This window comes from Thunnus albacares, chromosome 20 (genome assembly GCF_914725855.1).
Source record: "Thunnus albacares chromosome 20, fThuAlb1.1, whole genome shotgun sequence".
In the NCBI taxonomy this organism is placed as follows: Eukaryota; Metazoa; Chordata; class Actinopteri; order Scombriformes; family Scombridae; genus Thunnus; species Thunnus albacares.
The window spans coordinates 8,186,515-8,418,423 of NC_058125.1; the positions used below are offsets into that span (position 1 = coordinate 8,186,515).

General features: G+C 40.1%; 17 protein-coding genes, 2 long non-coding RNA genes and 2 other non-coding genes across 39 annotated transcripts; 15 read left to right on the forward strand and 6 right to left on the reverse strand.

Annotated features, from left to right (window-relative positions):
* The first annotated feature begins 5,078 nt into the window (after positions 1–5,078).
* Positions 5,079–26,050, forward strand: gucy2cb (guanylate cyclase 2Cb). The gene is made up of 27 exons (XM_044337248.1): positions 5,079–5,670; positions 6,836–6,948; positions 7,151–7,218; positions 7,404–7,619; positions 7,892–8,013; positions 8,653–8,755; positions 10,497–10,611; positions 11,940–12,081; positions 13,293–13,375; positions 13,569–13,677; positions 14,777–14,858; positions 15,546–15,648; positions 15,872–15,925; positions 16,037–16,108; positions 16,288–16,392; positions 16,701–16,787; positions 18,155–18,287; positions 18,420–18,557; positions 18,965–19,041; positions 19,465–19,556; positions 19,699–19,857; positions 20,043–20,235; positions 20,322–20,496; positions 21,339–21,437; positions 21,672–21,766; positions 21,935–22,011; positions 23,287–26,050. Exons 1-27 carry the CDS (start codon positions 5,469–5,471, stop codon positions 23,498–23,500), a joined length of 3,228 nt encoding a protein of 1,075 aa, XP_044193183.1. The 5' UTR covers positions 5,079–5,468; the 3' UTR covers positions 23,501–26,050.
* Positions 26,051–27,446: 1,396 nt separating this feature from the next.
* On the reverse strand, positions 27,447–50,527 carry kctd17 (potassium channel tetramerization domain containing 17). Of its 5 annotated transcripts, none has more exons than XM_044337252.1 (7): positions 50,065–50,527; positions 36,328–36,436; positions 35,151–35,242; positions 34,176–34,271; positions 32,390–32,515; positions 31,723–31,861; positions 27,447–29,680 (listed from the first exon to the last, which is right to left on the reverse strand). In XM_044337252.1, exons 1-6 carry the CDS (start codon positions 50,425–50,427, stop codon positions 31,763–31,765), a joined length of 885 nt encoding a protein of 294 aa, XP_044193187.1. In that variant the 5' UTR covers positions 50,428–50,527; the 3' UTR covers positions 27,447–29,680; positions 31,723–31,762. The 5 variants fall into 5 exon arrangements, with proteins under 5 accessions (XP_044193187.1, XP_044193185.1, XP_044193186.1 ...); XM_044337250.1 differs by having other exon boundaries at positions 34,128–34,271; XM_044337251.1 differs by having other exon boundaries at positions 34,176–34,274; positions 50,065–50,526.
* Positions 50,528–51,573: 1,046 nt separating this feature from the next.
* plbd1b (phospholipase B domain containing 1b) lies at positions 51,574–63,501 on the reverse strand. Its single transcript, XM_044338591.1, has 11 exons — positions 63,278–63,501; positions 62,389–62,611; positions 61,559–61,642; positions 60,985–61,126; positions 60,728–60,874; positions 59,469–59,613; positions 57,109–57,309; positions 54,339–54,479; positions 54,036–54,221; positions 53,643–53,749; positions 51,574–53,148 (listed from the first exon to the last, which is right to left on the reverse strand). Exons 1-11 carry the CDS (start codon positions 63,339–63,341, stop codon positions 52,972–52,974), a joined length of 1,617 nt encoding a protein of 538 aa, XP_044194526.1. The 5' UTR covers positions 63,342–63,501; the 3' UTR covers positions 51,574–52,971.
* Positions 63,184–67,691, forward strand: cby1 (chibby homolog 1 (Drosophila)). Of its 3 annotated transcripts, none has more exons than XM_044338592.1 (5): positions 63,184–63,278; positions 64,422–64,520; positions 66,801–66,906; positions 67,074–67,186; positions 67,412–67,691. In XM_044338592.1, the coding sequence occupies exons 1-5, from the start codon at positions 63,222–63,224 to the stop codon at positions 67,490–67,492; spliced, it is 456 nt and encodes a 151-aa protein (XP_044194527.1). In that variant the 5' UTR covers positions 63,184–63,221; the 3' UTR covers positions 67,493–67,691. The 3 variants fall into 3 exon arrangements, with proteins under 3 accessions (XP_044194527.1, XP_044194528.1, XP_044194529.1); XM_044338593.1 differs by lacking the exon at positions 63,184–63,278 and adding an exon at positions 64,077–64,184; XM_044338594.1 differs by lacking the exon at positions 63,184–63,278 and adding an exon at positions 64,131–64,269.
* trnar-ccu lies at positions 63,557–63,629 on the reverse strand. The gene has a single exon. It is a non-coding gene; the product is annotated as a tRNA-Arg (tRNA).
* A 1,915-nt stretch (positions 67,692–69,606) lies between the features above and the next one.
* On the forward strand, positions 69,607–74,499 carry pdap1a (pdgfa associated protein 1a). Its single transcript, XM_044338077.1, has 6 exons — positions 69,607–69,775; positions 70,614–70,696; positions 70,913–70,987; positions 71,557–71,681; positions 71,836–71,987; positions 72,648–74,499. Exons 1-6 carry the CDS (start codon positions 69,763–69,765, stop codon positions 72,680–72,682), a joined length of 483 nt encoding a protein of 160 aa, XP_044194012.1. The 5' UTR covers positions 69,607–69,762; the 3' UTR covers positions 72,683–74,499.
* Positions 74,500–76,521: 2,022 nt separating this feature from the next.
* On the forward strand, positions 76,522–91,590 carry sh3bp1 (SH3-domain binding protein 1). The gene is made up of 18 exons (XM_044338005.1): positions 76,522–76,946; positions 80,184–80,226; positions 80,562–80,666; positions 80,755–80,831; positions 81,248–81,359; positions 81,807–81,883; positions 82,010–82,097; positions 82,190–82,258; positions 82,367–82,457; positions 82,564–82,700; positions 83,841–83,952; positions 84,305–84,386; positions 84,471–84,551; positions 85,861–85,974; positions 86,426–86,523; positions 87,729–87,900; positions 88,028–88,395; positions 89,842–91,590. The coding sequence occupies exons 1-18, from the start codon at positions 76,897–76,899 to the stop codon at positions 90,117–90,119; spliced, it is 2,154 nt and encodes a 717-aa protein (XP_044193940.1). The 5' UTR covers positions 76,522–76,896; the 3' UTR covers positions 90,120–91,590.
* On the reverse strand, positions 90,806–104,675 carry cdc42ep1a (CDC42 effector protein (Rho GTPase binding) 1a). The gene is made up of 4 exons (XM_044338006.1): positions 104,555–104,675; positions 98,978–99,099; positions 95,682–96,641; positions 90,806–92,498 (listed from the first exon to the last, which is right to left on the reverse strand). Exons 3-4 carry the CDS (start codon positions 96,145–96,147, stop codon positions 91,768–91,770), a joined length of 1,197 nt encoding a protein of 398 aa, XP_044193941.1. The 5' UTR covers positions 96,148–96,641; positions 98,978–99,099; positions 104,555–104,675; the 3' UTR covers positions 90,806–91,767.
* Positions 104,676–126,798: 22,123 nt separating this feature from the next.
* On the reverse strand, positions 126,799–131,715 carry si:ch211-141o9.10 (probable endonuclease 4). Of its 6 annotated transcripts, none has more exons than XM_044338011.1 (9): positions 131,632–131,715; positions 130,987–131,037; positions 130,457–130,603; positions 130,167–130,376; positions 129,814–129,996; positions 128,469–128,600; positions 128,184–128,288; positions 127,906–128,035; positions 126,799–127,080 (listed from the first exon to the last, which is right to left on the reverse strand). In XM_044338011.1, the coding sequence occupies exons 3-9, from the start codon at positions 130,599–130,601 to the stop codon at positions 127,020–127,022; spliced, it is 966 nt and encodes a 321-aa protein (XP_044193946.1). In that variant the 5' UTR covers positions 130,602–130,603; positions 130,987–131,037; positions 131,632–131,715; the 3' UTR covers positions 126,799–127,019. The 6 variants fall into 6 exon arrangements, with proteins under 6 accessions (XP_044193946.1, XP_044193947.1, XP_044193943.1 ...); XM_044338012.1 differs by having other exon boundaries at positions 130,976–131,037; XM_044338008.1 differs by lacking the exon at positions 131,632–131,715 and adding an exon at positions 131,304–131,558.
* Positions 130,967–150,542, forward strand: tnrc6ba (trinucleotide repeat containing adaptor 6Ba). Of its 5 annotated transcripts, none has more exons than XM_044338003.1 (22): positions 130,967–131,126; positions 132,705–132,794; positions 133,724–133,745; positions 133,863–134,300; positions 134,429–137,458; positions 139,167–139,331; positions 139,447–139,643; positions 139,928–140,002; positions 140,289–140,441; positions 140,652–140,771; positions 140,972–141,097; positions 141,789–141,959; positions 142,395–142,508; positions 142,607–142,811; positions 143,205–143,372; positions 143,560–143,706; positions 143,935–144,078; positions 144,359–144,451; positions 146,319–146,522; positions 146,866–146,933; positions 147,099–147,238; positions 148,003–150,542. In XM_044338003.1, exons 2-22 carry the CDS (start codon positions 132,738–132,740, stop codon positions 148,568–148,570), a joined length of 6,405 nt encoding a protein of 2,134 aa, XP_044193938.1. In that variant the 5' UTR covers positions 130,967–131,126; positions 132,705–132,737; the 3' UTR covers positions 148,571–150,542. The 5 variants fall into 5 exon arrangements, with proteins under 5 accessions (XP_044193938.1, XP_044193935.1, XP_044193936.1 ...); XM_044338000.1 differs by having other exon boundaries at positions 130,968–131,126; positions 140,238–140,441; XM_044338001.1 differs by having other exon boundaries at positions 130,968–131,126; positions 132,708–132,794; positions 140,238–140,441.
* A 1,159-nt stretch (positions 150,543–151,701) lies between these two features.
* csnk1e (casein kinase 1, epsilon) lies at positions 151,702–161,224 on the forward strand. Its single transcript, XM_044338400.1, has 11 exons — positions 151,702–151,976; positions 153,369–153,466; positions 153,584–153,694; positions 154,165–154,313; positions 156,244–156,472; positions 156,606–156,776; positions 156,915–157,063; positions 157,164–157,362; positions 157,459–157,604; positions 158,930–158,995; positions 159,823–161,224. Exons 2-10 carry the CDS (start codon positions 153,391–153,393, stop codon positions 158,960–158,962), a joined length of 1,263 nt encoding a protein of 420 aa, XP_044194335.1. The 5' UTR covers positions 151,702–151,976; positions 153,369–153,390; the 3' UTR covers positions 158,963–158,995; positions 159,823–161,224.
* A 2,286-nt stretch (positions 161,225–163,510) lies between these two features.
* LOC122971445 lies at positions 163,511–163,994 on the forward strand. The gene is made up of 2 exons (XR_006399477.1): positions 163,511–163,756; positions 163,849–163,994. It is a non-coding gene; the product is annotated as an uncharacterized LOC122971445 (long non-coding RNA).
* A 2,213-nt stretch (positions 163,995–166,207) lies between these two features.
* On the forward strand, positions 166,208–172,425 carry maff (v-maf avian musculoaponeurotic fibrosarcoma oncogene homolog F). 2 transcript variants are annotated; one of them, XM_044337890.1, is made up of 3 exons: positions 166,208–166,323; positions 169,252–169,342; positions 169,591–172,425. In XM_044337890.1, the coding sequence occupies exons 1-3, from the start codon at positions 166,235–166,237 to the stop codon at positions 170,032–170,034; spliced, it is 624 nt and encodes a 207-aa protein (XP_044193825.1). In that variant the 5' UTR covers positions 166,208–166,234; the 3' UTR covers positions 170,035–172,425. The 2 variants fall into 2 exon arrangements, with proteins under 2 accessions (XP_044193825.1, XP_044193826.1); XM_044337891.1 differs by lacking the exon at positions 166,208–166,323 and adding an exon at positions 166,354–166,450.
* Positions 172,426–174,282: 1,857 nt separating this feature from the next.
* Positions 174,283–189,473, reverse strand: tmem184ba (transmembrane protein 184ba). The gene is made up of 9 exons (XM_044337504.1): positions 189,164–189,473; positions 189,013–189,071; positions 186,641–186,874; positions 184,807–184,972; positions 179,908–179,998; positions 179,630–179,797; positions 179,114–179,283; positions 178,829–179,023; positions 174,283–177,741 (listed from the first exon to the last, which is right to left on the reverse strand). Exons 3-9 carry the CDS (start codon positions 186,872–186,874, stop codon positions 177,512–177,514), a joined length of 1,254 nt encoding a protein of 417 aa, XP_044193439.1. The 5' UTR covers positions 189,013–189,071; positions 189,164–189,473; the 3' UTR covers positions 174,283–177,511.
* Positions 189,474–189,606: 133 nt separating this feature from the next.
* LOC122971061 lies at positions 189,607–193,134 on the forward strand. Of its 2 annotated transcripts, none has more exons than XR_006399399.1 (3): positions 189,607–189,888; positions 190,710–190,850; positions 192,966–193,134. It is a non-coding gene; the product is annotated as an uncharacterized LOC122971061 (long non-coding RNA). The 2 variants fall into 2 exon arrangements; XR_006399398.1 differs by lacking the exon at positions 192,966–193,134 and adding an exon at positions 190,988–191,013.
* Positions 193,135–198,993: 5,859 nt separating this feature from the next.
* On the forward strand, positions 198,994–201,842 carry tomm22 (translocase of outer mitochondrial membrane 22 homolog (yeast)). Its single transcript, XM_044337074.1, has 4 exons — positions 198,994–199,303; positions 199,703–199,821; positions 200,017–200,134; positions 200,716–201,842. The coding sequence occupies exons 1-4, from the start codon at positions 199,214–199,216 to the stop codon at positions 200,788–200,790; spliced, it is 402 nt and encodes a 133-aa protein (XP_044193009.1). The 5' UTR covers positions 198,994–199,213; the 3' UTR covers positions 200,791–201,842.
* Positions 201,843–202,669: 827 nt separating this feature from the next.
* Positions 202,670–206,779, forward strand: dmc1 (DNA meiotic recombinase 1). Of its 2 annotated transcripts, XM_044337073.1 has the most exons (14): positions 202,677–202,969; positions 203,084–203,092; positions 203,450–203,494; positions 203,590–203,736; positions 203,853–203,935; positions 204,181–204,233; positions 204,344–204,385; positions 204,497–204,569; positions 204,760–204,851; positions 205,009–205,082; positions 205,286–205,400; positions 205,536–205,596; positions 205,718–205,834; positions 206,438–206,779. In XM_044337073.1, exons 4-14 carry the CDS (start codon positions 203,593–203,595, stop codon positions 206,505–206,507), a joined length of 924 nt encoding a protein of 307 aa, XP_044193008.1. In that variant the 5' UTR covers positions 202,677–202,969; positions 203,084–203,092; positions 203,450–203,494; positions 203,590–203,592; the 3' UTR covers positions 206,508–206,779. The 2 variants fall into 2 exon arrangements, with proteins under 2 accessions (XP_044193007.1, XP_044193008.1); XM_044337072.1 differs by having other exon boundaries at positions 202,670–203,092.
* Positions 206,780–206,912: 133 nt separating this feature from the next.
* gspt1 (G1 to S phase transition 1) lies at positions 206,913–219,891 on the forward strand. The gene is made up of 14 exons (XM_044337071.1): positions 206,913–207,274; positions 207,537–207,590; positions 209,825–210,091; positions 210,182–210,215; positions 210,596–210,673; positions 211,916–212,096; positions 212,372–212,526; positions 212,693–212,833; positions 214,476–214,569; positions 217,519–217,599; positions 217,820–217,993; positions 218,574–218,663; positions 218,781–218,949; positions 219,128–219,891. The coding sequence occupies exons 1-14, from the start codon at positions 207,079–207,081 to the stop codon at positions 219,178–219,180; spliced, it is 1,767 nt and encodes a 588-aa protein (XP_044193006.1). The 5' UTR covers positions 206,913–207,078; the 3' UTR covers positions 219,181–219,891.
* A 1,268-nt stretch (positions 219,892–221,159) lies between these two features.
* rsl1d1 (ribosomal L1 domain containing 1) lies at positions 221,160–225,124 on the forward strand. The gene is made up of 9 exons (XM_044338553.1): positions 221,160–221,264; positions 221,532–221,671; positions 221,790–221,928; positions 222,692–222,840; positions 223,427–223,528; positions 223,873–223,966; positions 224,279–224,416; positions 224,518–224,706; positions 224,826–225,124. The coding sequence occupies exons 1-9, from the start codon at positions 221,226–221,228 to the stop codon at positions 224,967–224,969; spliced, it is 1,134 nt and encodes a 377-aa protein (XP_044194488.1). The 5' UTR covers positions 221,160–221,225; the 3' UTR covers positions 224,970–225,124.
* On the forward strand, positions 223,613–223,744 carry LOC122972011. Its single transcript, XR_006399622.1, has one exon. It is a non-coding gene; the product is annotated as a small nucleolar RNA SNORA55 (small nucleolar RNA).
* Positions 225,125–228,369: 3,245 nt separating the features above from the next.
* Positions 228,370–230,163, forward strand: LOC122971435 (transmembrane protein 238-like). Its single transcript, XM_044338080.1, has one exon. It carries the CDS (start codon positions 228,641–228,643, stop codon positions 229,145–229,147), a length of 507 nt encoding a protein of 168 aa, XP_044194015.1. The 5' UTR covers positions 228,370–228,640; the 3' UTR covers positions 229,148–230,163.
* The last annotated feature ends 1,746 nt before the right edge of the window (positions 230,164–231,909 follow it).

Sequence of the window (231,909 nt, forward strand, 5' to 3'; positions counted from 1 at the left end):
ACTATTGTGTTTGGTTGAGATGGAGCTAGTTTTAACTATTTTATATACTGTTGGGCGGTTTAATTCATCCATCATGTTTTATAAGATCAACCTGGATTTTGCATGTAAAGTAACTAGTAACTATAGCTGACAAATACATCTAGTGGAGTAAAAACAACATTTCCATTTGAAAGGTAGAGGAGTAGAACAATGAAATGGCATGAAAACACTCAATCACCTCAGTTTGTACTGAAGAACAGTAAATGCTGGCTTCCACCACTGATCAAGGGAGGCTATAGAGATGGTTTTGTTACATACTGTAACAAAACAAAAACAAATAAAATTAAAGAGGGTATTATTGGGAAAACATGTCTGGTCTCTTTTCTTTGACCTTTTTCATTATTAAGCCCAATAGCGGCCACTAGATGTCAGTAATGTGAATGTTTAGTCCAACTGCTTTTTGATGAATGAATATCAGGTGAAGGAGACGCAGTGACATCATCTGCTAGAGGACAAATTGAGCTTTCGCTGCTCCATCTAGCAATTACAGTCTCTTTCTGTCTGGACATCTATCTGTCTGTGCACTTTGAGAGGTACAAAGAAGTAAGAGAGTTACATTGAAACTGGAGCCTTTTAAAGTGTCCAACTGTAGCAGAGTCCCTTCGTCACAAACATACAGCAATAGAAAAATGCAAAGACATGCTCCAGTTTTTTTCCCCTTTTTTTGTGATTTAGAAATGGACGTTTCATGGTTTGTCTATTATGGTCAACCTCACAGACATGCCGACAGTCAGTGGATGTACACACACAGATAGAAGCTCAGTGAACTGCAAGTGATTGAGACTTACTGTAATTCAGACAGATAACATCTGAGCATGCTGCAGGTGCCGGGAGAAAATCAACACTGATAATAAAAAAATGAAGAAAGCAAACAAAGGGAGACACAATGAGGCAGAAAAAATGGGACTTTGGTCAGATTTCTGTTTTCAGACATGACGTCACTGTTTTTTTCCTCACAGGTTTCCCACTCTCTCTGCCCTGCTTTAATGCCTCACCTATACAGTATATTTTTGCGCAAAATCATATATAACAGCAAAAAATGCTCAAATGAGATTCAATAAGAAAAAATTAATCAATAAAGATGTCATTGGGAGTCTTAAAATTAAAAAATGTATAAACATAAGAGGCATAAAGGTAAATTATGGGCTTGATTTTAACCCTGATGAAATACTAAAACAACCTCGAACATGGAATAATATCCACACATGCCCACTGGATGATGCAGGCAAGCTTTGGCAAATTGTTAACAACATACATCATTCCTCAATATGATGCTGATGCAGCAGTTGAAAATGTACAGTTTAAAAATGTGAAATTTTATTATAATGCAATAAATACAATCAGGACATGAAACAGAATCTACATAAAGCCGACAGTATTTTTCTCCATTTTGAATCTAAACCTACTCAAGTTAATATCCTAATTCTATGACTCAAGTCACCCTTTGGAAGCCAAAAAACCATAACATCTGTCTTTACATTTGTCTGATCTGCATCTGAGCACTGATGAGCATCATCAGTTTTTGTTTTTTTCTCTGATAAAACTATCTTGTACCTCACATGTCATTTCGCTTTCAATATAAACTTTGCTAACTTGAATCTTGACAGTCTTTGTTAGCATCAGAGCGTTGTTGTTTTCTTATTTTTCAAAAGTAAATTTAGATTCATAGACTTTTTCTCACAGCAGACATTTTCATTGCAGGAAAAGCACAGTTGAGACTAATACCATTAACAATGGCTCCGGTCCAGCAGTTAGTATGATGTCATGCAGCGATTATTAATGTTAGTTTGACTGTTATGGGCAGTTTTTGTCGTAAATACTGTATGTGACGGTTGTGCACATTACAAGAGCAAAACCACTGGATAAAAAAACAAATAAAATGTATGAGTGTACAGTAACTAAAAGACATTGATTGAGATACTGATTTGTTTTTATTAAGTTTATTGTTAAAAAATCCTTTTATTTTCAGTTACAGTTACCACACAGACATCCTTACAGTCACACACATACACACATGCTTTTACTGCCAGGTTCAGATTGGTTCCCTCAATGTCACAGTGATAGATGAGTAACATTTGTGTTGTAGGGAGCAAACGTGGGAAATCTGGTCACCCACTGATAGATGTGACTGAGTGAATGTGTGTGTGTGTTTGTGTGGGTCTGTCATACTTTTGGGGACAAATTTCAGACTTAGGGCCAGTTAGATGGAGACAGCTTGTCCAATTGGGGACAAAAGCCATGTCCCCAGTTGGGACATGGTTAAGGTTAGGGTTATGTAAGTCTCCAGGAAATTAATGTAAGACTATACAATATCCCCAGAAGTGACCATGATTTATGATGATTATTGCAGGTAATGAGCTGATAATAAATTCCTGTCATTAAATTGTGTGCGTGTGTGTGTGTGTGTGTGTGTGTGTGGCCTACATGTGGATGTAAAGAGTCACACCGCCGCTGCTCAGACCATCAGACACCAGAGTTACTTGATCACTTAATGATTTAATTAAGGTGAACAGATTGTACTAATTGAGTGGGGGTGCTCTCGTTTGAGAATAATTAGTTTGGGGATTAATTCACTTCATTCAATCGTCCCCATTGCAAGGTGAAACAGATAAACAGTACAAAAAGCTTCCCGAGCTGAATCGCAGATGTGGGTGTGTTTTTACAGCACAAGGGTGTTATCTGTGGTGAGTTTTTATGGCCCGGCCAACCTTTGCTCTTCTCTTTTCTGTCCTTGCTTTACTTTGTCTATTGCCTACATGTGTTTACTTAAATTTTACAAGCTGTCCGTCTGTGTTTGCTGTCTGCCCATTTCTGACACATTCAATTATACGCACAACACGCACACACACACACAGATGCCTTCCTCCGCCTGTCATTTGCAGGGTGGACTCAGTATTTGTCTTTATTTCACCATAAATCACAATAATATGAGTATTTAAAGTTTATTATCTTAACGTTTGTTTATATTCCTTTCCAGTTGAAGCTCATTGTGAACCAGTAGATGGAGATTTTCTGAGCAATCCAGCCTCTTTCCTTCACATCAAATAAAAAATGCTTCTTGTTGGTTTCTCATTGGTATTCTATTTTTTTTTTTTTTGCATTTTTTGCCTTTATTGGACAGTTGATAGTGAAGATTCAGACAGGAAACAAGGAAAGAGAGAGAGGAATATGACATGCAACAAAGGTCCCTGGCAATCAAACAGCATATCCTGTAATCATTCACCTGCCAGGACACTCCAAAAATTTTGTTTTTAATGTATTTTTTTAGGCAGGACACATGTGTCATGTGTGTATGCAACAGTATGTTCTTTACTGGGAATCCTACCAGTTCAGCATGGAGACCCAAAGTGTTCAATCGTTAATGAATAAATAAGACACTGTCAAATATCTATTATCATTTATTTCCAGCAGTTGTTATTTCAAAGTGTCTTATTTCCAAAGTGTTTTTATTTCACAAAATCATTTTTAGTTCCACTTTTCATCACAAATCATTTCAGTTAAGAAAAACTGGACAGAGCCAGATATGATTGCTGCTGATTTTTTTCAGTTCCCCCCAATCTAAATGCAATCTAGTCATACTAGTTAATTTTGATGAGCTATAGTGAGTTGAGTTAGCCATATTACCCTGTAGCTATGAGGGTAAGCTAGTTAGCTAGCCTGCTTGCACGCGACACCATCAATGGGTTTGAAACAAATAAAAAAATATTAAAGTTCATTTTCACCACATTTTTTTGGTTCTGTGGCTTTGTTTTCTGAGGCAACCAGATGACAACTACCATAGCTCACTGGGTTTTGTTAAGCTGCAGTCCCTCTAATGGCCAGTGTTTGCCGGCTCCAGGAAAACTCAAAACTGTAACTAGCGGGGAAAATCTTAAACAAATTTTTTGCAAATATTTAGCCTAGCTTAGCACAAACACTGGAAGCAGGGAGAAACAGCTAGCCTCAACAAAAGACAGAAAACAATCTTCATACTGCTCCAACGTTTTATATATACGTTGTACAAAAGAGTCACTTGGACTTTGCTAAAAAATGTACAACTAAGTATTAAATACACATGTATACCATTTAAATATATGTATATGTAGAAGGCACTTATGTTGGACAGAAACATATAGACTATCTGTGTTCCTCTGCTCCCCTCTCTGTGTTTGTGCTAAATTAAGCTGAAAACGGTTAAGTCTGATTGCATTCAGGGACCATGTTCTCAGTTCTGAGCCTGGTAACCATGTGTCTTCGGTAAAAATTAAACTTTGTCATTTTACAAAGGCTTATGTGCCAGAAGTTACTGGTCCTAGGTGGCATATTGTCATTTTCACATTTCGGTTTCGGTTTGGATTAAACAAAAAAAGTAAAATGTGTCAATTTAGTGAGCTTTAGAAGTCCTGATAGGTTACTGTTGGACAGAGCTAGGCTAGCTGTTTCCACATTTCCAGTTTTTGTGCTAAGCTATGCTAACCTAGCTTCCTATGAAAGTTGTATCAATCCTCTCATCTAACTCTTAGTAAGAAAATGAATAAACATATTTCCCCACAAAGTCGAACTATTCCTTTAAAATCGGATTCAGTCAGAGCCTCTCTTGTAATATTAAATCAGCTGGATAATTACATGTCTTCTAACGTGTTATTAGTGGTACAATATGTTGTGGGGCCTGCTTCCTTGATTGACAAGTATGTCAACACATCATCACCATAGTGGCTTCACCTCACACCTCAGGTCCCCATGAGCACACAGTAAACTGAAGGACTAGTTCCAGTCGACTTTCCAGACATTGCACATGGACAGGGGCTTGCCATCATCCTGCTGTCAAAGGTCAGTATCTTCTCACAGTCCCCTGCTTTTAAGCCTACATTACAGTGACATCCCAAATACAATTATTTTCTTTTACTAACTAAACCATCCTGAAGGTTTGAATCATTATTGGTATTATTTCACTTTAAAATGCCTGTCTTTTGTCATGGTGTAATCTGTGTATATTACCAGCAAGATCACAACCAGGTTCAATCTGTGCTCTTTGTGTTTGTCTGCGTTTCAAGCTTGTGATTTGACCTCAGCACACCAGCAGTTAGAAGGTTATATGGCCTGCCTCTGTGTCTTTAAAGGTTGTATATTAACAACGTGATGTGGTAAGGACAGATGAGTGCCTACTTAGAGGAAGTGTGAATCTGAGAAGCGAAAGACTCAGAGGAGAAAACAGAAGAGGACTTGGGCACGGGATATTATTTGTGTAAATGAAACCTTTCAGTGAATCTTTGGTGGATTAGACAGAATTTTATTTCTGGAGGTCTTGGAGTGTGTGGTGACTTTATTGTGCTGTTGACGCACTGGACTCTGGAGTAGGAAAGGTGGAAAAAGCACTGAAAGCCTTCGTCAGACCATGGACTCTAATTGTTAGCTCAGGAATATAAATACTGCAAACTTCTGAGCTGAGAATGGGCCCAGATCACTGGTGGCTGTGTTTGTGCACCTTGGTGATTCTTGCTGCTTCATGTCGGGTCAATGGACAGTGTCCAAATGGGACTACGATCAATGTGATCCTGCTGAAAGACAACACGTCTCTATGGAGCCTTGATTATGTGGAGGGACAAATACTGAAGGCCATAGAGATGGATTCTGCCATTCATGCTGGAGACGGTAAAAAAATAAGAATTACAACATAGAGACATCTGTCACTTACACTTAACATGTGTTCACAGAATTATGGTGCATTATGGATTCAATATTATATTACTATATGCTGTAGTACTAGATTCTACGGTAGAAATTAGGCACACTTTTTAGAAGTGCAAAAATCTGAAGAATACACTAGTTTACTGTATCATTATACATAATGTAGTGTAATAAAATGATCATCTTTTTAGGTATTTTTTTGTCTTACAGTTTTAATTTCTTGTCCAGTGCTTTTAAACTAAAAAATACAATAAAAATAAATAAAATAAAATCGCAACCTTTCTTAGATTTCATGGGACAAGTGAAGCAATGACTGCTAACTGATAAGATTTTATATACTCAGTGTAATAAATAACTAGATATGAGTTGTACCAAAAGGAAACAATTATCTTTAATGCGTACTTAATGTTCAGTGAACATTATCATGATCTTTGGTTTGGATTACAATGATAAAATTCCTTTGACCCATTTAGTCATTGCCAGATTAATCTGTTATGGGCCCTGTGGCAAAAAATAACCAAGAATTAACTACTGTAAGAAACAACCATCATAGCAAAACATATCTTTCCCCAAAGCCTTCAAAATGCCCCTATATGCCCCCTGATAGTGTGTGATACTTTAAATTTGGACCCATGGCAAACATGAACTCCCCAATAACCCAATACATTGGTATTTTTAAAAAGCACTAATTAAAACAAAAAACAATGATATGAAGTCATTAGGAACAAAATGATTGGCAAAGTCATGAAAAAATTGGAATGATAGAATAAAGCACCTGCGACATAGACAAAAAGTATACCTCTGGGGTCTGCTGGTACCCCAGTTGGTAGGATTAAGTTTAAACACACATTTATTTAGCAGTATGGGACATGTTAGTTTTGGCAGAAGTCCCCTCTACAAGACAGGTAATGATACAGAACCCTGAACCCCATTTTATGCTTTATCCCAAACAAATTTGCACTAATCCAAATTACCACAGAGAAACACTCAAAGCAATCCAGCCCTGCACCTATATTTTAAAGGAGGATATATTGATGACATCAATTTTACTGAAAATCCACAAACTAAACTAAAAGAAAATCCTGAAATGTTTTTCTGCTTTTCTTTCTTTTCACAAACCACAATAAAGACACGAAGATTAATCTCAAACCCAGCTTTGACGGGTTTGACACAAGCATTTTTAAACATAAAGGCTGCTATGGAAGCACGTGCGAGGGAGTGGAAATGCTAAAAAACCTGGAGGTGAGTAGCTATAGCATTACATTCCAAACAAATTAGCCTCATGATATACATTTACCAACATATATGCATAGATTTGCCTGTATGCTAAAAGCAAGTATATCAGTGCTCTTAATGTTAGCTCTGCACACAAACATGAGAAACAAACAACCACAGTGACACACAGACAAAAACTCACACTTATCACACTTCTTTTCTCTTGCAGAGATCAGGCAGGCTGGGATGTGCTGTGCTTGGGCCCACCTGCACCTATGCTGCTTTCCAAATGGTTGAGTAAGTGCTGGTTTTTCAACGTCATGTCTACACATTTGAAAACACCATTTACACATCGAAACCGGATTTGACATGTATAAATGTTACAGTATGGTGCATGTGTACTCAGCTCATAGATGCATTTCCTAACATTAGGTAGTTTTGTAGTGGACTGTCTTTTCTCTCTCTTCCTCTCTCTCTGTCAGTCTGGAAAAAGGTCTGAAGCTCAGCACACCCATCATCTCAGCGGGCAGCTTCGGTCTCTCCTGTGACAACACTCACAACCTACAGCGCCTCTTGCCGCCAGCACGCAAGGTCTCAGACTTCTTCATTGAATTCTGGAAAAGCCGTAACAAGCTCAAACCTAAGTGGGAGACAGCCTATTTATACAAGAAACAGAACAACACAGAGGACTGCTTTTGGTGAGTCACCTAAGAGGTGTCTTTAAAGAGAAACATTTGTGAGTATATTGTATGTACAGTCACTTAATTGAACTATCAAGTGGTTATAGTCTGTGTAATAAAAAAAAAAGAGTAATATTGTGTCCAAAGCACAAGGCAATATGTCACGCTCTGGGTTTGAATGTATTTTTGGAAATTTGAAGGGCAGGTTCAAGCAACAGTAACAATAAGCTATGAGAATAATCTGTATCTGCTGTATCTTTGCAGAATTTCTAAGTGACTTTCTTCTACAGGTATATAAATGCACTGGATTCACACTTGAGCCAGTTTGCCCTAAAAATTCAGAGAACGGTCCTGCGCAGACCAGAAGAACTGAACACAGTACTTACATCACCCAAAAACAGGACCAGCAACCGTGAGTTAAAAAAAACAAAACAACTTAAAAACATACATCGTGTCAACAGCTCCTTGTCTGATCTCACTGGTCAGCTATTGTCATAGATGGTAATGACCGTACATTAAGCACAAATTAAATACTACTTTAGAGTAAATACTAAAAACACAAAAAGTTAGACTTTCAGAGGTTGAAAATGCCAACTTTCTCATTTTTAACCTTTCAAGTATATGACCATAAATGGAAACAGGACAAATTACTCAGTGTCTCAACAACCATTGAGACCTGTGATGTAGCTCAGGAGACCTATTGCTGTTGAGATGGCTCAATAACAATATTACTTCTATGACAAACAAGATATGAAAAAGACAAATAAATCTGACAGTGTGTAAATGTTTCAAGTCCAACAGTGTCCAAAAAAACTGTCCTTTCCAAGTTTCAAGATGAATAACAGGCAAGGTCACTTATTTTTATTGCGTTAATGCAGCTAAGAGGACATTTTTGGTTTGGTATTAACTTTGGTTTCAAGGTTGAAGTAGACATTTAAATAGAAATCAGAGTCTGGTGGTTAAATGGGGTTTGACTCCCACCAAGGTCACCTATGCTATAAATGCATAGACAATCAGATTCTGGTGTTACAAAAAGCTTTTCTGTTTGCAGTGTTCATCATGTGTGGATCACCAAAGGATTTAGCGGAGTTGAAAAATGGCTCTAGAGAGGCAGACAGCAGTGATATAGCCTTCATCCTTATTGATCTTTACAAGTCAGTACTCTCTTTTATATCTTGGTACTTTCTGTATACATCTGTCTCTATACATTTGCACATATTGTACTTACTTAAGGGCTTTCAGTATATTCTCACATCCTTATAGTATGCACTCACCAAGCACTTTGCACCAAGCTTATACTTTCAGTTTTTGTTGACATTGTCATAAAGTTGATCATTTTACTTCATGTTTATTATTGAGATCGTAGTGGATGGTGGTAGTTTACTGGAGTGTATTTTATTGACAAGTGTTGCTAATATTTTGCCCCCTTCAAGTATGTTAATGGAGTGGTCCTTGTTTCCTCTCATGTCTCAACTGTAGCTATCCAATAAAAGCATAAAATACCCAAAAATATATTAAAAAAATAAAAATATTTCCACATACTGATCATAGCTATACTAAACTAGAGTTACCTACCTAGCAAGATAAATAACGGATAAACAGTTGAAATAGTTAGTTTAAAGTAATGAATAAATGGTTGAAACAAAATGAGGATAAATGATTAAAATAGTTGGCTAAAAGTAATAGATAAAAAGTTGAAACAGTTTAAATTAAGGATAAATGTTTGACATAGGTAACTAAAAGTACTACAAAAGGTTGTTCCAGCTTCTGTCACCAGTGGTAAAACTTAGGTTAAGATTGCAAACTTAACCAAACTGACCTAAACAGTTCAATTGTCTTATTGTAACATCATATCCACTTTTATATCAACAATAGTTAAATAATATCCATTTTAAATTAACACATTTGTAACATGATGGGTTGTATCAGTGAAGTGGTACCTGAGTTCAGCTGACAGGGCTGTGGGTAGTATGTCTGACAAAAAGATTTGGAAACACTAATAATTAAGAATTCTAATTTATATCCACATATTGAGTCAGCTGACACCCAACATCACAAGCTCCAACTACAGTGCCTGAAAAATAGTTAACAAGCAGAAAGAAACATTAGCTAACTTGTTAGCTATAAGTAACAAATAAATGGTTGAAACAAAAGTAAGGACAAATGTCAAAATAGTTAGCTAAAAGTAATAGATAAACAGTAGTTAGCTTAAAGTAAGAATAAATGTTTGAAATAGTTAGCTAAAAGTAATAGATAAACAGTAGTTAGCTTAAAGTAAGAATAAATGTTTGAAATAGTTAGCTAAAAGTAATAGATAAACAGTAGTTAGCTCAAAGTAAGAATAAATGTTTGAAATAGTTAGCTAAAAGTAATAGATAAACAGTAGTTAGCTCAAAGTAAGAATAAATGTTTGAAATAGTTAGCTAGTCCAGCTCTACTCCAAGTGGTAAGACTGCTGGTAAAAATGCAAACTTAACCACACAGACGTGAACATTCAACTGTATTACAGTAATATCATATCCACTTTTATATTATCAATAGTTAAATAATATCAATTTTAAATGAACAGATTTGTAACATGATGTGTTGTGCCAATGATGGGGTAACATTACTGAAATTCATCTGACAGGGATGTGGTGAGTACGTCTGAAAAAAAAGGTTCTAATTTCAGGCAAATGACATTTCAAAGGTTTCACTGACAATTCAGTTTAAATTTATTCAGTCATTCTTGATGAGTTTTCTGCTCAATTTTAATGAGTGAATCAATTTTTTTTTACTAAATCTTCCAGCTACAGATACTCAGGCAGGGAATTATAATTATTATACTGATGTGGGAATAATATATATAGGATATGTAAGGATTTTAAGAGCGCCTCTCCTCTCTCCTTTCCACAGTGATGAATACTACACCAACACATCGTCATTTCCATTCATGAAGAATGTGTTGGTAGTGACGATGCCCAACTCCAGGAATTACACAATCAACACAAACCTGACAGACAACAACATAGTGAGAAAACAGAATATTACTCATTGACCTTCCTCCACATTCTACTGTTTGGTTTTTTGGGAGATGCTGTCATGTTTTCTTGCCAAGATTTTAAGAAGATCGATACCACCCTCGTATCTGTCTGTTAAATACGAAGTGTAATGGGAAATTGCTGATCACTCAATAAACACACAAAGAGAGCATTGTCAGGTTATGAAATAATGTAATCAAATAAGACAATCAGAAGTATAATGCATCATAGTTCTGGAGACAAAGATGCATACCACCTAGCTATCTTTTCTTTGTCTGAAAGGTTGGCACTTAACCAGTCCCTTAAATACTACGCGTACAGAATTTAAGACATCTGTTTACTAACCGTACAGGTCAGCAACCAACCCTCAGATAGAAACATAAGTCAAAAGTTCAGATAACCTAGGAACAGTCTTTCTTCACGACCATATATGACAGTACATAAGCATGCACCAAGTAGCATCACAAAATAACATTACTACTATATTAAATTAAGGACAAACCACACTATCCTCTAAAAGCTTATCAGTTTTACACATAAACATCTACATAACTACAGTTTATCTTATCACTGGCTCAGGTAAGGGTATAACAGAATGAACTTAACTGTTAAACACACAACTGCCTCATCTTACACAGCAAAGAACTAAGTTTAGAATAGACATAGCACAGAGGAATTTAGAACATGTGTGAAACACAAACTAACACTAAACTGAACTTAAAGACCATCTGAAACATGTATGATATATTCAAGAAATACATCAAATGATAACCTATTATTCCGTTTTCTTTTACAGAAGCTACAGCCAAGAGATGGTTAACTTTGTCAATGTGGGGTTGCCATAGTTGCTTTGTTGGGTGGCAAATAAGTGCATTTCCCAAAATGTAAAACAATGCCTTTTAGGATCTGTGTGCTGTATGTATGTATAATAGTATAATGTATGTATAATGCAGATAGGCTCTTTTTCTATCTGCCTTAAAATGTCTGTTTGTAGTGTAATGTAGTTAGAATCTAGTTAAAGGGTCAGTTCACCCAAATTACAAATTTCTCAGCTATATCTATGCAGATATTTTTGGTTTTATTTGCCCAGTTTTGAGGTAAATGTCTCTAAGATTTCTGTATCCAAGTAATGGAGAAATTAAAATTTTGACCCAATGAGGGTGATAGATGAAAAGTCAGAGGATCACCAAAGCTTATAGCAATGTCTGCTGGTTATCCAGAGTAACGGGGAGTAACTGCTGCTGTTGAATTAAAAAAAGAAAAGTAAAGTTTTGAGCACAACAAACAATATTCCGTTCAATTTTCTCTCTCTCTGCAGATGAATGACTACATAGCTGCATACCATGATTCAGTGCTGCTGATAGGTCGTGTAATGCGGGAAATTGCCCAACAACCTCCGTCAGAGATCCAGCAGACACAGTATACCAGCGTGGCTTACTTCAGGAACACCTCCTTTGATGGTAAGGAAGGTGAAGGGGCACTAAGTAAAGGACAGAGGAAATGAAAGTAAAATGTCTCTAAATCTTTAATATACTTTTAATCATAACTTTGCAGACTTTTAGAGTGAAACAGAAAAGTTTCAGAAAAGAAAGAAAGAAAAGAAAGAGAGGGAGAGAGATTGAATTTTTTTTTATTGCAATCCAATGAAAAACATCTATCTCCAAAATGTCACCTTTTCATTAAATAATTTCTGAAAAAATAGCAATATTTTGGTTATTGTTCAGTCATTTTTCTGTAAATTTGAATTTACAATATCAAGGTTGAAATGCTGTTTCAAATCCCTCTCCACATTGCCAAGCAGGCTTTATTTTTAAAATTATCTCATTGGCCTACAAATTGTCCAATTAAAGGACCAGTGTGTAGGATTTAGTGCCATTTAGCGGTGAGGTTGCAGATGGCAACCAACTCAATACCTCCCCTCCCCCTCCCCTTCCAAGCATGTAGAAGAATCTACAATGACCACAAAACTCACGAAAAACGTGAAAGGCCCTCTCTAGAGCCAGTGTTTGGTTTGTCCGTTCTGGGCTACTGTAGAAACATGGCGGTGCAAAATGGCGGGCTCTATGGAAGAGGACCCGCTCCCTATGTAGACATAAAGGGCTCATTCTAAGATAATAAAAACACAATAATTCTTATTTTCAGGTGATTGTACACCAATTAAAACATATTTATGAATATTATGTTCCATTGTTCTGCCAAATCTGTTCTGCTAGATGCCACTAAATTCTACATACTGCACCTTTAAGTCTAAAAATGCTGGAATAAGCTTATCAAATATTCACAATGTGCAAGATTTACCTCAGAGTCCACACTTCAGCCCCTGAGATCTGACATTGGTTACTGTTGTATGTGAGGTCTAACAGATGGAGGCTGTCAGCTACGATCACTTATTTTTGTTTTTGATTGGCATGATGGAGACAGAACTGAGATTAGGTGTTATAGCCTGCAGGCTGCAGCTGTAAGTAGCCTGTGTGCATTTGGGTGTGAGTGTGTCATTGAGACACACACATTCAAAGAGAGGACAAAACCTTTAGAAATCAATTAGTTAACATTAAACAGTACACTTGTTAACAATAGTCTTAACAACCAGTGAACAGAAAACAAACAGAAGTTTTGGATGACAAACTGCTGCGATGTGTCTGTGTAAAGACATTTCTATGATTCTTTTCAGGCATTGCTGGAAACTACAGACTGGACAAGCATGGAGACAGAGACGTAACTCTCTCAATCATTTACACCACTACTGACAACAAGGTATTTTCTTCTACTGTGTTAATTATTATGCTATTCAGTAGTGAACATACGAAGAAAGACAGATAACTCTTCATTTTGTTGACAATGTCTAAAAAAGATCTTCAGAAATAAAAGCCACCTACAGCTGAATTTTTGCTGTTATACAGTGTTTTATCCTGAAATGTGTCATTTTCTCCTCACATTTGATCCTCAGTATCGAATTTTATTCACATTCGACACTGAGCACAAAATCACTGAAGTGATTGAGACAAACCCTTCCTTCCACTGGGGACAAAGACTTCCTGACTCCATACCAGACGGAGGTACAGGCAAAATACACACACATATGCACACACACCCACGACTAGCCTGACTGTGTCAGCTGACCGTCACAAGCTATAATCATTAACTTTCTTCCTGCTCACATTCACACACATACAAGCGCACAAACAGACACAGTACATCTGTTTGGTGATCATCGTTGGCTGTTTATTGCTGTCAGTTAGATGTGCTATCAGTTGGAAGTAGAGTGATCTGAGATTGAACTCCAGATATGTTGTAAAGACGAATATGTTTTTATTGAAGGTTTTACTGTCTGTAAAGTGAAGCAGGAAATGTCCCAGTTATAGTTTAGTGCAGTGTCTGTGTTTCAAGGCTAAACGTTGTTAAAGAGGCTTTCATACCCATTAAAATGACAAATTTTACCTACAGCTGAGTGTTTGTTTGTAGCTTAGAACTGCTTTAACACAGAAAACACTGGTTCAACCCATGTTTGACCATTCATACCAGATTATTGCTCATGGTTGAAGGTACCCTGCAGAGTTTTCTTCAAGTTATGTTAACAGTCAGTTTTTTTCACCAGTAAGTATTGTGTGTATCAGTTAGGTCTGACAAATGTGATAATAAATCCATCCTCATAAAACACCTGCAAAGTGGATTTTAAAAATATTTAAAATTGTGCATTGTTTACATCCATGTTTACCAGCTTGCAGTGTCGTTCTTCATGACCTTAGCAGGTACATTGCAGCCACCGACTTCTGCTCATCCGCCATTGTGCATGTGCAAGATACAAACAAAACATCGATTCATGGTTAAAATATTGCTCCATAATGCTACTAGTGGTCAAACACTCCACAGGGGTACCTTTAGCTATCAGGCCATCAATGTCCAAACTGTGGTCAACCAGTGACTCAAAGATGAACCTATTTCCTGCCAATTGTGAAACCAGAAGCTCTAGTGACACTGGGGTCACTTCAGCTGCACAACATATGAATATATAGTTCACAGCACATAGACAGCATGAGATTTATGTGATTTTAAGAGCTGCCTACACTTCAGTGTGTCATAGACCAAAAAAATGGTTTAAATCCTGCTAAGTGCCTAAACTGTAAGTTGTAATTGTGCTTTTTTTTCACACTTCAGGCCCTGCAATTCATGACATCATTGTCATTGTGTTGGCTGTCACAGTGGTTGTCGTGGCCACCATCGCCTTCATTTTCTACAGGTGAGTATTTAGTCCTTTTATGGCAACAGCACCTGTACTCAACACATAGTGTTGGAGAGACATCAACACATAGTGGTGGAGAGACATATCACACCTACAATATGTTTGAGACTCATGGGAACTGTAGTTGTTGAATGCTAAAAGTTAGACCAACCAGAGGGTCTCCAATCACTTAAAGCCCCTCTGTATTCAAAAATTTCTTTTGTTTATTGTTAATTCACTTGGATGTCTAGTGTCAGACTTTGACACTAGAGGGCTTTATTTTTATTTATAAAATTTTTATTTATATATTTATTTATTTTATTTTTTACACATTCATCTGCTGAGGAGGGGGCTGGGGGGTCTTTAAATTGCAATTTGCAATTGAGATAATATTCATACTGAGTCTTTTAAAATCACAAAAGATATTAATATGGAAGTTTCTTGTTTAAGTTTTAAATTTCCACATATTTGCATGTGGTTTGGTGCATCTCTTGAAAGCAACTTTTCTGATTTTGATTCAGATTTTTTGGTGCTGATTTTAGAGGCAGCTGAAGTTGAAGTACATAATTTACGGTTGAAATTAAACGAAGTTGACCAAATTTTGAAAGTGCACATCTTAGGTATCTCCTCTGTACCACATTTCCACATCTTCATGGCTAGCTGAGTCATTTTTTATCACCTGGTGGTATGTTTTGTTCCTTTCAGACAGAACAGGAGAGATCGACTGCTGAGGAAACGCTGGTCTCACATCAGCTCTCATCTCATCACACTGCTGGAGAACAACCAACTAAACGTCATCTCTCTTAAGGTAAATGGAGTGGAAAAACCTCTCAGTCAACATGGAGGCTTTTCTACAGGACTGTGAAGCTTATCCTGCAGTCAGAAATCTGTGATCATTGCTCTAACCACTTTTCTCACCATAGATTTCTCCATAACGTTTATCTCATTCTTGAACATGAATGCACCAGAGCACACATTAAGAGAAACAAAGAGTTTTGACATGTTTAATCTTTTAAATCTGCCCCCATCAGATTGAAGATGAGAGGAAAAAATTCCCTATCCGCCGTGCACTCTATGATAAGAAGGTAGACACAACACTCTGCAGTTGTTCTCAGCAAACAAATAAACATACTTTTGCACTGAAGATGTTTTATTCAGGATTACTGCTCTGACTGGTGCTGCTGCAACATTTTCAGATTGTGATTCTGAAGGAGCTCAAGCACTCAGACGGGAACTTCGATGAGACCCAGAGGATAGACCTGAACGCGGTGAGATGCATGCACACAGCAGGTGGCATGTGTGATGTTGTGGTTTTGTCTTAAGGCACTTTATGGTCTCTGCAGATGTTTATTGCTTGTCCATTGTGATAATGTGTTTCCAAGCAAGTCTCTGTGCTACTCAAAGAGCTACTGCCTCTCATCAACCCCCCCTTCCTTTTTCTCTGCAGCTCCTGCAAATCGACTATTACAATCTCACAAAGTTTTATGGCACAGTGAAGTTTGATCAGGGTGTGTTTGGAGTGTTTGAGTATGGAGAGCGGGGATCACTCAGGGTAAGTATGGCATGTACACACTCAGGTCAAGTCCCTTCAGTCGTCAATGGAAGTTCAGCTTGCACGTATCAAATAACTACTTTGAATGACAAGTCAGGAATATGAGCAGCTTACTACAGAACAAAAGCTCAAATATGAGTGCAGAATGCAATGGATTTATCAGAGAGACTGATTCATTTCATCATATATTTCAAACATATATTCATTGAGACAGAAAGCAGCAATACACACACACACACACACACACACACACACACATACACACGTAAACACAAACAGAAATGCCCTCTGTCCCTGTCTTCTTCCAGTATGTGCTGAACGACAAGGTTTCGTACCCAGAGGAGACCTTCATGGACTGGGAGTTCAAGATCTCCGTCATGTACGACATCGCTAAGGTGAGACAGAAACTCTCTGTTCTGCTGGTGAACAATGCATTATGTAACTCTCAAGTGTTTTATTGTGTGTGGAGCATGTCACGTGATGTTGTATGGAGCTTTATGAATACCTGGAGCAGGCATCATTATGTTCAGCTTGGCAGAAACACACTTCCAACATGCTATTATATCACACAGAACTGACATATTGTCCTAGAGATGAGTAACAATCATCTGTATCAGACATAAAGGACTAATTTGCAAGACTGACTCAATAATAGTGATCAATAGCAGTGCCTCTGTGTGAATTACAGTACTCAGATTACTTGTACGTGATAAAAGGCTAGCTGTTTCCCCTTGTTTCCAGTCTTTGTGCTAAGCTAAGCTAACTGGCTGCTGGCTGTAGCTTCATATTTACCGTACAGGCAGGAAAATGGTATCAATCTTCTCATCAAACTATCAGCAGAAAAGGGAATAAGTGCATCTCCCAAAATGTCAAACCGTTTCTTAAATTTGGATGTACTGAGAAAATCGGAACAAAATAAAAGACAATACAGCAGACGATTTGCTATGTCTCATTATTATTATTTCTGTCACTTTGAAAAGAAACTTTCCCTAACACGAGTAAATACTTGCTCTAAATTCTAATTTAGAGCAACTTTACTCATTACACTCTGAAGTGATAACACTAAAAAAAGAAGCACACAGATAGACACAGAATCTAAGTTTCTGTGGTGCAGACTGGAGTGGACATATGTTGATATCTCAAGTTGTCAGTCTGGTTGTAATCTCAAGTTAACTTGAAAGAGAGAGAGAGAGAGAGAGAGAGAGAGAGAGAGAGAGAGAGAGAGAGAGAGAGAGAGAGCTTCAAAGCAAACAGTTTCATCTGCTATTCTTCAAGTTACTACTTTTTAAAAATGGTCCTCTAATCGCTCGTCTCTCTATTTCTCGGTAGGGGCATTGTAAACACACACATGTTCAGTAACTGTAATGTAATAGAAAAAATAGAAACAGTAATGCTTTACACTACATCATTAATGGGAAAAGTAATCATGTGTTAATGATGGATTAGCTCCAGGAGTAATCACCGTAACACAAATTGAGTATAATAGGATTTACTGTATGTGGGGGGTTTATCCCAAGCAGAATGTATTTGTAAAGACACATGAATGATTCACACTAATAAAATTGTTGTTGCAGTTCCTCCATACTGCCAGTAGATATCAGTAAAGATCACAGATGACTTGCTTCCTCTTTAAGATCTCTTCATCTCCTACTCAGTTGTAGTGTATATATATGTGTGTGTGTGTGTGTGTGTGTGTGTGTGTGTGTGTGTGTGTACTCCAGCCTGATGTTCATTCACTCCGGTGTATATATCCTCTGTGCAGGGCATGTCCTATCTTCATACTAGTGACATTCAGGTGCACGGTCGACTCAAGTCCACCAACTGTGTGGTGGACAATCGCATGGTGGTGAAGATCACTGACTTTGGCTGCAACAGCTTCCTCAGCCCTGGCGAAGGTAAAACCACAGTTGCAGTGTGTCTACAGTAGTCCTAACTCATTGTGTTTTTGTTCATTTCTTCACTTAAATCACATAATTTCTTCTGTTTTCCTTTCTCTTGAAACTCTTCTCTCCTCTCCCTCTGCTCAGACTTGTGGACAGCCCCTGAGCATCTGAGGAAACAGGGCACCTCGCAGAAAGGAGACGTCTACAGCTTTGCCATCATCGCTCAGGAGATTGTTCTCAGAAAGTGCACCTTCTACACTGAGTGCTGCTCTGAACGAGCAGGTGTAACACAAGTTCATACATTTACACAACCATGGTCCAAAATTAAGCCCCAATAGTGTTATAAAAAATATTAAGTGTTTATATACTGACATACAGTGATCCCCTCTCAGAAAGAATAAACGTGGCTCATTATTTAGGTTGCCACATACACTGTGGTGTCAAACACAATAATGCTTCACCATCAGGCTTTGATGATTCAGTTTGAGAGACTTTTACTGTAGACAATTAGTTATCTCTGAATCAACTTGAATGTAGCATTAAGTTTAGAGGCTTTTTCTGTGTTTAAAGTCGGTACAAGAGGCAGACAGTCCAGAGCCTGTCTGATCCAGAGCCAATGTTTTGCTTTGATATAAACACTCAGTGATACTGTTTTGTGGAGAAATAAATGTATGTCTCTTTCCTAACAGAAAAGCTGTCCAAGGTCATCATGTCCTACTTTAGACCTGATCTTGACTTTGAGACGGCTTCAGAGAAAGAATTAGAGGTGCGTTATTGCCATTTTGGTGGCAACTTTATCTATAGTTGTGTGATTGTGTATTGTCTGTTATGTCTATAAAGGAGCAGTTTGACATTTTGGGAAAAAGGCTTATTTGCTCTCTGACAGCGAGTTAGATGACAAGATCAATACTCATATCTGCATAAATATGAAGCTACAGCCAGCAGTTGGTTTGCTTAGCTTAGCACAAAGACTGGAAACAGGAGGAAACAGCTAGTCTGGTTCTGGCCAAAGGTAACAAAGTTGTCAGACAACCAGCACAGGCAAGACATAGTCTGGCACATGATGCACTGTAAAACGGCCAATTGTTGTTTTTATGTTTCAGTTTTTCATACAGTTTGAAGTACAGTATATTTCCCCAAATGTCAAACTGTTCCTTTAAAGCTTTGTGTCCTCCGTCTCTTACTGTAGGTGTACATGCTGATAAAAACCTGTTGGGAGGAGGATCCAGAAAAAAGACCTGACTTTAAGAGGGTAGAAAACTGTCTGGGGAAAATCATCAGGTAACGGCTTCTTTACATTCTTGGACTCATGTTGCCGTCAGAGATGTGATCAACATATGTGGCCATGTGTAGCCTATGAGCTTTGAGAAATGAATCACAGGTTTTAGTGAAAGATCATATTTTTCTTTGCCCTCTCCTCCAGTAAAATTCATAACCAGGACAATGAGAGCTACATGGATAACATGATCAGACGGCTGCAGAGTTATTCCAGAAACTTGGAGTACCTGGTGGAAGCGAGAACGGTTCTCTACAAAGCTGAGAGGGACCGCGCCGACCTCCTCAACTTCATGCTCCTTCCTCGGTCTGTTTACACTAAAAGGAGCACTCCACATTTTGTTACATATTGGCCTGAGAACACATACAAAATCATACATGTACCCCTGGTCTCCAAAAAACAGTATCACAGCTGAAAACAGGATATTTAGCCATAATAAAAGGTGGATCATCTTGTTTCATCTGACTTTGTACACGTTTCTCTCTGTGTAGCCCAGTGGTGAAAAGCCTGAAGGAGACTGGTGCAGTGGAGCCAGAGCTGTACGAGGAGGTGACAATATATTTCAGTGACATAGTGGGTTTCACCACTCTGTGCCAGTATAGCACACCCATGGAGGTTGTGGACATGCTCAATGACATCTACAAGGGCTTTGACAGCATCGTCGACCACCACGATGTTTATAAGGTATTGATAAGGCTGGTGTATAGATAGATAGACAGATAGATTACATGTTAATTACTGGAGGTCATCTTTTTCCCATTTACTCTCAGGTGGAGACGATAGGCGATGCCTACATGGTGGCCTCTGGTCTGCCAAGGCGAAACGGGAACAGACACGCGGTGGATATCTGCCGCATGGCCTTGGACATCTTGGCGTTCATGGGCACCTTCCAGCTCCGACATCTGCCTGGTATCCCTGTGTGGATACGCATTGGTGTACACTCAGGTAGACTGTGCAAAAGTCAGGGATGTGCTTATTACTTCTTAATGTTGCAATAAAAAAAATCACATTATTTGTAAATGGAACTAAAGAGCGAAGAAAAATCAACAAGTTTAATATACTATGCTTATTCATCACCTGAGGTACCTGCTTGCAAGTTTTCAGAGAAATGCCACAAGTACTTTAGACATGACATGGATTAACTGAGCCTCATTAAAGTTCCTGTTACCAAATATGCAAGAGACTTGAAAATGGCAATAAAGCATTTGATTAATTCATATTTAATTGGACAAACAATTAGGGGCTAATGAAATTAGATTTATGAAATGAATCAGTTGATTATAAATTAATAATATGTGTCTGTTAAAGATACAGTTGTACAGTTTAAACAAACAAGATTTAACATGTTAATTAGTGAGCTGCTGGTAGGTGGATTTTGTTTCCAGAGCCAGGCTGGCTGTTTCTCCCTGTTTCTAGTGTTTCTACTAAGCTAAGCTGACCAGCTGCTGTCTGTGGCGTCATATTTACTGGACAAACATGAGAGTAGTATCCATCTTCTCATCTTACTTTCTGCAAGAAACTGAGGGGAGCTTAGTTCCCAAAATGTTGAACTACTCCTTTAGTGCAATTTATAACAATTGGTAAATGGAGAAGTAGGAACCCGTCAAATTGCAAACTCAAAGAAGAATTCCACATTTTTTAAGTATTAATCTACTTATCAGTTGTGCAATTTTAAACCCATTTTAATGTGATCTATCAATTGGTCTGCATACTTAATGTCTTTTATTTTATGAGAAGTTGTAATCTATGTTGGAAAACTGGCTGAATGTGTGTGTGTGTGTGTCCAGGTCCGTGTGCAGCAGGTGTTGTGGGGCTAAAGATGCCCAGGTATTGTTTATTTGGAGACACAGTCAACACGGCATCTCGCATGGAGTCCACAGGCCACCGTGAGTACAGAAATAAACACACGCATACTAAGAGACATTTTTAACGAGCAAACTGATTTACACTGACATTGTCGCAGCCGACTAGTTTGGTCTAGCTATGTTACATTAGCATCTTACTGCACATTACTCATGTGCAGTTACAGAATCTACCAATCAACCTAATTAAATAAACTCACCCCAGCCAAGCTTGGGTGAATAACAAATGATGTTGATGTATCATTTAATATCCTCCAGCCCTGCGGATCCACGTCAGTCAGCCTACTATAAATATCCTACAGAGGACAGACTGCAAGTTTGAGTATGAGATCAGAGGAGAAACATATCTGAAGGTAAAGATGAGATTCTTCATTAAAAAAAACAACATGTTAGTCATTCAAATGAACAGTTTATAAATTCAGAAACACTGAATTCTGCAGAAAGTGTGGGTGTCTGCAGACTTACTGCCACACACTGATGCCAAAAGTCATAAGTGTGTGTGCATGTGTGTGTTTCCCCAGGGTAAAGGAATGGAGACAACCTACTGGTTAACAGGTGAGATGGGTGAGGACTACAACCTCCCACATCCACCCACAACGTAAGCAAACCCTCCAACTGCTGAAATATTACTGCTCTCAAATGTCTATTATTACTGTTTCCTACTATTACTACTGAACTTAGTTTATTTAGCTTGCTGAGCTGCTTTTTTTAGATTGATGATGAGATTGAAATTCATGAAGGAGTGTTTTGGGCTCACTTTATATACATATAGTTGCTTAATAGTGTTGATGAGTGCAGGTCTGATCACTGTGAGCAGGTTGGAAGAGGCTTTTCTGGGATATGGAGAATTACACATCCCCTGTCAACAACATCGGCTTGTTCTTTAAAGCTACATTGAATTAATAATGAAGCTACAGTAGGTTTTTAGCCATGTAAGCAGCCTCTAAGGATGGTAATGTTGGTACAGACATTCATGTGCTCCTCACAATGAACTGTAGTAACTTCCGCCGACTTTTCATTAAGCCTAATCAGGTCAAAATTTCACTTTTTCCAATTTGGTTTATGTCCAAACGACATTCCCATTAGCCTCAGCTGTACTTTGTATGAATATGAATAGTATGAATAGTGAAATTAGTAGGGCTGCAATGATAAGTCAATTAATTGATTAGTTGATCGCCAGAAAATTAATCGCCAACAATTTTGATAATCAATTAATTGTTTCGAGTCATTTTTTAAAGAAAAACTTTCCAAATTTTCAGATTCCAGCTTCTTAAATGTGAATATTTTCTGGTTTCTTTAGTCCTCTATGATAGTAAACTACATATCTTTGGGTTGAGGACTGTTGGTTGGAACATTTGAGAGCTTCATCTTGGGCTTTGGGAAAAAGTGATGGACATTTTTCACCATTTTCAGACATTTATAGATATAATATATATGTACAGTAGATATAATTGATAATGAGAACAATCGTTAGTTGCAGCCCTAGAAATGAACAAATATTAGCATGCTAACAGGCTAAACTGAGTTAGTGAACATGGTAAACATTACCTCTCACTGTGGGCATGTTATTTAGCTCAAGTACAGCCTCACAGAGCTGCTAACATGGCTGTAGACTCTCAATGCTCCCTGAACATCAAAAGGAACCTCAGGTCTTGTGAATCAGTTTTTTAGGAATGTGTTCATCTTGGAGACTTGACTTGAAATTTGGTAAATGGTATTTCATTAGAAGCTTTATGTGTTGATTGATTATGATTGTAGATAATAATTTGAGACAGATGTCTTATTTAGTCTGAGTTGACTTTACACATTGAACTTGGCCTGGCCTTGACATGGACCTGATCCTCTGCTCCTGTACTGGCTCCTGCTTTTGCAGAGAGAACGTCCAGCGGCTCCAGCAGGACCTTGCCAACATGATCCTGATGTGTCTGGAGCACCGATCCCGAGCGTCTGTCCGGAGAAAGCAGCCGTTTTTGAGTCATGTAAAGGAGAAAGACAAGGACCAGGAATCAGAGGCGGAGTCTGAGAGTGACCATCCTGAGTACCTGCATCTGGCCACGGTGGATAACACCCTCAGTACCTTCCTGTAGGACAAACCTGCCGTAGAGTACGTCACTGTCAAACTCTGACTCTATGTTATGACACTATTCAATAAGAGTGGTAAAAATATCCAGTAGATAGAGCTGCACAGGGAAGAAAGAGTAAGGACTGTAACTAAAAGTGTTTAAAGACGTCAAATATTAATGTACAAATAAGTGCCTTGTTTAAGACCTGAAAGTCTCAGTAAGGATATATCTGTCAGTGGGTCCTCTCATTGTTGGTTTGTATTGTGTAAGAAGGACAAGGGTATGAAATGTGCTTGTTTGTTTTTATTTCAGGATACATTTGTGACATGCATCTTGTCTTATCAGAAATGACAGTTTCCTGCATGGTCCTTGCCTTTTGTGCTCTTTATTGAACCCCTGGTTAGACGTGCAATGACAAGCACAGATGAGAAGATAACACTGAGCCCAGCAGGGTTTGTTATAAATTCTGTCCAAATCTATCTGAGGTTAAACTGAGGCTATAAGGAACAGCAATCTCCCAGGCTACATCCAAATATGTTCTTGGACTTTCCTCCTGTGTATGCTTGTGACTTACAGAGCTTCATCAATTGTTTAAATATGTAATTTATTTACTGCTGGATCTAAAAGTGTGTCATATGGAGCCAGAAATATCCTGTGCACCATGAGAGATGTTGCAGTTACTTGTATGTCCAGTGCTCAGTATGTCTTCCACATCTTTGGAGGGGAGTAGTGCATCCACAGGATGACAATAAGAGGTAACATAAAAATAAACAAGACAAGTCTACAGACAGGCTAGAGAGGCTGTATTTAGGCAAAGCTGTGTTTTGAGCTTAACACTAACATCAGCATACAAAGACAATGCTTACACCTAATGTTTAGCAGGTCTGTTTAATATATTCACCATCTTAGTTTGCATGCTAACATTTGCTAACTAGCACTAAACACAAAGTACAGCAGCTGCTGGTTGTAATATCATTAGTTTTGAAGGTACTTGGTCATAAACCAAAATATTTGACAAATTAAATTTTTTTGGCATGATGGAAAGTTAAAAGATCATGAAAGTTGTGACAATTCCTCCTCAGGGCACCATGAATAGTTGCCATGATATTTCAGTCAGGACCAAAGTTGGACTGACCAGCTGACCAAGATTTCCATTATAGAGCCATGCTGCTAGCATGGCTAAAAACTGACTTAGCTATCTAATTAGCAATTACCAAATTTGGTCCATATCTGTACATATCTGTTTTACTTTTGCAATGGGAACTTTACATGCATTTATATTTTTTTAACCAAATGACAGATTTGAAGATGCCTGAAGGGGTTCAGGGTGGTGATTACTGCTTCTGCTACTCAAATGTTGAATGTATTTACTGGCTTTGTTTTCATTTTCTAGCACTAAATACCAGTGTATGGGCTCATTATGATCACATTGTAGTTGTGATGGTGCTTCCAAAAAATGAGAAATTTGTATTTTAAACCAAAGGACAAAGTTTTATTTTATTGATAATGGTGACATTCATTTACATTAAATTAAAAAACAAACAAACAAAAAAAAACAATTGACCCTCTGTCACATTGTTGAAAATGTATGTATGTTGTTCAGGTCCTGATGAAATACAGTTCAAAAAATAAAAAAAACAGTGTTTCTTGAAGCCTGTGCAGGTTCATCTGAGGCGTTACAATTCATGTGTCACATTGTTTTGTTGTGTATGTATACAGACAAAGTAGACTGAGGCTCTATGGACAGCAGAGGAAAGAAACTCCAGCATCAGATAAAAAACAAACAAACAAAAAAGAACTTTTCTATCCACATTTGCCTGACAGATGTTTGGGTTTTCTGCACAGAATAATGAAAAGAGGACTGCTATGTAGACATCAAATACTATGTGAAGACGCACTCTACTGTACAGCAGAAACCATTCAACAAGTAGTGTACAAATTAAAAAAAATGAAGTGTGGATCCAGCAAACCAAACAGAGTAACTGTACATGCAAATGGAGGTTTATAAAACTGACCTAATGGTAACACATTTTAAAAACTATTTGAGAGGAAAACTTTATTCTTGGGGGAATGTATGTTCAACAGCATTCATGATGTGAAAACTACAAACTAGCCTATTTGGTAAACCTGATGATTATATTTCTATATGCTTTTAAAGACCATCAGGTAAAACATAAAAGCTAGTCATTAAGTAGAAAAAAAGCAAAAGGTCACCATAAGATGACATAAATCCCCCCGCTAAAAAAAGTCAAAACCCAAATTCTTTTCACCATGTAACATTCAAAAAGAAACCTTGAGAATAAATTAGACAATCAAACGTACAAAAGAATAAAAAAGGCATGACATTTTATACAAAACAGCTAAGCCTTCTACGAGAGCTGCAATGAAACGGCTTCCCCTCAAACATGCAGCTGTATGTTCTGTACGTTCACTCTCTTTATCTGCTTGTCAGCACCTTCTGAAAAACAAAACTCTCAGAGCAAATAAGCACTGGAAGAAGTTTATATGAATACCAAAGCTGGACTCTGACTGGAGATTGTAAACTACCCATTCTTCGACTAAAATATTGAAACAGCTATTTAAAAAAAAAGAAGCATGTAATAACACCTACGATCATTTTTGACATGTCAGTTTTACTTCTTGAACTCAAGGCACCGAATGATCCCAGTTAAAAGCCTCAAAAAACAAACAAACAAACAAAAAAAAAGTGAAGTAACAGAACATAACTAAAAAAAATGTGTCTCTTTCAGTCTTCTCCCTCCTGTTACTATTACTGTTGTGATTATCATAAGCATAATCAGTAACTGTATTATACTAACATTTATTGTCTTCTGGTGATCCAGCTAATAAGGTATTGCATGGATCCTAACGATCCAGGATATCAGTTTATACTCTACACCTAAAATAGATGAGACACATCTGCACACACACAGACACAAACACACTCTCGTTATTGTATTTGCAGCCTATTTTTTCAGCTTTAGTTTTACCTTAAAATTATCAAAATGTTATCAAAAACTCGCTAACTGTGATCTTAATTCTCGATTGTCTCACATTGTATCTCTAACTGCTTATTGCCTATATAAGACAGTCCGAGTGTATTTGTGTGTTTGCTTTGTGTTGCTGGTCAGTCATTGTTGAAACAGGAGCTACACAGCGGGGGGGAGGCTCAGACATAAGCTGTTGACAGCCAACGTTTCAATGTCTGCAGAAGTCTCAGAGGCAGAAATAATCTCTCAGGTTGTGGTAAACCTCAGCAGGCTGAGCCAAAGAACTGCAGTTTTTTTAGGGTTACTGAAGGACAGCTTTAATGACCAAAGTGAAATGGTGATGGTTATGTTTTTCTTTTCTGTCTAGAGAAAATGTATCATGGAAAGACCAAAACCAACGATAAATGTATCTGAATAACAAGAAGTGTCTGTGTAGCCAAAGCCTGATACAGCTTATTCCTCTGTGCCTCCATTATTGTCCAAAAACTATTACTTCGACTTCATTACTTCCACTCAACACACACACATTGTCCTGCGGTCGTAAATAGTTACTAGCACACCAAATGTGTATCAACTTGTGGCTGAAAATAGTTCCGAACCTATTTGCGATATTGACTTCTGTTTGAGTAACTTTTCCTAAAATCTACAGTAAAAAATATTAAACTATATATATTCTTGAGACATTTTGTAGGATTAACATCAGGGAAGTAAGTGAGTAAGAGAAGGTCGAACACACTGTTGGTTTTAGTCTTTTCATGGTATTGGTGGACAATAAGCAAATAAAGATTAACACCAAACTTATCTTTTAAAGACAAAAACACATAGAAATGAAGATGTTGGAACGCTGTTAAGTATCTTATCCAGTTAGCTGTTGGCTAGTACGGCTAACCTGAATTTGGAATATCAACTGTGCTAACTAGCTAATCTACAAAACTCGGTATGGTTACCAATTCTTTTTTCCGCTTTTTTTGTTTTTCTACTGTTGGAGTTGTTTGGCTCCTACTACTGATGATTAACACCATTACAGTTATTTATGCCTCCAAGAAATATTTCAAAAGAGCCAAAGTCCTGCCCCGTCTCCATGTTAGCATCTGTTCTACCATGTATTTTCTGTTTTATTTGGTTAAATGTTTTCTGATAAGCTACGATGTGACATTGGGCTATTGTAGACATATTCTAAGCTGAATGCGCATTTACACATTTTATTACTTGCTGATACAAACTGAATGTTTTATTTTTAAGTAATGTATAACCCTTTATTTTCCAGCATTCAACAACTTCACCTCCAGTGTTTTTCCATACAGTAAATGTGCTGTCAAATTCTTGTGGGAGGTGTATTTGCTGAATGACAGCCGGACACGAATTCTTTCATTACACACACTTAAGTTAATCCAATTAAATTCATTACACAACATGATTCAAACTACTGTCAAGGTTTGTGACTTGTGGAGGGGACACAAATTTGATTTGTGGTGCAGTTCCTGCAAGTTGCCAATAGAGGTTGTTCAAGGTCACGTGTTATCTAACTAACTGCTTCTATAAGTCCTTTTCAATCACACACCTGCACTGCGGCAGATTTAAGTGCTGAACCTTATCCTACCAAACAAAGAAAATGGCAGAGTGACTAATTTTTACAACACACATATAAACTTCACTTTCTCTCACCCTCCCCTCCCTTTCTCGCTCTGTTCACGCTTTTCCTGACTCTCACCAACATCTCTGTCAGCTGGGGCCAAAGCTGGCTCTGGATCCTAGCCAGAGCAACAGACTGACACAACGCTGCTGCTGCTGCTGAGCTAGCATGCACGGGCAAAAGGTGATGCAGGTGTGTGTCAGAGCATGACTAGGTAAATGTAAAGCAGTGTGTGTTTTTGTCAGTGTAGTGCATGCGAGCTGGCTGCTCTTCCTCTACAGTGTGAAGCCAGATGAATCTTTGTAACGAGACCCAGTAAAATAATCAGTCAGATGCTCCAAAAGCAGAAAATGCCCTCCTCTTTCTCTGGCTACATTGTTTAAATCTGTTAATGTACATCCAAACGAACCAATAAAATGCTACGCTAACATTTAATACAATGAAATCAGTGTTGACCCATGTTCATGCTGTGAGCAACAAACAATTAGACCTGCAAGCAGGTATACTGGGGTCCAGGCATTCGACGCAATTTGAAACTGGAGGCATACCGACTCTAGCCGACCAGGAGTATGAGGCCTTCTCTGAATAAAGCTTAAACAGGTGGTTCAACACATGTTTGTGTACTTTTTTTATGCAGTAAACACTGCTGAGATCTGCTCCAGCCTTGACCACATGAGCCGTGGAGTCTGTGTTCGATCAAACCAGTATAAACACATTTTCACACTGAGAGCAACAAATAATTAAATATTTCCAAAAAAGGTTAATGACCAAGTAGAGCTGGTAATGACTGAAATGTTTGCCATTAACAGTTAGTGGTTTCATCGTGGTTGTTGGTTTCCCAACCAAACTTCTGCCTCAAGTACAGAAGAAATGAGAAGTTGCTTACAGTCAGGTCTTTATAACACATATGACGGATTATAGGGGTAATGGTCTTAATTACATTTGGGAAACAACTGCATCCATCACTGGGATGATAATAAGTTTTGAAATATTTGGTTTAAATTTGATTAACGGAATTAATGCCTCCATGCCAGCTGGAAATGCAATAGCTAGGCAGTAAATGATCCAAAGCTGCACAACACAGATGCAATCTGATGCTCTGGCACCATCTGCTATCCGTCAGATCATAATGTCACAGCCGCATCTCCTCACTGTGTAACCAAAACTATTCCTATTTTCTTCAGGCGGATTTTATATTCTTGTTCAGCACCTTGGTTCAGCCAGCTTTAATCTGGATCTTTGGTTATAATTTACTAAGCTTCACTAACGCCCTTGGCAATAAAACATTTGCACAACAACACATGATCATTTCTACTAATAAAATGAGTTTCACTGTGAAATATGTTTGAAGACATTGCTCCGACTGACTGTAGGATTTTGTTTTTTTGTGTGTTTTTTGGTCATCTTTATAACCAGCATTTTGTCAATGAACCAATAAAAACACTACAAATCTGTTTTGGTGACTGTCCATTTGATGCAAAACACACACATACACCATGTACAGGATGTCATAATAAGCCTAGAAAAAAATAACTTAGATTCTTGCGATTTCTACATCCGGGACCCATGGATCTGGAAAAGCTGTGAAATAAAAGAAAAACATGAAAACATTAGGAACTGCAGATTCACACCAATCTAATCTATAAACATTTGACATATTCTAACTACAGCTATGGTTTGGCCGTGATGATAGTGATGATGGTGATGGAAATGGTGACGAAATGAGAGCAAAAATGACATCGATGACGTGCGTAATGGCTGAAAATTAACAAAAACATACACAGCCATGTCTTAGAATGTGCGTGTCCCTTTGACATTTGTTTGGTTTTGTGTGTTTAAATGTATGTGTCCATCATGTGGTGGGTGTAACTGTGTGTGATTCTACATTGATAGTGTGTATACAGTATGTACACAGATTTGGAAGGACATCTAACACTACTACTGCTGCACTAAAAGGTCAAGGATATTCCATGTCACAGCATTGGTAATTAGAGCCCGTAGAGACGCAGCGCTCAATCAATATATCTGTAAGGCTGTGTCGGGTCGCTGTTGGACCAGATAAAGCATGTGCATGTATACACACAGCTTGTGCAGGTCATGATGACAAAAAGCACAACAAAGTGACATCTTTATCCAACATCTACTTAGCAGAATTCACCAAACATGCCACGTATTTTGCCAAATGGGATTTTATATCACTAAGGCTTTTCATAAAAAAACTGACCTCTTATTAATTGTATTTAATGGCTTTGAACCCTCACAGTTTGAAGAGAAATCCTCTGAGTGTCCAACAGCTGAAAACTGACCTTCGCTTCGTCACAGCAGCTTCTTCTACAGACGTGGTGATGTTGGTTGTAAAAAAGGTGGTTCCAACCCAACCTCATTCATTAGTAAAGACCATCAGAAACCAGCATCACAACTGGTCTGAAAAACTGGTAAAATTTTTATTTTTTTGCTTTCACTACTATTATAACTTAATGCCAATAGCATCAATTAATGTCATCATTGGGTATGGGTGATAATTTAACATTATCATTATTTGTCTTTCTGTAATAAATCTTTTTTAAATTCTCATATTGACATGTTTTGGTTCATGTTTCCCATGTGCTACATGAATCAACTGTTTGACCAAAGACTTATAACTTAAATTTAAACCAAAATATCTCTCTGCGTGAGATATTAAATTAGGGCTCCAATTAATGTTGGTTTTCATTAACGATTCATCTGTTGATTATTTTCTCAATAAATCGATTAGTTTGTAAAATGTCAGAAAATGGTGAAAAATGTTGATTACAGTTTCCCAGAGCCCAAGGTTACGTCCTCAAATGTCTCCTTTTTGTTCCCACCATGAGCGACCAGTCCATTCTTTGGAATCAAAGAATTTGGACATTTTTTCTTTAAAAAATTACTCAAAACGATTATTCAATCATAAAAATAGTTGGCAATTAATTTTCTGTAGATCAATCGATCATTGCAGCTCTGTTTTAAATAAACAAAAAGAATATTTCTAAATAATGTACAATGAGTACTGTACCAGACCAATATTGAGATACTGCTGTGATATTATTGTAATTTTTATTTTGTCCGATGGAACAACAACAGAAGGATACTGCTAGCCTGCGTAGACTGTTCAAAGTAGTAGCGTAGCTGATGTTGTCAAGCCTTGAATCAGTGTCCTGTATGATTGGACGTTAAAGCTGCTTGTAAAAGAGACAAACATCTTTACCAGCATGTAGTAATTTACCATGTTGCTGCTGGTTGTAAAGATACAGGTGTGTGTTCGGTTGCTTGAGACTTTGTCTTAGATGGTTGCCATGGAGTTTATGGGTTAGGGTGATGGTCGGTTGAAATCTGGACGGAGACCTTTGTTGCCCAGTTTTCTCCAGATGGAGCGCTCCCTCACTGCCGCTTGCATTTGTCTATTACGCATCTTTTAAATTCACACGGTTTTCATTTAAGTGCTGCGTCTACTGAAACAGAGGAAGAGCTCGGACTTCATACTCAATGCAGTGCCATGAAACACCCTGAATCCTCGTAGACATCACACATATACACATACACACACTAAAATCTACCAGGTCTACCCACTAGCACATCTATTGCACTCTAGCACAGTTCCTCACCCATTCCCGCCTCTCTTTGGAACAAAGAAACATGACTCCCTCATTCTCTAAGCCACTCATTCGGTGCGGTATCTCTCCCTCCCTCCTCCTCCTCCTCCTCCTCATCCTTCGCTGCTTCCTCCTCCTGCGTCTCCGCCGGCTTCATTCGGCATGAAGGACGGAGGGGGAAAACACAAAAGAAAAAAAAAACAAACAAACAAAAAGACAGAAAACGACAAAAAAATGAACACGCTGATGAGTGTCAGTGAGCGGACAGAGAGAAGCTGAGAGGTAAATACAGGGACAGATATATATATCAATATATCCATATGAAAGAGCCAGAAAACAGACGGATACAGTGAGGGATAGACAGGAAGACAAAGTGAGAGATCGATAACAGCGGGAGAGGGAGGCAGAGGTGTGTGGATGATGGAGTGAATGTGTTTGTGAATGACATTTTGAGGCGATTGACATTTGGGAGCGTTCAGTAGAGAGTGCAGGATCAAAGCACACACACGCTTCCAATGAGAGGAGATACCCCCCCCCCCTTCTCTCACACACACCGTGACAAAACAGTAATACACACATACAAAACGAGGAAAGGACCCCACATGGACGCACAGCCTAGCAGCTTGATCCTGTTGTTTGTGTGTGTGTGTGTGTGTGTGTGTGAGAAAAAAAAATTCACCTTAGTTTTGTGGCTCTGTTCCGTACCCAGTCCAGATCCCGGAGTGTGAAGCTCCTTGGAGACAACACACAGAAACTCAGCCTGGTCCTCCGTACCGTAGCTGTACGATGAGCCGATGTTCACCATCTAGAAAAAGGAGAGAGACACAGATCCAGAAAGATATACAGAGGAGAGAGGGGGGACAGAGGCAGACAGAAAGTGAGTGTCAGAAAGAATTAAGAGATTGCAGCAGAGAAAACAAAGACAGCAGAGAGCTGAGATCCCAAACTAAAGCAGAGGAAAGACTCTTGTGCTCATGCATGGAAGAAGGGGGGAGTGGTGGGGGGGGGGGGCAAGGAGCGGACAGCCTGCCGTTACACATACAGCAGTGGACTCAACAAGAAGCGTCTTTTACTTGTGGGAAGAGCAAAATAACTGCGGGTCAGCTTGTGCAGAAATTGTGTGCAAACCATAGCTGTGTAGCATGCATTGGAGCTTGGTGCCAAAGCAGAAGGACAAGGAGGGATTTCTAGGCTGACCTATATGACACCACGAGGTTCTGAGATGTCACTAGTGGAGAGGGTGTCAAATGAATTAAAGCAACCTAGGAGGCTCAGCCTTCACCGTAAGAGATAACGTTAACTCTGAAAGACTTTCCTCTATTACTGACATTACATCTTGACTGTGTGTTCGCACTGTGAGCAACACAGTTAGTGGGTCGCTCTTTTCTAAACAGACTGCTGGTGGTGTGAGATTAGGCACTTATCATTAATCTGCCGACTGTTTTCTCAATCAATCAATTCATTTTGGTCTATAATTGCTTGTTTTGTCCGAGCAGCAGTGCAAACCCAAATGCTTTCAGTGCAGTCAAATAAAAAGTCAGCAAATATTCACATTTGAGAAGCTCAAATCAGTGAATTTTTGCATAAACGTAAAATAAACTTGAACGACTAATAATCAAAATAGTTGCCTGTTAATTTTCTAACCACTTATTTATTGATTAATTGACTCATTGTTTCTGCTCTAATACGGTTTGGTCTAACATCTGTAACCAAGACAGTCTAAATATAATGAGAAAACGTAAAGAAATCAGAAAGGCAAACCTTGAAGGCCACATTCAAGTTTCTAAAATAAATGCATGTAGTGGTATGAGTTACTCGCTGGTAGAGATAGCGATGTAAAGACATGCATACATGCATAAAAGTGACTAATTAGTTGTTGATTCATTAGTTGTGTTGCTCACAATGTGAACACTTGCTTTGTGTCATTACAGCTGTCCTGTGATCAACAGAAGACTTAATGAACACGTTGTATGAGTTTTAATCGTACATAGAAAGGTTCAACAATATATTTTTAAAAATGTAACAGCTACAAACCAACCAGCTTAACAAAGACAAAGGCTACAGGTATGGTGTGACTGTTCCAGGTTGCACCCGGTGCCACAGTGCAGGATATAGACTAACTGGGTTCTGAACCCTTTGTTAGAGGCTGAAAGTGAAAGACTGAAAATTATGGGGTGCAGTGGACGATGTCTTACTGGAACTATCTGTAAAAATAAAGTGGTACTTAAGGTTGATACATCAAGATCTAGCCTACGCGATCTCTATCTATCTAGACTACGTGAAAAAAGATCTAGACTATCTAGACTGGGACACCTAAACTCATTTTAGGAGTGCAGAAGGAAGGGCTCAGGTCAGGGCCAAGGGATCAGGCCAAGGGTCAAGATTGAAGGGTCAGCAGCAGCGTGAGTCCAACCCACAGTCCAGAGCAGTCCGGTGCGGGGCTTTCTGCAGGTGCGCACGCTGACCTGCTCAAACTTCCAGCCGTCCGACATTGTGGAGACCATCTGGGTCAGCTCCTCTTCCTGGCACTGCAACACTCGGTAGACGTGCTTGGGGGGCACCTGCTGGGGAAAGAGAGCGAGAAGGTGTTGAAGAGAAAGTAGATGAATCTAACAGAAGGTACGATCATCTTCAGAGGGAGAAGAAATAAGATAAAAATGTGATGATGATTGACTAATAATGTTGTTACAATGACCAAAATGTTAATAAACTGACTTTAATTTTAACGTTTTAGAAACATTATGTAAACCAGTGTTCAAAGTGAACAAAAAAAATGTAATTACAAGCAAAAAAACTGACTTGGAATAAGAATTACATAATATTCAAAAGAAAAAAAAAGAATTTAAAAGAGAAAAATACATTGTAGTTGTGGGCTGTCTACAAAATCAGCATTTCTATTTTCAGATTATCGCATCATATTTAACAGCAGGCAAGCTATAGCTTATGTACAGTAAAGTACAGTAGAACATAGGGAAAGTGGGTGTATGTTTGCGAGAGCAGTGGGATTATATAAGAGAGAGTGCAACCATCCTGAGAGAGAAAAGAAAGGAGAGAGAAGCCTGGTGTGCAGCAGCGCTCTCTTTAGAGAAGCACAGAAGGATGAAATCACTGACAAAGAAGAAAATGACTGCGAGGCATTGCTCTTACACCATAATGGTGTACTCTGTGTGTGTATGTTTGTGTGTCTGTGTGTTGTGGGTGCAGATAGTAAGTATTGCAATATTTAGTACAGGATGTATTAGAAAGGTTAGATGCAAAATAAATTCCATATGGTTCAAGAATATTAATATAATTGTTCTGTTAGCCTGTATCTCTATTTTTATCATAATTCAAACATGATATCCAGTGACTGAGATGATCTGTGTATGACTGTTAAAGCCCTTAGACAGAGTGAAGCAGCAAACACTTTTTGTTAATATACAGATATATTCTGTGTATACCTGTGTGGCCTTGGAGTCCCTCTCCACGATCCTCTCCTTGATCAGTTTGATCAGTGGGGTGATGTTGTAAAACTCAGCCTCCTCCAGGACACCTTGTAACAGAAGAAACACACAACTCAGCTGCTGTGTGAGTGCTATAGCGCCGACTTACATGCTGTCAGGTGAACTCAAGAACCCGTTCATCGAAACCACCCGTCATGTTACAAATGTGTTCATTTAAAAAGATTTTAAATTGGATAGCATTTAAGTATCAGTGATATGTTGGTATTATGGTGGATACAAATGTTTTCATACAAGTGAAATGTCATGTTTTGGTTAAATTTGCATGCATACTACCACCACTTTGAGTGGCAGAAGCTGGATGTTTCAACCATTGATCCATTACTTTAAGCTAACAATTTTGACTGTTTATTCAGTACTTTTGGATATTTCCAATATTCATACATTACTTTTAGTAACTATTTCAACCATTTATCATCAAGCTAACAATTTCAACTGTTTGCCATTTATTCATTGGCTACCATTTATCCATTATTTTTAGCTAACAATTTCAACTGCTAATCCAGTACTTTTAGCTATTTACACCATTTATCCATTACTTTTAGCTAACCTTTAGGTAACTTTTCCATCCATTTATCCATGAAGCTAACAATTTCAACTGTATCCATTACTATTATTAATCATTTCTCCATTAGCTATGTATTTCAACAATGTATCCATTACTTTTAGCTAACAATTTCAACTGTTTATCCATTAATTACTTTTAACGGTTTCTCTTTGTTACTCTGCTTGCTTGCTAACTAATTTTCTCGCATTCTTAGTTGCAGTTTGTCATGTTCAGGTGTTATAGGTGACTCAATATGTGGATATATATATATATATTTATTTTTTTTAAATCAATTTTTAATTTCTATTGCATCAAATTACTTGAACTACTACACTTTCCATGTAAGTGCAATAGCAGTAATAGCCTAACACTGGTTGAGAATCACTGCTGTAGCATACAACATTATTTATTAATCATAGACAGAGTATTTTCACATTTACCTAAATAGAAAATATGGTGGTAAAAGAACTGACGTTACATGAGGCAGCGTGGGGGGAATTTGATTATTTACACCTGCCCAAAAATGAAACAAACTCATGCACCCAGCACCCCTCATATGTATTATGAGACCTTCTTCAGCCAGCTCCTTGTTGTAGACCAGCTTTCCGTGCCGCAAGTAGTTGAGGATGGGACCGAAGTAGGTGGGATCTCTGTCGATCACATACGCTCCCGTCTCATCCTGTTACAGAAGAGGAACAGACAGAAAGTACACTGTCCATTAACACCTTTATCACATCAGGAACTGTTTTCACACTATGACACTGAGTCACTTTGAGCTCTTTCCTTGTGTTGTCACTAATGAACCACAGAGGGTTTTTGATGAACTAAACTAGTGATGTTCAATGCAATCTTAGTTATTCTATATAAGCAGTATTTTGTCACTTAAATATAACTTTTTAGTGATCATGAGTAATTAAATGCTGTTTTTCCATGTACAGTATTTCTCAAACTTGAATTGTGCTACTACTTTTCCTTCCAACTGACCTTTTCTGTAATATATTAAGTATTTTTAGATACTCACTGGGGAATAACATCCTGGCTGGCTATTTTCATCTTGGCAGAGGACTTTGTCTCCAAAATATAAGTCTCCTGTACAGCGGAGGTTCTGTTGATGTTATAAGGATGTGATGCTTTTGTAGTTTTTGAGAAAAAAACATATCTTTAGAATTACCTGATTGATAAAATGTTTTTTGCAATATTTTTGTGTACAAAGGTACAACAACTCCCAGTAGTCAGATAGAAAAGTAACTTTTCCCAGCCCTGATTATAAAAAGTTCTGTGTTTCCCCTCCTTTTCCATTAAATCCTGATGCTTCCTGCTGCAAACACTGCTATTTGCTTTTCCCTTGAGAGCTTCCTGCCACAACAACAGCCTTTTGCAGCTGGACACAGAAGTTCTGGTTACTGTCACTCCAGAGTAGTTGTTGGTGACTTTATTATCCCACGTGTCCTTCTTCTGTCCCACTTCCAGGCTACTTCTGCTAAGCCAGCCTGGCTGTTAGCGTTACGTCATGACTACATACTGCCCCTCCAGCATACACACACACACACACCACCCCCCTGCTGTTCCTTGTGATGATTGCTTGAAGCAGAGACCCCTTTTAGAGCTGAATTCACAAAAGAGCTAGTGCTTGAGAAATGCATACAGGCCTTTAGGAGATTCAAGCAGAGAGATACAGAAGGGGAAAAGAGCAGGAATTGTTGGGAAAATGAAAGAGGATGTTAAGAACTTTGGTCACATCTGCTGATTATGTGTCATTAAAACAGTTCAGTGGGTTACCTCTGTCGAGAGAGAAGCAAACTGGACAGGCAGATTTGAGAAATATTACATCTTTTTTGGGCAAAGTTTTTCACGCAATTATTTCCTACTGACACACAGAGTCACAAAAGTGTTTCCTTAACCAACCACCAACATTTGGCTGGTGGCATGTACATTCATATTTCAGTCAAGGAGCAAAAAAATGTTCAGCTTGATAAAGAGAACCTGCTCGATTCACATGACTGATTCTTTTTATGGCTGTTTGCTGAAGCAGCAATGGACAACCTTACCCTCCAGCAGCATCTTGTACAGAAGCATGTTATTGCTTTTGTTACCGGGTCCTCTAATCCCAACCTCAACAACTAAATGCACACAAAACATTTCTAATAAAAAAAAAACATCAGACGTTCCGGAGTCCAGTTTGGTGGTGTGTTTTGACTGCTGTAGATAGACGTGTTTGGGATTTTGTGCTTTCAGATATCTGAAGGGCTTAACTGGACTTTCAGGTTGTTCATGCAAATCCCAGTTTGTTCGTTTGGATCTGCAGCTACCCTCGATTTGAGAGTTCCTGATCTATTGTCCAACTGGACTGTAAACAAAAGAGCTGGCTTACAGTCAAGTTTAGAGTTTGCTATCAGGTCAGTCTCTACCTCCTCCTCACCTCCTGTATGGAGGTAGAAGCTTTTTAGGTCACTCTGAGGCCCAAACCTGTGGAAGTGGTTTGTTCAACCCTGAGCCCTTAGGAATGTGTTTGCTAGGAGAAGCCTGACGCCTGTGCTTCGAGCAGCCTGGGCCAATATTATCATTGACTCTGTTTTTTCCTCCTCACACTTCTTTTGTGTAAAAGTGAGAGCTGCACCAATGGGGCTCTGAGGTGTTAATGGGGTATCAAGGACGTTGTCCCTCTCAATGCTCTTGCAGAACCACCCCAAAGTTAATTACCTCACCAGCATTTAAGATGTTTATTATTGATGACAGCAGCTGAGGTGGTGTGTGACTCAGGTGTTAGCTTAGCTCCGGCTATGCTGAGAAGCGAGTTTGAAGATAAATCCACTTAATCCCAAAAGTTGAAAAAATAAACTCCTCTCGCCGGTAAACTGCTCTGGATCAGAGCAGAATCGGGTGTTTAATCCTCCAGAAGATGAAAACAGCAGCAGCAGCAACACAGGACTCTTCAGCTCTGCTCCCTAGCTCTCTCCCACAGAGGTGGCTGGCGCTCAGCAGGCGTCAGTCAGCAACTAGCAGCTCTGTTGCCTGGTCCCGCCCCACAATACGTGCAAATTTTTCACCCTTAGCTTAGCTTAGCCAAGTCCCAACTGGCGCTTGCAAGAAAAACATGGCAGACCTCAGGATATTTAGTGGGTGAAGTCTCAGATAGAGGCATGGATGGGGGGGCGGTACAATTTCAATGAAGCCCCAAGTGATGTAACAGGGGGCATCAAATTTGAATGGCTTGTTGAATCATATGAGTACAGAGCAAGGCAGCCCACACCAAACTGACCATGTTGTCTTATTTCACAGTTTGTGTGTTAGTAGGCACATCAGAGACCCAAATATATACAAACAAGCACTGAAAAAGTGAGTTTTTTATAAAATGGCCCTTTAAACTGAGTTAATACTTTGGCTAAGTGGATATTTACGCATCAGATCTTACATAGAGATTAGTTGCTACTAAATATTAACACCCAGTAACTGGGTTGCATAGCTAACGGGATTAACTGACGAATCTAACATTAGTTTGGTTATATTTGATCTTAGACTTAACAGTAAAACAGATAATACGGAATATGGACGACACATCTGACCCTGCATGTGATGAAAAGCTATTTAATAATGATGCACACTTGGAGGATTTTAAATTATTTTTCACAAAAATTAAACTAATCTACCACAAATAAAGAAGAAAAAAACATTTCACAGCTTTGTTCTCGTCAACATCACTAACTCTCTTCATTCACTCTCTAGCTCGCTGGACCAACGCTGCTCTCTCTCTCTTCTTTTGCTCGGGAGGAGGGGCCAACTTTGAATGCTGCATGTTTACAAACACCAACCAAAAAATCCTGCACATTATATCTTTAATAAGAGCTTCGGAAGAGCTTTATGCAGAAACATTGTAATGGATTAACAAATAGTTAGTGCACTATAATCCTGAAAATAGAGGGTTGAGTCTGAGAATAGGTTCGTTCCTTTAACAGTGAGAAGAAATTAATGAATGATTGACGGTGTGTTGTCAGCCCAATCTATATGGGGAAGAATCTCTTTCATGTCTTTGGGTCCAGCCAATCTTTGCTGGCATAGCGTGACAGGAGCTTCTGATGAGTTCAGTCACGCAGGAGGCGTTCCCAATGTGAGACATGAAGCGAATACAATGAACAAAGACACCTAGATACAAGCACGTCATTACCGCAAGATGAGGGAAGAATTAAGAGGAGAAAGAGACGAGCGGGAGACGAACCTGGAGAGATCGACGGAGGAGAAACAGAGAGAGCAGGGTTGAAAGAAACGGTGTGATAAATAACTTCCTATTAGAAATGAAACGTAGATACACAAAGAAGCGAAGAGCGATTCTGCCGTCAAGACGGAAGATGAAGACGCGTGAGGTTTCTGTGTGTGATGGAGAGGATGGAGGGGAAGGGATATGAAGACTAGGAGGCAGCTGGTATAGACACAGCACTGTGTGTGCCTGCACTGAAAATCACAGTGATTAGAGTGTGTAGAGGCTGTGACTGCAGCACAGAGTATAAACGGTTTCACCCACACACACACACACACACCCCATCCTAAATGAGCGGAGCTGCAGTAGAGGACAGACTAACGCCTCGTCAACGTGACTTGACTTGACAGTGTGGGCTTGACAACACCAAGGAAAAGCTTCCTGAATGTGTCAGAGCCATAGTTTCTCTCACACACACACATACACACAATTACTAGTTATTCATTATGACAGGCATTGCAGCCGTAGGACAATGACTTCTAAAAAATTTGGTCAACTTGCTCAATCACTGATTGTATATTTTTTACATTTTCTCCGTTGAATGCAGTCTGCACGCCTTTTCACGCCACCGTCTTCTCTTGCTCTCATCTTCTGCTGCCTCTACGTACTACAGATTCAGTACTGCAGTACTGTATCATGGAAATTAAAAATACAGCATAAACACAGCATTTACTCTTTTTCTCAGGAAATTCCCCTTAGATTTCCCCACAGGTTTCTCTGACTTCCCCATACAGAATGATTGTATCATGCACATATTCTGCATCTGCTTGTTGCGACAGTTGACGGAAGCTTTATGATGCTTACGGACTGAAAAACTCAACCAGGAAGTCATGGTGTATGACTCTCACCATTAACCCAAAATAAAAATTCTATATGTCCAATGCAATGCACAAACTGAGTCTGTAAAGATGTTCCCATGTACATATGACATTTTTACTAGATTCAATGTATAGCTGGAGCATGCCCACAAGATCATCTTTTTCAGTTACTGAGAGGACAGGAACACTAGTTGGTGAGTTAATGTTTTACAGAACGTGTGTTCAGGGAAATAGGATGTGACTGCACAACATCTCTCTGTAGAGGTGAGTACATCCCACAGGCTATCATCACCAATAGCCAAACAAAAGCCCCGTTCACCTCTAAACACGCACACACACACACACACGCTCGCCTGCATTCTGCTGTTTGCTTGAGCATGTGTCAACACTGTGGCTCAACTAACATTGCAAAATCTGTTGTGTATCCTGTTTAACTTCTGCAGCTTTTATTTGAAATTATTTATCACTCAAGAGGTAGATTTAAGAGAAAGTAGAGCAACTGTTTGATTTTCTTGTTGTTTTAACACGAAACCTACACATCAGTCACATTTCATCTATACACATCGATCAATCCAGGCTTGTCTTACTCTTATGTCGGGCTCAGACTACAGGAATTTTAAAATCCTAACCGATTTTTTTAATTGGGTTGCTTCACAGACATAAGGAGAAACTCCTCTCTAATCTCAAACACGCACACACTACAAGATTTGAAAATAACGGTGCATCACACACTACAAGATATTATTAAGATTATTGTACCAGAAGGAGCAACGCACCACCTCATGTGATCTCACATGATCTTATGAGGAAGCAGATGTAAACAAAATGAGAAAAAACTGAAGCAGAAGGCTAAACAAATGTAGATGAAAAAATGTTTGTGTAGACACGGTCAACACGGGTTGTCTGTTCTTCAGCCAGAACTGGAGGTGAGATTTTAACTGTAAGTTTTAATATCTGTCAACAGTAGTATGCTAGCTAACGTTAGCCTCAAGGGCTAGAATGTTCACCGTTGCTTGGCAACACCATCTCCTTGTAGACTTGTCTCTCTCGTTGGCTATTGTGGTCCCGCTCGGAGTTTGAAATGATCAGGGTGGCCCTGATGAGTCTGTGAGCAGCTCTGGAGGTTTAAGATTGGATCTATAAACCACTCACATTACCAGATAATCTGGGCCGAACATCAGTACCAACCAAACTCCCAGACCAGATTTCTCCACCGATTGTCGGGAGGGGTATAAAACCCCAAACTCCTGAAGTCTGGGATGGCCACCTCCTAAAGGGGGCAGGAACGGTGAGAAAACTCTAGATGTGAGTGCAATCAGTAGGGCTGTAGTCTGCTGGTCGGTGATTAATTGTGTCGATATGCTCTCGTCTGACTCATCTCTGTGTTATTTTCATAAGGAGAAAAGTTCTACATCAATAGCTTTCCAGGAGTAAAACATTATTTCCTGCGGCGGGAGGGACACACTAACAAATTACCTGTGAAAACCTGTGTATTCAAAACACCCCCGTTGTTTTCACAACTTTGCACTCGCCCAACTTAATGAAGACTGCTGGGTCTAACTGTACTGAACGTTTACTGAACGTACTGCACGTTTACTGAATCTGTGTTTCTCCATGACACAACGAGAACCCCCGCCAGGCCAAAAAAAATGTTTTTTATTATTTGATATGGAAATCGATATGGGAATCTCTGTGCAGCGCTGTTCCGGTATGTGAGTCAACCTCTGTTGTTGCCTGGGAAACTATTGGTAGCGTGGCTCCATTAAGGAGTATGTTAGCATAGTGAGCGGGGCAGAGGAAAAGGTTAGTAGTAAGTTTTCAGTCTGGCAGTAAATGTACAGTACAGGCTACAGTGTGTCAGTTAATAAATGCTAAAAAGTCACATCTGTTGTTTCCCCAAATGCTGGAAAAATAAAGGGAGTTAGCTCTAAAGATAGCAACAATGGGTTAGCATAACCTGAAGACACAAAAACAGAGAAATACAGAACAGAGAAATGTGTGGCTGACGAGTTTACTGCGCACTCTGTCCGGTTACACCCGCCCCCCGTGCGACTAATCGATTACTTGAAGATTATGTATGGTTTTAGTCGACCAAGATTTTCTTTGGTTGACTACAGCCCTAGCAATCAGCCTACTTTATTATCCCCGACATCACAGATGGTCTGGTTGAACTACTGACTTCTCAGTGTTTGACATTTTTGATGTAGGAGGCATCACAGCAGCTCCGCACCTATAAACCCATTTCATTTCATGTGGTTCTGCTCCTTGCTGAGTGAATAAAAACACTTTTGCAGATGTGAAAAAGTCCCCAAACCTAAAGCCCTACTGAAAAACAGTCGTTAGCGTAATTCTCTCTTGATAGGTTTCATCTCTTATGAAAATCTTTTTTTTTTCCCCAAAAAGACAACCACCTGCTACAACCTATATTACTTCAATCCAGTAGATATAGTGATACTGTAATACTGAAACTGTGGTGATGAATAGCAGCATTTTCATGTTTTTCCTAAGAAAGGTGCGTACATTGCATACAAGGTCTATTTGTGTAGCCCAGACAAGTCTAATTTGTGTATCTTGATGGAAACAGAAACAAGTTCACACAACTCTGTACTATTTATTCAAATGAGAACTTTGGCTCTAGCGGGGTTTTTTTTATGATTTTTTTTTTTTTATGATCCCTGGTCGCTGCCAATGCCTCTCTTAGCACAGATAAGGTAATAAAGCGAGTTCGGGCATGTGGTAGAATCCATGCTGACGCTGTGAAATTGGACAGAGAGTCTGACAGAATTTTAAAGTGAAACACAGCAGAAAATGTGTCCAGATAATCTGAGTCACAGCATTGGGTCATTCAAAACTCATCTGCATGATCCCTGTGATATTTAATATGCATAATTCATAATCTGTGGTAATACGATTATGTGGTTATCATCTGCGACCGGCCGCCATGATACACCTGTTCAGTTAACATCACCTTGGTGTCAAAGCTTCATAATGTAATTGGCTTGGGACGGCGTGAGGTCAGATTGGGTTGTATGAATGGCAGAAAGCCCTGCGTTTGGTTTGGTGAGGGGGTAGGGCAGCTGAAGTGCCGTAATCTCATTAAAACAGTCGAACACAGCCAGACAGTGTGTGTGTGTGTGTGTGTGTGTGTGTGTGTGTGTGTGTGTGTGTGTGTGTGTGTTTAAAAACAGCCAAGAACCACTGAGAAGAGACACGCTAACGCCAGAGGATTAGAGAGGGACTCCAGTGCGGATAAAATCAGCTTCTCTACTGAGTGAGACAAGAAAACCAAAGGCTGGACTGCTCCTCTGTGTCATTCAGCTTCAGGTTGTTCTACGAAACAACCGGAGCAAAGGCTGGTTTTCAGCCTGGTGTCTGCTGGGTTGGACCCTTCACAGACACTTCGATATACACTTCAGGCTTTTCAAGACCATAAGATTAAAGTCCCCCCTTCACTCAAAAATATGTTTTGCTTTTTGTGATGCCACGTTGATGTTTTATCTTCACTGTGCAGTTTGATGCTAGAAGTCCATTTTCACATCCATCTGCTGAAGGGGCAAAAGTTTCTCTGTACTCACTTTATATCTGACATCACATCTAGTTTGGCCAATCGTGATCCAGTATGTGACTTATACAAGCCTTTGGAGCACAAATGAGGCAAAATGAGAGAGACGAAGTAGATGTAATTTTAAGATTTTTAAATAGGTTATTGAACTTTTTCGTGGGGAAAAAAAATTATGTCTAAAATCATGTCTGGACGGGATCTTTAACTTTGTTTATATGTGGTGTACCACGTCACATATCATCGCACTCGTATAACCAAGAGAGAAATAAGCTACACTTACTGTGAAATAATTTCTCTAATAAAAAAACAATGTTGCATCTTTGTTGCCTTTTGCAAAAATTTAAAAGACACTGATTCTCCCCCTTCACCCCCACCCGGCTGCACCCAGTCTGTTGTATCATTCATGCTTGTGTGCACCCACAGCTGTTATGCTCAGTGGTCTGACTGATTCAGTCCGTATTCATCATGAGGCTTTTGAGGGTAAACCTGCCGAATGAAAACAATTACTTTGAACTTGGTGTCACTGATTTCATTTTTCCACAATAATTATTCACGTGACTTACATACATATACATACATATACATATATATACATACATATACATACATATCCAACCAAACAGCAGTTTACTTTGGGCTACTGGATTGCAGCTCTGCATATATCTGACAACCTCATTAATATTTTTTGCTCAGTCAAATATGTGGTCCTCCAGTGACCAACATTTTGGTTGTGACTTTGAAAATGAGAGTCTGTGTGTAGAATACAAAGGGATTACTGCTTGTGTCAGCAGTGAGGGAGCTTCAACATCTAGGTAATGAGATAAGTACACAAAGGAACAACAGACCAGGCAGTATACGATAAATATCTCTATGATCAACTGGCAGACAAAAACACGTCTCTCTGGAAGGGAAATATTTGCATTTCAAAAGCCTTCCTATAGTGCACCATCTATTTTAGCATACAGAGCCGTTTCTTGCATGTGTGTAGGGCCCAGAATGCGACTGCTAGGGGGGTCCCGGTGTGCCAACGTATTTTTTATCTCCTCAAATATAAATTGACACTTTTGGTAACTATAACCCAGTAGAGAAAAGAGTCCCATAAATGTTCCTATTATTTAGTATTATTTTCTGTTTTATGAGAAAATGACAGAGAGTAAGTTAACTCATCTGCGTGTCAGACTGATTTTGTTTACATTAGTTTAACATTGGTTAGAAAGTTCCTGTTGGAGGAAATATGTTAAGTCCCGTCCTTCCCTGCACTAGACGGTGAGGAAAAAGTTGATGAGAGCGGACGCAAAGAAGAGTGTGGAGTGAGTGAGAAACTCTGTGGGTAAATGTAAAACCAAGTCTTGAGGACAGAAGACAAATGGAGTGACTGAGTGACCAATCCAGGCGCCTCCGAGTCACGTGTTAAAGGACCAGTTTGTAAGATTTAGTGGCATCTAGCGGAATGGACTTGACAGAAATGGAATATAATATTCAGAAGTATGTTTTCATTAGTGTATAATCCCATGAAAATAAGAATTGTGTTTTGGTTACCTTAGAATGAGCCCTTTATATCTACAGAGGGAGCAGGTCCCTTTCCACGGAGCCCACCATGTTGCACCACCATGTTTCTACAGTGGCCCAGAACGGACAAACCAAAAAGTGGTTGAATTGGTTTGAGTTATGTCTGTTATTGGTTTTAAAAATTCCAGCATCATTTTATTTTCTTACAACAGAAAAGTTTTAATACAATCTTCTACTGAGCCTACCCTCTGGCTCCAGCTACTGGTTGAGTCCTTTACTTTTCTTCAACTCCTCCCTACGAACGTACACACTGGTTCGTTTAACTAGGTGTTGCAGGGGTTATGTAACCAAGCATTGTCAGCGGTCTTGCCATTATCATTATCAGTCATGCGATTGGCCAGCAGCTGTCCTACGATGACATCATTGATGACTTTGCTTCCAAAAAATCTTCAAAGTTCTGAAGATGGTGATGATGATCTTAACAATGCACTAAGTTCCTTAAATTAAAATAGGAAGCATTTGGTCTCATTTATATGCATATAGAATATAATGCAAACAAGATATTGCACAGAGCCCTGAAAAAGCTAGAAACGGCCTTGACTGCATAAATACTAAATCCTGACTCAGATAGCTGTGTGACACGCCTGACAAAAAGCAGCTTTGGTGCTCCTGCCTGTCTTGCTCATAAGTCACAACTCTCAGAGGATTCAGCTCCTTGCCTACAGCTCAGTTCCCGTTTTTAGGATGACAGCAGTGTGATGGAGCCAGGAAAACAAAAATTAAGTCTCTCCGTGTCTCTCTGGACTCAACTCAAAGAGTTTGTGATAGAGAGCGGATATCAAAGACGCAGACGAGAAAAGGACAAACATGGGTTAGGCATTCAGAGTGAGTCAGCTGCTGAGAGTGAGAATGACGAGAGGACGGGATAATGATGATGACGACAGGGATGGAAAGAGCGGGGATGAAGAGAGGAAAGAGATGTAGGTGCGTGTGTTTGTATGCGTGTGAGACACAGGGAGATACAGTGTGTGACTGTGTGTCTTCGGGCGGTGCAGAGGGAGCTCCTGTCAGGTCGCGGTTGAAGGTCACATGGGAATATTCTTTCCACAGAGCCTGCCGGTGCAGCAGGGGAACAGTCACTGCTGCTGTGGAGCTGAAACCTCCAAACTCTGCTCCTCTGCAAGGTCACATGACTCTGTTTAAAACCCTCCGCTGGATAACGTCCAAGGGACACGATGGTGAAGTTAAACACAGTTTGTACTGTGGTTCAGTATCTCTGGGTGTGTTACACTGTTATGGGCGACGCTGCATATAAATGAGCAGGATGGTTTTACAGTATTAAAGGATTTTTCTTTGATTTCTGCCAAAATGTGATGAAGTACCAACATTTACTGGGATTGAATTTTAAACAGACTTTCTTATTTGGTTATTTTATCCATAAACAATCCCTCAGCTGATTAGAGTTGCAACGATTAGTCAAGAAAATTAAACTTTTTTGATAATTGATTAATCGTTAGTAATGTAATCGTAGAAAAAAATATCTATTCTCTATATTCTCTACTTTTTTAAATGTGTAGATTTCTTGGTTTCTTTATTCTTCTCTGACAGACACTTCAGGTTGTGGACGGAAATTCAGGACAAAAGAAGACATCAGAGGACGTCACCTTGGGCCTTGGGAAGCAGTGACTGACATTTTTCACCATTTTCTGACATTTTATAGACAAAACTAATCAATTAATTGAGAAAATAATCAACAAATTAATCAACAATGAAAACAATTGCTAATTGCAGCCCAACAACCACTTTCAAATAACCTTACTAGAGCTGAAACTAAAGATTATTTTCATTATCGATGAATCTAACAGTTATTTTTGCAATTAATCCTTCCACTGCTTCATCTGTCAACGATCAGGAAATAGTGAAAATGGCCGTCACAAGTTCCCAGAGATCATGACGAGGTCCTCAGATGTCTTGTGTAGTCTGACCATTAGTCAAAAATTCAGTTTCCTGTCTTAGAAGAGTAAGAAAACCAGACAATATTCACATTTGAGAAGCTGAAACAAGTGATTTTTTAAAAAATTATTTAAACAATCGTTTGAATTTTAAAAACTGACGCAGATTGATTAATCAAATAATTGTCGCAGCTCTAAACTTTATTATATTGTGTGTCCTGGTTTAACACGCTGACCATGTAATTACAACATCAGGGGCCTTTATTGAATGTAATCCCCTTCTCTCTCTCTCTCTCTCTCGCTTACCTGATTTCCTGTCAGTCATACAAAAGCCAAAAAACACATACGATCGACGTAGTGGTATAAAATTGCATGTGCTGCCTTCCTAAAGGCGGATTTCTCAGTGACATTTTGAAGATGAGAGGTTTTCGCCCAAAAGCAACCAAATGTCAACAGACAGTGGACTCCAGGCTGCGAGGAAGACCTACCCCGCTCTCTCTGTCACATGCATACATATCAAAGGCCGCAGCATAATAGAAATCTGCATCATTTATGAGTCTTGCCAGCCCTTACAGTGCTCTCAGACTACATGTGACTGGGAGACACATAATACATCTCTCTCCTCATAAGATGCCAGCTGTACAGCTACTGACTGTGCAGCTCCCTGCAGAAGAGGAGGCACGTGTTCATCCATCTGACCTGAGCTACATTCACACCACAAAACGATGCTGAGACACACTAACACACACACACACACACACAAGAGAAAGAGAGAGTGGGAGCGCTTCATGCTGCACATACTGCATATCAGCTGGTCATTAGGCAACTCCACGCCCGCTCTGAAGCTGCAGGCGTGCATTTCCGGGAGCAGAGTTGTAGTAATAGGTTTTGTTGATGGCACACAGATGACAACAGATAAATATTGTCGGTGCCTTTAAGCCTATGGTGATACATTAGAAGATATCTCTGGATAAATTACTCATTTTCTATCACAATCGGCTTTACTTCATGCCAAGACCTGCACACACATAATAATCCTTTTAGTCATGTTTGGGCAAATCCACCCTTCATACCACAGCAATGCCTTTGAAAATAAATCGTGTTAAGGGTTTTTTTTAGACATATCAAACTATAGTTTGACCGCTTTTGAGTGTATAAAAAAACACAACAATGTTCCTTGTCACTGTGAACTCACTACTGAGAGCCACAGAAAAACTATGGGTCACTACAGGAATGTTGTAAAATGTTATTGTGATTTTTCACCAGCTTTGTCTCAGTGTAAAACTGACAGAAGGTTCAGTTTCACATGCCCTTCAGGTTAGGCCACTACCACCCTCCTCCTCCTCCTTCCATGACTGTACTCACTAATGAATATTACATGCAGACTAATGTACTGACAGATGTCCTAACTCAACTGCCCAGAGGAAAAGCAAAGCAGCGTCTAAGTCAGTGGTTCCCAACCTAGTCCGATCGTCAGAAGATTAATCAGCAACTATTTTGATAATCAAATAATTGTTTTAGTCATTTTTTAAGCAAAAATGGACAAAAAGCTGGTTCCAGCTTTTCAAATCTGATGATTTATTGCTTTTCTGTGTTGAACATGATGATAAACTGAATATCTTCGGGTTTTGAAATGTTAATCAGACAAAACCTTGGACTGTGTGGAACTTTAACAGATCTTTTTCACTACTTTCTGACATGTTATGGACAAAATGATTGACAGATGAATCAAGACAATACTCAGTAACTTAACTGGTAGACAAAGTAACATGATGAGGGGTCCCAGTTGCACTTTGCTTTATTTTAAGGGATCACAGGACAATGGGAGTCACTGCTCTAAGTCACATAGAGCAGTGGTTCTCAAACTTTTTCACATCAAGGACCCCTAAATAGACACAAATTAGACCACGGACCCCCATTTGATAAGATCTTTGCTTTTAGATGTTTTATTACAGAAAGCGTATGAACCCCATGACCAGAACAGTCAAACATTCTGTCATTGTGTTACTTATGGATTGAATTATAATGAAAATGAATTATTCCCCTTTTTGCTGGGGACCACCTCAAGGACCTAGGGGGGTCCCCGGACCCCACTTTGAGAACCACTGACGTAGAAGAAGGCCAAATCATCATCAGTAAGTGCCACAGACACGTGCAAAGCTCCGGTTATAACATTGTTATGGTTGTATTTGTCATCCAACTGGCCGGACTCACCGTGTCAGAGTGCAGGTCCTGCTGCTGGCACAGCCGGTACAGGAATGAAGTTTGCTCTTTTAGGAGCGTCTGTCGCGTCGTGAGGAACACGGTGCCGCCGACGTTCAGCCGGACCCACTTTCCGTTACTCCCCCCGCTGGGGTTGATGACCGAGCCGTTACCGATGCTCTGCGGCGCCGTCCCGCCGGGCTCGGTCGGGCTGGCGGTAGCGGAGGTCGCGCTCTCTCCCGCCTCGCTGTCTTTGTTGTTGTTGTTATTGTTGTTGTTGTTGTTGCTATTATTGTTGTGGTGGCGGCAGCCGTGGTGTGTCGGCAGTGCAGCGACGTCCGCCGGTTCCCGCTGGTCGTCCGCTGTCGTTGCCATTTGGAAAACCGCCGCTTTGACACACAGTGAAGACGTCCGTGTATCCGCTGCTGCCTCGGCTTTTTCTCTCCTCCGTCACCCGCCGAGCACGCTCCGCCCCGCACACCCGCACAACTCACACCAGCCTTGAAGGTGCAGCAAGTGAGACATACTACATCCGAGAAATACTCTCACAATAAAGGCTGGGTCCCTTTCATAGCTGACAATTTACTCATACATGAGGTTAAAATGTGGAGTATTATTATCATAACCGGATTAACTCTCTGGGGGCCTTGCGGGCCCCTATTTACCCCAGGATCCTCCTACTATGTACAGAATCAGAACCTGTTTATTAGACGAGTCTGCAGCATACAAGGCATGTGTTTGCTTCCACAAAAGCAACATGGAAGAATAAAAGTAGAACATAATAATAATGATGAAATAAACAAAGTAGTAATAAAAGTAAATGAAAATGTTAAATTTTAAAAATGTAAAATCTATTTACAGAATGGAATAATAATAGTTGGGATATAAAATTTGAAATGAAGTATTGACTGTACAAAGGAAATATGAACTATGCTATGGACAAATAAATGAAGTGTATGAAGTATATGAATGTGACAAGAGCAAAAATTAAATGTGACATGTACAAATAATTAAATTATGTAACAGTGGAGGTTGAATGCAATGCACAGTGTAAAGTCCAAGTTGATGAAATATATAAAAGTGACAAGTGCAGAGATTAAATGAGGGATGTGAAATGTAAAGTCCAGTTTGATAACAGAACAGTTCAGCTAACAGCTTTTAAAAAGAAGTATGAGAAATGAGGTAATGTAATTAAGCACTAATTTATTTTGTTATATGCACCATGTAAGCACAAGATAAACTGAAATAATAAACCTGTTAAAACTAGATTCCGGCCGTTCTATAACATGGAGCCTCAATTTTAGGTAATAATGCTGGAGGCCCTATCATTTCGATTCATATTGTAATTTAGTGGTGCACACAGTATTAACAAACCACCCATTAGCACTTAATCATATTACCACAAATTGATTGCAACAATGGTAACCCCAGAGCTTTTGGGCCCCCTAATGGTCTGGGGCCCTGGGACAATCCAAGCTTGAGTTTTATCAGATATTTAAGAAGTCTATAAGTTGTTATGTGGCTCATTTGTTCAGGTAACCCAACACCCAAAGACTGGACTTTCAAAAATACATTATAGTTTCAGACAATCATTTAATTCTAGTTCTTGCTTGACATATCGTTTATTACTGTCACATATAACTAATTCTGTTTCATACTATTTACAGTGAATTAGGTTAATGGTTTAAATGCAGGTGGAGTTATCAGGCCACAATGGTGGAAAAATATTCTGCAAATCAAAAAGTACACATGTCCCCTCCTACAGAGTACCAAAGTTAATTATATGTTTCAGTGGGAATGATGGAGAACCACATCTGTCATACAATCAAATGTTGTGTCAGTAAACTGTATTATATTGAAGTTATGAATGTCTGGGTTTTTTTTTTTTAGCAATTCTTTTATTTTGAAAGCTAAATTTGTCCAACTTCCGGTTTTGGTCTAGTTCTCATTTGTAGACTTGATAAAGACCGAAAGAACTGGGTTTTGTAGTTTTTAGCTGTTACATGGATTTAAAGAAGGTAGCGTCGGTCTGTCTGTTGGTCATTCAGCCTACTTTGGTCCAGACTGAAATATCTCTATAGCTATTTGATGCTTTGCCATGAAACTTTGTACAGACATTCATGGTTCCCAGAGGATGAAGCCTACTGACTCTGGTGATCCCCTGACTTTTCCTCTTGCATCACCAGCAGGCTGACTGATGTGCCTGAGTGCAGCCTCACTGAGGCTGTAGACTTGTAACCTTGTTGTAAAACTGATTGCTTGAGAGGCGTAAACGCACCACAGTTTATAACACTCAAACATTTTATTACTGTTAATATTTACATAAAGTCTGTCAAATAATAGAAGTTCACACTGTGTAAACCTGAGTCAACATTGCATAGAACCTAAGACAAATAAATTAATACCCCCAACAAAATGTCTAAAATCGAACACAGTCTGAAAACATGTCTAATTAGTCAATTATCCTTGTGTTAATTAAGAATGAACCCTCATCATACTGTCACTGTTTGCAGTGTTCTGGTTCGGTGGTGAAACAAGCATATTTATTTAGAAATGCGTTTTTAGGATGGTGTATTCATGGCTTAGTAAATAACTTAGAAACAAACAGTAAACCTGGTGTCTATCTACCTCAGACTGACATGAATCATGAATAAATGACTTTAATGTAATTACACTAAATTGAAATTCAGTCAGACTATACATTTGACAATGGGGACACGAGGTTAACTAGGCTGTCCCATGTCAAGACCAGCTGCAGTTCTGATGATGCACTGTGTCTGGGAATTAAAACTACTCGTATTTTAATATTTTTTCACCAAAGTAGAGGGACGTTTGTATAATATTTTATATTCAGTGTTGTGACAAAACATTTCAGGATTCCTGATTTGAACAGAAACAGTATCTTCCACCTCTGTGCTCTCAGGGCCGGCACAGTGTGGGCCTCATGGTGACGAAGGTAAAGTTGTAGCTGTGTGGAAGACCCTGATGAGTGGTGAGGTTGAAGGATTGCCATGAGAACGGATGCAGACCCCCCTGCGTCGTAGGGCCATTTATTGCCTCCGTGACCAGCTGGAGAGCCATCTGGTAGTCCGTCACCTGTACCATGAGAGAAATGAGGAGGGAGGCGCAAGGGAGGGAGGGAGGGAGGGTTTTTGTGTTTGACGAATGTGGGTTTCATGACATTTTTAAACTGCTGATCATTTGACCTTTTCCATGCCAGAAATAAAAAGGATTCAGTGTTTTCCCTCTGTTTTTTGTTTTTTTTGTGGAAAGGCCTCTGAAGAAAGCCCCAGGCTAACAAACATGTCCATGTTAGCAGTTCTTTCAGATAGGGTAACTGAGTGTGCACATTATGAACTCTGGGATCTTTGAGTGAAGAATTTTAGTAATTTGTAGCCAGGTTCCCACAAAATTTTGTACAGACATTCACGGTTCCCAGAGGACGACTCCAACTGACTTTGATGATCCCCTGACTTTTCCTCTGGTACCAAAATAAGTTTCAATTGTGGTTTTGAGTGAAATGTCACAGAAACTACTAAATGGATTGCCATAAATGTGGTACAGACATTCACATCCCCCTAACCTCTTACCTTAGTGTCATAGCAACCCCCTGGGCGTGGTCTCCTTGGTCTTAGGTCGTTACGGCAACAGATGGTTTTACATGGATGGCCCTTGGAATAGGGATCTCTCCTGTAGTCTGAAACAGAACCAGTTTGACCTTACAGTCTGAAAACAGCCACAATATCCTGAACAGCACCAGAAAAATTAACTGTTTGAGCTGTCAGTCACATCTCTGAGAAGTTCGAAAGGCCTTTGAGTTCAGGAAAATATATAAAATAACTACTCTTCAGAAATGCTGAAATATCAGAAATTCAAAGTCCCTCAAAAGAAAAAAAAGAACAAACTGATCCTTCTTAATTTTCAGTATATTAGGAAAAGTCAACCTTCATGTTGAGGAATGAAGGAGTTAATGTTGAACCTACTATTGTATCTCATGATGTGTTTGAGGGAGCTGAGGTCAGACACCTTCGCCTGGTCCCTGCGCAGGATTTTGGCTCGGGGACAGAGGTCATAGGAGAAGTCTTCTCCGTGTCTCCTCCACATCACGCCGTACCCACTCAGATTGTAGATTTCAATGTGAAATGGTATATTGTAGGACGGCCAATACCCTATCAAATGTGTCAAACTGAAGGTAAAGGTTGTCCAGACACATTATTACCTTGAACAGCCATCCTGGTCAACACTGAAAAATCTATAGAAACAGACAGTATGTCTTTGTTTCTTACCTCTTCGTAAAGCTTCGGTCTGGTCCGAGTGTATCACCTTCCTGGGAATCTGCTCCACAATGGTCAGAGCTCCATTCCTGATGCTGTGACCCAGAGAAACCCTGCTCAGGTCCACCACCATGTACTGACTGTTATATGTACCTGAAATACAGGAAGATAAACACCTTACTCAACAGCATGTAAGAAACCCTGAATGAGTGAATGAGAAGACAATGTTGCTAGAAGATATTTTCTTTCGCATAATTTTCCTTTTGACCCACCTTTCTGACTGCTGCTTTAACAGATTAAACAGATGGACTACCACAACAAGGATACTTATCCACATTGGATTTGAAGGTCAGCATCACTTTACGCTAAAAGGACATACCTAAACAAAGGTGGCTTTGCATGTTTTAACCCTTTAACTACAGATTACATCTTTTTTTTTACATATCTGCTTACCATTTTCAAACACACACTGTTAGTTGTTTAGCAAGTGTTTGCACTAAAAGCAACTTGCAGAGGCTCAAAGCTTTCTTTAAACCATCGCAGCAAACAATTTGTGTCATAGTTACACCATCATTGTGTGCTACTGTAGGTGCAAGCAGGTTTCATTTTCAAAACTCTCCTGGCTGGCACTTTCACTCTGACAGCTGAGAACTGACAGTAAGCTGCTGAAAAGCAGCTGCGTTGTCAGAAAGGACATCCAGAAGATAAACAAGCAAACCTAGAAGTTGTGCTTCCATGACTCACATAAATAGTTTAATAAAATTTTTAGTCATTGCTCTCCAGATGGCAATATCAGGTAAGTCAGTCAGCCGGTTGGTCTGTCATTCGGTCAGTCAGTGCACCACTTTTGGTCCAGCCTGAAATATCTCAACAACTATTAGATGGATTGCTGTGTAATTTTGTACCGACATTCATGAATCCCTCTGACTTTGGTGATGCATTGACTTTTCCTGTAGTGCCACCAGCAGGTCAGAGTTTTCACTTATCCTTTGAAATATCTCAAAACGTTTGTGCAGACGTTCATGTTTCCCAGATTATGTATCCAAATGACTTTGTCACTTGACTTTTCCTCTTGCGCCACCAGGAGGGTGACATTAGTGTTTTTGAGTTAAATGTCTCAATAACTATTGAACAGATTTGCTTGAAATTTGGCACAAACGTACATGTTCCCCACAGGATGAATTGTAATCACTTTAGTGATCTAGTGGCATCATCAGGTCAGAATTTTCATTTGGCCTGTACATTGGTTTAAGACCTAATACTCAGCTGTACTTTGTGTTTAATGCTAATTAGCAAATGTTAGCATGCTAACACACCAAACTAAGATGGTGAACATGGTCAGCACCTGCTACATCAGCATGTTAGCACTGTAATTACATGTTAGCATGCAAGTACAGCCTCACAGAGCCTATAGTGTGGCTGAAGACTTGTTGATCAGCAGAACGGTTGACACATCCTTGTCCACACCAACAGGTAAAGTTAGACTGTCTACATTACCACCTATGGTAAAGTAACTTATGAAACCAGCAATGTAGTGTTCAGTGTGACGGATTATATATCTACACACCAAGTCTTTGCAAGTACATTGAAACTGTATTGACATAAACTCCTGACTACCAAAGGAAGGCAAATCATTATAAAATTTAAAGTGACATTTGACAAATGAGCATTTAATATAAAACTCATACGATTTGGGCCAAAACATGCAAAACCACCACAATGATTAAAGACCATTGTTTGGAAGTCTCTCTCCTCTTACAGACTTCATTGCTATCAGAACTAAAGTGGTTTTACAACAGACTCATCAATCTAACTCCAGCTGCATCTGCTTCTTGCAAATTAGATGGCTGGCACAGGAAAAATAACATGCACAGTCTTGCATGTGCCTTGGGGATCTGGAACTAGCGGAAGAAACACAGTAAACTTCTGGCTCAGGAGTTTATACTGACTTGCACGATAAAGCCCCAACTTAACCGTGAATGAAATGAAGACAGAGGAAAAAGTAAAGGCTCTTGTATTTACTGCCTACAGTTTGGAAGGAGGGCAGATATGAGAGCAGAGTCTGCTGGGTCACCAGAGGACTTTCAGTCTCAAGAACACTCTGTCCTGTTGTCCTCTGCCCTCCCATAGCAACATGATGTGAAAGATCAAAGCAGCTGCCCAATTAACAAACACAAGTGTTGTGCAATGAGAAGGATTGGTCTAATTTGAGAGTCTGATGAATCTCTTCGGAAATTTGTCTGTGAATTTTTACATATCCAGGGTTTTAATCCCAAACAAATGTAATCATTCAAACCCTTCTGCAAGTCTCATTTTCTTCTAATCTGCTCTTATTTCTATTATTTCTCTGTTCTGTTCCATTTTTTCTATCACTCAAATAGAAGTTAGTTTACTTGAGTTAAACTATTAAAGTAAAAATACAAAAGTAATTTTTTTCACTTAATCTGAGTAACATTTAGTACTTTAAGATCTTCATTAAAGGGCAAGCATGGCATTATGACTGTAACTGCTGCAACCAACCCATCCTAATGATGCACTGATGATAAAAAGTAGTGACTATCTTTTTTATCTGAAAGGTCTTAAGAGGGAAGTGGGGTTCAAAGTAAATTTAAATGGAATATACTAGCGTAATCACATTCCTGGGTGGTGTATTTTTGTGTTGTATCTTACAGATTCAGTTCACTTTAAGAATCAAATTTGTTACATATTTTATTGAAAAGTGCGTAGCCTTCATTCACTAACAAAAACCCCCTCCTTCACAACCCCCTCAACAGCATCTCACCTGAGTTGTATTTGGAGAAGATGCGCGCCCACTCCTCTCCGCTGTGCGCCAGGCTGTTGGCCAGGCGGACTCTCTGCCAGGCCAGCAGGCTGTGAGGGCTGAGCCGCGAGAACAGAGAGACGTTGAAGACACTGTTGGAGGTCTGAGTCATCAGCAGGCCGCTCCCCAGCAGGTAGAAGTCATCGAGAGACATCAGGAAGCCTGGAGAGGGAGGAGGAGGAGGAGGAGGAGGAAGAGGAGGAGGAGGAGGAGGGAATGGTGGTCATTTAGAAGCCAAGGTTAACAGCAGTGAGTGTAGGAGGATATTTTAGGACAAATATTGAAAATATAATATTTGAGCAGGGTGGGAAAAGTAAACAGTTGAGATTAGATATTTTCTTATCGTCAACTGCAACCCACAGCTTGTGTAACTATTTATCAGTGGTGGAATTTATACTCAACTGTTGTTTTCAAGCTACATTTTGAAGTACTTGAACTTTATCTGAACATTTCCAAATCAAACTTCTACTGCACCACATCAGAGGAAAATATTGTATTTTTTATGCTTTACTGGTTGTTTTGCAGATTATGATTTTTCAATCAAAACATATCAATGGGATGCTTGAAAATGTGCATGAAACTACTAAATAAAATATTAGCTGCTTACATGTTACATATCTTCCAGTATCCTGTTGGGTGCTTGCTAGCAGGTTTTTAATACTTCAGATTGCTGCTGTTTCTTAGTCCAATTTTGGTATGTTTTAAGGCTGTATTTTTATTTTCTCTTATATTATAATTTTATTATTTTATATAGACTAATGGGAGGCTGTGACAGATCTGTCTGTCTCACTTGTTTTTATGTTGCTGCCTGTCCTGGTACGAGGTTCTCCTGGTAAAATAAATATTAAACAAATAAAATAATTAATGAATAATGATAATGCAATAGCCGTAAGAGGAACTATTGTGCATAATGAGTGCTCTTACTTTTGAGAAATAAGTAAATTTTGCTGCCATTATTTTCTTACTTTTACTCAAGCAAAAATGTAAAGATCACAGCTATTAAGGTATTTAGAAGTATTAATAGCAGTACTGTGAAGACAATTACTGCCATTGTTGTCATTTCAGCCAATAATACTGTTATTAGTACTATTCATACTACTATTACTGTTATACCTGCTGCTATAACTATTACAAATTACAGCAACAGAGATTTCCTTCTACTTCTTTTAATACCACTGCTACTACTAAAACATTACCATTAGAGCTGCAACGATTAGTTGATTAATTTATTTGTCAATCAACAGAAGATGAATTGGCAACTCTGATTAAAAATTGATCAATCATTTATACCAAAAATTCACTAATTCCAGTTTCTTAATTTACTGTCATTCTTCCAACATACTGTATATAACAGTCAATTGAAAATCAAAGGCATCTAAGAAATGGTAAATGGCATTTTCACTACTTTTTAATATTTCACAGATCAAACAATCAAGAAAATAATTGGCTACAGTCCTAATTAAAATGACTACTTCTGCTGCTGCTACTCTGCAGTTAATAATGAGTATACAACACTGCTGCTGCTATAAAATCATAAGCAGAGGAGTATTTCCACAACTACTACTACAAAAAGTATTTGTGAGTGTATTTCATCTTTTCTGTTGGCCCTGACCTGCTGTGTATGCTAAATGTTTCACATTGTCAGAGAGAAAGCAGCTTAAGAAGGCTGCAGAGGTCACACACTACCTCCGCTGGCAGGAGTGTATTTCATCTCTTCATTTTAATATAGTGAAGTGATATCCTTGGCCTGCCAGTCTCTAAAAATAGTACTTTAAACCACTTGTGTTGTGATAGCAATGGAGCCTGTAAGAGGATTTTTATGGCCCACACCACTCGGCAAATCTTTGTCGACAAAATTACTCAGCCTCCTCTGACTTGACAGTGAGGGAATACATTTCATCATGGTTCTGTTTGGGTGCACACACACACACACTCTGGGGTGGATGTTTCCTCGTCACTGACTAAGCTGTGTGCTTAGCAGAAGAATTACTTTCAGTAGAGACTGTTCATTGAGGATTTGGGTTAAGTCCTGCATGCCAGTGTTGATATTTTCCAAGATGAAAACGAAACCATGTGGATTAAGGACAAGCAGGTCACCTCAGCTCAGGGTTTCTTCCAAGAAAGTTGTGACTTTACGTTGAGGAACTCTGTACTGTTGAAAATTCAGGTCATGTCCTGAGAAAAGACAGTTTTGGCTGTCAAAACATCTAACAAGCTATAAATCTCACTTTTGCCAATTTTACTTTTGCCATGAGGTTCTTGTACAAGAGAGGCTCATGTGTGATATTGTACTTTGTGTGTATGGGAGTGTGTGTGTGTACCAGGGTAGCTGCTGAACGACATCTTTCCGGTGGCGGTGTGCATGTCAGACACCCTGAAGTCCCAGTGTTTGTAGATACGCATGGTGGCTGCATAAGTATACCAGCTAGAGTGGCCAAACAGCAGGTTCTCAAAGCCTGGCAACACCTAAGACACAGAAAAAGAGAGGATGGGTTGTGGGGAGGGATGTGTGTGTGTGTGTGTGTGTGTATATGTGTGTGTGTGTGTGTGTGTGTGTCTGAAGGGGGAAGTAATAAAAAGGTTCTTCTTATTGGTCGGGCCATGTATGCTGTTTGTTTTTAAAAAAAAAAATCACCCTCAGTATCTCTTATCTGGATTTTTGCATGTGTTGAAGAGATGTTAGCCATGCTAGCGGTGTGTCTCTATGGACGCCAACATAGGACAGAAATATTTCAACAACTGTTGGATGCCATGAAATTTGGTTCAAATCCATTAAGTCGAGATGATGAATCTCAGAGACTTTGGTGATTCCCTGACTTTAGCACCATGAAGTTTACATTAGTGTTTTTATCTCAACAGCTATTGTATGGATTGTCATGTTCCCCTAATTTTCACACTTAAAATTGTAATCACTTTGTGGATGTTCTGACATTTTCTCTAGCACCATCGTCAGCTCAAACTCACACAACTATATTTCGTATAAGGATCGAAATCTCAATCCAGACTCTTTGTCTTTTGTGGTTCTGCGATGGTGGAATGAGGCAACCAGCTCCACACGGCGTGCTGACTCCCTTGGTGCATTCAAGAAACACCTGAAAACTCAGCTCTTCTATAAACACCTCAACACTTGAGCCCCTTTAACTTTTTAGCACTTTGTTTCCAAAGATACCAGGTATGCGATGCTGAATTACATTGAAATGTTTTTAAAATTATGCACAAGACATCTAGTATTTTCCATTCCTTGTAATGGTGCAGCCATCAAAACTTTGTTTCAGATATGAATATTTCACTCAGTACTGGTAAGTGTGATAACTTTTTGTTTAACGTTGGGGCTACTTAAGGGAAAATTAAATATAACAATAAAATAAAATCTCAATGTACTCAAAGGACAATAAAATCTCATAAAATGATAATGTGGAGTTTCTGCTGATTTGTGACACAAAAGGACAGATGGTATTGACTCACTGACACATTTAAGAGGAGGGAACCCATGCACAAGGATCTACAAGAAAACCAGTTAGGCCTACGTAGAGGTTTTCCAAGCTTGCTCACAGCTTGAGCTAAATGAGCTTGGCCTAACCTTTATGAGAGCAGTGCAGTGGCCCATTCCTGGCATTCTGAAAGCACTGGTCCCTGTGGAGGAGTTGGAGCGAGGTGTCAGAGCTGGGACGAGGTCCAACAGGTCACCGACACCGTTCAGGAACTGGACCGCAAAGGCTGATAGAGGCTGGGCAGGGAAGGAGGGCAGAGTGGCAGAGATGAATGAAACGATACTGTGACAACTCTCTCACCATCTCTCCAACACACACACACACACACACACACACATTCACACACCTCTCTGTGTTTGCTTTTGGCCCATTGTGCAGCTCCGGCGTGGAGCCCGTCCAGCTGGGCCAGGATCAGTCCCAGATGCTTCCACAGAGGGTCGCTGTTCCTCCGCTGTTTCACCTGCTCTCTGGCCCACTGGTCTTGTTTGCTGCAGATCATTAGGAGAACAGAGAGACACTTTGGACTGTTTCACTGTGTGATGCGTGCAATCTGTTAACTTCTCAAATCTGCTGCCAGATCTTACTATAAAATTAACCTAAAAATTACAACAAACACTGCATGCATAAATTCCATTTTTGCATTTAGTATATAAACTAATGTCAAGACAGATGAGAGTGGTGAAGTTGATAATAGTTCACATTCAATACCTTAAGATTTTACTATTTCTATGACAAACAAACGTAAATTTTTTTTTTAAATATTCCAATCAAGAAACCTATATAGTCATGTGAAAAAGCCTCTGAAAAAGCATGTGAGACATATATATCAAGAGTGAACTAGATAAAATATCTGGCAGCATACGTGGTTTTAATCTTAGTTTAATCTAAGCCATAAAGATGAACAGAGAGTAAGACTGCACCTTAAAAACCTTTTCAGGGGATTCAGAACCTTCTCATCTTTTATCAGCTGAGGATACATGTTGGAGTAGTGACTGAACATCTGTCTGCGTTGGAGAAAGAATGACAATATTCAGTATGTGTCAGCCACTTACAATAGCCTTGTTGAGTGATATTTATATTTTCAGAGATAGGTATATTATAAGCTACACAGTGAAAATTGTAATCAGAAATTATTAATATAGTTAAAATAAAAATAGCCTTTTGTGTAACATTGTATGATAATATACAACAGGTGCCACATTTTAAAGGGTTCTTTCAGTTTTTTGCTAGTATTCCCACAATTGATGTTACTGCATGTTTTAATTTAGAATTGACTGTTTTTAAAGAAAGTAATACAGTATACAGTCAGAATTCTTTACATTTATAATATATTAACACTGATACAAGTCAGCTACTTGGTAATGATCTGTAAGACTTTAATATGATAATTTAGGAAGTCGTTTTGTCGGTTTTCTCTGCCCTGCATTGCAAGGTCATTGAGTGTAATAATTTGTAGAGATAAATAGAAGTTATTCTTTATTTTCCTTGGAAAATAAAGAAAACATCTCATGTTGAAGAAAAAGGAATACATAAAATATGCTTGTTCGTATGCAAAATCTGAGACACCACTGATCGTTCAAAATGTATTATATTATAACTGCTGCACTTGACCATGGAAAATGATGCTGATTCGCCCAGACAAAGACGTCATTATTCATGGTAGATGAATCAGGTGAGTTCGACTGTTGATAGTAAACTAGTGATTGACTCTGTGGGCTCAAAGACCTGAGGCACGTATTGGACTACTCGCCCAGCAGTGAGGTAGCCTTCCAGGTAGCCAGCCAGGAAGAAGGTAGTCTCATCTTCCTGTGTGATTCCTCCGTAACCGGCACAGATCTCCAAGACGCCCCATCCAGAGAGGAGCAGAGTGTCATTGAAGTAACCGTAGGCTCCCCCCTCTGTCTCCATCACCCCCTCCTTCAGGATCACACTTTTCTGGGCAGCATCCCAGGACACGGTGGCCTCTTGGAACTCTACCATTCAAGGAGGATGGACAGGGTTACAGGGCTGAGGTTGGATAACACACATTATGTAAGATAACGACATGACACCAATAGAAGGAACTATTGGGAGTGTTTTTACATTCTTGTTGCTTCGTTCAGTAGACAAATGAATATTTATCTTTATAGACTATCACAAGGATTCACATTGATTATAGGTGTAGTTACTTGGACATAGTACAGGTATTATAATTTTCTATTTGAAACAGAATCTGATTTATTGAACGGGTACGTTGACACACACAAAGAAACATAGATGTTTTGCTCCCAGTAAACATAAAGTATATACAGTATATAATTTCTTTAATATACTGTATATTGATGTTTAATTTTGAAGTATATATTCTAATCACTATCTGTCATTTTCAATATGACAGAATATGAAAAATGCTTTAAAAAATAAAAATTTACATTGCAATAATATAGTCTGTGTAAAACAGAACAAAATAGAAACAACATAGAACAGACAGAACAAACAAAAAATAGCATTTTATAAAATGTAATATGGGAATGGTTGCCACCATGCTGTTTCCATATAAACAAACAACCTTTCTTTTTTAGCAGTAGGTTCAACTCAATCATTATGGATTCAAAATTAGTTTCCGTCATGTTCAGATACACCACACCACCGTTACTCACGGTAAGTTTGCACCGATGCAGCCAAAGTCAGCAGTATGCACAGTTTCATGCTCTGCTTCTCCATGTCAGCTGATAATTTCCTGCAAAATTCTGCCTCTCATGAATTTCAATAAATAAAAATGTCTTATTACGGTCACTTCTGTATTGAGAGCGACGATGATGTCGTGCGATTCCGCCGGTTGCTGTTTTTTTTAGTGGGCTGAAACATTTTTCGTAAACATAATTAACGCGAATAATCCCTGTATAAAGTTCTTCCTCCACGAGAGAAAAAGAATCATTCACCCCAGATGGGACTCGAACCCACAATCCCTGGCTTAGGAGGCCAGTGCCTTATCCATTAGGCCACTGGGGCTTGATGAGAAAGAGGCGTGGTCGTTGTTATTTATATCTACACGTCTAAAGTACTTACTACATCTCAGTCTTAGCTATATATTTAGCATTCTTATCGCACAGGACATTGCAAGACATTGCTTTTGACAAGTAAAGTTCCGGAAACAATATTTACTTATTTTTTTCTGAATACACAACAAGAGCATGATAATAAACCATTGAAAAGGCCGAGTGACGCGATCACCATGGTGATGCGCCTACGTTTCAAGGATGGTTCTACTATCTCTCCCACATAGGGGTATTTATGTTATTCAAATGCGACAGTGATTATTAAAATATGCATACAACGCCCTAAATAGAGCATTAAAACAATAAAGTGTACCTTAAATTTCTTAGATTATGTCATATTATGCAAACCCTTCCAACTGCTGTATAGTTTCACCGTGCAATAAATGAGAGTTGCCTATTTTAGACAAATGGAACTTTCACACTTGCGCAGTAGCAAGCATGGTTTTGTTTGGAGAGAAAAGAAATTCAACCACCACGTTAAGACGTTTAATAAATAGTCTGTATGGAGGTAAATATATTAGCTATATATTTTCAGTGACACTACAACCACTAACCCACCTGTGAGGCAGTCGACAGTTTCAATTAAATGTCAGGTATGAGTAGAACTCACAGCGAGTTTGTATTAGGTAACTAGCATTAGCATTAGCTCGGTATGTTAGTAACGATAAACACATAACTGTGGCTGCCTGATACTGTTATCTAAAGAAATACTAATGCTGCCATTGGTCTACCATCTGTTATCCAGGATCTTAAAAAATCACTGAAGATGCCTCTTTTTGGAAACACATTCAGCCCGAAGAAGATTCCTCCTCGTAAATGTGCATCTTTGTCCAGCCTTCACGCGGTGAGTTTAGAGAACAACTGATGGTACTAAAGACATTATGAAGTGCACTGATGGGAAGCCAATACCCTCATCTCCTATTTGAACTCTTATTAAACCTACTCTGATGACTCGGGGACATATGCAGAGAATAAACAAAAGCTAATTAACGACGTTGAAGTTAGCTTCCGACTCGAGGTTGAGGGGAAAGTTAAAGGAAACATAAATAATTATATTTAGTGGCGGACTTTTTCACCACTTACACTTTTGAAAAAGTTTTAGACATCGTAGCAAAAGCCGTAAGCCAGTTTAAACCCACTTTCAGATTCATAAAACCTTTGTTTTGCTTACGAAAAATGAAAAAGGGGCGATTTCACTGCTTTTTTCCCCATCCAGACCACATTAGACCAGGTCCAGATAAAAATCTACTATATCTAGACTTTTCAAATCTGGACTAGATTAACATGGAGACTCCAGATACTCATTAAACCACAGGCTCAGATTTGTGAAACCTTTCTATTTGTGAAAAAAAAATGGCGATTGCATTGATAATTCTGGTCAGTTTAAGGAAAGGTGAGACTTTTTGATTGATTTATTGAAATTATTTATTGACAATATAAAAGTTATATGATACATATAAATAAATGAATAATATATGCACAGCCTCAACCAGGAGGCATCATTTCTTTGGACAGTAGCTGTCGAAAGGATAAAACACAATAAAGCTTAAGCACTTATTTCCATTGTGGTCCTTTGGGTGCAGGTGTGTGTTTGACTGTTAGTATGTAAGTGAGTATATGAGCCAATAAATATAAGTAAATGTGTGTGTGAGCTTAATCTATACTTAAATAAGTCAAAATCAATTGGACTTAAAAACCATATGTTCTCTTAACCCAGACACAATTACTCTAGGAATGCATGAACAACAATCATTTTCTATTCAAAAGAAAAATTAGAGTGAGTAAAGAAAATGTTATATATATATATATATGATTGTATTTCAAAAGGTAAAAATAACTTTCTACCTTTGTTTCTAAGACAGGGAATCGTGCTGTGAATTTCCAGTTGCAATATCAGTGAAGTCACCCTTTTTTCATTTTTCACAAATAGATTAATGGTTTCACAAATCTGAAACTGTGTTTTAATGAGTCTCTAGTCCAGATTTGACAAGTGCTAATATAGTGTTTTGTGATCTAGACCTGGGTGTATTCCAGAAAGCAGGTTTAGTGAAAACTCTTGAGTTTTTAACCCTGAGATGAGGGAAACTTTGGGTTTTCAGTTCCAGAAAGAGAAGTAACAAAAACTTCTCTGTGAAGCTAACCTGCTCACTGGCAGGTTAATGTATAATATATAATCTCAGTTTAAATCTAAAAAATCAGTATGAAGCTTTAGACACATGGGATCAATGACTAATTATCTCTATCACTCATGATGTGATTGGTCGCACTAATGAAACATCATTCCTATAATATTGGAGATTATATGTTAATACATCTGAGCAGGTTGGAGCAGCATCGCTGAAAGTTGTTGAGCAAAGATACAAATTGATGTCTAAAATTTTAAATTTAAATGATGAATTAATGGACAACACTGAATAAAACTATATTGTATAAAAAGATAAATGTGCACCGTCCACATACACATGCATTAATATCTCTACGTCCACTGGATTAAAATGGAGGCTCTGCCTTTTATTTACCTGTTGCCATAGTAACTCATAGTATTGGAGCTCTATTGATGATGGCTTTTTTCATTCATCATGAACACGTTTAACTCAGAGTGAACATACTCAGAGTTGATTGAACTGACTCTGATGGAACTGAAAACTCTGAGTTTCCCATCTCGGGGTTCATCAACTCAGAGTTCAGGGTTAGACTCAGTTTGATAAACCTGTTTTTTTCTGTAACGGACCCTTGGTCTAGTGTGGTCTGGATGGGGGAAAAAACAGTGAAATCGCCCTTTTTTCTCATTTTTCATAAGCAAAATAAAGTTTTCACAAATCTGAAAGTGGGTTTAAACAGCTTTAAGGCTTTTGCTACAATGTCTAACACTCTTTCATAAGTGTAAGTAGTAAAAAAACAGGGAATCCGCTGCTTTATATCAATATTTATGTTTCCCTTGACTTTTTCCTTAACCTTGAATCAGAAGCTAACTTCAGCGTCGTAGCAAATTAGTGTTTTGAGACTGCTGAGATATGGATTGTGCATAAGGGGCTGCAGCTTGACATCATGGTGGCTACTAGTATTGTGCGTTTGGCAAACATGCAGACTTATCTGTTTTCTTTTCCTGTCTCATCCCTTTTAGTTGGATCGCTCAACAAGGGAAGTAGAGCTGGGCCTCGAGTATGGACCTCCTGTAATGAACATTGGAGGCCAGAGTTGGAAATTTGAAGAAGGACAGTGGATAACAGGTAATGACTTCCATCATGTTGAACACAGACCGGTGCAGCGGCTGTGTCTGCAGATTAAGTGCAGAGAACTTTTTTTGCTCTCATGTGTGTTGCAATATCTGCTGGATAACTGCCTCCAAATGTCCCAACATTCATGTGATTTTTTTTTCTGCATTTGTTAAAACCAGAATCTGGTGGGAATGGGTCCAGTAGAGAATTGCAGCGGCTCAAGAAAAGAAATGTACAGCTGGAGGAGGAGAACAACCTCCTGAAACTAAAGATTGAAATTCTCCTGGACATGGTGAGAACTGAGCACACAGAACATTTGAATTTATTAAAGATGTAATATCTGTATACATTGAGGCAAGAAAGTTTATTTGCAACATAGGTTTAGCCCAACACTGCTTGGCTTTGTTATAAAAGCTTGCTTACAACATGTTAATTATACCCTTAATTACTAGTGTACGTGATGTAATTTACTGTCTTACCAAAGCTGTTTTACCTGTATTTAATATTTCCCCTCTAGCTGACAGAGACTACAGTAGATAACCACATGATGGGGAAAGAAGTGGAGGAGATAAAGACTCAACATCGAAGGAAGAAATGACAAATCTGATTTGATGCCTTCATCATAGGAAATGTTCTTAAAGTTTGTTGTTGTAAAAAAAGGTCTTTGTTGAAGTACATCACCCTAAATATGAACAATCTGTGAACATCTTTGTTCAATATACACATTTTCTTTTTTATATTTCTTTGTATTTACTGTATTTTCTATTGAGATTAAAAGTAAAATCCATCACAGGGAAGCAGGTGTTTTTTTTTCATTCACAGTTTTTAGAACATTACATTAATCCTTTTTTGAGTTGTAACCAGGGACACATTCACAAAAGGACAGAAACTTGAAGACTACCCAAGATAAAAGTTTAGTTTTTAGAATAGAACAGAATAGTCCATCTCCACACAATATTTTAGCTGTGATGTTGAAAATCTAGTAGTTATACTGTATGTTGCCTCATGGTCCTCATATAAAACCATGTAAATAACCCTTGTAATCTGAAAGTTTATTCTTGAATTTGGGAAAAGTAGTTTCAGTTGCATCATGAGTTGCATTTTTTTTAGGGCTACAACTAACAATTATTTTCATCATCAATTAATCTGCTGATTATTTTCTTAATGGACAAATCTATAAAATGTCACAAAATAGTGAAAAATGCCTGTTATAATATCTCAGAGCTCATGGTTGCATCTTCAAATAACTTGTTTTGTCTGATCAGAAGTTGAAACTCCAAAGATGTTCAGTTTACTATCATATATGACAAAGAAAAGCCTCAAGTCATCACGTTTGAGAAGCTTAAGCCAACAAATTATTGGTGTTTTTGCTTAAAAAAAGTGACTGAAACTATTATAACACATTTCTATCCCTTGTGGTATGTAGTTTGTTTGTTTTTCCGTCCATTTATAGAAACCATCACTTACAGCATGTGACATGAAGATAATAACAGAAACACTTTGGCATCAGAATGAAATAAAGATAACAGCATGACTTCACAGTGTCACTGAGAGGCTAAAGGACTGCATTTTCAAATCGATGTTGAAATTCCATTTTATTCATTTATTAATGTATTTTTGAATGATGTACTTATTGACTATTTTATGTTGTTTTTGTAAATCCTTCTTTAATTTGAATGATTTATTGATGGATAATTATTTCATTTGTAAATTCTTTTTATAATTCCTCTTTTTATTACCCATTAAAATATCAAATAATGAATTGCTTTCTTATTTAGTCTCTATTTATGGATACATTAATTGATTTGTAAACCAATTTATTAATTCCTGTTTTTATTGTACTATTAGTTATTAATTAATGATATGCTTTATTACTATATCCATGATAGTTGTGGTCCTCCATACAAAATACTTTCTAAATTCAGTCATGAAAAGTTTAAACAATGGGCGAGACCTTGACAACTTGGATTTATGGATGTTAACTTTTTTTGGCTCATTTTCTCAAATTCTAAACACAAAACCACAAACACAAAATGCAAAACTACAAAGTTTTTGCATCAAAATGACACACACACACACACACACACACACACACACGCCATCACATGAATAGGTCTTTTTACCAACTAAAAACACACGGATGTGCTCAACACAAAACACTACTATGAATATTTTATCAGTAGGTTTATGGCTTTCAGTGTTACACTGTAGACGGTTGTAAAAGGTGAACATACACAAATGCAGTACAGTAACATTTTTTCCCTCCCCAAAATGTTGTATTTTGGAACACTTGTCTTTTGTTTGTCACACAACAGGAGAAAACCAAGAAAAACGCATAAACGTTGCTTTTCACAGGAACGCAAGAGGTTTTAATTTTGTATGTCGTGCCAAATGTAGAGAACTGTGTGCAGTGTTTTGCAGAAAGTGTGATTTAGAATTGAAAACTGAGTGTAAACCAGAAATTATGATTGCAATTTTGCAAACTTGGTTTAGGGATTTGCTGAGTTTCAGGTTTCAGTGACTGCGTTTCAAGTTCCAATTTCAGTGAGTAGGCAATTGTGAAAAACTTTGAAGTATTCCTGTCAATGAAAGGTACCGCCTTGTATGCGTCATATTTTACTGTCTTTAGCTAATTGGTGGATATACCTGTCAATCAAATTCTCAGTGAAACGATTGGTTGAAGGTTTCTAACCAGGCATGCGCAGATAGGTGCTAGTGAATGCGGTGCAGCGACGTATGTGCTGCCGACAGCGGGAGACACGAAGCCGCTTGTAGCCTTTTCTTCTGTCGACTGTTCAACCTGTACGACTGTCAAATTATTCAGCGGTATAATAGTGTAGATAAGCTGTATAAACGTGACTCTTCATAATGCCACGGGGCGGTAAGTATCATTGTTCAAAATAATGTAATGTTCATTTTTTTAAGCAAGCTAGCCCTAGCTAGCAAACTGTTAGCTCAGGTCGTACGAATTCCTGTTGAACTCTCACATGCTTAGCTTTTAGCGTGCTAACCGGTTAGCAGAGCGGGGGAATTGTATTGACGACCCGGGAAAGCCCGTAAATGTGCCAATGGGGGTTCACTTATGTTCTTACCTGAACACAGCTGTCATTTTAGCCGCTTAAACGGTTTGAATTATTAGATTTTTAACCGTCTACGTTTAACCGCCATGTGCACAAGAGGTCCTTCAGCTCACTTCTAACATATTTATAATCATTTATTTTAAGTCCTGGCATATGGCGGTTATTACTGTCACCAGATACGTTCACAAATACTTGTATCAAATGTTCACTAGCTCCGTATTTGGCTGTATTTGTCTTCACTTGTAATGACACTTACGTTACCTCACCCAGTTAACGTCATGTGTGACTCATCTCCAACCAACCACACACACACACACACATACGATCTCTGCGTATTTTCACTCTCTGCAACAGCGCTTTGAGTGATGAGACTATAAATACAAGTCTGAACTGACCTGACCTGAACTGTATTGTATGTATGTATTGTATCTAACATCACATCACTACAAACGCTGACCTCAGAAATAGTGTTTAGTTCAGGCCTCTCATTTACAGCTAAAAAGCTTCATTATCGTGTTTTTTTAATTTTATTATTGGCTACTTCATTGAATCATGTTGTGTTGTTCAGGTATAGCTGTTATTGTGTGCAAAGTTCAAGAACAGTTAGCTGATTTGACAACTTTGACAATTGTGTTGCAGGGAAAAAGGGCCACAAGGGCAGAGGAAAGCAGTTCAGCAATCCTGAGGAGATTGACCGACAGATGAAAGCACAGAGAGAGCTGGTGAGTGAAAGACCTTTGTGGCAGACAATGGGTGCGCCTTCAAACCTGCTCTGATGTGATTGTCTGTGTATGTTCATTGTTGTTATGTGGGCCTTTTTACTACTGATGTCATTTCACTCGCTACTGTTGTTCCTTTCACTGTAATTTGTACAGGACTTTGGACAACTCCAGTTGTTTTTAAATGTGTCATATAAATTGACTTGACTGTGTTAACAGGAGGCAAATGCTGGTGTAGAGAAGGAGAGCTCTGAGGATTCAGAGGAAGAGAGCAGCAGTGATGAAGAATCTGAGGTGAGTGAGGACAACGATATATTGTTGTCTGAGCAGTGGAACTTCTTGGTCTATTTTATTGGTATTGGGTGCATATTGCATAAGTGAATCTTAAGCTTTTGGGTGATTTTAGGATATCCCCTGTAAGGAAGTATAACTTGCTACTCTTTTGGACCTGCTTTCCCTCAAACCGCCTTTGTGCCAAAGTAAGAGTAGAGGGAGAGCAATACTGTGGTGCCCTAAGCCCAATTGTTAAAATTTCTATACAGTAAAAAAGGTTTAGATTTTCAGATGTTTTTGGTGACAGATATTCAAAGATGCATTCTGGTCTTGAGGCCACTGTTTGAGATTGATTTGCCATTTGGCATGTCACTGCACAGATGTAAACAATAAAATAAATGATAACTGATTCATGTCATGGCATACTGGGAGACTTTAATAGAAAGCAGCCATGGTTAAGGTTATTAATAACACCTCTGCTTTTCTACACATGAGGAAAAATATCTGAAGATAACCTGTTATTTGAACTGATGGCTGGACTCATCTTTCTGTCTCACTGATGTTAAAAAGGTGTTTGTTTTTGCATACAGTCCAAGAGGAGGAGCGGAGTGGAGGGGCTTATAGAAATTGAGAATCCCAACCGTGTGTCTCAGAAGAGCAAGAAGGTGTCTGAAGTAGACGTCTCCGCTCCCAGAGAGCTGTCCCGCAGAGAGAGGTGGGTGTGTCTCAGTCACTCGGAAAAGGGATGTTTAATTTGTTATATTACTTTATGTGGCCTCTGAAATTATACAATGCTATTAACCCTGGTTGCTGGCAACAGGTCGTTTTTTTTGACTAAGTATCACATTATCTTGTGTTCTGTCGGTCAGAGAAGAGATAGAGAAGCAGAAATCAAAAGAACGCTACATGAAGCTCCATCTTGAGGGGAAGACTGATCAGGCCAAGGCTGACCTGGCCAGACTCGCCATCATCAAGAAACAGAGGGAGGATGCTGCCAAGAAGAGAGACGAACTCAGGAAAGGTGAGAAGATGCAAAAATGGCCACAGAACAATTCTGGTAGAGGTCAAACAAACAACGACACAAGATTTGTCACTTTTTAAAAGCAGTTAACAGTACACATATCAGAAAGCAATCGCATCATCATCAAAATGTTACGGCACAGCTTTTGGCTGTCTTCAGTTCAGTAGTTCATTCTGTGCTGGTTCTGTTCAGTACAATAATTAGGCCTGTGTAAGCATGAATCCACTTATCTGCAACACAGTAATTGCATCATGTTTTTCTTTCAACCAGCAGGTAATATACTGTATGACAATAGGGCTTTAATCACCCGTGAGGGAAGCTCCATTGCAAAATATGTCATAAAAGATTTGTTTTTACATGTACGGGACAGCTACTGTATGAACACTCTGACCTGACTTGTAGGGCAAGAGAATACACATGTGTTTAGTTAAGAAAAGAAGGTGGGAACCTCTTACAAACAGTAATGATGTCATATCTTGGCATCATGTAAGATTTGCCTTTTTATGAGGTTGTTTGTGTATGTTCTCCTCATAATTTTAATGTCTAACAGAAGACTTTATGACTCCGAGAAATTATTTGTCTTTGAATTTTATGGAAAGTTCTACTGTTTTGAAACTCAAAGCCTCACACTTTTCTCTTTGTTTCTCTTTTTTTTACCAGAAAAAGAAGCCGAAGAAGCCAAAGCAAAGCGCTAGTCCTCCACTTCAAGGCTTCAACATGCACATCAGTCTCAGAGTGATGGAGAAAGATGGGAATAAGGAGATCTGGAGAACATGGAGGGAACCAATACGAGTGGCGTCAGATCAGGGGTGCTCCTGAGCTCCTGTCCCTCATTTTAAATCAGAGGGGCGTGGGTCTTCATGACGGTGTGGTCAGGACAGGGAAAACGGGTGAAGCAAAGCAAGATGAAGAGGAATGCAACATTTGGGATGCCTCTGATTTTGTTTAAAATTCCTCTCGAAGTTTCAAGAGGAGACAATCGCAGGTTTTCCAAGTGCTTCAGAGCCTCTTTACTCTTAATCACCCACCAGGGTTTTAATTCTAAAGCTGCTGAAGTTATTTCCATTCCTTTTGATTCATACATTTTTACAAGGTTACTTATTACAAGTTTACTTATTGACTGAACAGGTATCACAAGGAGCGTGCATGAGGATTTTTCTTGGGTGCTTTACTTTTTCTTCTATCTATCCTGTTTTTGTAAAAAGGCAAACCAGTGACAGATGGAGAAAAGAACAATATTTAGAAGATAAACTGATATATAGGAAATATACGATGTAGATTAGTATTTTGTTCTGGATTAAAAATGGCATGCGGCACCGCAGCTACATCTTTCATGAATGTAGTTGTGTGGATATAAGATATTGGTATACATTTCTAAAGATTTTCTTTACACACCATCCAAACATAATTTGAATGTTCGGCTTTTCCCACCACTTTATCTTTGTCTCAGTGTAGGTTTTGCCTTATTTTCAGCCCCCTTTTTTTGAATTGGCAATTTACAGAGTAGGAAGACGTAGCTGTCCTACCTACCACAACACATGTAGAAAGTAGTAAATGTTTAGTTTGTTTTGGTGTCTCAAATTTACACTTTTCTCCCTAGAATCCACTTATTGCTGTCAGTTCAAGTGTATTTCAAAATGTGTCTTGTAGTCCTTTGCTTAAAGCATCATGAATATTACTTGAATTGCCTAAAATAAGCATTTGGGGTTATTTTTAAGTTGTCAAACCTCAGTGTTGGAAAGCATTGTCTCCAACTGCCTCAGTAACTGTGGCCTTGGCCTGTTTCTGATGGGATCCTCTGTGGTTCTGAAGGAGGGATTGTGTCTTTTGTTGCCTTGTCAAAGTTTACACAAGACCAGTTCACTGTCTTTCTCCTGTACTAGAGCTTTTTCACAGCAGGCATATTGACATGTCATAGCAGTAAAGGCACAGCTGTAATTAATAACATTAACGATTGCAGCATGACATTATGGTGTTGCAGTTCGAGAGCCATGCTGCTGTGCATGTTTGCTTGCTAATTCATTTAATGTTCTTAGTTCCACCTGCGCATTTCCTGCCTTGACAAGTCAAAATGTCTGCTGTGAAAAAGGAAAATTAGAGTGCTACAAAAAGCCTACACCTGAGTTTATTTATTAGGTACACTTAGAATCTAATGCTATCCAGCACATCAGCACCACTAAATGCAGTTTCCACAATGATCACAGACAGCTCAACTCCTCTCTGATGGTATAAAGTAAAACAGAACATGATAAACTTCACAAAAATTGGATTTACAGCAGAGCATTTGTATGGTTTAGACTGCACAGGTGTACATAATATACTGGTAACTCAGCATGTGGTGGATTAGGAAATTCCAGGAAAGCAGTATTCCCTATAATATGGAAGTAGTTCAAAGAACAAACTGTTGAAACCACAAAGTGTGAGAAATGTAGCCACAGCATACAAATGAATTCCTAAGTTTTCCATCATGTATTTGAAGTCATTTTTAAAAATAAATTCATTAATAGACAAATTACTGTGTTGTGTTTTCATATTCTGCACTGTTAACATGAAGAAAGACTGATAGGACACGATGATGCTATGTATTAAAAGAGTACAGCTTCTTGTGTGTGATGTGCATTTTGCTGTTGCTATCACTAGACTGCAGCATCTGACCACCAAGCACCAGAGTTAACACCTCCGTCTGTGCAGCTCATGCACTGCTAAGATCTGAAGACGGATGTTCAGCAATGCATTGATTTGAAAGTTCGCCTCAATCCAACATGAGAGTTTACACAGGAGATCAGATATTAAGAGAAGCAGATGATAATTTACCAACCCAAAACTTGTCCTTATAAATCTACAGGACCGTGACTGGTAGTCTTCATTAAAATGTTGCAGGGCAGAGTGATTGCAGGAATGTCACAAGTGAGCTCCTCCCATCACATACTGGATGTTTAATTGTATTATACACACATTAACTCTAGAAAGTTTAACAGGGGTTTTTGCAAAAATGAACACGTAGACAAGTGTTTACTACTAAAAAATCTAAGTCAGTATGAAATAAATGCTAATATGGACAAATAGAACTTAGACCCACACACATTATTATCTCTCTTCACCCCAGTTCAGATAATGTTTACCAGCTTCATCTGAGGAGCCATGACTACACATTATTATTATTATTATTACTATTATTATTATTATTATTATAACAGTAACATCAGTAGTGCATTGCAGTATAGAACAATAAATAATCTCAAAGTTTTGGGAGGTGACATGATTTTATAGACAACTGGCAGGTGTTCTTTGGGCATAATTACTGGATACATTTGGGCAGTGTTTACAACCATCATTGTTACAAAATGTTCCTAGCTGGACAATAAAATACAGTTTAAGTCGCTATAATCAATATTTTTATATTAACAATTGATCATATGGCTACTTGTATGTTAAAGGGGTCACTCATAGTGATGAACCCACAGAGAATTATTACCAAGCTCTGCAGTAGATGCTATAAAGCTCTACGGAGCTTTAGTGACTTTCAGCTAATTGTTTTGTTTTCTGCAACTTTACTATTCTGGTTGACTTTCACAGCTCTCATAGTGGAGTTTTCAGCTCCACCAGGCAGCTGTGATAGATAGATAGATAGATAGATAGATAGATAGATAGATAGATAGATAGATAGATAGAGAAACACATGCAATTAAAGGCTAAATTATATACAATAACTAAATAATCTAACTAAACTAAATAGACTAATTCAAATATTTTAAAAAATTAACAGAAAAGAAAGAATTAAATGTGTGAAATAAACACAAAAAGTCCAAAATACACCCAAGTTAACAGAAGCTACTGCAACAGGTGAGAAGAGACACAACTCCAAGAGTGAATTAATGTTAATGTTGTTTCCTACTGCTGGATGTGTAAATTAGCAACTGTGTGCTAATACGTTTAGCATATCAATTTAAAAGGTGATAATATTTCAGGGTTGTGTTTACAGCTTGTTTTTGCTGCCCCCAAGTGGAAAGAGAAAACCACTTGCAGGGTAAAGATAAAGGAAACAATAATGATGTGAAGAACTATGTTGAAAAGGCCTACAATAAAAAACAACAGAGGCTTGAGATCAGCCACATTAAAATAAATATATGTTTTTAAACCGACTAAAAGAAAAATAGTGTGACAGATAAACTACATAAGAGTTACAGCAGCATGGATAGTTTCCTCTTTTGGACTTTTCACATCCTTTTAACTCTATAGCACATGTTAGCATTTACAGAAGTACAGATTAACCAACAGACCTGCCAGAAGTATATCTTAAAAGAGTATAAGCATCAACAACAAGCAGATCTACAGCACAGTACAGTTAAACAAATTCAGGCCTTTAATGAGCTGTCAGTATGCAAATATCGTATTATTACTATCCAGAAGTATTGTGTAGAGAGTTATCTGCTCATGAAGTTGGAGGAAATAGTACTTTCTGTCTGAAAAACAGAAAAAAACCCCAAATATTCTGCTTTAATGCTTTGAAAAATATGAGTTAACACCATGTCGTTTGGTATTTTCACTCTCTCTGATTATATGTGGTTTAGGTTAGTGTCTTCACAGGGTGACTATTAAATCATTGAGTGACAGAAATGAGAAAAAAAAATCTCTCTCTTCCCCCTAACACTTCATCTGTTCAACTTCCTCATTCGCTGACTTGTGTTAAATGTGATCTAAGAGACACGCTTCTGAAACAAGAACGAAAACCGACGACCAAAACACGCAGACAGCAACACACAAAGGGACGCACAGACACACAGAGGCAGAGGCAACCGGTCTGTACCTTCTTTACCTGATGAAGTGACACAGCTGGACCCTGTGTGGACGGTTTTTTTTCGGAGCAGGAAAACTTTAGGTTGAAAGAGAGAAGGTCTTCACAGCCAGCATGCTCCGACAGTCTCTGAGCATCCTGAAGCAGTTTGGCTATGCTGTAAAGTGAGTACTTATCTCCTCTGATATCTGTAGAAACTGTCCCATACACATCAAGGCTCTAACACTCAAATCTACACTGAATTCAATGACTTTCAAATCTGGTTTTTGTGGATAGGATGTTGGTCAAAACATTTTAATTTCTCAGTAGTCACGGTGGTTTTAAAGTTACACTGTGCACATTTTGAAAGAATTTACGCAATCTTCCTTTTATGAATGAAAAGTTGAATTTGTAAGAAAAAAAAAAACCCACGCCCTTGCTCAGATCAGTGCACTTAGAGGTTTTAACGCCACAGTCTCACGCCCTTTGTTTGTCTCTCTTTAAGCTGCTACTGATTCTGTTGATCTCGGGCTGGATTATTTCACTCACTTATAAAAACTTTCAAGGCTCATTTAATTTCTCTTAAATCCCAAAATATTTACAGGAATTTAAATCCTACGGGAGCTCCTGTGCATGATTACCTGCTGAACTAGAGAGGCTGACATTTCACTTTGATATTCTGCTATGAGGAAACGATTGATTTCATGTTCTTGTTTTCACTGTTGCAAATACGGTGTCGAAAGGTGTGTAAAGCTGGCATGCTTCAGTCTCTGGTTCCTCTTTAAAGAGAAATATACTTTTTGGGTTTTGAGGGAAACCTCAGGCTCCTCTACATGTGACAGCCAGAGACGTGTTGGCCACTGAGGCTCAGAACACTTGAATGGACAAACTGTCTCCAGGATGTGGTATCAGCAACACTGAGGGCAATGGTAGTGACGGGAGGGTGGTATTCTGTGTGGTGTTGTGGCATAATCTCTAAGATTGAACAACACTTTGACATTTGTTTGACTTTTGTTTTTATGTCTCCTGATAATCAAAAAACCTTAAATAAGAGAAAAAATGTTTGCTTTTGCTGCTTATTACCTCACAAGCAAGTCTAACTTTGTTTTAAGCATTCATGAGCTAAAAAAATCGAGTATCTCTGACTGATATCTCTGACTGAGACCAAGTGACACGCCTACACCCTCTCTGGTTTTCTTGGTACAAATATGCATGCAGCAGGGCGAAAGGAGTGTGTGTTTGCAGGCCATGCTGCCTCTACCTCTGACGCATTCGGGTTTAATAATAAACCAACACAGCATGCATCTGCAGCAGAGCAACATGGACTCCAAACTACCACAACAGCACTTAACCCAGTTCTTAGTTTGTACAGACACTGCCTGGGCGACCTTTGATTTCAGATAAACATACATTTACACGCACACACACGCACAAAGTATTTACATGTACAGTATGTACAGTTTATATGGATAGAGGACAGTTTCATTGTTATATCTCCTTCAATTTAAACCATTAAGTGTAACAATACAGATTCTGATTGATACATAATCTTCACAACCTTAATTATGCCAGCACTGACTAATGATCTGACATACACACAGCCACAAACACACACACTTTTACTTTCTAAATAAAGCATGCAGCACATCTGCTCAAATGTTCTGATGTAATTTTACTCTTTGGGGAATGATGATAATAACAATAATAATAATAATAATGATAATAAGGCTTTTTTCTGTGCCAAAGGTAAAAGTTAAAAGGAGAATCAGAGTTTAAAAAAAGGGAACTGGCTTGTGGTTCAAACACACTGGGGATTTCTCCTCTTGTGTTTTCATATGTTAGGTTCACTGTGGGAAACATGATACTACACCTCAGAGGTTCTGAAGCTCATCTGACCGCCTTTTGAACTGGGTTGGGCTTCCTCCTGGTGTGACACAAGCTTGAAGATGTTCAAAAAGCTGCAGAGAAGTTGAGAAGCCCATCCCTCCTCTGAACTAAACCACAGCCGCCCGTGCTCCAGGTTTAGGCTGTTGGCTATTTGTTGCATGTCAGTCAGGCCTAAAAATGTCCTAACATGTCAGCTAACAGTTATACTGAGGGATGAGTGCAGATGAGGTGCACTTGGATTTTAAACTACAAGGCCTCTGCAGTAGTTTTGTTGATTAGTTACCTTTCAAGGTTTAAAGGGTCGGCATTATAAGCTGTAGTTTCAGCCTGCACCTTTTTTTCTGGACTGCAGAAAAACAAAACTTTAAACTGGGTTATTGTGCTGTTTTGAGCTGCTCTATTTAGTTATCTGTCTCTTTTTTCATGCATGAATGTATGTATAAAAATGGATTTGTATATGCAGACCGGAAAATAAATTTTAACTGTTTATACTTGATTATCATCTGTTATCATTATCTTCATCATCTCCAAAGTAGGACATGATTGTAATGCTTCTTAGCAAACAACTTATCCTTGTAAAATCTGTCCCACCAGCACATGCATGCTGCACAATAGTTGACTTCTATTTGTATTCAACATATAACATAAGAACAATTTATACTTGGTGTGAAAATATTTGGTATTTTTTAAAAGTTACCATGTGCAGTGTCAACCTTTGTACTTTGCTAACATGCTAGCAGGTTGGCTCTACGACAATGTCGGTCTGTCGGTCCAGGCTGAAAAACCTCAAAAACTATTGGATGTATTGCCATGAAATTTTGTTCAGACATTCATGGTTCTAAGAGAATGAATCCCTCTGACTTTGGTGATCCAACCTGTACTCAATTCTCTGACATTTGTGGTTACATTTGTGAGCGTTAGCATGCTGCCATTGGCATGTGGTTAAAACCTGCCATGGCTAAGTACAACCTCAGTAATCCCCGGTAGTTTTCTTGTTCTCACTTTTAATTCCATTTTACTATAAATAGATTTGAAATATGATCACATATGTTCTTTTCACTCTCTGTGAGAGACTTTAATGATATTTAACACAAATTTCAAGTCAAACATCACTTCTCTGCCCATTTAAAAGACACTCTAACATGTACTGTACACTTCTGTCTAGGGTTGCAATAAACAATTTTCATTTTTAATCAATTAATCATATTATTCTGATCTTTTTTTGATGAACCACTTTGTAATTTGGTCTATAAAATGCCAAAATTTTTATAAATGACCATCATAATTTTCCATAGTCAAATCTTCAAATTTCTTGTCTTATCTGGGTCAACTGTCCAAAGATTTATTTATGTTTTATTCAGTTAACAATAATACAACTCAGTGACAGCAAATGAAAACCTGAAATCAGTAAATGTTTTGGCATTTTTGCTTAACATATGTTAGTTAATAAGAAAAGATTAATCAGAAATCAGCACCACTTTTGACATCAGAGTTATTTGTATATTCACTAACCAACACAACATACACACCTGCAGGTCACAAGATGCCACTGAACTTCTACATGAGGACCTCGTTATGGTGAGAAAAAGAGAAAATTTTGTTTCATCCCTAGAGTTCATACTTTTCTATTTTAACTTTATTGTGCCATGAGCAGTGAAGGATACACCTGCTATAACCTCGTTGTCAGTCTGACATCATTCCTTGATATATAAAATTGATAACACAACATTTTTGATCCTGATGACATCAAGGAACACATTTCTGCTAAAAGATTTAAATGTGAAAAGAGATTGACTGTGGTTGGTCATTAACTCTCTCATTAACAAACATAGCAGAGTATCATGCTGCTGGTTAACAGATCACATTGTTTCAGCTCTAAGCTTCACTGTATGTGTCTCTCTGACTGAATGAAGGTGGAGCAGCGGGTGGAACCAGCCAAGAAGGCGGCTCAAGTGCTGCATAAGAAGCTGCAGTGCTGCATGCAGAGTCAGATGGGGCTGGAGGCTGAAAAACGAATGGTATTAAGACTTTTTCATCCATGTGAACAGGTCAGAAAAGTTTTCGATCGGTGATTGAAAGGTGTAACATCTGCTTGTGTCTCCGCAGAAAAAGCTCCCTCTGATGCTGCTGTCTATCAGCATGGCAGAAAGCCTCAAAGACTTCGATGCAGAGTCCTCTATCAGGTGACAGGTTTGATCCTCAACAGTTAATCTTCCATCCCTCCGTGCTCTTGACCTGAACAGCTGACTAACAGCCATGTGATAACCTCATGACTTTAGTATGTCAGTTTTCATGTTTTCAGTTCTGGATGAAAAAGGAAGAGGATCTCCCACAATGTCTAAAGCTTGTGACTAAAACCCTACATCTCTTTTATATTTCGAGGCTCAAACAGACTTAGCAAAAATATCAAGTTATAGTTTCAAGCTCTCCATAGTGTGCTGGATCCTCCTCTGCGTATGTTTAATAGTTTTTCTTCCTATGTTCTCATAGTTTTCAGTTCTTCCATCATATATAGTAAATAAACTCAAAAACACAATCCCTAAAATAACATTTTGGAGACAAGATTTGGCTGTGAGCTGTGTGTGTCTGTGTGTGGCAGGAGGGTGTTGGAGATGTGCTGTTTCATGGAGAAGATGTTGGCCACGATGCTGGCAGAGTTTGAGATGAAAGTAGAGAAGGAAGTCCTGGAGCCGCTCAACAAGCTCAGCGAGGTGAAAATGTGAAAATGTGTACTTGTGTGTTGTCAAACAGAAACTACTATAATACTTCTGATCTCTGAACCAGCCTGTGCATATATACCACAGCTGCAATGTTTCAAAAATGACACACCAGAACATATAATTTGAAGGGGGAGGTGTAAATAGAGAAATGTTAAATATAGGTTGGTTTTAAGATGAGAGATATTGCTGTGAGTGGAGTGCCTAAAAATGTAAAGGAAAAAAAAAAATTATCTTTTAGTTCACATCACAGTACATACCAGTACATGCATTGTATTGTCAGAAATTTGTGTCATTTGTACACCCCGTGTAAGAGATGCACAAGATGTGTTTTTGATCATTTCTGTCTGTGATCAACATCTCATTAAATGCACTGATGTTAATCCATTCAAATATAGTTTTTCCACAATTTTCTTACCATATTTTTAATTTTCCTTTAAGGATGATTTACCAGAGATTCTCAAGAACAAGAAGCAGTTTGCAAAGCTCACTACAGACTGGAACAACGCAAAAATCAGGTCAGTTACACGGCCTCAGTCAGGGCTACGAGTGGTACAATTTCTCCATGCAACAAGTAGCCAATTATACTTATTACAACTGTGTGTTTGTGTGTGTGTGTGTGTGTGTGTGTGTATGTGTGTCAGGAGCCAGGCCAGCACTGGTCCCCAGGCAAAGCAGGATGGTCTCAGGGAAGAAGTGGAGGAGGCTTGGAGGAAGCTGGAGAGCATCAAGGTACCAGTGTTCACTCTTTCAACACTGAACCTCTTCCATCTCTGTGGAATCAGTCTTGATCTTGACCTCTCTGCCTTTTCTTGTCTTTCCAGGACCAGTATTCAGCAGATTTGTATCACTTTGCAACTAAAGAAGATGATTACGCTAACTACTTCATCCGTGTGAGTTGAACTTGCGATGGCCTGATTTTTTTTTTCTTCTTCATTAATTCAGACAAACTGAATCTTGTGTGAACAACAGATGTAATTCTCTTGTTCCCTCAACCGTAGCTTCTCGAGCTCCAAGCAGAGTACCACAAAACTTCACAACAGTTCCTTGACAAAAACATCAGCGAGCTCAAAGAGAATCATAGTCAAAAAGGTGAACTTAGTTTGCGTCAGTTTGTGTATTTCTCTGTTGTGGCATTATTGCAATATTTCCCATGAACTTCTTATTTCCTCTGTTGTGTGCTTATCTGATTCCACAGGGCCACCACTATGCCTCTCTAACCAGAAGGTCTATGGGGAGCCTCTGCTCTCCCATCTGTCTCAAAGCAACAGAGAAATTGCTACACCCATCCAGGAGTGTATTCACATGCTGCTGAGAACAGGCATGAGAGAGGAGGTAGGACTGACAGTGATAATCTTAATGCAGTGTGCACCATCTCAGCATCCATTTATGTTTTACATGAGTCCAGTCTGCAGGCCGCGTTCATGCATTTCCTTCTTATGTTTATTTTGATGCTGACTTTTTCCCCCTTAAAAAAAGTGTCATTTTATTGATGTATGATTTAATTTCCTCCTGGCACTGCAAAGAGATTTCCCAATAGAAACCAGCATGTTTCTGGTCCGCAAACTTATACAGATAAATACATGTTGAAAGGTAAAGGACAGAGCAGTTTCCCATGTAGATACATAAACATAAACATTATCATTTAAATTCGAAAGATAAAGTACTGTGGTTATTATGTGAAAAAAAACAACTAATCTGGCTTCTAGGGACTGTAGACCTCACATGTCTAAGACTAAACACAGAAAATTTCAACTTCCAGGAAACCTGAGATCTGCTCCAACTCTCACTTCTTACACTTTTTTCTTTTCCAGTGCAAGTTAAATTTGAGATTTATTTCTCACTGTACTGTAACTTTCTATTCCTCTGTTTATTCTGTTTTATTACATTTTAGCTTATTGTTATTTTATATGATTGTAGACATTTTCATAGTTGATCTTAAATGTTTATTTTATTTTTTTTAAATCCTATATGTCTTTTTTTTATATCACTTTGTGTTTTCTTATTATTGTCTTAATGATTTTTTATGTCTTACTGTATACAGGGCTATTTGAATTTGCCTTGTTGAAAGGTTCATTACAAATAAACCAGCCTTGCAATGTACTGTAGGTAGCTGTGAAATACAGGAGGACAATGCAAAGAGTCCATAGAAGATTACATTTGCAAAACACTTTAAATTCCTCAACAGATTTGTCTCAGGTCATTTGTTATATAATCAGTGGAGTAGAAGAGTCACAATTACTAATCTGTTTTTTTTTTTTTTTTTTTTACTGTGCACCAAACCTTCTGTAGATTATTTATTACTTTTTTGTTTAGCTTGTCTGTGGTCTGGTTTCTCCTTGGACTCAAATTCCACCAAACCTGTTCTTAGAGTTGGTTGAACTTGACTGCAGTCCCACAACCATCACCAGCTCTCCAACTTAATCACTCTTTTCCTCCGTTTCCTTCCTCCTCCTCTCCCTCCTTGTCCCTAAGGGTCTGTTTCGGCTGGCGGCGGCAGCCTCGGTGGTGAAGAGGCTAAAGACTTGTCTGGATCAAGAGATGGTTGACCACAGCGAGTTCAGCATGGACCCTCACGCTGTGGCCGGTAAAGATGTGTCCACTACTTTTTCCTTTAAGTAGTGGAGTCTGAATTTCTGTCGTGGGCACTCTTCCCCCATCTGTTCAGCCATCGTGACTTTCGCTGTATCCAGTTCCTCTTCTGTTTCTGTTTACTCTAAACATGGCCTCATTGCATCTTCCAGTAATGCAGAATGCATCATATCCTGTGCACTGACTGTTAAAATACTATATATATAAAAACTTTCATGAATCACTAGTTTCTCTCCACCAGTGATAGAAAACCGCACACGTTTATTCACATGACAGTATCCTTGAATGTTCACCTTTTTATATCTGATTGTTTAAACTAACTGTAATGATGGGTATTTATGTGACAGGAGCTTTGAAGTGTTACCTGAGAGAACTCCCTGAACCTCTTATGACCTTTGAACTCTACAATGACTGGTTTAAAGCAGCAGGGTGCGTATAATATCTACACCACTCTTACATATTTTACACAGTGGTGTCAAGACATTTTCTTGAGTTTGATGTTTTTCTTCACAGGGAGAAAGACTTGACAGAAAAGATGGAGCAGTTCAGAGTACTGCTGAAGAAACTGCCGCTTGAAAATTACAACAACCTCAGGTGTGAACTTACTGGTGCACATTGTTTTTTCAGTATCCTCTATATGCTTTGGTTATCAACTAAACAAGATCAAATGGCTCTTGTGTTTCTGGTGTTTTACTGTCTCTGGCGGTCACAAATTCACTTCTGTTGGGTGAAAACGTATCTCAGAAGTGTCAACGTTTCATCAACAAAGAAGAACAGTCTCATATTTCTCTTGATCAGAATGAATTTTTATCCATGCTAACAGCGTGGCTTTAGTTAGTCCACCACCTTGCTCCAGACTAAAATATCTATTTGATGGATTGCCATGAAACTTTGTACAGACATTCATGGTGCCCAGAGGATGAATCCTACTGACTGTGGTGATCCCCTGACTTTTTCTCTAGCGCCACCAGCAGGTCAAAGTTTTCACTTATCCAGTGAAACATGTCAACATCTACTATTGGAGCAAAATTTAGTACAAACAGTCATGGACTCCGGATGATGTATCACAAGAATTTTTGCTCCAGATGGGGACATTGGTGGTTTTTAGTGCAATATCTTGACTACTATTGGATGGATTGTCATGAAATTTGGTACAGACATTACAGTTTCCTGCAGGATAAATTGTAATCACTTTGAGGATCCCCTGACTTTTATTCCACTGACACCATGAGGTCAACATTTTTATGATATTTTTTTAAATTTTAATTACTTTTTTTTTTAAATTAGTAAATGGTAAATGGACTGCATTTATATAGTGCTCTTCTAGTCTACCGATCACTCAAAGCACTTTACAACACATGCTAACAATTACCCATTCAGACACACACATTCATACACTGATGGCAGAGGTTGATATGCAAGGTGCCAACCTGCTCATCAGGATTGAAATAGCACTTTACAAATGTTTCTAATGCTCATTCACCCATTCTGACACACATGATGCAGCCATCAGGAGCAATTTGGGGTTCAGTATCTTTGCCCAAGGACACCTCAACATGCTGATGGGGGGAGCCAGGGATCGAGCCACCGACCCTCTGATTAGTGGGCGCCCCGCTCTACCTCCTGAGCAACAGTCGCCCCATGCATGCAAATATAATTTGCATGCAAAACTAATTTCACCCCCCTCGACTAATTTCTTAGTTTTACTTTGTTTTTCCAAAGAGTTTTGAAAGGAGTTAAAACATTTGGGTGTCTGAGTTTCACCTAACAGCATCAATATGTCATATTGTCCATAGGACAGCATAAGTGTTTATTGTGACACTGTTAGAGCATCCTCAAATCATTTTTCATCCAGCTGTGTATTCCTCTGTTTAATTAGTTTCTTCCTCTTCCTCCCTGTCAGGTACCTGATCCAGTTCTTGTCTCTGTTGTCGGAGCAGCAGGCTATAAACAAGATGACCCCCAGTAACATTGCCATTGTCTTGGGGCCCAACTTGCTTTGGCCACAAGCTGAAGGGTGCGTACTGATCAGCTTGCATTTCTGTCTTTACCCTGCATATCACCACACTTCATTCACTCATGTCCTGCCTGCTCTTTCTCTGTCATTAGCTGTATGTCTCTGCATTCTTTCATGAACCAGCACTGGTAGTCACATGAAGCTAAAAGCTAATACTTTTTTGGCGCGTTAAGTGCAACAGTAGCAGCTTTGGTGACATAAATACTCTCAGTGGTTAAACCTCAATGGGGAGTTTTTTGAGTCTGAGTATTTTTCTAGCTAAATAAACCGCTGTTAGCAACGTTAGTTTTTACTTATTGTGACATCATGGTTGAATTGGCCTATAAAAAGTAACTTGTGACACATGCACTGGCTTTCTCAAACCATGAAGTATAGAAATAACAACATATTCTGCGGTCTGAGCCCTTATGTGTCTCACTTGTGTTTCTTCTCCCACTCTCTGCCTCTTTAGGGAAGTTGCTCTGTTTGACATGGCGTCAGCTTCTTCAGTCCAGGTGGTGACCGTCATTGAGCCTCTTATTCAGTACAGCTCCAGCCTCTTTCCTGAAGGTATATGATCACAGACGAACCTTCTTAATTTGACATTAGCTTTCAGTCTTTTAAGGATAATTCTGGTTTATTGCATCGTGGATTTTGGTTTTGTTGTTTGGGCATTTCGTAATTTCTGTTGTTATGACATAAGTCTCCCCAAAATAAAAATGCTGAGCTCTGAGAACGCAGCAGCATTGCTACAACACAGTCCAACCCCCCATTTCTCCTACTCAGGCATTGTGTATGTATCAGTTGGTAACTACTAATTAGTTTGTGGTAACTTGATTATGCACAAATATATTAAGATTATGCACCATGTAAACTCAAGGTAATCTGAAATAACATAGGTTTAAAAATTTGATTTTAACTCAGGGCCCCATTTCAAGGGAGGGCCTCAAGATCATATACTAATGCAGGTGCAACCTCGAGGCCCCTGACATTTCTGTTTATGTTATTTTTGTGGTGCAGACAGTATTGCAAAACAAATTTCAGATTAATCAAATTACCAGACACACCACACAGTGTACATGGTGCCTTCAGGTCTCCTGATAGTCTGGGGCCACTTTTTGTAGGATTTAATTCTTTTAGATGACTATTTCTAACTGTAGTGCATCTGGAAAACTGAAAAAACTGTGTTGTGTTACTATGACAACAGGCAAATGACAGCTGTTATGCCTTTAGCTGTGACATAACTCCATATTTAACAGGGTTTTTGATATGATTTTGGTGATGGTGTTGTACATGTTGCCTCATTTTTATGTGGTGAAACGTTATGTGAATGTGCAGAAAAAAAGTGAAAATGAGCATCAGCACCCACTATGGAATTTTATCTCAAGGTAAAAGTGAAAGTCAGCACACCCAGTAAACATATATTGCACAGGAAACACAAACAATTACTGCAAGGACACCAGGTCAAAGTTTAACCAGGAAGTTGGTCTGCAAATGTGATGAATGTTTACAACAGAAAGTCTGTTTGTTTATTGTCTGTCTGATTGTTGACCGCTCATATTTCCTGCCCCATTGGACATTTTTTTTTGCAATGTCACTGTTTTCAAAGATCTCAGCAATTAACTTGATGAGTGCAATGTTAGTATAACTAATGGGAATGATTACCAAAACTACAAAAATAAGAACAAAGTTATAATAAACTCTAATTTTTCTTTAAATCTAATGCGGTCAAACTGATGTAGATGTCATGACTGACTTTGTTTTGTTTTGGTCAGCTGTATCCTTTGAGATCCCAGAGCTTCCCGAGGTCCAAGATGTGACCCTGTCTGCCCCTGTTACCCAGTGTCTGATGTCACAAAAAGAGAAACTGAACAGAACAGTGTCCTCCTCTTCCTCCACTGCCTCCTCCTGCTCCTCCCATCATGTCCTTCTCTCCAAGACAAACAGGTACTGCTCTGTAAGGAAAGGATTCACAAAGTGCAGCCGTGCAATACATTGAATCTCAAAGTTTTTAGCTCAACGTTCCTCTCCGTTGCTGTAGTTTTACAAAAAACTTCTGTTTATTCCCAATCAGCACAGCCTCTCAGGACAGTGGCGGCTTCTTCTTGATGAAATCCGGCTCTGTGAGTCGCAGTGGCACCTCCACATGGGCCAGCCCTACAGCCGAGTCGACGACCCCGGCCCAACAAAACACAACACCCAGCAGTTCATCCTCCATCGATCCCATCTCCTTTCTAGCCCCTAACACTTTCACTGCCTGCAGCTCAACAGCAAACCAAAACCCACCCCCACCTCCCACAGCTACAGGATCAGTGTCAAGCCCAGGTCAGACCTGGACTCCCACCCAGAGGCAGTGCTCAGACCAGGGCCAGCTGGAGCCAATATTGGAAGCACCTCCAGATTCTCCCAGAGCCTTTGTGAAGCTCTCCACACCATATAAACGTAAGTCAAAATCCTCTGAGCCCAATGAAAATCTACAGGTGCATCCAAAGATATCGATTTATGAATACTTTACTGAAATCTGGAACATTTTAGCTGACTGGCTCACGTGTGAACAATGCTGTTTCAAGACCAAACACTTAATAACCACAGCAGGAAATGCAAAACAAGCTGTAGTTTGTTGACTTACTCAGCACCACTTAAGCAACTCAAAACCTATTTTCCGACAGAAGCAGCAGCCCCTTCATTCATTGTTGTTACTGGGCCGAGGGAACAGACCCGCCTCATTATTTATACGTCTCTTTCTATTGTGTAATGTCCTGTGCAGATTCTTTACTTCTACCCCTTTCCTTTCACAAAGTTAAAGTGAGGGCTTGTTAGTACAAACCTACAGAGAGAAAATAAATCTACCGCTTTTGCTGTAAGAACCAGGAAGTACACAGGAAACAGGAAGTCTCACGCCACTGACCAAAATATCAACCTCTCGGGTCGTGCGTCATCTCTCACATTGTTATAACTGCCTCGCTGTCGGACAGAGGCTGAAATACTTTCCCTCATAGTGAGTCTTCTCATCCTGATGTTTTTCTGCCCATTTCTACTTTAAGTTAACTTATTAAGCAGTAGTTTCTCACTCGTTTCACCATCACAACCCATTGACATATTTTAAAGTCAATAAAGCACAAAATCTCTGCCAGTAAAAAACATTTCTCCAAATTTGATATTAGTTAATCTTTCAGATTATTTTTCTAACAACATAGAATATAAATACACAATTGTTTGACAGCCTCTAGTCAGAGTAATGTCAGACCTTCCTTGCACTTGAATGCAGCTACAAATAGTCTAAACACTGATAACCGTCTAAAACTGGAAATGCCACATCCGGACTGACAAATACAGATCGGCTGATCCACCATATTTCATACTAAAATGACATTGCAACTTTCTTGTTAGAGGCAGTAAATATAAGTTCTGAGATTCACTGTGGATATCAAATATCTTTAGATATACATATCACATTGGACTGTATTAATTATATTTATCACAATATATTCTCTGACAAAAGACTGTGGATAAACTGGTACCAAATGTCACTGTTTCTGATGAACAAATTGATTATGAATTATGCAGCATATGTGGCAACAGTTGCCCGTTGCTTCACATTTCTCTTTAAAATTCAGTTTACAGAGAGGTTATGTAACTTTTGCAAAAGCAGCAACCACTGTAGCCACATGTGACAATTATCAGATAATGGTCAAAGCTGGTGTGTAGTGTGACAGTAGTGTAAGTAGAGAGGAGTCATAGAGTCAGCAAACTGACTCGTAATGTCAGTTATACGACAATATCTCTCTGTTACACTGAACTTCATGCAATGTACATGACTTTCTTGCAGTATATTGTGTATAGATGGCTTTTTAATAGTGCTACTGTCTTCCATTTCTCTTCTTAAAGCAAAGAGATCTTTCAACGTGAACAAAGATAATGAGCAGGCCACAGTTCTCTTCTCCAAACCGAGAGCCCCAGCGCCTTCTAAACTCCAGGCCCCGCCACCACCCCCCATTTCGGCTGCGCCAGCAGACACTAAGACCCAGCCGACGCCTGCACCCCGAGCTCACCCGGCCATCCCCAAGAAGCCTCCGCCGAAAAAGCCTGGACTCAAAGCCCCAAACTGCCCTCCACCACTTCCTCCTCCATCACAGGCAAAAGAGGTTCCTTCTATAGCACAGTGAGAAACGTTATGTATGTGTGACTGTGACTTTTTGTTGTTGTACATGTTCAAAGATCCAAGGTATATTGGCTGTCTAGTACAGTTGAAACACTTGCGATTCGTGAAAAAATCTTCCCTTTTATACATTTGCATTTTTCACTATTGCCATTATGTGTTGTGCAATACCTTCCAGGATGTATTTTGAGGTGAAGAGTTGCAGCTTAATTTACATTTTTTTGGTCCACTCACCTTTCTGTAATCAGTATAATTTATTTATTTTTCAATTGCCGCTGTGCCACATTTCCCAGAATGCAAAGTACATGCAGGAAAGTGAGTGTTCCTGGTTTAAAAAATAATCAGACATCCAAAACAAATTGCTACAGTTGCTGTTTTAAAGTGTTTTTAGGGTATAATTTTCTATAAATGTAATAAAGAATAGTATCCATGTCAGCTAATAAAGGATAAGAAAATTATTTAATGAAACTTGAGACTGCATTTGGGTTTCTGTTGGGAACTTTTCAATTGTTAACTGATACTCCACCAGAGCTGTGATGATCTTGAATTCGTGTCAGATACAACAAATTCCAAAAGGAATCAAAAATAATTCACTTTTTACAAACACCTTTCAGGATTTGGGTGGGAATATCACTTTAAACTGACCATGAATGTTAAACATGAAGCTGTACATAAATAAATGCATATTCAACCTATTTAAAAACATATTTATTGTCAATTTATAACATCATAGTATATCATTGGTATTGACTGCAGCATATGGATGTGAACTGCACTATGTACTGAAGGTGCATATTTATAGGAGGTCAGTTGATATCTTTATGTACATTTGTATAAAAGAACATATAAATGAGGATTCTTCTATAAAAAGCCATACAGGAGTCAGACTTCATAATCATAAAAGGTGCACAGAGTATTTATATAGAAGGTCTGCAGCATAAAATGAACATTTATATGGTTCAGCCTTTAGTTGCAACTAGCAAATACCGGTATTACTTGTCATATTCCCTCAGTCCGTGTAGTTTAATAACTGAGATGTTTGCATTTTCCTGGTCTATCTATCTATTAACAAATCCTGAGATTCCAGATCTCTCGTTAATAATCTTCCCTTTTTCTTTCTTGTTAGTGTATTCCTGAGTGAAAAGTTGACAAGAGATTGTAGTGATGCCAAAAGGTTGGAATTAGTTTAAATCTCCCCACATCCTCTTCTTTAGTGACATGGACTTGCGCTGAGAATATTTTCCTCTCATATGAGAAGAAGTGTGTGAAGCATAAAGTGAATTACAAGCCTTACAACTTCTACATTGAGTAATGTTGGTGTTTCCTTTGAGTCGCTTGCGATCTGACCACATTCTCTGGTACATCCTCACTTTCTATGCCTCCTCTTTGTTTGAGTCATAACCTTTTAAAAAGAAGCTGTTTGTCTTTTTGTGCGGAGCTTGGAAGAGTCTTTCACTTCTTTTAGATACATTCAGAAACAGGTTTGCATCAAAATTGTATATCCTTGCAGTGTCATTGCATAAAAGAAAGGGTTCCACCGAGCCGGCCTCATTGACCATAATAAGATTTTAGATGATTGATTGGAACTAAAGAGGAATCATACATCAGAAAAAGATTTTTTAGTTAAGTGTCAAAACTTCTCCAATTTCCTCAGCTTAGACCTTGATTTCATCCTCATCATCCATGTAACTGTAGGACATTTTCTTCTGTGGCTGGCTGACGGTCATCCTCTCTGAATCAGCAGCCTCCATCCTGCTCTGTCCCTTTAAGAGGCCGCTGACCCCATAATGGCGTGCAAGCACATCTGTGGCGCTCTGGAACCGCTCACTCTCCATCGCCATCCCTAACCTCACCCGCTCAGGTGAGCCCATCACAACATCAGGTACTTTAACAGAAAGCCCGACTCCGTTCACCTCCGTCACACTACCCCCCTCCTCATCCCATTCGGCCCCGTGCGGGCTCTTCCTGCCCCCGCAGTCCTCCTTCAGCAGGGAATCCACGTATGAGATAGTGGCTGAGTCCATCTCCGATCCATCGTTGGTCAACCCGCATGCTGACCCCAACTCTTCTCCCTCCCAGGCGTGGCTATGCTCCTCTGGTTGGCTGTCGATTAGCCCAAAAACCTCACTCATGAGGGAGGGGCCGAGGTCAAAGGTGAAGGTGTCCAGGGAGGTGAGGGAGGGAAGGGAGTCAGAGTAGGCGGTGGTAGTGGGTTTGGGGTCGGAGGTCACAATCGAAGCAGAGCAGGTGGATAAGATGGCATCAGTGGGGTCGGTCAGAGAGCCGCGGTGGATGCCAGGGGAGCAGGAGATGGGGATGGAGATGGAGGGCTGCTGACGCTCAGAGCGGGAGAGGCGAGGCAGAGTGACGAAGCCAGACTCTAGCCCTGAGGAACAAACACAGATATCAACACATGAAAGTCATTCAGTGTATTTGAAAAAGTGTACTTTTTCAACTTCATCATTCAAATTTTTAAAGGAACTGTTCGACATTGTGGAACATACACCTATGTGCTTTTTCGGTGAGAGTTAGATGAAAAGATTGACACCACTCATTTCTGTTCATTGAGTATGAAGCTACAGCCAGGAGATGCGTAGCTTAGCATAAAGTCAAGAAGCAGGGGGGGCGGGCTTGCCTGGCTCAGTCAAAATCTGTCTACCAACACCTCTAAAGGCGTAAATGTAAAAATGAGAAATTGTGGTTTTACGGGGTTATGTGCTAAACTATTTTTTGGCAGGGTGCACTGACTTCTTAAGAGTCTTGTCAACATGAGGTTGCGAGGCAACCAGCAGAGACTCACTGCGGGGTCACTGTGGCCTGCCTGGAAGTAGCCAAGCCCATAAAACCCTTGTAAAACCATTTATAGACTTTTTTTTTGTTAATTAGTGAGCTTTAGATGTACTGGTAGGTATATCTTGTTATTTTTGGAAAGTCAGGCTAGCTGTTTCCCTCTGTTTCCAGTCTTTGTGCTAAGCTAGGCTAATCAGCTGATGGTTGTAGTTTCATATTTCAGACATAAGAGTGATATTAAGCTTGTCATCTAACTCTCAGCAATGATGAACTCCTCCTTTAAGTGTATATGAAGAGATAAACACCAAAAAGACTGTGGTTTTCACAAATCAAAATGAGCTTTAGTTATTTTATTATCCTCACATAGGTGTTTTATTTAATAACTTTATTTTTTCTTGTTATAATATTCTTTTTTATTTTCTGCACTTTGAATTGCCCTGATATGAAACATGTTATATAAATAAAGTTGCCTTGCCTTTAGAAAAAACAACTTGACACAAGAAATTTTTGATGTGAAAGACAGCACCCTCCTCAAAGGAGTGGACCCTTGCGTGGAAAAAGTGAGTCCGATTCATACATTTGGATACAATTTCTGATGTTTCCTCTTTCCATACAATTTGTATGGCTTTACCATGTGGTGATTTTTATGTGTTGTGACCTAAAACCTTTTAAATGAGTTGAGTTGGACAAGATTCAAAACCCACAGGGTATTGTGCTGTTTCTTTCTGTTACCTGCTTTGCTCTTAAGACTTTCCATGAACAATAACTTTATGTCTTATCACAATCACTAAATATTCAGATTCTTGTGCAGTCACACTCATAGAAGGACTAGCTTCATTTAGCATGCAGTTCCAACAGGGGGCGGTATAAACTCATCAGAGAACATCCTGTCTGGTGATAACAAGCCAGCAATCTTGTCTGCAAAGTGCTGAGTTGTTCTGCTCTGTGAACATTGAATCATCTGCCCGACCCTGCCAGATCACGTAACAAGTCACACACTCTCACACTGCTGCCTTCATGATCTAAACTGGTAGATTACCGCAACACTTCTCAATGCCAGCCTCCAGTCCGGGGAGTGGAGGCGGGGGGGGGGTTCATTCCAACCAAAAGAAACAGCATCTGATTTCACAGATTAACATAGTCCAACCAGAGACTAGGAAAGAAGTAATCTGTGGATCAGTAATCAGCTCCTGGAGTGTTTGGTGAGATGGAGATCTGCAGACTCTCAGACCTCTATGTGTCATGGCTGATAACAACTGGAGAGTGTAGCCTCAGTTATCACTATAAAAGTGAGCTGTGTATTACTTTTTGTCAATAATTTGAGAGGAAAAATGTCTTTATCAGGACATACACACTCTTTAATCAATCATTTATTGATGAGCACATATTGACTGAGGTCCCCAAAAGGCTCATATAGATGGAAATGTGTATTATCTCACACTTACTAGTTACCACATCCAAAATGTAGTCACATTTCACAGATTACTAAGTGAAGTCATGTACTCAGATCACTTCCAGATTATTGATTGAATATATAGATTGAAGCTACAGCCAGGAAGTTAGCTAAGTTTAGCTGAGTTTAAGACTGGAAGCAGGAGGAAATGGCTAGTCTGGCCTTGTCAAAAGGTTAAAAAAAATCCATCTGTCAGCACCTACAAAGTTCATTAATTAACACGTCATATCTCCTTTGTTTGATGTGTGCAAAAACTGAAGCGTGAAAATAGTCTAGCTAGTAGGCCAGCTCTCTGTCACATGCTGAGGTATAAAATAAAGATGTTAGCGTTAAAGCGAAAAATAAAGTTTTAGAGAAACTTTTCATCTGTATTGCATTTACATAGCTACATCAAACCCTTCAGACACAGCTGGGAGTCCCAATTTGCACTCTTTGTTGCATGTCTCTTTGTGTTTATATCTAATCTAAGCTCATAAATAAACTTGTTTATTTTCTTCTCTTTTTCTTCCTCTTCTTCTTCTTCTCTCTCTCTTACACCCACACACACACTTACACAGGGGATGTCAGATTGCGTGAGCCATGAGTATGGTGTTAATGTGGGTCATTCAAACAGCCTCTCAGACAGTTTGTTGCCAGCTCTGTCTGGATCTCTGTGTTATCAGTGTGAGAGCTGCTGATTATGAGCCAAGGTGATTCATAAGGACATCTGGGGCAAATCTGTCTACATTACCGGGTAGAACTGATGGATGAGTTTCACTACAGCTCCACAGATGGTGGCCACTTCTCTGGAGTTTCCCGTTAACACGAGTTAACTCATTTGACCTTCTCCCATGTGTTTGTTTAGCAACAGTAACGTTTAATTTGAAGGAAGAGCTCTACCCTTAATCTTAGGGACAATTTTGGGATTTGGTGGAGTACTTTGCTCCTTGAATAACTGGGCAAAAATACATGACATGACATCATGTCAAAAAATTTCCACTGAAGATATATTGGACTTTGTCGGTAATCTAAAAACCTGATTTGAACCTCAGGTTTAAAGAGCCAAGAGAGCAGTAACGTTGTGTAACAAGAAGAGAAAACCTCAGTTTTTCTCCTACTATGCTGCTTTCCATCTACACATACTGAATACAACACATTCAGGCAGCAGCTGTAATAGAAATATACAGGCTGGATGAGTTTGTTAACCTGCATTAACTGATTTTTTGGCCACTTGGGGGCAGAGGAAACAAGCTGTGAACACCACATTGACATGTAAACAATATGTAAACAGTATGTAAAAATACTCATTATAGCAGCTTTAAAAGGCAAAGATATCACCATGCTCACCATAAGAGCTTTTCTTCTCCTCTGGAGTGCTTTGAGAACTGGGGAAGAGCACTTTGGTGGTGGGACTCCCATTGGGCATATCCACATCCAGCCTGGGGAGGGAGATGGCGTTCTTGATTATGGGAGAAACAGCGGGAGGCGGCGGCGACAGATCCTTGGATCCTTCTCTGGGTCGGTTGTCTGAGCTCCTCCTGATTTGACGGATGGTCCTGGAGAAGAACGCCCCGATCTTGTTGTCAGGGTTGGAGATAGAATCCGTTTCCGCGTTGTTCCCGTTGGCTGTCCCGCCATGGTTGCTGAGGAAGGAGGTGTCCCCGAACACATCGCCGCCACGGCCAACGTGCATGGTGTGGCGGAAGTCACCCAGAGGGGGGCTGATCATGTCCACCGTGAGGTCGCCTTTAAAGCGGCGCTTGCTATGAGAGACAAGACCTTTAAGGCCTGAGAGCTTTTCCTGAAGATTCATGGTCACGAAAAGTGAATGGCTTTTTATTTCTTCAAAATACACCTCAAACAATGTCTGAAATTGCCTTTAATCCCACTGAATGGCAAAACTGAACTATAAAGTTCAACTTTTCTCCTCTTAGATTTATGCCAAAATCAAGCTCTCCGAGGTTATTCCAAGATCTTGAAACCATGTAATTTCTACGGCTGAAGAGTTGAACTCCAGGCCTGCAGCGCCAAATAGTTCACTGGAATATTATCTCTGTTTATCATGTGCAAGCCAAAATCTGTCCCACTCTTTGTAGCTTGTTGTTATGCATAGCTGGCTGAATTAAACGGACATAAATTGAGGAGAACACTATGCAGTTGTGTTCCTGGAAGCAGCCGAGCCAGTTGGAGTGTGGTCAGGTCGCCTGGTTTCCCCCACTTGCTTTGGGCTTTGGCTTTGTCGACATGAGCTCAGAAATAGGTCCGAGTCCAGCTGCAAACAGTTCTGTGGTCGCACCATGGAACCATCTATCGAGAGTAAAAACAGGGAAAAACATCTATCTTTAAAATGTAGACAGGGATGTATTAGATTTTGAGAGATTTTGAGAGAAATTGGTGACATTTGCAGTTTATCATTAGTAGTTGAGAAGCTGAGATTCAGTGAGAGACCACGACAATTCCCCATTCTGAATACTGTATTTAGTTGTAAAGTAACCTCACTGCATTTTGGACAGATCTGTCTTTCCGCAGGTTTTTAGGATTCCGCGTTCCAAAGGTCCGCTGGTCTGGAACCATCTAATTTTAGACCAGTCACTCCTGTGTGCAACAAACCAAAGTCTGCCTCTTGTCCATTAAAATAGGTGGACTTTCAGGGAATTCCTGCTACCATTTTGTCCCGCTTTGACTGGCATGAAGGTTACACAAAGTTCATTCTACATTTCACTGAGAAAACTTATCACGGTTTTAAAGCGGCGCTGCAGCCCTCATTCAACAGGCTTGGATTTGTTTATAAACAGGCAAAGTATGCTCAGCGAGACAGGAAGAGATAATGAAAATTTCCTGATAAGAACATCGCTGATGTACTGCCACACTGCCTGTGTATGCAGACCCCAAACCAACCGAAGACAATAAAAGGTTATCAGACAAGCAAAAAATGTAACAGAGTATATGAATTAATAGTACTACTAATAGTTAAATAATTAAAATAGAGTGTAAAAAGAAATGTAAAGCCTTATATGTGATGAAATAAATGAATATTTAATATATTTTACTGTTCTAGTCATCTGTACTACTTCATTTTACTTTTCAATTAGTTTACCTTTTTTCAGTGCAAGTTTAATCATTTATTCCCTATTTTCTTCATGCAACGTTTCATTTTTTCTTCAGCATATTTCAAATGAGACGACAAAGTGGCTAGCTAGGTTAACTGAAAATGCACGTACAGCTAACATTTGGGCAAGTGAAGCAGTCATACACCGCATACTGCTGTATCGTTACTGTATACACTATTAAAACAGCAGCAAAAGAATTTTAGCTGCCAAACAAATGCTAACAAAGCTAGCTAACGCTAATTAGAAATTCTCAGATAGCATACTTCTGTCTCCATAACATTATCTTACATTAGCTGCATCATTAAGGCTTTTCACCAACTGATTAAAGGTTAAAAGGAAAGTATAAAGCTTTATAATTCTTTTGACAACTGATTACACCTATTTGTTTAACTAATTGTATCATGAATTCATGTATTCCATTATATTTTTTGACTTGTCTGATGGCCTTTTACTGCCTTTTGTCAGTTTCTGAGCTCTAACTCTGTAAGTCTGTAAGTCTGCAATGAAGCCAGACAAAAAATTGGCCTTTTCTCACATGTTGTTCTTTGCCAGCAGAGTAATGGATATCCAATTCTAAAATATTTTGATAGCATAAGGCAGCCTTGACAAGGACCTCTGGTTCTCTTTAAAAGCTTTCCACTGCAGCAGCTAAATGTCGGCAGGCCTCCCACGCATGCACAACCCCGTCTGGCTTCATTAATGACCTGCTATGGTTCATGAGATGGGGATTGCGTCAGGTCCAAGGCAGCCCTTCTAATTTGCTGCTGACCGCAGTCCCAGGCCCTCCGCTCCACTTCCCCTGGCTGGCGTTTTAAGAGGGGCATCTGGGAACGGAGAGGAAACGCGCCACATACCAGCGCTGAGCAGAGCCATATCGAGGCTCACAAAGGGACGCGAGGGAACAGTATACCGAGGTGTGATGTCGAATCTGAGATGGCGAGTGCCTTTAGGGGCCTTATGCACGTTCCCATGAACGACATTGAAGTGACAGGCCACCTCTCTGGTTAAAACAACTCCCCAGCGACTGCAGCCGCAGACACAAAGGCGGTTATGCTTTTCCCAACAAGGGAAAAGGTTTGTCTTGCTATATCAAGGTTAAAAAAGAAAAACCGCAGTTTAATTGATAACCTAAAGGATTACAGGAATGCACATGGGGCCATTAATTACTCTGACTGTGTGCTTACGGAAAGCTCTGGTGTTTTGTCTCTGCCTGTAATCCTGTTAAAGACCTTTGACCACAGCTCAGAGGGGGTCGCTCCCTCCGACTCCTCTTATGTGTTTGGACCCTCCGGGCAAAGCTCATTTTATCTGCACATAGACTCCTATCCAACTGAACTCTCTTTCCCTCCTCTGTAGACCTTCTTTGCACTTGCTCCTGAGTTCTCAGAGTCACACAAATACAGAAGCCAGAAAAACAGAGTCTTTAAAAAGTAATAAGTTTAATGCTATAATCCCAGTAGCAGCCTGCCTGCCCGCGCTTTGGACATTGGAAAAGAATAGGGGGACCTCTCAACAGGGGGGACATGGACGTACCCTGGATTATCCCCTAATCCTTCATCGTCTCTGTTACCCCCGGTTGGGTGCTTCTCTTCTGGAGCAAGGCTTGGCTGCTCCAGCTCTGGTGGGCTGGACCAGTGGTTCAGTCAAACTGATTCCTGCCAAAAAGAGAGGGAGTAAAACAGAAAATGAGTTTGTAGAAGGGATAGAGTCGATTTAAACTGAAGCAAGGCAGAGTGAGAAGTGATGAAAAAAGTTAAGTTTCATTTTTACAAATAGGAGTGAAGGGGGATGATGGCAAATTGGGGAAGAAATAAGGGTGAAAGGAATGGATGTAGAGAAATAAGAGAAGAGAAGAGAAAAGGTCAGATGAGGAGAGGAAGCGAGAGGAACAAGATGTGAGGGGAGGAGGGACGAATGATGGAAGGACATGTGAGAGGAGAAAAGAAAAAATACAGGCTGAGGAGGGGTTATGCAGGCTCAGACATAGAAGACCCAGAAAGGTCCCAGTGAATGGATCCGATCAGAGAAAAATGCATATTAGGAACATTTAATCATAGATTGATCAACAGCATCTTTGATATTAGCTTCACTGACACCTTATTCATTGTTTCTTTTCCTTATAATTTATGACTTTTGTTGTTTTTGTACCATTTATGTCGGTCATTTAGTCCACCACTTTGGTACAAACTGAAATATCTCAACAACTGTCAGATGGATTGTCATCAAATTTGACTTTTCCTCCAGCGCCACCAACAGGACAAAGATTTCTACATCTAGTAAGATATCTCTACAGCTACTCGATAGATTGGTGAAAGATTTTTTGCAGACATTCATGGTTCCCAGATGATGTATCTTAGTGACTTTGGTGATCCTGTGACTTTTCATAGTGCCATCATGAGGCCTGCACTTGTGGTTTTGATTGAAATATCTCAACAACCATTGGATGGATCGATGTGAAATTTGGCAGACATTCATGTCGCCCTCAGGGTAAATTGTAATAACTGGTGATCCCATAAAGTTTCATTTATTGCCATCATTACGTCAAAAATTGTAATTGTCCCAAACTTTGGTTTAAAATACCTGCAAAACTAATGTAATTCCCATTAGCCTCAACTACACTTCATGTTTATCACAACGTTAGCATTTAGCTCAAAGCGGCACAAACTCCCAGAGCCAGATTGTGACTTTTTTTAACAGTCAAATTCCTCTTGATTGGTGAGATAGATGCTTTTATGAACCACTGCATGGCATTTTTAACAAAAAACGTTTGGCTTAGTTCAGCTTTTCGCTGCAGCTTTGCGTTGCTTTCTTTGGGCAAGTCACCGTTCAAGGGATTTCGGAGCATTCATACATCACAGACTGGCTCAATAAAATATTTCCATGTCACTGTGTACAGTACTTGCTTGAGGTGGCCTTGCTGGATATAAACCAGAGTAACCACAGTCTAATAGGAGCCGTGTGTGTGTGTTGTGTGTGTATGCGAACACATTCCTGAGCAGAGCATCGGTCGTTGGAGTCTTTCTCTCGATTACGACCATCAAACATCCTTCTCAACCTCAGTGCTGATTGAAACCACGTTTGGGTCTGAATCTCTACTTCTTCTTTCGTTCTCTCTCCTCCTCTTTCCTCACTTTTTTCTCTTTCTGCTTCTCTCAATTCTTTCGCTCCTTTTTCCATTCTTGCCTCTGAACATTACTTTTCTTCTCTTTGTCCTCTCTTTCTTTCCTTCTTTTTCCTTCACTTTTCACCCATTCTTCTCCCTTTTTCCTCAGTCTTCCCTCTGCTCCTCTCTTTTTTTGCCATTCCTCTTTCTCCATTCCGATTTTTCTTCTCATTTTCTCTCCTCTTTCCTCTTCATTTCTGTTTTTGCTTCCTTTTAAGTGTCTTGACAGGCTCAGGAAAGCTGAAAGCAGCTGTTGGGGCCACATGTGCAAACAAAATTGTTATTTGTGTTGACTGTATCTCAAAAATGTTTACTCTGCTATAGGTCCACTTGAGTAAAATCACTGTTGGACTTTGACTTTTATCTTGGGCCTTTCCCTCCCTTCTCTCTCTCCCTCTCTCTTCTCATGTCCTTCAGTCACTAACCCCACTAACCAGGTGAACAAACATACAAGATAAGGCCACATTTTTTAGACTCACCCTTTGACTTTCAATTACGTTCCTATTTTCACCATCCTTGCTCAGTCTGAATCCAAGCAAAACACGGCTACACTTCCTCTTCAGCCAAGAAAACATTTTCATGCTTCAACAAATATCCATACTCTCTGAGGCTCTCTGCTTCCTGCATCTGCTGAAGCTGGCAGTCCCAATTTGCACTCTTTGTTGCTTCTCTCTTTGTGTTTATACCTAATCTACACTCATAAATAAACTTGCTTCTTTTCCTCTTCCTTTCTTCTTCTCTCTCTCAAACACACACACACACACTCTATTCATTTGATATTTTCCATGTTACAGGTCCTTAAAGTATGTTTTACACTTACATGGTCAATTTACCTGATGAGAGCATTATAGACACTACATCCAGGCTGATACACTGGCACGATAATGAGTTGAAGATATTTTTGAGGTAATTTAGAAGCGTTATTATTAGTTTGTTGAACATAGAGGAGAGACAATTTTAATTTTCAACTTTAAAATGTTCATATCTATATCATATGTAGTTCATATCTTAGTCACAACTTACAGCATTAATAACCAAATGTCAGGAATCCTTATCAAAAATGTTTGTGTTAATGTTAAAAAGTAAGTATTGGCCAATATTGTTATCTGATTTAAAAATAAATAAATATATAAATAAATAAATACCTCTCCTGATATTTGCCGATAAAATCATTAATTGTCATCAATTATTGTCGGAAATGGTGCAACAGTTTTGGAAGAAAACCCATTCACTTTTTCCCAGAGAGTTAGATGGGTTAGATATGACTAACTCTTGGCTGGGAGCAGCCCCATCCCACACATAACCCTCGTAAAATGGTGAATTAATGTCTTCACATATTTGTTTTTGTACAGATTAAACAAACAAGATATGATGTGTTAATTAGTGAGCTTTAGAGATGCCGGTACATGGATTTTATTACCTTTGGACAGATCCAGGCTAGCTGTTTCCCTTAATTTCAAGTCTTTATGCTTAGCCAAGCTAACAGACTTCTGGCGGTAACTTCATATTTAAGACAAACATATGAAAGTGGTATCGATTTTCTCATCTAACTCCCCAGCAGAGAGCAAATAAGCGTATTTCCCAAAATGTACACCAAATCATCAACGTGTCCCCTGGTGTATATTTCACTTAAGCACTCTAGGCTGAATCTAAAAAGTTAGACCTCTTCTTACTGTATTTTACTTAATAATGCTACTTGCTTGCGGTCACTCAACAGCAACGGTGCATTTGTATAATTTTGTTGTCTATGTTCTCATCACATACACTCAAAGAATACAGAATATCACAACAGCCAGGAGTTTCAGGGACAGTGGCGAGAGTGTGGAGGCTAGCCAGAGCTGGCAAAACTTTGCAATTGTCCACATCGATTGTCATCTGAAAAGTTCACATGCAGTCAAATTTTGGGCAGCAGCCAATCAACAAACAGACACGAGCTTACCAGTGCTTTTCAAACTGAAAAATCATAGTGGCTTGGTCAGCAGCTCTTTTTTTAACCTACAAAGTCCAAAAAAAATCTGTTTCTGCAAATATCTGAAGTGACTTGTTGCATATCGAGTCGTTTATAAAACTATGAGAACCGCATGTAAGGTTTGTTCACAACATTTGTTGTCCAGAGCAGTGCGTTTGTTCCCTCCACACAGCAGCAACCAATCAGATGGGGTGCGTGACAGCGCTGTTGATGAGTTTAACGAGGTGTTGGATCATGTTGGCAGAAGAGTGAGTTGTGACCATTTGGTGACGACAGACCATGATGGAGCAATTTTCCTAATGTCACCATGTGTGGCCAAAAAAAGACCACAAAAAAAGCCAGGGAACCCTTGGAGTGAAAACAAATAAAGCAGTCGGATTCAGAGTTCGCACCTCTGCTCCTGACCCTTTCCTGGTTGGTTGCGTCAATGACACCTAAAGGTCATAGAGGGTCCCCCTCAGAGGAATGTAGAACTCAGGTAAAAAAAAAAAAAAAAATGAAGACAAGGAATAAAGAAGAAGAAGTACAGGCGATGTCTGCACTCGTTTACTTAATCAAGTGCTTTGTACTGTGCCATTAGTGTAAGTTATGAGGGAATGTACTGGAAACATATTACATGCATATGTTAATCATCTGCTGCTGGCTGAGCTGAGTGTATACACGAGTGAGACATGGAAATATCAAAGCATGCACTCAAGAAGGATATACTGTACGCCTGCTCTGGGGAAACGGACAGGGGGAACTGCAGAGCCAAATAAACATGAAAAAGTCACACACTGTATAGATCCACAGTAAAGAAGCTCATCAATGCATGTTGTTTATTGGATTTTATGTTATAATCACTAAAGCAGGCTGGCTTTTTATTGATCACCAGTGTGCGTGTTTGTTTATTGGCAGGTTTGAGCGAGCCAACAAGCTCTCCTATCCATGTGAGCGTGTGTTTGTGTGTGTATGTGTGTGTGTGTGTGTGTGTGTGGTATTTCACACGGTGGCCTCCCTTGTGGCATGTTGGCAGGTTTCAGGGGTCAGAAGGTCACTGCCCCCAACGTGTAATGAGTCCAACACCCTTCTGCCTGTTTGTCTCCATAATTAAAACACTTCAAGGCCACTGACTTCAACTTCACCATGTCGAGCTCCACTGAATCTATCGTACATCGTAGTCATTTCAGTGACATGTATGAAAATTGATAGGTTATGTCATGTTACTGCTGTAATTATAAGGCAGGGTGATAAAAATCAAAGCACTGACAGAGTTTATTCTGACCAAGGTTGCAGTGGGGAAATAGTAATGATATACTGCTGCTGCTGCTGCTGCTGCTGCTGTTGCTGAGTATAAATATGTTGCGGAGCAGATTGAGTTTCATGTCAGAGATCTGAGAAAAGACTCTCACAACAACTGAAACGACTTACACAATATGACCATTACCACCATGTGTGGTAACAGCTTACAGTTAATATTTTTACAAGTCTTATTGTGTTGCCTTATCTGAAATCTAATGTGTTTACTTTCTTTCTCTGGTCAGCAGGAGTCTTTTTTCCTGACAATTGACCTGATGATTAAACGTTTCATTTGAAAAGAAGAAAAAACGTCATTACTGATGATTAATCCTACTGTAATGCAACTTTGACATCAACAGGCATTTCCCAGTTATTCTCACTGAACAATAGCAAAAGTAGTGGTAGTGAAAGGATACAATACACATATTATAACAACACAAGGGGCATTTATGTGAATCTTTTACAAAGATTATTATATGAGTATTATACAAACGGTGCAGGATAAAGGCTATAAATCCCCATAGTGTTAAAATTACACGAATAAACAAGTTTTAGTCTCTACAGAAAACAAACACACTCAAAGTCTCTGTATGATTATTATAGAAACTGCGATAAAGTCTCCATTAACTTACCAGTGAGAATAATAGGCTCTGCACTCTTTATGGTGAATATTACAGGAATATTTAAAACAAAGACTCACCTCAGGAAACTGCGACACGAGGAAATGGAGAGGAGTTGACTCCGGTTTAATTATCTTTCCAACAGAAATATATATTTGAAGTTCGTCGGGTCGGAGGGAGCCGGTGGTGCAGCCGGACTGTCCCGCTGGTGCGCCGGGTGTGCGGAGCGGCGCCGCGCGGAGGAGGGAGGGGAGGGGGCGGGCCGTGGATCAAATACCAATGAGACTGTCAGAGGGGGCTCCCGCACTGCTCCATGGTTAATAACACTTTAATTTCATGTCTTTCTACAACATGTCAATTGACTTGTCAACACGATTTGAAGCGATAAGTAAACACAGGAGTGACAATGGCGTAAACTAGAGGGCGCTGTAAGACCTTCTGAGGTGAGATAAGCTGCATTTTTAATAGGTTGCAATAAATAAATTGTTATTGGTGGGAGTTTATGTGGAGTCTGTTACAAAAGAACATTGTAAAGGGTTACAGTAACATGATACAGATGTGCTGAATATAGGATTTCTAGTCAAGGCAACCCCTGTCCCTGGTTAGGCTTTTAAAAGTTTAAAACATATAATCATTACCAAAAGTACATTAGTTATTATGTGCTCAATTTAACTAATGTACTTTTGGTAATGATGATACGTTATGACCATTTTTAAGTAGAAAAGTCTAACCAGGGACAGAGGTCACAAATTAGCCTTGGCTAGAAACCCTAGACAACACATCTGTATTATGTTATTATTACCTGTTACAATGTTTTTTTTGTGTTGTCCCTGACAAATAAAGTAATAAAATAAAAAAGTATTTCATCCTGTTGGATAAACTCAACATAAAGACTTATGTCTGTTGAAAAGAGACCAGGCCCAATCATCAGACCTTATCAGCTGAGAAGCTATCTGCTGACTTTTAGGGAGGGAAACACATAATTATGTAATTGTATCATGATGATTCAGTTCCCTTAACATAGTTTGATGTGACTCAATTCATATTTTGGGTTTTTTTTATGTTTTCCATACTTAACCTAAATGAAACTGTAACTTCTAAGTCTACCAACCACCTGTTCATGGTAATTTGAGCCGTTATTATTACAGGAATAGTATGGTATTTTTGGGGAAATACCCAAGTATTTTTTGAGAATATTGATACTGCTCTCATTTCTGTATCCTTCATTTAATATGAAGCTACAGCCAGGAGAGGGTTAGCTTAGCTTAGCATAAAGACTGGAAGCGGGGGAAACAGCTAGCTCTATGAATAGATAAAATGTTTGTCAGGGAGCACCTCTAAAGCTCACTTCCTGACACATTATATTTTGTTTGTTTAATCTGTGAAAAAAAACTGCTCTGTAAAAATGATAAGTTCTGGTTTAAGGGGAGAATATGCATTGGAATATTTCTTTAAAATGTCAGTAGGCGATTTTTCCATCTTTGGACAGACCCAGATTAGCTGTTTCCAGTCTTCATGGTAAGCTAAGCTAACTGTCTCCTGGCTGTAACTTCAAGGAAAGGTACAAGGAATTTGCATTGGTGTTGTGGTGCATAACAGTCAAAAATATACACAACATTAAGTTGTACTAATTAATACATACAAAAAAGAAATTTACAATAAAAATATGTAAAATATATTCTGCGTGAGTAGAGCTGCTACAGGTTTAAATTCAAAATTGAAAAGAATGAAATTAAATGTACACAATATTGACATGGAGTAAACAGTATATGCAGTGTGCAATTAATAATAATAATTTTTTGTATGTTCCTCATTGGTTTACTGTTTTATTATGTGGTATACTTCTAAATTCTTCTTGTAATCTCATTATTTTAGTATTCTTACTGTTTACTTTGTTTGTTTTACCATTAAGCACTTAGTAAGCACTTTATTATTCAAAGGACAGATATGAAAGTGGTATCAATGTTCTCGTCTAACTCTTGTTCTTGTTCAAGAAAGTAGTAGATGCAGAGTGAGAGTCTCTTCACTTACTTCCAAGGTACACGGAGAAGGGAAAGAAGTCTAGAAAGATGGGATGACCCTGATGAAGGCCACAAGCCGAAACACATCGGTCAACTAATAAAGTTTTTCTTCATACTACTAATGTTGCTGGAGTTCTCATCTTTCTTGTCTAAGAAAGTGACAGTTATTTCCAAAAATATCAAACAGTGTCTTCAGTCTTACTGCTATTAAATATAAATTACAATTTAACATTGTTTTTTAGCTTTATGTGCCCTAAATGTTGATACAGTACTTACCAGTACATGAAAGATGTGGTTTCTGATGTGTTATTGTGATTCAAACTCAATTTAAAAGCATCTTTTCCTCACAATTGAGATTACAACTACATTGTATAGTAGTTTAGTAGTAATAGTTTTGCCTGCTGTGAGCTCAGACTGGCAATGTGGCAATTAGTAACTGTTTGAAAAACTGAACTGGAATCCCTGGAAATCCTGGAGGTTGACGTCATGTACGCTGCACACAGTCTTCTTATGTTTGTTATGATTCAACTAAAGGATACCAATGAAGAGTCTAGTGAGTCAGTGGAAAAATCCATCTCTAACTGCTGATTATGAAATGGTTTGTATTTTACTCTTAAATTTTAAGAAGTGCCCATACATTACATAAAAATTCTACTTGCTAGAATGAATAAACAGTGTTTCCAAAAGAGGGAATGGGGTGCTTCTGGCTATGTAGTTTCTCTTGAAGACCCATTTTTATAGGGTTTTATGCTTATAAGGCAGGTGGAGTTTTACGTAAAATCTCAGCAGGTTCAGCTTTAAATTTAAGTTAAACAAACCGTTCAACGACTGACTGCTGCACAACTTCATCCAGCACTCAGAGAACAACAGGCGTCAGAGGTGTAGCCCCCCATAAAGTGCACATGTCAGTGGTCCCACACTGACCTGTCCAACAGGAAACAGAGCCTTATCAACAGGAACAGAAGCATCCTCACCCCGTCCTCAAAGGCTCGTAACAGGCCCGTCGGTCGTTAAAGCTCCGAGGTGGCCTGTAAGTCTGCCAGCATGCAGCAGGACCGATGACACCACAGCCACATGTCACTTCTTAGTGAGCAACAGCACTTCCCTGCACAACCCTGGTACCACACACACACATACACACACACACACAAGCTCACACGTAGGCAGACGGAAGTAAACACAATCACACACAATCTGGAAAGCCACCATCATTCACTGCTTCAGACAACACCCTTCCTCATTTCGGAAAGTTGTACTCTGTTTACACATGTTGCTCAAGTTTTTAACCAGAAAGGCTTTTTTTAGCTTCAGACTGGTGGACTTCTTCCTGATTGGCTCCTGTCACTAACAAATTACTGAAGTTTACCCAATCAGGACACTTTGCTGCAGTCAGCTTTGTCTCCAAATTGTCCATTTGTCTTTCCCTCCTAAACAATATCTCACACTTATTGGATGAAACCTTCGGGGAATTATACATGTTGTTGAAGGTCCATTTCACCTTTTTTCAAAATGACAATAATTGGACCAAAACAAGTGACACATTTTGTTACTTGTTGCTGATTGGTCCAGTGTGCTGGCATGCATTTGTTGGGATATCACGTCGATTTGTCAGCCAATCAGGATCCACTTTTTCGAGGAATGTGCCTTCAGATGTGTTCAGTTTGACTTATTCAGCTTTTAATCATGTTATCAGTGGAGTGTCGGTGATTCACAGTTTGTTTAGTGACAAAGGAGCTGAATGTCCTTTAAGCACAGACACTGTTAAATACACACCTCTAATCAGTATATACACTACAAGAGGGCATGTGAGGATTATTGTGTGTGTGCATACCATGCCTGTGTGTGTCAAACAGCATGTCTGTATTTGGTCTGTCCTGTCTCCTGCTGCCACCCTTGCCCACACCTCTCGGCTATGAAGTGCTGGCACTGCTGCTTCACCTTCACTCCAGCTCCAACAGACACTCACTAAACAGAGCCAACATCCAGGATTCACAGATTCACTAGGTAACCTTCATTTTGGATGTTTGTTGATCAGATTTGCGGCCTTTTTTAGCTCAGATTTTTTTCTTTAAAGTTGAAATTAATTCAAGGTTTCCAGTGAGATTTTTGGACTTGTTCACATTTTTCACTAAAACATTGCACATGATAACTGCTAGCAAACACCAAAGCATGCAAACAGCTAACAAAAAAAACAAGAATCAGTGTGTTTGTCTAGTTAAAAATAAGTCTGACAATATTCTGTATTTTTAGCCAACAAATTCTGTAAATAGATCAAAAACAACAATTAACTCATCCTAAAAGCCAAAACCTCATCTGATTCCTCCAACCAACATTGTTGTCCTTAAACTATTTAAAACTCATCCACGAGCCACAACTTTGCAGTGAGTCACATATTCCTTCTTTACCATGAACAGTGACACTGTAGTTTATTATCCTGCTGCTGTAATTGTTCACTAGAGAAATATGTATATGTAGAGAATGTGTATTAATCCGCAGCTGAAAATAGTCCCCAACAAATGTACTATTGGCTTCCTGTTTGAGTGATGTTTGCTAAAAAATAACCAACAGGAGTTGACTGAGAAAAACAACAGCTAAAAGCACAGTGAATATTGGGCTTACATTTGTCAGGTGGCCAGAAATGACTCCAAATGACTACTAATATTGTTCCGTGTCTGTGGGGTGTGTAAATGAGCTGACTGTTTGCTAACACTTTAGCCATAACAATTTTATACAACAACAGTATGTCAGTGTTGTGTTTACAGCTTGCTGGACTGCATCCAAGTGGCCAAAAAAAATCAGCTAATGCAGCTTAAAGCTTTCTAGGAGAAGAACTTTTGCAAACCTGTAGATTCGTCGGAGAAGACCATGGGCCGACTATAGTAGAACAAAAACTCCTGCACAATGTCTTCTTCACTTGCAATTAGAGAAGATTTATTGGGAATTTTTCAGTACCCAGAAGGTCTGGTTATGGTAACCTGATGAAGGCCTGTGTACCAAAACAGTGTTCCCAAAAAATCTTCCCTAATTGCAAGTGAAGAAGACAGTGCGTGGGAGTTCTTTGTTCTACTACAGCTTTAAGCTATCTAAAACTAAAACCTTTTCTGTTTACTTCTTTTTTTTGTAGATTTAAAGTTCCAACTTCTGGTTTGTCAAAGAGATAAAATACACCCTGTTTTCCTATCTTGTGTTTGTTAGCCTTGGTTCAATGATAAACTCAGTCTAACCTTGTACTCTGAAAATGTCTGGATGCCTGATTCATCACAGCAATCTTTAATGGCTGCTTTTAAAGTTCTTTTTGTAATAGGTAGTTATTTGAAGTTTTTATGTAGTGCACAGTCCTGTTGTTAGAGTGATGTATATTTTTTCAGCTTGTCATGACTCATTTGTTGAAAATTGTTACATGTAATTGGTTTTTGTTAGTCAGTACCTTCCCCACACACGTGGAGATGATTGACTAATCACTTTAAGAGGCCCATACCACCCCTGTGCTGCTTTGATGAAAGCTCGTCTGATGGACAAAGTATTCAATGTTTCCTTTTTGTGGTTTTGGACTGCTGCTATCTTGGTCGATATGTTATCTGCATTAAGTTGATATGTCGTCTGCATTTGGTCAGCTTTTTTGTCTGCAACTTATTACACGTTAACACTTTAACTTGTGTAAATAAAGTTTTTATGTCTTTAATGTTCCCAGCCTCTCCTGTCACGTATTTCTCCTGCAGACCCCACAGTTGTCCATTCCTCTCATATCTTTCTAAACCACTTTGTGACTCATGTTTGACTTGCTTTGTCTTCACAGTCCAGTGAATTTATTCTTACATTAAATCTGTGTTTGGACTCCCTGGTTGTCTTGAGTTTTGAGGCTGCTCATGTCTTTCTTGCTGTGAGTTTGAGAAGTAAAATATTATTTCTGTACATCTGCCGAAACTGTCATTTGTTTTTTTATAGACCGGTTTCCCAAGCATCTCATCTCTCTTCTGCCTCCCTTTTTATTTCTTTTGCACAATCTCAAATCCGTCTGTCTATCTCTCTGTTCCTGTTTTTCCCTCCTCTCTCTCCCAGGCTTTCCTTGCATCCCTCTCTTCGCTCCCCTTCACTCCATCCCAAGATAAACAACCTCTGTTCTGAGGCATGTCAGCTATTTGTTCAAAAAAGCTCACAAGTTTTTGGATGCTGTTCAGAGCTAAGTCCCAGAAGGGAGGCAAGATTACAAATTTAGTGCTTTTTCACAATCTCTCCCTCTGTTTTTCATTTTTCTTGGTCTAAGCTGCTCTTTTTTTTTCTTCTTTCAACTCTCTCACGACTTGAACATCTCTCACTGGTCCGTTAAGAAACTTCCCAGATTTGTGAGTTTCGACGCCCCTCCACCTTTATGTTTGACCTTGTTTCCAACCAGTCTGACCATATAGAGTCTTCAAATTCCCTTCATGTTTGTTAGACGCTGATTTATTTTCTGTCCGGAACTTTCATCACTCTTCTCTGATTAACACACGAGGGGAGAACTTAACACCAGTTCTCATGCCTCTGGGCAGCCTGTGTTGAGTCCCTTTGAGAGAAAAACACACACTTCAGTGATTCTGTGGCAAAACACTCGCAATTTGGCATTTGCTTATCGGTGACCTGTTTAGAAAAGCTTTTTCAGAGTAATGACCTGAAGAGGATATTTCTCTGATGACAAGGATGCGTGTAAAGTGTTTGTGTGTGTGTGTGTGATGGGAGCCAGAATGTGGTGTTCTGTGGTGAGATAAAACATAAGACATCCAGTACTCTGATGCCTTTAGGTTGACACACTTTTTCCCTTGTGTGGTCTGCAGACTTCATTGCATTGTTGCGTTGCATGTTTGTCTGGCTTCATAATCATTGTAAATTCAACATTTGTTACCACAAATTACATTATTCCTTTGTCTTTTTGAGCCCAGCGTTTATCTTATTTTCTCCAATTTCTCTGTCACTATGTGTGCATGTGTGTCTGTGTGTGTGTGTACATATATATATATATCCACATTTTTGTATCAGTGGAAACACAAACACATACACTCACAGACACATAGTCAATGTACACTGACGCACAAATATACAAAGATACATTCCTTTTTCCCCCGTGAAAATACACACTCACTGTTGTGTGAAACCTGCTGGTGACACATGCTGAGATTTGCCTCTTTTTATATCCCAGCGCACACACGCAAACACACACACTCACATACAGTCAAACACATACACACGCATGCATATGCACAAGGACAAAGAGCCTGTGTTTAGACTGGGCCACCATTCCTATATGCAGATACAGATCGCTGTTTTGCTTTGCCGAGCATGATGAAGGGGTAATAATTTTATCTAACTAGAGGGAAAACACAAAGACTGATGGGGAAGAGGAAGAAGAGGAGGAGGGGGTTACTGGACCAGATGACGGGGCAGTAAAGAGGGAGGACGGAGGAGGGACTGCAGCCTTTGAGGCCTTTTCCTTCATGTGCCAAACCCTCTGATTGTTTTTAATGTCAACTATTTTCTCAGTGGCCACCGGCGGCAGCAGTGATGGTGCGGTACATTTGTATGTTTATGTCTGACTCAAAAAAATCAACCCCCCCCTACCACCACCAAACCTGCGTTTTGCCTCATAAGTAAGTGTGTGATGACAAACGGTGGCATCTGCCATGCTTGTTAACCGCTCACTGTGATTTACTTTGTGTCTGAGAGTGTCGGAGCTACTTCTCTGGCCTCAACCAATTTGTCTGTGGCTTGTTGCCTCGGTGGGTTCCTTCCAAGTGGCGTCTGGAAGAGAGAAGATTCAACCATGAATTTTGTCAGCTGGAGTGTGTATGTAAATGTTGCTGTGTGATGCATCTGTTGGCGTGAATCACAGTCTTTGAATCAAGAACTAGGAGGGTTTTTCCTTCTAAACCTTGAGCAATGATAGCAAAACTGTTTGTCATGGGAAGCTACTTATGAAATACGCAGACAGCAGAGGAAAAGGGAATTGACCATTCACAAAACTCCCTCCTCTAAACAATGACTGGCCGATTAAAGCATAGCAACTGTAACTGTTCTGCTTTTTATTGGATTTGGGGATCTTTACACTCCAGAAAACTCAAACAAACGTATTACCAACATTGGTTAGTCCTCAACCTAAAATACTTTTCTCTTTATTTAAAGATAATAAACTATTTGACTGAAAATACAAACAATGAAGCATAAATCTAACATTTAATTTTCCACATGTATAAGCTAAACAGTTGAAACGGGTTATGCTAGCATGAAAATTATCTTAACAGCTACATCTTGCCTTATCATACTAGGGCTAACTAAAGTAGCTTTACACTGGAATACAATAATAATAATAATAATAATAATAATAATAATAATAATAATAATAATAATAATAATAATAATAATAATAAATAATAATAAATAATAATAATAATAATAATACATTTCCCTGTAAAGTTGCAGTTGTAGTTGCCAGTATCTGTTTTTTTACAGTGTCGCTACTGTAATTTACTTTAACAGTTAATTACTGTAAAAATTATTACAGTATTCTGCTGTGTGAATGTGTCGGTTACAGTTTGATAATGTAAACCTGCAGCAATATACTGTATTTTTATTGTAATCTACAAGAACAGTTTCTTACTGTAAATGTTACAATAAACAACAAGTTTTCTTCTCATTCATATTAATAAAAACAACAATAAATTGCAGACATGTACTTTAAATAACAACGTGTCTTCAATCTTGATGGTTCAGTAATGAGATCTGCTCAGTTTTACCTTTAAAAAGGCATAATCCTTAAAACAAAAGAGGATGAGACAAGTGACAGCTTTATGGAACTGAACATTTATTCAGAAGTTTTATAAACCAAGTATATTCAAGTATGTTTGAAAAAATAATTCTCAAGGTTCATGCCCTTTTTTCAAGGGGTCAATGTAAAACTGTTAATTGTAATATCCTGAGCTGCCAGCAAAACTTAGTAATGAGTCTAAACAGCAACTACTTTGCAAACTGTTAAAAAAATATATAAAAGCACAAATAAACAGATTGCAGGATACACAATTTGTAATGCCTTCAAATGTCCTCTGTTATAATTGGCAGGAGGTCGGTATCAAGGCTTCCAGGCTCACAGCTCAAAAAGTGAAAAAGAAAGAAGAATGAAAATCAAACATAGATTGAGAGAAAGACAAATGAAACCATTGAATGGTAGACAGAAACATTTTAAACAAGAAGGAAACCTAACATACTTTTGTGTGATGTCAAGTTCTTGAGAAGAGTGGTGAGAAGGATTCACTGTGAGTGTGTTTGTCTTCTTAGGAATTGCTTTCTGTTCCTCTTAGGGTAAATCAGAATGAAATCCCTGAAAACAACACATAACACTTGTATGAGTAAACCATATTGGCTGGAAATCACCTATTATGTCCCAGGTTTTAGTACAGCTTGGCAACAAACTACAATATCTTTGCAGCAACCTAGCTACAGCCTAAAAACACACTTGGGTTGAGCTAAGATAACAAATATGACCACTCTGTGTTTTGGGGCTCAGCAGCCAACATATCTTCAACCAACTTGGTTACATATTTGAATCAACTTCAGTTGTTATGTGCTTTATATATTAGGCTATTATTAATTATGAAATGCATGTGGAATAAACAAGGTGTAGGTATAGATCAGGCCGGTCTAATGTTAGCATTCACTGATATGTAGTTCAAGACAAAACAGTCATCCAAAAATAATCTAAAGATTTGCAAGCAGCAATGAAAACGCTGTTTAAATACCAGTAATTCAAACTTCCAACTGCACCAACAACACCTACCTGAAAATGCTTTCTTGTGCCTGCTAGGTGCTTGTTAGGCTTATACTAACTTGTGATGTTAGCAAAAATTAAACATAGTCACTAACTGGGCAACCAGATGCCCAAATGTTTTTCTATTTTCTGAGTAAGATGTTACTGACCTTTTGGTTTGTTACCATGATGGCAAAAAATGAAAATACTGTATTTTACCATCAAATCTTACAGTAGCCTACTGTTAATGTCGGTTCTTGGTTTTGGCTCCAAAAAGCATCAAAATTTACTGTATTTTACCATATTTAGAAATAACAAAACCTTACTGTTCAAATTTGGCTGTATTTTTACAGCAATTTATTACAGTGTGGTTGACTTTTTGACTGGGACATGTAGCTTTAGCCTCTGTCTTTTAGCACAATATAATGCATATAGCCATCAAGTGCATATTTAAGTTCTTTTGCAGGGTTACCGTCTTAAAACAAGTCCGCTGGAGACATTAAAGCACCAGTGTGTAAGATTTAATGACAGTGAGGTTGCAGATTGCAACCAACTGAACAGCCCTCCCCTCCCCCTCCCTTTCCAAATGACCGTGAAACTCGTGAAAGGCCCTGTCTAGAGCCAGTGCTTAGTTTGTCTGTTCTGGGCTACTGTAGAAACATGGCCATGCCACATGGCGGGCTCCATGGAAGAGGACCTGCTCCCTATGAAGATATAAAGGGCTCACTCTAAGGTAACAAAAACACAACGATTCTTATTTTCAGGTGATTATACACTAATGAAAACATATCTATGAATGTTATATTCCATTTCTGCCAAGTCCTGCACCTTTAAGACATCAGCCAAAGACGGCATTTTTAGTCAACTAATGGAGATACAGCTGATAAAATCTGCCAGCAACAGGTGTAGAAATGAAAAGCTGCTTTGTGCTGTGCTGAGGCAAAAGCACAAAATTACAAATAATATCAAGTGGTAAATCTGTCAGCATTATCAGTGTAAACTGCATATGTGCCGTGCAGAACCAGAAAGCTTGCAAGCGTATCAGCAGTAACTAAAAGCCCATTTAAGATCTAAAAAGTTGACATAGGATGGAGGAGGTAAAGGGAGGAAGGAGAGCAGGGGAAGCCGGCGTGTAGAAAAGCATGCAGACTGGAGGAGGAAGGTTTGAAGGGAGTAAGGTGAAACAGGATGAATATTTCACAGACAGAACGTAGGGATGACTTTCCAGGAAATTACTTTCACACAGTGCAAATGCCTGCCAGATACGCTGAAACCATTTCCAGCAGGACAAGCCCAAGACATTCAACCAATTACCAAAGTAATTTTCAAAGAAATCACTGCTGAGCCAGCTGTGAAACTGTAACGTATTTCCACTTGAGACCAGGGATATTTTCAGGTAATGAACAACAGCCATCTGAAATTATAAGCAATGGTTTGGAAAAAGTCTCTCTCCCAAATTGTGCAGCAACATTATGAAGTTATGTACTGTTATAATGAGCGTACTTACAGGAATCGTTCTGTTTTGTGGGAATTTCTATGTTTGCTGCCACTTGATCCCATAAACGTGCATGGATTAAGCTAAAATGGGCTAATCTCACCAGTCAACATACCTTCAAAATGCATGTTGAGACATTAAAAAGGCAGCCATGACTTCTTCTCACTAGTAAAAAAAAAGGAAAAAAGTAAAATCCCCCAAAAATCCAACACTGCTTTTAAGTGGCCCAGTGTCCTTTGTGTGAGTTTTGGACACTAAAGCAGACAATCTGCCTGCCAACAGACTGTTTTATAAAGTATAAATTCTCACTTTCAAAGAAAACCAAACTTAATTAAATTCAAATTCTCAGTCTAAGTAATATCTTCTTTTTATCGCAGTGGTGCAAGTTAAAACAGAGATTGAGTACCAGTTAGTAAATCCTGTTTCAGCGGCCTGATCTGCTCCCCAGTGACCAGACTGGTTTAAATTAGGCCTCTCCAACCTTCAGTGGCCCGTTCGCTAATTTGACTCCTACAATAACAGCAGCTACTGTGTTTTTCAGGAGTCTGGAACCAAACGTCCGTCTGGGGAGTCTGCAGTGGACTCAGGTGCTCACTCTCTCCCTCTCTCTCTCCCTCCCTCCAGGATTTTGCTTGAATTATGTGTTCAGGGGGGACTGTTTTACTATTTTAGTGGAAAAAAAATCCCAAATGTCTTGTTTTCATCAAGACCGTTTCCTGATCGGATCTTTACTCTCCAGTCTGTCTGTGGATTTGGCAGCACGTGTGCGTATCCATGTCTGCTCATGTTTTGTATATGTGTACTATGAACGTATGCATGAGCGTGTGTCTGGCAGTTAATCCCGTTTAGATACCATCAATCAGCTGTAACTTGCAGTTTCAGTTATTTTTGCCAGTAAAATTGATTTTAAAAATTATTTTTTTAATCTACAAAGAACAAAGAGAGGAACATTTTTAACTATCCAAACCCAGAAACCCCTGACATGCACACACACACACAGTCCATAAATCCACAAAAATACAGTGGATAGACAAAACTGATCAAAGGAAAGTGCAGAGACACTAATAGTCTCCAAAAAGCACTATGCTCGGCTCTAACCATGCAGGAACTATTGATCGAATGTCTGGTGTCTGGCTTCACACATCCACAAACACACACAGATACACACACTCACGGATCTATAATAATATAATCCCCACCCCCTTGATGAACTATTCGTTTAATATTATTTAGCCTTTATTATTTGCAACAGTCATTTAGCAAATACAGCAAATGCACAGGCAGGGTTTCAGGAGCTGATGCCAGTTCAGTGACTTACCCATGTTTGCACCTTCATGGTCCATAAGTATTACATTTGTAATCACAACGAGCATTTTGGAGCAGTTTATTAAAACTATGACATATTACCTCCTCTGGTTCATGTAGTTATTAGAAGTGAGAGTGATGGTTCACATCGAGAAACCTGACAACAAAATTCAAAATATCTTCCCAGAAAAATGTTGTTATAAGTTCAGGTTTGTGTCATCACTAGTTGGTTTGATTCCCAGTTTAAAAGAGAGTTTAAATCTCGTTGTGTAGTGATTTTGATGAAATACATGTGAAGAAAATGAAAGGGGCATTTATATCTAAAACCCAGGCTGCTGAAACAGAGTGTGGTCATGTTTGACTAAATCTAAAAATGTAAAAAAAAAAAAAAAAAAAAAAGAAGTCCACTTTCCCACCAAAGAAAACTGACACACTGTAGGTGTAATCACCCTCTCTTTGATATACTGTAAACCAAAAGGCCTCTGTTGGAAATCCCCTCCATTCCTGGTTTCATTTTTCAAACCTCAACCCTCCACCCCTCACCACCTCCTGCTCCAGTCCCCGTCACTCCACGTTCACACGTATCACATACATGAGGCTCTCTTGCATTTGTCAAACTGGGATGCGACGCTGATTAGTTTCCTGACAGGAGCGATACCACTCACCCCCCGAGCTGAAGCCGGGTTCCTCCTTGAGGGCCCGACAGTGGGTGGAGAGCTGTAGCCGCCGCTGTTTGTTTGCACTATGTCCTTATTTCCGTGAATTCTGACCTGACAGGAAGAGTGGAGGGGAGACGAGACAATGGGCTATTGTAAGGCCGCGCTTTATGTCCACGCGAGGCTAAAACAGGAAAACGCACAAAGACGGACGCATGCATACACACACTCCCCTAGCAAAGACCATCATGTTCCCTGTCGTATCTCTTTATCATGCACTCACACTCTTATTTATATTTCACTGACTCACTCCTCAACTTTGACTTATCTTCATTTTAACTTTTAAGGACCCCTTAAATTAAATCGTCATCCTACTCTAAACCCAAATCTAATCCTCACCTTAAACCCAAGACCCTAAATTAACCTCTTTAAAAAGTGAGTAGTAGTAAAATGGATTTTCCTTATCTGTCCATCATTTTCAGGACATCTGTTCCTCATACTAAGTATAAAAACTGGAATACACACACACACATACACACACACACACACAGGTAAACGTTCACTAACATACATTATGTGCACTATCACTACATCTAGAGCAAAGCAAAACACTTATGTGTACATAATTTTAACTGATAAGGGCTTTGAGACTGAGGTCCTTTATAGTTTTAAAGCCTTTCAAGCAGTATTTAGATCACGACCAGACCAACATACCGAAAGGGACCAAAAGCAAACAATCCTGAAAAAAATCAAAGTAATTAACATGTGGAGAGAAAATACATTTTAGTTGCAATTTACAACCTTTTTTTGTGTCTCTTTGATGGTTTGATGTTTCATGTATGAATTATTGCCCACATCTCCAATCCAAATAGGTTCAATGTTGTGCTCATTAACAGACGGTTCCCTCGATTGGAGAAGCAATCAACCAATCAGAGCTCGGTTGGCAGGATCTTCCTACCAGCCGTGTAAGCTAAGAACAAGAAAATGACCTCAAAAATGGCAACAAGCATTTATGAAATTGATGTGCCTGTACATGTTTCTATAAGTCAACTTACAACTCTTAAGTACATACATATTTTTTAATTGTTCTGAGGAATCATCGTGTTAGCTGCTCTTTGTTTCCACAGCTGACATGTTGACTAAACATTACATCGGCAGGACGGAAAGTACTGTTAGGACTAAACAAAATAAAGTAAACCCTCCTCTCAAACAGAAATCAACATGAACACGAGGTCACAGTAAATGAATGAGGTGAGACAGTTCAGTTTCAGTCTGAACATCAGGCTACCTCCATCATGTCAGAGGCAGTTATACATCAAACATTTAAAGAAACAGTTCACCTCAAAAAAGACATTCTTAAAAGTTACACATGTACACACACACACACACACAAAGTCTGCAGACCTCATCAAAGTATGAACAAATTGACTTTTTATTTTACTTCATCGTTACATTTGGAAAGAGCTTCTGTTGAGTTTTTAGCCATAACGGCATGGCTCTAGGCATGGCAATGTCAGTCTGTTAACATGCTAACACAAAAACTAAGGTGAACATGGTAAACATTACACCACTATTCATACCATTATACCTCATTATGAGTATGTTAGCATGCTGTTAGCATTTAGCTCAAAGCACTGTTGTGCCTAAGTACAACCTGACAGAGCCACTATGGCTGTAGAGTCTTTTTTAAAAGACATTTTTGGCACAAATTAAATGTGATTCAGACATTATAATAGGATGAGCTAAATCTGACATCTGGTATATGAAAAATAAGGCTTTATTATGTTTTAGATAAGTTGTTCTTTCAGTAAAAGGCACATCGATGTGGTGATACATTGGTCTAGACCTTCCACACACTACTGTCTTTATCTAAATGTCCAACCCCACTGCACACACACACACACACACACACACACACACACACACACACACACACACACGCATACACACACTGTGTCCATGTCTCAGCCTATGACCTCAGTCGTGTCACCTTTCAGAAGCTGGATGATCTATGGATTCACATAGGCTGTCAAAAGAGGCAAAGGAAGGGAAAGGTGTAGAGGAAGGGAGGCTATTTACAGACCTGGAGGTATGTGGCAGAGCAATGCTGTTTTCTGTGCTGTATGTCTGTGTGAATGTGAGTATGGATTCTCTCGTCAAAGCCTGTGAATCTGAAGGTGTGATGACAGAGATGCTTATATAAACTGTACTATGTGTTTACTTAAGTAATCCATTGGTTGGTGATGTCCAAGGCCTAGAAAGGAGAGGGGTCAGGACAGGAGTGTGTGTGTGTGTGTGTGTGTGTTTTTGTGTTGTGAGGAATGTCAATGTCTGACCTTTGTGGTCTTTGTGTAGGGACGACTGACCTGGAAGACTGACCTCATGGGTGCTGGCTTCACTCACAGACAGACAGACACCTCAGACATGCCTCTCGAATGAAGCTCGAACAAAACCACCAATCATACTAACCTAGAGCTTTACGTACATGCTCTATGAGTATTTAGACAAACAGTATGTGTCAACAAGTGGACGCCAATCGAAGCCGGTCTGTCGGGTGGCAGCATCAGTGTGATTTCACTCACCTCACTGTAATTAGTTGTCTGTATGTTTGGCTTGGTGGTATCTAAATAACAGTGTTTGTGTAACTGTGGTAGCAGGTTTTAATTGTGAAAATAGCAGTGTGTGTGGAGAGTCTGTTGATTGACATTTCTATTTCAGTATGACGAGGAAGAAACAGGTTTGAGAGGTTTGAGGGTTTTTCTGCGACAGCTAAACTTTGTCACATTCTGTGTGTTTGTTGTTGCTTGGAGTTAATTGGGGGGTTACGAATTGACAAGGTACAACAGACTGCTGCTCGAAAATTGTGAGGTACAAATACCGCAGCTGAGTTGGCCTGATGTTTCCAGCTAATTGCTCAAAAGGATAACCTAAGTGTAGAAGTATGGCACAATATTGCTGCCATCGTTTTCTGAGATGAGATACCAAATGATTCAGATTTTACAAGAAAGTTTTCTTGTAATAACAACACTTTATCTTGTTATATCACAAAACTTTCTTGTTATTTTACAAATGAACATTTCTCATTAAAACAAACTCGTTGTAGGTTGGTAAGTTGTTCAAACAAGAAACTTCCATATATTGTTGAAACAAGAAAAGGATCTAGTCAGCGCCCTAAAGAGACGATTTTGTAACCTACAACCTACCTGAAAAATGACTGAAAACCAAAACAAGGCTGAAAGCTACTAAAACTCTTTGTTGAGTTGAAGTGTACAGTTGGATGATAATTATCTGTGGGTTTGTCACTATGAGTGCCTTTAATTTACATATAGTCATTTGATCCATTATTAATATAAAATATAGATTATAGCTGCTTTAAAGTAGAAGATTTGAGTCCAAACAGGTAAAGAAAACAAAAAACAAATTTATTCTACTGCAATTTATCATCAATCTGTGGTGTTTTTATGTACTTCATGAGTCATTTGCTGATGAAGTGTAATTTAACGTTATCACTTTCACACTACCATGACCATTTTTACTTTGGTTAGTGATCAACTACATTTCCCATGTTGCCTTTTGGCAACAGCCAGGGTTCTCTCTCTGAGCTGCCTCTCCTCCACTGATGATGCAAGCTGTGGTTGAACTGCATTTGACTCTGTGCCTATTTAACAATTAATATCACTGTTGTCCAGAAAGACCCTTTCTCTTTGATTTTAAGAAAATCTCAGGATATAGACTTAGGGTTAGGAGGATTAGGGTTCGGGCTAGGGTTATAATTACTGATTATGTCTTTAGTGTGCAGACGTATTTCATATTCCACTGTACCTGCTGTCAGTATGTCTCTATTGTTAAATACAGTTTAAGGTGGATTTGTCCTTCATTTTCTCATTTTCTGAGGTTTTTCATGAACATCCAGGTTTTCTATTCTTCCTTGCTTGGACAGTAAAAGGACAACAACATGCAGACACAAAAGTAGATAAGAAGAACTGCTACACTGAGAGGTACTGTACATGTAGGCACAAGCAGTAATGGTTTATGGTATTCTGTCATTCAATGCTCATCCATCATAACTCTCTTTCCTCTGCTCTTTCATTCTTCCCCAGGCTTTCTGTCTCTCTGTCCTTTCTCCTTTTCTCCTCATCTTTTTCCTGCTCTGCTGCTGTGATTGCCTGTCTCCTCGTGGCCTGGTGCCCAGCCACCACTGGGTAGCATTCCTCACCCCGAGCCAATGGGAAAAGAGAGGGATTGGAGGGGGGAGAAGAGAAGAAGGACAAATGGAAGGAATGAGAGAAAGAACCATAGCGGGTCTCCTTATATAGAGTTTGATGTTATATGTCAGCTCCGCTCCACTGTGACCGCGCTTAGCAGGCAATGAGCAACTTCTTTTCCAAATTGTTTGTTGTTTTCCAGCTTTTCGACTGTGCCCGCTGGTCGTAAAACCTTCCTTTTCAGCCCTTCTGTTTATAGTCACATCCACTCACTCTGCTCATTGCACCGCTCGTAACAACACTCAAACTCAGGCCACAAGATACCCACACAGTTTGACCACGCAAGGGATTACTAAAATACACACAGCCTCACTTTTTTCTTTTTTTTTCACAGTGGGAAATAGAAATGCCATATCTTGAAGGTAACTTATGATGCCTGCGCTGCTGCTGAGGTGCAAAAATAAAGGATTTGCTGAGAAAGCAAAATGGACTCCACCCTACCCTTCAGCTCTTATTTCTTCAGTTCATGTGTGTGCGTGTGTGTGTGTGTGTGTGTGTGTGTGTGTGTGTGTGTGTGTGTGTGTATGTCAGTTTTGGGGCTTGTAGGAACATGTGTGTGCAGGCAATACAGAGGAGTGTGTGTGTGTGTGTGTGTGTGTGTGTGTGTGTGTGTGTGTGTGTGGCATCTCCTCTGGGAACTGCTGGCAGATGGAGCAGTCAGACTGTGGGTATAGAGGGACGGATAAAGTTTGGCTTAGCCTGCAACTCAAGCTACACTGGAACAGAGGAGCCACGCATACAGTCCTTTCCCTCTCTCTTCTGTCTTTATTTGAATCATGTCTCTGTCTCTTTCCTTCTTGTCTTTGATGGTTTAACTCGACATTGATCTTCTTGATCATCTTTGCTCTCTCAGCCTCCCTTGGGTCAACACACTCCAATCTGATGTTTTAATTACCTGAATACTGACCTGGTTAATTAAAACTATTTGAAAGGTCCTTTACAGTCAAACAAAACTACGAGCCTGCATGCTAGCAGCCCACACAGTGGAGCTTTGAGCTGAATGCTAACATCACCGTGCTAACATACTGATGTTTAGCATGTTCGCCATCTCAGTTTAGCTAGTTAGCTTGTAAACACAAAGTACAGCTGAGGCTGATGGGAATGTCATTAGTTTCGCAGATATGTGGTCATAAACAGAAGTATTGGACAAACTCATATTTTTGACTTGATGATGATGCCAGAGGAAAAGTTAAAAGTTATCACCAGAGTTATTACAATGTATCCCGAGGGGAACATTAACATCTGAACCGTATAGCAATCTGTCCAGTTTTTGTCAAGACATTTCACTCAAACCAACAAATCCAAAGTCATTAGGATACATCATGTGGGAACCATTAGAGTCTGTGCCAATCCATCCAACAGACTTTGAGATATTTCATTATATATGTTAAGACTTTGACCTGCTGGTGGCTCTAAATGAAAAGTCATGGGATCACCAAAGTCATTGGGACTCCTCTGGGGACCATGAATGTCTGTAGAAAATTTCATGGCAATCTACAGTATATATTATGATATACTCATATACTGGGATGTTTCCAAAGTGATGGACCGACCAACAGACAGACAGACAGACATCCATAGAGCCATGCTGTTAATGGGCAAAAAATATTGTAACAATTTGATATACTTAATACTGTTAAATAACACTCAATTTAAAATAATTTCTAAGGAATACATGTGGAATAAGATAAGCTTGAGTATCCCTTCATTGACAGTGTTGATGAAGGAATACTCAAGCTTATCTGATAGGACTGTGGGGTTACATCAGACAAAACAATGTTAACCACTGTGTTAGCATGCTCAAAGTATCTTTTGTTGTAACGTCATGTGTTTTTTTCAAATATTCTAATCATTATTCATCATAGTCTTTTGTATTCTGTTCACATTCATATTCCATTGTTTAATCAAAAGCATCACATGTAGACAATGTTCCCCTTTAATACAGTTTAAGTGACAGCATGTGTTTTAAGGGAATAAGAGGACTGTGAGTCATTTGGTGGGTTACGAAAGCATGGTTATTTGTTAAAGTCCTCTAAAAGATGGTTATATGTTCATTAGCAGCAGCCTAAAAGGTCACTGAGGCGGGTTTATGACCTGAAGGATACAAGTTAAAATCCCTGTATGGACTGTGAGAGTCTGGGAGCTCGGTCTCAAGTGCTCGTGACCAAAAACCCGGCAACCGTCCCAATGGAGCTGTTAAGTGGAAGAGTGCGGTTTCACTGAGCGGCTCCAATGCACGTCCCTCAGCTAAAATAAATGAGGTTAGAATAGGAAATTAAACTGCAAACCAACAGCAAAGGATTATTTCGTACATGCACACGTTGAAAAAGTTAATTAAGTGCATGTAAGAAATTGCATTTGATTGATGGTTCCTTCTCAGTTTTGGTGGAGATGTTGTGGGATTCACTTTAAAAGAAATTAAGCCTGTGGCAATGTGTCACTTTTTTATACACTGCAGAATGTAGTGAAGACATGTGTATCATCTGGCAGGAGGTGTTTTTAAGTTTTTAACTATATAGTTTAATGAATGAATGCAAACTGAATTCCATCTATGTCTATTACTCGGCACAAACAGTGACAATGTCTTCATTTGAACTGTTTAATCATTCTTTCCAGCTTCACTTTGACAGCCATCTTTCTCTTGGAGACCCATAAGTCTAATGAAAACCGAGTCCAGTGAGAGATCATCACTTGGCTCTTCACAAGCCTTTTTACATCTGAGTTTGGAACGATGCTGAAATAGTCTAACCAAAGATATCTGGAAGTATTTACAAAGTAGTATAATTAGATCAGTGGCTTAAGGGTGCAGTGGAAAATATTCGCAGCACAATAATGACAGAGAAAGAGGAGAAGAAACGGCTGGACGAGCGCTCACAAAACATGGGCGTACAATACACCGAAGCCAGCTAATACCACACATCTTAAGATAATTAGAGAATGGAAAGGCATTTTATATTCCCATCGGTGTTGTCTCTGCGCATGCCGGCTCCAGAAAATGATTAATTTAAGAGTTCAGGAATGTGTGTTCACTGTTTAGTCTTCAGCTTCCCTGGGTTGTAACCCCCTGACCCAACCAGATCACCAGAACACCTCTGAAAATCATCAGACATCTGCTTATCTAAACTAAGCAGAAAGCCGGCCTCCTCATTATTCAAACTCCATCCGTGCATCCATCCTTTCCTCGCGTCATAAGCCAAATTCAGTCTGCACTAACAGGAGACTTCTTTTTCCTCGGTGCAGACTCAAACAGGCTGGACAGGCATTTCCTGTGGGTGGGACCTGGGAGCAGAGACATTCTTGGGCCAGGCACCTCCACTTCCTGTCTCTGTTAACACCCCACTGAAAGCCATACAGTCTGAACCCGCTCTTACTTTAAACTTTACTTTATACGTTCTTATCCACAAAGCATGCAACAGTAGATTAAGCTTAAATTCCAAGATTACAAATGTTGCATGTAAACAAAAGCTAAGAAGTGCAAGGTCAATGTTTCAGTGCCCTGATAATGGAGGGAACAAAACATTCCTTGATAAAGAATCAAGATGTATGTTCTGACAATAAAAAACAATGAAAGGAGTGGAAACCTCAGAGAAATGCATTTTAGAGCAGGTAAAGGGGATGTGGTAGATATACTGTATTTTCTAAGCTCAGAAAACATATTTTACATAACTACTGTACTTAATTACTTAACCACCTGGATGCAAACGGTCATATCAATGTTGTATCTGAAATAAACTCATATAACTGTGGGAAAAGTTTAAGATTGACATTAAGGCATTCAACTCCAGGAAACATGATCAAACACATATCAATAGCTCATTTCCCCCAACTCCTTTTGTCTCCGCATATTTTCCGTCTTATATCTTTTTTCAGCTTCATTCACAAGTAGAAAGCTGTATGTTTCCAAGCCTCTAATGTCAGGAAATGTTGTCGTGTGTGTGTGTGTGTGTGTGTGTGTGTACATGCATATTTATGCACACTGTGGGGTGTTAGAGTAGGTGTTACAATCAATTGTTGCCCCCTTAGGGGTCAACAGCTGCACCAAAGTGTTGGTATTCGACAGCTGTACCATTTCAGAGAAGGAATGTGGGGGTTCACTATGGATGTTAGCATGTAGGGGGTCCTTGTGCATCTGTATATGCATATGACAGTTTTCAATTACAGTATGTCATGTTGGTGAAAGTAATGATGACACAATTTCCTTGCTGATACTTATTGAGAAAAGATTTCATATTGTCTTTCACCTTTTTAACAAGTTAACATTACAGGCAATGAAATGTATGATTTCATCTGACATAGGTGATGTTTTGTTAAATAAAGAATTAATTTTCTACTGCTGGTGCAGTCACTTCTGATTAACAACTACTATATACCATGTCAAAAAGAGGCTTGCTCCTATAAATTCTGATTGATTAAACTTATGATTTAGATAAGATAAGTCTAATTTCTGCATGGTTCTCTTCTTCATCTTCATGGTTAAAGGCCTTAACGTCATATAAAGCTCATTACTTTGATACTATAAATTTACATTAAAGGTACACATCCACCTCAAAGGGAAGGCAGAGTGTTCTGCAAATAAAGGGATTTGATAGACTCAGGTAAGGAAGTAAAGTTACCAATAACTACATTATGTCCTAAAAAGTTCAAACTGCCCCATTAAAAATAGGACTGCCAAACTTAAATGTGAATGCAAGTTAGATTTTTCATACATTTTCATCTCTGCCTGCATCCTTCAAAACACTGAAAAGTTAGGTTTGTGTTATATTTGTGTGATCTTGCTGCCCCCTAATGGCTCAGCATGAACAAGACAACTCTTCATGAGGAAAATACAACATTTATTCAACATATGTTCATTCAGAAAAATAACATTTTGTATTAAAACTATTCACATGGTGATTAACAACCAAATCAATTCTGATTTGTGTGAGAATAAGCTGCACCACCCTTTGGTCCTTGACAAATACAGCATATATGTGAGCTATGTGGCTTTGCAGGCTTCACTTAAGCAGTGGCTATTAATCAGCAAGTATGCTCTTTATTTTTTCTCACAGAGGGAATAGAGAAGTTCAATCTGCTCAGCATACTCGAATCCCGGCCTGTGGGAAAAGGACATTGACAGTCATGTTAAAACTGCACCAAAAACTTTTGAGTTTTAATGGCTCATAATAGAATACATACATGTTTTTAAACTCTACTGTTTTTTTAACTTTAGGAATAGTTTGTCACAAATAGTTCAGAATATACTTATTTCCTTTCTTACTGAGAGATAGATGAGAAGATCGACTCCACTTTCGTGTCTGTATGGTAAATATGAAGCTACCACAAGCAGATGTTAACTTAGCTTAGCATAAAGACTGGCAACAGGGGGAAACGTCTAGCCTGGCTCTACTCAAAGATAACAAAATCCGCCCTAAAACTCTACTAAAACTATTTCTTGGCTGGGACTTGACTGTAACTTCTTGGGAGTTTCCGCTGATTGCCTAACAGCTGTCGCCCCCCCCCCCCCCCTCCTTCTAAGACACAGAATTGTTGTTTTTTACACTTAGTAGTAAGAGTAAACAAATGAGATATATCGTGTTAATTGGTGAACTTTAGAGATGCTGGTAGGTGGATTTTGTTACCTTTGGACCAAGCCAGGCTAGCTGTTTCCCCCCGTTTCCAGTCTTTGTGCTAAGCTAAGCTAACCCGCTGCCAGCTCAAGCTAAATATTTACCGTACAGACACGAGAGTGACATCAATCTTCTCATCTAACTCTCAATATAATATAACAATAAGAGTATTTCCCAAAACGTCAAACTATTCCTTTAAATACCCAGAAAAGAAGACTGCATACTCTTCTCTATATTCCCATTTTGTGATTTAGAATCTGTAGAAATATCTGTTGTTCACAGACAGACCCTTCGTCTCTGCAGTTATCTCACCGTCCAGGTGTCTCCAGGATCAGAGGGATGTTGTCCAGTCTGGGCTCGTTGACAATGTCTCGGAAAGCAGAGATTCCGATGTGACCTTTACCAATGTCTTCATGGCGATCGAGATTGCAGCCCAGTTTACCTGCAAATCACAATCAAAGATAGACACAACAAAGACAAGAATTCAGAAAAACTTGCTAAGAAATTTAAGTGGTAACCCAAACAGTTCTTAAAGCAGAATAAACCATTTGGCTAATCTGTATCTGAATTATTTGGGTTCCTGGCTGTACCTTTGGAGTCATTGAGATGGATGGCTTTAAGATAGTGGAGCCCCACTTCGAGATCAAACTTATCGAGCATGGCCTTCACCCCTCCCTCTGCAGCCAGGTCGTATCCTAAATACAACAAGAAACAGGAACCGTCAAAACAGTAACCTTGTTTCTATTTTGGATATCCAGCAGATTGTAGGTTTACACCATAATCTTTGGGGCAGAAATGGCACTGAACACCAATTGCTGACAGGGACTTTTGAACTGATTTGATGATTTTGAAGGACAACAGCAGGTGTCACTCACCTGCTGCGAAGGCGTGGCAGGTATCCAGACACACTCCAACTCTGGTCTTGTCTCCCACTTTGTCTATGATGCTCTTCAGCTCTGAGAACTTACCACCCACCGTACTGCCCTGGCCACTCATGTTCTCCAACACTGACCACATGGAGCGGAGAGGACAAGAAGTCACTGTTAGTCTGACATTCAACTAAATAATATTTTATCCACCCTGCCAAAATATCTGATACACATTAATTGGTTTGGCAGCGGTTGTTCATTCCCGAAGCTTGGGGGCAGTTTTTGCTATTGCTTCAGTGTTTTTTCTGGCGTTCCACTGCAGTGTATTCTTGTCACACCAGCGGCATTTGGGGTATGTGGGTCAAAAGGACTGTGGTCGGTGCCATGAATCACAACAGTGTGAAGCCTGCAGTCAGTTCTACGCATTGAAAGTCATGTATTATCGAAAAAGTCAATCTAAGGTCAAATCGTTTTGTACGAGATGGTGATGTGACAGAAAAAGCTTTTTCCGCTTCATTTTTGAGATTATTGACTTGTGGTAGTGAAACATTAATCCTCCTGAAGAGGCTCAAAACATATTGAAGCTTAATTTTATTAATTATATGCGAAGGGATCGACTCATTAACTGGGTTTGGCTGCGACTGCCAAGTTCTCTCGCTACACTGAGATTCAAATCCTTAATAAAGCATTGCCCTGCAGTAACTTCCTATTACAGTGAAGCTCATAATGTTCCCTGTTTGACAAGACCATCAAGAGGTGTATATTGAAATTATTGTAATTGTTGAAGCTGTAGTTTGCAGTGTTATAGGGCAAATATCTCATTAAGTGTCTGTGAGTCAGGTCGATGTTAGTGAGGTGTGTGTGGAGTATGTTATTTATTTATTTTTTACACATTTTTTCTCTTCAACCTACATAATTTTGCAGTATTTGCAACTATCTGGCCTTGTTTTACCTCTAAGTTTCTTGATGTTTGCTTCGAGACTCATTTTTTTAAAATAGTGATTATAAAACCTGTTTTAAAGCTGACACAAAATTAATTGGTATGCAACTCAAATAACATCTTTAGAAACTTTAGACATGCATAAATTATGATTTGCAGTAGTTCCTCCCTAAGCAAAAGGAACAGTTTCAAAAATATGACCCTCATCAACACAGGATAAAGAATATCAAAACAGATTTCTTTCACACCATAATGAAGCAATAAAAATAGGTTTTGAGTTGTATCAAGTCCCCTGACAGTCTCAATAAATTGCAGATGTTTGAGCTTTATCAAAAGGGTATTTACCACAGGGCTACTGCACTGTGGTAAATTGTTATGTTATGTTTCTGTTATTGTGTCCACCTCCCATACCTGTGACCACAGCAGGTGTTTGCTGGTGAGCGTGGTTAATGGCTCCTGCTATCTTGTCCACACACTGCTCAGTGGTGATGGAGCCCAGGGAGGAGCCAGGGTGGAAGTTGTAGAGGTTTAGGCCCAGTAGGCTGCAGCGGCTGAGCTCATCCACCAGCAGGGCCTGGCTCTTCTCAAACACATCTGGGTGCAGCACGGTACACAAACCAGAGGAGGATGTCAGACATGAACAGGGGATGATGTTGGACAGATGAAATAACCAATGCAAGACAGGAGGGGGGCAGATAATTGAGGTTGAGAGAGGAAGAGAGACAGGTCAACATGTCATCCAAGTCAGTCAAGCCCTGACAAACCCTCTTTAGGAGATCCACAGTTCATCAGGTAGGACCCGTGGGGCAAGATGTGAGCTGGGTCAAACTCTTGTAGGGAACATTGCTCCCGAAACTTGGCTGCAGCTGTGTGGTCCAGAGCGGGCCTCTTCCAGGACCGCTGGGAGCCCAGAAACAGGGCAAAGCAGCTGCCACCCATCTCTGTGCAGGACTCCACTGCCTTCCATATCCCACCTAAAAGGGAGAGGCCACACAAGAGCAGTGACAATATGTCTTTAAATAAGTACAGGACAATCTAAACAAGATAACATTACCTTGAATGCCAACATGAGCTCCAATGTATTTCTTATTTCCACGGTGCTTCCTCCTCCTGCTGTCTCCTCTATCCTCAGTGTCCTCCTCTTCCCTCAAGGCATCCTCAGTTTTCCTTTTCCTTGCACCTCTCTTTTTCGGACCCATGCCTGCAAGAGAAAGTTATTATGAATATACTGACTGTTTTCTGATCATGAATTCAGCGGCTACTTCAATATTTTGGGCGTTTACTCTACGAAGCACGCACAGTGGCGTTAAGGGTTGACTGTCAGAAAGTTTATGAAGGTCAAAAAGCGTGTTTTTATACGCATCTCTCTCTGCAGGAGGCAGTCAGAGGGCTTCACGCAGCTGCTACAGGCTGACTGTTGGAGACGCTTCATGCTGAGCAGCAAAATGGCCGCCCGTCAACCGACCGACTCCACAGCGCTTTGAAATCTAACATTTTCTGCACATTAGGGTTCACACTATCACAACGTTAGTACTTATTTTAAAAACCAGAAGCTTGCGTGTGTTTTCATCACCTGCCACTTACTTGACTCCCCGCTCAGGCGTCGCTGTTGTCTCGACGAATGCCTCAAAGAAGCTAAAAAAAAAAGAAAAAGAAAAATCGCACTGAAGCACTTTAGCTAAGCTAGCTAGCGCGCTAGCTTCTCTTCATATGTGATTCTTGAGGTGAGTAGATGTTTAATCTTTTTTTAAAGCGTTTTACAGTTTTATCATGTGTGTATGCATGCATGCAAATTCACCAACACCAGCAAATACGTATGTTAATGTAATGCCACTGCGCTTGCTAGCCAGGCTAACGCCGTTAGCTACTTGTAGCTGCTGGCAGTATATAACTTAGCTAACCTCGCTAACGTCGGTAGCATCAGCAGGATTTGTCGTTGTGCAGAGGCGGGTATGTGACTCAAGGCTTGGTGTATTTGCTGTTAAGGACTGTATGTTCATTAGGGGCTAAATGTACGTTGGTACGTTGGCAACTGTTTAATGTCGTTAACTGGCTTATTATATGCGCGTTGTTCTCCCTCTGTGTGTGCGTATTTTACAAAGTATGGGCAGAAACCACTCCTTCCTTCATGTTAGCCATCGACGAAATATGTTTTCAGCAGCTTGCCAGTTAAACTTGTAGCTTGTATAAACTTGTAAGGACATGAGTGGATGTGCTTTAGCTATTTACCTTTATACAAGGCTCGGCTGGAGCAACTTTAATCATCTTTCTGCCTTTTAATTTCGCGAAGACTTTTCCATTTTTAGCAACCAGTGGCTCCGATCCTCTAATGCTGTTAGCCAGCTAAACGCTGCTGAGCCTCGAGATAACGTTGACGGGACAACAGGTAAGGTAACATCAGCTGGTATAGCTCACAGCAGTGATTTGAAGGGCAGCTGGACAGAGCTTTAATGCAGATCTGCAATAACAGTAATAATCAGGTGTGGTTTCTGATGCGCCAGGCCTCAGGTCAGAAATGCTTCAGGAAGGATGTCAGGTTAGTTTTCCGTGAATCTAGGAATCGTACCTGCTGGAAGTGTTTATGGCATTGAGCATAAAACGAAACCAACTGAACACAGGCACCGTTAGGGTTAGGTGGATGTTCAGAAAGTATATTCATTGAAACATCAGAGCTATTAAATCGGCATTTTATATTTCAACATGGTGATATGCAGTTAGATATTCTCTGGCATTAGTTTACTGTTGTATTCTAATATACTGGTATCATTGTTTGGGTGCTCTTGGATTGTATGCCTTGTGTCAGCTGGGCCTAATCCTGAAGATTTGCTCACACTCCATCTTAGAAACAATCAAAGCACTAGCATGAGTCTTCACTTGGTCTCTTGTTATGATTATCTGTAACCATATATAGATTGAGTGAGTCTGTTGACAAGATGAGTTGGCTTACTAAATTGAGCTCCTTGTAAACTGTCTAAATTGGTTGAACTTACAAGTGTGATCAGCTTACAGTATTGTGCGTGCTTATGGTAGGGATAATTACTGTGTTTGTTGCCCACATGTCCAGCAGTATTCTTAGCTCTAGCACCTGATGGCTGATTCATCCTATCAAGCATGCAGTCAAATTGTCGCTTACACACATGGATGGAGGCTCACATGGCTATGTAGCGATTGCGATGGTGTCTTTTTCTCTTGAATCTTTTGCTGCAGTCACCATTAACCATTTGTGTATGTTTTTTGAGCAGCAACTCTGTGAAATGGTGAATGAATGACCACATTTTGGAATATCATTCTTGTCCTTCTAGAAGAAAGGAGTATCAGGACAGGAGCGGTAGTTCATGGAAGACAAGAAAAGGAAAAAAGACGATAAAAGGAAAAGGGAAGCCTCTCAGAAGGTGAGCATGTTCATCTTGTCAATTGTTTAGGTTTCCTCAGTAATAGTCTTGGACCATCAATACACTCAAAATTAAATAGAATCTGGTGATTGATAGTGTTGGATCACTAAAATACATGGACACTGCCCAGCCAACTTGCTTAAAAGCTAACAAATAGTGAACATGTATATGTGATATGACTGTTAGTTCAACAACCATTAAATAGCATATGTACAGTTAACTTAAGATATCTAAATGATAATTTTTAACATTTTGTCACTTGGCTTGACATAAAAAGATACCTGATTAAGGGTCCCAAGTAAATTCGCTCCTATTGGAGGTACATCTACCAGCAACACTTAATAAGTAATTGTTTGGAAGTGGCTGATAATTAGGTGGCATAGAATAGATGATGGTTTGTCAAAATATGGTACTTGTTGCAATTGGTTGTGTTTTACTTAGTTTGTATCGCTGTCTTGTACATGTTGGATAAATTTAATTCACCAACATAGTTTTTCTTAGAAAACAAAAGTGTGCATTGAGCACAGTTCTGAAAGATTTCAGTGACCTGGGGGAAGTTTTTAAATTGCTTTGAAAATATGAGGTGGAACTAATGGGAAGAAAACCAAATGGTCATATTGGTTTATGTCTGTTTGTGTAAGCAGAATACTGTTTAAGACACAACAAGTGTCAACAACTACAGGATCTTGAATTGATGATATATTTACTATTCTGCCAGATCTAGAGCTAGGAAAATGTTTTCTTGCTCTAACCATAATCACATTTCATTCTTGTGAACCTCATGATGTCTCCTGTTTTATACTTTCTTTTTCACCTTTGCTCAGCTCATATTTAACTGAGGTTTGACATTTAAATTAAATGTATTTTTGTGTTTGATGATTTTATAGAGGAATGACTTAGCAACTATTGTTTTTTTCTGTTCATTTTAGGTTACAGAACAAAAGAACAAAGGTAAGCAGCACAGTAATGTATGTATATATGTTGAGGTCTAGATGTGAGGTGGATGCTATAATCACAAAACTTCATCGCCATCCCTTCCTTTCTGTCTCTGCCTTGCCCCTCTCACAGTGCTAGACTTGACCAAGCCGGCATCTGCCCAATCTCCTGCCACTCAGAGCAGCTCTGCCTCCCCCAGCCCTGGACCCACCCCCTCTGCTTCTCCATCCCCAGCCACCTCGGGCCCTGGCAGTGCTGCCACCCAGTCACAGGGTGGCAACAATGCCAAGCGCCTGGCGGTGGCCAACGGACAGCCCACCTCCACCACCAGTTCTTCCTCCATCGCTGGCGGCCCCAGTGCTACTGGAAACGGGAGTACAAGTAGCGGAGGCGGAGCCCAGGCGCCTCAGCAGCAACCCCGCTACATGCCGAGAGAAGTGCCGCCGCGATTCCGCTGCCAGCAGGACCATAAAGTGCTACTGAAGAGGGGTCAACCGCCACTGTCCTCCATGCTGCTGGGAGGGGGAGGAGGAGGGGACGGCCCCAATGCAAACATGGCTGCTGTCTCAGGTAGGTGTTAGCAGTGTTGTAGATCACCTTTTAGAATAGATCTCTCATTTGAAGATTATTTAGATGATTTTTTAACATTTCCTTCTTTGACCCCTAAAGTCTCTCTATTGTGGGATTCACCTTTTCAGATTCCAGTGCAGCTGCCTCCTCATTGGCCCTCACCTCATCATCAGTTGCTGCTTCTACTACTACTTCTAATTATGCAAATTCCATGTGGGGGGCGAGCTCAGGCAGCCAAACCTCCTCTCAGGGCAGGGAGAAGGTGATTGTCGATGGCAACGACCTGGAGGAGTGGCCTAGCATCGCTGGCAATGATGGGGGAGGAAGTTCTTTCACCGTGGCTGGAGGGGGCAGCAGCAACAACGGAATGCCTGTGAACAGCATCAGTGCCTCTGGCAACCAATCTTCACCCACTTCCTTGTTCTCTTTGCCCAATGAATGTATGCAGTCGTCCAACGGTGTGGCATGGGGGACGGCTGCCTCCCAGGGTCATCTTGGAGGAGGGAATACAGTAGCTGCAGCTGGGCCTCTGCTACAACAGCCCTCCTCACTTTCCAAAGCCTCCGCTGTGCCAGGGAGCCATGATGCCAGTGGCCCCGTCGACGGCAGCAGTGGGATTCCAGGTGCCAACTTCAATCCAAATGCCAACCCTTCGGCCTGGCCTGCCCTGGTGCAGCAGGATGGGCCTGCTGCTGCAGCAGAAGGAGGTCCGTCTTCCTTCCATCACCAGGGCCCTGGAGGGTCTTTGTCTGCCAACAACTCTGCTTCCCTGGGGCTGGGAGCTGGGACGGTTGGGGTGTTGGGGGGTCACCCACCTTTATCTGTGAATCAATCAAGCACCCATCAGCACCAACTTCACCAAATGCAATCCAGAGACAGAGAGATGGGAGGGGGGAAGTGGGACAGCGAATCAGCGGGACCAAAAATCGCAGGGGGGGAAGGGATTGGGGCAGGAATGGACCGTGGTGTGGGAGGAGGCGGGATGAGTGTGGGAGACCACAGCCTTGCCTCCTCATGGAGAGGCCAGCCTTCTTACCCTGCAGCTAACTCCAAAACGGGTGCCTCTAGGACTGATGGATGGGAGGGCGGAGGAGGTGGCACGGGGGGATTCGGAGCTGCTGAAGGGGATAATGGGACCTCGGGTTGGGGGTACCCGGGTTCCTCTAGTGGGGTTAATGCTTGGGGTAGTGCTGGAACCGGGGGAAACGGTAGTCAAACCTCCGGGGTATCTCAGGGAGGGTGGGGGTCATCAGGAGTAGGAGGGGAGAGAGCTGTGTCAGGTGGTGACTGGGGTGGGAGCTCCACTGGAATTGGTGGAGCTAATCCAGGAGGAGAGGGAATGAGTGGTGCCTGCAGCAGTAACAGCAGCAGTAGTGGGGTCAGCACAGCTGGCAATCCCCCTGTCACCTCCTGCTCCTCCTCAACAGCCACCGCTATGACCAGAGCTTGGGACAATCAGAAGGGAGAGAGTGAAACAGGGGAATGGGGTGGGGGTGGAGGAGGACAGGGAGCACGAGGAGGATCTTCATCCAGCGGTGGAAATTCCAGAAGCGGAAGTGAGCCGAACAACAGTAACAGTCGTCCTCGCCGCACGGCACCCAGTGCTGAAGGTGCCTTACAGAACCTGCTCAGCCGGTCTGATCTGGACCCTCGGGTCCTATCCAACACAGGCTGGGGCCAAACACAGATCCGACAGAACACGGCCTGGGACTTGGAAGATCACGGAGGACAGAGTAAAGGTGGATCGTCATCAGCTACATCGAAACACCCATCTTCTCTTGGTGGTTCTTCTCAGTATTCCGGTGGATCCAGGACCCTAATCACTGATTCTATGGGTCCAGGGGTCAATCCTTCCATGGTTCCATCTGCTGGGTCCTCTGGAGAGGGCTGGGAGAGCAGCAGCAACAGTAGCAGTAGTGGGGCCTCTATATCTGGGAGAGCCCCACCACCTTCAGGCCCCAACATGAGGAATCTTGGCGTCTCACAATCTGGGCCAGTGACCACAACAGGACCTGCTATGGGGTCAGGGGTAATGCAAGGGCATAACCAGCAGGGGAAGACTACAGGCTGGGGTGGAGGAGGGATGGGGTCTGGAGATGGCAAGGAGGCCAAAGGTTGGGGGAATGAGGAATGGAGAAACAGCAGAGGAGGAAATGGAGGATGGGGTGAGGTTGGCCAACAGGGTGACCCAGTGAGTGGAGGCTGGGGTGGAGGTCAGGAGGAGAAAGGGACAGGGGGGTGGAAAGAGATGGGAGGGGATGGAGGAGGAGGTGGGTGGGGATCAGGACAGAAAGTTGGGGCAGGTAGGGACTGGGGAGAGCAACAGTCCAAATCAAATAACGGAGGTGGGGGTTGGGAAGATGAGAGGAAGAATGGAGGAGGAAACTCAGGTGGGGATTCAGGTGCGGGTGGCTGGGGAAGCTGGGATGAGGGTGCTCCCCGGAGAACCTGGGGAGCAGGGGGCACAGGGGGAGGAGGGAGTGGAGGAGGGGGAATGGGTGTTGTCGGGGGCATGGGGTCCAAATCCCATCAAAGTTGGAGTGGAGGAAACAAAATGCACCAGATGCCAAACAGCCAGTCGGGCTCCATCACAGGTCCGCAGGCACAACTGCAACAGCAACAATCACAGCCCCGCAATCAGCATCCACAGCTTCAGCAAGCATTGGACCAAGGGGCTATGCAAGGGGGCGGGGGGAGAAAACCCATCTCCCAAGCCCAGAACCAGAACCAAAGCTCAGGCTGGACCTCGGGGCCAATCCCAGGTGGCCCTGGAGGAGGAAGTGGATCTGAACCAAGCGGTTGGGAGGAACCCTCACCGCAGTCCATAAGCAGGAAGAACGAGATAGATGATGGAACATCAGCATGGGGAGACCCAACCTGTTACAACTACAAGCCGGTCAACCTGTGGGATAAGAACAGCACCCCTGCTGGCCAGCAGCCACATGGCCAGGCTCAGGCTCAGGCACAGGCTCAGGCTCAGGCACAGGCACAGGCTCAGGCTCAGCAGCAGCAGCAGCAGCAGCAGCAGCAGCAGCAGCAACAGCAGCAGCAACAGCAGGGACCTCCAATACAGCAGCAACCGAGCAGGCAGGCTGCAGGGCTTGGAGGTAACAGAGACTTCAACACTGGCCATGGACCTGGGAAAGCTTCAGCAATGGGTGAGACACTTGAAACTGTGAATTTGACAATATTGTGATTTTGAAGTTGTCATAAAGAAGAAGAACGCTTACTTAATTAATTGTTTGACTTTAGCGGGGCCTAATAAAATCCTCAGTAACGGAAAGACACTCTAATTAGCAAACCTTCTTTTCAACATTTATTTTTTATTTTTTGCTTGTTTGCTGTCTTTCTCTGTCTGACCATGACTTTAAAAAATCACAATCATTTTCAAAATCTTGTGCAGTAAACCAGTCTGGTCCCAACTAGCAGATAATACTTAGATATGTGGACAGTTCCCTTAAAGGTGACTCTCTAGCAACTATCATTTTACTGTAAATTGGTTTTACAACTTTCACCGTAATGTAGGCACAACATTAATAGAAACCAAGACAATATTATTAAGTTGACCACTCACGGGGGAGGTGGGGGGGTCCCAAGAACTGTAAAACTGATTAAAAGTTTGTTTAAGTTTGACAGATGATGACCATCAGGCAAATATCACAAGGATAAAGTAAACAGTGCATTAGATATTAAGAAAATATGAGCAAATATCAGCTGTCCAAGTGGGTATCTCTCAAAGTTACTATTTACTTTGGCTATAAAATTTCCTCTTTTTGTTACAATCCTTCAACTGCAACTCAACAGAGTAACCATGTTAAGAGAAACCCAAAGAGGGAATTTTGTACTAAAAAGACAGTAACCCTACTTGATTTGATCAACTCAGATTGCTGAATTCTCATATTGGTTTCTGATAAACTTAACATTTTTATATGGAGCGAGGACTATGGATTTTTTCCCCCGTCACTTACGCTATTACTCTCGTAATAGCCAGTATGAACAGGAAGAATGATTACAGGGAGCAAAACCTGTTTCAACGTGCATATGGACACCTGACTATTGTTTTAAGACAGACTTGAAAGTTTTTTAACATGTCCTTTAACAGACTATGTGCATTCACACATGCAGCTTTTTCTGTAAGGCTGAATGTTTAAAAACAGTTCCCCAATTATGTCGTGCAGTGGGTTTTTTTCTGAATCAGCTCAAGATAATAAGACATTTTGATAAATGTTCCTTATCGACTTATTGAAAATAATAGTGAAATGAAGGAGTCAAAATTCACTGCTATGACTGCTGCCTTGCTGGGAAATGTTGATCCAGCTTATTTAAAGGTTAGCATTGAGGTTCAGAGTAAGCTACAACTCAGTCATGAGCAATATAGCAGTTTTCCAGCAAGTCACCTGCTTGCTATCTCTGCAGTTTCATCTCTTAAACCACAGTGACAATAGTCAGCAGCAATACTGTAGCGTCATGGGTGCTCCAGCTGAGCACAGCTGAAGTGAAAACATTTTCTCTGAGTGTATATTCTCTGGATAATACAGTGACTGCAGAGAAGATGCTTTGATTTTGGATCAATGTGCCACACCACATCAAGCCCAAAACTCAAAACACAAAGTTCATGTGAGGAGTGTTTCCATAGTCCTTTTGTTAAGCATTTTAAACCCCTGCACCAGTGCTAACCCCTGTAAACATGCAGAATAGTTCAGCTGACATTAGACTACATAATCAAAGTTAGCAACGGCTAAGTCTGCATGTACTTTGGAAGTCCAGCCATTGGACTTTCATTAAGGTAAATATTCATGTCCTTATTCAAAGGGTCTGTGTCATGTTTCTCCACTTTAACCTGTGTGGTCTTTTTTGTGTCTGCAGGTCCGTCAGGTTGGGGTGGTACTTCTCCAACTAGTCCTACAGTAGACAATGGCACAGCAGCTTGGGGAAAACCTAGCGATACACCTACTGAATGGGGAGACCCTGATGACGCTGGAGGGAAGACAACGGGCTGGGGAAACCCTACTCCCAACCCCATCAAATCTGGTCAGAAAATAAAATAAAAACTAAATATTTGTGGATATGGACATCAATTTCAGATCTGCTAATTACGTTTCCACATTGTGATAATGGCTTTAACTGTGACTCTTTTCTGCCGCAGGTTCAAAGTCTATGCAAGATGGCTGGGGGGACAAAGAGGCCTCTGTGGCAGCCTCGCGTCACTCGAGCTGGGAGGAGGAGGAGGAGGGAGGCGGCATGTGGAACAGCACCGGCTCCCAGGGAAGCGGCTCGTCCTGGGGACAGGGTAGCAACGGGGGCTGGGGACAGAGCCACACTGGAAAGAAGCCCAGCAACAAGGTGGGTTACTGGAGGGGGAAATAAATCTCATGGCCAAAAATTTAACCTTTACTCAGAAGACAAAGGCCCTTGGGAGAAAGTTCAGATTTTGAGGAGTTGTACTGCCCAAAGTCATGAGTGCATTTTGTCCTGAAAGGAAAGATAAACTAACTAAAAGTTTTAGTTCCTCACTTAGCTTTTTGAATTTCCCACTCTTTTTTTCAATCAACAGTCAAGATACAAATTGCAAAGTTGTCACATTAATCTGAAATTTTTGTCTCTGCTCACTTTGTATGAAATCTTAGGGTCCACTGAAGGCTGGCGGAGGAGACTCATGGATGAGCCCCATCAATAGACAGTTCTCTAACATGGGGCTGCTGGTAAGTCTTGTCAATGGAGTGTTATTGTGGCAAGGAAAGGAGGAAATTTCCACCTGCACAATGCCTGTTCATCAGCTTTATTATATCTTCTATTATTATACTATATCTAGTATTATTTAGCACTTATTACTTAAATTAACCAAAACGAACAGGCATTTAGCAGGTTGTAATTCCCTACATGATGGTGATGATGGTGATGGTCATAATGGTGATGGTGGCCCTTTCTGCTGGACAGAATGATGATCCCAGTGGCCCAAACATTGACCTGGCTCCGGGTTCTCTCCAGGAGAAGAAGATGGACGCAGAAAAAAGAAGCATGGGAATGACGGATTACAATGGAGACATAAGGAAAGGAGGAAGAGGAGGAGGGGGGATGTCTTATCGCTCACCTGTTTCCAAAGAGGCAGCACCTGGGGATGCTGGGTCCTACTACGACAAGGTAGCGCCTCACTGCCAACCTCAGCAGTCTTTGTCTCTTGTGTCTTTCTTGTGTCTAGATAACATTTTGTCCTTTATCACTCTTCTTTATTTCCTCTTGTGATTCTACCTTTTCTTCCCGGTCTGCCCCATTTCTCCTTGTCTGAACTTTTCCCTACCCTCTCCTTCACCACCACTTAAATTTGTCTTCCATTGGCTGTCACTGTGACAGACCTTGCCTATGACCAATCAAGATGGGTGCCTTGGGGAGGAGGGTCCTCGCTCTCTGTACTCACCACCCACTGTCTACAAGCCCCATTCCCTCTTCAACCACACTATCCCCTTTAGACAAGTAAGATAACCGCTCCTCTCGTTTCCGTCCTACCATCTTTACATTAGGTTCTTGTAGTTTTCCCTTTTCACAGGATAATCATGTAAATATACCCCCAAATTTTCCTCTTCCACTTTGATGTTGCATTCTTCTCTATCAGTATATTTTTGTGTCTGCTGTTACGGGTTCTCTGTAATTTAATTTCCCATCTTCGATCACAGGGCGGCCACGGTATCTTTGGCAGTAGCGGAGGGATGGCTCAGTCAAGACACCAGCCCAGCGTCCCACCCATAAACCAGTCCCCAGGGATACGAGCGCAAGTGCCTCATCAGTTCCTGTCACCTCAGGTACTGCAACTTGTGTTTTCATTCTGCTGATCAGTATCCTTTTCAGCCGTCTGTTTCACATTTACCATAGACACAGGAAGTGTGTGGGTTGACTGACGGCACAAAACAGGTTTGGTTGTGGGGAGAGTCATCTTTACTGTTAATGTTTACCGCTAAGACACCAATAGCATGGGATGGGATTTGCTTACACTGTATGTTTATAGACTTTGTTGGCATGTTTCAGCTATTTAAAAAAAATCATACACCTTCCTATTAATTTTAAGGTGCAAACTTGCAGTAAAATGATGGTTCACAGATTTGTTTTGATGCTGTGTACTTTTAAATATAACATATAATTGTCCAATTCTTCTTTTCTATGAGCTTACACAGAGTGGTTTGCTGGCTGTAGGCATGGTGTCTATTAGCCAGTGAAGTCCCTGTAGTGCATAATCACTCTTTAGGACAACATTGATCATGTTTCCCGCTTGCTTCTAAAGAATACAAAGTGAAACGCATGTCTTTGATAGGAGTTGAATCAATTTCACTCACTCACTTGGGTCGAGTCACTTGTTAACACCAGCTAATGAGAACATGAAAGAGAATCAATGTTAATCGGGGAGAAGCAGTAAGCTAATATGGTTGCTACTGGTTACAGCACCAAAGCGTTTCTGTGGTAACAGGTGTGCTTGCCTGCCGTTGCGTTTGTCTCCAGGTGCCAGGCTCCGTGCTGAAGCAGATGCCCCCTCCCAGCGGGAGCGTGGGGGGTGTTGGCGGCGTGGGAGGAGTGGCAGGAGTCGGGGGAGGTGTGTTCCCTCCACAGCTGTCCCCCCAGCATATTGCCATGCTCAGCAGCATCTACCCACCTCACATCCAATTTCAGCTGGTGAGAAGCAGCACAATATATCTCTAAAAACCACTGCAGGGTTACATCACAGGTCTGCTAAGTCTGGAAGTCAATGGAAAAGGTTCACAGTCAAAATCTAAAATACAGATTTTGTAAAATGAAACTGTGTTGACACCCTATTACAATCAAATGTCTTCAAAATAGCATTGTACTGCAGTGATTACACTGTCACACTTATGGTCTGTATTTTCATAAAATATGCTTTTCATTTAAGCTCTGACTCACTGATCAAATATTTAGATGATGACGACAACCTCCCAGAGGTGCCATAAAATGACACTAAATGTACATAGGATTTTATTGACACATGCGTTTGAAGGTGCAGAGGTTTAACAACATTGTGTATGGTGCGTTTCTGTCTCTGTTGCTGTCTCACTCCTTGGTTTCTTTTTCTTTCTGTCTGTGTTCTCTCAGGCTTGTCAGCTCCTCCTCCAGCAGCAGCAGCAGCCACAACAGCAGCAACAGCAGCTGCTGCAAAACCAGAGGAAGTTCACGCCGAATGTGCGGCAGCAGGCTGATCCTCAACAGGTACACACATACACACACATTTACGCAAAATATCACCCACTCATTTCTCCTCCTCTATTTCCTAGCAGTTGACTCTTGCTTTTGTCATGTCTTATAAGCTGGCCAGGATCATGGCAGTGCTCCAGCAGCAGAGGCAGCAGCAGCAGGTCGGGGGTTTAGGCGGCAGCTCCAGACTCTCCCCCTCCCACCATGGTGGAGGTGGCGGAGGGGGTGCCAAACTGCCCGGGGCTGATCCCCTGCCCCACCCAGGCCTGGCGAGATCTGTGGCTGACCTCCACCAGAAAACACTTGGGCCGTACTCCGGTGAGCGATTGTTCCAATGCTGGTTCCATTCACTGTGAAGAAAGACTTGTGAAACATAGCTGCCATGCTTTTTATCACAGTTATTTAAGGGTGAAGAAACCTAACTGTTTATAGTGCATTGTGTTTTTTTTTTTACCACTGTGGTTGATCTCTTGCATTAAGCCCTCATACCACTGCAGTGTGCCTGCATTACATTTCCTAAAGATCACCAGTTAAGCCAGCACTGTGACTAATTCTATTTTTACTTTTTCTGTTGATTCATTTTGATTTTTTTTTTGTAGATTAGAGGGTTCTTTTTTTCAAGCACTGAATGTTTTCTTGCAATAATTAAATAATTATTAAACAATCCTCTTCATCTTTCTCTCTGTTCTCTCTGTGTCTGCCTGTGAATAGGGTTTGGTTCTGGTGTGAACCTCCCAGGTCTTGACCTGGGCGGCTCTGTGGTGGGCGGCCCTGGGGGCATGAAGGACCTTGGGGGTCAGCAGTCCCGTTTCAAATGGATGATGGAGGGACACTCCTCCCCAGACACCTCCCCATCTGAGGACGCATTCCACAAAAATGGTGAGACGTCAGATTTTTAAATTTTATTTGTACAACTCTTGTGTTTGATAAGATATGGAGCGTGAGGGTGCTGAGGTCGATAGTGTTAATGGGATTAGATGTGAAGTCACATATTAAGGGGATTTGTGAACCCATCTGGTGTTCAGTGATGTAACATATATGTTGTCACCCTCTGGCAACCTCCCAGGTCCTGTCACCCCCATGAAGATGCCTGGGGGCTCGCCCTACTCTCAGTACGACATGATGGTTGGAGACGGGCTGGGTAACAACTGGCATCGCACCCCTGGCAACAAGATGAGTACCAAGCCTACCACCACACCCAGCTGGCCCCCTGGTGAGTGACAAATTATCACTATGACTACACATCTATGACTTAAGATGGAGGATCCCAGAAGAAATCACAGAGACACTGAGCCTATTAAAAGAAGCTCAGTGTTTTCGTTGCCTGTAGCTGAATAATTTAGGAACAGCTTCTCTTAAAAGTGTATTGTGTTCAGTGCGTCTCATATTTACTCCACCTGCTCTCTGGCTTCAACAGACCGCATGTGTGTATCTTCCTCAGAGTTCCAGCCTGGTGTTCCCTGGAAGGGAATCGACCGCGTTGACCCTGAATCCGACCCCTACATGACTCCGGGGAGCATGATGGGAAACGCGGTGTCCCCCAACCTCAACGATACTGAGCACCAGTTGTTACAAGACAATACTGGTAAGTATTTTATAGCTGCTCTGCGTCATCCCATTGCGCGACACTGTTTAGTACAACAGTATCTAGCAGTTCGTTTTACCATTTATGGCCATATTGTACGTGGGAAGATGTTTTTCTGTTTCTGTTGATATGTTTTTTTTGTTTAAGCAAGTCTCCATAAATAAAACATGATTCCGGTGAACTGTGGTACAGTGAGTTTCAGTCTGATTGTCGGAGTGGTTTTTAGTCATTCAGTAATGAAATAACGGTTAACGCTGTTGCTTGGTGCCTCTTATTGCAGATTCCACCCCTCCCCTCAACACCTTACTGCCTTCACCTGGTGCCTGGCCCTACAGTGCCTCAGACAGTCCCCTCAACAACGCACACAACTCAGGTAAAAGCACACGCGCGCACACACACAAATATACACATACACACACCCCTAGACCCTTATTTCTGGCCTGTTGTGTTGCTTAGTCTTGCTTTTCAGTTTCTCTCTCACACATTATCCCCATCTTTAATCTGTATTTGGAATTTTAACTGAATGATGGAAGTCACAACCTACATGTGTCTTAATAATAATTTAATCTGAAATAATTCATCTGTAATAATTTTTGATGTCACAGCAGCTTGACAAGTTAGTAGTCAAATGTGGACAGCATCCAACATTTCTAAAACGAGTTTCTATAATCGGAGAATTGTTTTGCTAGAAAAGGGCATGTCTCTTGCTGAGTGATAAGTTATTTGAATATGTCAAGAAAAAAGATTGGAATTCCTGCCATGTGAGACTGACGTAATGACTTTAAATCTTAATACTGATGCAGGGTTTCTGCCAGAGAAGTTATTAGGCCTGGGGGGAGGCGGCTGAGCAAAATGTGTTAATGTGTGTAAATGTGTTGCCAGTGATTCACGATGTTCAGGCACCAATTACCACACTTGCCCACTGGCCCCACCGTCATTTTGCCTTTTTTTTTAATAGAGATAAAACCCATTTAGTTGATTTTCACATATCAATACCCACATTCATCAAATAAAAAAAACTATAATTTGTAAAATACTAAAAGTGTTAAATAATAATAAATAATAAGTTGTACGACGGATGCTACAATTATAAACTGTGTCTGCTCCGTGATCGTCCGTAGGAGCAGAGTCGTAGCACAGAGTAGCAGAGGGAGACGTCTCTGCTCCCTCCTGCTCTCTGCTATAAACACACAGAGCTGTTAGCGAGCAGCTGCTCATGTCTCCCCGGGTCTCGGTGCTTGTTTTCGGCAGAAACTCTCCCACTCTCTGCCTGCTCAGCCTGCTCTCTCCAGATGGCAGGCGGATTGCACCCGTTCTGGTTCTAAGGCTGTATTCAGACCAAATCAGGCGGTGCGGCGAAAACACCAGTCCTCCCATTCATTTGAATGGGGGTAGTGTGTTTTGGCTGCGGGCATTTTTGCCGCAGCGGCGCTGCACAGGACTGTGGCTGGAAAGTTGAGACAGAGTCAACTAGTCAACTTTTGGAGAAACGCAACCCGACGTCACTGCGGCTGAAGACTGCGGTGGCCAATCACAGCCAGAGATCAGACTGATTAGAGCAGTAAACTCTGCCATGACGGAGTACAAAGACGTTACTAGGAGGAGAGGAGGACATTTCTCTTCGTATGATAACGTTGAAAGTAAAGTTAGACTTTGCTGTCGGCTTTCCGACTCATTTTAAAAGAAAGAGAGAGAAGCTGTGGTCCAGCAAGCTAGAGAGTGAATGGAGAGAGAGCGTTGGTAGGGAGAAAGCTGGTGAATCAGATCAATAAAACGTTATTTTCTGATTGTTTCACAGTGGTTAAGTTCCAGAGCACAAATAAATACGCCTACAACCCGTACACACCTCCGCTCGACCCTGCGGTGGTGGGCCGCACCGTCTGATTTGGTCTGAATATGGCCTAAGCAGCGGCTGTCCTCTGGCTCGTCCCCACATCTGTGTGCACTGCAGCATCACCGTCACATACGCTCTCTCTCTCGACCACACACTCACAATGCACTGAGCTATTCCTTAGAGGAGCTACGCTACTTGTATAACACATTTTAATTTAGAAAACATCTTAAAATAAATTTAAAAAAAAAAAATTTAATTCCCAAATGCTTAGGCCCAGTGGGGGTTCAAGTCAGGCCAGGCTTGCAACACACTAGCGGAAACCCTGCTGATATTGTTACTTATTAGTTTCATATTTACCAGTATACGACCCCTCCAGACCCTCATCCACTTCTCTGTCTCTCTACAGCAAAGTACACAGACTACAAGACCAGCTGGCCCCCAGAGCCCATCGGACACAAGTCTTGGAAAGCCAGTCGCGGCAGCAGCCAGACCCAGCTGTCCCGCCCACCTCCAGGACTAGCCAGTCAAAAGCAGCCATCGCCATCCCCGTGGTCAGGAGGAGCCCCTCGTTTGGCTGGCAGGGGCTGGGGCGGTGGCTCGAGCACCACTGGTAATACCCTAACACATCTTTCATGTTGTTATGGTTACAAGGTTGTGCCTTTTTCTCATTCAGCCACCTTGTTGAAATATTCAGCTGAATGAAATGTACACAGGGGATAAAACAACTGGCTCTGATTGCTCAGATACAACACAGTGCTCTTTTGAACTTAATGGTCTATTTATATTTGATCTGGAAGAGCAGCCAAGCCTCGGCGAAAGCACCAGAGAAAGTTATTCATCATTCATTATATTTGAGCAGCCGAGGGGGGAAAACAGAGTGGGATTGTGTTTACAGGGAATGTGGAAAAGTCTCACTCAGATTTTTTTTTTTTCTGTTTGCTCTTTCCCTGCAGGCTCAACCTGGAGTGACGGCAGTTCTCGGGAAAGCTGCTGGTTGGTGCTCAGCAATCTCACACCACAGGTACACACGCAGGCATTATACAAAAACAACCACTGAAAATACTGTGGAGGGAAAACCAGAGCAGACCAGTGAAACTCCAATGGGAAACATGCTTTGAATTTCATACCTCAACACATCACTCATCCCTTGAATTTCACTTTTTGTACCCCATGTCTTTTCCTGCAGATTGATGGCTCCACCCTGAGGACCATCTGCATGCAACATGGCCCCCTGCTGACCTTTCACCTCGGCCTGACCCAGGGCACCGCTCTGATTCGCTATGGCTCCAAACAGGAAGCAGCCAAAGCCCAGAGTGCACTCCACATGTAAGTCTGACTCCGCTGTTTTGATAACATCCTAATCATCCTAAGATGATTTGTCAAGATTAGACATCTTTGCACTTTTCTAATGATAAAAATGTACCGATTGGCTTGTTTAACTCAAACATTATACCTCAGACACCACTATCTTTGTGGAATGAGTAATTTTAGCACTCTGCAGCACTTGACTTGATTTAAGCCTTCTTGTTAAAATTTTAGATTTCAACCTTTAAAAGTGGCAATAATTGCTACACCTCAGGTATGAATTTGATCACTTTGGTGACCCCTTTAATATTCACCAATACTTTGGTTTATGACCAAAACTAATGACATTCCCATCAGTCTCAGCCATATGTTGTATTTTGTGTCAAATTACCAAATGTAGCACGATTATAGACTTGTAGTCTCTAGTTATAACACTTGCAGGTGAGAAGCATCTTGTTATTGATTAGCTCAAGGGACACCTCAGTCAATTCAAACTGTGCCACTATGAAGAGTTTATCACACATTAGAATCATTAAGACCATTGTCATGCAGTACTGTATCTTGATAAGAAATTTGAATTGGAATGAAAAAACTCATAAATAATTGGTATCACATCTTTTTATAGCTTAATTTATGGTAAAACTATCCATGTGAAAGGTGGTTTAGATATTTTAATTCACTCAAAGAAAAACACTTAACATTGACTAAAATTTGTAACAGAAAGGTTCTAATAATTATCGCCCACACATGCAACATTCGTGAGTAACTGTTTTTGTTTTTGACAGGTGTGTTCTGGGTAACACCACCATCTTGGCGGAGTTTGTGAGCGAGGAGGATGTGGCTCGCTACATTGCACATTCCCAGGCTGGAGGAGCAGGGAGCGGAGGAACCACCTCCGGCTCTGCGGGCTCTGGACCCACAGCAACCTCGGCAGTGGGGACTAACGGTAACGGAGGGAGCTGCGAGAGAGGTGGAGCAGGAGGCAGCAGCGGGGGAGGAGGAGTAGAAGGAGGTTCCACAGCTGGAGGAGCAGGAAACGGAGGAGCCGGGCCTGCCAGCTCCGGATGGCAGAGCCTGGACAGCACAGGCAGCTCATCGGACCAGTCTGCCACCCAGGGGCCCGGGCTGGGCATCTTCGCCCAGTGGAGCAGCAACGGGGCCGGGGTGGGCGGAGCTGGAGGTGTGGAAGCCGGAAGGCAGGGTCTGTGGGGAGGGATGGGTGGGATGAGCGGGGCGGGGTATCCCAGCAGTAGCCTCTGGGGTTCCCCGGCACTTGAGGATCGTCACCAGATGGGCAGCCCCGCCTCGCTGCTGCCAGGGGACCTGCTGGGCGGGGGGGCCGACTCCATCTGAGGGGCCGACTGACACACACAAACATTTTACACCCATGTTATAAAACATATGTCACACTCTGTGTTTATTTACATGCAGAGGTGACGTGAATTCAAGCTACACTGGTCACCTAACATTCATACTACACACAGGCTACATGCAGTACATGCACACATTACGTTCACACATGAAACCGCTTAACTTTAAATGAAGACAACAGTAAAACTTGAACCGGGGAAAAAGGGGAAATCCATTAAACTCTTTAGGACTCAACTGGATAGCTCTTTGTCTTTTTACTCCAAATCCCACCATCTGCATTCAGAGACCCGATCACTCAGGCATGCACTGTAGACAGGCTCAGCCAGAGTCGTACATGTCAACAAGTTTAGCTATTGCTGTTTTTAGTGTGCCACAGTTGTTGTTTTTTTTTTTTTTCTTTTGTATTACTATTTAATGGTGGAATCTCAAAATTCAGACTTGCAGACTGAGCCCTCTTAGACCTGGCTGGCGTACTTCCGAATTCTCACGTTCGGAAGCTTGAGAGTGGGGAAGGATCTGGAGTTTGTAGAAAGTTTTGGGACAGCGCCACACTACTGAGTCAAACGGACGATCAACAACCTTTTGAGATACGGAGAAGAAGAGTGTTTTTAGTAGGTACCGACACCTCTACCTTGGTGGAAATATGCCATCAACATGGGACCCAGGGTTAAAAAAAAAAAAAAAACAAACAAACAAAAAAAACAAAACAAAAACAACATTAGCCAAACTTGCACTATATGCCTCTGGGTTTGTTGTTGACACATCCTCCACAATCCCTCCATTTTTTGAAAGAGAGCTACAACATAACAACTACACAGACCTTACAGGACGACTAAATGTTACAACAGCAGTGGCCTTGGCTAACACCCAGCGGCCGCCCGCCCGCCATGTCAGCAGCATCATACCTTCTCATCAGTTACACACTGCTCTTATATTTGACAAGCAAAATTGTATCTCCTTGCTGATGTACATCGGTTGTTTATCTTTTTTTTTTCTGTTTTAAAAGAAAAGACAAATGTGTGAAACTTTGTGGAAATCCAGAGATGTCCTTGTTGTTTTTTTTGTTTTGTTTTTTTTTTTCCTTCAAACACTGACCTCGCTATTGTATTTTTTTCTTACTCGAGAAATCAAGTTGGTTATTCTATATTGTCATGATAATGATGATCACTTATTTACTCGCTGTACAAGGTGCCCTCCTGCCTGCCTGTGTGTGCATGAAAGGAGTGTTGACAGTATGACCGAATGGAGGAGGAAGTGATGAAGATAATGATGATGATGATGATTATATCGGGAGTGTCTGTGTTATTGCTACAATGTTGAATGTTTTTTTTTGTTTTGTTCTGTTTTTTTTCTTTCTTGTCCATGAGAGATTCATGAGATGTGTGTGTGTGTGTGTGTTTGTGTGTGTTTGCTTTTGAACACTTTTCTGCTTCAGTCAGGGAAGTGAATAGATGTTTATCTGACAGCTTGCATTGAGAGAAAGAGAGTGTGTGTGTGTGTGTGTGTGGATGTGTGTGTACACGTTTGCGTGCTTGACCACCGGATATTGTGATAGCTAAAAAGTTCAAAAACATTGGCACTATTGCATACGTCTCTTAAGTTGTGTTTTTTAGCAGCATTTTGTTCCTGTTTGTATTTTTTTTTCTTCTGTCAAATGCAATAAGAGAATGATATTTTGTTTTTAAGACGAAGCAACCAACTGAAGGCATTTCTATTAAGATGCCAAATCCTACCATACCAAGCTGAGCTGGAACAGTGTTTTACAGACACGTTAAAGACATTACCTGTTATGTTTTACTGTTTGTTTCTTTTTTGTTATTATGTATCAATTTAAATTAAGTCAGTCTTTATTATCACTCCTGTTCAGGATGTTTTCATTTATTTCAGATGTTACAAAAAGGAGAGGAAATTAATTTAAAGCGGAAAAGAACAAGATAATAAAGGTTGAATTGAAGTCTGTGGTGGTTTGTTGTTTTATCTGTGTGATCGACCTGATGTTTGTTTTTTTTTAATATTATTTTGAGTTACTTTGACCTCATTTACTGGGAACTTTTGTGAAGTACAAATTCTGGATGAGTTGGAACAAACATTGCGGGTAAAAAAAATCTTTTATTTTTCCTTTTTTAATCAATATTTTTGAGTGAAACAAAAAAAACAAAACAATTATAGTTTCTCTCTTGGCTTGTATTAGATGTTAGCTGTGCCGCTTTGGTGATTAACACTAATTCATAGTAACCACCAACATAATTTAGGTTATTGGCTTTATAAAGTCTAATCCACGTTGACAGTCGCTGATTGGACAGTTGCCCTGTGGTGGATCAGGATTAACCACTAGAGGGTGCAGTTTGATCTTTATTGTTATGATTATAATAAACATGTTCCATGTTGACTTGTGTACAGGTAAAAATCCGTCTTTGTTTGTCCTCATGTAGGATGCTACATGAGGACAAATAATATAACGCACATAACATTTTTATGCTGTAATGCTTTGCTGTAATTATGTTTTGATGTAAACATGCAGTGTTGTTGATGGTTTGGTTTCATTCATGCCTGCAAGAAGCAGAAGCGCGGCGGTTTTACTGTGACATTCATGTAGAGTCGGAATAATTGGAAAAATGAGTTCCCGACTAGGAAAATTCACGTGAACGCCCCTTTAACTCGGGAAGTCGGCGAAAGATTTGGTACATGGCTTGCTGGAATTGACGTCATATACGCAGAAACATGCTTGGTTGATGGCAGGAAACTTTTTATTAATTCACATATTGTAAACATTTTTTTGCTCACATGTAATTTGTAATATGGTATTAGGTTGTAACCGTCAGTTGCTGTCCACGCAGAGTGACCTACATTAGATAGACACGTTATTTATTAGCATTAGCCCTGATAACAAGTCAATATTTTTCTTTGTGGCGTCCATGTTGTTTTAAAAGCTCGTGAACACACCGACGCCGGAAGAACGACTTCCCAACTCGGGAAATGGGACCATCCGAGGAGCACGTGAATGCAGCAGAAGACAATCCGGGCATCTCTGCAAGTCTGTGGATGACATCATTGATATTGTCAATGATGTAAACTGAGAGAGGGCTGGGTGGGTGGGCGTGTGTGACGGGAGAGAGAGAGGGAGAGAAGAGCAGCCAGAGAGGAGAGAGGAGGACCTCAGTGTCTGGTTTCGGCGTTTTTCCTCCAAAAAAAAAAAAAAAATCGTGACAGTGTGAATCTTCCAGAGTCGCATGGCTCGGTTCGGATGGGGGCTTTTTTTCGGGAGTGGGGGGGTTCGGGTCACACATCTCCGAGGTTATGAGCCGTCCGAAGCCGCGTCGGTGCGTCGCTGTCCAGGGTCCTGAGTGAGACAGAGCCGGCGGGCGACCACGGAGCCTGACACAACCCGGTGAGGAGGCGGTGGAGGGGTGGGGCGGTGGAGGGGTATATGTTGGCTAGTCAAGATGTCTGGAGGCTTGCGTGTGTGTGTGTGTGTGTGTGTGTGTGTGTGTGTGTGTGTGTGTGTGTGTGTATGTGTTGGGGGAGGGGGGAGGGGGGTGATGATGGCTGGTTCGGGTTAGACAAATAGAGTCCAAATAGAGTCATGTCGGGGCGAGGGTGCGCTTGTTTTTATATGGAGGGTGCGGTTATTTGAATTATTATCACATTTAATTGTCAGTGAGAGATGAACGGTGCGCGCCTTCCTCATCCCTTCTCCATTTCCTCTCTTGGGGCATCTGGGCCAACTGCATCAAGTATGAAGTCTTTCTGACAAATATCACGTCTCACCTGTTTCTGCAGTCCTTTTGCAGCAACACTGGCTCTCTAGTTTTGTAACACTGACAGCTCTTAGGAGAGAGGAAATGAGCCGGAGGAGACACCTGAGGTAAATGTGCAGCAGTCGCTTGCTCATTTTCCCTGCACAGTGTATGTGGATGGGGTGTATGTGGGTGTAGGCCTACTGTACATACAATGCAGTCAAGATTGACTAAGACTGACTAAAAAATGAACTAAGTCAGCGTTCAGTACAATGTCAAACTGGCTTGTAACCTCTGTCTAACAGCCCTTCAGTTATTTCCTACTTATTGGATGGTTTGGGTGTTGAGACTGATAGGGAAAACATGACTCATTCGGATTTCGTCAGGGGACTCCAGTCAGAAATTGGGAATTTATGCAAATGGTACACAGGACCAGACTCCTTTGAAGTGCTTTGAGAAGAGTGTGTGAGATGCTGATCCAGCCAAACAACCCCCCCCCCCCCTCCCCCCCAAACCCCCTCCTGCACCTCTGAATAAATCATGTTATACAACTACACGCTCTGTTCTTCTTTGCTCTCACCTCCTGTGTGCTTTATAAACACTTTCATTGGCCTACATTGTCGTCCTCTGAGATACTAAGATTTATTATCACGTCCCCTGCAGGTGTAATGACTGCTACTCAACAAAATGTGGCTGATTGGAGCAGGATGGTTACCTTCTGGGTGTTACAATGTTTGAGTTTAGTCACATTAAGGCACTTGGTAGCTGGAATTGAGCAACATTTTCCTCCCCTGCTCTTGTGATTCAACTCAGGATGCGCTACATCACCATTTTGGCTCAGGAATTTTCACTTCCCGTTCTTTCTCATCTCTTCTGTCGATGTATCTCAAGCTTCCAGTATCGTTTCATTTCAGCCTCAGGGCTCGCAGCTTTGAGTTTAAAGTCTGCAGCTTTGCACCACACTGTCCTTCTGCTCTATTGATCACCAGTGATTGATGACAGCTTGTGTGTGTGTGTGTGCATGTGTGTGTTTACCCCTTCAGTGAGTTGAATAGCTCAGGAGCCATGGAGTTAAGGGTGGGAAACAAGTACCGCCTTGGGAGGAAGATAGGGAGCGGATCCTTTGGAGACATTTACCTCGGTGAGAATTTGAGCTGTTTTCCCCTTTGTGCTGGGTTAACATTGTTTCTTATATTCATAAATTGTGTGTGAACCTGCTGACATGTTGCAGCTGCATCTCTACTGTTTCCTTCATCAGGTTCTAACATCGCTACAGGAGAGGAAGTGGCCATCAAGCTGGAATGCGTGAAGACCAAACATCCACAGCTCCACATCGAGAGCAAATTTTACAAGATGATGCAGGGCGGAGGTGAGACGCACTGAGGAGTGTTTTTAGGGGGTTATTTGGAAGCTTTATTAGGGGGCACTGAGTAGCAGTGAAGAGTTTTAGGGGCGCAAAGGGGTATTTCAGGCTGCTGAGGGGTAGTTACAGTTGTTGAGGGTTATTTATAATAATTGCAGTTGATTAGGAGGCATTTAGGGAGACGTTTGTAAGACGTTTAAGGGCATTTGAGGTGCATTGAGGAAGGAAGGAAGGGATATTTAAGCCTGTTTAAGGGTGTTGAGAGATATTAATGGTCCTAGTGTTGAGGGGAGCTGAAGTGCTGCATGTTAATGATGGAATTAACAAATGTAAGATAATATAAGACAAGATGTGCATGAGTGAAAATTGGTGGATTATAACCTGTATATACTGTCCCTCTCTCAAGCCTGTATTATTAAGCACTATCCTGTTTCCTTACGCTCTGATTCGCCCTCCTCCTCCCCCCCTCCCAACAGTGGGAATCCCGTCTATTAAGTGGTGCGGAGCAGAAGGTGACTACAACGTTATGGTGATGGAACTGCTGGGCCCCAGTCTGGAGGACCTGTTCAACTTCTGCTCCCGCAAGTTCAGTCTGAAAACAGTCCTGCTGCTGGCCGACCAGATGGTGAGACAGACTGACTGACTGCATTTCACATCTATAAAATATATAACAGTTCATCAGGAGTTCCTCTGAAATGAAGTGAAAAACTATAGTTAAGAGAAAGATAACAATAAAAGATACCATTCTGATCATATTTAAAAAGACTGCATCTATCTGAACTTGCACTTTTACTCATCAACACTCATCAACCTCAGGCTGGGATGTTACACATATTTCAATAAAAGGAAGCAGCTATTTTTACACTGGACCTAAATGGATCACTTGGAATCAGAGAATAACACTCATCCAAACCTCTGAAGCTGACTTGAGACAAAGCTTATCCCCTCAGTATCTTCAACCATTCAGCTCCTTCATAAAAGTCAATTCCAATCTAGGACACGGAAGCTCCGCAAGACGGCCTGATCCTCATCGCAGAGGTCGGCCTGTGGTGTCTTTTATGAGCCTTTTTAATCCCTCATATGTCATTTTTTAGTCTACAGCTGTTCTTTTCGTCCCATTTTCTCTCAGCCATTGTGTCCTCTTTTCCCAGTCACGCTTTCCGCTGTCACTGTAACATCTTTCCTCTTCTCTAAAGGGGCAATAACTAAGAATTTAACTGTCTCATAACATTAAATGACCTCTATATACTGTATCTGCAGGCAGGCTGACAGGATTATTGATCAATACCAATGACTCAACTATTATTTCATCAGCCAATGACACTTGTGGCCTTTAAAATCCCCTTTCAGTTTTAGAAGAACTTTATATTCCCAAGACTTTATATTCCTGCTCCATGGGAATATAAAGTCACTCTCCACCAGAGATGCAACTCCACTGAACTCCAATTGATTATCTCAAATGGAGCAACTCTTTGCCCGTCACTTAAAGAACTCACTAATCTGGAAATCTGGAGAAAGATTGAGTCTAATATTTGCTTTTATTTTTTGATTTTATCCTACACTGGGTGTGTTTTGGATGCATTTGACCAGAACTTAGATGTTTTGGAGCCATGCAGAGAGGATCAAACCTTCAATTAATAGATTTTACACATTAAAGGACAGGTTCACAATTTTACAAGTCTGCCTTAAAACAACAGTCAGATGCCTTTATGAACATAGAAAACAGGTTTTGTTCACTGTAATCATTCCTCCTCTTCATACTGACAATTAGAAGATCCCCCCAATGTAAGTGATGGGGTACAAAATCCACTATCCTTGTTTTGAGTAAAAAGGTTTATCTGAAGATAATATGATAATGTGAGGCTTCAGCCATTTGAGTTAGTCAAAAAAAAATCCCTATTTGTGAATCAACGGACAGTGTTTTCCTGTTTAGCTGCAGTGGTGGGATCATAATAAAAAAATTTGGCACTAAAAATACTGAAACTTTGAAAGATATTTACTTAATTTGACTCATTTGGGTGGCTGAAGCCATTAGCTTCAAATAAACTTTTAAATACATTTTTGCACAGAAGGAAGACTGTGGATTTTGTCCCCCATCACTTACTACTGATGCCTGTGAAAACAGTTACATCATTTGTTGTGGCACTGGAGCAGCTTTTTAAAATCTGGAAAAATAACCTTGATGATGTCATCAGACATATTACAAACTTGAAAGATGTGGACCTCTAGCAGGCAGACAGTATCTAACAAAAGACACTGCATTATGGGAAGTGTAGGATCCAGTGTTTTTGGAGCTTGACCCCTACTCTAAAAATCTGGATATCTTCATTTTTTCAAAATCTGTTGTGAGTACCTCAACTTTTTGAACGTTTAGTACTAAAGAGTTCCCCCTTTAAGGCAAAGAAATATTTAACATGAGTTCTTTCCTGGCTCAAGTAAGTCTCTGCAAGTTGACCGTCACAGCAAACTGACACGACATGGCACGGGCGCTGCTTAGAAGATCTTAACTGCCTTTAAAACCAAGTTAAACTCCATTCCTCGTTTCTCTTCTCCAGATCAGTCGGGTTGAATACATCCACCTGAAGAACTTCATCCACCGAGACGTGAAGCCTGACAACTTCTTGATGGGGCTAGGCAAGAAGGGCAACCTGGTCTACATCATTGACTTTGGCTTGGCCAAGAAATACCGCGACGCCCGAACGCACCAGCACATCCCCTACCGTGAGAATAAGAACCTCACTGGCACCGCCCGTTACGCCTCCATCAACACCCACCTGGGCATTGGTAAGACAACACACACATAAAGGCTGACCTAGATATCTGTGTAGGTGTCTCTTCAACTCTCTTATCTACTCCCTCAAACTTTTTTGCCATTTCATTCTCTCCTCTCTCTCCATTCTGTCTTTTTCCTCCACAGAGCAGTCGAGGCGAGACGACCTGGAGTCCCTGGGCTACGTTCTCATGTACTTCAACCTGGGCTCTCTGCCCTGGCAGGGGCTCAAGGCCGCCACCAAGAGGCAGAAGTATGAACGCATCAGCGAAAAGAAAATGTCCACTCCCATTGAGGTGCTCTGCAAGGGATACCCCTGTAAGTAAAGATAAGATTATAGCACAGTTATAGGATATATTACAGAAGAAAAACACCAGGGGATTTAAAGAGTCAAGTATTCCTGTCACTTTTTCCCATGAACACTAGTCCTTACTGTCTCCCTCCTGTGCCCCCCAGCTGTATTCTCCACCTACCTGAACCTCTGTCGCTCCTTGCGGTTCGATGACAAGCCAGACTACTCATATCTGAGGCAGCTCTTCAGGAACCTTTTCCACAGACAGGGCTTCTCCTATGACTACGTCTTTGACTGGAGCATGCTGAAATTTGTGAGTGTTTGCTCCAGGATTCATTTCTTGTCACGCTCTCTTAGCGGCTATAGTTAGCAGAACACGCTTTTGCAAACTAGCTGTTTCCACTGTGTTTCAGGGAGCCAGCAGGACATCAGAAGACGGAGAGAGGGAGCGGAGGGAGGGAAAAGAGGGGGAGGAGCGAGCAGGAGGAGGCCAAAGAGGAGCCGGAGGTCGTGCTTTGCCATCTGGGCCAAATCCTTCAGCGGCCAACAGAGTCAGGAACGAGGCAGACGCCGCTCCCTCTAACCCGGTCACACGTGTGGTCCAGCAGTCAGGTCAGGACGACGTTGGGGGCGTTTGGAAGCAACTGTGAGCATTTGAAACATCACCATAGTTTCAATTTCATGTCAAGTGTGTGTGTGTGTCTGCAGGTAACCGCTCTCCTCAGGTGGGCAGAGCAGAACGAGCCGAGCGAGAGAGAAAAGTGGCCATGAGGCTTCACCGTGGGGCCCCCGCCAACGTCTCCTCCTCTGACCTCACAGGACGCCACGACCAATCACGCATCACTGCATCACAGGTTGGAAGGCTGTGGCTTTACAGGTTCAGTGAGAGTGTAGGTGCTTTCAATGTGGCCAACTAACGTGGCTCTTGGTTAGAGAGAGACGTGAGGTCGGATGCAGCTTCATTTTGAGAAGATGGAAATCACATCACACATCAGCTGACCAATCAATGAACAGATCCAGGCAGAAGGTTTTTTACTTAAGGGATCGGAACAGCCAGATGAACGAGACACTATGTTGTGAAGGGAGTTGGTGCATGTTTTATGAGCATCAGCTGCTTCAGCTGAGAGTGTTCTCGTCTTATTCATTAGGAAATTCAGATCAAGCTGTAGCACTGACACACCCTCACAGAACACAGTGCTTACAAACTGTCCCTGTCATCACCACATTCAGGTGCAAATTATATGCTTTAGCTTTAAAGGGGCACTCCAGCAATTTAGTATTTCACTTCTATAATGTGGGGGACTCACAAGAGACATATTAAATAAAAGAATGGTCAAAATTCAAGCAGCAGAAGCTCAGATACCCTGACTTTTAGTCCCTTTTAGTCACTTCCTCAGTTTATAAAGCAGACTTTTTGTCACAAGTCTCCAAACCTAACCTAAGATAACCCTGAAGACATCACACAGGTTATTTTTCAAACCTCCAGAGCCACAGAGGACATTATACAATTGTTTCCACAGCTAGTTTTCCTTGTGATGAGTAAACCTATTTTGATGTGTAAAATCTCACACTGTATTTAATAAGCTGCAGCAGATATTGCTCTCTTTCTTCTAAAGTTGATACAGTTTCATAATTCATGATGCCAAATTGAAAATATCAGAGTAAGAAAATATTGAAACATAATCTGCTCATAATTGCCACCAGGATGTTGAACGGTTTTTTATTACTCTGCGGTTTGTATTTACAATAGATCTGTTATGATATGAACACAGACTAATCCACCAAGCCAGGCCCCTCATGTCCCAAAGCTCATCTATAATTTGTAATTGGACTCTTTTCATTGCTTCTTCATTTATTAGTGATGCAACCTGCAGCAAGGACTGCGTCTGCTCTGTTGTTCAAATTCATTGTGCTGTGCCTTTAACAGATACAATCTTAGTTTACACTGTACACTTTGAATTTGCATAAATGAACTATGATATAGACAAAATAACAACTACCTAATCACAACTAGCCATGTTGCAACTAAATAGCCCAAAGAAATAAACTGAGGACATAAATCAAGAACTGAAAAAGCTCAGAGCGGTTTTGAAGAAGAACTGAAATTCAGTGTATCCTTCAGTTTCCACCTTTTGCCTTTGTTCTGCTTCAAGCTTCTCGTCTTTCCCGCCACATGCAGGTCAGTGTGCCATTTGAACATCTGGCAAAGTGAGTTCCTCTTGGCTGGCCTGCAGGTCAGTGGCAGGTATGGACATGTCAGACACACACACACACACACACACACACACACACACACACACACACACACACACACACACACACACACACAAAGCACTGGACAGTTATCCATGTCAGTCTGTCATGTCAACCCTTTGTTTTTGCTGACTCCACCACATCATATAGAGACAGAAATAAATATCAAATTCAATACATTTTGAATTCAACAGCAGTAAATTACACTTGCAAAACAACATGCTCCAATTAGCTGAACATGATAGACCAAATTGACTGAACTTATCATTGTCACAGCAACAGTGTAAAAGTATTTGAGGATGGATGTAAACTGTTTTCCCTTTTGTAACAAACTTTTAAGGAAAAATCTGGTGATATTCTATTTTTTTTCTTATTGTCTGCTAATCCCATGAAAAGACCAAATCCAACAATGAACTGATCCTTCTAACAAGTATTGTTTGTGTGGCCAAAGCCTAATATTTGTTATTTCTCTGTGCCACAAAGCTCTATTGTTGCTGAAAAGCTATTAAAACACATCAGTGAGCCACACTGTTACTAGGTAACATGTTCCTTCAATACCTCAAACAGTGTAGTTTGTTTTGACGTGATCTCACATTAGCTCACCAAATCTGCAGCTGTTGAACTAATACATTATTTACTATTTGCAATGGTCGGGTAACCTTTGCTAAAAACTTAAAGCTTTTTCTAAAAAATAAGACAGAAAAACATTGTTGGATTTGGTCTTTTCATGAGATTTGTTGACAATAACAAAGAATATAGAATATTTCCAGTTTTATCCTTCATCTCTCTTCCTTGTTGTTTTTTCTCGTTGTGATGCAGCAGCTGCAGGGTATCAAATACCCCCTACTTTTCAAAAGGGTGAATGAAAGCATGAATGAGTTGGAGGAGGAGAAGAAGAGGAAGCAAGAGGAGGAAGAGGAGGAGGTGTTGTAGGCCCTTAAAAGGGGGGTCGAGGGCGTCCGTGTGTCTGTCAGTACGCTGTGTGAACACTGGTGACCAGGAGGAGCCCTGAGATGATGGAAACCAGTAGAACAAACAAACTCTTGGCTAGGACTGGCCGGTTCTGCTTTCGCGGTGCGGCTGGAGAGAGGAACGGGGGGTGAAACAACACGGAGGTCTCGCCCCTTCTTCACTCATATTCACCATCGACTCAGAAGCTCAACTTGCAAAAAAAAAAAAAAAAAAAAAAAAAAGACAACAATCAAATTGCACAAAATGGACACAATTTCACTTATTCTGTGGTTTACACCTGTAATAAAATCAAATCCAAACTATCAACCTGCTATCGTTAAAGAGCTACATCTGCTGCTTATGGTGTTAAAAAAAAAAACATGTAAACAACTTTGGAGTGTTGCAGTGAGACAAACACAAACGTGTATTCAGGCCTACAGTAGATGAGACAGGAAAATGCTTCAGAATGGACCAAGGAGGAGATCAGAGGGGGAGACTGAATGTAAGAGAGTCTGCGGTGACTTTGCGGATGGGAGCAAGGCTGTTTTTTGTCAATAAATGTCAGTGTGTGTGTCTGTGTGTTATTGTCTTGCGTGTTCCTTTTCGCCTTCAGCTTTGCTTTAGAGTCTGAGGAAGAGGAGAGACAGAGGAGGGAAAAGCGACTGTCGATGAATTATAACTGAAGATTTGTCCCCGATGTGACCTTTTTCATTCAGATTTCCTCCTCTTCAGCACACTTTAATGTCTTGCTTATGAGATATTGACAAAGAAAAACATGCTCATTGAATGTAAAAAAAAGAAGAAGGAAGAGGAGAAAGACAGAATAAAGGGAGAGCCACAAGGATTGTATGATATGATAAAGCCTTATTCCAGCTTGTAACTCCAGGAATGAAAAGACTTGAGAAAGTTATAAGATCTTGGTGATGAACAAGTCTGGTGTTTGTATTTTTGTTCTTTACTTTTGATTTTTTTTATTGTAAATGTAATATGTATAGATACTGTTTTGCCAGAATGTGACAGATTGTTTGAAGATGAGGCTGGAGAGAAGTTTACCTTCTGGGACAAAAAGTGACATTTTTACCAGTAACCTTCAGAGTCTGCTAGAAGTGTTTTGACCCGGGCCTGTCAGGATGGATGGATGTCACTGATGGGGGAGCAGCTGTCTGTGGATCTACTGATGTCCTGTACATTTCTTTACCATGCTTCAACTTTATTACTATGATATTTGTGTATATTTTCTGAATCAATAAAAATATACACAGCTTAAACAGACTTCTAATAGTATTTTTCACATGCTGAAATTGTTGCTTTCATAAACAGTAATTTGAGGGAATGATAATTTTCCGATTTTCTTGACTTTGGAAACAGTAAAATCTGAATCCAAGATTTACTTACTACCTTTTTCCAGGGCTTTCTACTGCATCTCGTGGTCTTCATTAGTGGATGGAACTATCTCCATGACATCTGAGGAAACTTCATACACTGATAAAGACTGAGAGATGTGGTTGAAAGTCCTGGAAAAGTAGTAAGGGGCCCTTGACTTAAGATTTTTTCGCCAATGTTTTTTAATTAATTATGTATTTATTTATTTGCTGCTGTGCCAAATTCACCACAATTCACCAAAGATGACTTTATGCTGTTTGAATTATTTTATTGTTTTTTTAATCTTTTTTAATCTTCTGCAGCAGAATCATCCATTAATAGACCTTTTACACAACCTTTTTTGCAAAACTTTGACATGTCATAGCAAGCATAGTATGCTGGCTCACTGGCATGACTTACTGGGCACTATAATGAGACTTTACTTTTCATGATCATTAATGGTTTTAGTTACACTGGTGCTTTTCTTGCAATGAGAGGTCAAACATTTTTCCTTGAAAAACAAGGTCGTAGCCAGGATTTTAGAAAAAACTGAGCTTCCCTCAGCAGAACTGAAACTGATGATGAGTAACTGTCTAATATAATTTGTGCATACCTGCAATGTATTGAGCAATCAGTAGATGCACAAATGAGTGAAAACAGATGTAAAATCTCAACATGAATTAACAGAACTTTCATGTAGTGTGCCTGTACCACACACACACACACACACACACACACACACACACATACAGACAGTATTTCAAAATAAAAGTGCTTATACCTCAACTCTTGTCAGGGCTTAGACCTCAGCTCCCCTTGTCATCTTTCCAGCATGGGATGGGTATGTTGCTTCATGTTATCAATGACTCAAAATAAAGATCTTAGTCTAAACTTGAATTGTAACAATTACAAAAATTCCACAGTAAACCACTTAATTAATTCACAGTCAAGTACAACAATTCACTGACACTAGTACATTTTTAGAAAAAACATATAAAACAAAATACATAAGTAATTTAACAAACTTCAAATTTCAGCAGATGTTCCTCTAAACAGTAGATTTTCACTCATCAGTATGCAGTGGCGGAAAGTAACTAAGCACATTTACTCAAGTACTGTGATTAACTACAATTTGGGGTATTTACATAACTGTTTGAGGTGAAATTATACAATATTTTACAAAAAGGGAAGATACAAGAAAAGTTCAAAAGAAGAATATTTTCGTGTCAGAATTTTCTTCTTTCCTACTCCATAAATAATGTCAAGACCCCTTGTGACCCTTAAGAAGGAGCCCAACACCTAGGTTGGCATCCACTGCACGAAGCTACCTAATAGTATATAAAGTAGTTGAAACGAGCTCCACCTTAAGCAGAGACAACAGTAAAATGCTGCATTAGTGTTTTGAAGAGCAGAGCAGGTAGACCCAAACACAGGAGACTGCAGGCAACAGGAACTTGAAGAATAGGCCTAAATCTTTATTAAAGACGGAGTGCATGCTGAGCAAAACTGAACTGAACAGAACCAAAGATCCAACAAGGACTGAACTGAAAACCAGGACTTAAATACAAACTAAACTGACAAGGGGATGAGGTGCAGGTGGAGAGATGGATGGAGAAGCTCAAGTGAGGGGAATGAGGTAATGAAACGAACAGGAAACGAGCTGATAAGCTGAGGAAACCACAGGGAAAAACACAGAGCAGAAAGCTCCACAACCCAGAAAATACAACCCTCTTAATAATAAACTGACATACATCAAACCCTCTAAGAATATACATGAATTTAGGTTATAGTGTTGTGTACAGGTTATAGTGTTTTGTACTTATCTCTAGCAAACAGAAAAGCAAAAACCCAGAAAACACAATCTTCTTTATCACTGAGACTGAGAACATGCTGTGTGAGTTCACACCAGAGTGAAAACAAAGATAGATTAACTAATAAAGACAATGTAAATAATAATAATATAGTCTTTTAAATATACAACTCAAATCAGCCTTCAGTCCAGTATAAACAAACTGGGAGAAAATTCCGATGGCCTCTAGTGGACTGGTGGAGAATGGCAACTAGAGACACACATCCAGACAATTACAACCTAATAGAATATATAATAATATATCAGTCACAAGAGACATTTTTCTGCAGAACAATTAATTAAGTACAGTACTTTCGGATTGTTGTATTTGTAGTTTTACTTAAATAAGAGATCTTAATACTTCTTCTGCCGCTGTCAGTATGTCACGTTTTTGTCTATTTTCTCCCCAATAAATTATGAATGCATGTACCAAAATAGAATTCATAAACCTTGGCCTTGATTTCTATCTTTCCTCACCCTCCCCACTGTGACCCCTCTCCTAATATCTTTAACCAGATCACACCAAGCTAAACCAATGACCAGCAGCTTACTCTGGACCAGCCAGTGGCAGGATGTCAATGTCAGGAAAAGGTTCTAAAACATGTTCATGTCTCAGTATGTTTGTTGTGAAGATGTATTTTTAGTATTTGGTGATTAAAATGACTTCCATATGTTTTGTACAGTGCACACAGCTCTTACCAAGCTCATCCACTGCTTCTGCCCTGACAAAACATACACATTTTGCACTAGATTGTAATCTATTTGCAACTGTCATGCACTTTTAAATGAATTTTGTTGGTAACTGTTATCAATTAAACAGTAGAAAGAATGAGTTCTTTTTTTTTTTTTTTACCTGGGTGTGGGGTGCGTGCCAGGCCTGCTGTTTACTTGTGCAAGCAAGGCCCGCAGGGTACATTTTTTGGTACTCAGTGTACTAAAATGAGCTGTTTGGTAAAATAATGTAACCAAATGGTTGCACAAACATCTCCCAGCAGCACAAGAGCATGTTTATGCTGTCTTCTCAGGTGGTATATTTGTAGTTTCAAAGATGATCTGAAGAAAGTGATGTGAAGACTTTAATATTACTTAAATAAAGTTGTGAAATATATGAATCCTTTTACATTAAAAATGTTATTACAAAAGCTGTTATGTGTCAGTTACGTGATATACACAATAAAGATGCATTTGGAATCACGTTATGTAGTGAGTGTGTAGTAAGCATCACATTAAAATGGCGTCTGTAAATGTATGAAGCCTTGAATTTATGAATGTAATGAATTATTATTTTTACCATACATTAATAATATGTATGCTGTGGTTATTATTCAACTGCATAGCTACTGTTGCTATGAACCCTGAGACAATACTTTTCGAGCACAGGTAGGAAATGAGAACCATGTGTTTAACAGGAACATGGTACCATTTAACATTAGCTATACATGTATTTACCGCAAGCTGATATGGTTCCTCATGCTTTCTGACTGATCTATAGCATCTGGCCCTAATTATCACTTACATGTACAAACACAAACACATAGTTGACAAAAGTTTTTTTTATTTTTTATTAAAGCTTACTTTTTAGATCATCTAATTCTTAAGTGCTGAACTAGAAATTAGATTGCATGTTAGCTAGTTAGTATAGTGCTTACCTTGATAATCAAAATGAATTGATCAAAAAAAAGAGTTTGTATCCTTTGTCCAACTTTTTCACATCTCCTTGAAATTCGTCAGCAAGATGGAAAACATCTGCAATTGGCCCTCACCTCTGGAATAGTCTCCTAGAGGAGGTCAGACACAGTGGACAGCTTCAAACAAAACCTTGAAACTTATTTTTGCTTTTATGTAATTTAGTGGTCTCATACTACTTATAGCTGTTCATGGGCTCTTTGTGTTTTACTATGTTTTCCTTTCTGTATTTATTTGGTTTTACTTGATCTTATTTCTTTCATGGGTTTGCTTTCGTTTCTGTTTTATTCCATTTTATTGTATTTAATATAAATGATATTTTATTGATGTAAAGCACTTGGAGTTACACTTGTATGAACTGTGCTAAACAAATAAGATGTATTATTATTATTATTATTGTGAATATCAACATCTTCAGAGGATTTGTATGGAGCACTAATGGATAACAACTCATTGTTATCACACTAATAAAGTATTGGTAAAAAAAAGAAGGTATTGTTAGTAAATAAACAGTTTAGAGCACTAATACATAGCTATAAATCCATTCTCAACATCATTACACTATTAACAATGTGATAATCTAGCAAGAGCATTGTTTGAACACCAGTACAGTGTAGAGCATTAAAGACGCACAGGTGTTGGGCCAAGAGGGTTAGGGTAAGTCTCCAGGAAATAAATGTAAGTCTATGCATTGTCCCCAAAAGTGACGTGTGTGTGTGTGTGAGAGAGAGAGAGCATGTCTTTCTATCTTAAAGAGAACCAATTTCAGTTGAAAACGAAGGACATTTCTGTGTTATGAAATGTCTGGTCCTCACAACTTCACAGGGCAATTTGAGGGCTAACACTTGGTTTTAAGGTTAAGGTTAGAATTGGGTTTAGGTTCAGTTTAGGGTAAACTTTGGGTTTAGGCATTTAGTTGTGATGGTAAAGGTTAGAGTAAGGGGCTGGGGAATGCATTATGTCAATGAGTGTCCTCACAAGGATTTAAAAACAAACGTGTGTGTGAGATTAGATGGGTGTGTATTGTGTGTATTACGTGTATGTTTGTGTGAAATGGTTTTAGATTCATGTGATTTTAGGGGGTTTAGCAATTGTTACGTGTATTTATTGTTGGATTCAGCTGGATTTTTCCACCAGACCTTTCGTGTTGGTCTTATTTTAAACACTAGTTTCAGTACCTTTTTTTTTTTTTAGATTATGTTTTCCAGGGAAATTGTTGCTGCTGGGAACAGAGAAGGGGGGCGGTGGGGTGGGCTGGTCATGGAAAACTTCTGGGATGCAGGGATTCCTTGTTTACATCCTCCCGGAGTACGCGGCGGGGGCGGGGTTGGCTCCGCCCTCATTCTTTAGACCTGACGTCATTGTCGCTTGTGTTTTTTATGAATGAAAGAATCCAACCTCAGAGAGCAGCGGAGTAATTCCGGGAAAAGGCGGACTGACATTTTGTCGCCGGAGTCGCTTCGACCCAGCAGGTAAATTATCATTTTCTTTTACAAAATATTAAACATAGGGATGTTTTTGTTTGCTGGAATTCGTTGGTAACAACCGAACACGAGAGGACTGGTATCCGTCAGAGACTCGCCAACCAACCAAGGACAAGTGAGCAGGCAGCTGTTTGCTTTAATCTGCTTTAGCTCGTCAGAAACCGTTGATGCTAAAGGCGCTAGCCGTTAACATTACTAGCATGTTTAACGGCGCGGATAATTTGGCCCCAAATCTTAACACTTATACATATATGCCTTTTATATACGCAGCGTTTGACAGCTAGAAGACCCCTCTCGTGTCTCCCCTTTTAACTGGATGTTTTAAAACAATTTAAAAGGATTATTTAAAGGCTTACTAAAATGGATGTCGAGGGCACTCGTGATGGCTGTTTACTATAGCAGCAGCGCATTTACCTCCTCTCCCTATAAGGCTAAAGGCTGGATTGTGGTTTTAGCTAGGGGAATAAATACTGTTTCCAGTGGTTAGGTAGTCATTTAATTTAATACCGAATATATATTTGGGTGTTTTACATGATAAACCGTGTTAGTTAAAGCGTTTGGCGGTGCTGCGTTCACTTGTTGCTTTCCACTCCGGTAACTTAGCGTGTTTTATAAGCGTACTATGTCCTCTAACGTGACGTTTTTAGGAAAGTATAAACGTGGATATCCTGTGCTGTGTGGGTAAATAGAGTAAGACGTGGTCACTTATGGTTTTCCTGCATTTGGACTGACTGGCAGTCTTGGCTGGGCAGAGCAAAACGGTTTATTGCTGAATCACCCTGACTTTACGAAACGGCCGGCGGTCTCGTCGGTTTACAGCCTGGAGTCCGCCGGCTGTTGCAGCAACCTCTACTCCCCACGCATTTCGGGAAATGCAGTTTAATGTTGAAAAACTACAGACCATTTTAGCAGGTGTTTTTGTTTGTTTTTTTCAAGTATGTCCGCCACAGCTCATATACATGTGTTGTTGTTGTTGTTGTAGGCCTACATGTGCAGTTGAAACCCTGTGTTAAGATCTTAAGTGTTTACACAATAAATAGTTACTCCTGGCAAAGTCTGCCAGAAGAAATGTGACTTTGTAACTTAATCGACCCCCTGTGCTTCCCATTAGTCCTTCCTGCTCGGTTAACGTGTCGGGAGACAGAGTGAGTGTGTTGTCTGCAAATGTTGCTGTAGTCAGCAATACAAATCAAACCTTCCCTTTACATCCACTTGTAGGCTGCGGTGTCTACACATGCTGTCATATCTTTTTAAAGTTGACAGTTGTTAGTCCAAAAAGACCATCAGGGAGACTATTTTCATTATAGAAGTCACATTCTAGTTAAAAACGAAAGTGTGCTGAGCTCTGTTGTATTAACTGATAAATGAAAGTAACTATCAACAGTCTTTCATAACTGGGGGGTAATAAATGTGTTGTAATTCTGTATCACACTTTAAAACAAGCAGAAATCTAATGAGTTGAAATTATTCTAAATAATCTGCATTAAAAATAAGTTAAAGTCAAAGATATGTTCAAGTTCAAACTGACCACCGTGGATTTCCCCAAAGATTTCTCTCACATGGTGCTTTGAAAACAAAGGGCAGGCCCCCGTTTTCAGGACTTTGTTGTTGAATGATTTACAGGAGGAAAGAGGCGAGAAAAAAAAAAGGATGTCAAAGATCATAAATATACCTTGGAACCCAGCAAAGACTGTAATCAAGAAGTGGTGAAATTCAGCTGCTGTGTGACCTTGTGTAGATCAGTCTGTCTCTCAAAGACAACTGACAGTGTGAGAAGTTAGCTCATCAGAGAAGCTGCCAAAAGGTCAACAGCAACCACGGGACTGTATTTTGACACTCCATGCAAATGCTGTATCAGGCTTTTTCTGCAATTCTTGGCTATGGAGTGACAAATTGAAACCCCATACACTCTTAAAAGAAAACCCAATATTGCGATATTTCTGAAAGTAGACACATTAACTCTCCAAAAGCTATGTGGGAAAACACCCTGTGGTTTAATGTTGTCTAGATTTTTTTTTAAATAAAATGTTAGTGTCAAAAGATATTTTTGCTCTGCAGCCAACACAGTGGAGCTACTAAATCAGCGTATTGCGATGGAGGTGACGTGAATGCAGCAAAAACAGCCTCAAGTTTAAGTGCAGAGTCATTTTTATCAGCATGACAATGACTTGAAAGCCCACAACCAAGAAATGACTACAAGGAAAAATGAAGTTTAAGTTGGCCCACATAGAGGTTGGACTTTAATCCCACATAACTACTGACCTTTAGAGTTGTGTAGGAAGTCCCCACACAGTCTTTGTGAACATCAAGTGTTTAGTAAGAGGAACAATTGAACAAATCAACCAAATTTTAGCCTCCTACTTTTAATATGTCAGAAAAGGTCAAAATATTGTTTTTACCTTTAAATAAACTTGTTACTACTGTATTGGAAGAGTGATTGAATACATTTTAAAACAAACTTTATGTAGTTGTGTTCTTTTTCACTTAAAATATCATTACAAACACTTGCCTCTCCTTACAGTTTTTCACAATGAAAGCTTTGAACCGTTAGTGTTGTGTTGACAAGAGGAAGTGTTGGGGGAATTGGTTAGGACACCTGCTTTGAGCAACCAAAGGGCAGACACATGATAGCTTCCTCCTCACTATTCCAGCTAACAGAAAGAGAGAGAGAGAGAGAGAGGCATGTCGCTTTCAAAACCTCCTCTTCCTTTCATATCAAACCACAGAGTTTAATGAGAGAGTGCGTTTTAGAGAAGCACGAAATTTCTGTGGGTTCTCATTTTCTTTATCGTGCATGACTGGCTGTCTTGTGAGCGGATGGTAAATGTCAAGCCAAATATGGCCCAAAACAGCGTGATGTCTCGGGTCACATGTGATAACATACCTTTTTGTTGTGTCCTGTTTGTCTTCTTCCAGAGTGTATATATCTGTGTTGACTGGTGCTTGGGGGGGAGAAACGGAAGACAGTCGGATCATGACGACAGAGAGAAGCAGCAAAGCCCTGAAGGTAAAACACAGCCAGAAATAAAACCCAGTTTTATTATCTCAAAAATGAGTCATGTTTATGGCCTTGGGATATTTTTACTAGCGGAAACGACAATGTTGAAAAGAAGTTTTACTGTCCTCCCTCTCAGTTATTCTTAAACACTCAACATTCTTCTCTCCTCTTCCTTTCACATGCTTACTCATCTTTTTTTAATCCCCCATCACCTCATCCAACTTCCTGCTTCCTTCTTCATTCTTTCTCCCCATCAGGTGAAGCAGGAATGCGGCGAGAATGTGCCCGTCCTGTCAGACAGCGAGCTCATGTCCCTCTCGGTGCGGGAGTTGAACCTTCACCTGCGCGGCATGTCCCGCGAGGAGATCCAGAAGCTGAAGCAGCGCCGTCGCACCTTGAAGAACCGGGGCTACGCCGCCAGCTGCAGGGTCAAGAGGGTGTCTCAGCGCGAGGCCCTGGAGCAGCAGAAGCAGGAGCTCCAGAGAGAGGTGGATAGGCTCGGCGCCGAGAACGCCGGCATGAGGAAAGAGCTGGAGGGGCTCGGCGCACGCTTGGCCGCGCTCCAGAGGTTCGCCAGGGGCCTGGAGGCCGGAGGGGGCAACCTTCTGGCCACGGCCCCGCGCCTCAACACCGCCTCAGTCATAACCATCGTGAAGAGTCCACCACAACCTCATCCACAGAGAGAACAGGAGCCGTCCTAGAAGCAGCTGCTGCAGCCAGACTGGTGGGAGGGACACACAACCTGCAATGCAAACACACATACACACACACACACACACACACACATATACCATACATATACATGGCAGAGAACAGGTAAACTTAAAATATTAGTAGGAAAATACTAAACACTTGCATTACGCCTCGTTCACATTATGACATCCAGGTGTCATTTACTCCTATGTGAGGTCATGTTAGCAGAGCGGTGTGTAACATCACCTAGTAGACAACAACTATGCTCAGTTTTCCCAAGTAAGAGCCAGGAACAGTTGAAAAATTGAGCATTAGTGTTCTGTTTTTATAACACTTCAGCTTAGTCAACAGATTTTTTTTTTTTTTTTTTTAAATCTCTCAAGGTTTAGATCGTGTTCAGCAGCAGGTTTAATGTGAGCGAGGCGTTGAGCACTGATACACCCACAAAACCCAGTTTTTTCAGACCCAGTCAGATCATACATACACACACACACACACACACACACACACACATACATGTGCAACGAAACCCTCACACTCTTTCCCCCTGACCCACAAGGGGTGTAGACATTGACTTAAGTGGACTAAGTGACTGAAGCCAGACCAACCCAACCACAGTTACTGTACATCTTCACCGCTCAGCAAATCCAGCGGTGATCCTGGCGCTGTTTCGATTGTGTTCACCCAAAGACCGAAGCTTCTCTCCGCTTCTGTTTTACGGCACCTGACAAACAGCAAAAAAAAAAAAAAAACACAAGGGCGGAGCGGACGTATGTGCAGCTTCCTCCAGCCCTTCAACGTCTGCACTCCTGGTACATTTGTAGTCTGACATTACAAGTTGTTAAGAAGAGTTTCTCAACCTGATGGGAGATTTCTAAGACTAATATATTGATGATCTTTGTTTAACAATTGGAGAAGGATCATGTCTTTCTAATCAATTCAGAGCTTCCTACATGCTCAGATTCATGTGACAGCTCACGAACTGCTTGAGTCATGAGTCATCACAGACACAGTCCAGAAAAAGGTTGAGAAACTCTGGATTAGCACGTCACAAATTCCTTTAAGATGTTCAGTGAAATTCTTTGTTTTTTGGGATTCACTACTCCTCTTACTTATTCTACCTGAGAATCATCCCTGTTCAGGATAGTAGTTTTGTACTGCTAGTGAACACACTTCTCACATTAATGCAGTGCCTTCAGTGTATGCAGGAGATCCAAGAATACAAACCTAAGAGGTAAAAGTGGACTGTAATTGCTCCTTTTTTTTGACTGTTCATGACCACACATTTCTTTTTTTGTGATTTTTCTATGGATTCTCCTGTTTTCTCAACTACAATCCCACATTACTCATTTCACAATCCCCATTGTGCAGTAACTCTGCTACAGTCTACTGTGGCTTCCTTTTTTCATATCTGGTAGACTCCCAACAACAGATGTTGGTCATTTTGCTTAAAACGTGTCAAAGCGGAGTCACATCTGGTAGGAATTACGCTCAAAAAGTCGATGCAAACTCTCTGCATACATTCCTGTTTTGTTGTTCTTATTTGTAATGTTTTTATGTGCCGTTGAGAGACGAAAATGTTGAGTGACATTTATCAGAGATATATTCTATATTTTATTTGTATTTAAAGGTAGATATTATGAAAAGACAAGCTAACGAGTGCTGTGATGTTATCTATGTTTTCAAAAGTACTTACATATGACTAGTCTGGGGATATTCTCATGTCTAATTATTGTGTGGCAACGATGATTACTTTACAAAATGTTAATTATTAGCTATGTAGAAATATGCTCAAAGCCAATGGCCATATTGCTGTATGATGATTTTTTGTGTGTGTGTGTGTTTTTTGCCATGTTTGTACTGGCTTGTCATAGTGGATTCTTGGAGGGATATTATTTTTCTATGATGATTTGTATGTTATGTTGTGTGTGAAAAAAAAAAATTAAGGTCACTTCCGAATTGGCAGGGTCGGCCGAAACACGGGACGTTAAAGGATGAACCGAGTGGAATAAATTGGGAGAGATGGATGGAGATGAGGAGGAGACAAGAAGGTTGAGGAGTTGTGGGATTGATGGAGAAAGAAAGTAGGCAAGGCGGACTGGGAATGAAGGTGGAAAGAGGTTATTCACTTGAAAACCTCCATCGGTCATGAGCCTGTTTCAGTCCAGATGTGCTAAGTGGGCTCAAACAGGCTTAGATTTCATGGAGTCTCGGCCACTGAATAGCGCTAGCAATATCATTTCTAAGCAGGCATTGTGACACAATTAGACTGTGTTGACAAATAACTCCTAAAGATACGAGGCATATATTTAGCTATATGAATATCCTTGTGGCAAAGCATTTATTCTCAATATTTTAACGTCTCACATCTGTCAAATTGTGCTGGATGTTTTGTAATACTTGCAAAACAAAAAATGGTCTTTGTATTTATTACTTGTATTTTTTCTATTGTGAAAATTTAAGTACATTGTCTATTTTATATATTAATTATAATAAATGTTGTACATATTGTACATAAAATGGTGTGTTTGTGGTTGTCGGATGGATTGAGACAGTAGATGCACACGTGGTACATGAAGGAAGTACATCTACAGGATGTGATGGACAAGTTATCATCACTCTGGTTAAAGTGTAATCAGTGAGCTTACCAAAGATAACAGAGTGACTGATAAGTGAGTTTGTGTTAAAAATAAATGATGAGAGAAGCATTATTTCTCAAATTATTCGACTAATTCAGAGCAGCTTGCTGATTCAGGCCTGGGTTTTACTTTTCATTGTTTTTGCCTTGTACAGTTCATGGAGGACATAAATGTGTAAAAAATGTGTTAGATCCAATTCAAAACTTCATATCTGCTATTGAGTTTGACAGCAGTTCACCATCAATACACCAGGAAAAAGATGAATGGTCTCTATATAAATATAGAATGTTTACCAGCTCATCTCATTTAGCAGAACTATTGGATAGCTTTATAGAATTAACATATTTGTGGCTCAAAATACAGCACTGTGTCTCCAGTGTTTACAGTCTTTCACAGTGACAGATGAAGAAAATAATGAAAAGTACTTCGACTTGTGAGGTTTTTGCTATGAAAGTATGAACACGAAGACGCACATGTTTACGCACAAGCACACGGGCAACGAGATACACGTACCTGCCAAAGGTTTAATAATATATACACAGTACATTTTGGTGAGTAACGCTGAATGTAAACAAACTTTGTTTACAGGAAAATTCCACAGGGCGGCTTTAACATAATCCACTGTCACTGTAAGCAAGGGGATTATGGAGAATGTAGTCTTAATTTTTAGATAATTCATTTTGAAATCCAAGCCCTACAAATACCACTGACCTGAACAGTTTATAAATAAAATAGTATTGAATCTAAATACAAAATTAAAATAGTACACTCGATAAAATGGAATACAGGCGCTGCAACAACAGATACAACAGGATACATTGAACTGTTTCCTCACTGTAGCTTTAAGGAAATAAAAGAACATGATGCAACTCAAAAGCATCTTTCATTGTTAATCACTAAATTAAATAAATAAATAAAAAGCATCTTTCATTAAACTTTCCCTACCAATATCTATCAAACTCCTCGTCTGCAGTTTGTAACACATGATTCCTGTTAAACATTTTAAATGAGAAATGTTTATGTATAAAAATCGATGAGAGTGTCACTTTAATGTAGCTTGTGGAGAGGAAAACTTGTGGATACAAAGTAGGGAAACTAAGTAACAGTGGGACGACAGTCTGACAGATTGTCTTGTTTCGTGCAGGCTTATATGAAGTCACTCTACATGACGCAAACTTATTGTTTCATGTTAATGTCAACAGCAATTTAAGTTCTTTAAAGAGCCTGAGGTTGGAAATGTTATGCTGAGGTGTGATTGTTGTTTTTGCTAACTTGTATATTTAAGTTATGTTCATGTGAGTTGTGGGTTTTCTATTTGTTCTGCTTTTCCCTCCACACCTGCTCTGTATCAGCCTCGTTAGCCCTGCCCCGCTTCCTGTGTCTTCCCCAGCCAATCAGCTCCTTTCCTGTTCTCCTGTTCCACCTGCACCTCTTCCCTTCATCAGGTTAGTTTGTATTTTAGTTCTGGTTTTCAGTTTGGTCTTGTGTGATCCTCTGCTCTGTTTGTTCTGTTTATCTGTGCCTGCACACAAGTTAATTAAAGACATATTCTTCGGTTCATGCTGGCTGCTACTCCTCATGACACAATATACTGTATATATTACACAACACAAGGCGTAAACTTACATACCTGACTAAATATCTTTTATTATTTCTCCAGATATTTATACATTTGACATGAAACAGTAGCATCATGAGCAGCTTCAAAATATACAAGACTAGAAACCAGAACAATCATTGAAATAATAAAAAAAAAAGACAGTTATGAATTAAAAGTACAAAACTATGTTTTTTTTTCCTGTGCTCATTGTTTACAGCATATATAATTATTTCAACATACATCACTACTATTCCCCCTGTAGACAGCACTTAAAACTTTATTTACAATGTTAGTCTACAGCCTTTTCTCAGCGATATTCGTATACGTCTCATAAGATCATGTAACATGTCACAAACGATGCTGAAGTAGAGAAAGAGGCAGAAGAGTGCGGCTTAAAAGTGAATTATGGCATTCAAAGTGCTGTAACATGGACATACTGGCTACTTTTAAATAGTAAATTACTGTTATTACAATATCAGGCAACATCAGGCAAGAAAACCTGCCTTTAGGAGCTTCAATGAAACAAAAAAAAAAACCTGTCAGTTTCCACCCTGATAAGAAAATATAAAGGAAAATTACTTTTTTTTTTTGCAAGCACAAAAAATGTTCAAATTTAAAGAAGCACACTAATAAATGCACAATACAGGGTATAAAGTAATACAGGCTCTTCTGTAGCTCAGTCATGATAAATACAATCCAGTTTGTATCCATGTCAAAATGTAGCAACCCAATTATCCAGACAACACTAAGCGATGTCTAAAAATAGGCCAGTGCTCTTGTGCACTGACGTGGCTTCTCTCCTGTTTAAAACTAATACTATATCAGGCAGAAGCAGAACTTTAAAAAAAAAGAACAAAACACAGACACAACAAAGTGATGAGAAGAAAAGAAAGTGACAGTGAAAGTACCGCTCAGACAAAGCGTTTTTTCCCTGTGCATCAAGCTTAAAGTGTGTGATAACTGCCTGCCAGCTTGTAGATAACAGTGCGAACGTGTTCCTGTCTTCTTCTCCGCACGTCCCTCTGGTGTTCATGCAGAGCTACAGCACAGCAGTGAAAGTAGTTACAGTAAACACGTCAGCAGACTCAGCATGACTCATTCAGATGACTCACAAACTCCAATTATGTGTAAAAACAGCTCTGACTGCGGTGAAATGAAATCAAACAAGAAAAAAAAAAAAAGACTTGACTGGAAGAGCAGAAAAGCATCCAAGTCAAAGAGAAGTTTATGGATTACATGAAAGAATATTATCTGTCTAACATATTGTAAAAAGATGAAAATGAAGTGGACAGATTATATTATTCTCATATTATTGTGCTGATAGAGTTTATTTTCTTAGCTTTAAAATACACCATAACTCAGGATAAGGTCTGTATAATGTGCAAAAATGGAGTTAAACTGACGACTTGGGTCCTCGCAAGAAAAAAAACTTGCAATACTGAAACCTGACTGGCCGATAAAGAAGTCATTACAGTGGGTGTGTGAGAGCAAAAGCAGAAAACTGGCCTGATCGGATGGATTTTTAGTAATTCCCAGATAATTGGAGCCAAACAAGGCAGTCAGATATTGAGATGGATGGATTTTTGAAAAGGCATTACCTTGAAATTAAACTATTCAAACAAATTTAAAGTTGAACTGAAATTAAAATTTATGTTTGCAAAGAAATCAGAATATATCTCGTGTGTTCGGTGTTAAACACACGTACCATGACAGGTGCTCTCAAATGTTAAATGTTGTAAAGGGTCAGATAATTGTACATGACAAACGCCTGTGTGCGCTTGTTGAAAAAGGGAAACCACTAGGATTCTTATAGGGGATTTTATCCTCTTTTGAAAAATTGAAAATTATGCACAATAGCTAGTTTCTACATCCTTACACAGATAAGTGAAAATTTAAATTCAGTTCAACTCCAAATGTCAAAACTGTCTGCCTTTAACATCTTGTACGATGCATGTACAGCACCAGTAAAAGTTTCTCACACTTTCTCATTCAAGTGAATGAGAAACTGTGTCCAAACCTTTAACTGCTACAGTACATTAACAAAGGGAAGGCTTGTTTCTTATGACAGAGCTCCTCTTTTGAGAACAGGCACCTATAGTTAGCTTTAACCTATATTCTTCTACTGATTTTCCCTCAATCCAGTTAACCTACATTGTGGCGTGCAGAGGTCTACTGCAGTGAATCAGCACAAGCTTTAATCCTGCCCGTTCAAATAACGCCCCAATTACAGCAGCGTAATCCTGCCCGGCTCTGCTGCGGCTGCCCTTCACTCTTGCTGGAGCAGATGTACTGTATAATCTATAATCTGCTCTCGCTCTCATCTGTTCCATCTAATATCAATAACACATTGATCCGTACAACCGACATGAACTCGTGTTTTTTTCACTTGGTTTCCCTTTAAATGCATCTCCACTCTGCTGTGAATGTGTCCCTTAAAATGCAGCAATAAACCAGGGTCCCCCCCCCACTGTATTTACAATTAATCTATTTTCTATTACTTCGTACCACTTTTTTTAGGACTGTATGACAACACTGCCATGACAGTGAAAACATTGTTTGAAGCGCAACTTATTTGCTACATTTTTCAAATGATTGCAAATGAAGACCTAAATATTCACAAAATTAAAAGTTCAAAACTTTTATGAAACTTTAATGATATTTTCCATTTCCAGTCATGGGGGAAAAAAAAAAAAATCTAATTCATCTTTTTAAGTATTTTCATGACTGAGGAAACCTTGATAAACACAGCAAATGACCATGTGAGAACAACAGGGCCTTCAAAACGCAAACTAAAAGTAACATCCATTAGGATTACTACGTTGCCACTGAGAAATACATTTGGGCAAAGGAAACAAGACCGAACTTTAACCAAAATGAAGCTTCTATCCGAGCCAGAAAAATGTGCGTTTCAAAAGTCAAGTATGATTCAGTATGTGCAGGTGTGACTCACAGACTTTCCAGGAAATGACACAACCCTCTTCGTTTTCTGGCTGGATTTATCACCAAATTATCTTAGATTGAGACTCTTGGGAAATGTGGGTGCAGAAATGTTTATGCAGGAAGGTCCTCATAATCATGATCAGTCTCAAAAACAGGAAAAACACAACACACAACTCTCTGATCATTCACACATTGAAGAAGACCGGCTGCACGGGACGATTAAGTACGTTTCCATCCGCCATTAAAACATCAGTCTGAATCCCATTCAGCTGTAAGACCAGTGCCCGTTTCTTGACATTTCCTGCTCTAGAATTCGTCGTCGGAGCTGAGCAGGAGGGTCTTCTCGGTGTCGCCGCGGGCGCTGACGACACTGAGGGTGCGGCAGACGGGCGGAGGCGCCCCCTGCTCCAGCATGGACTGCTGGGTGTACTGCTGGTAGGCTGGGGAGAAGTTGTGGATGGCGTCCTGGACCATGTCGCCCGGGTTCATGGTCTCCTTCAGGCTGCTGGAGATGCTCTTCATGGGGGCGCAGCGGCCTGCGAGAGGCGGACGAGACGAGAGAAAGGAGTTAGAGGGGAGGAGGTGAAAGAGAGAGTGAAACTGGGGTTTAAAGAAAGAGGAAAGGGAGAGTAGGGAGGGGACTATAAAGAGTGTAGACATGGGGAAGAAAATAAAACAGCGATGGGAAGAAAAGGTGAAGAAGGGATGTGTGAAAGAAAAGGGGAAAGAAGGAGGAGGGAGAGAATAGAGGAAGAGGAGATGAGGGGTGATTTAGTGGAAGAGGAAAAGGCTGGGAGAGGAAAAGAAGGGACTAAAAATAGAGAAGAGGGAGGAATGGGGCATCAGTGATTTAAAGGGTGTTGAACAGCGAGACAAAAGGAGGGAAGGGGTGAAAAAGAAATGAGGGGAAAGGAGGAATTGTACACTGGATGTGATTTAGAGAGAGGACAGAAAGGGAAAAAAGGGCTTCATCGTGATATAAAGGGACGCGAGACAGGAAGGAACCGTAAGAAAAAGTGAATGAGTGTAGGAATAAGTTAGAAAAGGAAATGGTGTCATTGGAGCAAGAGGTTACAGGTAAACAACACACCCAAAACCAAGCGAGGATAAAAAAAGAACAAAAACAGGGAGCGACTTAATACATGTGAGGACAACATGTCTAAGCTAAAAACAACAGCAGCATAGAAGAAGAAAACGAGGAGGGGACTGTGGGGTAAACAGCTTTTAACCTACCAAACTGTCCGTATGTAGGAACAGGTCCTTTGTAACGCAGCACAGAAAAAAAAAAGAGAAAAATGAAGACGGATGTGTAGAAACAGGACAGGAGAACATGACCCCATATGGTGTTGAAACAAAAATGTGAGGGATGGCCAAGAAGGGCGCAAAGAAAGGAAAAAGAAAACGATAAAAAAAGGAGAGAAAGTAAACAAAGGAGTGGGTGAAATTTGGTTTAAAAATAAGAGAAAGGAAAGGGAAAATATGTGTTGGAACAGATGGGAACAGATGGGAACAGATATAAATAAAATGGAGAAAAAACAGGATGTGAAAGGATATTTTAGAACGTTTCTGACCGAGATTTTTCCCTTTTTTTGTAACACGCAGCAAACTCCGTCGTCATCTCACCTTGTGAATCAAGACTTTTGTCCATGTAGACTTTGTACGTGAAAGCGTGACGCAGAGCCAGCGCTGCGAAAAACATCTCGATGCAAATGATGAAGTTCTGGTAACCGGCGGCGACCGTCCCCTCGCCGACAGACACCTCCACCGAGTTAATCTGAGGGATGGCCCCGCACTTCTCCAGAATGGCCAGCAGCATGCCTGACCACGGATAAGAAGACGGGATTTAATGAAGGTAAAACACTTGTTGAAACACGTGTATGTTTGTGTTATTAATAGGAGTCGGTGTACCCTGCCAGAAGGAGAGGAAGATGACCGACTTGACCATGAAGAACTTGAGCATGGGGCTGTAAGGGCTGAGCAGCTCCCGCGTGGCGAAGTAAAAGAGGAACAGGGCATACAGAGACAAACTGACGGAGATGTTGTAGATGATGGTGACGTACAGGTAACCGCTGGCAACACTGTGGTGAGAGAGAAGAAGACAACAGCATGATGTTAGTGGTGGTGATTTGTGGGTTATTTTAGTTTTGTTCTGATTATCTATTGTTGTAGCTCATGCTAAAAGCTAAAATTTCCCATTAGAGATTAAAATCCCAAACTGAAACGATTAAGGGAGGAGGTGATGATCAGTTTAAGGATATTAAATTGATCTAAAAAATTAAAGGTGTAATCCACAAGTTTATGTCATCTTGGTTGCCAGATTCTGGTGACTGTGGGTTTTTAAAACGGCTAAATGCGCAACTATTCCTCTGTTGTAATTGCACTTATTGTCAACTCAGGCTAGTTGGCAGACCTCTAACCACTTACTTGAAGTCTCCATCTTTGTATTTTCCGTAGGCCTGCAGGATAACGGTGATGATGGCCATGAGCGGTTTGACCACACAGAACTGGAGAGTGGCCTGCTTACAGAAGCGCAGGAAGCCGATGGAGTAGGCCTTCCCTCGCAGACAGCAGGTACCGTACATACAGCTGGACCTGAAGGGACAAAACACTGAGTTTACACTTACTGACGTAATGAAAATAATGAGTTTCATCTGTGGGGGATTAACAGTGTTGCAGCTAAACAGGAGAAATCTGAGACTCACTCGATGGGTTTCCCTCGGATCTCTGCCATGATGGCGCTCTCTCCTCCCAGGTATTCATAGCACAGACTCAGGAAGTTGTAAATTACAAACGCTGGTGAAAAACAGAGAGAGAGGTTGTTTTTATGTGTTATCAGACGTTATTTCCTTGTTTTTTTCCTGTTTTCTCTGTTTCTTGGTTTTGACAAAAAGTTGAATAAAACTTTAAAAATGATGAATGTTAAAGAAGGACAACAATGATCTTGACTGTGGTGCTTTATTCTTCTTCTGAATTTTCGATAAAAGTCTTTGATATGGGGGGAGTTTGTTTCTCTGAACAAATACTGAAACACCTTTCATCCATGATGTAATGGTTAGACTTCAGCCTACAGTATTCATCAGTCTTCCACTTATGAGTTTTAAATCATCATGGAAAGTATTACTGTAAACAGATTTATATTTTACGTGCCAACATTGTTACAGATTAACAGCATTTTTATATTTAAAAACCATTAGCATTGCACTTGCCAACTTTTCAGAATAGCAGCTTCAAATGGCAACAAGAGATAACTGAGAAAATAGTTTGAACGGTGACAATATCCATCAGCTATCTGTCTGACGATGATTTAGCCTCTGGGGGCAACGGTCAATATTTCAGGGTTTCAGAATTAGCCAGTGGATATCCGGATAACGGATATCCAGGCCAAGACTTCCTTGTCTGTGCACCGGGGGTTGTTTAGAGTCCAATTAGCAACTTGAGAGGGTCCAGATGACATTTCAGCTAATTCTCTCTATGAACAGATACATGCATATAAATACAGATCAATTAAAAAAAAAAAAAAAGCTAAATTGTTGTCAGATGATAGCTGATGATTGCTTTTCAGTCAATGTGTTCCACCTCTTCTGCTCTCTACACGGACTGTTTACCTGCATGCAACCAAAGCCTGCTCAAACCTGATTGGTCAATACTACTCAGACCACAAATGGAAACCAGAAGGCTTCTGGTACCAAAATCTTGCCCCATCGCCCACAGATCCTGCATTGATATGCAGATAACGGTCTACAGAGATTAGCAATGTAATACCACACACTGAGAAATACAACAGCATGAATCAGCCTCAGACCCACACACAGAACACAAAACACATCTCTTCCTGTCACACAGAAAGCAGCTGCTAGGAAACACTGCACAATCATAATGTGTTATTTATATGTTGTAGTTCAAAAACAGCAGCTGTCCACGCTTAATGAAGACATAAGATTTCTATTGTTCCAGCGGCACAATAAGACACGTAATTTCTAAAATATTTCACAGTAAAGGTCACACCTCAAACAGTTTCAGAAACTCTACTGAGTTATGATTTCAAAGTCTAAAAATAGTTCACACGTAATCACTGGACTCACAGAAATGATCACCAGTCACACCTGGATGACCAATGTCCAAAATTAACTACTTTTCTCACCTACAAAAAGTTGGTCAACTAATCCAGAAAATTCCATAAAATGTTTTTTGCCGGCCAAAATATGAACTAAACATTGTTCACCTGTCTAATTGTATCCCTGATGACACAGACACTGTGTTCATCTGAAGTCAATAAATGAAGTTTGTCATCCACCATAAAATGCAGCAAGTTATGTTATTTTGAGGCCTGTGGCAGCCAACCAGTATTGGTTTATCCACCACTGACTCTGTTATATGGCAGCATACTCTCAAAAATATTCATGAACTCACAGGAAAACACAGTCATTTGAAAACATTAAGACACATCTTATTTTTGTCTGGGAGAGGTGACTGAGAAAGAAAGAAAGAAAGAAGCATGTGATTTATATTTCTGACCACCATGACTGTCCAGACCTGATCACTGACGCCAGATCTGACATTATAGATTCAGACATAATAATAACTGAACAGTCACTGAATGGAAACAACCTAACACAGGTAAAAGGTTGACAGCCATATATCTCTGAGTTTGTGATTTTTATTTCTATGATGCCAAAATGTTCTTGTGAGGGTAAAAAAACAACAACATATTTTTCCATTTCTCACTGCTGGGATTAGGATTAGGACTAGAATTGAGCAGCCAAACCAAATCAATCTTTCATTATTAATATATTATTTAAAACTAAACTAAACTAATATGATTCCACTTGTTTTATTAGCAAAGAGCACTGTACAAAACATTCATTTAGCTTTTTTTAACATCAATCTTTAATATTAAGTTAAAATTTGTTACTTGAAGGATTCAGACTGGATTCAGATTCAATAAAATGATATCTGAATCCCATCTCCACAGTGTAGGTTAGTGTTTAGAGGTTAGTCAGAGTTGAAACAGTCAGAGCAATGTCCTCCCAGTTACACTAATCCCAGCATGTGTTTGCTTGTATTTACTGAAACTATGAGTGAGATGTAGAGCCTACAGGAGACATCAAGTGTTGTCTCTGATGCATCAAATGCAAACAGACACAGTTCCCCTCAAGTTGGAAATAATGAAACAGAACACAGAGCACAGTTGACTGAATTCATGCCGAAATGTTTTAAGTGAACCTCGAGGATCATGTACACAAACACACACACACACACACACACACACACACACCCCTCTGAAGACCCTCCTCTAACTCTTTACCATAATCTGAGACTTTATAATAAAAATCCCCCTCTGCACAAAAATATTTTCACTTTCAGAGCAGAAAATATCAAAACGGTTCTCACAAGAAAAGAATAAACCCCTCACACACACACACACACACACACACACACACACACACACACACACACACACACACACACACACACACACACACACACACACACCTTTGCCTGTGTGACTGATATTCACCTGACTGTCTCTTGTGACTGGTGGATTATCTCTCCTCTGTGCTGCTTCAGTGAGAGGGCAAAGACGACCAAGAAAAAAAAAACACAACCAGGCTAATCCTGTTAACCCCTGAGGAGTTTCCTGTCCCTGTGTGTGTGAGTTTGTGTGTGTGTGTGTTCATGCACGCGCGCGCACGCACACACACACACACACACAGTGAAGAAGTGTTTGTGTGACTGTGCATGAGGTAAAACGAGGTGAGGGTGATGGGTGTGTATCAGCTAACTGTGAAAGTCTGATAATGTGATGTATGTTGATTGTGTGTTATTGTGTGTGTGTGTCATTGTGTGTGCGTTGCAGTGTTGCATCACAACATACTTCTCAAAGCAGATCTCAGTTGTACTGCTGGCAGTGATTCTTACATCAGCTCTTTGTAGCAGAGTTATTAAATTCTCCTTTTTTCCCCACTGCCTTTACTTCTACTCCACCCACACACACACTCAAACTTCGTCACTGTCTTCTTCGTGGCCTCCTGCCTGACGTCAGATGACGCTTAGATAATAAGAGCTCATGCCATACATGCCTGTTCACTGTCTGGTTTAACAAAAGCTGCTGTAGACACTGTGACGAATACTGGTTGATCTGCTTCAAGTAGCTCTGCGTGTCTCAGCTGTTTACCATTTTGCTCTTTCACATCTCCCAAAGGACCCCCATCAGCACTGTCGGTTGCCACGGCAATACAGTAGGCCTACATACAATGAAAAGGGGAACTTTGCAGCAAGTTTGGCTGAGAGAAACTCATTATCTGACGCAGCCAGTCCGGCTGATGAGGAAGATTTGTGAGCGCAGTTGCCATGCAACAGGTCGGTCATCCTTACTCAGGAAAGGAGCTGGGCAGGGCTCAGCAGTCACTTGGGGAGTGTATGCAAACATGTGGAGGAGTGAAGGCAGAGAATAAGAGTAGATAACAAGAAGAAGAGGAAGAGGAGGAGAGACTTGGATGAAAATGAGCTGAGGGTTTGAAAAAGAAAGAGAAGGAGGAAGAAAAGAAAGAGGAGAATCATCTGTCTGTTAGAGCGATGACTACAACAATATAGATAACACTTCCTGTCAAAAGCAGAACCATACATAGAGCGCCTCCGATCTGCATTCAAATACACGTGACATCATTGATTACTCGACACAGGAAGCGACGACCCAGCTGAGTGTCCCTGTGTGTGAACTATTTCTATCCTGAGCGTCACGACTGACTGTTGAGACATAGAGGAGAAAGAGAGGAGGCAGTCGGCCGCCTTTCACCACCTTCTGCCGATTCAAGAATGTAAGAATAGACGGATATTCAAAGCATCAGGCAGCATTCATCGTGTCTGCGTCATCCATCCACTCAGCAAAGCCGCCAGCTCATCATCTCCTTCAACTTTTCTGACGTGGCACAAGTAAACAAACTCCATTCTAAAGAATAAATGAAGCTGCAGCGAGCAGTCGACCATTGACACATGCTTATATCTTCCTATAGATGCCACTCGCACTCATTCAACTCAAACCAATATCAAAATGAAATATTCTGGGATGTGTATATGCATGGAGATTTGTAGATTACAAAAAAGGCCTCAGCTGATATAAACTACATTAAACACTTTGTAGCTCCCATCCAAACATTTGTGAATCAATGCATTTAGAAAACTCTCTTCAACTCTGATGTGAATGGGGCACTTTGCTAAATTAACCTTCATCGTGGGTTGAATAATCCGTTAAGAAAGGATGGACAGACTGTTCATTCATCTCCAATCTGAACTGATCACAATGTGGTTCAACAACTCAACTGGAAAAGTTGTCAATGAGGTGGAAAGGATTTTAATCAGCACAACTTCTAGCCATCAATGGTATCAAAACAAATGCCAGTAATTGTGTGTGTTTATTGAAGACAACAGTGTATCATGAGAGCTATGTGGATCCTCTTTACCATAAATATATACCATACATATACATTTACCATACTGAACCCCAAAACAGCAATCCAACAAGCGAGCATTAGGCGAGACGATTATCGATCTATATCTATTAGAGAAAGAGAAGGACAAAGACAGACAAAACATGTCCTTACCTTCGTAGCAGTCCCTGACGGTGTCAAAGTAGACATAGTACTGGTCGTTGGTGAAGAAGAGGAGGCTGAGCCAAGAGTCGAAGGCATAGATAGGAACGATGAAGAGGATCCGTACGATGTGACGCTGCTCCCTAGGTGAACTGTAGAAACGTAGGTGCATGTAGATCTGGGACAAAGACAGATAACATGGAAATGCACATTTAATCAACATTTAACTGTGTGTTATGGTGTGAATCTTTCTTCACAAAGATGCAAACTAGAGGGTACAGCATGTCTCTGAAGAATGGAGTGGTACTTTGTTTGTCTCCTTACATACACCCTTCTGTTACTGCCATAAAACAGAAACTTGGGTTCATCATCAGACTTTTTCCAGTCATCCACTGTGAAATGCTGGTATTTCTTAGCCCACCCAGGTGTTTGGCCTTGTGTCTCCTCCTGAGAAGTGGTTTAGAAACTGCTACTGTCCACTGAGACCACTCCAAAACAGCCTTCTTTTGACAGTACTTTAGTTGATTGGACTCTTGCGTTCTTTATTCAGCAAATTCTGTATCTGTGATGAAGTTGCTTTTCTATCTCTCAGGGAGCTCAGCTTGATGTATTGGTCTTCTGATGGTGAGGTCACTTTTGGTCTGCCTGATCGTGCTTCTGAAAAGCGTTTTAGAGTTCCATGCACTGTCCCCCTTAGAAACATTTAGTCTAGCCATGATTTGATGCCGAGAAAGCCTCTCTTTGCTTAGAATAACGATGTGACTTCTGACACTTTCACTTAGTTCTGATGCCATGTTTCCCACAATGCTACTTATCTGCTGGAAACTTGAGGCACAGCCATATTTATAACAGGTGAACACTGGCTGCAAGCTGAGTACTTGAATGAGCCTCTGATGAGTGCCATCTGAATGCATGCTTCAGTGGAAGAGATACAACGCAAGGAAATCTGACCTTTTTTACCAAGGAGTTAAGTTGCCACAAATGTGCTTACATTTGATTGCTGACCTAGAAATAGTGTAGAATCTTAAATATTTCTTCTTCAGTTTACATGTCATAACTTCTTTTGTTTTCAAATGTTTCTGAATCCTCAATCTTTCGGATTATTTCCAGATTTACATGAAGATATTAGAGATTTTCAATGTGGTCTCAGACTTTTGGACCTCACTGTAGATATCAGAAAACACTTTCAACTTTGTTTTCTTCATATGTGAAAACAAAAACGGTCTCTGTGTCAGTGTCCTAAATCAAAACGTTACCTGACATCATTTCTCAAGAATGTATGAGAGGAAAAACTATAACTCCACTGTATTTCTTTTTTCATTCAGATGTCACACAGGCTTTTCATCCACCTAGATCAAATTTCACCTTTGCGTGTGTGTCCTGTAGGTGTGTGTGTTCATGCTCCATATCACAAACACCCGCTGAGGGATGTTGCCAAGCAACCCCTGCCCTTAGCTGGGCCTGAGCAGATGTGTGTGTTTGCAGGATCACATCACCTGTGCATAAAACAACACACACACCTGCCTGTCAAAAATCCAGTTTAATATGTGCAACTGCTTCTGGAAAGCCAGTCTGCACAATTGCCCAGTTTAAGTACAATTAAGACACAATAAATAAAAAAAATGTAGATGTTTTAATGTTCTGTGAATTTTCAGTTAGACGTGCTGAAAAATGGGGAAATGTGAGCACCACACTTCTGGAGACACAACATGCTGGCTAGTGGTTTTAATACTTTTACTATCTAAATATTTGCCAGATTATTACTGTAAGGCAGACAGCTAAGCAAACAGAAATCCACACTGTGCAGTGAGATGAGCATAGTTAAGCACTGTTTGAAAGGCGTTACCTGGTGACAGGTGAGGATGAGTGCGGTCCATACAAAGAAGCCAGACACAGCCTGCGCAGTGGGAGTCATGAGGAAGATGGGCTGGTCTGGGCTCAGCAGCGGGGCTTCCGGGAGCCAGGAGATATTAGGGCCTGTCAGAGCTGCCGTGGGTGGGGGCCCTGGTGCCGCAGCCAGAGGAGAGTCCTCCCCAAGCCTCTCTGAGAGCGGAACGTCTCGCCTCCATAGCCTCAACATCTGGAAAACAACAGACTGTCAAACTTTCAAGTCTAAAGAGCCAGTTGGACAGAATAAGATGACATATCAGCCAAGTAGCTCACAGTGTGTAAGTGCATTTGTGTGTGTACTGGTGAATCTATTAATTGAACTGTGGGAGTGACGACATTTTTGGGAAGTGAGGACATTTTGGCCATTTCTCACTATGTGGCTGCCTTTTAAGTGACTGAAGGTTAAGAATTGATTTAAAGATTCAGTTTAGGGTTAGGGACAGGGTAAGGCATTTAATTGTGATGGTTAAGGTAAGGGAGTGCATTATGTCAGCGAGGGTCAAATCAATGTGTGTACATATAGAAACCAGTGAAATTCTTTCCAGTGACTGTGCAGTGAAAGTATGAACATCCATTTCCACTAGTAATCATCAACCTGGAATATAGATCACACACACTTATCAATGTAATGTGTAATCTGAGTTAGAAATAGAGACAGAGGATAAACACAAGGACATTATAAGTCAACAGGTGTGACTATGAGTTGAGAATATGTGTGTTACACTTGTACAATGGTATCTGTGTTGGACTCTATGTAAAGGAGACTACATGTCCCAGAATACTTTGACCACTGCCAGATAATATGCCTGAAGATTTACTTTTCCACTCTGGGTTTGAGCGGTGATATCATACTGTATTTTTCCAAGTTAACAAAAAGCATGGACACCTCCTTGTATGATGATTTTCAGTATGAAATTATGTGCCTACATCTAAAACCTGACATTTTCTTCTATCTAACCCCACTGCAGATGTGATATAAAAACCTGGATATCATCAATTGTGGTCAATTTTTATTGGAATTAGTAAGACACAGCTTCAAACAACAGAGCGAACCCAAACCATGCTACATATCAGTGTCAACATTTGTTTTAGGGCGGATTTTTACACCCTCTGATAAGTGCATTTCTTCCTATATCTGAGCAGTGAGTCAAACAAGAATCAACATCCTAGCGAGGTTAACAAAAGATGTCATACGCTGCTGTTTCTACTCCCTGATCCTGAAGATGACTGGACTTGAAGTAGCCAGAAGACACGTTACATAAGCAGCAGCTTGTCACCGTCTCCAGGGTGACACAGCCATGTACTCAGGGTGCGTTTGTTCTTGTACACTGACAGACAGTTGTCATGTGAGAGCTCCGGGGAGACAGAGACCTTGATGTTGTGGTGGTGGGGGCTGAACGGAAGCACACGGCATAACAATAAGAGTGGGCATAAGTTCTAAAAATGGAAAAAGAGACAGTGAGAGATGCTATCCTTCATTCTGTCTCCTCTGCCAGAGCAGCATGGCAACTGAAAGTCACATTAACATGGAGAACTAACAGCACGGACAATGACAGGTGGGCACAATGCTGCCCAAACACAAGCCACTATTCAGTTCCTTTACAACACTAATCAAGTCAAAGTCGGGTGATTGAATTTAGGGGTTCCATAAAACGAATTAGGCTGCTTTCACGCTTTTATATGGGGAGACTGAGAGGATTTATAGATTCCCTGTTTGTGTGTGTGTGTGTGTGTGAGAGAGAGAGGGACAGCAGGTCGTTTGTATTGGTTTGCGAGGGATCAGCAGATCCACATGGGAACAAGAAGAAGTGAAGGCATCAGCAGCCACACACACACACACACACGCACACACACAATGCAGGTGACAGTGAAATGATGCTGTGCTGAAGCAAAGGGACATCTGTGTGTTTCATTTGAAAGGCAAAAAAGGTCTTTCTGTGGGGTCACACACACACATACACACACACACACACAGGAATAATACATGAGCGTGGCAGAAGGTCAGGAGTGAGCAACAGATGGGAAGGGGCGATGGGGGGCAGCCAGGGTGTGTTTATAAATCATAATAAGTAATGATGTGAGTGACAGCCAGACTGGATTATCATACTGGCAACAACAACAACAAAAACAACAACACTGGGATTTATTCAGGCAGAAAGCTACTTACAGATTTTGGTATTTTATTTACTTAACATTACTTCCATAACAGTTATGTTATCGTGCTGCAATGATTTTTTGCTATCTGTTGCGGGTAACTGTGATTTAACAGATTTGGATAAGCATGGAAATGACGCTCAAACACAAACAGCAAAGCCAAGAAAGACTCACCTTTGCTAATAGTTTTGTCACAACTGTTCACAGATTCACTTTCGGAGTGAGTTTAAAACCTGGAATTGAGAAAGAGACACTTCTATTAGTCGGATAAAGAAGTGTTTGTGTACAGGTAGATAATTTCTAACGCCTTTTAGACTTAACTCACCTTTAAAATCCCCTTTAGCTCCGTCAGAGACTCAACGGCCAGAAATAACCCAGAAACGGCCTTAATTCCTCCTCAGAGCCGCACCGTTGCTCCCCGGACATCCATGTTTTAGCCCACAGTGGGCAGCAGCAGCCCGTCAACCTCTGCGTCTCCCCCCAAACTCACCTACAGTTTGCCTCTCATTTGAAACAACTTTTATATTATCCTTGTAAAGCTCATGTTGGTACAAATACGCCAGAGAAAGTCTGTGTTTCTAAAGTTGAAAGAGCAAACTCCGTCATTCCTAACCGCTCCTCTTTCTCTCCCTGACTGTCGGATTAACGGCAGATCACACGGAGCTCCGCCCACTCCGCGAGGACGAGCCGGCTCAGCCAATCACACGCTGACTACCATTAATAACCCGAAAATGGGCGTGTTGTAGTCTGGTTGTAGTCTTTTGGGGTTTTGACCACTGAGCATGCGCGGGTCTATTCTTGGTCCATCAGCAGTGAGTGACCCTAACTTGCCTTTGCACTTAATTGTATCAAATCTTGTACCGTGGCCATATAAATGGGATGAAGATGGCGTTATCAAACTAAACTTAACATTTCACATCCCTCATTTAATCTCAGCACTTGTCATTTTCATATATTTCATCACACACTATAAAAATAATTTGTAAGTGCACCTTTTTATGGACAGCATAGTTAGAAATGACAGCGTTTATTTTTCATACTTCAGCTAAAGTATGTTTACACTAAGCTTGACATTATTTTAAGGCACCAGCAGCACCATCTGGTGGTGAAAGCCAACCCACTCTCTCTCCCAACTCGTTACATACAGTGTAGGTACCAGTATTATAAGAGCTCTTATAATACATCCATGGTGCCAGATCGGCTCGGGGTCCTGGGTTGACAGATGACATCACACATTATGGTTGGCTGTAGGTCGGAAAATGTAGGGATGCCTCTTCTAATAGATCCATGCTACCATTTAAACGAGCAAATTCTGATTCTGCGAATGTTTGTGTAGAGGACGGGGTGTACATCAAATAAAATGTAAATGCCAAACTACATGTAATTATTTCATATCTGTTTGTGTAGCGAGTGTAAGTTCACTATGTATATACTATACTATATATATACAGACGGTGACAAAGAAAAAGAAAAACCAGTACAGGTCTGAATGCTTGACCCCTACAGTGAGGAGATCTGGTGGTCTCTGTTATGCTATGCTATGGGGCATGCTGGCATGTTTTGGGTCCAACAGGGGTCAGACAGGCTAGAAACAAACCATTAGTGTATCCAGATGATCTGAACTAATTTATTTGAAGGTCAAACTGAAATTGAACACACCTGAAATATTGCTAATAATCCCTAATTGCATTATCTTTAAACTGTGATGGATGTTTACAACAGACAGTTTGGGAAATTTGAACTTGATTTAAAGGAATGATGACAAGAGCTTTGAAAATAATACTAAAATTGTAATAAACCAGAACGATCCTTTATGACTGTATTAGAGGTAGGCAGCCTGTGTGTGGATGCTAACAGTGTCACTCTCTCAGGATGGTATGGATATGGACATAGTGAATGCTGGGAACCTGCCGGTGCATGATGACAATGATAAAGAGCTGCTGCTACGGTGTGAAAACCTGATCTGGAACAGAGACGCTGATGCTACTGAGAACCTACCGGCCTGTGCACAGGTACACACACACTCACACACACACACACACACACACACACACACACACACACACACACACACACACACACACACAATGCAGTAGACCAAGCTGTTGTTGCTGTAGTTTGGTTTACAGACTGTTACTGTTGTTAACAGAACAATGTGAAAGTAGGGAAGAAAGTAAAGGTAAAGATAAAGGTAAGATATCTGATGAATAGATCAGATTAGATGCAGTCAAAAACATCTCAAAAACAAATGCAAATACGTCATTTTCACATGTAAACAGAGTTTTTACATGTGGCCTACTTACTGTGGATGTAGTCTCAAATGTTTGTTTTACTCAGAAATACACATCATACATTCATTTGACCAAAATATGACAAACATTACAAACTGACATAAATTACAACAATCTCTAAAATGTCTGACTCTCTTCAGCCTTGAAAAGAATCCGTCAACATTAATGGAGAACTGCTGATATTTGACTGGTTTACTTAGAGGAACAAGAGTATCAGCTCACGTTAACGAGCAAACAAACACGTTCTTAACAACACTGGTGAAGCTCTTTATTACCCAGCACTATAATCACACTTTCATGCTCAAGTGAAAAAAAACAAACCAAAAATTATCAGGATGTCTCTTTTAAGATCAGTTTAACCAGATTTTTGCCAGGTTTGATGGCACCCAAAGGTTGCCATCATGGTCCACCATGATGGCAGTTACTCCTAACCAAGGATTATAAAGCCCCTTTCAGGCATGGAGTATTTAACATTTCTGTCTTCATGATGGTTTTTGTCATTCAGACAGAGGGCTTCTCTAAGTAAACGTTGGTTACAGCTTTATTCAGACATGGCAGGACATTTACACAATGCTCAGTGATATTTGTCAGCTGGTCCACAGAGGCAGAGCTGTCACTGCTGGAGAACAGAGCTGAGTTGAAAAGTTTAATGATATGATGAAAGAAGTGTTTTCTGTTCCCTCACAGCTGCATCACTGATGGATTGTAAAACTTATTTTGCTGTTGAAGCTTTCCATCATGAGTGTGAAGTATGCTCACATCCTCTAATTTTCTCATCAGTTTCATCATTTATTAGACAGAGACTTCACACAAGATGCGAATACATGGCAAGATGAAGAAGTGGGGACTTTCATCAAATTCCTATTTGCTCACATTCATTCCTGCACAAAACGCACCCAGGTATAAAACTAACTTCTCCTGTTCCTGTTAGGAAAGTGGACTTCATGTCCTGAAAGGCTCAAATTTGTGCAACCAACACAAAACAGAATTATTCATGATGATGGAAAAATGGTAAAATGCAAAACAAAATACAGACTCACTAAACAACAACTGCTCAGACTCATTAGTATCTACTATTGAACAGTTTACTGCAGCAGGGACACCTACTTCCTTATGTGTTGTAATATGAATTGTTGGAAAAAAAGTCCTTTTTAGGGCTCTGCTCAGAACACTTAGCTTTCTATCTGATTACCTGCCTTTATGTCTTGTTAAACTAATAAAATCAAGGTAAGAGGTGTTTTCAGCTAATAAAAATGATTGGTTATCACTGTAGTTATTGTCACATTTGATTGACATATTTGATTATATACACAAATGCTATGGATACCAATAAAAGGAATATGCTCTATATGGTGTAGCAAAAAATGACACCCTCTATTGTGCAGAGAAAAACATCTTTCTTACCACTGCTGGTCAAAATCCCACCGCAGTGGTTGTGGCTTAGTCAGACATCAATCACAAGTGCTACTGTATACAGATGGACAACTGATGACCATTGTGTCTTTTGAGCTGTGTAAGTTTCTCCTACTGTGTGGATGGGGGCAGTATGGTGGGAGGTAGTGTGAGCCACCTGTGTGTTACGTCCTCCTGATGAAGCTTCTCACTGTGATCTGAAAGGAAGCAGCTGAGACATAAAGCTGTCTTCACCTTCCCACAGGTCCACAGAGGATCCGAAGTGCTGTTTCAATGCTGCTTTGGATCAGAATAGTGCTTATTGTTTAAAACATCAAACAAAATCAACTTATTGTAAGTTGTACCTCCCCTGCTCACATAAAAGGAAGTGATATCTTGCGGTGTTCCTTTGGGTTACATATTTGTGTGTATTGTGTTTTATAGGACACACAGCAGTGAGGATCGTCCCGCACCACACTTCTCCTGTTATCCACATTCTGGATGCCTTGAGAGTATTACTAGAGTATTACTGTCCTTTTTCACTTGATTCAAGACTGAAAATCAACCATCTGGTCTGTAGAGAACTACTCTGTAAATCAGGGCTGGCAGCTTCACCCAGTCACCAGAAATATTATAATAAAATTATATTTAAATTACTATTAAAGTTTGGTGTCTTGATGTCACAATCTGTGGTGGTGTTATAGTGGTTTGCAATATAGTAAACAGTCTTTCTTTGATTTGTTTTCCATGTAATTAAATGTGGATGGATGAAAAAGCCCAAATTATATTTTTTTGTCATCATAGCTTTGATTTAAAAATGAATAGAACACTGTTCATTTAATATCCCATCAAGACAAAGTAAAAACATGATTTTTGCAAATGTATTTAAATGAATTCAGGTTTGTCTCCTTTTTAAAAGATATGTTAACAATTTTTCAAATCTTTCTTAAAACAACAATCAGGTGCCAAAACAAACATGGAAAGAGGTTTTTCTTGCTGTAATCATTCTCCTGTTCATACTGACTATTAGAAGATCCCTTCATGACGCACTTACAATGTGAGTGATGGGGGACAAAATCCACAGTCCTCCTTCTGTGCAAAAATGTATTTAAAGGTTCATCTGAAGCTGATATGAAGCTTCATCCAAATGAGTCAAATCAAGTTGATATCTTTCAGTGTTACAGTCTTTTTAGTGTCAAAGTCCCTCTTTTTATTACTATACTTCCACCACAGCTCAACACGGAAACACTGTCTGAGGAAACACAAAGAGGGAATTTGATGCTAAAACGACTGTAAATGTGGCAGATATCCACTTAACTCATATAAGCTTCAGATCAACTTTTAAAAGCATGTTTGCACAAAATGACTGTGTGGACACACTTTGCCCCCATCACTTATATTTAAAGCACATTTGAAGGTTATCTTTTAACAGCCAGTATGAACAGGAGGAATGATTACAGCAAGAAAAACCTCTTTCAGCGTTCATATGGACACCTGACTGATGTTTTAAGACAGACTTGAAAAATTGTGAACCTGTCCTTTAATGTGCTAAAAATGTGTCATATCATGATATTGCAATGTGTTGATGTATTAACATCATGAATATTTACAGCAACAACAACACACAGTAATGAAAGTTATGATGCTGCTGGCTCAGTGTGGAGGTGTCAGTCCAGACAAGGAACAACATCAGTACAACAACAAGGCTGTAGAGGTTACTGCTATGCAGCGTTCTCAGCAGCTTTCATCATTAACTCTCTCCTGCCACCTCCAGGCGTTTGCTGAGGAGCTCCATGTTTGTGTGTGTAAGGAGCTGTGGGGTCACAGCGCTGACGAGACTCTGCAGGCCTCAGACCTTCACAGAATTTGACACCAGGGCATCAGACCAGCTGCTGGCTACCCCTGCCAGCCTGACCACACAGACAAGACCACCATGTGGAGCCTGGCTGATACACAGAAGACTGGTGTGAATACCAACAATACATCACTCTTATAACGGCAGCTGAAAGGCTCACAATGCTGTTGCACTGTACCTCCACATTACACACTTGTGTTCTCTTTGTTCATATCTTTTCTCTGTCATTTCATTATTTTGCTGGATCACAGGGGTTCACATTAATTTCTTCATACATCACTTATGAATTTCATATTTCTGGAGCATTTGTGTCTTGTTTCTGTGCCTACAGGCATGTGTGTTATTTATCACAGTCAGCCTGTTAGCTGAGTGCAGTGGACAACTAGTCAGTGACGTGCGCCTCTCTTTTTGTGCATAAGGGAGGATCATGCAAAAAAAAGAAAAATAAATGAAGTCCTGCCCATAACGCAGGAGGTCCTGCTGCTGCTCTGTGGGCATTTTTAGGTGGCACACTGGTCACATGTCTTAAAGGTCCAGTGTGTAGGATTTAGTGGCATCTAGCAGTGAGTTTGCAGATTCTAACCAACTGAATACCCCTCCCCTCATCCCCCTTCCAAGCATGTAGGAGAACCTACAGTACATTACACTAATTACACTAATTAAAACATACTTTTGAATATTACATTCCATTTCTGCCAAGTCTGTTCCACTAGATGCCACTAAATTCTACACAGTGCACCTTTAATAAAGGGAGCTGTCTTTAGATTAAAGTAATCATGAAATGGATTGGACTGTAAATGTTATAGGAGAAGACAAATAAATTGTGAGATGGAATATGAGAGGTGGACACATTAGTCAGTGGAATAACAAAAAACATGAATTCATCTGCAGGTCTTGAAAATTCTTAAGCGCTGAATTAAGTTCCTTCATAAAAAAGCCTTAGAGTTTAAAAACTAAATTATTAAATTTCATTTACAAATAGAATATTTCCTCTTTCCTGCTATAGACAGTAACATTAGTTCTCTTTTTTTGTATGTGTTTGCAGGCTGTCAGGAGGGTTTCTGTGTCTATAAACTACCAGTGAGACTGCTGCGAGAGGGGGTTGTTTTGCAGGAAGCTTCAGTGTTTACTATGGTGCATTATGGCAAATTCACTTTGATGAGATATTTACAGTGTTATGGCTTGTATTCATTAGACAGTTGTTTTACTTAAATTGTGTTTTCATGTTTTTAATCTGGTCACACTCACCACATTGAGATGTGCCACCAAAAAAGATCCCAAAGGCATATGATGTACTATATGCAGCTTCTGTCTGAATGCACCAACTGGAATCTTTCAGATGTAAAAATGTAAATGTTCTTGGCTGAGACAACATAAGTAATAAGGGATGTATTATGGCTGACAAATAAGCTGTCTCTGTGTGAAGGCCGGGTGTTTACTGAATATCATGTTGTCATTATATCTCCACAACTAAGTCAAGCTGTCTGTTCAGCTTTCCTCTGATCTTTGTGTCTTGTCCTTAAGACTGACGCTGGCTCAGCCGAGCTACTGCCAAACTCATTATACTGTCTCAAGTGAAGAGCATTAGATTTAGTGTTGTCATCACAACTACTAAATTGCAGTCTGAGCGGTTGCACATAGACGGGGGGGCATAAAGGATGTGTTGTTGGACCACATCCCAGTGTAGTCCAGATGGAATATGAAGGCTTGTGTCTCCATGTAGGATTTTGCTTTTTCATTTTGATGATAAAACATCAGATCTGTGTCATTACGTGAGGGTACAAATGATTCATTTTGACTTAATATGACTTTAATATGGTTTTAAACCTTTTTTAAAGTGGCACTAATCAATGTTTATATCAGCAATGGATTAAATGATTATGTGTAATGTGAAAGGTGTCGCTCATAGTGATGAGCCCACAGAGAATTATCACCAACTCTACAGTTCCTCCTAGCTTTATATAGCTTTTTAGTGTCTTTAGCCCATCGTTTTGGTATTGGGACTTGTTTGGTTCAGTTTCACTGTCCTCATCCAGCAGGAAGCTGTTTTCAGTAAAAAAAAAAACGTCTCGAAGGAGTGTGAAAATTAGACTTACATTCAATAGGTGGCCAGAAACCCAACGCCAAATGAATGTTAACATGTTTACATGATGTGTAAATAGAAAACTGTTTGTGAGCACATTCACTATAATAACTTTATTAGGCAATATTATGTTAATGTTATGTCTACAGCTAGTTCTGGCCAAAAAAAAACACTGCTATAAAAACTGCCTCAGCACATGATCTTCTCTGTAAACCACTCTTCTCAATTACTTCTTTAAGACAAAAAGATACATTTTTTTGGCACCCGCACCCATGCCAATCACATTGGCTCTCTGTTTACAAAGATGGGGAACTTCTTTTCATATAGCCAGTTATATGAATAAAGCAATAATGTCACCACTGTATTGTACTGTAGGCTAATAGTTACAATGACTAACAGACAACAAAACAACACTAAAGGAACAGGGTTCTAGCTAATGTCTCTGTCTAATTCAGGACACATGTCTTGTCCTCTTGTCTTGCTGAACAAGCTACAAAACAAATCAGTTGAGCAGGGAAACTGTCAGTTGTTGCACTTTGAGCAGCTTAAAAAACTTAGCTGCAAATGTCACCATCAGTCAGTTGAAATGCCAAATGTTGTGGTCTTTATTCTTCAACACAACTGCTAACTAAAGGCTGTGTGTTCTTGGCTTGTAAGCTACAGTTAGTACAAGTTTGTTTACATTAGGCATGCTCTAAAACCTGACCTGAACAGTGTCTGTTTGTGTTAGTTGGGCATGGTTTCTACTCCATGTCAATTTGGCACACAAAATGCTGCAAGCTAATGCCAACTTCAATCAAAGGCCCTGTACAACAAACAAACAAAATACCATGAGTGCCAACATGACTGTAAACAATATAAACACATATTTCACATTGCTTGCAGTGGCTGAATCCAAATAGAAAATGAACTGCACTGTGTCTGCCAAGACTTTAAAGCTATGAAAAGTAAAAGTAATTGAAGTTTAACACAGTAGCTCTACCACCTGCTGTTTTATCAGCTGATAGAGGGTTCAGTAGAATGCCTGCTGCCTTATACAGTATGTCACCTCTGCTCTATTTCACCGGGTTTCTCCGCTTTCACCACTACATAACAAGCAGCACGACCTAATGAAGTGCAGCCATTGTCTTTCCATTCCTCTGCCAGGTCAGCTGTCAATCAAACACCTACCCCAGCCCACCCACTCAAAGGCTTAGAGAGATTCTGATGTTTCTGGTGATATCAGAACGATTTAGTCAGAAAAAACTACAACAAGGCTAGTGAAGGTTGTCTTGTTCTACTTTTTTCTTTGCCTGTTAATCGAGGCAAGTTTATGTTGTTCAATAGTGAAAATGAAACACTGGTCCTATGGTTTTATTTCATTTTGCTGCATGTGTTCAGACTGACGTTTTGTATATTTGTGTGTTATCGTGTGGGTATCTGTTTCTTGTCAGTGTGCATGTGTAGTTATATCGTGTGTTTTGTTTATGTATGCGGGTATTGGTCTGACAGAATCTCTGGCGATGACGCCTGCTGCCTCTGTGTCTGCACATTAGTTCTCATTAGTTCTCCAACCATCAGGCCTCCTACTTTAGTGTGGGAAAGATCACTAAAGAGCAGGTGTATATATTTTAACCACTAATAAAGAAAAATATCTATAGTGTAATGAGTCACATTGTAAATTCATAATAATGAAGATATTTGACACTCACATCACTCTGCTTCTCTCACTTTCTCTTTGGAACACAAATACCGTTTTCATTCACTATTTAATTCCAACTGCTGGTTTTTTGATTGATTTTGATTTTGATCAAAAGCCTTTTTGGAAAAGGATAAATGATGCCTGTTGAGCTAATGGGGGCCTTTTGAAATAAAATATCTTTACAGAAAGTGTTGAGGTTTAATGACAACAGCTTAACAGTGATCCAAAAAGGGGGGGGGGGGGGGGGGGGGGGGAGCAAATAATAATGTTTGTGATTAGTCAATGATTAGTGAATGAAAACAGCATTTCTGTCAGAGAATTTAAAATAAATCTAGAAATAAAAGCCTGTCTTTAAAATAAGCCTGTTCCAAGCAAAGGTCTGTTTAAGAAGATTTTATAGCATTTTATGTTTCAAATTAATCAGATGAAACTATTTATTATATGTTAATGTCACTGTAAAGTCACTATAAAGATTAAAATTATAACACTGAATCAAAGTATTAATAAAACTTGCTTCAAACATAAGAATCTATCTCAAACAAAGAAAACATCAAACCTAATAAACTTTTTAAATGAACTTATCAAGTAGAATAAACATCAACAGGCATAAATCTGAATTTGAAGTTCTTAAAAACGATGTCAACACTCACTTGACACTTTAAATAGGCTGTAAATTCAAGGTGATAGGAGATAAATGTATCTTTTAGGAAGGGATGGGACTCAATACTGGGCAAAACTTACATACATTAGTATTTTTTGTCAGTTCAAAACACGTAATTTGTGACTGCTGCTATTAGACAGCTCCTACGACAGAGGGCGCAATTTATTTGACGTGAAGTACAAACTGACCCCTGCCCGGCTGCCGTCATCCGACTCTCATGCTTTCTTACTGTGACCTCAGGCTTTCGTCGGACCAGGTGCACGTCTAGTAGCATTTAGCTTCAAAGAAAGCAGTTGGGAGATTATCAGAAATACACTAAACTGACTGTGTGCTTCACCGTGTCTTCCAGCGACTTGTTCGCCGTGCGTACAGCTGACAGTAACCCGACAGAGAGGAGCAGCTAGCGGGAGACATGGCCACTATCGAGGAGCTTTCCCCCGCTGCGGGCCCGGTGTCTACCCGGCCCCCCGAGGACGAGATTGACGACGATGAAGATGAAGATGTAAGTAGCCAGGCATTCAGGGGCACCTCGGACATATGTATTTGAATAAAAAAAAATCACTATAGAGTCGCACTGCGTCCTTCCTAGTTTGTCCTTTTCTTGGCTGAACTAGGCTGGCAGCAGCAAAGCTAACCAGCTAGCTACCTGAGTTGCCTACTGCGGTTTAATCAGCTGTTCACTTCACTATCATGTTACTATCTCGAATGTTATGACAGTATTAAAGACAATTTACCACTGAGTTAACACCATCTAAACCAACATGTAGCAAACGTCAGGATTGTGGTTGATAAATGAATGTGGATTTCATTCTCTCTGTATGTTCTTATGAGAGATGTTAGCAGCTGTTCAGTCAGTCTTTTTGCTGTTAAGTTTCATATCTGATGTGTTTTTCTCTTTAAGCTGGATGAGACTCTGGTGGAGAGGTTGTGGGGCCTGACAGAGATGTTTCCTGACACAGTTCGCACCGCTGCTGAGGTTTCTGCACAGTGCTCTGTCTCACTGGCCAAGAAGTTTTACAGGTATGTCCTTCCACCTTATCACTGATCCCACACACACAGTCCTGTCTCTGCCTTCATGATTTAGACATGCATCCACTAAATGGGTCACACATGTGGAAAAAGTAATTCCTAGATCCACACACACACACACACACACACCTCAGACTGGCACATCTTGACACAGCAGAAACTAATCAGGTTGTTAACTTGTTTCAGTTTTTCCCGCTCTGCCCTCTGGGTGGGCACTACCTCCTTCATGATCCTGGTGCTGCCTGTGGTGTTTGAGACGGAAAGACTACAGCTGGAGCAGCAGCAGCTACAACAGCAGAGACAGGTGAGTGTTTGTTTCAACTTCTACTCCTGTGGGCGAGCAGGTTACCACAGTTCTGTGGGTCTAATCACTTACTATTGCTTGTGTGCTTGTAGTTAGAAAGTGTGAACCTAAATGAACTAAATAATAAAGTGCATAATTTGTTTTACTGCACGTACGAAAGAAGAGCAACTGTAGTCACAAATTTGCCCCAATTAAAACAGTTAATAGGAGGTGTGTAGCTCAATACATGTGATTGTCAAAGCTTATTAAATATACAATTTAGGACTACAACTAATTAGTTTTCCAATTTATCAATACATTGTTTAGTCTATTAAATGTCAAAAAGTAATGGAAAAACTGCAGATTCATTTTTCCCAAGATCACATCTTCAAATATCTTGTTTTGTTCAACTAACAGTTCAAAACCCAAAGACATTCAGTTTATAATAACATAAGACAGAGAAAAGCAGTAAATCCTCACATTAATTGATTAATTAACTAATCATTGCAGCTCTAATGCAGTTGTAAGGACAGATGGTGTGATATATTTTGGACAAAGTGAGCACATGGATGAACAACCTGAATGTCTCTTTCCCTCCACAGATCCTGTTGGGTCCCAACACTGGAATGTCTGGTGGGATGCCGGGCATGATGCCTCCTGCTCCTGGGAAGATGTGAGGAACAGGAAGCCTGAGATCTGCTGCGATAACAAACCATAATGTGGAGACCGGCCGAGAGGAGAGACAGAGAGACCATAGAGAAGGGCGAAGGACTGCAGTAATAAAAAAATAAAAAGAAGAAAAAGCTGTGTGCCAACCACGCAAAACCTTGGGCTCACTCCTGTGTGTTGCGTTGGCTAAGAGGAGGAGGATGTGATGCGTGTCTGACGCTTCTCTCTCACTGTCTCTCCTTACTCCAACATAATGCAGAGACTGATTTGCAGAAGCACTGTGCTTCTATTTTCTTTTTTCTTTTTTTAAATGAGTACTTCTATAACATAAATAATGTGTTCTCTTAGGGGTAAACAGGTACAGGTGGATAAATGAAACGAAAAAAATCTGGAGGTTACCAATATGTCTCAGTGTTTGCAGTCTGAAGAATGTTAAGTTCTGTCCATCATCATGTGCTTGCTGGTTTCACTTGTTTGTGGAGAATTATGCCAACAGAATATGTGACAGACAGGTCAGATGCCACATGACAAGGGGAGCATACTATAATATTAGTTTAATATACACATTGGCCACTGGAAGTTCTATGAGTTAAATGACGCTCTTTTCTACGTGGTGCGTTTCTGTCTATTTGTCACAATTCACCATTGTACTGTGTATGTATATCAAAGTGCAATCTCACTTGAAACTGGCCACAGCAATTGATTTTTAGAAATAGTTTTCTGGTTTTAAACAATGGATTGTATAAGTCGACGACACCAGATTTCATGCTGTTCAGAGATTCAAAGATTGCTGTGTTGTTTTGCATTGATAGCATGTGAAGTTAAGACAGGAGACGCCTCATATGTCTTTGGACAAGTGTGGTAGCGACGATTGGTAACGTTTTGATGCTAAATGTCTGAATGTTACTACGTACGGTCTTTAGAGAATGTTATTTTCTTTTCTCTGTTGTCGTTCATGTGAAAATTTTCCGATCTCTTGCCTCTGTTCACTAAACAAATCCATGTCTCTGTTCTGTGTTCAATAAGACTGCGCTATTAAAACACCAAATCAAATGGAAAATCCTGTTTTTACATTCAAGCAGTTCAAATACACAAGTGAGTAAGTCATGTAACTATGCATAATTAAGATTTATAGAAGACTAGATATAATGATTATATTATTAAAGGCATAAACAAATATTGTTACATTTTTAAAGTTAGTGTAAGGTATCATGTAGGCTTGGTGCTTATTATTTTGCTGCATTTTCTTATTCTAACAAAAGCCAAAATAATGTAATGTTTTCTAAGTATAGCTGGTAGACCCAAATTTCTTGTACACCTTTTTCCGCAGAGGACATTTTCATTTGCCATTGCAGGAAACACATAGGTGTTATTAATAACACAACTATTATCAGTAATTACAGACACCTGTGCTTTTCCTTCTGTGTCATGTTTGCAGTGAAAAAGGTTTATTATTGTAGTGATGACATATAGTAGTTTATATGACTGTGTCATGCATGCTATCCCCAGGCTGCATGGACTTACAAGACACCACAATTATATGAACCAGATCCACAATGTAGTGCTTACATTTCCAAACATTACTACAAGGAGTCCAGAAAATTAAAATATATATATATGTACATTATTATATGAATGTCTGTGTCAAATGCTGCCTTCAGGGACCCTTTTCGGCTCCTGGTCCTGGGCGTTGTAATAGGAACATGTCTCTTTTTGTTTTGCCTCAGAGCAGTAAAAACTTGGCATTTTTGAAAATTCAAACCTTGCTAGAAATAACTTTATGGAGTTGTTCATGTCCGTTAAAGTCCCCAAGTGCGACACTGACGCCGACACAGACAGCAACTTTTATTAAGCGTTGGGTCAGCCATATTATATTTATTATATTATTATATTATAATTTCCAGTTGCACTTTAATGCGTCTAAAGTCAGAAATTCCCGCCAGTTGCGCGAGCTAATTAATGATCAAAGAGAAGTTGCTATTTAACTTAAACAGCATTTTTTGGCCACTTGCTTTGTATTTGTGTCGTTTGCTTGTTAATATAATCAAATAAGTTAATTTGTTAATTTGAATGTTTTACTGAACAGTTGTTGATCTTGAGAGCTGTTGAAAGAGCAGAGGAGAGCTAATAAGCTAGCTAGCTGTTAACTTGACCTCGACTAAAGATCATAACTTTAGTGTACTGACAGTAAGTTAACTTATCTAAATCCAGCAAAAATTTTATCTGCAACATTTAATCCATACAACATTCAGAATGAAAGTTGTAGAGGACCAGGTTGTTGAAGATGATGCTACTTTTCAGGATGATGAGGTGAGATATAACTATTGAATAATTTTAGCTAACATTAACAAACGCCTTCATAAGTAGAAGCTATATTAGGCTAAATACAGTAACTTACCATGAACGTTAATGTGTCAGCGTACCTAAAAACTATTGCAATTACTGAACTGTACAGAAGTCAAATATGAAAACACTTAATACAAGATTTTGTGAAACTGACAAACCTTTGGTAACTTATCTATCTATTACCGTCAGTCATTATTTTTACCTAATATGAAAAATTACAATCACAATACAAGCTATTAGAGGAGAGTACAAAAAAAGCTAGTCATGTTTAACTTACTGCTCAACAGCTGTCTCAAATACCCTTTTCCCTCCACCTTACAGGAGTCCTTTTTCCAAGACATTGACCTCCTACAGAAACATGGGATTGTGAGTAAGCAACAGAACCTCAACATATACCCATCAGATTGAAAGTCAGCTGTCTATGTAAACATCTCTCCGTTTCTCCCTGCCTGTGACCACAGAACATGGCCGACATCAAAAAGCTGAAGTCAGTGGGTATCTGCACTGTGAAAGGCATCCAGATGACCACTCGCAAGGCTTTGTGCAACATCAAGGGCCTGTCAGAAGCAAAAGTGGAAAAAATCAAGGAGGCTGCTGGGAAAATGCTGGTAAAATGGGACTTTCACCATGTTGTCTTAGGAATTAATTGGTTTTTAAATAAGATGAAAAAAATAGACATATGTATGTTATTAATACATGTTAGATAATTATCTTTACATTATAGAATGCTGGTTTCCAGACTGCCTTCGAGTACAGTGCGAAGAGGAAGCAGGTGTTCCACATCACAACTGGGAGCCAAGAGTTTGAGTTAAGATTTACTCTCAATGTTTAAGAACATGGACAATGTAGATACAGATAGAGTAGCTTCAGTTAATTCATATAGTTTTCTTCAGTTATTAGTCTTCAAACACAGTGAAAGTAACAATAAATATAGTAGTTTTGGGATTCACCATTAGATACTGTGGCTGGATGGATAAAAATAAAGAGTTAGTATGTCTGATTGTATATCTATTGAAATATCCATGCTTCAACATGTGGCTTTATCTCTACAGTAAACTGTTGGGTGGAGGAATAGAGAGTATGGCTATCACAGAGGCCTTTGGAGGTGAGGAGACACCCTACTGTGATGTGCTTTGCCATCATGTCTTCCTGTGTATTATTAGTGTGTCATTAGTGTATCATTTATCAAACTCACAACATTATTTCATCCTACAGAGTTCCGCACAGGGAAAACTCAGCTCTCTCACACACTTTGTGGTGAGTAAAGAATCTTTTTTTTTTTTTTTAACATGTCTGCTGCAATGCACTTACTAAAACAACACAGTCAAAGCAATTACATAAAACAGACTCTGGGTCGTTTTTGTTCAGTCACTGCTCAGCTGCCGGGGGAGGACGGCTACTCGGGCGGGAAGATCATCTTCATCGACACAGAGAACACCTTGTATCCTCACACTGATGAGAACAACTGTACCACATTATGACATTTGCACTTTGGATTGTGCGAAAATCATAAATTGGCATGACAACAAACATGTTAATGAGAGATATTATTTCAGTATCAGAATCTAACTGCTGTGTGCTTCTGCTATTGTTTTACCCATGATCCTTGACTTCTACCCGTCTGGTTCCAGTCGCCCAGACAGACTGAGAGACATAGCTGACAGGTTTAATGTGGATCATGACGCTGTGCTGGACAACGTGCTTTATGCCCGGGCCTACACCAGTGCGAACATACATTTTATTTAGACTAAAAAAACATTGATAGTGTGTCTTTTCTCCAGTTGTGGTGTGCAAGGACAGAGCAGTTTATGTTGAGATGTTTGAGTGTCTCTAAGTGAGTTGGGCTCAACTGTGCTTAAACGTTTCTTCTCTCTCTCCAGGTGAACACCAGATGGAGCTGTTGGACTTTGTAGCAGCCAAATTCCACGAGGAGGGAGGAGTCTTCAAGCTGTTGGTAAATAAGAGAACAAACTCTGTAAACACTTAATGACATATTCATTATTTTGTTGGTTTTACTTTGCCCTCCTGGTTTAGTCACCCTTTCTGTGAAGCTAAGTTTCTTCTTGCAAATGTGTGTGATAAACAACTGCATAACTTCCATAAGTAGGTGTCCCTTACTTTTTTCCATTCTCCTCATCTGCTCCTTCTTGTCATCAGATCATTGACTCCATCATGGCTTTGTTCCGAGTAGACTTCTCTGGTCGAGGAGAGTTGGCTGAGCGGCAGCAGAAACTGGCTCAGATGCTCTCCAGGCTGCAGAAGATCTCTGAAGGTCTGAACCAGGAGTGTGCTGACGTGTATTTATGGAAAAAAAAACATGAAAATCGGCTTTATGTTTTTTTTATTTCAGGATACACCTGCAGAAGTTAATGTTGCATGTTTTATTGTTGTTGTATGTTTTTCTTAGAGTACAATGTAGCTGTGTTCGTTACCAACCAAATGACAGCTGATCCCGGTGCAGGAATGACGTAAGAGATGGCAAATTTCCTCATTATGAATAAATAAGTTTCATGCTAGAAAAGCTTTGTTGCTATATCAGTACAACATTGTCTTAAGCTTTGGTGAGATATTTTTTCTTTGCCGTTTAAGGTTTCAAGCTGATCCCAAGAAGCCAATTGGTGGACACATCCTGGCCCACGCCTCCACCACGAGGTTAAGCTTGAGGAAGGGACGTGGAGAGATGAGAATCGCCAAGATATTTGACAGGTAGGTAGCAGTTTAGTGTAGATCCTCATTAAAACATTTTGTTATTGTTTTGCTATAATTCATTAATATTTATAATTCTTTTCAATCGGTATTGTAATTATATAATGTATTATATATCACCAATAACTTTGCTAGATTTTTTGATTGTGACTTGAAATTTCACTGTCACTAATCACTGTTCTCGCACCCAAAGATTTCTTAAATAGTTTAACATTTTAACTGCAAATGACAGTTGCAGTTTTATTATCTGTTACCATGTTGTCAGATGAGATAAACATAAATCCAAATGTTCACATATTGCTCAACCCAAGGCCTGAAAAGTCTTGACCAAAGTTCAACATTGCTTTTGTGTCTAAATATCTTATCAAATGTCCTAAAGTAATATTCCAACCCAAGAGTATTGAACACTCATCTATTTTCAATATTAATCTATCTTTGTACCTGCACATCAACCTACATATGTACACTTGTAGAAATAAGATGTGGAAATGTATCAGTGATCAAATTTGAACTTTGATTGGACTCAAAGCCAATGTCTCAAAGTTTGTGACTTCACAACAACTCTAAGTTACTAATTAATGTCCTTTTCCTGACTTCTTGTAGTCCTGATATGCCTGAGAATGAGGCCACTTTTGCCATCACTGCTGGAGGAGTCGCCGACGCCAAAGAGTGAGAGACAAAAGGCAGACACATGCATATTAGCACAGTTACCTGTTTTCATTTCATTCAAAGTTATTTAAAGTATTTAAACCTATTTATTTATTCAGTTTTATAACTTTGTATAACTCTCTTAAGGGCAATCTTATACCATGTTGCTTTTTATGTATTTATTCTAAGATAAGATGTACCTTTATTGATCCCCTTTAGGAGAAATGTAATTGTATTTATGTGCTTTGTGGTATTTTTTTAGTGTTAATGAGTTAACAATAAAAAATGGACAACAGATTTGGAGTTTGTTATCTTTTTTTTATTTATGAGAGGAGAGATTGCTCCATTTACCTGCAGAGATGTAAAGTTGGTGACATTAAGCAGAAGTCAGCTGCTGGCCTCTAGCGGTGTTTGCGGGACGTGCAGCGGCAGAGCACCACTTCCCCTCGGCAAGGCTTCACAAAGCAATGGCAACTTCACCAAATGTGCTGCTAAGAGTCTAAACACACCAGCAACTAAACGCCTTTTAACGGAACCATAAAAATCAAACACCTTTACCGGCAGTGGACAGCTTGTCAACTCTGAAAAACGAAGCGATGGACTCGAGAGACACAGCCCCGGATTCGTGGGAGCTGGAGGAGGATGCCGAGGCCCCGGCTGCCGCGGCAGGGCTCCCGACCGCCTTCGCCGCCCTCAACGTCAACGCCAAGCCGTTTGTCCCCAACGTTAACGCCCCGGTGTTTGTACCGAGCTTCCTTCAAGCCAGCGCCGTGGAAATGCCGCCTTCAGACGGTAGGTGAATACCAGACAGCTGGTTGGAAGTTAGCTTAGCTTGCTAATCCAGCTAAGTTAGCCTTCCTGTCTGCAGCCAGTACCACAGTTATTGCATTTCCACTAACTAATCAACAAGTCGACAGAGTGCTTGTCATGTGTTGTAATAGGGGTATAGCTGATTTATAACGCAATAGCAGTCACAACAAAGCGAAAAACGCGACCTTCCTTGCCTTATAAATATTTATGAAAGTTTGACATGCTTTGTTTTCTCTCCTCAAAGGTGCCCCTGATCCAGTTGCCAGCATGGAGGTGGCAGAAACAGCCTGTGTGCAATGTACGTATAAAATGTACTGTAAGCATTGTATGTTCACGTTATTAAGTTACAAACTCGGCTGTGCTCACGTGTGCACACGTACCTGCAGCCAGGTTTGAAACCTCACACCAAACTTCATGTTAATTAGGTATACTTGAATGCTTACTTTTCATTCCTTGCTTGTAGGAACCATATTTGGATTGCTGGCATTGGTAAACCTAAGTGCACGGACTCATGTCTAATATGATGCAACCTCACTTGTCCATGCCCGAAATAGACATCCCATTGGCACACATTGTGATGGCTGTCAAGCACTGCATGTAAGGCCTTGCCCTTGTGTTTGATTACTTCAGAAAAATACAGTCGCCTGAGTTAGGTTCATACACATGTCTGACCTGACCCAGGACACTGTGCCCCTCTACTAGAGTTACAGAGAACTGATGCTGTTTTAGTGTTTTTTAATGGAGAGGCTGAGCGCTGCAGCTGTAACCAGACTTGACTTGACTTTAGTGATACAGAGACAGAATCTAATGATCAGAAGTAGTGTTTATATAAAAGATAGAAACACATTAAGGATGGTGTTGAGAAACTGTTCGCTCTCTTATCTCTAAATGACAGATATTCATGATGACGCTTGTTCCAGTACTTGTTTTTTGGGTTTGTTTGTTTTTTTATAAAGCACATATTCAAATTTCTCTGAGCATGTCTGAACGACTAATTATAATTACAGCACGGAGACACCGTTGACAAAGTCAAGGCAGGAATAGCTTTCTGAGTTGCCAGCAGCAATTTCTCACAGGCTGATTATAAAAGACGCGGGTTGAGAAGAAAATAGGCATTGTGCATGACTGCTGGGCTGCATAATTTCATAGTTATGGAAATGGGAGGCTTATTTGTGTGTTGCCATGGGAGGCTGCTTCCTCTGCGGGGCTCAACAGATTTCCATGTACTCTTGTTAGTGTTTATTTATTTGAGTTGTGCTTGTTTACTCAGCAGATAATTGTGTTTCTAACAAGTGGACAGAACTAGTAAATGATTGACAGCAGATCACACACAGTGAAGCGTTACAACGTTGAGTAGATTGCTAGTGAAGGTAAATTAATTTTATAAGCATATGCCATCCAAAGGCCTTTTTTTTAACAACATATGTAGATTGAAGGCAAATCTGTAATAGAAGCTGGTGCCTCGCAGAATCTAGATCTAGATTTAAAAAATGGAAGTAATGGTGAATGGACTGCACTTCTGTGGCACCTTTCTAGTCTTCTGACCACTCAAAACACTTTTACACTACAAGCCACATTCACACGCTGATGGTAGAGACTCCCAACCTGCAGCCCCATTCATACACACACTCATGCACCGATGGCACAGCTGTCAGGAGCGATTTTGGAGTTCAGTATCTTGCCCAAAGATACTTTGACACGTGGACTGGAGGAGCGGGGAATCGAACCACCGATCTTCTGATTGGTGGACGACCTGCTCTACCTCCTGAGCCATAGCCACCCTGTTTATAATAAAACAACAAATGGAGCTCTGTTAAGTCAAATTGGTTAACGAACTTCATCATTGATTAATCTGTCAATTATTTTCATGATCAATGGATTAGTTGTTTGGTCCATAAGGTGTCAGAAAATGGTGAAAAATATCAATCACTGTTTTCCAAAGCCTAATGTGACGTCCTCACATCCTCCACAACCTAAAAATATTTAGTTTACTGTCATATAAGACTAAAGAAACCAGAAAATATTCACATTTGAGAGGCTGGAATCAGAGAATTTTGACATTTTCGTCTTAAAAAAAAGACTCTCAATGATAAATCGATTATCAAGATAGTTGGCAGTTAATTTAATAGTTGACAAGCAGTCTATTAATCAATTAATGGTTCGCAGCTCTAATGTCTAAGATAGGCAGAGCAGATGAATGATAGTGGTGCACAGATACAGATGAATAAGAAGATGTTACTCAGTGCAGCTCTGTCTTTGAAGTTGGAATTCTCGTCTGTGTGTGTTTCAAGTGTCCAGGAGGGGATCTTATTCCGAATATTTGTGCAAACGTGGTAAAAAAAGATCAAACTGGCAGATATGTGTCAGCTCGAATGAAGGTTGAAAATCATACACTCATGATCTGCAGTCTGCAGGTTTACTTTCTTACTGCCTGCTTTTCATGGCGGCTTATATTCATTTCCCACCTCATGCATTTAAAAACAGCAAGTTAACGAACAGAATAACATCTTAGTGAACGTTTATGCTCCGCAGCTCCTGTGGAGAACGGAGCCACAGAGGCAGACATGACCACAGAGGAAGAGACGTGGGAGCAGAAGGAGGAGCCGGGGGGAGGCGGAGGAGGCGGAGGACAGGAGGACTCGGCGGCGGGGGGAGCCTGCGAAAAGGGCGCCGCCAGGAAGGAGGACGAGGAGATGATGGAGGAGGAAGAGGAGGAGATGCCCGTACCCAAAGTGGCCCCGGCACCGCCGGATGCCCCCAAGAAAGAACACGTGAACGTGGTCTTCATCGGTCACGTGGGTGCGTCTCATTCATACATATGTGTATTTTAATTGATCTAAGTCATGCTGTGCTCATCTTATAATATTTATACACATTTTTGTCTGTCAGATGCTGGAAAATCGACTATCGGAGGACAGATCATGTGAGTGATGAATTTTTCATGTTGTGTGTTGGCAGATCACAGTGCTGAGAGGCTCCACGATAAATGACAAACACAAAGTACTTAAATGTCTCTTAAATGTGGGATTGTTTGCCTTTAAATTTGCCCACAGTAAGGAAAACGTAAACTACATTCAGATCTCGAAAATAAAAAACAAATTCAATGTTTATGATTGGCAGAAAAATGTTTGCACTTGTGTTGCGTCATCTGTTACTCAGAATACATCAGGTTCCTTCTTGCTCAACAGTATTTTCAGTTTAAGCTTAGGTTTCACTTCTCACTGTAATGCCACAGATAAATATAAAGTCATCTTCTCGGCTCCTGTTTTTCCAACTTGTCCCTTTGCTGTGTTTTTTCTCCAGGTACTTAACTGGAATGGTGGACAAGCGAACCCTGGAAAAATATGAAAGGGAAGCCAAGGAAAAGAACAGGGAGACATGGTGAGGAGGGCTCGTCTTCTTTCTGAGATTCAGACTTGGAATAAATGAAGCTGCATTAAATATGTTAATGAGCTGCATAAAAACTAGTCGACCAGTCCCAGGGTTCCTACAGATCCTTAAAAAGTTTTAAATAAGATTTTAAGAATTTTTCATTAAGTTAGGTCGTAAGTTTTGAGGCAATGCCTAGTTGCGTGAGAAGTATCTCCACATGGGATTCACTCATTTAAATATGGTTTGTTCTTCGGTCGTGACTCACTCCAGTTCAGCTCTTTCTTTTCTTCTTCTGGTAATTTTTCAATTGGTTCTCCACAGGCCACCTGCTCTCTCAAAGGTAACAGGATTAAAGAAGTACACAAAACAGTGCGGATGAAGCTCAGCTAAAGACAGTTAGCCAGGGGGTTTCAGAGGAGACACAAAGTCTCTGTTATTTCTGATAGTAGCTAGAATCTGGATAATAATGTTGCAGAGCCAGCATGAAGGAGAGGAGCAGACTTTTTATTTGGTGACTGCTGGAGTTTATAGATTTAATAGACTGTTAGTGGATGAAAGGTAGAGATACTGTAACGTGTATGTGTCTTAATGGGGAGAATTAACTACAACCAGAACAGCCTTATGGTTTTACAGTGTTGTCAAAATGAACAATTCCAAGAAAAACTGTAATTAAAATGCTTTATGAAGCGTAACAGTGGGACACAGTTCATTGCATTTGCCATTAGTTTGATCACTTTATGTGATTTTACATATGATTGTTATATGGAAATACAAAATCATCCAGAAAATTTCCCTATTAATATCGTCAAATTGATTTAAAACATAAAGCTCTGCCCTGATGTGCGTATGTTTTGCTCTGGAAAGGGTATTAAATTTTCTCTATCAAGGTCTTAAAAAGGTCTTAAAAAGCATTACATTTGATTTCAAAAAGCGTGCAGCAACCGTGAATCCATTAATCAGTCAACAGAAAATTAATCCGCAACTAGTTTAATATCTGATTAATCATTCCAGTTTTTTTTTTTTTTTTACTGATTCCAGCTTCTCAAATGTGAGGAATTTGTGCTTTTTTTCTAAGCATTTAACAATTAATCATTGAATTGAGAAAATAATCAGCAGATTAACTGATAATGAAAATAATGGTCAGCTGAAGCCCTAATTTGACGTTTGCGCAAAAATGGCAAGGTTTTTTTTTTTTTGGTAACATCTGCCATGTTTGCCACGCAAGTTAATAAACAACCATGGCTACTGCAGGTACCTGTCGTGGGCTCTGGACACCAACCAGGAGGAGAGAGACAAGGGGAAGACAGTGGAGGTTGGGAGGGCTTACTTCGAGACCGAGAAAAAACATTTCACCATCCTCGACGCCCCGGGACACAAGAGCTTCGTCCCCAACATGATTGGCGGAGCGTCACAGGCTGACCTGGCAGTCCTGGTGAGATGGACTAACATGGGCACATGGACATACGTACATCTAACCCTAACTGACCCTAAACTTCAGACACACACAGATTAAATCCTGTAGTGACGCATACAGGTTGCTTGTAAGTGTATAACATTTTTTTATATGTATATGTCTAATCTCTCAGACCGCTCCTGCAGAATAATCCACTTCTGGTCCATCTCTGTCATGTTTCTTATATACAGGTTGACAGAACGTAGATAAAGAAGATGATACTTGTTCTAAATGTTGTTATTGGTTTGTATCAGGTGATTTCAGCAAGAAAGGGGGAGTTTGAGACCGGCTTTGAGAAGGGTGGACAGACTCGGGAACACGCGATGCTAGCTAAAACAGCAGGAGTCAAACACCTCATTGTCCTGATCAACAAGATGGATGATCCCACTGTCAACTGGAGCCTAGAAAGGTGAACAGGGTCATGGGAGATGTTAAGATTTGATGTGAATTTTAATGTCTTAATGCTGTAGGAGTGGCATTTCCACGCTAAACATAAAAAAGGCTGACCAAAAATTGGTAAAAATCAACATTTGTTTTTTTAGTAAATAATCCGTCTTTTCCTTCCCCTCCCGCAGGTACGAGGAGTGTAAGGAGAAGCTGGTGCCATTTCTAAAGAAGGTGGGCTTCAACCCCAAGAAGGACATCCACTTTATGCCTTGCTCCGGTCTCACAGGTGCCAACCTCAAGGACCCCGTGCCTGAATGCCCCTGGTACACGTAAGTGGGCTGTGTTAATCTCACTGTACAGTATGTACATGATCCACAAGGAATATAATGTAATACTGTAATATACTAACAGTAACACACACATCCATTTACTTGAACTATGATGGATCAAAATATGAATGTTAACAAAGTAGAAAATCATCACATCTTAGCACTGTGTTTATTTATTTCGACAGGTGTATTTTAATAGGGATGTAAATTAATACAAATACAACACAGAGAGCATCTGAATTTTTGGAGTAATTGTTTTTTTTTCTGGGTCAGTTTTTTCCCCCAGTTAATCATTTTTGCCATAAATGTCACACCTCCTCTTCTAATACTCTGCTACAATCAGCAAAACTCACCCTTTTTTTTTATACTCTCTCGATCATCAATCATTAACACATCCATGAATCTGTTCAGAAGTAGTAGAGAAATGTTCTCCTTATCACCTCAGATCTCATCTTCATCAGATTAAGACTTCTTCTTCAGTATCAAAGTAATAAAGAGTGATTGTTGTCTGTACGGTGCCAACAGGATCGGCTAGTAGCTGATTTGCGAGAATGTAAACAAATATGCTATCTGCCAAAATCTCTGAGCTGTAGACTGTTTTAATTTAAGTGTTCAGATGTTTTTTTTTATCAGATTAGCAGTGCATTGCAGGATCAAGCTTGATTCCCAGGTGTTATTTTTTACTTCATTATTTGATATTGAAGCCTGGCACCCTGTGTGACTTGACAGTAGACAAGACATTGAGGAGCTGAAGCTAGAGACCGTCACTTCAGATTTCTTCTGTAGCTTTCTTATTTTTCTCTTTCATAGACACTTCAAACCAACTTTACATCTGGACCTCTTCCAACTGCATGCTCACCCTTATGCAATATGGCCCAATTAGCTGTTGTGGCCTGTTTTTTCATCAATAGTTTTCTTATTTTTTTTATCATGCATACTTAGACTAACATCATATTCATCTGGGCCACCTCCCATTATATTAATATAACATGTATTATTATCACATTACATACACAATCTCCATCATACAGTGTTTATAAATAAAAATTATATTGTATGGCCCAACGCTATGCTGTCCATCCTGACCTCTAACAGTTACACTGCTTTATGTAGCTACATGGTTCAAATATGATGTTAATCTATGTATTTGTTTATTTCAGTTTAGGGATAAGGTCATTGTGATCAAGAGGGTCCTGTTGTATATTTAGTGAGCAGCTCAGTGTATACATACAGTATACGTATGAGGAGAATAAATGGCGGAAACAAGCTCCAACAACTTTCAATGTAAAGCTTCTCCACACAAATACCGATGTTTTTTGTGAAATAAACAGACACAGATTGTAGCTTTGCGTTAAAATGCGCAATTTTAAAAAGTATTTTGGTGTATTTTTGTAGATGAATCGGTTTGTGTGGAAACATTTTTTACATTTTCTACTGCTTGAGGCTTCATACTTTTCCCAGAATGCACTTGAAACAGAGAGTCATGCCCAAACAAATCAGCCATTGAAGACACAAGGACACAGAAGCAGGACTCACAGAGAAATGATAACTGTGATAACTTCAACAGAGTGGAATGTATTTCATGAACTTCACGACTATGGTAATGGATAGGCTTTTTTTTTTCCCCCCCGTTCTTTACCAGGGCTTTGCCATTTATTGCCCACTTGGATAGTTTGCCAAACTTCACCAGATCCAGTGACGGACCAGTCAGACTACCAATCGTAGACAAGTACAAGGTGAGAAGCTTTGATTCTCTATCTCAAGAGAGAAAAACACATACCTGCGGCTGCTTGTTTTCTGTCCTCAGCAAATGAGTGGGTGTTCAATTTCTTTTGGTTTTTGTTCACTTGGCCAAAATCTGTTTTTCTCCCTCTCTCTAGTTTGTCATTTTCCTTCCTCTTGGGTGTTTTTCCAAGAACACACAAACTTACTCACACACACACACACTGCAGCCTCAACATAGTCATTCCTCTTTAAGATAATTCAGCTTCTTGGCACTCGCTTTTGGATATTGGAAGCAGTTCAACACGTACTGTAAGTGTTGTTGGAATTGAGTTATTTTGGAGCTCTTTCAGTCGTCCCTACATTAATCATCAGCTCTTTCCCTTTCTTCATACTGTATGTCGTCTTTTCCTTTCATCCTCTTGTCTGTCTGTTGGTTAAAAAGCTCCTCTCTTCCTGTGATTGCGTAAGAGCCTTATGTAGTGGTTTTATGACTAAGTAATCCCAACTGGTGTTCTCCTGATGTAACAGGATTATGGTTCAGTTAACTGGGTGCTGCATACTAATGGTCGTCATCCAGCCGAGCTTTCAGCAGATCCTCACAGCTGTGGGTAGAACAGTTACCCTGATTATTTTTGGGGTGCTGGAAACAATGATTGTCAAACAGGATGGTTAATTCATATATTCTCTGTCCCAGTAAAGGCAGTGAAAGACGTTTTCTTTGTATCAGCGTAGAAGTCTGTAGCTACCAGTTTTGTAGAAGTGATTCATGTGTTTTTATTACTGTCACATTGTTGAAATATGCATGTATAAGTAGAAGCGCTCAGTGGTTTCTCCTCTAAAATTTCATGTATTCTAAGTATTGTGTGATAATTGTGTGTTCCGCTAGTCCGAAATAGTTTTTTTTTGTTGAGCTGGGATGTATTCAGTGTCTTGTCATTTACATAACCCACCTCTCATGGAATTATTCATAGACATCAATCATCAACAAACCAAACATCCCACTATGTATACCCGCCAGCATCTAACATCACTATATAATGAGCTCATACCAGGGCAGGAGGAAAACAACTTTTTTTTTTTTAATGGGGCTTTTTTTGCCCTCATGAAATATGTTTTGGGGCATTTTTGGATCATTTCCAGAGCAGTTTTTTAGTTTTATGTTGCATGACAAACCAATATTCAATGACTCTTATTTAAAAAAAAGCAAAGGGAGCAGCCAAACTTATAATGCAATAACATTTAATGGGTAAAAATACTGACAATACTGAGTTATAATCCCAGATACAGATTATAACTGTGTTTTTTTAACTCATTCAATGCATATTTTATTTACAAAAGCATTAACGATAAACACGACGTTACATAACAACGTCACAGTTTAACATCTCAACAATATTGCTGTTTTCTTGCATGTTATGAATGGCACTCTATGGTTTAAAATAACATGCATTATGACAGCTTTAGTAGCTTTTTTTACATGACTCATAAATCAGTGGTAGGCAAATAGCTGCCCGTAGGCCAAACCCAGCCCTCCTGCAAAAATATTTAGCCCCCTGATGTTTTGACTTTCTTGGCTTACATCAAAACTTTTACATAATTTTCCAAAAAAGTCTTCTGTAGACAACAAACTAAACACAAATCCTAATGAATATAATCTTGTTGCATTTAATCCGGCCCAAACAAAAGGAGAGGCATTAAAACTGACTGTACTGTGCTCTTTGAGCCGTGCATGATGCTTAAATTAAGTCTCATAATCCCACCAGAAATTAACTTTAATTGTGTGAACTCTAACACTGTTTTAATTCCACATCTTGAACCTATTAGACCAGAGCAGATTTAGTTTTCACAAACATAAATAGGTTGCGGTCTAATGAAATTTGTGTGTTGATGCAACATTTTTTTTCTTTTTTTAGCCATAAATGAAGCAGGCAGCTGTTTATCGTGTGTGGATAACCAATAAAGAAGAGCAACACAGAACATTTAGCCAAAAGAGTATTAAATAAGTTGTAACTAATGTGTTGTAACTCTGCCTATTGTTTACCTTCACCGCTGACATGGTATTTGAATCTCCACTTCCACAAAATAAATAATGAAACTTTTTTAACCAATGGCATACCTGTTGCTATGTAAATGTAATTCAGATTAGTTTAAAAGTTGGAAGACACCAGTGTAATGCTGTACTTTATATACACATATCAGTCCATCTAATACACTTACTGTGGTCCACACCATTTGATGATTAAGGGATAAGACAAACGACAGATAATGAGTTGTCAACTATATTGATAATCATAATTTTTTAAGCAAAAATGCTAAAAAATTGCTGTGAATATCTTTGAGTTCTGGACTGTTGGTCAGACAAAACAAGACATTTGAAGACGTCACTTTTGACTTTTTTAACTGTCATTTTTCACTGTTTTCTGAAATTTTATAGACCAAACAATCAATTGATTCATTGTGAAAATAACCATTAGTTGCAGCCCTACGCTCATGAAACAGGATGCATATTCCTTACCTTATGAGGCAGCTGGATTTGTGAGATCACGTGAGAATCCATCTTGTCCTAATAGCGTCCTATAAGGGTTCTCACATGATCTTGTGATCTCCCAAAGCCAGCTACATCGCGAGGTAAGACGGTGATAGACAGGTAGCTCATCCAATCACCTGCCAAGTATTTTATGAAAGTGCCTGCCCTTTTCCAAACAAATTTCCAAGGACGACTTCTCAGATGGTTCCAAACCATCTGGCGCGTCACCTTAGCTCACTCTTTTTGACACATTCCTACACTGAAGAAAAACTTAACCAGACATTTGAAGGAGGCAAGGATTATTGTCCTTTTTTCAATTGTAGCAACTGTTAAGTTATATTTTTGATTTCCCAATTAATCATTGTGTGTGTGTGTGTGTGTGTGTGTGTGTGTGTGTGTGTGTGTGTGTGTGTGTGTGTGTGTGTGTGTGTAGGACATGGGCACAGTTATCCTCGGGAAGCTGGAGTCTGGATCCATCAGTAAAGCTCAGCAGCTGGTCATGATGCCAAACAGGGTGAGCTCTCCTTCTGTGTGACTTTGGTCCTTCTCACATGAGACTGATAAACCTTCTACCAGAAATAACTCAGAAGCCTCATTCTTGTATTAAATGTACTGCGGCGTAGACAGAAAGACGATCCTTTGACAGAAAGGATTCAGTTTTGGTGTATCCTGTTCCAGTGCAGCAATAATGTGTTTAGTTAATATATTTACAAATGGCTCTTTGTGTGTTACAGCACACAGTGGAGGTATTGAGCCTGCTGAGCGATGACGTGGAGACAGATGATGCAGGTCCGGGGGAGAATCTGAAGTTGAGGCTGAAGGGCATTGAGGAAGAAGAGATCCTGCCTGGTTTCATCCTCTGTAGCCCTGACAACCTCTGCCACTCTGGCCGCACCTTTGACGCACAGGTGAAGACCAGAGCATATCAACAACACGTGTTAAAAGTTCCCGCTGCCATCAGTATTCTCATTTTACATCTTGATTCGTTCTCATTATTCCGTTTGATTCCAATGAATAAATTCTCCACCACATGCTCCCGCATTTAATCCTCTGCCATCCCCCTCCTTTTCTGCTGCTCTCCAAAAACGCATGCATCCTTTTGCAGGTTGGCATAGCAACAGCAACAAATGGTTGGGGGGTCAGGGTCTGTCCAAGCAGGGTTTTTGTGGGCGTGATGTCTGTGCTGCAGGCTGATCAATTTTAAAGCCAGACGTTTATGCAGAGCCACTGTTAACAGACAGCCAGCAGTCAGCAGCCCTTTTTTTTTTTGATGCAGTGTTAACAGAGCAGGCTGGTGTGGCGGCTGGCACTTGTTTATTTATCAGTCAAAAATAGACACATTTTACTGGCACGTGAGTTAAATGTTATTCTCAATATATCCTGCACTGGTTTACCTCCATATATTGTGAATTTGTCAAATCAACTGATTGTGACTTCTTATTTTAAAACTGTTTATACAAGTCGCTCATTTTCTTCTTTTTGTTCCAGATCGTTATCATTGAGCATAAATCAATCATTTGCCCTGGTTACAACGCAGTCCTTCACATCCACACCTGCATCGAAGAAGTGCAGATCACAGTAAGTTACTGCTCTGCTTTTACAAGCTGACAGTGAAACATTTTATGACTCGGGTTGTTTTTGATCAACTCCTGGCCTCACTGGACTCTGGTTAAACTCTTCCAATCCCGACCGCAGGCCTTAATCTGTCTGGTGGACAAGAAGACGGGAGAGAAAAGCAAAACACGACCACGCTTTGTTAAGCAGGACCAGGTGTGCATCGCCAGGCTCCGGGCAGCAGGAGTCATCTGCTTAGAGACCTTCAAAGACTTCCCTCAGATGGGACGATTCACGCTGAGAGACGAAGGTCAGGACGCTGTGGGAGCGTGTGTTGTAATTTAGAATGATTATCTCAGTTTTTAGTTGTTAACATTGGGTTGTTATTTATTTACTTTTGTGGACGACTGACTCAAATTCCACCTAACTGCTTATGTAATTCATTGAGAAATAGTCGTGAATGCCTGACATCTTCTCTCTTCCACCAGGCAAAACTATCGCTATCGGCAAAGTGCTGAAGCTGGTGCCAGAAAAGGACTAAATACAAAAGTGGCAGCCTGCATGGAGTTGATCCACCTGTTACCAGAGGAGAAACGCTGCTAGAGCCGACCCAAACAGCTACTCTCTCTTTACACACAACTATGCTGAAGAGAAGAACAACGACAACAAAGGAGTGAAGAGGGAGAACAAATCGCGTCAAATGAAGAAAACAAGACTGAATCAGTTTTTACGATGAACAATTTAAAATGAGAGACCAAGTCCAGTGTGTCAGCTTTCTCATATTGAGAGCTCAGCTATGCCACTAATGTAGCTACATGTGCCCCCTTCTGTACTCACACGGCTGACGGCGCTGTCGGCCGGCCACGCCATTTGTTTTTAGAATGGAGATGGATGCAGTGTTACTGAGCCTGGGGAAGAAAAATGAAAAATGGAAAAAAAAAAAACAAAAAAAAACAACACTACAGAATGATTTCATATCCTGCAAAAGACCAGCGTTAGCCTGTAATTATAATTTGCAAAGCACATCTCCCTTTTTAAGAGTGGGATTAAGAATCCAGTGGACATTTTTATTTGGTTTTAAGGATTGGTGTACCAAAATTTTTTAGTTTGGTCTCTCTCCACATGAGATGGTTTGATTGGATTGAGCTCATATAACTACCCTGATGAACCAAGGATAAACACACACGCTCACACAAACAGACACACACAGCTGTTACATAATCTAAACTGAAAATAAATGATCAAGCTGCAACAGAAAAGTGTTTTTGTTTTCTTTCGATGAAGTATTAACAATAAGGATGGAAATATAAATAGCCAAAGTATCAATGCTACTGATTCTGATATTTTTGAATATTGATACCAAAAGATTCAATACTATATAATCTTCCTATGCTATATTTAATTTACATACTTTTTGCTGACATAACAGGATGTATTGATGTTTAAGCTGAAATCTGACAAAGCTCACCTAATTATTCTATATTTAATTTTACTTTTTACATTTTTTTAATAATTTATATTTTTCAAAGCATTAGGTTTAAGTGAGAATTTCTTTTTTAAAATCCAATATAAAAATTCTAATTGATTTTTTTTTTTGAAAAAGCATTTTAAAAGTAAAGCAAAGCTTTTCTTAGCTTTCTTTTTTTTTATTGACATATTGTAAGAAGTAGTTACTAGTTTCTTCTTCCACAAAATGATCATATACTGAAGATAAGATATACTTTATTGTCCCTGAGGGGAAATTTGACTTGGGCAATAGTGCCATATCCAGCTGCAATCAACCCAAGTACGATATGTAACCAACAAAGTACAGTGGTACATCAAAGACAATGATTTACATACAACAAAAGAAAAAAAATATGTAAATATTGCACCAAATATTATAAAATGAGGAATGAAATGATGGAAACCATAATATCAAAATATTGATCTTGCGTTTTTTTTGTTTGTTTGTTGTTGTTGTTTATTTTTAAAGACAACAAACACTGAGCTAGGGGATATTACAGATCATATAACATTTTTAAACAAAAAACAGACTTTCGTAGTTTTTATAGCCTTTGGATTAGAGGAAAATTGAATTGAATCAATATACTGTTTGACCTCCTTTTTGAAAACCAAAATGTTCAACTTTTTACCTGCAAATGTGCTTTGATGAATATGAAATGTGGCCAAAAAATTAAAAGATGTATAACATATAGCTGATGATACAATTTAGAGTTTTCCTCTAGTATTCTAAACAGTACGTGTTTCCAAAATAGTATAAAATGTTCATCAATATGGCTGTTGATGAAGAAACACATAAAAGAGCCTCACAAAAGGGCCAAAAGAAGTGAACAGCAGGAGAGATACAACAAAATGTACAAATGATATCAATGTCCTTTCTGATTTTTTAAAAATATATCATAACTTGTCCAAAAATATAGAAAATATAAGTTTAAAAAAGCATTTTGTAGCAGGATTTCCCTTGTTTCAGTGCCTGTTTCAGATTCCTCGTACAAATAAAGTTTCAGTTTGTATTGTGTGACGTAGGCGCAAAATAACTGCGCATGCGTGGCGGTGGTACACACGTGAAGCAGAGGAGACAGCATGGCTGAAAAAACAGAAATTGCTTTAGACCGGGGGCAGGTAAAAAAAAACAAATCTTTTCGTTGTAACGCGTTCAAACTTTGGTAGATAGAAGTTTTGTTTATATGTTGGTGAGAAATTAATTAGGAGTTGACAGCAGCGAGAAGCTAAATAGCATGAACTAACTTGGTTGCTTGACTAGTTTAGCCACGAAGCTAATTCACAGTGGCACCATAATAAGTTCTTTCGACGCTGTTATAAAATTACTGTATGAAATCCGCTTGTTTGTATTGCCTTAACACACAATGACATACATTTTTCTCCCAGGTGAAAAAGGCCGTTCAAGCGCTGCAGGCTTTCCTGAAAACCAAGTCCACCAGTAGTTCTCTGTTCCTGGACGACACTCAACAGATCAGCCTGCTCTTCACCTTCTGGAAGGTCCCGAAAGAGGCACAGACCATCCGCATGTGAGTCCACCTGAAGCTACCTTCATGCTTGACCTGTACTTCTTGACCAGAGTAGAGAATTCATTGATATTAAAATACGTCCTAAATGTCACTCTTGTGTTTCCCGTCCTGTCCTCAGTCCCTTGCCCCATGGCCAGAGGCCGGACACAGAGGAGGTCTGTCTGTTCACCAGAGATGAGCCCAAGATGACCTCAGAGCAAACCCAGAGGTTTTATAAGAAGTTGCTGGAGGAGAGGGGCGTCAAAAACATCACTGAGGTACCTACCAGTCAGTCTATATGGAGCACTGACAGCTGCTGATTTGATCAGTTTTGCTTGAACACATTGATCAGCTCAAATAAACATCTAGTGCAGTATAAGAAACATATAGTCAGGGTGGCAGAGTTTGTTGCAACTTGTAAGTCCTTAAATTGCAAAAGACCCCCAGTTGATGTGAGGATACACAGCAGAATGCTGTCTACATGTGACTGGTGTTCATATTGTTTTAGGCTAAATGTGATATAATTGTTGGATGTTTTAACACACATACGGTTAGACACCAAAACTTTTTCAAGAGTCTAAAACATTGATAGTAATTGTGCAAGTTTTGAGTAACGGAGTGCTGGTATAGTTGCCTCTGTGTTCACAAACTACCTTTGATTAAAAGTTCATCTTCATTCCCCAGTGGTCGCCTCTGTGCTTTCTAGCAAACACAGGATATCATGAACTGTAGTAGAAATATAGTAAACGTATATTTAGGATACCGATTTGCAACACATAATCACAGAGAAGACCCTGAAAACCCACAAGTTACAACTACAATTGCCAATTTTTATTTATTTGATAATTTTCATATGATTCATATTTTCTTCTTTAGTGTTGTATCTAAGTGGCGAACAAATTGTCAAATAGCACCCCATCACATCCTCTTCCTCCAGTTACACTTTGGATGGGCAGTGATGTCATTGAGAGATGAAAGTGTATACAGATTGACTTTTGGTCAAGTAGTATTAATCATGATGTATGCATGTATCCGGGGCAGATCATCCCCTACAAGGTCCTGAGGACGGAGTACAAACCGTTTGAAGCCAAACGCCGTCTGCTGGGGAATTTTGACATGTTCCTCTCTGACGACCGCATCCGCCGCCTGCTGCCGTCCCATCTCGGAAAACATTTCTACCAGAGGAAGAGGTAAGAATTTTCTTTTCTTCTCCAAAAACACGATATTACAACTTGATACCAATCAGAATGTCACAAGATGTATTCATGTCCTACAATCAGCAAATCTGAGTGATAAAATAAATGAAATGAGGTTTCTGACATTACTAAGGCTCAAAATGTCCCATCAACATGGTTCTCATATTCCTGGAACCCTGAAAATCTCCTCTATCTCCTCATATATGAATATTTGTGCTACGTCAAGCTATTCTGGACATAAAGTCAAAGAACTGCAAAGTTTCAATTTTTAGTAGGTCTCCATAAAAATTCCGGTACTGCATGTACACGATTACTAACATGCAAAGTGACTGTATTTCTGAGTGGTGTCCTTGGGAAAAAAACAATATATTACATGCCTTAAGCCTATAAATGAAGGATATTTAAAACGAGCAAAACCACTCTGGTGTACAGAGCATTAAGCAGTAATTGTAGTGTGATGTTTTGCTTACAGTCGACCAGTTCGGATGGACTGGGATACTACTGGGTTTTTTGTGTTTTTGTATCATGTGGCTCTGTAGCTTCAGTGGCTGTGTTCTCACCCTGTTCTCGTCTCCACCAGAGAGCCGCTGTGTGTGAACCTGCAGAGCAAACAGCTTGCCAGAGACATCCAGAAAGTCATCCAAGGCACCAATGTGAAGGTCACAAACAAGGGCTGCTGCTGGTGAGATTTTCTATACTGCTTGTGTTCCTAATACCTTTGTACCTTTTTTTTAAAAAAAAAATGTGTCTTGCTCTAGAATTAATAGCACCTTACAGCAACCCTGTCAACTGTGTTGAGTGTTTGATACGGGCAATGTTGGTGCCATAGAGACTTCAATGTATATCCAGATGGACCTCCTCCTCCCGTGGAGCCCGTCTCTACAACTTTGATACACAATATCTAATGTCTAGCTCATATGAAATGTTAAAATCCCTACCTTTTATACAACTTGTGCTGTTTACAATGTCACCTTAGCGTTTCACATCATAACTCAGAATTATCTTGCATGGTGGCCTGTGTTGCAGTATGGCTCGTGTTGCTCATTCCGGCATGACGGCAGATGAGGTGACAGAAAACATTGAAGCTGCTGTCCAAACAGTGGTGGCCAAACTACGTATGGTGAGAGAATTGTCTGGTGTTTTCATTGGGTTTGGTTCAGCCAGTTGGACAAATATGTTAAAGATCACTTTGAAATTCCCTTAATTCCCTTTTTTAAATTTAATATGTCTTAATGTGGATAATTCAGTGTTCTTCAAGAGGTGTTTTTGTCCTAATTGTCTTAAGCTGCTCCCAATTTAGAGTCTGTGTTTCACCACTGCTTACTCGTTCACTTTGTCTTACACAGTGTAGCACTTACACATCAAATTAAAATGTGCAAATGTTACATTTCTGCTTGTTTTTACTGATTTCTTCTGTCATTACTGTGTGTAGAAAGGACCAGTGATGAAGCTTATCCACTTAAAGAGTCAAACCTCAGTGGCCCTGCCCATCTACACCTCAGAGCTGAACCACCTCACTGTGCTGGACGACGCAGAGAAGCAGAAGCAGGCTCAGAGTCCTAAGGCAAAGGTGAGATTTTTTTTTTTTTTTTTAAATGTTTGTCTTTTGTTCGAGCCAGATTTATTGAAAGTACTTGTAAAATAACCATCTTGTGTGTTTGTGAATTTCAGGAAGCTGCTGCCAAAAAGCAGGCAAAGAACAAGACAGAGGACACAAAGCAAACAGACACCACCGCAGAGGGAAAGGGAGAGGAGAAGAAGAAGGCGAAGGGAAAGAAAAAGAAGGCAGCGGAGGAGGAAGAGGAAGAAATCCCACAGCTGGTTCCCATAGAAACGCCGAGCAAAAAGCCTAAAGTGGAGGTCAGTGCTTCTCGCAGCTACAAGATTTAAATACTTAAACTACTTAAAATATTTCAACTGACAGTTTGGAAAAATCCAGACAATTGTGTTTTTTAAATAATTTCATCTCTGTGTTGTAGAAGCCACCCAAAAAGAAGCAGCAGCTGAAGAAAGCACCCAAACCTGCCGTACTGAAGAAAGGAACAAAAGCTCAAAGCAAACTGACCAAGAAAGCTGGCAAGACTGATTCCAAAGTAAAAAGGAAAGTTCCTAAACTGAAATAACTGTCAGTAGCACATCTTTTCATATTGCCTTTTTCAACATGGACATTTGACACAATATTCAGGAGCAGATTGTTTATAGAATGATCAATATATTCATCCTGTTTTGTCTTGTTTGCTTGACTGAAGCAGATTATAAACGTATCTATCAGAAATGATCTACGGCTTTATTGTGTTTTCTACATGCTTTGTAAGAATAAAATGCTTATGATGGTCAGTGAGTATTCATATACAGTAGAATTGGTGTTCTGCATACCAAGTTGGAATTTCTATTTATTATCGAAACATTATGTGAAGACTGAATGCAGCGTCATCCTGGATAAAACACTCTGCGGTTCCCCGTTCAGTCTGGAGTGAGACAAGCTCACATCCTCTCACCAGTCCTCTTCCTCCTCACCATGGATTGGATTGTGTCCCAAACCACAGCAGATAAAGCCAGAGGCATTAAGTGGACCCTGTTCAGCCAGCTTGGAGATTTGTCTGTGACCATTGTTGCCACCAAGGACAGCATACAAAGGAAAAGACAGACAAGCTTGAGTATTCGCCAAGCAAACAGGTCTGAACATCAACAAAACTCAGACGATGTTCATTAATAAAACACTCCCAGCAGCAGTTTTAATAGACGGTGAGCCACTACTCATTAAGGCAAAAGTTATCAGCAAGGACAGTGGGTGAGATTGGAGAAAGCCCAGGGTGCGTTTTCCCCAACATCTTGAATTTCAAGCGAAACAGCCTAAAACCCATCGTCAAGTCCAGGCACTGAATGCCGACAGGAAACCAAAACTGATAAAGGATTGATGGATGCCTGAGAAGTCTGTGTGGCCTAACAAGATCACTGCCTCAGAATTACACAGAAAAACTAAAAGCAAGAACATTACCAGGCAATTGTGAAATCTGAGCCATGTGTTTTGAATGGAGGCAGGCTGCTTCCCAAATGTTGCCCTGAGATGGACTCATCAATGAAAAAGACAAAAAAAAAAAAAAGGCCTGGTGCAGAACTGAGACAGGCGTGCTAGCCAAGATGAACTTAGCTTGGGGCAACTCAATATGTTGCCAGTGATTAGGAACAATGCAAGGAGCTGCACTGTAGTCCTATGTCCTGCAGGGGTGAAGAGGATTAAGGCAGTACATAATACTGGGTTGATTAGTTTTATTTTGTGAATTTAGCATTTAAATTTTACAGGAACTTAGAGGAATGGTTCATAATTTTTCAAGTTGGTCCTAAAATAACAGTCAGATGCCCAAATAAACATTGACACATGTTATTCTTGCTGTAATCATTCCTCCTGTTCATACTGACCATTAAGAGATCCCTTCATAATACACATTCAATGTGAGTGATGGTTGACAAAATCCACAGTCCTCCTTCTGTGCAAAATGTATTTTAAACTTTATTTGAAGCTAATATGATGCTTCAGTCGTTCAAATTAGTCAATATCTTTCCAAGTTAAAGTCTTTTTGGTGCCGAATTCCCTCTTTTTGTTCCAATCCTTGCACTGCAGCTGAACAGGATAACATTGTCTAGACACAAGACTTACTAAAGAGACAAACTGTGGAGATATCCACTTATTATGACAACTCAGACATATGAAGCCTCATATTATCTTCAGATAAATTTTTAAATACATTTTTGCTCAAAACGAGTGGAAAACTGGATTTTGTCCCCCATTTGAAGTGGATCTTCTAATGGTCAGTATGAACAGGAGGAATGATTTCAGTGAGGAAAACCTGTTTCAATGTTCATTTGGGCACTTGACTGTTGTTTTGAAACTGACTTGAAAAATTGTGAACTCGTCCTTTGAAGGTATTGTTTATGGCATGAATATAATGAAAATACTTCTTATTCTTTCAGAATGTCCTCTTTTTGATGACCTTTTCTCTTTGGTTAGCTAAACCACTCAGACATTTCTTTCTCAGCAAAGCCAGTTTTTGTGACAACAGCAGATCATGTTCATCATAGCTGTATATACTTAAAGATAGCATTTCCCAAGATGGGAGTCAACACATCACGATGTTGCAGAATGACTCACTAAAGATGAATAAACAGGCATATAACTGACTTTTGTGACTGAATAATTTATATCACCAATTGTAGGTGTCTTAAACAGCTCATTAAACCAGTCTGCCCATTTCCATCTGAAAGACAAAGTTTCAAGTCAAAGGTACTTCATTTTGGAATCACCTCATAGAGCATTACCATCAGGCTATACAGTATACTAAATGACATGACACTAATAAATATGGGCTGTTTTGTGTGCTTTAACATCTGAAGTGTGTTAGTCTTGGGAAGTGTTTGCTCATGGTGAATTTAGCCATCAGAGCGGTGCACGTATAGCTGCTGGCTGTATCAGATGACATGCCTATTGTTGATGGGATTATGCTGAGGCTTGTACAGCTGCTGCCTGCTACTCGCATGCAATATTGCTACGTGGGCAGGATTATATCTTTTATCAGGTATTTCACCTTTACAACACCTGAATGTTCTCTGTAGTGAAATTACCATACTATCATACCATCCACAAACTGATCTGGTGAATTAAAACGTGGATTTTTCTACATTTCTCAAGTAGACAGTACTCAGTGTACAGTGTGTTTTTGGTGGTATAATGTAACAAGATGATCAGCATAAGTGGACAGCCAATTGGTGGTGATGATATTGTTGTCAACAGGTGGGTTGGGTCTGTGTATTCATCCAAGCCCTCCCTCTGCTGTGTGGGTGTGGCGGGCCATCTGGAATTACAGTGTGTTAACAGGTTTCTGGGCAAGAGAATAAGCGATGCATCATGCAGACACTCGCTTGGAGATCTTACAGATGATATATCTTCTTCATATGACTGCTGGGAGGTGGATGCGTTTACAGTTGATTTCAACAAGGACTGGGTGAGCAAACAGGACAACTCAAGACAGAATTAAGGAGGAAAGTTGGAGAGGTATGCATGTTCGGTGGCTGGTTCTTCCATTATTCATGCGTTAAAAGGTTCTCGGAGGGGAGAAACAAAGCGGACACAGGCATCTTTCTGTGAAGCAACCATGGAAGCAATTGGAGAAACTTCATTTCCAGATGACTCCGGCAGTCAAAGCCTGTGTCCAGACCCTCACTCAGGCGCCGCAGTGGCCCCAGGCTGGTCTTACCTCCACAAGCCCATCATTGCAATGGTGATGGGGTCTCTGATGTCTGCTGCGGGTGCACTCCTCTTCTTGCTTCAGTCCACAGGGGTGACGCAGGCACCCCGCTCTGTAGCCTCCGCCTGCCTGTCCATAGGGCTGATGTTTGTGGTAGTGGGGCTGGTATGGGTCCCCATCCTGAAAGAGAAGCAGAGGCGGAAACGGTACAGCCAGGGAGCTTGAATGAGAAGATGAAGATCACTCTTATGATGCTGTTAGAGTGCAAACACTATTTTTGTCAGTGATGATGCAACTGTTTACTTTGAAACCTCCAACACAGTCACAAGCTGGAGTGGCTTCTTGCTGATAACGGTTTGCACACGTTGTACTTTGATCAGTGTCATTGCAGATTGTTTCATGTGTTTCTGTCAGTCAGTCAGTCAATCAGTCAGGGCTACGCTGTCCTGCAGCTGCCAGCACCTGCTGCTTCTGACTTGTTTCTACATCTGGATTAAATCTGGGAGAAGCTGTGCAGAAAGCTTTTGGTTTGGAGGACCTCCACTGCCACCATGTCAACATCTGTACAGATCGAGCCAGTCATGGAGAGGACGTATGGAGGAGTTGGACGCTGCAAGTGCTCATTTTGGTTTGCGGTTGCCCATGACATACTCGGTGTGTTCATCATGATGGTGGGGGTGTTTGGAGGCCTTGTTGTCCACGACTTGTTCATCTACGCCGGGGCCATTGTCATTTTCTTCAGCCTGATTTGGTGGGTGTTCTGGTACTCCGGGAACATCGATGTGCCCCCGGAGGAGCTGGAGGACGACGTGGGCCTGATCAAACTGAAGAACCGTGGGCTCAGCCGGGTTGTGAGGCGTGTGTCCAACCGCCTCTCCAATGGGATCAGAAACTCTTTCAGAAGGAATGGCAGGTCTTTCAGAGAGGGCCCCTTGGACAACAACAGACCTTCAAACACTGGACAGCTGCCAAGCACAGATGTGTCGCTCTACACTATCTATGACAGCAACATCGCCTCCTCATCAAAAACACTAGTGAGAGAGACACTGTTAATATGAACTAAACCGTCACTAATGACACCAAGAGACACTAAACTTGGATCATATTTATTTCCTTTCTTATCAGTTTATTCTGTTGAAAGGGATTTTGTGTTTGCTCTGCTAATATGCACTAGTAATGATTAGACAGCACTGAAGATAAGATCCACATGCTCTTATCCAGCTGATAAGGTGTAAACCTTGCACACTATAACAGAGTGCTGCAAATGCAAACTGCAAAGTCTCATCAGTCACTGTTGTTATAGAAGGATATACTGTCAGAGGGATGTTTTTTCTTGTTTATTTTATATATATATATATATGAAGATAAATTTAAACTTCACGCTCTCTATTTAATCACCTGTCTAAAGATAAAGTGCGCAGAGACTAAACACACCGTTTTGAATGATGTGTGTAATTTATTTCAATAAATACTTTTTATGAAGCAAAGACAAAAGACAAACGTAATCTAAATTCCACCGGAGCAACATCACTTATATTGATGATACTGTATGTGAAGACAAACACACACTGTCTAATTTCACCAGTCAGCTAATAACAGCTGCAATTAGCAATGATTGCTAATGCAGAGATAACGGTTTATTTTCAGACTTTGGTTACTTATGCACTCACTCATGCAGGCTGTTGTGTTCCAGGATAAATAGTTGCCAGGCTTCTATATTAACTTGTAAGCAAAATACATGTAAATAAAGTTCATCTATTTCTGCCTTGTCACAACATTATTTAGTAAATTGATGGTAAAGTTCATAAAGTTTAACCACTGGAAGTTTTAAATCTCATATCTCATATAATCTCACTTGTGCAATTTGACTGTAAATACATATTGAGTCATGATTAGCCTTCACACCCACTTTGTGATATCATTAATTGTGCTGGATGGTACGTGTCTCAAACTCATATTTAAGAGAAGCTCAGATAAATCTTCCCTCTTATGCACAGAAATGTGAACAGCCTTTTGGTGTCAGTTTGTTTAAGTGTTTGAAACAGTTGTGAAATAATGTTAATGTGCTTCTATATATTATACAGAGAAGATGATTGTGTTGACGCCTGTTGACATGAAATAAGAAACACTGAGGTGATGAGTCCAAATTCCCCCAATATCAGACCCCTAAGAAATATTTGACCAGCCACAAAAAAGCTGTAAAATTTCAGGTTATTTATTTTATTTAATTTTAATTTTTATTGATTGTGTCCAACATTTTGTCACAGGAGGAAAGTTATAGTACATTTCTTTGTACATGTTCAGACTGTGAACACCCATTTATCCCCCACCCACCCATCCCTATAACTGCTAATTAAATGGTAGAAACAATACTGAATAATAATCAATAGTACAGTATGAAAAAGTAGGTTTACCAGCATACATTCAAAGAATAAATACAATAAAAGGAGTAAATAATAATAAGTAAAAAGAAAAAAAAAGAAATTTAAAAAAGAAATAGAAAAGAAATTAATCAGAAATAAGAGAAGTTATGTACATATATTGACAGTGGGCCTTATCTGTTGACATTGACTGTGTGTGATGTGAGATCAGTTCATTGACATTGTCTCCTGTTGATGTGGTCCAAGAATGGGCTCCATGTTTTCAGGAATAGGTTTTGGCGTCCTGAGAGTCTGAATATGAGTCATTCATAACCTGCTATGTTGGACATTAGTCTGATCTAGTGCTCAAATAATGATAGTGTGACTGATTTCCATTGTCCCACAATAATTCTGCATCCTGTCAACATGGCCACAGTTTACTGGAACCACGCATCTGCAATTTTTTAGGGATAATACTAAACATACACAAGACTGGGCTCTTGGCCAGGGACACACTGAATAGATCATTTATAAAAGATATTATTTTCCCTCATAGATCATTAACCATGTCACAGTCATATAGCATGTGTACCATTGTTCCAGCTTCTTTATGACAACGCCAACATAAATCATGTCTTAATTTGAGTCTAGCCATTCTGCCTGGGGTCCAGTAGCAATGATTAAGACTCTTGTAGTTGGTGAATTGCGTCTGGATTTCTCAGGCAGGTGTATGCCAGCATGATACAGCTTCATTCCACTGATGTTGTTCAATATATTCCCCAATATCTCCCAATCCAATTTAAACCCATCAAGTTTAGGTGCATTGGCATCTCTGATGAGGTTATAGAAACTGATGAGCCACCTTGTTTCAGGCTGACATGTTGTAGTAGGCTTTGAATTTCAGTGACGGGGTTGGGACCACATCTCAGCACTGAGAGGAGGCAATGCTTGAACTGGGGAAAGGTAACCATATGACCATCTTCATATAGGTCCCTCAGATGCAGGATTCCTTTAGTCCACTGGTACCAGCAGAATGGCTTGTTGGCTATTCTATTCTTGGTCTTAAACCATCCTGATGCTTCAGATGTCAAAGAGATATTACTTTTAACGTAACTGTGTGCCATTTTCCAACTTTCATCAACAATTCTAACACCGGGTTATGAACCGGCAAAGACCGACCTGTCTCTTGCAAATGTTTGAATCCAAAAGGGATCAAGTATCTTCTTTTCCATTTTGACCCAGACTGGGTCTCTGTGGGGAGGTAAGTTGCATTTTGACAGTTGTGCAAGTGAGAATGAGCAATGATACCAATCTAACCTATAGGAAGGGAGAGTCCCCCACCATCTTTGGCAGAGTATAGTTTAGTGTGATTAAAGAGAGCCTTTTTCCGTTACCATATAAACAATTCAACACATTTAATATATTCTTTTAGGAGCTGTGCAGGAAGGGAGAGTGGTATC

Coding starts and splice junctions, on each gene's coding strand:
- rsl1d1 (XM_044338553.1), top strand. CDS start 221,226: ATGGCTGAAAAAACAGAAATTGCTTTAGACCGGGGGCAG. Junction 221,929..222,691: donor GCGTCAAAAACATCACTGAG/GTACCTACCAGT, acceptor TATCCGGGGCAG/ATCATCCCCTACAAGGTCCT. Junction 222,841..223,426: donor CATTTCTACCAGAGGAAGAG/GTAAGAATTTTC, acceptor CGTCTCCACCAG/AGAGCCGCTGTGTGTGAACC.
- cby1 (XM_044338592.1), top strand. CDS start 63,222: ATGGATTCAAAATTAGTTTCCGTCATGTTCAGATACACCACACCACCG. Junction 64,521..66,800: donor CTTTGTCCAGCCTTCACGCG/GTGAGTTTAGAG, acceptor CATCCCTTTTAG/TTGGATCGCTCAACAAGGGA. Junction 67,187..67,411: donor TTGAAATTCTCCTGGACATG/GTGAGAACTGAG, acceptor TTTCCCCTCTAG/CTGACAGAGACTACAGTAGA.
- maff (XM_044337890.1), top strand. CDS start 166,235: ATGAAAGAATCCAACCTCAGAGAGCAGCGGAGTAATTCCGGGAAAAGG. Junction 166,324..169,251: donor GAGTCGCTTCGACCCAGCAG/GTAAATTATCAT, acceptor GTCTTCTTCCAG/AGTGTATATATCTGTGTTGA. Junction 169,343..169,590: donor GAAGCAGCAAAGCCCTGAAG/GTAAAACACAGC, acceptor TCTCCCCATCAG/GTGAAGCAGGAATGCGGCGA.
- gspt1 (XM_044337071.1), top strand. CDS start 207,079: ATGGACTCGAGAGACACAGCCCCGGATTCGTGGGAGCTGGAGGAGGAT. Junction 207,591..209,824: donor AGAAACAGCCTGTGTGCAAT/GTACGTATAAAA, acceptor TATGCTCCGCAG/CTCCTGTGGAGAACGGAGCC. Junction 210,092..210,181: donor GGTCTTCATCGGTCACGTGG/GTGCGTCTCATT, acceptor TTTGTCTGTCAG/ATGCTGGAAAATCGACTATC.
- dmc1 (XM_044337072.1), top strand. CDS start 203,036: ATGAAAGTTGTAGAGGACCAGGTTGTTGAAGATGATGCTACTTTTCAG. Junction 203,737..203,852: donor AGGCTGCTGGGAAAATGCTG/GTAAAATGGGAC, acceptor TTTACATTATAG/AATGCTGGTTTCCAGACTGC. Junction 205,835..206,437: donor ATCGCCAAGATATTTGACAG/GTAGGTAGCAGT, acceptor GACTTCTTGTAG/TCCTGATATGCCTGAGAATG.
- csnk1e (XM_044338400.1), top strand. CDS start 153,391: ATGGAGTTAAGGGTGGGAAACAAGTACCGCCTTGGGAGGAAGATAGGG. Junction 154,314..156,243: donor TGCTGCTGGCCGACCAGATG/GTGAGACAGACT, acceptor TCTCTTCTCCAG/ATCAGTCGGGTTGAATACAT. Junction 156,473..156,605: donor CAACACCCACCTGGGCATTG/GTAAGACAACAC, acceptor TTTCCTCCACAG/AGCAGTCGAGGCGAGACGAC.
- tnrc6ba (XM_044338000.1), top strand. CDS start 132,738: ATGGAAGACAAGAAAAGGAAAAAAGACGATAAAAGGAAAAGGGAAGCC. Junction 140,003..140,237: donor TCTCTAACATGGGGCTGCTG/GTAAGTCTTGTC, acceptor TCTGCTGGACAG/AATGATGATCCCAGTGGCCC. Junction 142,509..142,606: donor AGCAGGCTGATCCTCAACAG/GTACACACATAC, acceptor ATGTCTTATAAG/CTGGCCAGGATCATGGCAGT.
- cdc42ep1a (XM_044338006.1), bottom strand. CDS start 96,147: ATGAATCTTCAGGAAAAGCTCTCAGGCCTTAAAGGTCTTGTCTCTCAT. Junction 92,499..95,681: donor GGAGAAGAAAAGCTCTTATG/GTGAGCATGGTG, acceptor TTTGTTCCTCAG/GGCTAGAGTCTGGCTTCGTC.
- pdap1a (XM_044338077.1), top strand. Junction 70,697..70,912: donor TGAAAGCACAGAGAGAGCTG/GTGAGTGAAAGA, acceptor CTGTGTTAACAG/GAGGCAAATGCTGGTGTAGA. Junction 71,682..71,835: donor GAGCTGTCCCGCAGAGAGAG/GTGGGTGTGTCT, acceptor TCTGTCGGTCAG/AGAAGAGATAGAGAAGCAGA.
- kctd17 (XM_044337249.1), bottom strand. CDS start 50,427: ATGGCAACGACAGCGGACGACCAGCGGGAACCGGCGGACGTCGCTGCA. Junction 34,275..35,150: donor GGGACTCCAAGGCCACACAG/GTATACACAGAA, acceptor CTCTTTCCCCAG/CAGGTGCCCCCCAAGCACGT. Junction 32,516..34,127: donor GCACCGGACTGCTCTGGACT/GTGGGTTGGACT, acceptor TCCTTTTTCTAG/ATGGTGAACATCGGCTCATC.
- gucy2cb (XM_044337248.1), top strand. CDS start 5,469: ATGGGCCCAGATCACTGGTGGCTGTGTTTGTGCACCTTGGTGATTCTT. Junction 15,926..16,036: donor GTGCACTCTATGATAAGAAG/GTAGACACAACA, acceptor CAACATTTTCAG/ATTGTGATTCTGAAGGAGCT. Junction 21,767..21,934: donor GAGGAGAAACATATCTGAAG/GTAAAGATGAGA, acceptor GTGTTTCCCCAG/GGTAAAGGAATGGAGACAAC.
- plbd1b (XM_044338591.1), bottom strand. CDS start 63,341: ATGGAGAAGCAGAGCATGAAACTGTGCATACTGCTGACTTTGGCTGCA. Junction 61,643..62,388: donor GAAGGCTACCTCACTGCTGG/GCGAGTAGTCCA, acceptor TCTCCAACGCAG/ACAGATGTTCAGTCACTACT. Junction 59,614..60,727: donor ACTGCACTGCTCTCATAAAG/GTTAGGCCAAGC, acceptor TCTGTGTCTTAG/GTGTTGCCAGGCTTTGAGAA.
- si:ch211-141o9.10 (XM_044338011.1), bottom strand. CDS start 130,601: ATGGGTCCGAAAAAGAGAGGTGCAAGGAAAAGGAAAACTGAGGATGCC. Junction 129,997..130,166: donor CTGTGGATCTCCTAAAGAGG/GTTTGTCAGGGC, acceptor TGCTGCACCCAG/ATGTGTTTGAGAAGAGCCAG. Junction 127,081..127,905: donor ATCCTGGAGACACCTGGACG/GTGAGATAACTG, acceptor CTTTTCCCACAG/GCCGGGATTCGAGTATGCTG.
- tmem184ba (XM_044337504.1), bottom strand. CDS start 186,874: ATGTTGAGGCTATGGAGGCGAGACGTTCCGCTCTCAGAGAGGCTTGGG. Junction 184,973..186,640: donor TCATCCTCACCTGTCACCAG/GTAACGCCTTTC, acceptor TCTTTGTCCCAG/ATCTACATGCACCTACGTTT. Junction 179,999..184,806: donor CGTCAGGGACTGCTACGAAG/GTAAGGACATGT, acceptor GTTTTTCACCAG/CGTTTGTAATTTACAACTTC.
- sh3bp1 (XM_044338005.1), top strand. CDS start 76,897: ATGCTCCGACAGTCTCTGAGCATCCTGAAGCAGTTTGGCTATGCTGTA. Junction 83,953..84,304: donor GGACCCTCACGCTGTGGCCG/GTAAAGATGTGT, acceptor TTTATGTGACAG/GAGCTTTGAAGTGTTACCTG. Junction 87,901..88,027: donor CTTCTCTCCAAGACAAACAG/GTACTGCTCTGT, acceptor ATTCCCAATCAG/CACAGCCTCTCAGGACAGTG.
- LOC122971435 (XM_044338080.1), top strand. CDS start 228,641: ATGTCAACATCTGTACAGATCGAGCCAGTCATGGAGAGGACGTATGGA.
- tomm22 (XM_044337074.1), top strand. CDS start 199,214: ATGGCCACTATCGAGGAGCTTTCCCCCGCTGCGGGCCCGGTGTCTACC. Junction 199,304..199,702: donor ACGACGATGAAGATGAAGAT/GTAAGTAGCCAG, acceptor TTTCTCTTTAAG/CTGGATGAGACTCTGGTGGA. Junction 200,135..200,715: donor AGCTACAACAGCAGAGACAG/GTGAGTGTTTGT, acceptor TTCCCTCCACAG/ATCCTGTTGGGTCCCAACAC.